General features: G+C 46.5%; 4 protein-coding genes across 5 annotated transcripts; 3 read left to right on the top strand and 1 right to left on the bottom strand.

Moving 5' to 3' along the window:
- Positions 1–7,234: 7,234 nt before the first annotated feature.
- LOC144610416 (sodium-dependent phosphate transporter 1-like) lies at positions 7,235–78,333 on the bottom strand. 2 transcript variants are annotated; one of them, XM_078429074.1, is made up of 11 exons: positions 78,317–78,333; positions 32,739–33,309; positions 32,429–32,569; positions 31,768–31,853; positions 16,233–16,329; positions 14,948–15,067; positions 13,586–13,867; positions 10,914–11,475; positions 10,052–10,237; positions 9,079–9,163; positions 7,235–7,896 (listed from the first exon to the last, which is right to left on the bottom strand). In XM_078429074.1, the coding sequence occupies exons 2-11, from the start codon at positions 33,025–33,027 to the stop codon at positions 7,732–7,734; spliced, it is 2,013 nt and encodes a 670-aa protein (XP_078285200.1). In that variant the 5' UTR covers positions 33,028–33,309; positions 78,317–78,333; the 3' UTR covers positions 7,235–7,731. The 2 variants fall into 2 exon arrangements, with proteins under 2 accessions (XP_078285200.1, XP_078285199.1); XM_078429073.1 differs by lacking the exon at positions 78,317–78,333 and adding an exon at positions 38,784–39,073.
- Positions 60,676–224,243, top strand: LOC144610248 (cytosolic purine 5'-nucleotidase-like). Its single transcript, XM_078428840.1, has 21 exons — positions 60,676–60,772; positions 62,981–63,081; positions 69,079–69,225; positions 80,445–80,626; positions 122,988–123,061; positions 128,535–128,652; positions 151,265–151,360; positions 171,450–171,541; positions 172,346–172,403; positions 173,873–173,966; positions 185,236–185,289; positions 188,651–188,734; positions 197,505–197,546; positions 201,184–201,291; positions 202,261–202,327; positions 204,682–204,852; positions 212,093–212,144; positions 212,805–212,865; positions 214,793–214,969; positions 221,308–221,415; positions 222,769–224,243. The coding sequence occupies exons 1-21, from the start codon at positions 60,676–60,678 to the stop codon at positions 222,820–222,822; spliced, it is 2,037 nt and encodes a 678-aa protein (XP_078284966.1). The 3' UTR covers positions 222,823–224,243.
- Positions 224,244–234,279: 10,036 nt separating this feature from the next.
- Positions 234,280–259,320, top strand: LOC144610172 (transmembrane emp24 domain-containing protein 4-like). Its single transcript, XM_078428725.1, has 5 exons — positions 234,280–234,509; positions 243,751–243,851; positions 246,001–246,126; positions 248,680–248,826; positions 256,670–259,320. Exons 1-5 carry the CDS (start codon positions 234,326–234,328, stop codon positions 256,817–256,819), a joined length of 708 nt encoding a protein of 235 aa, XP_078284851.1. The 5' UTR covers positions 234,280–234,325; the 3' UTR covers positions 256,820–259,320.
- Positions 259,321–266,264: 6,944 nt separating this feature from the next.
- LOC144610296 (astacin-like metalloendopeptidase) lies at positions 266,265–282,437 on the top strand. Its single transcript, XM_078428893.1, has 7 exons — positions 266,265–266,357; positions 267,275–267,336; positions 269,606–269,699; positions 275,247–275,364; positions 276,976–277,157; positions 279,900–279,981; positions 282,116–282,437. Exons 3-7 carry the CDS (start codon positions 269,684–269,686, stop codon positions 282,309–282,311), a joined length of 594 nt encoding a protein of 197 aa, XP_078285019.1. The 5' UTR covers positions 266,265–266,357; positions 267,275–267,336; positions 269,606–269,683; the 3' UTR covers positions 282,312–282,437.
- The last annotated feature ends 5,921 nt before the right edge of the window (positions 282,438–288,358 follow it).

The following is a 288,358-nucleotide window of genomic DNA, read 5'->3' on the forward strand; positions in this document are numbered from 1 at the left end:
CACCTAATCATATTCTACTGAGATGCTGCCTGACCCAGAGTTACTCCACCACTTTGTCCTATTTTGTAAACCAGCATCTGCAGTTTATAAATTCACAGATTACACCACAGTCGTCATCAAACAGGAGATAGAACAAGAAAGTCTCAAAATGCTGGAGTAACCCAGCGGGATAGGCAGCATCTCTGTTTCGGGTCGAGACCCTTCTTCAGAGATAGAACAGGTGGTTGAGTGGTGATGCAACCTCTTGCTCAGTGTCAACTAAACCAAGAACCCCAACTGTTACTTGGAATCTATGTACCAGTTTTCATTGGTAGGTCGACAGTGTAGATGGCAGCTTCAAATTCATGAGTGTTAACGTCTCAGACTACCTGTCCTGGGCTATGCGCATTGATATTATCAGAAAGGAGGGACACCAGTGCCTCTACTTCTAGACGTTTAAAGAGATTCAGAGATGAGATGTCACTGAATATTCCAACCAAATGCATTGTAGAAAGTATTGTTTGAAAGTACTGGTTGTACTATGGGCAGGTATGGCAATTCCAATGCACAGGAATGCAGGAGGCTACAGGAAGTGGTTCATCACAGGCACTGCTCTCCCCACCATCGAAAACATCTATACTAGCCTTGCTGCATCAAGGCTATAGCATCTATTTCCATCGTCAGGAACTATGGGCAAAAGGCTGAAGTCCTTGCCCATTACCATGCTCAGGAAGAGCTACTTCCTACTGGTTCTTGAACCAACCTGCACAACCCTGATCCCAACTTGTGAACACAACACCACAGATCATCTCTTGCACCACCATGGTTTTGTAATTGCATATTTTTGTGCTAATGTCTTTTTTCACTGTCCTGTTGAATTATGAGGTATCAGCCAAAAGACCAAGTTAGAAGGGTTTTGTTATATCTACCCTGCCCCATGCTTGCAGAATATGAAGTGTGCAGCAGACATTCCAGACGTATAACACTTCCACATGACTTGTCTTGAGTAGAATACTTCACGGGAAGCAGCAATACAAATTCCCAGACCCAGACTCTGTCCCACCATTTACACCCCGTTAGAAGAATAATGGACTAGCTGGGCAGGACACGACAGCAGAATGTCCAACGACAGAATACCAAATTTTACAGAGGGTTGACTGGACAAAGATTTACAGATCACCTTGACAATCTAAAGTGTTTCAACATTGAGGCACATTACTGGGAACAAGTAGTACTGAACCATCCTGTTCAACGTAGCTGCATAAAAGGGTGCTCGTGCCTGGACAGGGAAAGGTAGAATTGGCGGAAAAGAGGATCTTGAAATCAAGAACCACTGATGCTACAGCATTCTTACCTCTGATGAATAGCAACAACTTTAACCCAGTATTTATGTATCTTTTGTTAATATCTGGTTTTCAGTGATTATGTGTAGGTGCACTCCCGCAGTGCTCATCTCTTTATGAAGTTTTGTCAACTCTTTATCTCATTGTAATTTGCTTTCACTATACTTTTTGATTGTTCCACAAGTAAGCTGTTTCAAATTTTGGAGGTCAAATGAATTAATTCTGGGCTACAGTTGGGATATAAAACACATCTATTGGTCTGAAACTGACACGGGTCACAGATGTAGCTATTAAAGTTTTGAATAATGTTCAGTTACTTTATTACTCTGATGATCCTTGTGGAACTTATGACTGCCATTAACATCCATTCTCATGTTTTCTGGAATCTTGCCATTGATTTTTTTAATTTAAATTTTTAATTTTAATTCAAATCTCCCAGGTCATACCCCCAATTTTCTACAGAATCCAGTCACATTTTCTCTCTTTTTTCCTCCAGCTAGTCCCATCTCCACTGACCAAGCTGTACACTCCAGCCTGTGGCCCATCTCCACACTGACCAAGCTGTACACTCCAGCTGGTCCCATCTCCACACAGACCAAGCTGTACACTCCAGCCTGTGGCCCATCTGCACACTGACCAAGCAGTACACTCCAGCCTGTGGCCCATCTCCACACTGACCAAGCTGTACACTCCAGCTAGTATGATAAGTTTTACTCTACAAATTGAGAGGGAGAAGGGAAAATCGGAAGTGTCAGTATTACAGTATAGCAAAGGGGATTACAGAGGCATGAGGCAGGAGCTGGCCAGAAGTGACTGGAAGGAGGCCCTCGCAGGGAAGACGGTGGAACAGCAATGGCAGGTATTCCTGGGAATAATGCAGAAGTTGCAGGATCAATTTATCCCAAAGAGGAGGAAAGATTCCAAGGGGAGTAAGAGACACCCACGGCTGACAAGGGAAGTCAAGGACAGCATAAAAATAAAAGAGCAGAAGTACAACAAAGCAAAGAAGAGTGGGAAGCCAGAGGATTGGGACTCTTTTAAAGAGCAACAGAAGATGACTAAGAAGGCAATATAGGGAGAAAAGATGAGGTACGAGGGTAAACTAGCCAATAATATAAAGGAGGATAGGAAAAGCTTTTTTAGGTATGTAAAGAGGAAAAAAATAGTCAAGGCAAATGTGGGTCCCTTGAAGACAGAAGCGGGGGAATTTATTATGGGAAACAAGGAAATGGCAGACGAGTTGAACCGGTACTTTGGATCTGTCTTCACTAAGGAAGATACAAGCAATCTCCCAGATGTTCTAGTGGGCAGAGATCCTAGGGTGACGGAGGAACTGAAGGAAATCCACATTAGGCAGGAAATGGTGTTGGGTAGACTGATGGGACTGAAGGCTGATAAATCCCCAGGGCCTGATGGTCTGCATCCCAGAGTACTTAAGGAGGTGGCGCTAGAAATTGTGGACGCATTGGTGATCATTTTCCAATGTTCTATAGATTCAGGATCAGTGCCTGTGGATTGGAGGGTAGCTAATGTTGTCCCACTTTTTAAGAAAGGAGGGAGAGAGAAAACAGGAAATTATAGACCAGTTAGTCTGACATCAGTGGTGGGGAAGATGCTGGAGTCAATTATAAAAGACGAAATTGCGGAGCATTTGGATAGTAGTAACAGGATTGTTCCGAGTCAGCATGGATTTACAAAGGGGAAATCATGCTTGACTAATCTTCTGGAATTCTTTGAGGATGTAACCAGGAAAATTGACAGGGGAGAGCCGGTGGATGTGGTGTACCTTGACTTTCAGAAAGCCTTTGACAAGATTCCACATAGGAGATTAGTGGGCAAAATTAGAGCACATGGTATTGGAGGTAGGGTACTGACATGGATAGAAAATTGGTTGACAGACAGAAAGCAAAGAGTGGGGATAAATGGGGCCCTTTCAGAATGGCAGGCAGTAGCTAGTGGGGTACCGCAAGGCTCGGTGCTGGGACCGCAACTATTTACAATATACATTAATGACTTGGATGAAGGGATTAAAAGTACCATTAGCAAATTTGCAGATGATACAAAGCTGGGTGGTAGTGTGAACTGTGAGGAAGATGCTATGAGGTTGCAGGGTGACTTGGACAGGTTGTGTGAGTGGGCGGATGCATGGCAGATGCAGTTTAATGTGGATAAGTGTGAGGTTATCCACTTTGGTGGTAAGAATAGGAAGGCAGAGTATTATCTGAATGGTGTCAAGTTAGGAACAGGGGACGTACAACGAGATCTGGGTGTCCTAGTGCATCAGTCACTGAAAGGAAGCATGCAGGTACAGCAGGCAGTGAAGAAAGCCAATGGAATGTTGGCCTTCATAACAAGAGGAGTTGAATATAGGAGCAAAGAGGTCCTTCTGCAGTTGTACAGGGCTGTAGTGAGACCGCACCTGGAGTACTGTGTGCAGTTTTGGTCTCCAAATTTGAGGAAAGATATTCTTGCTATTGAGGGCGTGCAGCGTAGGTTTACTAGGTTAATGCCCGGAATGGCGGGACTATCATACGTTGAAAGACAAGAGCGACTAGGCTTGTATACACTGGAATTTAGAAGGATGAGAGGAGATCTTATCGAAACGTACAAGATTATTAAGGGGTTGGACACGTTAGAGGTAGGAAACATGTTCCCAATGTTGGGGGAGTCCAGAACAAGGGGCCACAGTTTAAGAATAAGGGGTAGGCCATTTAGAACTGAGATGAGGAAAAACTTTTTCAGTCAGAGAATTGTGAATCTGTGGAATTCTCTGCCTCAGAAGGCAGTGGAGGCCAATTCTCTGAATGCATTCAAGAGAGAGCTGGATAGAGCTCTTAAGGATAGCAGAATCAGGGGGTATGGGGTGAAGGCAGGAACGGGGTACTGATTGAGAATGATCAGCCATGATCACATTGAATGGCAGTGCTGGCTCAAAGGGCCGAATGGCCTCCTCCTGCACCTATTGTCCCATCTCCACACTGACCAAGCTGTACACTCCAGCCTGTGGCCCATCTCCACACTGACCAAGCTGTACACTCCAGCTAGTCCCATCTCCAAACAGACCAAGCTGTACACTCCAGCTAGACCCATCTCCACACTGACCAAGCTGTACACTCCAGCTAGTCCCATCTCCACACAGACCAAGCTGTACACTCCAGCTAGACCCATCTGCACACTGACCAAGCTGTACTATGTGGAAAAAGTTGGGCCTCACATCCTTCAAATCTTTCCCTCATGCCCTCCAGTTTTAGACCCTGCCCTGTGGAAAAGACTAATCTTCCACCTTATCTATGCCCTTCATAATAATACCTCTAAAATCATCCCTCATCTGCCCATGCTCCAGACTGTCACAAGAAAATAAGACTTTTCCAATGCTCTCCTAGGCAGCAATATACAAAAAGACCATACAAACACAGGTGTATATGGTTCCGCAACACCCACTTCCTTTCGCAGCCCATTTCATGCACTTGCCCTTCAGATCCTTCAGTCTTTCCTGTCACCTTAAAATTATACACTTTAGTTTTAGACTCTCCTCCCCAACAATTTGACTATCTGCCTTATCTTTGCCCCACAATTTTATAACTCCACAAGGTTATTCCTGCCTCCTTCATTTCATATCATATCATATCATATATATACAGCCGGAAACAGGCCTTTTCGGCCCTCCAAGTCCGTGCCGCCCAGCGATCCCCTTACCTTAACACTATCCTACACCCACTAGGGACAATTTTTACATTTACCCAGCCAATTAACCTACATACCTGTACGTCTTTGGAGTGTGGGAGGAAACCGAAGATCTCGGAGAAAACCCACGCAGGTCACGGGGAGAACGTACAAACTCCTTACAGTGCAGCACCCGTAGTCAGGATCGAACCTGAGTCTCCGGCGCTGCATTCGCTGTAAAGCAGCAACTCTACCGCTGCGCTACCGTGCCGCCATTTCATGGAAGAAGTCCCAGCCTATCAATTTTTTCCTCATAACTCGAGCCCACCAACCAATTCCTTCGGCCCAAGTTGGTTGTATTAGCAAAGACTGGCTTGAGTGCTATCTGTTGTGTAGGTTCAGTCATCTAAATGCTATTTTGTATTGGTTTCTGCTTTTGCCAGGCAATATTTCTGGGATGCATGGAAAGCAGCCAATTAGAAACATAGAAAATTGGTGCAGGAGGAGGCCATTTGGCCCTTCGAGCCAGCACCGCCATTCATTGTGATCATCCACAATCAGTAACCTGTGCCTGCCTTCTCCCCATATCCCTTGATTCCAATAGCCCCTGGACCTCTATTGAACTCTGTTAATTTCATCAAGTGAGTTGGCCTCCACTGCCTTCTGTGGCAGAGAACTCCACAAATTCACAACTCTCTGGGTGTATTAAAAAAAAAAAAAATTTCATTTTTTGCCATTGCATCTCCACTGTCAACCTTTTAGTCTATCCTAGCCAATTCCTGTCTCATGCCTTCACAGTCTCCTTTAAGTTCAGGGCCCTAGTCTCAAGACCCTGATCAGCCATGATCACATTGAATGGTGCTGGCTTGAAGGGCCAAATGGCCTACTCCTGCACCTATTGTCTGTTGTCTCTGAATTAACGGTGGCGCAGCGGTAGAGTTGCTGCCTTACAGCGAATGCAGCGCCGGAGACTCAGGTTCAATCCTGACTACGGGCGCCGTCTGTACGGAGTTTGTACGTTCTCCCCGTGACCTGCGTGGGTTTTCTCCGAGATCTTCAGTTTCCTCCCACACTCCAAAGACGTACAGGTATGTAGGTTAATTGACTGGGTAAATGTAAAAATTGTCCCTAGTGTGTGTAGGATAGTGTTAATGTGCGGGGATCGCTGGGCGGCGCGGACTCGGTGGGCCGAAGGGCCTGTTTCCGCGCTGTATCTCTAAATCTAAAAAAAAAATAAAAAAAAAAAAATAAATCTAATGCAGAATTCCACCATATCATGGTCGCTGTTGCCCAAGGGGCTTTGCACAACAAGATCACTAACTAATCCTTCCTCATTACACAATTATTTCAACATTAAGAGCAAAGTATGCCAGGTGTCCAAAGCATTTGCAAGCCCAACACCAGTGCTTTCACTGATACATGTTGTCATTCAGATGTTACGGGGTTTTCAAGCTCCACTCTAAAGCAGTAGATACATTTTGCAAGGTGAGAAGCAATGAGATTTTCCCAGCAAATTGTAACACAAAAGTGGCTTTTATGCGTTGCAGCATCCAAAACTTCAAGATCAATTTTGCTTCCTCCTGGATACACTGGGGCAACAGCATTACCAGAGGAGACTCAGGAGACTGCATATGCTCGTCTGGAGAAAAACTACACTACTGCAAGAACTCAGAGCAAGCATTTATGGAGGTAAAAAGGATGACAAAAGAAAGAGGAAGACAGCCAGTATTGAAAAAGTGAACAAAAGGAGAAAGAACTGCTTGGACTGGGAATGCAACATGTTGATTATCTGATATTGGAAATTTAAATATTCATACCAGTGGGTCAGAAACCATCAAACCAGAATAACAAGGTGTTCTTCTAATTTGTTTGACCTCACTGTGGCACTAGAGAAGGTCGAGGTCAGACAAATGAGGATGGGAAGTTGAAATGACATGCAAATGCATGTGCTCAGCCAGTCACCTAGTCTAGCCCACATAGAGGTTGTCATCACAAGGTTCAAAGCAGTAGACCACGGTTGGAGGTGCACTGAATCTCAGCTAATTATTTACACCTCTTTTAGTCCTGCAAATGCAACTGTAAATTAAACTAGAATATTGACCCAAACCAAACCCTCAAATTTGGTATGGTGTATTAATTAAATGGAGTGTCCATGGGTGCCATTATTCTCCAATTTTCAACGAGCACTTAACACTAGTGTTGTTTTACCACAGCAAATGTTAACAAAAGAGAATAAATCAAGGTGTGCTAATCTTTAATGGACATTTGACCGATTCAATTACAAATAAGTAACTTTCTATTATTGGTGATTTAAATGGAAGACTTTGTAAAACAACTGCACATTTGAATGCTCCATTCTTTGGTACCTCAACATGGCTGTAAATGGACATACAAGTTGCTTACCATGTAGCTCCATCTTAATCTAGTGTTTTAGGCATACATTTGTGTTAAATGTCAAAAAGCTCAGTTCAGTTTTAAATATCAATACACCTTGTCTAAAACATGCGGTAATAAACACTCTACAAAAAAGACAATGGCCTTCAAATTAAAAGCAAGTCAAAAAGTAAAAGAAAATAAACAGCATATTTAGTCAAGATTGGACGCCCTTGAAACATTGATGTTAAAAGACTCAAGTTAAAGCTTTGACTGCCATTGGACAGGTTTCACATTAAACAATCCGAAGAAACATGTCTACAGAAGCACAGGGTTACAACCATAGCAACACTCTTCTGAAGACAGGTGGTACTCAGTACACTTGTAAGATAGCATATTTGAATAAAGCCATGATGACAGCACTAATAAGACCAGAGATTGGGACTGTAACAAACCACGCCATGAAGATGTTTCTAAAGAGGCGCCAGTCAACAGCTTTTTTTGCACGCATCCAGCCAACAGCAACAACTGACCCAACCTGCAGAAACAAAATGCAATGCAAAGGCAATTTGTCAGTTTTAATAAAATGGATGCATGTTTTAGCAAATTCTGTCAGTAATATGTTGAACACCTTGACAATCATAGACTGGACAAAAATTCCAACTGCAAGTCTCATGCCCAAATGCAGGGATCTCCAAACTATGGCCTGCGGGCCACATCCGGCCCACCACGAGATTTTATCCGGCCCACAGCAAGCGCTTAGGCTGCAGCTGCCGGCAAAGGTTCACCGGAGAGCGGATCGCCACCAACCCAGAGTCAGGACAAGGTGAGTGATTGCAGCGCCCTCTCGCAAACAACAAGCCCAAGGGAACATGGGGAGGGAGAAGGTGTCAGAGGGTCCGGTGAAGGAGCGCTGCCACTTGCGGGGGCTGCTCCCTCCCTCTCTGCCAGAGCCAGCGAGATCTGCGCCGCTCCTCCACTCTCTTCCCCGGCTCCGTCTCCCTCTAACGCAGCGAAATAAGAACAAACACAAGTGAAACTTCCCTCCTCGCCGCCGCTCACCCCGGGGATGCGGGGCTTCTGAATAACTACACTTGTTTTTGTTCTTATTTCGCTGCGTTAGAGGGAGACAGGGCCAGTGAAGAGTGGAGCAGTAGCGCAGATCTCGCTGGCGCTGGGAGAGAGAGAGGGAACAGCCCCCGCAAGTGGCGGCGCTCCTTCACCGGACCCTCAAACACCCTCCCTGCACTCACCTGCTGCTCCCTCTACCCCGACTCTCTCCCTTCCCCCCCCTCTCCCCCACCCCTCTCTTTCCCCCAGTGGTGGACACTGTGTTTTCTGTTTTATAAATAATTGTATACCTATGGTATATATATATTCCAATATTTCAAGCTCTTTTTAAAAATTTAATATTTTTTATTTGTTGCCATATAAACCTAATGTAAACTAACCTAATCTAGTTTAACCTTTCTTAATCTAATCTAACGTAACCTAGTCTAAACTTTGAGTTCATTAAATTTATAAAACTCACTTATTTATTTTTTCCTACGGCCCACAAAAATGTGCCAAATATATAATGTGGCCCTCATGCTGAAAAGTTTGGAGGTCCCTGCCCAAAGGCATTGAAACTGGCCAGCCATGAACATTACACTACGTCAAGAAAATTAGCTCGTTATATTTACAAACTCTTGATTACTTGGTCACAATTGGTTGCACTCACCTTGCAATGTGTTGTACTAACAGGAAGACCAATATTCGAAGCAATAACTACTGTAAGAGCAGAGGCCAATTCAATGCTGAAGCCACTATAAAAGAATATAGATAACATCAGTCCACTCCATTGGCTAGTCTGCTGGAATACAATTTCTAGCTAATTTACAAATCACAAATGTAAATCCAATGGCCCAATCCTCTCACTTCCCGTAGGCGAATTCTGCAGATAAAATAAAAGAGCCACTATTCCCAAAGTGTTTAGGCTGAGTAACAGTTTACTGCTTGAAACTCATTCAGGGTTATGGGATCCACAAGGGGTGGCCATTCTTAAAATGTAAAATGATACGATTCAAGTCTGCAGGAAATCTTTGGAAAACTGTAGACCGAGTATAGAAGTTGGGAGGTTATGTTGCAGATGTTGTTAAGGCTGCATTTAGAGTATTGTGTTCAGTTTCGGCACCATGTAAGAAAGATGTTGTCAAGCTGGAAAGCACACAGAGAAGATTTACAAGGATGTTGCCAGGACTTGAGGGCCTGAGTTGTAGGAGAGGATGAGCAGGCTAGGACTATTCCTTGGAGCACGAGGATGAGGGGGTGATGTTCTAGAGGTGTACAAAATAGTGAGAGGATATGGGCTAAACACAGGCAGGTGGGACTAGTGTAGATAGGACATGTTGGTCGTGTAGTCCAAAGGACCTGTTTCCACACTTTATGACTCCGACTGCAAACCTTTTAATTTAGCTCAGTCTGATTCCATTTCAGAAATATGAGTTTCCCACTTTACTGGAGTTAAAATTCTTTATTTAAGTACAGTTTAAACACTTTGCTTATCCATATTTGAAGGGTTTTAGTAAATAGAATTTTAACAAGATACAGATGGTAACATTTAGCCTCACTTGCATTACATAGGGCAGGTTGAGGGAAAAAAAGGAGCAATAAGTATATCCCATTGTCTTTTCTTTAAGAGGAAGATTGCTTACCTTGAGGGAGTAATTGGTGTCAGATCCTTGCCCATGGTCTGAATAACTCTACGACCCCAGACCCACAAGCCAAGGCAGATGCCCACACCTCCATATAGCAGAAGCCAGATTGGAGTTTCATTCTGCGAATTAACATCTCCAGTATCGTAAACAACCCATAAAGCAACCAAAGGACCAATTGCATTGCTAAACAAAGAAAAGGAGAATTTAGTTCATGTCATGGAATAAAGGCAAGCTGACAAGTCTCAACAATTTAGTCTTAAGGATAGCGGAGTCAGGGGGTATGGGGAGAAGGCAGGAACGAGGTACTGATTGAGAATGATCAGCCATGATCACATTGAATGGCGGCGCTGGCTTGAAGGGCCTCCTCCTGCACCTATTGTCTATTGATGTAAACAAATATCTGCCAAGGAAGCCGTGGGGCAGAATGCCTACCAATACTAGCTCTATAACTGCTTTAATCCCTTTTCTTTGTATTCATCTTTTAAATATTCCTCCAGTTCCCTTTGTACTTCAGCAACATGTTTGCCTTTTGTCCAAATACAAAAAGTTTAAGTTCCTTTCTAATTCTTGCAGTAAAAACAATTGTTTTTCAAATTACTGGTTCTTTTCAGTTCTATTACTTTAAATGTTAAAGCTAACATTTCCAGAGATGCCTGTGGAACCTCTATACACTTCCATGTAAATGCCTTCCTACCATCAGTCTAAAGGCAAATCTTGTATAAATTCAATGTTTTATTCGTCATGCTAAACAGCATTTATTTTCCACAATTGTTGGCTTCCTGATAGAAACATAGCCAGGCAAAACCAAATCAATCGTTAATTTCTGTCATGGGATTAAAAAAAAAGCAATGTTACTTACCTGACATCATTGCCACCATGAGCAAACGAGCCAAAGCAGGCAGTTAGGATCTGCAAGAACTGGAACAATAATGAAACTTCGGGCTTCTCCTGCTCACGCCATTCATCCATAGAGCCATCACTACTCTTGCGCTCCGTCTGTTCAATTTCAAGCTTCATATCTTTCTCCTCAGATGGTTTATTTGAATCTGCCATTGCATTGCAGTAACTACTGTAACTGTCCTGCCGGATGCGTTTCTTCGATTCCAAGCCAGATGTCAGTTTTTCCATTTCCTCTGCCTTTGCTTCTCCTTCCTTGGGTTTGAAGGAATCAAGAGGCATGCCACAGATGGCCATGGTGTAACAGGTATAGCTGTTGTTGCGACGTAGAGGCCTGCTTCCTGGTTCACCCGAGTCTCCCGCACAATCTATCATTTTGGCCAAGTGCAACTTGTGAAGTAATTCCTTGTACAATCCTGAATCCTTGTGCACAGTGTGATAGTGACCACTGTGGCTGTTTATACTTGTTTGATTATTGATAACCTGGTTGAACTGCACATGACTACTTCCAAACTGCACAGTGCCTACAAGAAATCATGAACAGAAACAATATCACTGGTTACACAATTGTTTATCATTTCCTACTTCCTGCTTTCAAACTCACGTTTAATTGCAAATTTGTTGCAAATTTCCTTTTCATACAGCCCATCTCCAACTGTTCCCCTTTTTGGCTATCAACAGCCAAGAATGAAGTCCATCTATAACACAGGCACCCAAAGCTACACATCCTCAGCCTGCTTCCTTAATGTTTTTTATTCAGATGGGAACAGATGGGTAATGGGCAGAGAGTGCAGGAGGGAAAGGGGCTGGGTTTGGAAAGGGTAAGGGGGTATCTGGGTAGCTCAGGACAGAAAAGGGACATGTCTATTCTGTCATTTCATTTGGCCTCACCCTTACAGTAGAGCACACACGACAGAGATTGGTGTGGGAATGGGAAGGGAAACTGAAATGGCCTGCAACAGGGAGCTCCAGATGGCCATGGCAAACAGAGTACAGGTGCTCAGTAAAATGGTCACCTAGTCTCACTGATGTACAGGCCACAGAGAGCACCAAATACAGATAAAGTTGGAAGAGATGCAACTGAATCTCTGCCTCTCTGGAGGATTGTTGAGGTCCCTGGGTGGCAGCAAGAGACGTGATGAATACCTACTAGGGTTTCAGGGAAAAGTGCCTGGGGAGGTCGACGGATGAGTGAACAGGGAGCAACAGAAAATCCTGTAAAAAGGGGTGGATATAGGGGGATATGGCTGTTGGTGGTATATGGTAGAAGTGTCAAAGAATATTGGGCTGGATGGAGCAGCTGGTGGGGTAAAAAGCCATGAACAGACATCCCCAGCTGTGTGGGAAGACAGGCGAGAACAGAAACGCAGGAAATGGAGAAGCGGGCAAGGGCTCCATCAACCAAGAGTGGTGGGGTAAGCCCCATTTCATGAAAATGGAGGAAATCAGATGTTCTACAGTAGAAAGCCTCATCTCTCAAACACTCCACAGAGAGAAATAGATGGTGGGTGCTCTTACAAGAGAGTGGGAGGTGTAGTCAAGGTAGTTGTGGGAGTCAGTGGTTTGTTGCAAGTGTCAATAGACAAGTGTGTCACCTGATGAGGCAGATTAAGATGGGGAGGGCGAAGGAAAAAGAGATATTGGAAATGATCCATCGAGATTGAGGGCAGGGCAGAGGTTAGTGGCAAAGGGGCAACAGAAGAGGAGGAGAACAAAATAAAACACCCAACTTAAATTCATCTCAACTAGGAAAACTAATGTAATTAGCCCAAGGTTGTGTGACTTAAGTATTTCCATCATTAGATAGTAAAGATCAAGGGATATGGGGCAAACTCAAGCAAATGGGACGGGCTCAGGGACACATCATCAAGCAAGAATGTTGCGCCAAATAACCCATTTCTGCATAACTGTTTCCTGCTTTTATTCCAGATTTTCAATATCTGCAATTATATTTAATTTGCTTACCACATCAGAAGAGACTAGTCTCAGAGCATGAAGCGATTCGTAAAAGCATGTTGCCAAGCAAATCTATGGCAAAGTTACTGGATTATATTTTACCAGCTTCAAAAGATAGTTTAGGCAAGCTTTTAATCAGCTCCATGTGGAAAAAGACCAGCAATTTACTGGAGTGAAATTTAAAATAAATCTCACCGGGAAGAAAATAATCAGCCTTTCTAAAAATACATTTTTTAAACATTACTTAAATTACAAGTTTTACATCCAGTATAAACAAATCACATTTCCCAATGAAAAACCATGCCTCTTTCAAGGTCAGCCTATCACAAGATAATCAACTGAATTTTAGAATTTGATTCTATTGGTTGTAAACAAATTTGGAATTCAAGGTCAAGTACACAACTTCAAGAACTCAGAACTTGGTAGAGAGCTAAATGCTCTCTGCAAAATGTCAGTACAAATACAAAAAGAATCACCATATTGATCCACTTCAGAAAGCAGTACATTTAAAGCAACTACAAATATTTAAATTAAGTTGCTTGTATTTCCCTCCAAATCTGTTGGCTACAAGATGACCATCAGAATCCAGCTGAGATGACTACCAGCAAGGAACAGAAAGAAAAAAGACTGAAAATTGCAATATTTGGCATTCATATATTAGACAATTTAATCTCTTACCATTCATCACATGATCAATATTAGTTTCCTTTATCTCTCCACTGGAAACACCATCCTTTCCAACATCCTCTGCTGAATCCCCTACAAAAGCAATTCTTCCACTCTGCTTCATGGGCAAAACAGCAGAAACTGCATCGGCCACAGGGCTCTTGACTTCAGATGCTCCATCAGTCAAAGGAACTTTAAAATGGGTCTCTTCCACGACATCCTTGGATACCGAATAGTAATCCTCACTCTTCTTATCCATTACATTGTTATCTACATTAGAAGCTTTTCTCTCTCCTGTTGAGCACAAATATCAAAAATAATTTAGCAAATTCTAGTCTCTGAACATAAAATACACAATTGAAATCAGTCATTTTACATCAATTCAGAATTAAAATATAATTCAATTAATGTTTGTAATGGATCAGTCACTTGGCATTACTAAGTACTTCCCCCATCACCCCCTGAAGGCAACAACTTCCATAGTCAAACATCAAAAGTACATAGCATGTTAAAATAGCAAGGTGATGCAAAGCTTCTGCATCCACTTAGAGGTTACTAGCATGACAGTTTGATGGAATATACTAATGGCTTCCTCGACTAAGACATCCCATGCATCATTTCATTGACTCAAGAATTCCCGATACTCAAATTATGCACCTGATTACACTTAATCTGCAGCCATAAAGCCTTAATTCAGTCGAGTACAGTAGTCTCAACTGGAGGCAGTGCCTACTGTTTACTCCACCAGAGATTATTCGTTCAGCCCAACAACAATTTACAGCAAATCAGTAAAACCAGTGTATAAATTAATGGCAAATAAAATGTCAAAATACCACTCCAAACTCCGGATCAGTAACAGAAGCAGTGGAACAATTATCTAGAGTTGCTTCCTACAAAGTATACTTACAGATTCTAGCATACCTAGGTGCCTGAAAAGGAATCAAAGACCAACTTTATAAATCTGCCTTACGGTCTTGAAGCTGAAATGTTAATTTTTTTCCCATGGATGCGGCCTAACCAGCTGAGTGTTTCCAGCATTTTGTGTTTTATTCCAGCTTAATTAAGTCATATTTCTCAGCATCCTGGCCATTGGAAGTGAGGCAAGTGGAGATTTGACATTAAGATCCCAGCTGGCCTTTAGCCTGGTGATATTTTTCTCTAAACAAATACGAGTCAAAGCAAATTGCACTCAATTCATTATAACGGGAAAGATGTTGTTTATCACGAGTATTATGGGACTTTTTTTTTCCCAGTTAAGTCAAAGTATTAACATTCACAAAACATACCCCATCACCCTACATCTCCAATGTCCTTTCACTCACCTGAAAGCTCACCGTGGCATTTCGACCATGGAAGTCTCTAAATGTCACTTACTTTCGATTTTTTTCTTCATTCTGGGACAGACGATGAACCAGACGATAAATGCACAGATCACACCACTTCCCAATGTAATCAAAATTGTGCCCCAGAGTGGAATCCGGTCAAATCCCAGTACTAGGAAATGAAATTGATTACTTCAGAATCACAAGAACTAATCTAACATTTTGTCATTTCCACCCTTCCCAAATTAAACATCAACTGAAAAGTTGAGACAAAAAAGACTGAATACCACAAACCAATATAATAAAACTCAAGATGCAATTCTCAGAAAACTGGCTTTACAGATACATGGTCCACAAATTTCTGTATTACTAGAAAAGCAGAAAATATGATCTAGTTTTTACCTTTATTAAAATGCAGCAATATAAATCAATGTAGGGACAAAACAAATGCTACTTAAAACAAACTCTTGCTTTTGCAGTGATTATGAAAGTAGCTTCTGCATATGTTAGTAGCCCTTCAAGTTGCCCTTGCTTTCCCTCTCTCTCCATCCCCTCCCCTTCCCCCACCAGTCTTACTGTTTCAGACTACACTTTATCTCTGTACCGCCCACTCCCTTGACATCAGTCTGAAGAAGGGTCACAACCCGTCACCCATTCCTTCTCCAGAGATGCTGCCTGGCCCAGAGTTACTCCAGCATTTTGTGTCTAGTTTCTGCATAGTTTTCATCTATTCACCAGCTGGCAGTCGCATTAAATCACTGCTCCCACACAGAGCATCCTGGGTTCATGATGCATCACAGCTAGCCGTTTAAAAAAAAAATCTTCGCAGATAGTGACCTTGCACCAAGTTCATTTAAGCACAGAAGTTGTGTTCTCTGGGCTGAATATGCTTTGATATTAAAGGTGATTTCCTTGGATGCATTAGACACAGGAGGGATGGGTGGAAAACCCAATCGAAATGAACAAAATTGAGGGGAATACAGGACAAGAGAGCAAATCTTTCCCCTTGGTTGAGGTGTCTAAAACCAAAGGCATAGGTTTAAGGCAAGGGGTTGGTTTAGAACTCATAATAGCTTTTTTCACCAAGAAGTTGGTTGGAATCTGAAGGCACTGCCCGAGGGTGAGCCGAGACAAAGTCACTTGAGTAGCACTGGGTAAACTTGGCCATGGTCCAAGTGCTGGTAAATGCACTGGACAAGATGGTTGAACTGTCAGCATGGACCTGGTGGGCTGGAGGGTCAATTTCCCCATTGTACAATTCTATTGAAATATTACTTCAAAAGGCTTTCAAGATATTAAAAATAATCCATTCAAATTCGAAGCTAGCTGGTACTTACAAGGTGATCCCGCGTACATAATAGAGAAAAGATTAATTGCAATTGTGCAGGCGTAGAAGATGGGCAGAGCTCGGAGTCCATTTGGCACAGGGTCAGCCTGCAACACAAGAGATGAATTCAAAATCCTTTCCTATTAATTCCCCTTAATCCAATCTTCAATTTTCAGAAGTCTATTCAAAAAGCACATTCTACTTCATCATTGCTGTTGCAAACCTGGACAGCGTTGATGCGGGAAAATTCCCTGGTTGTGCACTATGAATACCAAATGCACACCTCCCAACATTTGATTTTACAAATTCAGCATTTTGATGACTAAAATTCAGAATTTTACATCTAAATTCATACTATGGCGCGTAATGCAACTTTTCAGCAAAAGAAACCTCACGAAGCAATAGGAGAGGATGACCAAGTGTAGTAGGAATCGATGTGAAAGCTGAGACGAGCAAAGTATTAAAAGTACTATATATGAATGCACAAAGTATAAGAAGTAAAGTGGATGATCTTGAGGCTCAGTTAGAGATTGGTAGGTATGACATTGTGGGGATTACAGAGACGTGGCTGCAGAAGGATCAGGACTGGGAACTGAATATTCAGGGTTATAGGTCCTACAGAAAGGACAGGCAGGTGGGCAGAGGAAGTGGGGTAGCTCTGTTGGTGAGGGATGGAATTCAGTCCCTTGCGAGGGGTGACATTGGGACTGATGATGTAGAGTCACTGTGGTGTTGAGTTGAGGAATTGTAAAGGTAAGAAGACACTAATGGGAGTTATCTACAGACCCCCAAACAGTAGCCTGGATAAAGGGTGTAAGTTGCAGCAGCAGTTAAAATGGGCATGTAACAAAGGTAATGCCACTGTGGTTATGGGGGATTTCAATATGCAGGTAGACTGGGAAAATCAGGTTGGTTCTGGACCCCAAGAAAGGGAGTTTGTAGAGTGCCTCCGAGATGGAATCTTAGAGCAGCTTGTACTAGAGCCTACCAGAGAGAAAGCAATTCTGGATTTAGTGCTGTCCAATGAGCCAGATTTAATAAGGCTGGAGGGTCAAGGTAAAGGAACCGCTTGGAGGTACTGACCATAATGTGATTAGTTTTAATCTGTAATTTGAGGGGGAAAAGGTTAAACCAGGAATGTCAGTGTTGCAGATGAACAAAGGGGACTATGAAGGCATGAGAGAGGAGCTGACCAAGGTTAAATGGAAAAGGATCCTAGCAGGAATGACGGTGGAACAGCAATGGCAGGAATTTCTGGGCATAATCCAGAAGATGCAGGATCATTTCATTCCAAAGAAGAGGATTCTAAGGGGAGTAAGAGGCAACCGTGGCTGACAAGGGAAGTTAGAGACGGAATAAAACTAAAAGAAAAGATGTATAAGATAGCAAAGAGAAGTGGGAAGCCAGAGGAGTGGGCAACTTACAAAGAACAGAAGATAGCAAAAGGGGCAATACGGGCTGAAAAGATGAGGTACGAAGCGAAGCTGGCCAAGAATATAAAGGACAATAAAAGCCTCTTTAGGTATGTTAAGAGAAAAAGATTAGTAAAGACAAATGTGGGTCCCTTAAAGGCAGAAACGGGTGATATTATTATGGGTAACAAGGAAATGGCAGAAGAGTTGAACAGGTACTTCGGATCTGTCTTCACTAAGAAAGAAGCAATCTCCCAGATGTACTAGTAGACAAGAAGATCAAGGGAGACAGAGAAACTGAAAGAAATTTGCATTAGGCGAGAAGTAGTATTGGGTAGACTGATGGGACTGAAGGCTGATAAATTTCCAGGGCCTGATGGTCTGTATCCCAGGGTACTCAAGGAGGAGGCTCAAGAAATTGTGGACGCATTGGTGATCATTTTACAATGTTCAATAGATTCAGGATCAGTTCCTGTGGATTGGAGGGTAGCTAATGTTATCCCACTTTACAAGAAAGGAGAGAGAGAGAAAACAGGGAATTATAGACCAGTTAGCCTGACATCAGTGGTAGGGAAGATGCTGGAGTCAATTATTAAAGAGGTAATAACAGCACATTTGGATAGCGGGAACAGGATTGGTCCTATGGCCTCCTCCAGCATCTATTTTCTATCTTTCTATGTTTCTCTGGTCCAAGTCAGCATGGATTTATGAAAGGGAAATCCTGCTTGACTAATCTTCTGGAATTTTGTGAGGATGTGACAAGTAAAATGAATGCAGGGGAGCCAGTGGATGTAGTATCTGGACTTTCAGAAAGCCTTTGATAAGGTACCACACGGGAGGCTGGTGAACACAATTAGAGCACATGGTATTGGGGGTAGGGTATTGACAGGGATAGAGAATTGGTTGGCAGACAGGAAGCAAAGAGTAGGAATAAACGGGGTTTTTTCAGAATGGCAGGCAGTGGCGAGTGGAGTGCCGCAAGACTCGGTGTTGGGGCCGCAACTATTTACAATATATATTAATGATTTGGATGATGGAATTAGAAGTAACACTAGCAAATTTGTGGATGACACAAAGCTGGGTGGCACGTGAACTGCGAAGAGGATGTTAGGAGGTTGCAGGGTGATTTGGACAAGTTGAGTGAGTGGACAGATGCATGGCAGATGCAGTAAAATGTAGATAAATGTGAGGTTATCCACTTTGGCAGCAAAAATAAGGAGGCAGTTTATTATCTCAGTGGTGTCAGATTAGGTAAAGGGGAAGTGCAACAAGACGTATCCTTGTACACCAGTCACTGAAAGTAAACATGCCGGTACAGCAGGCAGTAAAGAAAGCGAATGGCAGGTTGACCTTCATAACAAGAGGATTTGAGTACAGGAGCAAAGAAGTCCTTCTGCAGTTGTATAGGGCCTTGATGAGACCATATCTGGAGCATTGTGTGCAGTTTTGGTCTCCTAATTTGAAAAAGGACGTCCTTGCTTTGAGGCAGTGCAGCGTAGGTCCACGAGGTTAATAGACAATAGGTGCAGGAGTAGGCCATTCGGCCCTTCAAGCCAGCACCGCCATTCAATGTGATCATGGCTCATCATTTACAATCAGTACCCTGTTCCTGCCCTCTCCCCATACCCCCTGACTCCGCTATTATTAAGAGCTCTATCTAACTCTCTCTTGAAAGTATCCAGAGAATTGGCCTCCACTGCCTTCTGAGGCAGAGAATTCCACAGATTTACAACTCGGAGTGAAAAAGTTTTCCCTCATCTCCGTTCTAAATGGCCTACCCCTTATTCTTAAACTGTGGCCCCTGGTTCTGGACTCCCCCAACATCGGGAACATGTTTCCTGCCTCTAGCGTGTCCAATCCTTTAATAATCTTATATGTTTCAATAAGATCCTCTCATCCTAAATTCCAATGTATACAAGCCCAGTCGTACCAGTCTTTCAACATACGAGAGTCCTGCCATTCCAGGAATTAACCTACGCTGCACTCCTTCAATAGCAAGAATGTCCTTCCTCGAATTTGGAGACCAAAAATGCACACAGTACGCCAGGTGTGGTCTCACTAGGGCCCTGTACAACTGCGGAAGGACCTCTTTGCTTCTATACTCAACTCCTCTTGTCATGAAGGCCAACACACCATTAGCTTTCTTCACTGCCTGCTGTACCTGCATGCTTACTTTCAGTGACAGATGAACAAGGACACCCAGATCTCTATGTATTTCCCCTTTTCCTAACTTGACACCATGCAGGTCAAGTCAAGTTAATTGTATTTGTACAGCACATTTAAAAACAACCCACATTGACCAAAGTGTTGTACATCAGTTCAGGTACTAAGAACAAACATACAATGGCACACACACATAACAGCAGATACATAAACAGTTCACAGAGCCCCCTCAGAGGGCCTCAAACACAAACAGAGGGAATAGAAATAGGTTTTGAGCCTGGACTTAAAGGAGTCAAAGGAGGGGGCAGTTCTGATGGGGAGAGGGATGCTGTTCCACAGTCTAGGAGCTGCAAAAGCGCAGTCACCCCTGAGCTTAAGCCGAGACCGCGGGATAGTCAGGAGCCCCAAGTCAGCCGACCTGAGGGACCTGGAGATAGAGTGGTGGGTTAGAAGACTTTTGATATGGGGGGGGGGGGCAAGCCTGTTTAGGGCTTTGTATGTGAATAGGAGGAGCTTGAAGTTGATTCTGTACTGTACTGGGAGCCAGTGGAGAGAGACCAGAATCGGGATGATGTGGTCCCTTTTACGGGTACCCGTCCAGGAGTCTCGCTGCGGCGTTTTGGACCAATTGCAGGCGGGACAGGGATGATTGGCTGATCCCAGTGTATAGGGAGTTGCAGTAGACTAGGCGGGAGGAAATGAATGCATGGATGATTTTTTCAATGTCGTCAAATTGGAGAAATGGTTTGATTTTAGCTATGGTACGAAGCTGGCTTTTACCACAGCATTGACTTGCTTGTCAAACTTTAATGCAGAGTCAAATATCACGCCAAGGTTTTTGACATGCGGTTTGACTAGGGAGGATAGGCTTCCAAGGCTGCCTGTTATCGTTTTGATGGAGTCGGGGAGGCCGAATAGGATGACCTCAGACTTGCTCTCGTTTAGTTGAAGGAAGTTCTGTGCCATCCAACATTTTATGTCCTCAAAGCAGTGCATGAGGCTGATTAAATTTGACTAATTGTTGTGTTTCAGGGGGAGATAAAGCTGTGTGTCATCCGCATAGCAGTGGAAAGAAATGCCGTGCCTTTGAATGATTTGGCCGAGGGTGAGCATGTACAGAGAGAAGAGAATGGGGCCTAGGATGGAGCCTTGTGAAACCCCGCAGGAGAAGCTAGCTGGGGAAGAGGAAATATTGCAGGTAATAATCTGCCTTCCTGTTCTTACCACCAAAGTGGATAACCTCACATTTATCCACATTAAACTGCATCTGCCATGTATTTGCCCACTCACACAGCCCGTCCAAGTCACCCTGCATCCTCATTGCATCATCCTCATTGCATCATCCTCACAGTTCACACTGCCACTCAGCTTTGTGTCATCTGCAAATTTGCTAATGTTACTTTTAATCCCGTCATCTAAGTCATTAATATATATTGGAAATAGCTGCGGTCCCAGCACCGAGCTTTGCGGTACCCCACTAGTCACAGCCTGCCATTCTGAAAGGGACCCGTTAATCCCTACTCTTTGTTTCCTGTCTGCCAACCAAATTTCTATCCATGTCAGTCCCTACCCCCAATGCCATGTGCTCTAATTATGCCCACTAATCTCCTATGTGGGACCTTATCAAAGGCTTTCTGAAAGTCCAGGTACACTAGCTGGATATCCCTGGCTCTCCCTTGTCCATTTTCCTAATTACATCCTCAAAAAATTCCAGAAGATTAGTCAAGCATAATTTGCCCTTTGTAAATCCATGCTGATTCGGAACGATCCTGTTACTGCTATCCAAATGTTCCGCAATTTCTTCCTTTATTATTGACTCGAGCATCTTCCCCATTACTGATGTCAGGCTAACTGGTCTATAATTTCCCGTTTTCTCACTCCCTCCTTTCTTAAAAAGTGGGATAACATTAACTACCCTCCAATCCACAGGAACTGACCCTGAATCTATAGAACATTGGAAAATGATCACCAATGCATCCATGATTTTTAGAGCCACTTCCTTAAGTACTCTGGGATGCAGACCATCAGGCCCCAGGGTTTTATCAGCCTTCAGTCCCATCAGTCTACCCAACATCATTTCCTGCCTAATGTGAATTTCCTTCAGTTCCTCCGTCACCCTAGGACCTCTGTCCACTAGTACATCTGGGAGATTGGATCTGTCTTCATTAAGGAAGAACCAAACAAAGTACCTGTTCAACTCATCTGCCATTTCTTTGTTCCCCATAATAAATTCACCTGCTTGTCTTCAAGGGACCCACATTTGTCTTAACTATTTTTTTCCTCTGGGAAAAATCCCTGGGAGGGAGGGACTGTCATATGAGGAAAGATTGGAAAGACTAGTCTTGCATTCACTGGAGTTTTGAAGGATGAGAGGGCATCTCATAGAGACGTATAAAATCATAAAAGGACTAGACAAGCTAGATGCAGGAAAAATGTTCCCAATGTTGGGGGAGTCCAGAACAAGGGGACACAGTCTAAGAATAATGGGGAGGCCATTTAAAACTGAGGCGAGAAGAAACTTTTTCACCCAGAAAGTTGTGAATTTGTGGAATTCTCTGCCACATAAGGCAGTGGAGGCCAATTCACTAGATGAATTTAAACGAGTTAGATAGAGCTCTAGGGGCTAGTGGAATCAAGGGATATGGGGAGAAGGCAGGCATGGGTTACTGATTGTGGATGATCAGCCATGATCACATTGAATGGCGGTGCTGGCTCGAAGGGCCATATGGCCTCCTCCTACACCTATTTTCTATGTTTCTATGCCACCACCTTCTAGCCATATCTTCCAATCACCACCCTTTTCCGCAGATCATTCCCTCCAAAACTCCCTGGTTCATCACTTCCCTCCCAAACCACCCTCTCCCCAGGTACTCTCCCCTGCACTCACAGGGGACGCAACACTTGTCCCTTGAAGGACCCTGACGTCCTTTCAGGCGAGGCAGAGGTTCACATGCACCTCCTCCAACCTCATCTACTGTAGTATAAGAAAATAACTGCAGATGCTGGTACAAATCGATTTATTCACAAAATGCTGGAGTAACTCAGCAGGTCAGGCAGCATCTCGGGAGAGAAGGAATGGGTGACGTTTCGGGTCGAGACCCTTCTTCAGACCTCATCTACTGTATCCGCTGTTCCAAGTATGGACTCCTATGTGTCGGCAAAACCAAGCGCAGGCTCAGTGATCATGTCACTGAACACCTCTGCTCAGTCTGCATGATCTCCCGGTTGTTAAACACTTTAATTCCCCCTCCCAATTCCATACTGACCTTTCTATCCTGGGCCTCCTCCACTGTCAGAGTGACACCTAACACAAATTGGAGGAACCTCATATTTTGCTTGGGCAACCCAGCAGTCTGATTATTGACTTCTCTAACTTCAAGTAACCCTTTCTTTCCCTCTCTCCATCCCTCCCCCATCCTAGTTCTCCAACCAGTCTGAATGCTCTCCTGATTACATTTTATCTTTGAATGTTTCGTTGTCACCTTCCTCAACAATGATCTATTCTACATTTTCCTTACATAGATAGAAAATAGGTGCAGGAGGAGGCCATTCGGCCCTTCGAGCCTGCTCCGCCATTCATTGTGATCATGGCTGACCGTCCCCAATCAATATCCCTTGCCTGCCTTCTCCCCATATCCCTTGATTCCACAAGCCCCTAGAGCTCCATCTAACTCTCTTAAATCCATCCAGTGATTTGGCTTTCACTGCCCTCTGTGGCAGAGAATTCCACAAATTCACAACTCTCTGGGTGAAAAAGTTTTCCTTGTCGTCATCCCCTTTGATGTCTCCTTTTCACACCTTACCCCTCCATATCGCTGCGTCACCCTCTCCCGTGATGCGTCTCGACCCGAAATGTTACCCATTCCTTCTACCCAGAGATGATGCCCGTGTTACTCCAGCATTTTTTGTTAGAAACATAGAAAAATAGGTGGAGTAGGCCATTCGGCCCTTCAAGCCATTCAATATGATCATGGCTGATCATCTAAAATGAGTACCCCGTTCATGCCTTTCCCCCCATATCCCTCGATTCCTTTAGCCCTAAAGCTAAATCTAACTCTCTCTTGAAAACATCCAGTGAATTGGCCTCCACTGCCTTCTGTGGCAGAGAATTCCAGAGATTCACAACTCTCTGGGTGAAGAGGTTTTTCCCTCATCTCAGTCCTAAATGGCCTAACCCTTATTCTTAAACTGTGACCCCTGGTTCTGGACTCCAACATCAGAAACATTACAACTGCCGTAGGACCTCCTTGCTCCCAAACTCAAATCCTCTCACAATGAAGGCCAACATGCCATTAGCTTTCTTCACTGCCCGCTGTACCTGCATGCTTACTTTCAGTGACTGATGTACAAGCACACCCAGGTCTCATTGCACCTCCCCTTTTCATAATCTGACACCATTCAGATCATAGGGTGTGAAGAAGGGTCTCGACCCGAAACGTCACCCATTCCTTCTCTCTAGAGATGCTGCCTGTCCCGCTGAGTTACTCCAGCATTTTGTGTCCACCTACCATTCAGATAATAATCTGCCTTCCTGTTCTTGCCAAAGTGGATAACCTCACATTTATCCACATTATACTGCATCTGCCATGCATCTGCCCACTCACCCTGCAGCTTCATAGCATCCTCATCGTAGCTCTCACTGCCACCCAGCTTTGTGTCATCCGCAAACTTGGGAGATGTCACATTTAATTCCCCTGTCTAAATCGTTAATATATATTGGAAATAACGGGGGTCACAGCACTGAGCCTTATGGCAAACTCCACTAGTTACTGCCTGCCATTCTGAAAAGGACCCGTTAATCCCTACTCTTTGCTTCCTGTATGCCAACCAGTTCTCTATCCATGTTAACACCCTACCCCCAATACCGTGCTCTAATTTTGCACACTAATCTCTTGTGTGGAACCTTGTCAAAGGCTTTTTGAAAGTCCAGATACATCACATCCACTGGCTCTCCCTTATCCATTCTACTTGTTACATCCTCAAAACTTTCCAGAAGTTTGCTTATCTTCAACAAATACGCTAGTACAGAATTCACAACTCACTGCCCTAAAATTTGAAATATGGATTAAGTTTCACTCATGGAACTTATGAAAATTATTATTTTTATCAACCCATATCTCTTCAGAAAATAGTGATGCATATTCTTAATGGAACTTATCCCCAAGAATAACCCAGTGCAATCAAAACCCCAACTTGCCTCAATCACTTTGGGAGGAGTGGTACGTGCACAAGCTTATTCAATATTGAGTTGATCGGAAGTCCATTAGTAATTTTTCTATCTGACCGTACAAGGAATTGGATATCTTTGCCAGATTCCCCTTCTGAGGAATTGAATTATGGTCACACATCACCCTAGTTTCAGTGGAATACAGGCATCCATGATAACCATATAACAATTACAGCACGGAAACAGGCCCGTTCGGCCCTACCAGTCCACGCCGACCACTTTCTCTGACCTAGTCTCATCTACCTGCTCTCAGACCATGACCCTCCAATCCCCTCCTATCCATATACCTATCCAATTTACTCTTAAATAATAAAATCGAGCCTGCCTCCACCACTTCCACCGGAAGCCCATTCCACACAGCCACCACCCTCTGAGTAAAGAAGTTACCCCTCATGTTACCCCTAAACTTTTGTCCCTTAATTCTGAAGTTATGTCCCCTTGTTGGAATCTTCCCCACTCTCAAAGGGAAAAGCCTACCCACGTCAACCCTGTCCGTCCCTCTTAAAATTTTTAAAACCTCTATCAAGTCCCCCCTCAACCTTCTACGCTCCAAAGAATAAAGACCCAACCTGTTCAGCCTCTCTCTGTAGCTTAAGTGCTGAAACCCAGGCAACATTCTAGTAAATCTCCTCTGTACCCTCTCCATTTTGTCGACATCTTTCCTATAATTTGGCGACCAGAACTGCACACCATACTCCAGATTCGGCCTCACCAATGCCCTGTACAATTTCAACATTACATCCCAACTTCTATATTCGATGCTCTGATTTATAAAGGCAAGCATACCAAACGCCTTCTTCACCACCCTATCCACATGAGATTCCACCTTCAGGGAACAATGCACAGTTATTCCCAAATCCCTCTGTTATAACATATAACATATATATATAACAACTACAGCATGGAAACAGGCCTGTCCGGCCCTACCAGTCCACGCCGACCATTCTCCCTGACCTAGTCTCATCTACCTGCACTCAGACCATAACCCTCCAATCCCCTCCTATGCATATACCTATCCAATTTACTCTTAAATAATAAAATCGAGCCAGCCTCCACCACTTCCACCGGAAGCCCATTCCATACAGCCACAACCCTCTGAGTAAAGAAGTTCCCCCTCATGTTACCCCTAAACCTTTGTCCCTCAATTCTGAAGCTATGTCCCCTTGTTGGAATCTTCCCCACTCTCAAAGGGAAAAGCCTACCCACGTCAACTCTGTCCGTCCCTCTCAAAATTTTAAAAACCTCTATCAAGTCCCCCCTCAACCTTCTACGCTCCAAAGAATAAAGACCCAACCTATTCAACCTCTCTCTGTAGCCTAAGTGCTGAAACCCAGGCAACATTCTAGTAAATCTCCTCTGTACCCTCTCCATTTTGTCGACATCCTTCCTATAATTTGGCGACCAGAACTGCACACCATACTCCAGATTCGGCCTCACCAATGCCCTGTACAATTTCAACATTACATCCCAACTTCTATACTCGATGCTCTGATTTATAAAGGCAAGCATACCAAACGCCTTCTTCACCACCCTATCCACATGAGATTCCACCTTCAGGGAACAATGCACAGTTATTCCCAGATCCCTCTGTTCCACTGCATTCCTCAATTCCCTACCATTTACCCTGTACGTCCTATTTTGATTTGTCCTACCAAAATGCAGCACCTCACACTTATCAGCATTAAACTCCATCTGCCATCTTTCAGCCCACCCTTCCAAAAGGCCCAAGTCTCTCTGTAGACTTTGAAAATCTACCTCACTATCAACTACTCCACCTATCTTAGTATCATCTGCATATTTACTAATCCAATTTGCCACACCATCATCCAGATCATTAATGTAAATGACAAACAACAGTGGACCCAACACAGATCCTTGGGGCACTCCACTAGACACTGGCCTCCAACCTGACATACAATTGTCAACCATTACCCTCTGGTATCTCCCATTCAGCCATTGTTGAATCCATCTTGCAACCTCACTATTAATACCCAACGATTTAACCTTCTTAATCAACCTTCCATGTGGAACCTTGTCAAATGCCTTACTGAAGTCCATATAGACAACATCCACAGCCTTGCCCTTATCAATTTCCCTGGTAACCTCTTCAAAAAATTCAAGAAGATTAGTCAAACATGACCTTCCAGGCACAAATCCATGTTGACTGTTTCTAATCAGGCCTTGATTATCCAAATAATTATATATATTGTCCCCAAGTATCTTTTCCATTAATTTTCCCACCACAGACGTCAAACTAATAGGTCTATAATTGCTAGGTTTACTTTTAGAACCTTTTTTAAACAAAGGCACAACATGCGCAATGCGCCAATCTTCCGGCACCATCCCTGTTTCTAATGACGTTTGAAATATTTCCATCATAGCCCCTGCTATTTCTGCACTAACTTCCCTCAATGTCCTAGGGAATATCCTATCAGGACCTGGAGACTTATCCACTTTTATATTCTTCAAAAGTGTCCGTACCTCCTCTTCTTTAATCCTCCTAATTTCCATCACTACTCTACTTGTTTCGCTTACCTCACATAATTCAATATCCTTCTCCTCGGTAAATACCGAAGAAAAGAAATTGTTTAATATCTCCCCCATTTCTTCGGGCTCAGCACATAGCTGTCCACTCTGACTCTCTAATGGACCAATTTTATCCCTCACTATCCTTTTGCTATTGACATATCTGTAGAACCCCTTGGGGTTTACTTTTACATTACTTGCCAAAGCAGCCTCATATCTTTTTTTCGCTTTTCTAATTTCCTTTTTAAGATTCCTTTTACATTCTTTATATTCCTCAAAAACCTCATTTACTCCCTGCCGCTTATATTTATTGTATATCTCCCTTTTTTCCGAACCAAGTGTCCAATTTCCCTGGAAAACCACGGCTCTTTCAAATTATTATTCTTTCCTTTCCACCGAACAGGGACATAAAGACTCTGTACTCTCAAAATTTCACCTTTAAATATCCTCCATTTCTCTATTATATCCTTTTCATAAAACAACAATTTCCATTTCACTCCTTTTAAATCCTTTCTCATCTCCTCAAAATTAGCCTTTCTCCAATCCAAAATCTCAACCCTTGGTCCAGATTTGACCTTCTCCATAATGATATTGAAACTAATGGCATTATGATCACTAGACCCAAAGTGCTCCTCAACACATACCTCCGTCACCTGACCCATCTCATTTCCTAACAGGAGGTCCAACACTGCCCCTTCTCTGGTAGGCACCTCTACGTATTGCTGCAAAAAACTATCCTGCACACATTTTACAAACTCCAAACCATCCAGCCCTTTAACAGAATGTGATTCCCAGTCTATATACGGAAAATTGAAATCACCCACAATCACCACTCTGTGCTTACTACTAATATCTGCTATCTCCTTACATATTTGCTCTTCCAATTCTCGTTCCCTATTTGGCGGTCTATAATACACCCCTATAAGTGTTGCTAAACCTTTCTCATTTCTGAGTTCCACCCAAACAGCCTCCTTAATCGAGCCTTCTAGTCTGTCCTGCCAAAGCACTGCTGTGATATCCTCCCTGACAAGCAATGCAACACCCCCACCTCTTGCCCCTCCGATTCTATCACATCTGAAACAATGAAATCCTGGAATATTTAATTGCCAATCGCAACCCTCCTGCAACAATGTTTCACTGATCGCCACAACATCATACTTCCAGATGTCAATCCAGGCTCTAAGCTCATCCACCTTTCTTACAATGCTCCTAGCATTAAAATATACACATTTAAGGGACCCATCATTTCTTATTCTCAGTTTATTTCTTTTCCCTTCTTTCTCTCCTACATATTGGGTCTGAGTGTTTCCCTTTTCTGCCTCCTGCCTCACACACTGCCTATTAGCTATCTGTGTTTGAGTCCCTCCCCCCAACCGTACTAGTTTAAAGTCTCCGCAGTTATTTTAGCAAATCTCCCCGCCAGGATATTGGTTCCCCTCGGGTTCAGATGCAACCCGTCCTTTTTGTACAGGTCATACTTCCCCCAGAAGAGGTCCCAATGATCCAGAAACTTGAAACCCTGCTCCCTGCACCAGTTCCTCAGCCACGTATTTATCCTCCACCTCACTCCATTCCTATTCTCACTATCGCGTGGCACAGGCAGTAAGCCTGAGATTATTACTTTGGAAGTCCTTTTTTTTAAACTCTCTTCCTAGCCCCCTGAATTCTCCTTTCAGGACCTCTTCCCTTATCCTACCTATATTGTTGGTACCTATATGTACCACGACCTCTGGCTCCTCTCCCTCCCCTTTCAGGATATCCTGGACACGCTCAGACACATCCCGGACACCGGCACCAGGGAGGCAAACCACCATCCGGGTCTCCCGACTGCGTCCACAGAAACGCCTATCTGACCCCCTCACTATAGAGTCCCCTATTACTACTGCTCTCCTCTTCCTTTCCCTACCCTTCTGAGCAACAGGGCCGGACTCCTTGCCAGAGGCCCGGGCACCGTCGCTGCCCCCAGGTAGGCTGTCCCCCCCAACAGTACTTAAACAGGAGTACTTATTTCCAAGGGGTACTCCCTAGTCCCTGCCTCTGTTCCTTGCCCCACCTAACAGTGACCCACTTGTCTACCTCCCGTGGTCTAGGAGTGACCACCTCCCTGTAACTCCTATCTATAACCTCCTCACTCTCCCTGATCAGACGGAGGTCATCAATCTGCCGCTCCAGGTTCCTAATACGGTCCCTTAGGAGCCCCATCTCGTCACACCTGGCGCAGATGTGGATGTCTGGAAGACTATCAGACTCCCAGATTCCCCACATCTGACACCCAGAACAAAAAACTGCCCTGGCAGTCATACTCTCCAAACAAAGCCCCGCGCTCAGTTACTAAACCTACCGCCCGGCCGCTACTCCAACCGCCCACCCAAAAGAACTGAGTGATCTCCTGGGAGAGGCGAAAAACCGGATAAAAAACCCAGGCCAATTTGGGAAAAAATCCGGGAAATTCCTCTCCGACCCCAAGCTAGGCGATCGAAACTAGTCCGGGAGATCACACAGGTCTTACTCCTTACAATCCCCACACAATCCCCACACACTACTTCCCAAGCAACACAGCTTGGTGCTACTTGCTGCTGCTTGCTGCTGCTGCTGCTGCTGCTACTGCTGCTTGCTGCTTGCTGCTGCTGCTACTGCTGATTGCTGCTGCTGCTACTGCTGATTGCTGCTGCTGCTACTGCTGATTGCTGCTGCTACTGCTGATTGCTGCTGCATTCCTCAATTCCCTACCATTTACCCTGTACATCCTATTTTGATTTGTCCTACCAAAATGCAGCACCTCACACCGATCAACACTGGCTCAAAATGCATGTTAGTAACCCAGAGCGACAGATTATGTTAGCAACCAAACTTCATGTTGTAGTCCACATCCTACCATAAACCATTAGATTGGTTATATACCAGGCTGCGAGAGCAAGATGACTAAATCTCATCTTTACCTCGCATCAGTTGGCTGAACGTGGCCTCCCACAAGCCTCCTTAAGGCGAAGTTAAACCAGGACAGGTATGGAGGGATATGGACCAAACGTGCTCTTGCACTCGTGTACAGCGCCGCTGAGTATGCCGCCCCAGCATGGTGCCGCAGCGCTCATACCAGCAAGCTAGACGCCACCCTCACCGACACCATGCGGATCATCACTGGCTGCCTACGCCGTACTCCGACGGATCTCCTGCCGGTGCTCACAGGTATCGCACCCACCAAGCTTCGCAGAGTTCTTCACTCCTAGGCTGGTGTGCAAGGCCCCATCGGACGCCAAACATCCTTTGCAACACCTCGCCCAGGATTCACAGCAACTGGGACCTCAGCACCTGTCATCTCGTCACCCTTTCTCCCGTCATGCCCTCTGTGGCTCCAGTTTCAACATACTAGGAGCATGGAGAACCAGCTGGGAACAGACATCGCCACCTCCTCAATTCACAGTCACACCGAACACCACAGCCCCACCCGGCTCGGACATGGCCCGCAAAGAGTGGGTCGCCCTGAACTGGCTCCGCACAGGGGTCGGCCGGTTCAATGCCAACATGCATCGTTGGGGGTTGCGTCTATCAGCAGCCTGCGTGTGGAGCAAACCAGCAAACATTGTCGACTGCACTGTCCTCCGTCCCCCTGGTGGAGGGGTAGACATCACGGCCCTTGACAACAGCACATTGCACTGGCTACAGTGCCTGGGGGCCGTTACATAATTTCTGCTACCTCAAACACAAGAAGAAGACCAAACATAGGCAGGTGGGACTAGTGCAGCTGGGACATGTTGGCCGGTGTGGGCAAGTTGGGCCAGTTTCCAAGCTGTATCACTGACAAAGTTCAAAGCAATGGAAACGTGAAAAATCCAAGGCTAAACTCAAGTGAATTTTTCTTTCATCATAACTTTGGTATGTGGAGACCATATTTTTCAAATATATTCCAAATTAATAATTTTCTACCTGGGCTTTGCAACACTGGGGGTGCCATTTACAAATTCCACTGCAGAAAATCACCAAAGCTGCTTCAGCAACACCTCCCCAAACCCATTTCAGCTACTTTGAAAGAACATGGGTATTAGCCACATAGGAACCCCAAGTCACATACTTGGTACACTGCCATTCTTTCCATAGAGCAATCCAGGAACTCCCCATCAGCAGCACACACATCAAGGCAACTCATCGTCAGCAAGCACAATTACAAGTCACCAGGTATAGTTTTTACCAGCACCCACATCCCATGATCAATAACTTACCTTGCGCAAAATAAAACAGCGGACTACGTAAAAGAGAGCAGCAGACATGATTCCAGACAGCAGTGGTGAGATGAACCAAGAAGCAACTGTACAAATTAGAGAAATGAATATTAGCATAGGCAAACAGCTTTACCTAAAAGCAGAGTGGAAGTGGTTCAGATTCGTGGCGCCCATGACAACCTCAAATGCTGTAGTCAGCAGATTAAGTATCAAATTACATATTTACAATGCTGTCTACATATCTGAGATTGAGATAGGATCAAATTCCAAGTATATAAATGAATACAATCGTGGGTGATGCTCACATTTCTAAATGATTACAAATTAAAAAATCCTTTTGAGGACAGGGATTTAAAATTAATCAAAAAATTAGAATCCACAGTGAAGAAATATTAATTAGCCATAATGATATTTTAAACAAGCACACAGTCTCAACCATGCTGACCAATAACATCTAATTCTTCCCGTAAAAGAGTTATTATTTGCAAGGAACATTGTGTTATTATTTGCTTAGGACAAAAACACTGAAAAGATATTTGGGCCAATGGATGCCGGCCGGGCTTCTAGTTTTGCAACTGTGTTAACTTTATTCCCTCCATGAACACATAGTGACATCGTACATTTACAAATACTGAACATTCAGCAACAAGTTACAACTCACCAATCTTCAGCAGCTGCAGCCACTTCACACCATGAGGTCCTGTAGCCACCAAACAAAAACCAATGGTTGCCCCCACAATGCAGTGGGTACCAGATATAGGCAGCTTCAAAAATGAAGCAAATAACTGCCAGACAGCAGAACCTGTACAACACAAAGAATACTCATTTGCAAAGTGCTTGTGACATTGAAAATTACATAATTTACAATATTAACTAGTATGTCTAGAATATTTTTTTTAAAGCTTTAATAGTTCCTGGCACTTGCATTTATACAATAATTATAGAATCTAAGAGCATCACTTGTTACTTACCAAACATGGCACTGACCGACCCAGCCATTAGCACTTGTTGACTCGAGTTAAACACGTTCACATCAATTATTCCTTTACGGATGGTTTCACTGACTTTGGCACCCAGCAGCACAGAACCCAACGTCTCAAAGATTGTTGCCAAGATGCAGGCTCTTCTGAGTGTCAGCACTCCGGAACCAACTGCTGTCCCAAATGAATTGGCAACATCATTGGCTCCCACCGAGAACGCCAGAACAAATGCAATGATGAAACCAACCACAACCATCCACACATACTCGTCCAACGCCATGATTGCTCGAGTTTGTAATGCTTTCGAGGTATGGATCTTCTTAAAAAAAATACTATTGACTTAAATATACAAAATGAGGTAACAAAATATCTTGATATGTAATAAATAAATTGATTAATTAAAATGACGACTAATGTGCACCACACGGGTATTGTGCAGCAGTATTTGCTATCCACTGTGTTTGATAGTCTGTCTTTTACAGTCTTTACAACAGCCAGCAGTTAGAGAGATTGAAATGAAATCCATTGTGGACACAGCAATAGATGCAGACCGTTCTTCATCCTGGGGGAAAAGTAGAGAACACATCGTAAACATACTGCAATATTTCAGTATTCATAACTCTTCCCATAGACAGTGTTCAATAAAACTTTTCAATTGCAAAGTTAAAGTGGATAAACACTTAAGCAGAAATGATAAGTTTAAAGTACCACATTGATAATTCACTGTAGTTTACAAATCACATGATCTCCAAGAAAATTAAAAAAACAAATGCAAATAATAAATCCAGATTAAATGTGTGTAAAACCAACACATTTTTGGTAGCAGGTCATGTTCAATAAGCGAGTTCGGTATTCCAACTGAGCACGAGCAGGTCCATAACATTCTCGCTGGCTGATCTGCTGAGTGTAAACAAAACCTCGGTTCATCCGTATTTTCCAGTTTTGTATTGTAGAGGTAAGAAAATACTGCTTTCAAAACTGTTAATTATGCATACATGGTTAATTTGTACAAAACTACAATGATTTTGTTGGTTTCATTGCTTTATGCTTCAGTGAGTGAGCAAGACAGTGACTGAATAACAAGCATTTTTTTATTTTTCTTTGTTTTGGAGGGGGGTGAATGAAATGAAATGTATGATTTCAATAACTATCAAGAGACTTCTTAATGAGTCACGGTTCATCTCCGAGGCTAGAATATTTGTCATGGTTAACGTTTGATGCATGTTAAGGACAAATTTTCTATTTCAACCTGTTTCAGTGCTGCACTGAACGTGTTCTCTTACCCAATCGCAGATATGCTCGCTGCTTTTTGTCTGAAATATTGAAATTAAGGAAAATGTTGCTGTTAATTCGCATTTCAGAATTAAGTTGGGGAGCGGGGCGATCACGTGACACGGATATGTTTTCATTTTTCGCCAGAGGGGCAAGGAAATCCGGCGAAGTGTTCGGACCCACAAACTCAGTGACATCTGAGCCGTCCGCCCCATTAACACACTCTCTGACATAACGTTCACATCTGCACATTTACAACTCAAACTGTTGGCCCAATGCACAGTTCCCAGGTAGGGTTTTCCTCTTCACTTCTGATGTGTTAGTGGGGAGCCCCTTCGTGCCAGTGTCCTCAATTCTATAAGTTTGAAATAAACAAGTAAATAAATTATATTTCAGACATACGGTGAGTTGTTGATACCACAACTAGAGTCCGAAGACGGGTCTCGACCCGACACCTATTATTTTTCTTCAGAGATGTTGTCTGAGTTACTTCAGCTTGTTGTGTCTATCTTCGGTTTAAACCAACATCTGCAGTTCATTCCTACACAACTAGAGTCTGTGTCAGAAAATGACAGGGTCATGCAAGAACAAAGATGAGACAAATCCAAATCCAGGGATCAGACTCTGAGGAGCAGCGGCCTTGGAGAGTTTAACATTTGCTGAGCTAGGAAACTACATATCAACCCCGCGAATACGCAGCAAAGATCGAGTGAAGAGGGAACAGTGCATTGGGCCAACTGTTTGAGTTGTAAATGTGCAGATGTGAACATTGTGTCAGAGAGTGTGTTAATGGTGCGGACGGTTCAGATGTCACCGAGTTTGTGGGTCCGAACACTTTGCCCCTCCGACGAAAAATGAAAACATATCCACGTCACGGGATCACCCCGCTCCCCAACTTAATTCTGAAGTCCGAATTAACGGCAACATTTTCATTAATTTCAATATTTCAGACAAAAAGCAGCGAGCATATCTGCGATTGGGTAAGAAAACACGTTCAGTGCAGCACTGAAACAGGTTGAAATAGAAAACACCATTCTTAACGACCTTTTCCTCTCCTCCGACGCTGGCAACCTCAACATCCTCATCCTACTTGACTTCAGCGCCGCCTTTGACACCATAAATCACTCCATTCTCCTCACCCGACTTGAAACCTCCTTTAACATCACCGGCACAGCCCTATCCTGGTTCAAATCTTACCTCTCTGACAGGCACCAGTTCAACTCCATTAACAACTGTAAATCCCCCACCGGTCCCCTCCCCCAAGGTGTCCCCCAAGGCTCAGTCCTTGGCCCCCTCCTCTTCATCCTCTACCTGTTCCCCCTTGGTCAATTAATCCACCGTCATGGTCTCAACTTCCACTGCTTCGCCGATGATATCCAGCTCCTCATCTCCACCAAGTCAATCTCCACCACCACACACTCTACACTGACAAACTGCATCTCTGAAATAAAATCTTGGCTTCAATCAAATTTCCTCAAACTCAACTGCAACAAATCTGAAATCATCATCATTGGTCCAAAAACGCTCACCAAATCCACCCAAAACTTCATCCTCAATATTGATGGTCTCCCAGTATCCACCTCCCCTCACATCCGGAATCTTGGAATCATCTTTGATCAAATCCTCTCCTTCGACAAACATATCAAACACATCACAAAGACAGCCTTCTTCCACCTCAAAAACATTGCCCGTCTCCGTCCATGCCTCTCCTCCACAGCTGCAGAAACCCTCATCCACGCCTTCATCACCTCCCGTCTGGACTACTGCAACAGCCTCCTCAATGCGCACCCTCAAAAATCATCAGTAAACTTCAATACATTCAAAACTCCGCTGCCCATCTACTCACCCACACCCCGATCCGTGACCATATCACCCCCGTCCTTTACAAACTCCACTGGCTCCCCATCCCCCAGAGAATCCAGTACAAAATCCTCCTCATGACCTACAAAGCCCTCCATAACCTGGCCCCATCCTACCTGACCGACTTCCTCCACAGGCACACTCCCACCTGCACCCTCCGCTCTGCTGCTGCCAATCTCCTATCCCCCCACATCCGGACCAAACTCAGATCCTGGGGGGACAGGGCTTTCTCCATCACTGCTCCCACCCTATGGAACTCACTACCCCAAACCGTCAGAGACTCCTCCACACTCACCACATTCAAAACATCACTGAAATCTCACCTGTTCAGTACTGCCTTCAACCACTGAAGGTCACCTCACCTTCTGTCTCCTTTCTCTGTTCGTTTACTTATTTATCTATTATTCACTTCCCTGTTCTCTAAATCCCTGTAAAGCGTCTTTGAGTATATGAAAAGCGCTATATAAATGTAATGCATTATTATTATTATTAACATGCATCAAACTTTAACCACAACAAATATTCTAGCCTCAGAGATGAACCGTGACTCATTCAGAAGTCTTTTGATAGTTATTGAAATCTCATACATTTCGTTTCATTCTCCACCGCCCCTCCAAAACAAAGAACAATAAAAAATGCTTGTTATTCAGCCACTATCTTGCTCACTCACTGAAGCATAAAGCAATGAAACCTATAAAATCGTCGTTGCTTTGTACAAATTAACCATGTATACACATAATTAACATTTTTGAAAGCATTATTTTCTTACTTCTAGGAAGCAAAACTAGAAAATACGGATGAAACGAAGGTTTGTTTACACGCAGCAGATCAGCCGGCGAGAATGTTATGCCCCTGCGACCTATGACCTGCGCATACTGAGTCGGAATACCGAACTCGATTATAGGAATGGAATTCAATAGAATTCACGAAGATTTAAACTTTAGTTACAAAAATGCTCCAGAAGCAGAAATCAGTAGTCGATTCGGTAGTATTCAAATTAACCAAGAAAAATCCTATAGTCATGGGGCTATTGCAATTTTGATCGTTGCCAGTTCGTGGCAGTGAATGTTTAGATAACTACTGTGGTGCATTAAGAATCCATGAATGTATAATACATTCTGAAGGAACAAGGCTGAAGGAATGACAATCCAAACTACAGTGATACAACAAAGTAAGTGAAAGCAAGCAAACGCCTTCCTCATTCTCACAACAGGCCATTTTTGAACTTCACCTGCCCCCAATTCTGGTGTCACCAATCTCCTGAAAAATCTTAATATTTTTCTATTATTACCATGGGTCTTGAGTTAAATGAGCGGTGGGAAAACAGGAGCCTTATAGTTCAATGAAATAAAAAATGCACGCAAAATCGAATTTCTAAATACATTACAAAACAATGCCCAGCCAAAGTAGAAAGACGGATTAAAAGATCGGTCAAAAAACATTCAAAATGCTTTTAATGACAAGTCTATAATCCTTTTTTTGTTACGAAATCATATTTAAACGGTTCATGCATTTGGCGATTTTTTCCCCCATCCAAGCAAAGAAAACCAAATCAGTCGCGCATCGTGTCCACAACTTCATTTTAAAACGATATGGCAGTTAAACAATCGGTTTTAACCATTTTAATCAAATCTCTACAGATTCGGAAAGGCAGTTACTTCCAACAATTTCAAAGCGCCATTCGTTTTGCGCCTCTTTGCAACGTTTGAAAACATCAAACAGGAAACGTATTCCCGCCAACAACAAAAGCTAACCCTAACTCTCAAACTGGTGTGGGAAGGAACTGCAGATAGGTGCTGGTTTAAACCGAATATTAGACAGAAAGCTGGAGTAACTCAGCGGGACTGGCAGCATCTTTGGAAAAAAAGAAATAGGTGACGTTTCGGTTTGGGACCCTTCTTATCCAGTCTGAAGAAGGGTCTCGACCCGAAACGTCACCTGTTCTTTCTCTCACCTATTCCTTCTAATCCGTTGAGTTACCCCAGCATTTTGTGTCTATCTTCCCTGAAACTGGGGCTCCGTGGCTGCACACTCGGCCCTCGGAACCGGTCAATACTGGGTGACAGTCGTCCTCCGTCCTCCGTCCTAATTAAGGGCAGCCTCCTCTCTCTCCCCCACCCCACACCAAACTAAACAAGGGCAGCTCTCCCGATCCCCATCAAGGACACAGCCTCCTTCTTCCCCGCATTAAGGGTAGCCTCCTTCTCTCCCCCCCCCCCCCCCCCATGTCAAGAGCAGTTTCCTCCTCCCCCCCCCCCCCCCATATTTCTAGAGCTACCTCGCTCGCTCCCTCCCTCTCTCCTCACATCAGGGGCCGCCTCCTCGCCTGCCCCAATATCAAGAACATCCTCCTTCTCCCTCCCCATATTGAGGGCAGCCTCCTTCTCTTTGCTGCCCCCCTCCTTCTTCTCTTTGCTGCCCGCAATCAAGAGTTGCTTTCCCCCCACCTAGATGGGGCTCCCTTCTCTCTCTCTTCCCATCTCCCCCAGATCAAGAACTGCCTGCTTCTCGTCGCCATCCCAATCAAGGGCAGTCTCCCCCATCACCCCCCTCCCCCCCCTCCTCCCCTCGATCATCCCACTCCCCGCCACATCAAGGACTGCCTACTTCTCGCCCCCACCCACCCACATCAAGGGGGGGTCTGTCCTCTCTCTCCCCCCCCCCCCCCCCCCGCGCGCCCGGAACCCCGCCTGGCGCCGCGCCCACCCGCGAGCTCCCCCTGGTGCCGCCGGGCGGGCAGACGCTGCGAATGAATGAGGCCGCCCGGGGCCGGATTGTTCCGGATCAGGCTGGGGCTGCTGCCGCTGAGCCGGGCGCCCTCAGCCCGCCCAACCAACCCTCCCCATCCCCCCCTCCTGTCCAGATCGCGGGGCGAAGCACGACAACCCGGCAAGACCCGCTCACCAATTAATGGCGCAGCTCAGACGGTGCGAGCGCAGAGCGCAGAGCGAGGGCGGCTCGGACACGCAGTGGGGTGGGACGGGCCGGACACTCACGGCCCCGCTCTCTCCGGCAAGTAGCGCGCCGAACGTAGCTCGTGGGCGGCGGGCAGCAACAGGCGCTAGGTCCCAGCGTTCCTGCGAGCGGTTCCGCCTAACGGTGTCGATTGCAGCTCTCCGTACAAAAGGCAGCCTCCGCTGGCGAGCAGTCCGCCATCTACAGCGCGCCCCACCTCGCAGCGTCTTATAGCGACGGCTCGGCGCTGCGCTGCGCCTCACGCAGGCACGGAGGGCGGGCCCAGCGGGGAGGGGGAGACTGGGGGCATCGGGCTTCCACGGCAGCACTGCTGCATCTAAACCAGCATTTGCTGTTTCTTGTACCTATCTGAAGTACACGCCCGAGCAATCAATGTCCTTTCAATTATTCACCCACTTAATTACAGCCACAAGTAGCGTCATGCAGCCTGGAGACACAACTTCCCATACCGACCAAGATGCCCCATCTACACGAGTCAAATTGCTGGAGTAACTCAGCGCTCCTGGCAGCATCTCTGGGGAGAAGGAATGAGTGATGTTTCGTGTCGAGACCCTTCAGACTGAAACGTCATCCATTTATTTTCTGCAGTTCCTTCCGACATAAAGGTTTAACCATGTACCTGTCCAAATGCCTTTAAATGTTGTCCCAGGATATATGGAGAGGACGGGTTGAGAAGGCTAATCCCCTCAAAGTATGACTAAAGAACCACATCTCTGGAGGACTGAGATACTGCCTGGCCCACTAAGTTCTTCCAGCATTTTGTTTAGTAGGTAAACATCAGATGGACAACACGCGTCCTCGGGGTTGGACCTGGGAACTGTGAGGCTCATCTGCCCAACACTGACATTTGTGAGGTGTGTCAAACCAAGGTAGGGCTTACCAAGCAAATGGTAGAGAGCAGAGGAGTGTTGTAGAAAAGAGAGATCTGGGAGTACAGCTGCATGGTTTCCTGAGGGTGGTGAGTCAGGTGGTCAGGGTGGTTAAGCAGGTGTTTAGCATGCTTGTTTTTATTGTGAAGAGTAATTAGTACAAAGGTTGGGACATTGTGATATACAAGTCATTAATGGAAGTGCATTGGAGTTCTGTTTTAAGTTCTGGTTGTTGATCAAAAGGAAGGGTGTTGTTAAGTTGGAAATGATGCAGAAGAGATTCACCAGAGTGCTACACTGAACTTTGTTCTCATTTATTATATTGTTTACAGAGTGCTATGCTTACATATTCTTTTGTTGCAAGTAAAAATTAAATTGTTCTATCTGGGACATATAACAATAAAGTACCCTTGACATGGATATGGGCTTGAGTTATATGGATTAGGCTGGAACATTTCTCTTTGGAGCCTAGGAGGCTGGCATTACATGTGTACAACATCATGTGGAGCATAGATAACGTGAACACTCACAGTCTTTTTCCCAGGGGAGAGGATTCCAAAACTAGAGGGCATCAGCTTAGGCTGAGAAGGGAGAGCGTTAAGGACCAAATGCAGACAAATGGAACTAACTCGTATGCCAATTTGTCCAGCACAGACAAGGTGGACCGAAGGGCCTTTTACCCCTTCAAAAAAAGCGATAGAATTCTTAGCTGTGCTGCTTGAAATCAACATGAAATCAATGGGTTGAATATGCATATTTTGCGTCACAATAACTGAGTCACAACTCTAGCATTTGTAACAAAATTGTTAAGAGAATTTAATAAGCCTGAATTGCCAAGGAATGCTGATCAATGTCCTAGCAGCTTTCTACAGAGGTGGCCATGGTGATAGGAGATGGTCTAGTTAAAATCTTCTGACATTACATTGATCTTGAAATGGTTTCTGGGAGTTGTAAATGTGACTCATCAACTCATCAAAGGAAGGAGAGAAAAGGCATGGAACCACAGTTCCACTGCTGTCGGTGGTAGGGAAATGTGGAGATCTATAATACAGGAGGCTATGAAAATGCTATGAAAATAATCTGATTCAGCAGAGTCAACTCAAGAAATGGAAATTATGTTTGATTAATCTATTGGAGTTCCTGAGAATGTTTCAATTTTATAAGGCAGAACCAGTTTCCAAAGGCTAAGATGTTGGCAGCAAGTTGGAGAATAAGATTTGGATGTGGCGGAGTGGAGGTAATATAGCAGTGTGGAATTGATAGTGGGTTAACTGATAGAAACAAGGACTAGAAATGAACAGGGCCTTCTCGAATTGGCAGGCTATGAAAAGTGATGTACCACAAAGATCTGTGCATCTGCCATAGATATAGAAAATAGGTGCAGGAGGAAGCCATTCGGCCCTTCGAGCCAGCACCGCCATTTATTGTGATCATGGCTGATCGTCCCCAATCAATAACCCGTGCCTGCCTTCTCCCCATATCCCTTGATTCCACTAGCCCCTAGAGCTCTATCTAACTCTCTTAAATCCGTCCAGTGATTTGGCTTCCACTGCCCTCTGTGGCAGAGAATTCACAACTCTCTGGGTGAAAACGTTTTTTTCTCAATTCAGTTTTAAATGGCCTCCCCTTTAAAAGACTGTGGCCCCTGGTTCTGGACTCGCCTAACATTGGGAACATTTTTCCTGCATCCAGCTTGTCCAGTCTTTTTATAATTTTATATGTTTCTATAAGATCCCCTCTCATCCTTCTAAACTCCAGTGAATACAAGCCTAGTCTTTTCAATCTTTCCTCATATGACAATCCCGCCATCCCAGGGATCACTGCACTGCCTCGATTACAAGGATCGAGGATGTCCTTCCTCAAATTAGGAGACCAAAACTGTGCACAATACTCCAGATGTGGTCTTACCAGAGCCCTATACAACTGCAGAAGAACCTATTTACTCCTATACTGAAGTCCTCGTGTTATGAAGGCCAACATTCCATTAGCTTTCTTCACTGCCTACTGTACCTGCACGCCAACTTTCAGTGACTGCTGTACAAGGACACCCAGGTCTCGCTGCACCTCCCCCTTACCTAACCTAACTCCATTGAGATAATAATCTGCCTCCTTGTTTTTGCCACCAAAGTGGATAACCTCACATTTATCTATATTATACCGCATCTGCCACGCATCTGCCCACTCACTCAACCTGTCACAGGTCACACTGCAACCTCCTAACATCCTCTTCACAGTTTACACTGCCACCCAGCTTTGTGTCATCCACAAACTTGCTAGTGTTGCTTCTAATTCCCTCTTCCAAATCATTAATCTATATGGTAAACAGTTCCAACACCGAGCCTTGCGGCACTCCACTCGCCACTGCCTGCCATTCTGAAAAGGACCCGTTTACTCCTACTCTTTGCTTCCTGTCTGCCAACTAATTTTCTATCCATATCAACACCCTACCCCCAATACCATGTGCTCTAATTTTAGTCACCAATCTCCCATGCGGGACCTTATCAAAGGCTTTCTGAAAGTCTAGATACACTACATTCACTGGCTCCCCTTCATCCATTTTACTTGTCACATCCTCAAAAAATTCCAGAAGATTAGTCAAGCATGATTTCCCTTTCATAAATCCATGCTGACTTGGACTTATCCTTTTACTGCTATCCAAATGCACTGTTATTACCTCTTTAATAATTGACTCCAGCATCTTTCCCACCACCGAAGTCAGGCTAACTGGTCTGTAATTCCCCGTTTTCTCCCTCACTCCTTTCTTGAAAAGTGGGATAACGTTAGCTATCCTCCAATCCACAGGAACTGATCCTGAATCTATTGAACATTGGAAAATGATCACCAATACGTCCACTATTTCTAGAGCCACCTCCCTGAGGACCCTGGGATGCAGACCATCAGGCCCAGAGGATTTATTATCCTTCAGTCCCATTAGTCTACCCAATACTATTTCTCGCCTAATGAAAATGTCTTTCAGTTCCTCTACCCCCCTAGATCCTCTGTCCTCCAGTACATCTGGGAGATTGTTTGTGTCTTCCTTAGTGAGGACGGATCCGAAGTACCTGTTCAACTCTTCTGCCATTTCATTGTTACCCATAATAATTTCACCCGTGTCTGCCTTCAAGGGACCCACATTTGACTTTGCTACTCTTTTTCTCTTAACATATCTAAAGGCTGTTACGGTCTTTCTTTATATTCTTGGCTAGCTTCCCCTCGTACTTGATCTTTTCAGCCCATATTGCTCGTTTTGTTACCTTCTGTTGTCCTCTGAAAGTTTCCCAATCCTCTGGCTTCCGGCTACTCTTTGCAGTGTTATACATCTTTTCTTTTAATTTTATTCCATCCCTAACTTCCCTTGTCAGCCACGGTTGCCTCCTACTCCCCTTAGAATCTTTCTTCCTTTTTGGAATGAAATGATCCTGCGTCTTCCGGATTATGCGCAGAAATTCCTGCCATTGCTGTTTCACCGTCAATCAGGCTAGGATCCCTTTCCAGTCTACCTTGGCCAGTTCCTCTTTCATGCCTTCATAGTCCCCTTTGTTCAACTGCAACACTGACACTTCCGATTTAACCGTCTCCTTCTCAAATTGCAGATTAAAACTACCTCCTTTACCTCGAGTTCTCTTATCAAATCTGGTTCATTGGACAACACTAAATCCAGAATGGCCTTTTCTCTGGTAGGCTCCATTACAAGCTGCTCTAAGAATCCATCTCGGAGGCATCTTTGTTTTGTGGGGTCCAGAACCAACCTGATTTTCCCAGTCTACCTGCATATTGAAATCCCCCATCACAACAGTGGCATTACCTTTCTAACATGCCAGTTTTAACTCCTGCTGCATCTTACACCCTACATTCGGGCTACTATTTGGGGGTCTGTAGATAACACCAATTAGTGTCTTCTTGCCTTTACAATTCCTCAACTCAATCCACAGTGACTCCACCTCGTCAGTCCCTGTCTTCCCTCGCAAGGGACTGAATTTCATCCCTCACCAGCAGAGTGAAGTCAAGTCAAGTCAATTTATTTGTGTAGCACATTTAAAAACAACCCACGTTGACCAAAGTGCTGCACATCTGACCAGGAAAAAAAAGAAACATACAGTGGCAGGCAGCCAAACACAACGGCGCGGCCATCTTGAACAAAATGTTAATTCAATCACCCACAGTCCAACAATAGAAGCACTAAACAGGCACCCAAAATTACCCAACCCCAAAAACCCCCCAAAACACAGTCCAACAGAGCTACCCCACCGCCTCTGCCCACCTGCCTGTCACAAGAACACAAGAAAATAGGAGCAGGAGTAGGCCAACCGGCCCCTCGAGCCCGCTCCGCCATTCAATACGATCATGGCTGATCCTACCCCAACCCCCTTCCCACTATCGCCCTTCTTCCCACCCAAAAGAACCGTGTGATCTGGGAGAGGCGAAAAACCAGATAAAAACCCAGGCCAATTTGGGGAAAAAATCCGGGAAATTCCTCTCCGATCCCAAGCTAGGCGATCGAAACTTGTCCAGGAGATTACTCAGGTCTTACTATACTAACAATAGCTCATGTCCACTTCCCTGCCCGCTCCCCATAACCCCTAATTCCCTTGTCTATTAAAAAACAATCTATTTCCGTTTTTAATTTATTTAGCGTTCCTGCTTCCACAGCTCCCTGAGGCAGCGTATTCCACAGACTAACCACCCTCTGAGTGAAGAAGTTTCTCCTCATCTCAGTTTTAAAAGAGCCCCCTCTTATTCTAAGACTATGCCCCCTAGTTCTGGTCTCCCCAATCATCAGAAACATCTTTAGCGCATCCACCCGATCAAGGCCCCTCACGATCTTATACGTTTCAATAAGATCGCCTCTTATTCTTCTGAACTCCAATGAGAAAAGTCCCAACCTACTTAACCTTTCCTCATATGTCAACCCCCTCATCCCTGGGATTAACCGTGTAAACCTTCTCTGCACTGCCTCCAGAGCAAGTACATCCTTTCTTAAATATGGACACCAAAACTGCACACAGTATTCCAAATGCGGTCTTACCAATACTGTATACAGCTGCTGCAAAACCTCCCTACTTTTATACTCTATCCCCCTGGCAATAAAGGCTAAGACTCCATTGGCCTTCCTAATCACTTGCTGCACCTGCATACTAACTTTTTGTGATTCCTATACTAGTACCACCAGGTCCCTTTGCGTTGTATTACCACGCAGTTCCTCCCCATTTAGAAAATAACTTGCTTTATGATTTTTTTTCCCAAAATGCATAACTTCACATTTATCAGTATTAAATTTCATCTGCCAAGTCGCTGCCCACTCTCCTAGCTTATCTATATCCTTTTGCAGGCTTTTTCTATCCTCCTCACTCCCTGCTTTTCCTCCCATTTTTGTGTCATCTGCGAACTTGGATATATTACACTTGGTCCCCTCCTCTGTCATTTATATAAATTGTAAACAGATGGGGTCCCAGCACCGACCCCTGCGGAACCCCACTAGTCACCGATTGCCATCCCGAGTTTGATCCATTTATCACAACTCTGCTTCCTGTTTGAAAGCCAATCTTCTACCCATGCTAATATATTACCCCTAATCCCATGATTTTGTTATCTTAAGTAATAGTGTTTTATGTGGCACCTTATCAAAAGCCTTTTGGAAGTCCAAGTATACCACAAGCACCGGTTCCCCTTTATCCACCCGAGATGTTACTTCCTCAAAGAATTCAAGCAAATTAGTCAAACATGACTTCCCCTTCGTAAAACCATGCTGACTCTGTCCAATTAAGTTATGTTTATCCAAATACCCCGTCAGTATTTCTTTAATAATGGTCTCCAACATTTTACCCACCACAGATGTTAGACTAACCGGTCTATAATTACCAGCCTTCTGTCTACTTCCCTTTTTAAATATAGGTGTTACATTAGCCATTTTTCAATCCACCAGGACCCTTCCTGACTCCAGGGAGCTTTGAAAAATTATCACCAATGCATCCACGATCCCCACCGCTATTTCTCTCAAGCCCCTAGGATGTAATCCATCAGGCCCTGGGGATTTATCCGCCTTAAGTCCCATTAATTTACCTAATACCATCTCCTTAGTGATCTTAATAGTGCTTAACTCCTCCATTCCTATAACCCCGTTTATCCAGCGTTGGAATATTTTTAATGTCTTCTATAGTAAAGACTGATACAAAATATTCGTTTAATGCTTTTGCCATCTCCATGTTCCCCACCAACAAATTCCCCGTCTTATCCTCCATTGGACCAACATTTACCTTAGCCACCCTTTTTCTTTTTATATAACTATAAAAACTCTTGCTATCAGTTTTTATATTTTTCGCTAATTTACTTTCATAATCTATTTTTCCCTTCTTAATTAATGTCTTTGTTATTTTTTGCTGACTTTTAAATGCTTCCCAATCTTCTGTCATGCCACTATATCTGGCTACCTTATATGCCCTTGCCTTTAGCCGAATACTATCCTTTATTACTTTACTTAGCCATGGTTGGCTGTCCTTTCCTTTACCTCTTTTTTTCTTCAGTGGAATGTCCTTTCTATAGGATGTATAACCCTGAATATTAAGTTCCCAGGCCCGATCCTCCTGCAGCCACGTCTCTGTAATCCCCACAATGTCATATCTACCAACCTCTAACTGAGCCTCAAGCTCATCTACTTTACTTCTTATACTTCGCGCATTCATATACAATACTTTTAATTCCTTACTCATCTCACCCTTCACATCGATCCCTATTACACTTGGCCATACTCTCCTATCCCTTTGTGAGCTTTCTTTCCCGTTAATTCTGGGGTCATTAAGTATCCCTTTACTCTCTTTCCCTTTAACTCCATCCTTGACTATCCCATTTGACACCCCCACCCCCCCCCCCCCCCTTATTTAGTTTAAAACCACCCGTGTAGCAGTGCCAAACCTGCCTGCCAGAATGCTGGTCCCCCACCTGTTAAGGTGCAATCCGACCCTTTTGTACAATTCCCCCTTACCCCAAAACAGATCCCAGTGATCTAAGAATCTAAATCCCTGCCCCCTGCACCATTTCCTCAGCCACACATACAGGTCCCTGTTCCTGCTCTCGCCAGCACGAGGAACTCCCTGTTCCTGCTCTCGCCAGCACGAGGAACTGGAAGCAAACCGGAGATAACCACCCTGGATGTCCTGCTTTTCAGCATTTTTCCGAGCTCTCTAAAGTCACGCTGCAGAATATTCATCCCCTTCTTTCCGACATCGTTTGTGCCAACATGCACTACCACTTTCGGCTGTTCACCTTCACCCTTGAGGATTTTCTGCATTCTGTCCGTGACATCCTGGATCCTGGCACCAGGGAGGCAGCACACCATCCTCGAATCCCGTCTGTTGCCGCAGAAACCCCTGTCCGGAGTCTCCTACTACCACAGCATTGCCTGACGCCGGCCTCTTTGGTTTGGCTCAACAGCATTTCTTGCTTCACAAGCCAGTCTGCCGCTCAGTGTGGTAACGTTTTCTTCCCCGACAGCTTCTAAGTGGGTGAACCTGTTCTCAAGAGGTACAACGCCCGGGGACCTTTGCATTCCATGTTTCCTTCCCTTTCTCACTGTCACCCACCTTCTCCCTTCCAGTACCTTTGGTGTAACAATCTCACTGTATTAACTTCTCTATTAACTTCACCACCAATTTCCATCCTGCACTCAAATTCACTTGGACCATCTCCAACACCTCCCTCCCCTTTCTTGATCTCACTGTCTCCTTCACAGGAGATAGATTATCCACTGAAGTCTATTAGAAACCCACTGACTCCCATAGCTATCTCAACTACACTTCTTCCCATCCTGCTTCCCCTGGTCCCAATTCCTTTATCTACGCTGCAACTGTGCCTAAGATGAGGTGGTCCATACCAGGGCATCCAAGATGTCCTCATTCTTTAGGGAACAGGGGTTCCCCTCTTCCATCATAGATGAGGCCCACATACGTGTCTCTTCAATACCCCGCAGCTCTGCCCTTGCTTCCCCCCCCTCCCCTAGTCAGAACAGGGACAGGATCCCATAGTCCTTACCTTTCATCCCATAGGCCGTCACATAGAACACATAATCCTTCAACATTTTTGCCACCTCCAACGGGATCTCACCTCTGGTCACGTTTTCCCATCTCCACCCCTTTCCGCCTTCTGCAGAGACCGTTTCCTCCACAACTCCCTGGTTAACTCATCCCCTCCCACCCAAACCACTCCCTCCCCAGGTACCTTCTCCTGCAACCGCAGGAGATACAACGCCTGTCCCTCTACCTCCTCCCTCGACTCTGTCCATGGACCCCAACAATCCTTTCAGGTTAGGCAGAGGTTCACTTGCATCTCCAACAACCTCATCAACTGTATCCGTTGTTCAAGATGCGGACTCCTATATATCGGCGAGACCAAACATAGACTGGGCAATCGTTTAGCTGAACACCTTCGCTCAGTCCACCTGGACCTACCTGATCTCCCGGTTGCTAAACACTTTAATTCCCCTTCCCATTCCCACACTTTCTGTCTTTCTGTCCACGGCCACCTTCATTGTCAGAGTGAGGCTAAACGTGATTTGGAGGAATGGCATCTCATATTTTGCTTGGGAAGCTTACAGCCCAGTGGAATGAATATTGAGGATGAATATTGAGTATGAAGAAGGGTCTTGACCCGAGGCGTCGTCCATTTTTTCTCTCCACAGATGCTGCCTGACCCGTCCGCTGAGTTGCTCCAACATTTTGTGTCTAATTTTGGTATGAATATTGATTTATCTAACTTTGTAACCCCTGCATTCCCTCTCTCTCCTCCCCTACCCAAGGTATACCAACTTTTCGTTCTCGCCTAGCAAATTCCTGTTTCCTTAATCATTGTTGAATGATTGTTGAATGATTGAATGAATTGTTGAATGATTGAATGAATGTTGAAGGAATGTAAAACATTCCTGTTTCCTTAATCATTGTTGCTTTTTTGTATATCTTTCATTCGTTTCTTCTATATCTCTCTACATCGTCAATTTCTCTAATTACCCATTCCCGTAACTTTCAGTCTGAAGAAGGGCCTTGACCCAAAACGTCACTCCAGAGATGCTGCCTGTCCCCGAGTTACTCCAGCATTTTGCATCTATGTCTATTCACCATCTGTATGTGATTTGGCTGAGGAGATCAAATGTTATATTTACAGGTTTGCTGATGACAGAAAATGTGAGCAGTTATTAAGATGCAAACAAAATTCAGGAGGACATAGAAAAGGAACAAAACAATTGTATCGGTCCTTGATGAGTATTTGGAGTATTGTTACAATTTTGGAAAATAGTGCTTGTTAATGGGGAGTGCAGTGAAAATTTGCCTGGCTGTTTCTGGGGTGGTAGGTCTGTCAAGTGAGAAATAAGTAAGTAGACTAGGCCACTGCTGCCTGGAGTTTATGGATGCGACCTCATTGCAGAATAGAAATAGCCTAGTCATGGGAAAGATGTTCTCATGGCTGAGGAATCTAGAACCAATTAATGGATAGGCCATTTATTACTGAAATGAGGAGAAAATTATTCATTCACAAAATAATAAATGTTTGGAATTTTTTTGTCTAGTTTAGAGATATAGGGCGGAAACAGGCCCTTCGACCCACGCAGTCCGCACCGACCAGCGATCTCCGCACATTAACACTGTCCTACACACACTAGGGACACACACAGTCTGAAGAAGGGTCTCGACCCGAAACGTCACCCATTCCTTCTCTCCCGAGATGCTGCCTGACCTGCTGAGTTACTCCAGCATTTTGTGAATAAATCGATTTGTACCAGCATCTGCAGTTATTTTCTTATACCATTGAGATAATAATCTGCCTCCTTGTTTTTGCCGCCAAAGTGGATAACCTCACATTTATCTATATTATACTGCATCTACCACGCATCTGCCCACTCACTCAACCTGTCCAGGTCACCCTGCAACCTCCTAACATCTTCACAGTTCACACTGCCACCAGACTGAAGAAGGGTCTCGACCCAAAACGTCACCCATTCCTTCTCTCCCGAGATGCTGCCTGACCTGCTGAGTTACTCCAGCATTTTGTGAATAATTATCTCAATAGTGTTAGGTTAGGTAAGGGGGAGGTGCAGCGAGACCTGGGTGTCCTTGTACACCAGTCACTGAAAGTTGGGAATGGGAGGCCGAGATCTCCCACACTCCAAATACGTACAGATATGTAGGTTGTTTGCCTTGGTGTATGTGTAAATTGTCCCTAGTGTGTAAGTAAAGTGTGTAAGAGTAGGAGTAAACGGGTCCTTTTCAGAATGGCAGGCAGTGGCGAGTGGAGTGCCGCAAGGCTCGGTGTTGGGGCCGCAACTGTTTACCATATATATTAATGATTTGGAAGAGGGAATTAGAAGCAACACTAGCAAGTTTGCGGATGACACAAAACTGGGTGGCAGTGTGAACTGTGAAGATGTGAACTACCTCGACTCCATCCTATCCCTCCTGGTTAAATCCCTCCCCACCTACGTCCAAGACTCCTCGCACGCTCTCCATCTCCTCGATAACTTCCGGTTCCCAGGCCCCCACTTCCTCATCTTTACCATGGATGTCCAGTCACTCTACACTTCCATCCCCCACAAGGATGGTCTTGAAGCCCTCCGTTTCTTCCTCGACCGCAGAACCAGCCAATCCCCATCAACCAACACTCTCCTCCGCCTAGCAGAGCTGGTTCTTACCCTCAACAACTTCTCCTTTGACTCCTCCCACTTCCTCCAAACCAGAGGCGTAGCTATGGGCACTCGCATGGGCCTTAGCTACGCCTGCCTCTTTGTCGTGTATGTCGAACAATCCCTGTTCCGGACGTACACCGGCCCCATCCCCGAACTCTACCTCCGCTACATCGACGACTGCATTGGTGCTACCTCTTGTACCCATGCAGAACTCACTAACTTCATACACTTCACCTCCAATTTCCATCCTGCCCTTAAATATACCTGGACTATCTCCCTCCCGTTTCTGGAGCTCACCATCTCCATCACAGGAGACAGACTAGTGACAGACATTTACTATAAACCCACTGACTCGCACAGCTATCTGGACTACACTTCCTCCCACCCGGTCCCCTGCAAAAAGTCTATCCCCTACTCCCAATTCCTCCGTCTACGCCGCATCTGCGCCCGGGATGAGGTGTTTCACACTAGGGCTTCAGAGATGTCCTCGTTCTTCAGGAAACGGGGCTTCCCCTCCTCCATTATAGATGAGGCTCTCACTAGAGTCTCTTCTACATCCCGCAGCTCCGCTCTTGCTCCCCCTCCCCCCACTCGCAACAAGGACAGAATCCCCCTCGTTCTCACCTTCCACCCCACCAGCCAGCGGATCCAACAAATCATCCACCAACATTTCCGTCACCTACAACGAGACCCCACCACTGGCCATATCTTCCCATCCGCTCCCCTCTCTGCGTTCAGCAGAGACCGTTCCTTCCGTAACTCCCTGGTCCACTCGTCCCTTCCTACCCAAACCACCCCAACCCCGGGCACTTTCCCCTGCAACCGCACTAGATGCAACACCTGTCCCTTTACCTCTCCCCTCAACTCCATCCAAGGACCCAAACAGTCTTTCCAGGTGAGACAAAGGTTCACCTGCACCTCCTCCAACCTCATCTATTGCATCCGCTGCTCTAGATGTCAACTTATTTACATCGGCGAAACCAAGCGCAGGCTCGGTGATCGCTTCGCTGAACACCTGCGCTCGGTCCGCATTAACCAAACTGATCTCCCGGTGGCCGAGCACTTCAACTCCCTCTCCCATTCCCAGTCTGACCTTTCTGTCATGGGCCTCCTCCAGTGCCATAGTGAGGCCCACCGGAAATTGGAGGAACAGCACCTCATATTTCGCCTGGGTAGTTTGCAGCCCAGTGGTATGAACATCGACTTCTCCAACTTTAGATAGTTCCTCAGTCACTCCCGTCCCCTCCTCCTTCCCAGATCTCCCTCTATCTTCCTGTCTCCACCTATATCCTTCCTTTGCCCCGCCCCCCTGACATCAGTCTGAAGAAGGGTCTCGACCCGAAACGTCACCCATTCCTTCTCTCCCGAGATGCTGCCTGACCTGCTGAGTTACTCCAGCATTTTGTGAATAAATCGATTTGTACCAGCATCTGCAGTTATTTTCATACCATTGAGATAATAATCTGCCTCCTTGTTTTTGCCGCCAAAGTGGATAACCTCACATTTATCTATATTATTATACCGCATCTACCACGCATCTGCCCACTCACTCAACCTGTCCAGGTCACCCTGCAACCTCCTAACATCTTCACAGTTCACACTGCCACCCAGTTTTGTGTCATCCGCAAACTTGCTAGTGTTGCTTCTAATTCCCTCTTCCAAATCATTAATATATATGGTAAACAGTTGCGGCCCCAACACCGAGCCTTGCGGCACTCCACTCGCCACTGCCTGCCATTCTGAAAAGGACCCGTTTACTCCTACTCTTTGCTTCCTGTCTGCCAACCAATTTTCTATCCATGTCAACACCATACCCCCAATACAATGTGCTCTAATTTTACTCACTAATCTCCCATGTGGGACCTTATCAAAGTCTCTGAAAGTCTCGATACACACATCCACTGGCTCCCCTTCATCCATTTTACTTGTCACATCCTCAAAAAATTCCAGAAGATTAGTGAAGCATGATTTCCCTTTCATAAATCCATGCTGACTTGGACTTATCCTTTTACTGCTATCCAAATGCACCGTTATTACCTCTTTAATAATTGACTCCAGCATCTTTCCCACCACCGAAGTCAGGCTAACTGGTCTGTAATTCCCCGTTTTCTCTCTCGCTCCTTTTTTGAAAAATGGGATAACATAAGCTATCCTCCAATCCACAGGAACTGATCCTGAATCTATTGAACATTGGAAAATAATCACCAATGCGTCCACTATTTCTAGAGTCACCTCCCTGAGGACCCTGGGATGCAGACCATCAGGCCCAGGGGATTTATCATCCTTCAGTCCCATTAGTCTACCCAATACTATTTCTCGCCTAATGCAAATTTCTTTCAGTTCCTCTACCCCCCTGGATCCTCTGTCCTCTAGTACCTCTGGGAGATTGTGTCTTCGTTAGTGAAGACAGATCCGAAGTGCCTGTTCAACTCTTCTGCCATTTCCTTGTTACCCATAATAATTTCACCCGTGTTTGCCTTCAAGGGACCCACATTTGACTTTGCTACTCTTTTTCTCTAAACATATCTAAAGCTTTTACTGTCCTTTATATTCTTGGCCAGCTTCCCCTCGTACTTCATCTTTTCAGCCCGTATTGCCCGTTTTGTTACTTTCTGTTGTCCTATGAAAGTTTCCCAATCCTTTGACTTCCCGGTACTCTTTGCTGTGTCATACATCTTTTTTAGTTTTATTCCATTCCTAACTTCCCTTGTCAGCCACGGTTGCCTCCTACTCCCCTTTGAATCTTTCTTTCTCTTTGGAATGAAATGTAGAAAATAGTTTATGCCTTTATTTGTACTACCAATATGCATGACTCCACACTTTGCTATGCTGTATTCCAGAGACTATCTTTAGTTTTCTATCCTGGGAGAAAGGCTATTTACCCTCTCTATGCCCCTTATAATTTGGCTCCTAGAAGCTGTTCCCAAAATCAATAAGATCATAAGGTTGATCCACCTTTTTTCAAGTTCACATTCCCATCCTAGCCTCATAACCCTTGATTCCCTTATTGATTAGACGTCTACCTCAGCATTTAAGTTATTCAGTGAATCAGCCTCTTCAAGGTGTTCCAAAGACTTATAACTATGAGTGAGATTAGAAATTCCTCTTCATCCCAGTTAGAGATGAGTCTCTCTTTATTCTGAGATTATGACCACGAGAGGAAACTTTCTCCTACCGTTTTGCACTGTAAGGAGTTTGTACGTTCTCCCCGTGACCTGCGTGGGTTTTCTCCGAGATCTTCGGTTTCCTCCCACACTCCAAAGACGTACAGGTATGTAGGTTAATTGGCTGGGTAAATGTAAAAATTGTCCCTAGTGGGTGTAGGATAGTGTTAATGTACGGGGATCACTGGGCGGCACGGACTTGGAGGGCCGAAAAGGCCTGTTTCCGGCTGTATATATATGATATGATCTCATTTTCTTTCGGTATCACAAAATGCTGGAGTAACTCAGCAGGTCAGGCAGCATCTAGGAGAGAAGGAATGGGTGATGTTTCGGGTCGAGACCCTTCTTCAGACAGACCTTAACTTTCTTTAAGTAATTCTACCAAGACTCCAGCAGTACTTTGAATATGGTCTCATTAGTGACTTGTAATAAATCTTCCCTACTTGGTATTCCAACACCCTTGAAATAACAGCCAGCATCCGACAGACATTCTGATTATTTGCTGGATAAGTATGCCAACTTTCTGTGTTCCATTTATGGGGACCCCAAATCCACTTGAACAGCGGCTTTCTGCAGTCTTTCTCCTTTGAAATAATAACCTGTTTAATCACTTTTCCTTCCAAAGTGAAGCGCTTTACATGTTCCCACACTTAACAACTTTTTGTCTCCTCAAGAGCAAGAGTGTTTAATTGTCATATGTACCGAGAACGGAACAATTAAATTCTGACTTGCAGCAGCATAACAAGCCTGCAAACACATTACTCATTGAACTTTGTAGTTAATAATGAAGTAGGTTTTCAAAGTCTACAGAGAGACTTGGGCCTTTTGGAAGGGGGGGGGGGGGGGGCTGAAAGATGGCAGATGGAGTTTAATGCTGATAAGTGTGAGGTGCTGCATTTTGGTAGGACAAATCAAAATAGGACGTACAGGGTAAATGGTAGGGAATTGAGGAATGCAGTGGAACAGAGGGACCTGGGAATAACTGTGCATTGTTCCCTGAAGGTGGAATCTCATGTGGATAGGGTGGTGAAGAAGGTGTTTGGTATGCTTGCCTTTATAAATCAGAGCATCGAATATAGAAGTTGGGATGTAATGTTGAAATTGTACAGGGCATTGGTGAGGCCGAATCTGGAGTATGGTGTGCAGTTCTGGTCACCAAATTATAGGAAGGATGTCGACAAAATGGAGAGGGTACAGAGGAGATTTACTAGAATGTTGCCTAGGTTTCAGCACTTAAGCTACAGAGAGAGGTTGAACAGGTTGGGTCTTTATTCTTTGGAGCGTAGAAGGTTGAGGGGGGACTTGATAGAGGTTTTTAAAATTTTAAGAGGGACGGACAGGGTTGACATGGGTAGGCTTTTCCCTTTGAGAGTGGGGAAGATTCCAACAAGGGGACATAACTTCAGAATTAAGGGACAAAAGTTTAGGGGTAACATGAGGGGTAACTTCTTTACTCAGAGGGTGGTGGCTGTGTGGAATGGGCTTCCGGTGGAAGTGGTGGAGGCAGGCTCGATTTTATTATTTAAGAGTAAATTGGATAGGTATATGGATGGGAGGGGATTGGAGGGTTATGGTCTGAGAGCAGGTAGATGAGACTAGGTCAGAGAAAGTGGTCGGCGTGGACTGGTAGGGCCGAACGGGCCTGTTTCCGTGCTGTAATTGTTATATAGTTATATGGTTTACAACACAAGAACAAACCCGTCAGCCCACAATGTCTGTGCTGAACATGCCAAAACCATTACTTACTTACCCAAACATAATCCATATCCCTCCATTCTCTGCCTATGTATATGTGTATGAAGTTGCAAGAATAACAACAAGTTATTAACTTCAAGCTAGTGTTTATTGAGCACGAGGATGTAAGGTTACAGTGGTTACAGTGCAAGCCGCAGCTCTCCAACGAGATGACTCCCCCGGGTACCGCGCATGTGCAAGATAACTTGCAGGAACGGCATATGCTAAAACCTGGCATGGACTTACTGTGAATACATTGACTGATCTACAATATGCCTATCCAAAACTCTAAAATGCTACCACATATATGTTTCAACCAGTGCATTCCAGGCACTTTGTGTAAAGAAACTTGCCTCATTATAAATCATAGGCAATATAACAAACAAAGAAAATCAGTAAGTTAAAAACCTCAATTCATGGGTTAGATAGTGTTTTGTAGTGTTCAAGAGTTTGATTTTTATGTTGCTGGTTAGCTGGGAGGGTGCCTCTCCTGGTAGAATCCAGGACCAGAGGCTTAGTCTCAGAATGGGCGATTCTGAGTGTTAAGAGTTCCACAGATGCTGAATCGATGAATATGTTGCAGGAGACACATGTGACTGCAGATGCTGGAATTTCCAGCAAAATATAACTACAGGAAGAACTCAACGGTTTGACCTGTATCTGTGGAGGCAAAGGAACAGCCGACGTTTTGGGTTGAGGCCCTGCATCAGGATTGAGAGTATACAGGGATAACCAATATACCTGTATAGAAGGTAAAGGGTTGAGTGAGGCAAAGGCTAGTGGGCAACAGATGGAAACAGACTGAGATGGAGCCAGTGGAGGAGTGTGAGGGGAGTCTTCAGTCATAGGCTAATATGTTATAGGTGGAAATGTAAGAAGAAAAAATAAGCAGATGAGAAGGGTAGAATCTGAGGTTAAAAATTGAACCAGATGAGGGGCAGACGGAACCAGGTGAGGGAGTGATGAGGAAAAGTGAACCAAGGGAGAAGAAACTCAGCTGGGTGAAGGGCAGATGGAACCAGGTAGGGGAGGCTGATGAGTTTAGGGAACAGGAGGGGTGACGAATGTGAAAGGTGAGCAAAGGGAGAGAGAAGCCAGGTGGACTGGTGCCAATGGATTACTTGAAATTGGAAAATAGTTATTTAATAATATTTAACCGTTTGGGAAGCAGGGCTTGTAGGCGCTGGTTAGACCGCATGCGGCGTATCGTGAGCAATTTTAGACTCCATATCTGAGGAAGGATGTGTTGGTCCTGGCGAGAGTTCAGAGGAGGTTTACCAGAATTATCCCAGGACTGGGCGAGTTAATATATGATGAGTGTTTGACGGCACTGGGCCTTTACTCGCTGGAGTTTAGGATGAGAGGGGACGTCAGGGAAACTTACTGAATAGTGAAAGGCCTGGATAGATTGGATGCAGAGAGGATGTTTCCACGAGTGGGGGAGTCTAGGACCATAGCCATCTTTAGGAAGGAGACGAAGAAGAATGTCTTTAGTCAGAGAGTGGTGAATCTGTGGAATTCATTGCCACAGAATGCTGTGGAGACCAAGTCAATGGATCTTTTTAAGGCAGAGATAGATAGATTCTTGGTTAGTATGGGTGTCAGGGGTTTTGGGGAGAATGCGGGAGAATGGGGTTGAGAGTGGAAGATAGATCAGCCCTGATTGAATGGCTGAGTAGACTTGATGGGCTGAATGGCCTAATTCATTTCCTATCACTCATGAGCACATTGTGGCTCAAGACGTGATAACGAGAGAGATACAAGGAACAGTGGAACTGTTAGGATGACTTGGATGCAGAAGGGGGAGGGGGGATGAGAGGAGGGGCAGGAATGCAGGACTTTTGAAATAAGAAAAATATGAGGTGTTTTTCCTTCAATTTGCGCGTGGCCCCACTGGTGGAGGAGGCCCAGGGCAGAAAGGTCGTATGGGAATGGGAAGAGGAGTTAAAATGTTTTGCAACCAGGAGATCACGTAGGCTAAGGTGGACTGAGCATGTGTTCAGCGAAACGATCACCAAGTAGATGCTTGGTCTCACCGATATTTCGGTTAAGGGAAGGGGGAGCAAGGGCAGAGCTGCGGGGTACCGAGGAGACACGAGTGAGGGCCTCATCTATGATGGGACAGGGGAACCCCCGTTCCCTAAAGAATGAGGACATCTCGGATGCGAGATGCAGGAAAAATGTTCCCAATGTTGGGCGAGTCCAGAACCAGGGGCCACAGTCTTAGAATAAAGGGGAGGCCATTTAAAACTGAGGTGAGAAAGAACTTTTTCACCCAGAGAGTTGTGAATTTGTGGAATTCTCTGCCACAGAGGGCAGTGGAAGCCAATTCACTGGATGAATTTAAGAGAGGGTTAGATAGAGCTCTGGGGGTTAGTGGAATCAAGGGATATGGGGAGAGGTTGGGCACGGGTTACTGATCAGCCATGATCATAATGAATGGCGGTGTTGGCTATGATTTCAATGAAACTTCTTCCATTAGCACCAAAGGGACAACGGTGAATAAGGTAGGCATGAAATTGTCACGCTATCGTGTACCGTTTTGGCTGTAGTTCAGGAACAAACAAACAAACAAACAAACAAACAAACAAACAAACAAACAAACAAACAAACAAGAGTTTTAGTATATAGATATATATGTAGAACTGAAAGCTTCCATGGGCTACAGTCAAAAAATTATATCTGAATAGACAATAGACAATAGGTGCAGGAGTAGGCCATTCAGCCCTTCGAGCCAGCACCACCGTTCAATGTGATCATGGCTGATTATTCTGAATCAGTACCCCGTTCCTGCCTTCTCCCCATACCCCCTGAGTCCGCTATCTTTAAGAGCTCTATCTAACTCTCTCTTGAAAACATCCAGAGAATTGGCCTCCATTGCCTTCTGAGGCAGAGAATTCCACAGATTTACAACTCTCTGACTGAAAAAGTTTTTCCTCATCTCCATTCTAAATGGCCTACCCCTTATTCTTAAACTGTGGCCCCTGGTTCTGGACTCCCCCAACATTGGGAACCTGTTTCCTGCCTCTAACGTGTCCAATCCCTTAATAATCTTATATGTTTCAATAAGATCCCCTCTCATCCTTCTAAATTCCAGTGTATACAAGCCTAGTCGCTCCAGTCTTTCAACATACGACAGTCCCGCCATTCCGGGAATTAACCTAGTGAACCTACGCTCCACGCCCTCAATAGCAAGAATATCCTTCCTCAAATTTGGAGACAAAAACTGTACATGGTATTACAGGTGCAGTCTCACTAGGGCCCTGTACAACTGCAGAAGGACCTCTTTGCTCCGATACTCAACTCCTCTTGTTATGAAGGCCAACATTCCATTGGCTTTCTTCACTGCCTGCTGTACCTGCTTGCTTCCTTTCAGTGACTAATGCACTAGGACACCCAGATCTCGTTGTACGTCCCCTTTTCCTAACTTGGCACCATCCAGATAATAATTAGCCTTCCTATTCTTACCACCAAAGTGGATAACCTCACATTTATCCACATTAAACTGCAACTGCCATGCATCTGCCCACTCACACAACCTGTCCAAGTCACCCTGCAACCTCATAGCATCTTCCTCACAGTTCACACTGCCACCCAGCTTTGTGTCATCCACAAATTTGCTAATGTTACTTTTAATCCCTTCATCCAAGTCACTTATGTATATCGTAAATAGCTGCGGTCCCAGCACCGAGCCTTGCGGTACCCCACTAGTCACTGCCTGCCATTCTGAAAGGGACCCATTTATCCCCACTCTTTGCTTTCTGTCTGCCAACCAATTTTCTATCCATGTCAGTACCCTACCCCCAATACCATATGCTGTAATTTTGCCCACTAATCTCCTGTGTGGGACCTTGTCGAAGGCTTTCTGAAAGTCACGGTACACTACATCCACCGGCTCTCCCCTGTCCATTTTCCTAGTTACATCCTCAAAAAATTCCAGATTCCCCTTCGTAAATCCATGCTGATTCGGAACGATCCTGTTACTGCTATCCAAATGCTCCGCAATTTCGTCTTTTATAATTGACTCCAGCATCTTCCCCACCACTGATGTCAGACTAACTGGTCTATAATTTTCTGTTTTCTCTCTCCCTCCTTTCTTAAAAAGTTGGATAACATTAACTACCCTCCAATCCACAGGAACTGATCCTGAATCTATAGAACATTGGAAAATGTTCACCAGTGCGTCCACAATGTCTAGAGCCATCTCCTTAAGTACCCTGGGAAGCAGACCATCAGGCCCTGGGGATTTATCAGCCTTCAGTCCCATCAGTCTACCCAACACCATTTCCTGCCTAATGTGAGTTTCCTGCAGTTCCTCCATCACCCTAGGATCTCTGGTCACTAGAACATCTGTGAGATTGTATCTTCCTTAGTGAAGACAGATCCAAAGTACGGTTCAACTCGTCTGCCATTTCCTTGTTGCCCATATTATATTCACTTGCTTCTGTCTTCAAGGGACCCACATTTGCCTTAACTATATATTTTTTCTCTTCACGTACCTAAAGAAGCTTTTATTTGGCACCTTTATATTATTGGCTAGCTTACCTTCCTACCTCATCTTTTCTCCTCGTATTGCCTTTTTAGTTATCTTCTGTTGCTCTTTAAAAGAGTCCCAATCCTCTGGCTTTGCTATGTTACACTTCTCTTTTATTTTTATGCTTTCCTTGACTTCCCTTGTCAGCCACGGGTGTCTCTTACTCCCCTTAGAATCTTTCCTCCTTTTGGGATGAATTGATCCTGCAACTTCTGCATTATTCCCAGGAATACCTGCCATTGCTGTTCCACCGTTTCCCCTGCTAGGGTCTCCTTCCAGTCAAATCTGGCCAGCTCCTGCCTCATGCCTCTATAATCCCCTTTGCTATACTGTAATACTGACACTTCCGATTTTCCCTTCTCCCTCTCAATTTGTAGATTAAAACATCATATTATGATCACTGCCTCCTAATGGCTCTTTTACCTTGAGTTCCCTTATCAAATCCAGTTCATTACACAACACTAAATCCAGAATTGGCATCTCCCTGGTAGGCTCCAGTACAAACTATTCTAAGAATTCATCTCGGAGGCACTCCACAAACTCCCTTTCCAGGGGTCCATTACCAACCTGATTTTCCCAGTCTACCTGCATGTTGAAATCTCCCATAACCACCATAGCATTACATTTGCTACATGCCAATTTAAACTCTTGATTCAACTTGCACCCTATGTCCAGGATACTGTTTGGGGGCCTGTAGATAACTCCCATTAGGGTCGTTTTACCCTTACAATTCCTCTGCAACTCCTTGGGTCACTCATCCCTTCCCATCCAAACCAGCACCTCCCCAGGTACCTTCCCCTGCAACCGCAGAGAAGTAGTTGAGACACGTACAATGTTTCACATTCATAATGGCATGTACATAAATAAGAAAGGTTTCGAGGTATATCGGTTAAATGCAGGTAAATGGGACGAGCTTACATTGGGCATCTTCGTCAGCATGGGCAAGTTGGGTAGGTAAGTCCTGTTTCTGTGTTGCATGATGCTGACTCTAATTTCTGCTAATTTATTTTTGTTCTAATATAAAGCAGCAGCAAGTAAGACTTTGTTATTTCCTCGGTTCATTTCCGATGAGAGATTGGCACAAACAAATGGTTTCTGTTCATTACAGCAAGTAAATGTGAGAGGGAATCAGGTGGCGATATTTAGCAATGGAAAGTTGTGGTAAAGTAAAATGAGGGGAAAAAATTTAAACTTCAGATAACTAGCATTTCGAGAGGAAAGGGGATGAAACTAATCAAATAGCTCTCAAAGGGGTCGAGATAGCCAGAGCACCGATGTTCTGAATATCCTGCTGAGCCATACAATAAACCATAGAGAATCTAACAGAATTCAGAACAGCTGCGACTTAAACAGCTGTGATAAACATTACACAGCCTTGTCAGGGGAAGGGAATAGTACAAGATGATTAAGCTGTTCCTGTATGAACCAGATTTAAATGTCATTGTTATATAACTTCACTGGTGATGATCGGATTGTGTTCAATGATCTCTTTAGAATTGAAATTTTAAAATGTAGATCTGCTGGAGCGTTTTTATCTTCTTGTATTTTGATCCTGTACTTTAATGACTCCCTGTCAGGAAGCTCATTCCCCAGCTCCCCCAAGTGCTGCATTGGAGACTTATCCATCCATCCCTGACATGTCCCCTTCTGCAAGGAAGAGCTTGGCCTCTGTTTGACAACAAGATGTAAAACTGGAGCGATGGGGTGGGGGAGGAGGAGGTTTGAGCAAGGTTGTTGGGGTGAAGACTCCCTGTGAATCTATCTACATTGGCCTGTAGCTGTCCCTGGAGAATTATTCTTCCATGGGCAACTACCAGACACCTGTAAAATCATCAGTTTACCTCCCATCTTTTCAGAAATGATGCTGAAAGAAAAAACTACAAAAGATTTTTATAACGTCTGAAAGTCTCAAACTGCTGCTATTAATATAAAGTGGATGTATGTCATTGCCGTGGGCGACACCGGCCAATTTTGCTCACAGTAGTCACCTATATCCAAATTTATTCCTCGACCAATAGCATTAAAATATTTTATTTTAATGCTATTGGTCGAGGAATAAATATAGGCCAAGATGTTAGAGATAACTGTCTTGCTTTTTTCAAAATTGGTGCAATAGAATATTTTACATTATTTGAGAGACCTAGCATGGAAATATACAAATTAGGAACAGAGGTAAGCAAAGTGTAACTAGGGAGAGAATAGGTCCCCTTAAGGATCAGTGTGGTCATTTATGCGTGGACCCAACGGAGATGGCTGAGATCTTAAAGGAATATTTCTCATCTGTATTTGCTGTGGAGAATGTCATGGAATCTAGGGTATTCGGGATGTCCTGAAACATACCAACATTACGAGGCGTTGGCGGTCTTGCGGCACAGAAAGATGGATAAATGGGCAGCACGGTAGCGCAGCGGTAGAGTTGCTGCTTTACAGCGAATGCAGCGCCGGAGACTCAGGTTCGATCCTGACTACGGGTGCTGCACTGTAAGGAGTTTGTACGTTCTCCCCGTGACCTGCGTGGGTTTACTCCGAGATCTTCGGTTTCCTCCCACACAAAAAGACGTACAGGTATGTAGGTTAATTGGCTGGGTAAATGTAAAAAAAAAAAATTTAAAAAAAATTGTCCATAGTGGGTGTAGGATAGTGTTAATGTACGGGGATCACTGGGCGGCACGGACTTGGAGGGCCGAAAAGGTCTGTTTCCGGCTGTATGTATATGATATGATATGATATGATAAATCCCAAGGACCTGTATATCACGGAACATAGAGCAGTACAGCACAAGAACAGGATTTTCGACACACAATGTCTGTGCTGATGCCGAGATACACTCATCTCATCTGCTTGTCCATATTTCATTTCATGCCATTCACTGCAACGGAAAAAAACGCTGGGGCTCCGACAGAGATTTTTGCATGTTCCCTAACATGGGAGAGGTACTGCAAGACTGGAGGGTGGCTAATGTTATGCCTTTATTTAAAACTGGATATAAGTACAAGCCAGAGACCTGTAGACCAGTGAGCCTAACATCACTGGTGGGAAAGTTACTGGAAGGGATTCTGAGAGATAAAATTTATCTGCATTTAGAAAATCAAGAACTGATTGGGGAAAGTCACATAGTGTGAAATTGTGTCTCATAAATTTGATTAAACTTTTTAAAGAAGTGATCAAAAGAGTTGACATTGGTAGAGCGGTAATTACTGACAATGTGGACTTTAGCAAGGCCTTTGGCAAGGTCACACATGGTAGGCTGGTGTGGAAGGTTAGATCATATGGGATCATGGGTGAACTGCCCCATCTACACTAGTCCCACCTGCTCACATTTGGCCCATATCCTTCTGAACCTTTCCTCTCCATGTATCTGTCCAAATGTCTTTTAAATGTTGTTCTCATGTCTGCCTCAAGTACCTTCTCTGGCAGTTCATTCTATGAATAAACTGTATGGAAAAAGTTGCCCCTTAGATTCCTATTAAATCTTTCACCTTGAACCTATGTCCCCAGGTTCATCATTCCTCTACTGTGGATAAAAGACCCTGTGTATCTATCCTATTTATTCTCCTCATGATCTTTTACACCTCTCTAAGATCTCCCCTCATCCTCCCGCGCTCCAAGGAATAGAGTCCCAGCCTGCCCAACCTTTCCCTATCGCTCAGGCCCTCAAGTCCTGGCAACATCCTCATAAATCTTATCTTATGTCTCCTCGGCCTGCTCTGCCATTTGATAAGATTGTAGCTGTTCTGATTGTAACATTAACTCCAGATTCCCAGCAACACCCCGTGGTAGTCTTTCATGTGCTTGCTTATCAATAATCCACCGAGGTTTAGCCTTATTGTCACATGTACCAAAACACAGTGAAAACCTTTGTTCTGCATGCTATCCAATCAAATCAGATAATACTGTGCGCAAATACAATCAAGCCAAACTCAACTCCAATAGGTGAGGGAAGGGAAAGATACAGGGTTCCAAATATTGTTCTTAGTTTTGTAGCGCAACAGTTCCAGAGTCAGAGTATAATCTATCACTGCTTTAGAAATGGTCAAAGCTACGGCTTCCACTGCCCTTTGAGGAGGGGAGTTATAATGACTCAGAGCCCTGTAAAAAAATTAATTGCCTTGTGCCTGTCTTAAATGGGTAACTACTTATTTTTAAAGTGATTTTAACTTAATTGCTCCCACAAGAGGAATCATCCTCCTCACATCCAACCTGTTAAGAGCCCACATGAAATTGTATGTTTCATATATATCAAGTAACCTCTCACCCTTACAAACCTAGTCAAACCCTTTCTCATGTAAATGGTCGCACCTTCCAGGAATTCATCTGATAAACTTTTTCTAAAAACTTAATAATACATTAACATCTTTCCTTGAGCAAAGAAACAAATAGCTCAAATCTGATCTCATCCATGCCCCATATAACTAAAACATGACCTCCTAATGTTTGCATTCAATTCAGCTTGCAATAGGTGATCGCATTCTGGAGACAGAAGGAACTGCAGATGCAGGTTTTCAAAATAAATACTGTCACTCAGTGGGTCATCTCTAGAGGACATGGATAGACACCATTTCAGGTCGGGACCCTTCTTTAGAAGGTCAAGGTTGACTCTGCCTGATTACCTTGAATTTTTCTAAGTACCTTGCTGTGCTATCTTTAACAATAACTTCTTTTTGAGCGACAATAACTAACCTGTAGTTCCCAGCTTTCATTCTCCCTCCCTTTCTGAATAAAGTCCTTAATTTAATGCCTCACCCAGAAGACACCAACATTATCGAATGCATTGGAGTATCATCCTAAATTTTGGTGCTAGAGATTCTGGAATGGGACTGGAACCCAAATTATCTAAGTATGATGACGCGAGAAACTACATTGTCATAGTGAGGCCCACCTCAAATTGGAGGAACAGCACCTTATATTTCGCTTGGGCAGTTTACACCCCAGCGGTATGAACATTGATTTCTCTAACTTTAGATAGCTCCTCTGTCCCTCTCTTTCCCCTCCCCTTCCCAGTTCTCCCACTGTCTTCCTGTCTCCTACTACATCCTTTCTTTGTCCCGCCCCCTCCCTTAACATCAATCTGAGGAAGGTCTCGACCCGAAACGTCACCCATTCCTTCTCGCCTGAGATGCTGCCTGACCCGCTGAGTCACTCCAGCATTTTGTGATACCTTCGAGGAACTACAGATGCTTGAACCTTGTACTCCATTAACTAGATGATCGCCCACTTACTTATCCTATCTATATCCCTTTGTAATCTCCTTATATCTTCTTCACAATTTACCTTTCATCCAACTTGTCTCATCACCAAACCTAGCTACCAGATTTTGTGTGGCTTCATCTTAGTTACATTTTGATTGTAAATATTTGAGGTTCCGACGTTGATCATGTGGCTCATCTTGTCGTTCAGAAATAGACCTGTATTGCCTACTGCATTTTTTATTTTCCAAACAATCTTTCAACTGTGTTGATATGTTTCCTTAGCAATATGAACTTTTGCTTTCCATAGCAAACTTTCATGTGGTTACATGTCAAATCATTCACCAATTCCTCTTTATCCACAGAACATGTTAATTTGTCAAAGCACTCCAATTTGTCAAATGCAATTTTAGTTTTTAGTTTAGAGATGCAGCGTGGAAACAGACCCTTTGCCTCTGCACTGACCAGCGATCACCCATTCACTAGTTCTATCCTACACACTAGGGTCAATTTACAGAAGACAATAAACCTACATATCTGCACGTCTTTGGAATGTGGGAGGAAACCGGAGCACTAGAGAAAACCACATAGTCACAGGGAGAACGTACAAACTCCATGCAGACAGCACCCATAATCAGGATCGAACCCGGGTCTCTGGCGCTGTAAGGCAGCAACTCTACCACTACGCCACCGTGTCACCCTGGATTTCCTTCCACAATACCATGTTGAGTTTGCCTAATTGCCTTGAATTTTTCTAAGTACCTCCTTATATCTTTAATAATAACTTCTCTCTGACAGACATTAACTAACTTATAATTTCCTGCTTTCTGTCCCTCCCTTTCTGACTAAAGTCATCAATTTAATGCCTTGCCTAAAAGACTCTATCGTCATTGAGTGCATTGGAATTTCATATTAAATATTTGTGCTGAAGAATCTGGAATGGGAATTGGAACCCAAATGATCCAAATATGGTGACATAAGGAACTGCAGATATTGGAATCTTAAAGAGCAAATGGAGTGTTGGAGGAATTAAGTGGATAAGGCAGCATCTCTGGAGGAAATGGATAGACAATGTTTTGGTTGGAATCCTTCTTCAGTGTAAATTGGCCCCCATCCGAAATATCCCCTAATTATTCCCTCCACAGATGCTGCCTGACTCGCTGAGGCCATCCATCACTGTGTTTTGATCTACGTGTGGCAACAGTGCTACCAACAATAATACCTGAGTCTAGCATAAGTATACAGTGTTGGTGTGCAGGGATTGCTGGGCGGCGCGGATCCGGTGGGCCGAAGGGCCTGTTTCTGCGCTGTATCTCTAAATCTAGATCAGTAGTCTCATTCTGTGAATTCAGTCTGGCATTGTCCAAGAGACTACTTAATCCCTCCCCACTTACGTCCAAGACACCTCACATGCTCTCCATCTCCTATATAACTTCCGGTTTCCAGACCCCCACTCCCTCATCTTTACCATGGATGTCCAGTCACTCGACACTTCCATCCCCCACAAGGATGGTCTTGAAGCCCTCCGTTTCTTCCTCGAACGTAGAACCAGCTAAACCCCATCTACTAACACTCTCCTCCGCCTAGCAGAGCTGGTTCGTACCCTTAACAACTTCTCCTTTGACTCCTCCCACTTCCTCCAAACCAGAGATGTAGCTATGGGCACTCGCATGGGCCCTAGCTACGCCTGCCTCTTTGTCGGGTACGTCAAACAATCCCTGTTCTGGACGTATACTGGCCCCAACCCCAAACTCTACCTCCGCTACATCAACGACTGCATTGGTGCTACCTCTTGCACCCATGCAGAACTCACTGACTTCATACACTTCACTTCCAATTTCCATCCTGCCCTTAAATATACTTGGACTATCTCGGACATCTCCCTACCATTTCTGGACCTCACCATCTCCATCACAGGAGACAGACTAGTGACGGACATCTACTATAAACCCACTGACTCGCACAGCTATCTGGACTACACTTCTTCCCACCCTGTCTCCTGCAAAAAGTCTATCCACTACTCCCAATTCCTCCGTCTACGCCGCATCTGCGCCCGGGATGAGGTGTTTCACACTAGGGCATCAGAGATGTCCCCATTCTTCAGGAAACGGGGCTTCCCCTCTTCCATTATAGATGAGGCTCTCACTAGGGTCTGTTCTACATTCCGCAGCTCCGCTCTTGCTCCCCCTCCCCCCATTCGCAACAAGGACAGAATCCCCCTCGTTCTCACCTTCCACCCCACCAGCCAGCGTATCCAACAAATCATCCTCCAACATTTCCGTCATCTCCAACGGGACCCCAACACTGGCCATATCTTCCCATCCCCTCCCCTCTCTGCGTTCCTCAGGGACCGTTCCCTCCATAACTCCCTGGTCCACTCGTCCCTTCCTACCCAAACCACCCCAACCCCGGGCACTTTCCCCTGCAACCGCATTAGATGCAACACCTGTCCCTTTACCTCCCCCCTCAACTCCATCCAAGGACCCAAACAGTCTTTCCAGGTGAGACAAAGGTTCACCTGCACCTCCTCCAACCTCATCTATTGCATCCGCTGCTCTAGTTGTCAACTTATTTACATCGGCGAAACCAAGCGCAGGCTCGGCGATCGCTTCGCTGAACACCTGCGCTCGATCCGCATTAACCAAACTGATCTCCCGGTGGCCGAGCACTTCAACTCCCCCTCCCATTCCCAGTCTGGCCTTTCTGTCATGGGCCTCCTCCAGTGCCATAGTGAGGCCCACCGGAAATTGGAGGAACAGCACCTCATATTTCGCCTGGGCAGTTTGCAGCCCAGTGGTATGAACATCGACTTCTCCAACTTTAGATAGTTCCTCTGTCCCTCCCGTCCCCTCCCCCTTCCCAGATCTCCCTCTATCTTCCTGTCTCCAACTATATCCTTCCTTTGTCCCGCCCCCCTGACATCAGTCTGAAGAAGGGTCTCGACCCGAAACGTCACCCATTCCTTCTCTCCCGAGATGCTGCCTGACCTGCTGAGTTACTCCAGCATTTTGTGAATAGGTAGGGAAACAGTGTTTGGAGTAGAGAATCAGACATTATCTTACTGAGTTACAGTACAGAAATTAGAGACTGGATGGCCTGCTCCTGCTTTTAACACTTGTATTCTACTGAGCAGCATTTCAGAGTCACTTTGGCAAAGCTAGAGTCGCATCAAGGCCACACAAGGTGTGGTTACAGAAAAAGACTGCAGATGTTGGAATCTTCAGCAAGGGGCAAACTGCGGGAATACTCAGTGGGTCAGGCAGCATCTGTGGAGGGAAGTGGACTAAGGACATTTCGGGTTGGAACCCTTCATCAGACTGATAGATGACGGGTTCCTTCCCTGACATTCATTAGTGAGCCAGATGGGTTTTTGTAACAATCCAGTAGTTTGGTGATCATCATCACTCATGACTACTTGTTTTAATAGCTGCTACTATCTCCATCACCCCACTGATAATACTGGTCATGTAATAAAGTTAGATTTATTATAAGAAAACTTATAATAAAATTACTGGAAACATTCAGCCAGTCAAGCAACACATTTGGAGAATGAGTCAGAGCCAATGCTTTAAGTTTAGCTTTATTATTGATACATTTACCGAGGCACAGTGATAAGGTTTGTTTTGCATGTTATCCAAACAGATCAGATATACATACATAGATTCAATCAGTTCAAACTCAAATACACAGATAGAGCAAAGGGGAAGATACAAACTGCAGAACATAGTGCATCAGTTCCTTAGCAAAGACCAATGTCTGAAATCCATTAGAGGTGTATCAAACAGTACCCTAGCGTATGGAAGGGCCATTCAGAAGCCTGATAATCGAGGGGAAGAAGCTGTTGCTGAGTCTAGTGGTGTGCGCTTTCGTTTCTGTACCTTCTGTCATTCGAGAGCAGGGAGACGAAGGAATATCCCGGTTGGGAAGAGTCTTTGATTATGCTGGCTGCTTTTCCATTGATTCCAATTGGCTGATTCAAGCCAGTGACTTTTCATCAAAGGTTTGTGCTGGATTATAAATGTAATGTGTACCCAGTGTTTTGTGTTAACCCAGAGGTTCTAATGTTGCAGGTATGTTACCAAGTGAAAGAAGGGAGCATTTGCAAGATGGAGCACCTTCTGCGTGGGCATTTACTGCTTCTGATCCAGAGAGCGCACCAGTATCTGCTCCTTGCCACTTTTGAAATGGCGGGTCTGAAGATTATGAAGAAAGCCAAGGTAGGATGAAATAATTAGCTTGGAAATATAAGCAGTAAGTGTGGGAAGCATTCAGCAGTCAGGTAGCAACTGTGGAAACTGGAGATGTCAACCCTGAAATTTCTTAAAAGAATTCTCATAAAATTCTTAAAAGATTGGACAGGCTAGATGGAGGAAAAATGTTCCCGATGTGCATTCAAATATGTGCTCAAGGATGTTTAGTTACGCATTAGCTCAGGCGCAGTCATTTCACCTCTTGGCAGACGTATGATATAAGACACAGTCACTCATGGGTTAAAATGTGATCTAGAGGTTTGAATGATTTACATAGAAAACTGCCTTGGGTGTCAGAGAACTGGAGCAATAACGTTAACTGATCTTTCCAATTTCCTCTATTCCTAGAAAAGTTCTGTGCATCCAGGAAAGAATTATGAAATTATATCGCTGTTATATATTTGGGAGTCTGAAGGAGTGAAGCTTTGTTTGCCCATTCCGGCTTCAGATGCTGCCTGACCCACTGAGTTTATGCAGTACTTTGTATTTTGCTCAAGATTCCAGCATCTGTAGTTCCTCAAGTCTCCATGTTTAGGAGTTGTTGTTTTTGGAATGTTATTGAAAATGTTAAAGCATATGCATGTATGTATGACATGTTGTTTTGGAATTTGAGAGTTTTGAAGTTCATGAGTGACATGTACCTCAGTGGATTCCATTACATTAGAGTAGTTCAGTAACATCCTAACCATAGCCTGTTAACATCCATTACATCAGAGTAGTTCAGTAACATCCTAACCATAGGCTGTTAATATCCATTACATTATAGTTCAGTAACTTCCTAACCGTAGCCTGTTAACATCCATTACATCAGAGTAGTTCAGTAACATCCTAACCATAGCCTGTTAACATCCATTACATCAGAGTAGTTCAGTAACATCCTAACCATAGGCTGTTAACATCCATTACATCAGAGTAGTTCAGTAACATCCTAACCATAGGCTGTTAACTCGTGGCACATGACAACACTTGACTTTGCCCACTGAAAGGAGGAACCCCTGAGGGTATTTACAGAGGTTTAACTGTCTCAAAGCACCACATGCAGGAGAATAGGCTCTTCCTCACCAATCTTTTGGTGTTGTGGTGCATGGAGATTACAAGGGAAGTGCTTGATGACTAGGCTGAGACTGATGGTGGTGTAGAAAGGCTTAGAGTTTAGTTTAGTTTAGAGATACAGCGCGGAAACAGGCCCTTTTGGCCCACCGGGTCCGCACCGACCAGCGATCCCTGCACATTAACACTATCCTATACTCACTAGGGACAATTTTTAAAATTTACCAAGCTAATTAACCTACAAACCTGTATGTCTTTGGAGTGTGGGATGAAACCGAAGATCTCGGAGAAAACCCACGCAGGTCACGGGGAGAACGTACAAACTTCGTACAGACAGCACCCGCAGTCGGGATTGAACCTGGGTCTCCGGCGCTGCATTCACTGTAAGGCAGCAACTCTACCGCTGCGCCACCGTGCCACCGTTTGGAGTATGATGGTGGTGTAGAGAGGTTTGGGGTATGATGGTGGTGTGGAAAGGTTTGGATGGATGTTGCCGGGTTGGACAGTTCTTAAAGATGGTTACAGTGACTGGAAGAGGGATGTGAAATGAATAGGGAAGGGCATGTAAGGACAGCTGATCCTCAGAGACAGGACGAGTGATGAATTGGGAAGGTTGGCAGGAGAAGCAGGGAGTTGACGGTTGTTGTAGGGAGGATGGTATGTGTTTACGGGGGGTTCTCGCAGGTGTTTAATGCTGGGACATTTTGAGGACAAGTGGAGGGTGGAGGATGTTGTTGGGATAATGATGGCAAGTTACAGAAGTTACCAACACTGAGTAAACTGAACTGCACCTCAGCTCCCCTGGCGGTGGTCCAGGTGGTCTCAAGGCATAGAGTCATGCAACACAGAACCAGGTCCATTGGCCCAACTTGCCCATGCGGACCAAGGTGCCCCATTTATGCGAGTCACACCTGCCTATGCTTGGCCCATATCTCTGTAAACCTAGGATAGACACAAAAAGCTGGAGTAACTCAGCGGGACAGGCAGCATCTCTGGAAGAAATGGATGATGTTTCGGCTCGAGACCCTTCTTCAAACTGGTTAGGGATAAGGGAAACGAGAGACATAGATGGTGATGTGGAGAGATAAAGAACAATGAATGAAAGATGTGCAAAAAAGTAACGATGATAAAGGAAACAGGCCATTGTTAACTGTTTGTCGGGTGAAATTGAGAAGCTGGTGCGACTTGGGTGGGGGGGAAGGGATAGAGAGAGAGGAAATGCCGGGGCTACCTGAAGTGAGAGAAATCAAAATTGCTATCATTGGGCTGTAAGCTGCCCAAGCGAATTATGAAATGCTGTTCCTCCAATTTGCATTTAGCCTCACTCTGACAATGGAGGAGACCAAGGACAAAACGGTGTGTGTAGGAATGGGAAGGAGAATTAAAGTGTCCAGCAACCGGGAGATCAGGTAGGTTCATATGGGCTGAGCGAAGGTGTTCAGCGAAACGATCGCCCGGTCTGCGCTTGGTCTCGCCGATGTATAAGAGCCCACCACATATTAAACAACGGATACAGTAGATAAGGTTGGAGGAGGTGCAAGTGAACCTCTGCCTAATCTGAAAGGACTGTCAGGGTCCCTGGACAGAGTGGAGGGAGGAGGTACAGCGACAGATGTTGCATCTTTTGCAGTTGCTGGGGAAGGTACCTGGGGACGGGGTGGTTTGGATGGGAAGGGATGAGTTGAACTGGGAGTTGCGGAGGGAATGGTCTCTGCGGAAGGCGGAAAGGGGTGGAGATGGAAAAATGTGGCTAGTGGTGGGATCCCATTGGAGGTGGCGGAAATTTTAGAGGATTGTGTGTTGTATGGGGTGGAAGGTAAGGACTAGGGGGGACTCTGTCTCTTGCGATTAGAGGGAGGGGGAGCAAGGGCAGAGCTGCGGGGTACCGAGGAGACACGAGTGAGGGCCTCATCTATGATGGGAGAGGGGAACCCCCATTCCCTAAAGAATGAGGTCATCTCGGATACTAGATGCAGGAACAATGTTCCCAATGTTGGGGGAGTCCAGAACCAGGGGCCACAGTCTTAGAATAAAGGGGAGGCCATTTAAAACTGAGGTGAGAAGGAACTTTTTCACCCAGAGTTGTGAATTTGTGGAATTCTCTGCCACAGAGGGCAGTGGAGGCCAAATCACTGGATGGATTTAAGAGAGAGTTAGATAGAGCTCTAGGGGCTAGTGGAATCAAGGGATACGGGGAGAAGGCAGGCACGGATTATTGATTGTGGATGATCAGCCATGATCACAATGAATGGCAGTGCTGGCTCAAAAGGCCGAATGGCCTCCTCCTGCACAGATTTTCTATGTTTCTATGTCCTAGTATGGAACGCCTCATCTTGGTTGCAGATGCGGCGTAGACGGAGGAATTGAGAGTAGGGGATAGTCTTTGCAGGAAGCAGGGTGGGATGAAGTGTAGTCGAGATAGTTGTGGGAGTCAGTGGGTTTGTAATAGACGTCAGTCAATAGTCTATTTCCTGGGATAAAGACTGTGAGATCAAGAAAGGGGAGGGAGGTGTCGGAGATGGTCCAAGTGAATTTGAGTGCGGATGGACAATTGGTGGTGAAGTTGATGAGGTCCATGAGTTCTGCATGGGTGCAGGAGGTAGCACCGATGCAGTCATCAATATAACGGAGATAGAGTTCAAGGTTACGGCCAGTGTACGGCTGGAACAGGGATTGTTCAACGTACCCTGCAAAGAGGCAGGCATAGCTGGGGCCCATGCGGGTGCCCATAGCTACGCCTTGGACTTGGAGGAAGTGGGAGGGGTCAAAGGAGAAGGTGTTGAGGATGAGGACCAGCTCCGCTAGGCGGAGTAGAATGTTAGTAGAGGGAAATTGGATGGTTCCGCGGTCGAGGAAGAAACGGAGGGCTTTAAGGCCTTCCTGGTGGGGGATGGAGGTGGACAGTGACTGAACGTCCACAGTAAAGATGAGGGAGTGGGGGCTCAGCAAGTGGAAGTCATTAAAGAGACAAAGGGCATGTGAGGTGTCAGGAGAGATTGGACCAGGGGGGATAGGATGGAGTCGAGGTACTCGAAAATCATTTCTGTTGGACAGGAGCAGGCAGAAACAATGGGTCTGCCAGGGCAGTTGTGTTTGTGGATTTTGGGGAGAAGGTAAAATCGGGCTGTGCGGGGCTGGGAAATGATAAGGTTGGAGGCTGTGGAAGGCAGACAGCCAGAAGTGATGAAATCAGAAATGGTGTGTGAGATTGAGGCCTGGTGCTCGTCGCTGGGGTCATGGTCCAAGGATAAGTAGGAGGAGGTGTCTGCGAGTTGTCGCCTACCCTCAGCCCGGTAGAGGACAGCACGCCAGACTACCACGGCTCCTCCCTTGTCGGCGGGTTTGATTATAATGTCGGGGTTGCTGCAGAGTGAGCGGAGGGCTGTACATTCAGGGGGGGTGAGGTTAGAGTAGGTAAGGGGAGTGGAAAAGTCCCCTAGCCCCAGCCCGGCTGTCTAAACCTTTTCTATCCATGCTTTGTCCTTTAACCATTGCAGAAGAGGGCTTGAGCTCTTTATTTAGAACCCAAATAGACGCACATAAAGTTTTGTGTGATGCCAGCATGCGAAAGAACACCAAAAAAAAGAGCAGGCGACCCACTCCTCACAACTGCCACTCCATTCAGGGTAATCATGTTGATCCGCCCGAGGCCTGAACTCCTCTTTTGTGCCAGTTACCAAAGTCTTCAATTCCCTGATCTTTCAAAAATGAGCTACCTTCTCTGTAAATACCCCCAATAATCTTCTCTCCACAATCCTATCTGGTTGACAATTCCAAAGATTCACTGTGCCCTGTGAAAATAAATTTGCAAGCACCTCTGTTTTAAGTGACCGTACCTTTATCTTGCAACCATGTCCTCCCGTTTGAGCCTTCCCTGCAAATGGTAACACGCCATTGTTGAAAAATTAAACATATTAAAGGAAATGTACGCAGTAACCACGCGCTTCCTTATTTTATTTCCTGTTAAATTGTTGTTCCTATTTTTTAACGCATATCAACAGTTAAATTAAGAATTGATCACACTATGCAGTGAGCCAGTTCAATTTTTCAATTGTTTCAATTGTTGGGAACATTTTGGATGTACACAGTAGCTTATTTTTCAAAAAAGGGTGTTTAAATTTGTGTTTAGAGGAAAATAGCTGTAAATTAAACGGAAGATTAAACATTCTAATCAAGTCAGACTGACTGTGCCTGCAGTTCATAGCTTGATTGGTTAATCCACTCACAAGCGAATGTAATGGGCACAGTAGTCAGTGATACAGCTCTGCTAGTTGCTCTGGCATTCAGTAAGATTATGGTGATCTTCTATCCTGACTTATCTTTCCTGCCCTATCCTTGCATTTGTTGGATTTCCAGCCATTCAAAAGTCTGTCAGTCTCAGTTCTAAACATATCCAATGTCTGAAGATAGACACAAAATGCTGGAGTAACTCAGCGGGACAGGCAGCATCTCTGGAGAGAAGGAATGGATGATGTTTCGGGTCGAGACCTGAAACGTCACCCATTCCTTCCCTAGAGATGCTGCCTGTCCCGCTGAGTTACTCCAGCATTTTGTGTCTATCTTCGGTTTAAACCAGCACCTGCAGTTCTTTCCTACACATCTCCAATGTCTGATCTGGTGTTAGTCTCTGAGGAAGAGAATTACAAAGGTTCACAGTCCTCTGAGAGAACAAATCCCTCCTCGTCTATTAAAATGTGCAACCTTTATTCTAACCATCCAGAGCAACCTACCATGCAGAACCTTGTCGAATGCTTTCCTGAAGCCCATAATCACAACATCCACTGCTCTGCCCTCATCAACCTTTTTGGTCACGTTTTCAAAAAATCAATCAAATTTGTGAGACAAGACCTCCTACATACAAAACCATGTTGACTATCCCTAATCAGCCCTTGTCCATCTAAATGCCTGTATACCCTATCCCTCAGAATACTCTCTAGTAACTTTCCAACCACAGTTGTGAAGCTCACCAGCCTATAGTTCCCAGCATTTTCCTTGCAGCCCTTCTTGTATAGAGACATAACATTTGCCACCCTCCAGTCTTCCGGCACCTCTCCTGTATTTAAAGACGACACCTACATTTCAAGCAGGACTCCCGCAATTTCCTCTCTAGTTTCCCACAATGTCCTTGGATATATCTGATCAGACCCTGGAGATTTGTCTACCTTCATACCGGATAGTACCTTCAGCACCTCTTCGACCCAACACTGACTGCTCTCAAGACACTTCCATTGACTGCCCCAGGTTCGTCCGTGCCCCTGTCTTTCTCCTCAATTAATACCTTGCCCATCTCCTGTGGCTAGAATTTAAAGAATTAATAGGAGGTTTATTCATAATAATTATCTGTTAAGGCCAAAACAGAAACAAAATCCTCCTCATGACCTACAAAGCCCTCCATAACCTGGCCCCATCCTACCTGACCGACCTCCTCCACAGGCACACTCCCACCTGCACCCTCCGCTCTGCTGCTGCCAATCTCCTATCCCCCCACATCCGGACCAAACTCAGATCCTGGGGGGACAGGGCTTTCTCCATCGCTGCTCCCACCCTATGGAACTCACTACCCCAAACCGTCAGAGACTCCTCCACACTCACCACATTCAAAACATCACTGAAGTCTCACCTGTTCAGTACTGCCTTCAACCACTGAAGGTCACCTCACCTTCTGTCTCCTTTCTCTGTTCGTTTACTTATTTATCTATTTATTCACTTCCCTATGTTCTCTAAATCCCTGTAAAGCATCTTTGAGTATATGAAAAGCACTATATAAATGTAATGCATTATTATTATTATTATTATTATTAGTGTACCTGTGGCAATTGAAAGACGTTAAAGATACTATTAAGTCAAAAGCAAAGGTTTATAACGTTGCCAAAAAAAGCAACTAGGCTATTGGGGGGGAAAAATCAGAACTCAGCAAGAGTCAGAAAAGGATTAAGGAAAGGGAAAGCAGGCTACAAAAGCAACCAATCTAAAACATAATAACAGATTTAAAACCTTCTACCGTAATGTGAAACAGAAAAGATGAACTCAAGTTAATGTGGGTCCCTAATATTGGGAGAGATTACAGTGGAGTTTACATGAATAGGAAAATTGAATCCATAGTTTGTGTCTGTCTTCAAGGAAACAGGCACAGAAAGTCTTCTGGAAGTAGTTAAGGACTGAAGACAATTAAAGTTCAGGACCAAGTGACCTGCATCCTTAGATTTTGAAGGCAGTGGCTATGGAGATGGGGGATGCACTGTTGTAATTTTCCAAGAACACCTCTGTCAAATCGGAGGTAAATGTAACCTTACTATTTTGGAAATAAGGAAACGAGAACTATAGATCTGTTAGCCAGACTTCATTGATTGGAAAATGCTAGACTATGTTATTAACGATGTGGTTGAGGTCACATGGAGAGTAATACTGCGATAACTAAGTTATGAAAAGGAAATTGCTTTTGTTCGAGCTATTGGAGTTTCTTTTCAGGTGTATCTCGCCGAACAGATACAAAATGCTGGAGTACTTCTTCAGACTGAGGAAGGGTCTTGACCCGAAATGTTACCCATTCCTTCTCTCCAGAGATGCTGCCTGTCCCGTTGAGTTATTCCAGCATTTTGTGTCTATATCAAAGATACTAGAGGAACAAGATGGACCAATCTGTTGAAATCGCGTATACTGGTGTAGTACGCAAAGGATCCATTTTATATGCAAAACTTAGCTATGCCTCTCGCAGTGTAATCAGTGTTTTCGGGGAACAGTATGTGTGATGATACCATTAAAATGCAGAATATATCTCATCTATCAATTCACAGATTTTTGTTATTTTTCTTTTAAAATGTTTCTGCAAGTTTCTGTCTACTAAAATGGCACCATGACATACTACGGTTTTTAGGGTCGAGTGGTCTATCTTGTCCCTCTAGTATCATTGGTCTATATTCAGTTTAAACCAGCATCTGCAGTTCCTTCCTATACATATCTCACAGAACAGATCAGGCTGAAGCACTTGATGTGGGTATTAGGAGTTTCATTAGGTCTTGGAAATGGTTCCACATAAGAGATTATTAAATAAAATCAAGCAATACAGTATTGGGGATAAGAGACTGCCATGGAAAGAGGATTAATCCAGAAAACAGTAGGAAAAAAATTGATAATTCTCAAGTTAGGAGGCTGTGACAAGGGGTTGCTGTCAGGAACATACTCATGCCACCAACATTTGCATTCCAATGATGGGGTGAGGAATAATGTATCTAGTTTTAATGATTGAACAAAATTGGGTGACAGCTTGGGCTTTAAAAATGCAGAGAGAGAAGGGAGATATAGATGAAGTGAATGATAAGTACATGTAGTTCAAATACCTTGTGGCAAAATGTGAGGTCATTTACTTTGGTGGAAAAAGTGTTTTTTTTAATGTTTCCATTGTCTTTGTACACGAATCATTGAAAGTTAACACACAAGTACAGCAAGCTAACACTGAAGCCTTTACTGCAAGAGTTTGAGTACAGTAGATTGTTGTTTTAATGGACCTCTTTATAACGGATTTCGGTTACAGCAGATGGACCTACCAACGGCTGCTGAAGCAACCTCCTGCCTTGTACATAATCCAAATTGTTGGATAGACACAAAAGGCTGGAGTAACTCAGTCAGCACCACTGGAGAGAAGGAATGGGTGATGTTTTGGGTTGAGACCCTTCTTCAATCTCAACCCGGAATGTCACCCATTCTTTCTCTCCAGTGATGTTGCCTGTCCCGCTGAGTTACCCCAGCTTTTTGTGTCTATCTTCGGTTTAAACCAGCATCTGCAGTTCCTTCCTGCTTGCCTGCAGTCCGTCTGTCTTTTGTGTTTTTTGTTGTTTTTGTATGAATTGTGGTTTTAATATGGTGTAGTGTTTGTATGTTATGTTTGGGGGGTTTTGGGGGGGGTGGGAACGGGAACTGGAACTGTAAAATTCTCTCTCCAGAACGGAGACGGGACCTTTGTTCTGTGTCGTGTCTCCGTTCCCGTTGCGGCCTACCACCGGACATTCACCTGGGACCACCTGGGGCTCTGGTTCGCAGAGCCCGCGGCGCGGACTCACCACCTGCGGCGCTGGCTGCCTGCGGATGCTACGGGCGCGGCTGCGATTCGTTTCCGGAGGCTCCGGCGCGGGCCGCGTGGACGTCGGAAGCCCGCAGACCCCTGGATGGGGGCCGACATCGGGAGCTCCGGCAGCGGCAGCGTGTTCGCCCGCCCCGAATCGCGGGGCTTGGGTCGGCCCGTCGCGGACCTTTCACCGTCCGGCGCGGCCTGAAATAGGCCGTTGACCTTTCACCGCCCAGCGGGGGCTTCAATATCGGGAGCCCCGACCGCCCAGACGTGGCAAATCCAACAGCCTGACCGCGGGACAAGACGGCAGGGAAGAGAAAAAGACATTTTTGGCCTTCCATCACAGTGAGGAGGGACTGGAGGAGACTCACTGTGATGGATGTTTCTTTTTGTTTTGTGTTAGTTGTGATTGTATGTGTTATTGCATTTTTATTGATTAATCTTATTGGTCTTATTGTTTAACTGCGGGTAATGTTTCATTTTACTACACATTTATGTGTATGTAACAAATAAACGACTATTGACTATTGACTATTGACTATTGACATCCATATTGTTGATATGGATGACAAACAGCAATGAACCCAGCACCGATCCCTGAGGTACTACAACTATTCACAGGCCTGCAGAGCGGAAAGCAACCTTACACCACCACCATCAGCATGGTTATGTATTGTAGAGTTGCTGCCTTACAATGCCAGAGACCCGGGTTCAATCCTGATTACGGGTGCTGTAACGGAGTTTATATGTTCTCCCTATGACCTACATGGGTTTTCTCTAGGATCACCGGTTTCCTCCCACACTCCAAAGACATACAGGTTTGTAGGCTAATTGGCTTGGTAAAATTGTAAATTGTTCCAAGTGTGTGTAGGATAGTGACTGTGTGTTGGAATCACTGGTCAACGCAGACTTGGTGAGCCGATGGGCCTGTTTCTGCACTGTATCTATAAACTAAACTAAATCTGCCTCCCATCAAGCCAATTCTGTATCCAGTTAGCTAGTTTTCCTTGGATTACATGCGATCTAACCTTCCAAGGCACACGACCATATGGAACCTTATCAAAGGATTTGCTAAGTCCATATAGACTGCATCTATGGGCCTGCTCTCGTCAACCATCCTAGTTCTTCAATCAATTGAATGATATTCATGAGATATGAAACCGTGGTTCTCCCTCACACTAAAGCATTCCGACTATCCACAATCAACCCCTATCTTTCCAAATTCATATTATCTCCCTGAATCCCCTTCAGTAGCTTTCATACCACAGATGTTAGACTCACTTTCTATAGTTCCTAGCTGTTTATCTGCAGCCATTCTTATCAAGGCATAACATTATGAGAGACTGTGAGACTGCACAACCAGCACTGCTCCCAGCAGACGAGACAGCTAAGAACACACACAAAACTGATGACAATTTATGTATCTTTTATTTATAATGAATGATCTCTTGCTCTCTTGCTATCCACTTTGCTGCTGTAACACTAAATTTCCCCGGGGTGGGACGAATAAAAGAATACATTATTATTATTATAATTATTAACCACCCTTCAGTCCTCCAGCACCTGTGGTTAATGATGATCCATATATCTCAGCCAGGGCTCCTGCAATTTATTCTCCAGCTTCCCACAATGTTCTTGAATATTCCTAATTAGGCTCTCAAGATTTATCAACCTTCATAGATTTTAAGATGTCCAGCACCTCCTCCACTGTCATGCAGACTATCCCCAAGGCATCCCGTTTAACTTTCCCGAGTTCCCTAGCCTTCATGTTTTTCTCCATGGTAAAAACAGGTCGAAATATTCATTGAGGATCTTGCCTGTCTCCCGTGGCTCCACACATAGATGTCCACATTGGTTTCTATAGTCTGTCCCAGCTCATTCTCTTTCCCTCAATGTGCATAAAATCTCTTTGGATTTTCCATAATCTTCTTTGCCAAAGCTATCGCATATCCCTCTCTTTTTCCCGCCTGATGTCCTTCTAAAGTATACTCCTGCATCCCTACTCCTAAAAGGATTCACTGGATCCCAGCTGCCTGTACCTGACCCATGTCTCCTTCTTTCTTCAGATTAGAACATCAATATCTCTTGTGGCGCAGCGGTAGAGTTGCTGCCTTACAGCGAATGCAGCGCCGGAGACTCAGGTTCAATCCTGACTACGGGCGCTGTCTGTACGGAGTTTGTACGTTCTCCCCGTGACCTGCGTGGGTTTTCTCCGAAATCTTCGGATTCCTCCCACATTCCAAAGACCTACAGGTATGTAGGTTAATTGGCTGGGTTAATTAAATGTAAAAAATGTTCCTAGTGTGTGTAGGATAGTGTTAATGTGCGGGGATCGCTGGGCGGCGCGGACCCGGTGGACCGAAGGGCGTGTTTCCGCGCTGTATCTCTAAATCTAAAAATCTTACTTCTGCCAGCCTTTCCCTTCATTTTAACAGGAACATTCAAACCTCAAATCTCATTTTTAACAGCCTCCCACTTGCCAGATGTCCCTTTGCCAACACACAACCTACTCCAATTAACATTTGCAAACTCCTGTCTAATACCATTGAAATTTGCCTTGCCCTAATTTAGAACTTTAATTTGTGGATGAGTTTTCTCCTTTTCCATAACAATTTAAAAACTAATAGAACTGTGGTCACTGATGCCAAAGTGCTCTGACACCTCAGTCGCTTGTCCTGCCCTGCTACCCACAAGCAGGTCAAGCTTTACCTTCTCCCCAGTAGGGCCCTGTCCATATTATAATAATAATAATATTCATTTATTGTCGTTGCAACAAGTGCAACGAAATTAAAAAATAGCAATCCTGACGGTGCGTAAAAAACATATATGCAATAAATGCAAAACAAATAAATACCAATATATTAAATACAAAAGTTTTAACAGTGTGACCTATTGCAGAAAGTAGTGTTCAGTTCTCGTATGGCCCTGGGGTAAAAACTGTTCTTGAGTCTGTTTGTTCGGGATTTGATCAACCTGAAACGTCGACCAGAGGGCAGAAGAACAAACAGACGGTGGCCGGGGTGGGATGGGTCTTTTATTATTTTTCCTGCTCTACTGAGGCAGCGCAGGCTGAACAGGTGCTCCAGGGAGGGCAGTGAGCAGCCGATGATCTTCTGGGCCGTCGTGATGACCCTCTGAAGGGCCTTCCTGTCCTTTTCTGAGCAGCTGGCATACCATGTGGTTATACAGTATGCCAGCACACTCTCGATGGAGCAGCGATAGAAGGACATCATGAGCTTCTCCTGCAGGTTGGTCTTCCTGAGGATCCTCAGGAAGTGGAGTCTCTGCTGTGCCTTCTTCACTGTGGTAATGGTGTTGGTAGACCAGGTAAGATCCTCTGCGATGTGCGTACCCAGGAACCTGAAAGCGGGTACCCTTTCCACACAGACCCCATTGATGTAGAGTGGGTCGTGTTCCGTACTGGTTTTCCTGTAGTCTATTATAAGTTCTTTTGTTTTGGAGGAGTTCAGGACAAGATTGTTCACTGAACACCATGCTGCCAACCTTTGGATTTCATCCCTGTAGGCTCTCTCATCTCCTCCTGAGATGAGTCCAACCACAGTCGTGTCATCCGTGAACTTGATGATGGTGTTGGTGGGATGGGTGGGGGCGCAGTCGTGAGTGTAGAGGGAGTAAAGGATGGGGCTCAACACACAGCCCTGTGGTGAGCCGGTGCTCAGTGTAATGGTGGAGGAGAGGTGAGGGCCTATTTTGACGGTCTGGGGGCGGTTGGTCAGGAAGTCCTTGATCCATTGGCAGATGGTTTGGGAAAATCCAAGGTCAGAAAGTTTGGTAACCAGTCTGCTCGGGATGACTGTGTTAAAGGCAGAGCTGAAGTCTAGGAAGAGCATCCTCACATAGCTCCCCTGGTCTTGAAACCACCTTGTTTCAGCCTGAGGAAACTTTCCTGAACACACTTGAGAAATTTTACGCGGAACACAAAGTGCTGGGACACCTCAGCAAGTCAGACAGCATCTTCCATCTCGGTGGGCTTGTCGAGCCCGAGGTTCAAAAGTGCCCAATGCCCCCACAGAACGCAGCCCTCTCACCCTGGGCTGTCCAACACCCAGGCCAGGGCCTGACTCACAGGGCTGTGGTGAGTCACAGGCACCCTGTGAAGTAACGAGGCAAGCGCGCTGGGCTACAGGTGAGGCTGAAACAAGGTGGTTTCAAGACCCCCCTCCCCAACATACTACTGGCAAATGTGCAGTCGATAGAGAACAAGCTCGATGAACTTAAAGCCAGACTAACCAACCCTAGAGAACAGAGAGACTGCTGCATGCTGTGTTTCACAGAGACATGGCTCACGCCTGACAACCTGACTGTGACATCCAACCAGAGGGCTTCTCCCTTCATCGGATCATCGGGCAGGATTGCAGGCAAAGGGTCTGCTTCCAAACCAACACCTCGTGGTGCTCAGGCGTGGTGGTCCTGGCACGTTCATGCTCCCCAGACCTGGAAGTGTAGCTGTGAAGTGCCATCCCTACTCCCTGCCCTCGAAATTCACCTCCCATATCCTGACAGTAATCGACATCCCCCCCCCCATGCAAGCTTGCTCTGAATGAACTGTGCTCCACAACCAATAGCCTTGAGGCAAAACATCCCGAAGCCCTGCTCATTGTATCTTAAATCAAGCCAACCTCAAGAGTGTACTACCAAAACACTATCAGTACGTCTCATGTCCCACCAGGAGCCAGAACACCCTCGACATCCAAAATAAACACCGACCGCTCCATTCACCCGCCACATCTCGGGATATCTGATCACTTAGCTGTGCTTTTACTCCCTGCTGACAAACAAAAACTGAAGCGGGAAGCTCCATTACAGTAAATCCTTCAGTGTTGGTCTGTGGAAACCAATGTCATTCTACGCGACTATAATGGACTGGTCCATGGATGAACCGTGAGGTCCATTCCCACCTGTAGACCAAGACGGCGTACAAGCCAAACAATCCCAAGTGGTACAAGAAAGCCCACTGTGACCTTTGCAACACCATCAGGAATGCCAAGAGACAAACCTGAGAAATGTGAGATGTTGCATTTTGGAAAGTCTAACATGGGCAGGACCTACACAGTGAATGGTAGGGCTCTGGGGAGTGTTGTAGAGCAGAGGGATATAGGAGTGCAGGTACATAGTTCCTTGATGGTGGCTTCACCGGTAGATAGGGTGGTCAATAAAGGCTTTTGGCACATTGGCCTTCATCAGTCAGAGTACTGAGTCGAGAAGTTGGGAGGTCATGTTGCAGTTATATAAGATGTTGGTGAGACTGCATTTAGAGTATTGTGTTCAGTTCTGGACTCCATGTCTGCAAAGATGTTGTCAAGTTGGAAAGGTTACAGAGAAGATTCACGAGGATGTTGCCCAGACACGAGGGTCTGAGCCATAGGGAAAAGTTGAGTAGGCTGGGACTCTATTCCTTAGAGTTCAGGAGAATGAGAGGTGATCTTATAAAATAATGTATAAAATGTGTATAAAATCACAAGAGGAATAGATCAGGTAGATGCACAGAGTCTCTTGTCCAGAGTATGGGAATCGGGAACCAGAGGACATAGGCTTAAGGCGAAGGGGGAAAGATTTGTATAGGAATCTGAGGGATAGCTTTATCACACAAAGGGTGGTGGGTGTATGGAATGCGCTTCCAGAGGAGGTGGTTGAGGCAGGGACTATCACAACGTTTAAGAAACAATTAGACAGGTACAAGGATAGGACAGGTTTATAGGGATGTGGGCAAAATGCAGGCTGGTGGGACTAGTGTAGATGGGACATGTTGGTCGGTGTGGGTAAGTTGGACTGATGGGGCCTGTTTCCACACTGTATGACTATGACTTTATGACTCTATGACTCTATAAGCACTCAGACACCTGCGATTGTGCCAAGATCTGAACACTATAACTTGCTGCAAAATGAAGTCCAAAGCAAAGTGGTGATAGTGCAGCCCGAGATTGAGAACCTGGTAACCTGGTGCCAAGACAACAACCTCTTTCTCAATGTTAGCAAGACAAAAGAAGATTGTGATTGACTTCAGAAGTGAAGCAGTACGCACACCTCAGTATACATTGATGGCGCCAAAGTAGAGATAATTGTAAATCTTCCAGTTTTTAGGAGTAAATATCATCAGCAATTAGTCCTGGACCTGCCATATCGAAGTCATGTCCAAGAGAGCAATCTAACACCTCTACTTCCGCAGAGGCCTAAGAGGTTTGCCATGTCCCCAAGAACCCTCACCAACGTCTACAGATGTACCATAGAAAGCATTTTATCAGGATACATCACAGCATGGTCTGGGAGCAGCTCCATCCAAGACCTCAAGAAATTGCAGAGAGTTGTGAATGTAGCACAAGCATCCCACAAACCAACCTCTCTTCCATTGATTCCATCCACACTTCACGCTGTCTCAACAAGGCCACCAGCATAATCAAGGACCAGTCTCACCCCAGTCACTCCCTTTTCTCCCCTCTCCCATCAGGCAAGAGGTACAGAAGTTTGAATCCTCATTTGAATCTGAATTGAACTTTGAATCTGAAGTAGGGTCTCGACCCGAAACGGAGTCTGAAGAAGGGTCTCGAACCGAAACATCACCCATTCCTTCTCTCCAGAGATGCTGCCTGTCCCGCTGAGTAGCTCCAGTATTTTGTGTCTATCTACAGAAGTTTGAACATGTATACCTCCAGATTCGGGGACAGTTTCTTCCCAGCTGCTATCAGGCAAGTGAATGGCCTCACCCCTCGAGAGTGTGGTCCTGACCTCTCATTTACCTCATTTGAGACATTTAATCAGTCTTTATCTTGCAGTAAATGTTGTATGCTTTATTCTTTATCTGTATACTGTGCATGGTTTGATTGCAGATGTATAGTCTTTGACTGGATAGCATGTGTACCTCTGCACACATAACAATATTAAACTAAACTTCTTCAGTTACTCCACCACTTTGTGTTGTGTGCAAGATTCTAGCATCTGCAGTACCTTATTCATATTTTTCCCGTCTAAGCCATAAGCACTGACAGTCACAGACTATGTGAAGAAATTTATAATGCCCTTTATGACAACTCTATTATTCTTGCAACACCCTGCAATCTCCTTGCATCCATTTTCTTCTAAATGCTGTTGACTATCTGGGGGCCCACAGTACAATCTTAACAAGGTGATCACCCCCGTCCTATTTCTCAGCTCCATTTATAGTCTCATCCCTCAATAATTTAATCTTGGACTACTGCGTGATGTTCTCCTGAATCAAAAATACAACTCTCCTTCCTCTCTTTCCTCCATATATATCCCACATGCAGCACCTGAACCCTGAAAGATTCAGCTGCCACTTTCAAGATATTATGGACAGACCTCATGTCCCTCCTGAGCCAGTTTATATAATGGATGTTGTGTGTCCCATTAGCACACATCTATCCACTCATTGAGTTCGTCAGATCTTTTGCATTGAAATAAATGCAAATCAACGCAGCAGTCATTGCTTGCTCCCTGCCATGCCTCTGCCTGTCTTGTCTACTTAACTTGCTGTCATCAACCTCCAGTCTGAAGAAGGGCCACGACCCGAAACGTCACCCGTTCCTTCTCTCCAAAGATACTGCCTGTCCCGCTGAGTTACTACAGCTTTTTGTGTCTATCTTTGGTATAAACCAGCATCTGCAGTTCCTTCTTACACATTAACTTCCATCTCTTCAACGAGCTTCTCACCTGCCTCACGACTGCTTTGAATTCCATACTCCGGTCAATGTAGTTTAAACCCTCCCTCATGCCTGCCATGAATAGATATGCAACCAATCCCTCTTGGACATGTCACCTCTGCCCCAAAAGAGACCACAATGGTCTAAAACTGAAATCCTGCCCCAGCCACACATTCATCTGTTCTATCCTCCTATTCCTACCCTCACTAGCACATTACTTTAGAATTTTAGACTTTACTTTAGACTTTTAGACTTTAGACAAACAGCAAGGAAACAGGCCTTTCCAGCACACATCAGGGACCAGGGCGGCACGGTAGCGCAGCGGTAGAGTTGCTGCTTTACAGCGAATGCAGCGCCGGAGACTCAGGTTCGATCCTGACTACGGGTGCTGCACTGTAAGGAGTTTGTACGTTCTCCCCGTGACCTGCGTGGGTTTTCTCCGAGATCTTCGGTTTCCTCCCACACTCCAAAGACGTACAGGTATGTAGGTTAATTGGCTGGGTAAATGTAAAAATTGTCCCTAGTGGGTGTAGGATAGTGTTAATGTACGGGGATCGCTGGGCGGCACGGACTTGGAGGGCCGAAAAGGCCTGTTTCCGGCTGTATATATATGATATGATATGATATAAATTACATTTTTACTGAAACCAATTAACCTAAAAAACCTGTACGTCTAAGTGTGGGAGGAAACCCTTGTGGTCACAGGGTGAACGTACAAACTCCGTACAGACGTCACCCGTAATCAGGATCAAACCTGGTCCCTGGGGCTGTAATGCAGCAACTCTACCGCTGCTTCACTGTGCCACCATCCAGTGATTACTACCCTCGAGGCCCTGCTTTTTAACGTATTGCCTAACCCCAAATATTCACCCTACAGGATCTCATCCCTTTTTCTACTTATGTAATTTCTCTCAATGTGCACAACAGAACAACTTCTGGCTGCTTACCTCCCCTTGAGAATGTTCTGTAGCCAGACTGACGTATCCTATCTGACCCCCCCCCCCCCCCCCCAACTGTTGAATCTCATCACTATAGCCCTATCTGACTTTCCTGCTTTGCCTCAGAGCTAGGCCAGGTGCCACACATCTGACGGCTGCTGCTGCTTTCTCCTGAGTGGTCACTCCCCCCCCCCCCCAACAGTTTCCAAAAAGGTATAGTAGTTTTCAAGGGCAATAGGGCACAACAGAATCATGCACACACAGTGTACTCCCTTCACCTCTCCTGGTGGACACACAGCTACCTTAGCTGTGACCACCACACTAAAACCCTTCTAGATCATAGCACAGTACAGCATAGGACCAGGCCCTTTGGCCCACATTATGTCCATGATAAACATAATGCCAGATTAAATTAATCTCCTCTGCTGCACATAATCCAAATCCTTTCATTCCCTGCATATCCATGTACCTGTCTAAAATTCTCTTAAATGCCTCTATCATATCTGCTTCCACCACCATCCCTGGCAATGCGTTCCAGGCACCTAACACGCAGTGTAAAAAAAAACTTGCCCCACACATCTCCTTTAAATATTTTCTTCTAAATGACCGATAAATACAAGCAGACTGTACACCTTCTTTACCTCTGTCTACCTGTGATGCCACTTTCCTGATGTTATGGTCTTGAACCCATGATCCCTATGTACATCATACTGTGAAAGGTTTTGCCACTAACTGTACATTCTGTACGTCAATGCTGTTAAAGTTCTTGCCATTAACTGTACATTTTGCCCTTAAATTCGATCTCCCAAAGTACAACTCTTCAAAGTCCATCTGCCATTTTTCTGCCTCTATCTGTAACTGAGCTAAATTCTGTTGACAGTCTTTGTACTGTCCGTAACGCCAACAATTTTGGTTTTGTCTGCAAATTTGCTAACCAACTCATCATTTACATCCATTATTTATATATATATCACAAACAACATGGTTCCAGCAAAGCTCCCTGCAAAATACCTCTATCACAGACCAACAGAACATCACTCTTTAACTACTCCCCTCTGTTGTCTATGGGTAAGCCAACTTTAAATCCAAACTACCAAGTTGCCATGAATTTCATGCATCTTCATCATCTGGATCAGCCTACCATGAGAGACTTTATCAAATGCCTTACGAAGTCCATGTATACAACGTCCACTTCCCACCCTCAGCAATCATATTCAGTCAAGTTTGCAAGTCATGAGGTGCCTCAGACAAAGCCCTGCTAACTGCCCCTAATTATCTCATTCTCTTCCAAATGTGAGTACATACTATCCAGAGCCCCCTTCAATAACATCCCTCTCATTGACATGAAGCTCACCTGCCTATAATTTCTTGGATTCCTCCCTTCTTAAATAAAGGATCTATCCGTGATGCTGTCAGCATCCCGGATGATCTTGAGTGCGTCCAGATCCAGTTCTTTCATGTGGTCCAGTCAGGAGCTGCAGCTGGACTCACCAGGAGTAGTCATCAGGGGCCCTGAAAGATTTTGTGATCTAACACATCCTGCAGAAAGAGCACAGTACTGTCCTAACTGCCATCACAACTACATTAAGACTAAAGACAAATGTTTATAAGACCTTACCTTATCATACCTTCACCCTCTGAAGAAGGGTCTCGACCCAAAACGTCACCCATCTCTCCAGAGATGCTGCCTGACCTGCTGAGTTCAGCATTTTGTGATACCTTTGATTTGTACCAGCATCTGCAGTTATTTTCCTACATACCTTCACTCTCTGTTCAACCTCCACACCGAAGCCTCTCGGGTCCAAGCACACCCTGAATCACTGCACTCTGTCTCAGGCACAGACACTCCCACAAACTCCCTCTGCTCTTCAACCTCTACATTATAATCACATCCTTCCTATCAGCAGGTAGGCACAAAATGCTGGACAGCGGGACAGGCAGCATCTCTGGAGAGAAGGAATGGGTGACGTTTTGGGTCGAGACCCTTCTTCAGACTTCCTATCAGCAGACTGATTCCTGGGATTGCTGTTTTGTCATGAGATGTGACGTTGAGCAGACTGCGCCTACTTTCTCTTGAGATTACAAGTGAGAGGGAGCTCATTGAAATTTGCAGTATTCTGACATGACGACAGGTTTGAGGCTTCGTGCTTGGAATACCCAGATCCATGATCATGCCTTAATATAAGGGGTTGGCCATTCAGGACAGAGATGAGAAGAAATTTCTTCAGCCAAAGGTGAATAAATCTTTGGAATTATCTACACAAAAGTACCAGGGAAAATCAGCTCTTGATTAGATTTATGACAGATTTATGATGTTAAGAGAATCAGGGAATATGGGATTAGTTCAGGACTGTAGAACTGAGGGAAAGCATCTCACAAGGTCTCATCGATTGATGGATCAGGGGGGGCTACAAGGCCTATTTCTGTTTCTATTTCTATTTCTTATGTTGTTATGCATCAGCATTGCCTCTCCATGTAAAATAAAATGGCAACCAACAAAGTAAATAAGCTGATACCAGGACAGCAGATGAGCAGTGCGCGGCTGAGATTTCAAATAGCATGTTATTTATGTTCTCAGTGTCCTCACTTTCAGAGCATCTCTTATTAAACAGGATTACTGCTGCACTGGCATCGCGACCTTGCTCAATGACCTAATTATGCAGACTGCAATGTAACTGCACAGAGTGCCAAGCACAGATATGGAGTCTGTGAGGAGAGGAGGAAAACTCTGAACAAGAAACTGATTACACAGCAAGATGCAGTCTGACTAACTAAAAAAGGAAAATTGCAGCAGACATAATTAAACATTATGTGATTGAGCAAACGGCAGAGAAAATCACAGGACCCAATAGACATTTTATTTTTTATATAAATAATCACATATTACAGGGACTGATGCACCCAGATAAATAGAATTTGTCCCTTTGATAACTATATTAAGACGAACATTGATTTATAAGACATGGATATGAAATTGCAGAACAAAATAGATCAAGTGAAAAATTAAAATTTGCCTGTTTCAAAAAAGCATTAACACAGCTGGCTGGACTTTGGGCCTGCACAGTAAAATTGCTGTCTGCTCATATTCTGGAACTAGAAGTCTGCTCTCCCTGGAGTCGCTTGCATATCATTGGTCTGTCTGTTAATTAGTTTGTGTGGCCTACTGCCACCCAGTGGTCATGCCCATCATCATCATCTTTCTACTAAAACTCTCGTTTGTTTGTTTGTTTGTTCCTGAACTACAGCCAAAATGGTACAAGATAGCGCAACAATTTTAGGCCCACCTTACTCATCGTCGTCCTTTTGGTGCTAATGGAAGAAGTTTCATTGAAATCGGCGTTATATTTTAAAAGTTATTTACATACGGCGGCACGGTAGCGCAGCGGTAGAGTTGCTGCTTTACAGCGAATGCAGCGCCGGAGACTCAGGTTCGATCCTGACTACGGGCGCTGCACTGTAAGGAGTTTGTACGTTCTCCCCGTGACCTGCGTGGGTTTTCTCCGAGATCTTCGGTTTCCTCCCACACTCCAAAGACGTACAGGTATGTAGGTTAATTGGCTGGGTAAATGTAAAAATTGTCCCTAGTGGGTGTAGGATAGTGTTAATGTGCGGGGATCGCTGGGCGGCACGGACTTGGAGGGCCGAAAAGGCCTGTTTCCGGCTGTATATATATGATATGATATGATATGATTTTAAAGTTTAAATCTATCTCCTAGGGAGGGAGGGGGATGGAGGAGGGGAGGAGGGAGGATAAGGGGGGATGGAGTGGGGGGAGGGAATGGGGAGGGGGGGGTGGAGGGAGGGGGAGGAGGGAGGGAGAGGGGGATGAGGGGATGAGGGAGGGGATGGGGAGAGGAGAGCGTGCACCAATGCAGGAGAGGTTTGGGCCCAATGGGTCCACGTGAACTAGTAAACCCAGAAGTGTCAGCCGCAAGTGAATAATTAAGGCTCCACCATTCAATATGATGAGAGCTGATCTTTTACCCCGTGGCACAGTCACGCAGCGGTAAAGTCGCTGCCTTACAGTGCCAGAGACCCGGGTTCGATCCTGACTATGGGTGCTTGTCTGCACAGAGTTTGTACATCCTCCCTGTGACCTGCGTAGGTTTTCTCCGGGAGCTCCAGTTTCCTTTCACACTCCAAAGCCAAACAGGTTTGTAGGATAATTGGCTTGGTATAATTATAAATTGTCCTTAGTGTGTGTAGGATGGTATAAATGTGTGGGGATCACTGGTCAGCTCACACTCGGTGGGCCATAGCACAGTTTCTGCACTGTATCTCTAAAATAAAATAAACACTGCTTTCCTGCAAGATAGAGTTAGATAGAGCTCTAGGGGCTCGCGGAATCAAGGGATATGGGGAGAAGGCAGGCACAGGTTACTGATTGTGGATGATCAGCCATGATCACAATGAATGGCGGTGCTGGCTCGAAGGGCCAAATGGCCTCCTCCTGCACCTATTTTCTATGTTTCTATGAATCAATATCCCATGATTCCATTAGTATCTAAAGACTTGTTAACCTTAACCTTGAATATACTCAGCATTTGAGCTGTCTTAGGGCCAGAATTCCAAGAGTTCACCATTCCCTGGGTGAAAAAAAATCTTTTCATTTCAGTCTTGAATGACCGATCCTTGATTTGGAACTATGAACCCAGTTCTACACTTCAGCCAGAGAAAACATCATCCTTGTCAGTCCATTAAGAAACCATCTCTCATTCTCTGGAGAGAATAGATTCAGAATGCTTAATGTCACCTCATGTGTGAAACCCACCATCCCAGGGATTAATCTTGTGAATCTTTGCTATACTTCCTTTATAGCAAATATTTTGTTCCTTTACAGTGGGGATTAGACCTGTACATAAGATGACTGATGTGGTCTCACATAGGTCTATATAAATGAAGCTGCATGAACCCCAATTTTGTTCCATTAAAGGCCAATATATCTTTTACCTCCCTGATTTTTTCTACGCTTCCAGTTATCTTTCAATAATTCACGTGTAAGGTTATCCAGACTGCTCGGAGCACCAACACCTTCCAGTCTTTCATCATCCCAAAAAATACTCATGTTGCCATTTTTTGTACTAAATTTGATCATCTCATTACATTTCAAATGCCATGTCTTTGCCCATTTACTTAATTATGCCATTATCCCTTGATGCCCCCCACATCCTTATAACTCCCACTGCCACCTAACTGTAGGGTTGGCCATGGTCCCCTCAAGACCCTACTGGCCAGGCTTTCAGCCTGAAAATTACCGGCTTATTTCTATTCTCCATTTTCTGTTCAAAAATCGATTCTCACTCCACACCAGTAAATTATCCAAAGATGCACAGTTTCATAGTCTCTGGTGTGGCATTGTTATATGGGGACGTTAGCATGAGGCCGAGTCAGTTTCACTTGTGAATGAACAGGAGGAGCAGGAGATAGATTCAACAAGCACGGTTTGTGGCCCGGGTGACCGCTGGACTGTTAGTGTCCAGGAGAGGCAGCCCCTAGTGGTGTTTAAAGGGAAGGAAGGCTCCAGTGGAGCAGCCATTTGGGAGTGGCTGTGCCTGGGATCTTTTCTCACCACTTTCTCTTCGGTCCTGCAGTTCGGGTATTGATAGGCTACGCTTGCAGGATGTGGGAGATCAGGGAGACTTCGTGTCCCGGATGATTACAAATTTGGGAAAGCACCCAGCTATACCTCCAGATGGAACTGGAGCTGGATGTACTGAGTGTCGTCCAGGAGGCTAAGGACTACATAGGTTAGACTTTTAGTGAGATGGTCACACTAAAGGTGCAAGCAAAACATAGACGGGTCACCACCAGGAAAGGGAAAGGAAATAAGTAGAACATGCAGGAATTCCCCTGGAAAACAAGTAGACCCTTTTGGATACTGTTGGGTGGATAATTTTCAGAGGAGAGCAGCAGCAGCATTGGTGCAGCACAATAGCGCAGCGGCAGAGACCTCGGTTCAATCCTGACTACGGATGCTGTCTGTGTGGAGTTTGTACGTTTTCCCTGTGACCAAGTAGGTTTTCTCTGGGTGCTTTGGTTTGATTTAGTTTAGTTTAGAGATACAGCATGGAAACAGGCCCTTCGGCCCACTGAGCCTGAGCCGACCAGCGATCCCCGCACACTAACACTATCCTGCACACACTAGGGACAATCTACAATTTTACCAGGCCAATTAGCCTACAAACTTGTACTTCTTTGGAGTGTGAAAGAAACTGGAGATTCTGGAGAAAACGCATGTAGGTCACGGGGAGAACGTACAAACTCCGTACATACAGCACCCGTAGTCAGGATCGAATGCGGGTCTCTGGTGCTGTAAGGCAGCAATTCTACCGCTGCACCATCATGCTGATGGTAGTGGTGTAAGATTGCTTTTCGTTCTGCAGGCCTGTGAATAGTTGTGGTACCTCAGGGATCAGTGCTGGGCTCAACGCTTTGTCATCCATCTCAACAATTTGGATCATGTACAAGGCAGGGGGTGGCATCGATCCGGGTCTCTGGTGCTGTAAGGCAGCAACTCTACTGCTGCCCCACTGTGCCACCATCTGTTCCTCACACATTCCAAAGATGTACAGGTTTGTAGGTTAGTTGGCTTCGATACATTTGGCCAAACAAGTCCATGCCGACTAAGATGCCCTGTCAAATCTCGTCCCATAGGGCGTCTGACCCATTCCTACTGAACCTTTAGACATAAGGAACTGTAGATGCTGATTTAACAAAAAAAACACAAAGTGGGTTGGGCAGCATCTCACTCTTTCAGATCACCCTTCATCCTCTTGCGCTCCAAGGAATAGAGTCCCAGCCTACTCAACCTCTCCCTATAGCTCACACCCTCTGGTCCTTGCAACATCCTTGTAAATTACTCACTGTACCCTTTCCAGGTTGACAACATCTTTCATATAACATGGTGCCCAGAACTGAACACGTTACTCTAAATGTGCAGGAAGGAACTGCAGATGCTGGTTTAAACCGAAAATATTACCCGACACAAAAAGCTGGAGTAACTCAGCTTTTAACAAATTAGACACAAAGTGCTGGAGTAACTCAGCGGGACAGGCAACATCTCTGGAGTGATGAAATGGGTGATCTTTTGGGTCAAGACCCTTCTTCAGACTGAGGAAGGGTCTCGACCCGAAACGTCACCCATTCGTTCTCTCCAGAGATGTTGCCTGTCCCGCTGAGTTACTCCAGCACGTTGTGTCTGTTGTTAATGTGTTGTGATTAATATTTTCTGCTGCATTAATTAATAACCCAAAATGTTAAATAGGTCACTTGATGAAATTTATATGGTTAAATCAGCCATGATCATATTGAAGGGCTGAATGGCCTACTCCCGCAGTTATTCTCTATTTTCTATTAAGGTATTGGAAATGTAAGTATCCTAGAACATGTAATTCCCAACTTTGATAACTTTCCAATGTCATCTCTGTAATATCTGATCATATTGTTGTTAATTTGGAAAGGGTGGAGAAAAGATTTACAAGGATGTTGCCAGGACTCAAGGGCCTGAGCTATAGGGTGGGTTAGGACAGGTGGAGAAGGCCAGGACTTTATTTCTTAGAGCGCAGGAGGATGAGGGGTGATCTTATAGCGGTGTACAAGATCATGAGAGGAATAGATAGGGTGAATGCACAGAATCTTTTCCCCAGAGTAGGGGAATCGAGAACCAGAGGACGTAGGTTTAAGGTGAAGGTAGACACAAAATGCTGGAGTAACTCAGCGGGTCAGGCAGCATCTCTGGAGAGAAAGAATGGCTGACGTTTTGGGTCGAGACCCTTCTTCAATTTGAACCAGCATCTGCAGTTATTTACCTACTAGATTTAAGTAGGTAGTTGAGGCAGGTACTGTCACAATGTTTAAGAAACATTTAGACAGGCACATGGAAGAGGATATGAACCAAAAGCAGGCAGATGGGACTAGTGTAGATGAGTCTTGTTGGTCGGCATGGGCACGTTGGGCCAAAGAGCCTGTTTCCATGCCGTATGACTCTGCACCTAGAGCAATTGATTTCCACTTGTGTCATTTATTCACCTATCCTGATAAGCTATCAAATGCTCACAGGATAAAAAGACTCGGCTTTGACCTTTTCCCATCTTTCCCTGACAGACTGTTTGCTATTATGTGCACAAATCGTTTACTGCTTCTCTTTAACTTTCCAAATTTGCCTGCTTCAAAACCTTTGCCAACCTGCCCCTCCCCATATATTTGCCTTGCATATTTATCTAAAGCCCTGGTTATTCAGCTTGTATGAACATCGGTCCCAGTTTGATTTATAACAGTATAACAGTATAACAGAACTTTATTGTCATTCGGTATAAATACCGAACGAAATTTCAGCAGTCACAAGACACAGCAAAAAAGAAAAGAACACAAGACACACGACCCCAACACCAACATCCATCACAGTGACTCCAAACACCCCCTCACTGTGATGGAAGGCAACAAAACTTCCACTCTCTTCCCCCCCGCGCCCACGGACAGGCAGCTCGACCCCTACCGAGGCAACCGACACGCACAGCCCCCGCAAGGGGATGGAAGGCCCAGCGGCCGAGCCACACCGGGCACTGAAACATCCCGCGGCAGAGCCGCGCCGGTGATGTTAAGTCCAGCGACCGAGCCGCACCGGGCACTGAAACGTCCCGCAGCCGAGCCGCGCCGGCGATGTTAAATCCAGCGGCCGAGCCGCACCGGGCGATGGAAGGCCCCGCGGCCGAGCCGCACCGAGCACTGAACCGTCCCGCGGCCATACCGGGCGATGGAAGGCCCCGCGGCCGAGCCGCGCCGGGCACTGTTAGGTCCCGCGGCCGAGCTGCGCCGGCGATGTTAAGTACAGCGGCCGAGCTGGAAGGCCCCGCGGGCGATGGAAGGCCCCGCGGCCGAGCTGCGCCCCGGGGAAGAGACCCAATAAAAGAAAGGTTTCCCCCACCCCACTCAGCGGGTCAGGCAGCATCTCTGGAGAGAAAGAATGGCTGACGTTTTGGGTCGAGACCCTTCAATTTAAGGAGGCATGAGCCTGGAAGCCCACTAAACTGCCATTAACCTCTCGCATTTAACAAAAGAAAATTCCCTAGGGCTAAGAGCGAGCTGAACTGACAATGAACCAAAGAATAGAAGTGCATGAACAAAACTTTTGTATTTGAAGAGAATTATTGATGAAGGTAGTGAAGAAATTCTATGAAATTCCAAGATTTAGGGCCAAGGATAGGGAGGGATCAAGACGACACTTTCTTAGTAATGCACAGAAGATGGTTATTCAAATAGGTTTTGACAACTTGGCCATTTTCTTCTCTGTCATCCAATTCTTGACAAAGAAATGTCATTAGTCATTGTTCTGACCACTCACATATTTAATCCAAATCAGTTGCAGTTCGTGACCTGCTTTCTTGGATTTAGCAACCTCTCTTAATTTGGACATCTGAACAAATTGACCTTGAATTCCTGATCCTTATATGGCTGCGGACTTGGCAATACTTTACTTTTAACATAATGTTCAGCTTACTTCACAGCGATGTGGTCACATGGTTCCTGTCACCTCCACACTATCCCTATTCATGATCTTGTCTCCTGTCCACACCTTATCTTGCCATGTCCACTGTGCGACTGTCTGGACTTTAATTTCATGTTTCATGCATCTTGTTTTGTTTTATGACTGATGGCAGACCAATTTCCCTCCTGGGATAAATAAAGTTATGCTGTATCGTATCATATCATCTTCTTGCTTTATCACAGTACCCCAGTTGTCTTTGTCATTAACGTGTCAACTTGAGCACCAGGAGTTCTACATTTCTGACACACATGATTGAGAATGAAGTTGACCATTTAAGACATAGAGCGGCACAGAGGCTCAGCGATAGAGCTGCTGCCTCACAGTGCCAGAGACCCAGGTTTGACCCTGACTACGGGTTCTGTCTGCGGAGTTTGTACGTTCTCCCTGTGACCACGTGGCTTTTTTCTGGGTGTGCTGGTTTCTTTTCACTTCCCTAAGACATGCAAGCTTGTAGGTAAATTGCCCCGAGTATGTAGGATGCGAAAGTGGGATAACGTGGAACAGGTGTGAGGGTGATACAGGGAAAGTGGGATGACATGGAACAGGTGTGAGGGTGACCAAGAGCCGCCATGTACTTGGTGGGCCGAAGGGCCTGCTTCCATGCTGTATCTCTAAAACTAAATCTAAAGCAGGATAAGACACACACCTAAAGGTGACCAGAACCTTTTGAAAAGGACTTAATTTGTGGGCACGGGAGGGGTAGTGGGAGAAAAAGTCAGTTGATGAACCATCTCTGTTTTTTTCTTTGTAACAAAGGTGTTTGCTTGTTACAGAAGCCATAGGTTAAGTAATCTATAATATATACTATAGATAGGTAATTCAGGACAAACAGAATGCAGATTTAATGGGAACCTGTTAGCATCTTTATTACACAGTGGTATATGGAACAAACTGCCTTGACTTTCCATCCTGGGAAAAAAGATTCTGAATGTCTAGCCTATCTATGCCTCTCGTAATTTCATAAACATCCTGATAGAAGTATATCATTGATTCAATGAGTATTGAAAATTATGAGAGGAATAGACAGGTATAAGAGGGTAGACAGTCAGAATGTTTTTTCCCAGGATGGAAAAATGAAATGGCATGGAATGGAATACCTTATTGTCGCATCTAACAAGGCACACTGAAATTCTTTGCTTGCTTACCCAAGGAATGCAGATAGCACTCGAGGGCATAACTTTAAGGTGAGAGGGACAACATTTAAAGAAGATGTGCACCACATGTTTTCTACATTGTGGTTGGTGAATGCCTGGAAGATGCTGCTGTGTGTGGTAGTTGAAGCAAATACTGTACGTTAATGGCATCTTAAAGACTTCTGGATAGGCACATGAATATGCAGGGAATGGGAGAATATGGGGTCAGTGTATGGGAGATAAGTGGTGGTCTTAGCATCATGTGCTGCACAGATATTGTTGGCCGAAGGGCCTATTCTGGTGCTGTAATGTTCTCTGCTCAATGTAGGAGTTAGTTGTCTTTTAAATGTTAAACAACATTTAAAAGACCTTTGGACAGCTTAAAAGACAACAAAGGTTGAGAAGGATATGGCCCAAACACAGACAAAAGGACAAGCTTAAATGGGGCATTTTTGTTAATATGGACAAGTTGGGCCGATTGGTTTGATTCCGTGCTGTATGATTCTAGGACTCTATGTTGGCACAAGAACCTGGGGCAAAAATAAAAGGAATTAGATAAACATAGGATAGACAGGGAAGAACGAAGAAGTGTCGGAAGGAACTGCAGATACTGGTTTAAACCGAAAATGATGGGTGATGTTTCGGGTCAAGACCCTTCTTCAGGCCTTGTTCAGTTTGAAGCAGGGTCTCGACCCGAAACATCACGCATTCCTTCTCTCCAGAGATGCTGCCTGTCCCACTGAGTTACTCCAGCACTTTGTGTCTATCTTCGGAAGAACGGAGATGCCAGATTAAGAGGTTCAGGTTGAGTGATAACTGATGTGGACTGTTAAACCAAAATCTTTTTCTTTTGCCCTTTATATATTTTGCAGCTACATTTGTAAAGATATGATAACGTGATCTAGACCATTGATCCAGTGGCAGGTTTAAATCCAAGATACTTTAAATATCTAGGTAAAAAGTCAAGTATTAAAAATATAACTTTCAGTAATAGTACCTTAATTTCACTGTACCTTAAATGGTACACATGACAATAAACTGACCTTTGAACCTTTAGTAACCACGATTGCCATTAAAATCATCTGATGAAGGTGGCCTTCAGGGATAGGAATCAACCAACCTTCCCCAACTGGTGTTTATGTGAGGCTTGATCCACCATTGTGGTTAACTCTGAGGGCCAACTCAATTATTGGACAATTAGGGATGGATCGTAAATGCCAAATTGAGAAGAAAAAAAAGTTATATTGAAATATGAAAAATAAGAAAATAATTAATATCACTCCTGGACCCCACATTTGATAACACTACAAAATGTTATCATGTCTGATAAACCTTTGAAGATAACCCTTTTAGGTGAAGTTTCTATTTTCTTCTTTCTAGCAGAGATGGAGCAAACAAAACCTTTGACGTTGTTTACTTCAGTGGAGGAAGATTTTAGATAAACCAATTAAAACAGACTAGATTTGAGGAGAATAGACATATAAATGAGGAATGCTAATGTTTCCCCTATCAGGAGTACCATCAGCAACAGACAAGTTCCAGCAGGTTGCAGGACAGGACGCCACAGGAGATCCTTCTTCCCTGTGGCTATCAAACCTCAACTCCTCCAGCTTCTATCATGGGGTAGACTGAGACAGACTCCCCACCGCCTCCCCCCCTCCTCCCAATCTTTGCACATCCTTCCACTTGTCACTTTACATAGAAACATAGAAAATATGTACCGGAGGAGACCATTTGGCCCTTCGAGCCAGCACCGCCATTCATTGTGATCATGGCTGATCATCCACAATCAGTAAATCGTGCCTGCCTTCTCCCCATATCCCTTGATTCCGCTAGCCCCTTGAGCTCTATCTAATTCTTTAAAATTTATCCAGTGAATTGGCCTCTACTGCCTTCTGGGCAGAGAATTCCACAAATTCACAACTCTCTGGGTGAAAAAGTTTTTTCTCGTCTCAGTTTTAAATGGCCTCCCCTTTATTCTTAGACTGTGGCCCCTGGTTCTGGACTCCCCCGACATTGGGAACATTTTTCCTGCATCTAGCTTGTCCAGTCCTTTTATAATTTTATATGTTTCTATAAGATCCCCTCTCATCCTTCTAAATTCCTGTGAATACAAATCCAGTCTTTCCAATCTTTCCTCATATGACAGTCCTGCCATCCCGGGGATTAACCTCGTGAACCTAAGCTGCACTGCCTCAATAGCAAGGATGTTCTTCCTCAAATTAGGAGACCAAAACTGCACACATTACTCCAGATGTTGTCTCACCAGGGCCCTGTACAACTGCAGAAGGACCTCTTTACTCCCATACTCAAATCCTCTCGTTATGAAGGCCACCATGCCATTAGCTTTCTTCACTGCCTGCTGTACCTGCATGTTTACTTTCAGTGACTGGTGTACAAGGACACCCAGGTCTCGTTGCACTTCCCTTTTTCCTAATCTGACACCATTGAGATAATACTCTGCCTCCTTGTTCTTGCTGCCAAAGTAGATAACCTCACCTTTATCTACATTATAATAATAATAATAATAATGCATTACATTTATATAGTGCTTTTCGAACACTCAAAGACGCTTTACAGGGATTTCTAGAACATAGAGAAGTGAATAAATAGATAAATAAGTAAACGAACAGAGAAAGGAGACAGAAGGTGAGGTGATCTTCAGTGGTTGAAGGCAGTACTGAAGAGGTGAGACTTCAGTGATGTTTTGAATGTGGTGAGTGAGGAGGAGTCTGACGGTTTGGGGTAGTGAGTTCCATAGGGTGGGAGCAGCGATGGAGAAAGCCCTGCCCCCCCAGGATCTTGAGTTTGGTCCGGATGGGGGGGGAGGGGGACAGGAGATTGGCAGCAGTAGAGCGGAGGGTGCAGGTGGGAGTGTGCCTGTGGAGGAGGTCAGTCAGGTAGGATGGGGCCAGGTTATGGAGGGCTTTGTAGGTCATGAGGAGGATTTTGTATTGGATTCTCTGGGGGATGGGGAGCCAGTGGAGTTTGTAAAGGACGGGGGTGATATGGTCACGGATCGGGGAGTGGGTGAGTAGACGGGCAGCGGAGTTTTGAATGTATTGAAGTTTACTGATGATTTTTGAGGGTGAGCCATAGAGGAGGCTGTTGCAGTAGTCCAGACGGGAGGTGATGAAGGCGAGGATGAGGGTTTCTGCAGCTGTGAAGGAGAGGGATGGACGGAGACGGGCAATGTTTTTGAGGTGGAAGAAGGCTGTCTTTGTGATGTATTTGATGTGTTTGTCGAAGGAGAGGGTTTGATCAAAGATGATCAAAGATCATCAAAGATTATACTGCATCTGCCATGCATCTGCCCACTCCCTCAACCTGTCCAAGGCACCCTGCAACCTCCTAACATTCTCTTTGCAGTTCCCACTGCCACCCAGCTTTGTGTCATCTGCAAATTTGTTAGTGTTACTTTTAATTCCATAATCTAAATCATTAAAATATATTGTAAATAGTTGCGGCCCCAACACCGAGCCTTGCGGCACTCCAGTCGCGTGCCATTCTGACAGGGACCTGTTTATTCCTACTCTTTGTTTCATATCATATCATATCATATCATAGGGCGGCACGGTAGCGCAGCGGTAGAGTTGCTGCTTTACAGCGAATGCAGCGCCGGAGACACAGGTTCGATCCTGACTACGGGTGCTGCACTGTAAGGAGTTTGTACGTTCTCCCCGTGACCTGCGTGGGTTTTCTCCGAGATCTCCCCGTGACCTGCGTGGGTTTTCTCCGAGATCTTCGGTTTCCTCCCACACTCCAAAGACGTACAGGTATGTAGGTTAATTGGCTGGGTAAATGTAAAAATTGTCCCTAGTGGGTGTAGGATAGTGTTAATGTACGGGGATCGCTGGGCGGCACGGACTTGGAGGGCCGAAAAGGCCTGTTTCCGGCTGTATATATATGATATGATATGATATCATATACATACAGCCGGAAACAGTTTCCTGTCTGCCAACCAATTCTCTATCCATGTCTATACCCTACCCACAATACCATGTGCTCTAATTTTGCCCACTAATCTCCTGTGTGGGACCTTATCAAAGGCTTTCTGAAAGTCCAGATACAATACACCCACTGGCTCTCCTTCATCCATTTTACTTGTCACATCCTCAAAAAATTCCAGAAGATTAGTCAAGCAGGATTTCCCTTTCATAAATCAATGCTGACTTGGACCAATCCTTTTACTGCAATCCAAATGCGGCGTTATTACCTCTTTAATAATTGACTCCAGCATCTTCCCCATGTCAGGCTAACTGGTCTATAATTCCCCGTTTTCTCTCTCGCTCCTTTCTTGAAAAGTGGGATAACATTAGCTACCCTCCAATCCACAGGAACTGATCCTTTAATTTCATGTTTCATGTATTTACTGTTTTGTGTATTTTGTGTTTTTATGACTGTTGGCAGATCAATTTCCCTCCTGGGTTAAATAAAGTTCTATCGTATCATATCATATCAGTTGTTCTCCCAGAAGTGTTTAACTTTTCATGTTCCTATTATTGGGAGGACTATGCAGCAACCTGCTGAGTTCAGAGGCTAGCACAGCAGTTGGTAGCAAACAAATATCCTCAAGTGGCTGACTGGGTAGATGTCATCAGACTAATTTTGTCTCCATTAACTATTCCAATCATAGGCGTCTATCAGACTGGTTCTGCAGTGGAAAGGAAGTCATCCCTTGGAATAATATTCTTTGGAAATGGTGGGCGGTTTGTGCCTGATGAGATGAAGGAAAAGTCAGAGTCATAGAGGCATTTTTTCAGCTGATAATACAAATCTGGAATTCTGTGTGATGGGCTTATCGCCTTTGTGCTTCTATTTATTCCCTACATGCTGGCCCATGGAATGAGTGAAATATAAGCTCTTGGATCAGACTTGGACCGCACGGCTATACATAACATCAAATTATGCCAGAAAGACATTATGGAACTCTTAATTGGAGGGAAGCCCAATCACTAATTGCATGTTGAAAATTATGGGTATTGTATTAAACTGGTAGCTGAATTATATTGATAAATAGCTTGACTATTATTAGACCAAGGCTGAAAGAGATCAAGAATAAGAGTGAAGACCCACTCAACGGTTACAAGGCAGTGAACACTGCATCAATGGCCCAAGATTGGATTCTCCCGCAAAACTATGTTACTTGATCTTGATCCATTGTTAGGTATTGCCAGACTATGCTATTGCCATGTTTTTAGGATTAGGAAACTGGTGAGAGTAACCCTGTTCTGTTGCACGGTTGCATTCAACTGATATCACCTTTTAGTTCATTCCAGGAATTTTGCAGAAAGCACTCACCGTCACCGTCCTGAGGAGGTGAGGGCCGTATCCAGATCCTGAAATGTAATTTTAAAAAGAGCTTTGAGATCTCATCCATCTGGCTGCTTTTGCTGTATAATAACAACGCAGCTCCAGCTGACAGCTCCCAGCAAAGGTGAGCAGTGAAGCTTCCACCAGCACCCAGGAACCATGGTGTTCCAGTCTTGGCAGCGGGCACGAGGAAGCAGTGCTGGTGAGCGGGCACGAGGAAGCAGTGCTGGTGAGCGGGCACGAGGAAGCAGTGCTGGTGAGCGGGCACGAGGAAGCAGTGCTGGTGAGCGGGCATGAGGAAGCAGTGCTGGTGAGCGGGCACGAGGAAGCAGTGCTGGTGAGCGGGCATGAGGAAGCAGTGCTGGTGAGCGGGCACAAGGAAGCAGTGCTGGTGAGCGGGCAGGAGGAAGCAGTGCTGGTGAGCATGCATGAGGAAGCAGTGCTGGTGAGCGGGCACAAGGAAGCAGTGCTGGTGAGCGGGCATGAGGAAGCAGTGCTGGTGAGCGGGCACAAGGAAGCAGTGCTGGTGAGCGGGCATGAGGAAGCAGTGCTGGTGAGCGGGCAGGAGGAAGCAGTGCTGGTGAGCGGGCATGAGGAAGCAGTGCTGGTGAGCGGGCATGAGGAAGCAGTGCTGGTGAGCGGGCAGGAGGAAGCAGTGCTGGTGAGCGGGCAAAAGCTGGGAAATGCATGCACTTCTCCTTGTGGCAGTGCATGCATGTCTCCCTGTTACTTCTCCCTCTCATTTGGCAAGAAGGATAAAGCAGTATCCTCTCTTCATCTTCTGACCCAGTCAAGGCTCTCCTTCAAAAGGGTGTTTCAAGTCTGGGGTTCATGCTTGGTTATATTTCAAAGTGATCTCTGTTGTTGGAACTGGCACAGACTTGATGGGCAGAATGGGCTCCTTCTATGTCATATAAAAATATGCATTGTGAAAATATGGAGCCTACGGATTTGAAAAGTGGGTGGAAATGAGAGTGCAGTTACTGTCTATTTTCATCCACCTTTTCAAGTGCTCCATTTAATGTTTATTTGTGTGGACCATCACATTTTGTGGGGTGATATCTGTCAGAGTCGTCATGGCCAGTGAGTTGCCTCAGTAACTGTACACGTCAGTCAAGATCTGAGGGTGAGGCTGGCCACTCCACCAGCGCCCATGTCTGTGAGATAACCAGAGCTATGTGAGCACTGCTGGCCAGACATTCCCTTACTTATTGCGTCACCAAACTGTTGACGAGTTTGTGAATCACAAAAGTGCTCAGCAATAATACAATCTGAATAACTTTAGTTTAGCTTAGTTTAGTTTAGTTTGGAGATACAGCATGGAAACAGGCCCATCTAGTCCACACCATCAAATGATCGCCCATTCACACCAATTCTATGTTATCCCACTTTCTCATCCTCTCTCTACACACTAGGGGCATTTTACAGAGGCTAAATAACCTGCGCATTCTTGGAAGTGGGAGGAAACCAGAGCACCCAGCAGAAACCCACATGGTCACAAGGAGAACGTGCAAACTCCCTACAGACAGTACCTGACATCCAGATCGAACCCGGGTCTCTGGCACTGTGAGGCAGCAGCTCTACCAGCTGCCTAACTTTCTGCATTGTGATTTATGGAACACATGAGTTGTATGTAAAACACAGACATAATGCCTTATAAACCAAATGAAACACTTAATTTATAAGCAGCTTTGGCTATATTTTAAATTTAAGTGCACACAGACCCACTTTTGGCTGGGCTTTTTCAGAGCATGGGATAAAAGGAATAATTATAAAGTAAGTAGCCGTTCTTCAATTTTTATAACTAAAGCAGGATTTGCAGTGGACGGAGAGCCCAGGAAAATGTGCACATGGAGCAGAGCAGAAGCACCTTAGGAGCCTCTGTGTAAAGTTACTGCTTGTTGACATTGAGTCTTAGAGTGATACAGCATGGAAACAGGTTCTTTGGCCCAACTTGCCCACAGCAACCAACATGTTCCAGCTAAACTAGTCCCACCTGCCTGTATTTGGTCCATTCCCCTCCAAACCTGTCCTATCCATGTACCTGTCTAACTGTTTCTGGAATGTTGGGATAGTCCCTGCTTCAACTACCTTACATGTGGAATTTTCCCTGGCTGGCTTCATCCACTCCCATAATTGAACAAAGTTGCCAATTTATCCCTACTGAAATTGGGAGTGCCTTTTGGCATTTTTTCTTCTTCCCCTTCCCTTAAACAGTCACAATTCTGAGATCCGTGTGGCCTATCCCATTGATTCATCGCAGAATTTAGTACCCAAGGGAATGAACAAAAGGATTACAAGCATAAATGGAATCATAAAAAACTTACAATGCACAAGGAGACCATTTAGCCCATCATGTTCGTAAAATCATAAAACGCAGGAGCAGAATTAGGCCATTCGTCCAATTGAGTCTGCTCCGCCATTCGAACATGTCTGATCTATTTTTTCCTCTCAATCCCATTCTCCTGCCTTCTCCCCATAACCTTTGATGCCCTTACTAATCATGAATCTATCAACCTCCACTTTAAAAATACCTAATGAATTGAGTCATGTTTCTTCAAGTACACGTCTAAGAATCACAGAATAGTTACAGGATCAAAGGAAACCATTCAATCCATTAGGTTTATACAAACTCAATGTAAGAGCAATCCATCTCGCCCCATCTGCTGCCTTTTACTCCATTGCCCTGCAGATTCATCACTTCAGACACTTATTCAGATCCCTTCAAAATGCTGCAATCAAATCTGTGAACAGCTTAGTGTTTGAATATCTGACAGCCAGTGAGAGCCAGTACTTTGCAGGAACATCTTCCAGTAAACACGGGATTTTTACACCTTATGCTATACGGAATATTTCACATTTGCCAGGAAAGACAGAGGTAACCATGGTTTACTTTCCCATAACTGATCCTTCTGAAGAGTAAAACATCCCTCCCTCACAGTGAAAGATCCCGACCTGAACCGTCACCTATGCATGTTTTCCAGAACTGCTACCTGACCCCCTGAGTTAGTCTAGCACTTTGTGTCTTTTTTTGTAAACCAGCATTTACAGTTCCTTTTATTCACAAAATGCTGGAGTAACTCAGCAGGTCAGTTCCTTGTTTCTACATGGTGCTTTTTGAGGGTGACCCAATGGGGCAGCTGTTTGAGCTGCTGCCTCACAGCGCCAGAGACCTGGGTTCCATCCTGACCTTGGCTGCCATCTCTGTGGAATTTGCTGCGTGGGTCTCCCTGTGACTGCGTGGGTTTCCTCCGGGGGCTCTGATTTCCTCTCAAAGACGTGCAGGTTTGTAGATTAATTGGTCTCTGTAAATTGCCCTAGTGTTTAGGGAGTTGATGAGAAAGTGGAATAACATAAAATTAATGTAAAAGGGTGATTGTCAGTGTGGACTCGGTGGGCCGAAGGGCCTGTTTTCAGGCTGTATCTCTAAAACTACATTCTTCCTCACTTTTGGTTGTTATTTTCAGTAATAAATAGAAATCCTATGATTCGGGCCTAATCTTATAATCTTCTCGTCATACAAGCATCTAACCAGACTAATAATCCAACAAATACTAATTGATTACATTTCTTCAGAAGGAATTTACTTTCAGGTTATAAAATGTTCTGTCCCTTAGTGGAAACCTTATCGTCTAAAAGGCATTATTTTAAAGATTATTTTGTAAAATGAAGGAAACCAGACAAAATCAACCAGTGGTAGAGTCATTTTAGGTTTAGGTTTATTACTGTTGCATGTACGGTGAAAAGATTTGTTTTGTATGCTATCCAAACAAATCAGATAATACTATAAATAAATACAATCAAGCAAAAGTACAAAAGGCAGAGCGAAGGGGAAGATACAGAGTGTTGAATATAGTTCTCTGCATTGTAGTGCAATAGTTCTATAGACAAAGTCCAATGTCCGAAATGAGATAATCGATCAGTACCGTAGCTTATAGCGAGACCATTCGGATGCCTGAAAATACAGGGGAAGAAGCTGTTCCTGAGTCAGCTAAATGCACAGCACAGAAGTAGGTCCTTATGGCACCCCTCGTCCATGTCGACAGTGCAAGAACATTTAGCTTTAATCTTACAAATGCATTCTTCATTTCTGTACATTCTTACAAGTGCAAGTTGACAATTGTAGAGCGTGGAACATGGAGAGAAGGTTCCGACCCGAAACATCGCCTATCGATTCCTTATACAGATGCTGCCTGACCCACTGAGTTACTCCAGCACTTAGTGTTTTACTAAAAAATCCACCTTCTACAATTCTTTGTGTCAATATTTAAGAACTGATTGAATGGAGTGACTGATGAGATTTAGATTTAAGGATTAGGAAATAAAAACAGCAAAGATGGGACAGTGAGCTAATTGAAAAAGCAAATGAATTATCTATTAAGGAAGAGAAATAACGGTAATAATGATGAGATTTACAGAGATGTAAAGATGAACAATTAAACTTAAATTTGCTTTCCTTAACATTTGCTATATTATATAACAATTTCTGTCCTGGTTTCCTATATCAGATATTGTGCTGTGCTAAATTAAAAACTTGATTAAGTATTTATGATAGCATGACCACATGTAAAACGGGATTTGGACTAAAGGTGCCTGAGGTGGAGGAGCAACTTAAAAATAATTCAATTTAGGAATTGTTTGTCTGCCAATCAATGGGAAGGCTTAATGACGTTGTGTAAGCTGTTGTCCAGACTTGAGGAAGGTTTACAGAGTGGAGATAGTACCGGGACGTATTTTGTCATACAGTCATCAGGAGGTCGGCAAGGGCTTGTTCGATCTACTGCAGCAGCTGCAGAAACGTGCTGAGTTCCCTGTCAGATCAAGCACACAGCTCTTGCGATATACTGGAGCCGCTCTGCTGCGCCTGCCTGATAATGTATCAAGGGTGAAAAGCTAGAACTGAATTGACCAATTTTTCCTGGAACCGTCAGAGTATAAAAGATTGATTCTCCAACTCTAGCATTATAGCAGAAACTTGCACCAAACAAGTTTAAAAGCAAGTGATAAGCATGGGAAGTGTAACAGGCGAATACTCAGATCACAACAACCTGCTCTCTCCTCATGAAAACCATCCCAACTTCCGGAATGCAGGGGATTGTCACCATATTGATTATCGGCTATTGAAACGAGACTATCACCACAGGTAAAGATGCTCAAAGTAATACAAAGAATACCGTTTAATTCAGCTGGGAGAATAACTTAAGATGCTTTTGTTAAAAGATTAAATATACATGTAACAGAAGTTTTTAGAACAATACAAAACAATAAGATTGTCTGAGAATTATAGAATAATTGTTTCCCACTTAATGTCTCTTAATAATGAAACATGCAAACTCCATATCGTGTTTCAATGTGAACACTGGGCAGTGTAATAGTGTCCTCAATCTTTTACAGCACTGCAGATATGGTTACAGTTTGCTCACTTATTTATCACCCGGATTGTATTTTGTCTGTTTATTGAAAGCCATGATGTTCTAAGAATTTATATCCAAAGAAAATAATAGTTATTACTGCTGCACTTTACTAAATGGGTTTGATTTGCTTTACAATGTGGAGAGTTGCTTTGTTCAGGGCTAAAACATTACTCGGTACAGATATTATCATATCATCATATCATATATATACAGCCGGAAACAGGCCTTTTCGGCCCACCAAGTCCGTGCCGCCCAACGATCCCCGTACATTAACACTATCCTACACCCACTAGGGACAATTTTTTTTTTTTACATTTACCCAGCCAATTAACCTACATACCTGTACGTCTTTGGAGTGTGGGAGGAAACCGAAGATCTCGGAGAAAACCCACGCAGGTCACGGGGAGAACGTACAAACTCCTTACAGTGCAGCGCCCGTAGTCAGGATCGAACCTGAGTCTCCGGCGCTGCATTCGCTGTAAAGCAGCAACTCTACCGTTGCGCTACCGTGCCGCCCTTTCAGCATGGCACGGCTTTCCTGCTTATGTACATTTTGATTCTGGGTGACATGAGCACCTGATATAAGGCCCAATTACCTCAGAGCATAGAATACTCTGCACCAAATGTGATTGAGAGAAGTTAGTGTAGCAGAACTTAAATGTGTAGGCATGGTTACGTGCAAAGTCACTTTATGTTAATTGAAGTCATAGACATTGGAATAATGTCAACATGCAAAACTAGAACACCTATTAGTCTCTGAAACAAATGCAAACAACATTATTTAAAACATAACTCATTTATGTAAGGAATCATCAGATACGGGATCCACAGGGGGTAGAGTATGGGAACGGAGCATCACAGTGGCCTGAACAAGAACATTTGACACTAGCTCCAGACCTCTGAGTCAGTTCATCCTGTTTTTCCAATGATGTCAGCTGCAAGGTTAGACTAGAGAACTAGTCTAACTAGAATAACTGGAGAAGTTGGGTTTCTTCTCCTTGCAGCCATGGGGATTGACTAGGCTCTGGTAGAAGTAAACATGATTCACAGGCTCAGATAAGATTTACAGAGAGTAGATGTCCCAGCAGTTGATTGGACAATAAGTGGAGGCAGAGGTTTAAAGTTTTACAAGAAGTAAAAGTTCAAAGGTCTGTTTATTGTCATGTGTACCAATTAAGGTACAGTGAAACTCGTACAGAATGAATCTGGGGAAAATGTATCTTCCCAGTGACCAGTGGCTGCCAGAGACCTCTGATGCAGGTGAAATGGAGACAAACAGAAATCAGATGGGCATTTGGGAGAACAAGCGGCTTAGGGGATAAAATGAGTGAATAGAATTGATTGTATCGCTCGACAGAGAGTCCATTTGTACTTGTTGGCTAAGTGGCTGTCTTTGGTGCCTTAACTGTAAATGGTCTAAGATTTTGCTCCAAGTATTTAACTTAATAATGGCTTTCAGTGGAAACACTTCAGGAAGTTTCCTAAGGTAGACACAAAATGCTGGAGTAACTCAGCAGGTCAGGCAGCATCTCGGGAGAGAAGGAATGGGTGACTTTTCTGGTCGAGACCCCTCTTCAGACTAATGTCAGGGGAGGGGGCGGGACAAAGATAGGATGTAGTCGGAGACAGGAAGTAGTAGGAGAACTGGGAAGGGGGGAGGGGATAGAGAGGGGATGCAGGGACTACCTGAAGTGGGAGAAGTCAATGTTCATACCACTGGGGTGTAAACTGCCCAAGCGAAATATGAGGTGCTGTTCTTCAGGAAGTTTCCTTGTCATTTTCTGTTGGTGTCGTTGTATAATCTCGTTGTACTTGTACAATGACAATAAAAGATATTGTATTGTATTGTGTTTCAGGTACAGTGCCAATTCATACAAGATGATTAGCACAATTTTTTGAGCTTCTTTCCATTCTGTCCAGAATCCTTTCATATTTAAATGTCTGACATCAGCTTCCTAGTACAAAATTACAAAACAAAAAGTAACATCTAGCATTTATTGGGATATCCTAAAGCATTTTACAGGGGTGCGTCTGAAGTATATTCTGTACTACATTGTAGAGAGCATTGTAGCCAGTTTGCTTCCAGCAAGTTTGCACAAACAAGACAGTGACAGCAATGTCATTGCTTCAATGGCGCTCAGAGTCGATTGATGAACAACATGACTGCTATCAGTGACTTTATGGCAGTTTGACTGCTTATTGTGCCAACAACCAAACATACAAACTGCTGAAGGTACAGCAGGCCGAGCAGCATCTGTGGAGGCATCTACCTACACACCTATTCACTTGGGTTTCTTCTCCTTTCCGCTTCTCACATTTGGTTCTAGCTACCCATCATCCCTCACTTATCTTGTTCCACCTATCGTTCTCTGGTCTCAAAACTCCCTCCTCCCCCTCCCCTATGGCACCATCTAACCATTATCTCTCACCTCAATGGTTCTATTTATCACCAGCCTCTCTCTGTCTCACCCCTCCTTCTCATCGCTTTTCACTGCCTGTCTTCCCTCGACACTCTTCATCCTGATGCAGTGTCTTGACTTGAAGCGTTGTCCATCCCTTTCCCTCCACCGTGCTGCTTGACTGGCTGAGCTCCTCTAACACTTTGTATTTTTCTCCATAATCCAGCATCTGCAATCCTTTGTGTATCCACCACAAAATATACAATGAGTAACTCAAAGTTCATCAAGCATTTAATATAAGTTCATAAGTTGTAAGAGCAGGAATGGACCATTCAACCCATCAAGTCTACTCCGCCATTCAATCATGGCTGATCTATCTTTCCCCCACAACCCCATTTCCCTGCCTTCTCCTGATCACCCCTGACACCTGTACTAATCAAGAATCTATCAATCTCCACCTTAAAAATATCTATTGACATGGCCTCTACAGCCTTTGATGGCAATGAATTCCACAGATTCACCACCCTCTGCCTTAGAAAGTCCTCCTCATCTCCTTTCTAAAGGTATGTCCTTTCATTCTGAGGCTATAGCCTCTGGTCCTAGACCCTCCCACTAGTGGAAACATCCTCTCCACATCCACTCTATCCAGGCCTTTCACTATTCGGTAAGTTTCAATTATCCTCATTCATCTCATCCTTCTAAACTCTAGCGAGTACAGGTCCTGTGCCATTAAACACTCATGATATCTTAACCCAATCATCAAAGCTGGGTGGCAGTGTGAACTACAAAGAGGATGTTAGGAGGTTGTAGGGTGACTTGGACAGGTTGAGTGAGTGGGCAGATGCATGGCAGAAGCAGTATAACGTTGATAAATGAGGTTATCCACTTTGGCGGCAAAAATAAGGAGGCAGATTATTATCTCAATGGTGTCAGATTAGGACTGGTGTCCTTGTACAGCAGTCACTGAAAGTAAGCATGCAGGTACAGCAGGCAGTGAAGAAAGCTGATGCCATGTTGGCCTTCATAACGAGAGGATTTGAGTATTGTGTGCAGTTTTGGTCTCCTAATTTGAGGAAGGACGTCCTTGCTATTGAGGCAGTGCAGCGTAGGTTCACGAGGTTAATCCGTGGGATGGAAGGACTGTCATATGAGGAAATATTGGAAAGACTAGGCTTGTATTCACTGGAGTTTAGAAGGATGAGAGGGGATCTTATAGAGATGTATAAAATCATAAAAGGACTAGACAAGCTAGATGCAGGAAAAATGTTCCCAATGTTGGGGGAGTCCAGAACCAGGGGACACAGTCTAAGAATAAAGGGGAAGCCATTTGAAACTGAGGTGAGAAGAAACTTTTTCACCCAGAGAGTTGTGAATTTGTGGAATTCTCTGCCACAGAAGGCAGTGGAGGCAAATTCCCTGGATGAATTTAAAAGAGAGTTAGATAGAGCTCTAGGGGCTAGTGGAATCAAGGGATATGGGGAGAAGGCAAGCACAGGTTACTGATTTTGATGATCAGCCATGATCACAATAAATGGTGGTGCTGGCTCGAAGGGCCAAATGGCCTCCTCCTGCACCTATTTTCTGTTTCTATGTTTCATCCCTGGGATCATTCTCATAAACTTCCTCTGGACCCTCTCCAATGCCAGTACATCCTTCCTCTGACATGGGGCCCAAAACTGTTCACAATACTCCAAATATGGCCTGGATGACGTAGGCATTCTCCAAATGACATAGGAGTTCATTTGACCCATCAGTTTGATATGCAGGAAAGAACTGCAGATGCTGGCTTAAATCGAAGTTAGACACAAAATGCTGGAGTAACTCAACGGCAGCATCTCTGGAGAGAAGGAATGGGTGACGTTTCGGGTCAAGACCCTTCTTCAGACCCTTCTTCTGAGAGCTGGTATCAATTTGATGCCAGCTCTCAACTCATACCATCAGTCCCAGTACCCCACTTATTTTACTTTAACTTAGTTGAAGTTATCTTATATATCTCATATGCCTCTCATATGCCTATTGACTCCTCCCAAACTCCATGGCTGCCCACCTTCACTAGAGGTGAGTTAACTTACCCATCACCCGGCACAACTCTAGGATGTGGGAAGAAACCAGAAATCCCAGGAGAACCCATGAAGTTACAGGGACACTGCAAACTCTGCACAGATAGCATTGGAAGTCAGGATTGGACCTGGTGTGCTGGAGCTGTGAGGGAATGGCATCAGCTACAGTGCTGCTCTGCCACCAATGAAAGGAATAAACTGATAAGTCATCTTACCTTGGCCTCCAAGATCATTTTGAAAGAATTTTGTTTGCACCTTGAAGTACTGTGGGGGTCCAAAACTGTACATAATATTCCAAATGTAGCCTAATAAAAAATATTAAGCTGCAACATTACTTGCTGACTCTATGCTCTATACGCTATGCCCCAACTCATGAAGGCAAGCATACATAAGCCCGCTTTACCGCTCCATCTACTTTCATTGTTACTTTCAAGGAGCTGTGGATTTGGATCTCATGTTGGACAGCATACATCAATGCTGTTAAGGATCTTGCCATGAACTGTGTACATTCCCCTTCCATTCAACCTCTCAAAATGTAACACCTCACACTTGCTTGGATTAAACTCCATCTCTCTACCCATATCTGTACGTGATTTACATCGCCTGTAAACTTACGTACAAACCCTTATAAATTAATCTACATTTACATCCAAGTCATTTATATATATCTCAAACAATAGCAGCTCTATCACATATCCTTGCAGAACACTACTAGTTACAGAGCTTCAGCCAGAATAGCATCATTGCATCACTACCCTATCTCATCTATGGGTAAGCCTGTTGTAAATTAAAACTACCAAGTCACTGTGGATCCTATGCATCTTAATCTTCTGGATCAACCTACCACAAGGGCCATTTTCAATTACCCTACTAAAATTCATATCGCCAACATTCACTGCCCTCCAATCACCTTCTCAAAAAACTCACATGATTTGCCACAGACTGGCCCTAATTATTTCACTCTCGTCCAAATTCAAGTAAATCCTACCCTGCCAAATATTGCAGCATTCTGCCTAACCCCAATAGAGAATCTTTCACCAAGGTCCTGAGTTACCCTTATTTATAACTATCATTATACTTATGGGGTTGTGATCACTGTTCCCAATACTCTTCCACTGAAACACCAGTCATCAGGTCAAGCTTGTTTCCCAACACAAGGTCCAGTATGGCCCCTCCTCGAATTGGGCCACCATATACTATTTCAAAAAACCCTCTTTGATACACCTAGCAAGTCCTGCACTAAACAAGTCAATTTCTCCAATGTTGGCATTTTCAGTCAACATTGGGGAAGTGCAAGTCACCTACTGTGACAAGTCTGATGCTTCAATATCTTTCAGTAATGTTCTTCCATCTTCCACTGGCTATTTGGAGGTCTACAATATAATTCCATTGGAGTGGTTGCTTATTTTTCAGCTCTACCTACATTGCCTCTGTGGATGAAGCCGTCAGTGTGTCCTCTCTGAATGCCATTGTGACATTTTATCTGATTAGTAATATCACTCCTCCCTCTCTTTTACCACTACTATCACATATGAAACATCAAAACCCCAGAATGTTGAGCTGCCAGCAGTGGTACAGAGCTAACCTTTTAGATGCCGGAGCTGTCATGGTGCCGGAGCTGTCACTGGTGCCGGAGCTGTCACTGGTGCCGGAGCTGTCACTGGTGCCGGAGTGGCCACTGTTAAATTCCCCGCTAGTTAAAATTCCCCGCTGTTTATTTTGGTTTTTTTTACAGAGGTGCCAGAGCTCTGGTGAGCTCCAGCAACATTGTCACTGCCTGGTTGCCACTCCTCTGCCTCTCACAAACAAGTTTCCGTATTAGCCACAACATTCATCTGTTCAATTATTTAATGGCACTTTATTGCGATGTATACCTCGGTACTGAAATTCCTTTTTTGCCTACATTTCAGTAAAATAATTTACTGTAGATAGGCACAATCATACTTAAATACAAGAGTGTAGGAATAGTAAATTACACTGAGACAAGAGTCACCATGTTTCCAGTGCCATTTTGTAGGATTCATGTCATAGTTCCATGCTCCTTTCCAGGCTCTGTTCAACTACATTGCACATAATACTCCAAGCATTGAAATAAACACATTAAATAAAAACATGTCTGAAGAAGGGTCTCGACCCGAAACGTCACTCATTCCTTCTCTCCTGAGATGCTGCCTGACCTGCTGATTTACTCCAGCATTTTGTGAAATAAATACCTTTGAAATAAACACAGTTCAGCCCATCAGTTTCACTGTGTTTGTTAACCTGTCTCTGCCTGTCCTTCCATTGAAATGTACTGGTCATAACCTCTACATTCCCAACAGTTCTTCCATCTTCTGACCAGCTGCTCCAGTTCCAACCCCATTCACTCTAGTTTTAACCTTCCCGAGTAGTACCAGCCAATCTCCCTACAAGGATATTGGTTCCCCACCAATTCAGATACAACTCATACCTCTTGTACAGGCCCCACCTGCCCTGGAACTGAGCCCAGCGACCCATATATCTGAATCCCTCCTCCCTGCTCCAGCTCCTTCACCATATATTCAACTGTATAATCTTACTATTCTTTGCCTCATTAGCACATAGCACTGTGTCCTAATGAAACCCATTCTCATTATTGTGAGCAGAGCTCTTAATGTTAGGTTTAACATGAAATAATTTAGGTTGCATTTTAGAGTCATAGAGTCCTACAGCACAGAAAGAGGCCCTTCGGCCCATCGTGTCCGTGCCGCCCGTTACCAAACACAGTCTAATTTTAATCCCATTTTCCCGCATTTGGACCGTAGCCCTGAATGTTGTAGCATTTCAAGTGCCCATCCAAATGCCTCTTAAACGTTGTGAGTGTTCCCGCCTCCACCACCACCCCAGGCAGTGAGTTCCAGACTCCAACCACCCTCTGGGTGAAAAAGTTCTTTCTCACATCCCCCCGAAACCTCCCTCCCCTTACCCTGTATCTATGTCCCCTCGTTGATGAACCTTCCACCAGTGAAGAAGTTCCCCGCCATCTACCTTATCTATGCCCCTCATGATCTTGTACACCTCGATCATGTCCCCTCTCAGCCTTTTCTGCTCCAGGGAAAACAACCCCAGTCTGCTCAGTCTCTCCTCATAGCCGAGGCCCTTCATCCCTGGCAGCATCCTGGTGAATCTCCTCTGCACCCTCTCCAAAGCTATCACATCCTTTCTATAATGTGGTGACCAGAACTGTACACAATACTCCAGCTGTGGCCTCACCAGCGTTCTGTACAATTCCATCATTACCCCCCTACTTTTATATTCGATGCCCCGGCTAATGAAGGCCAGTAACCCATATGCCTTTTTGACCACCCTGTCCACCTGTCCTGCTGCCTTCAAGGACTTGTGTACCTGTACTCCAAGGTCCCTCTGTACCCCTGTCTTCCCTAGGGTCCTTCCATTCATGGTGTACTCCCTCTCCAAGTTATTTCTGCCAAAGTGCATCACCTCGCACTTTTCAGGATTAAATTCCATCTGCCACTGCTCCGCCCATCTGACCATCTCATCTATATCTTCCTGCAGCTTGCAGATCCCTTCCTCGCTATTCACCACCCCCCCTAACTTTGTGTCATCTGCAAACTTGCTGATCATGCCCTGTACGTTGACATCCAGATCATTAATGTAGATTAAAAACAGTAAGGGCACCGATCCCTGCGGCACCCCACTGGACACCGGCCTCCAGTCACAGAAGCAACCTTCTACCATCACCCTCTGCCTTCTGTCACTAAGCCAGTTTTCTATCCATTTTGCCAAGGTGCCCTGGATCCCATGGGCTCTTACCTTCTTGACTAGTCTCCTGTGTGGGGCCTTGTCAAAAGCCTTACTGAAATCCATGTATACCACATCCACTGCACTACCCCCATCTACCTCCTTGGTCACCCCTTCAAAAAATTCAATCAAGTTAGTCAGACACGACCTTCCATTAACAAAGCCATGTTGACTATCCTTAATTAACCCTCGATCCTCCAAGTGAAGACTGATTCTGTCCCTCAGAATCTTTTCTAGCAGCTTCCCCACCACCGATGTCAGACTCACCGGCCTGTAGTTCCCAGGTTTATCCCTACTGCCCTTTTTAAATAATGGCACCACATTAGCTATCCTCCAGTCCTCCGGTACATCCCCTGTTGCAAGAGAGGCTCTGAAAATTTGTGCCAGAGCCCCCGCAATCTCCTCCCTTGCCTCTCTCAGCATCCTGGGATACATCTCGTCAGGGCCCGGAGACTTTTAAGCCTGCCAGAGCCTCCAGCACCGCCTCCCTGTCAATAGCAATATGCTCAAGAACATCACAACCCTCCTGCTCCATTTTTAAGTCCGCATCGCCCTCCTCCCTCGTAAAAACAGATGCAAAAAAATCATTTAAAACATCTCCTACATCCTCTGGCTCCACCCACAGCTTTCCACTATGGTCCCTGATGGGCCCCACTCTTTCCCTCGTTATCCTCTTACCCTTGATATACTTATAGAACACTTTGGGATTTTCTTTTATTTTGCCCGCTAGTGCTATCTCATGGCCCCTTTTTGCTCTCCTAATTTCTTTTTTAAGAACCGCCCTACACCTTCTGTATTCCTCTAATGATGCCTGTGCCTTAAGTTCTTTATGCCTTCCAAAAGCCCCCCTTTTTTTCCGAATCAATCCTACTGTATCGTTCGACATCCAAGGTTTTTGGACTTGTTTGTCCCACCCTTAAACTTTAGGGGAACATGCTTCCTCTGTACTTTTTCAATTATTCCTTTGAATGACTCCCACTGTTCTGATGCGGTCCTTCCCACGAGAAGCTGATCCCAGTCCATCAGGGCCAACTTCAGCCTTATCAGATTAAAATCGGCCTTGCCCCAATTTAGAAATTTTCCCTCTGGTCTCTCTTTATCCTTTTCCATTACCACCTTAAATATCACTGAATTGTGATCACTGTCACCAAAGTGCTCTGCTACTGACACTTCAGCCACCTGTCCGGCCTCATTTCCCAAGATTAAGTCCAATACCGCCCCCTCCCTTGTTGGACTTTCAACATATTGGCTCAAAAAGCCCTCCTGGATGACCCTTAGGAACTGCACCCTCTGGGCCCTTGACACTTTGGCTATCCCAATCAATATTCGGGAAGTTGAAATCCCCTACTATTACTACCCTGTTGTTTTCACACACCCCCGAGATTTGCCTACAAATATGTTCTTCTATTTCCCTCTGACTGTTTGGGGGTCTGTAGTATACACCCAGTAAGGTGCATGCCCCTTTTCTATTTCTCAATTCCACCCAAATAGCCTCATTTGAGGAACCCGCTAATATGTCATCCCTTCTTACAGCAGAAATAGATTCTTTGATTAATACTGCAACACGCCCTCCCCTTTTTCCCTGCTCTCTGTCTCTCCTGAAGATTCTATATCCTGGAATATTGAGCTGCCAGTCCTGCCCTTCCTTCAACCATGTTTCCGTAATGGCAACAATGTCGTACTCCCATGTGTTCAGTAACACCTTCAATTCATCCCCCTTGCTTCCAATACTCCTTGCATTCAAATAAATGCCGTTCAGACTTGCCCTACCCCATTGTGCTGGGGCATTCTTGTTCTGCCTCCCAATCTGACCAGTTTTTTCCTCTATATTTAACTTCTCCTCACCCCCTATACTAGCTCCATGCTGTATCCCAACCCCCTGCCAAATTAGTTTAAACCCTCCCCAACAGTGCTAGCATATAAGTGATTCCGCAGCATGTCCAAAGTGTTGGACCTTAAATCGCTGAGCACTTTGCACTTGTATCTGCAGAGGACATTCCTTGAATTTCTAAACCTGATAAAGATCAGCAAGCAGGTTACAGCCTTGTATCTGGGTTAATGTCCACTGCAGAGAGATAAAGTTTCCATTATTCAGAATCAAAGGGACTTTATTGAATTCCATGTGATTATTATTTTTCATTGCAGACTTGAAGGGAAATGTGGTCAGGCAAAAATAGATCACAATTTGCCAAACGGGCAGCACAGTGGCGCAGCGGTAGAGTTGCTGCCTTACAGCGCTTACAGCACCAGAGATCCAGGTTCGATCCCGACTACGGGAGCTGCCTATACAGAGTTTGTACGTTCTCCCCGTGACTGCGTGGATTTTCTCCGCGAACTTCGGTTTCCAAAGACGTACAGGTTTGTAGGTTAATTGGCTTGGTGTTTGTGTAAAAATTGTCCCTAGTGTGTGTTAGCGTGCGTGGGCAGCTGGTCGATGCGGACTCGGTGGGCCAAAAGGCCTGTTTCCACGCTGTATCTCTAAACTGTATCTCTAAACTACTTTGGCAACTGGAATCAAATCAAGATTGTGAATGTTATCCCGATCAGGGAATTATCAGATGGTACAGCATACACAGAGTTTTCAGCACATCTGCCCCAGCTACTTTGCAGCGGAACATTGCAACCCCCATCTCTCTTCCTTTCCACTTAACCCTGCAAATTCTTTTCCCTGTAAGGTTGTGACTAATTCCCTTTCAAAGGATTCTATTGAAGGTACTTCCATGAGCTGTGCATTCCAAATCCTAACTGCTTGTTGGTTTATTAACTGCTTTGTTAACTTGGCCAATGACCCCCAAGGATTTTTGCACAAACACTCCCAGATCGCTCTCTGTTTTTGCAGACTCAGCAAAAATGAAACTATTGCCATATATTATCTCCCCTTTCTTTCCCTAACAAGATGTTTCATCCCTTACATTCCTGCATAAATGTTCACCCGATGTGTGATTTCTGAACTGTTACTCTTCATTGTTTACCACACATCCAAGTTTTGGGTCAATTTCACTTCTCAGCACGAGAGCAGGTGGCGGTCTGAGAGGAACTGCAACTGGACACACTGGCTGCAAATGTACACGTCAGTGATACCTCACTTCACCCCAGTCCCCTACATTTCACAGGAAGACATGCCACTCCACTGACTACTGCTAAATTGCTACTGGCTCAAAGAAAAAAGGAAAGATCTGTACCTACTGTACCTCAGTTTTACTTTAAGAGGTACAACATGCAAACAGGCCCATTGGCTCACCGAGTCCATTGAAAGTCCATTCACACTAATTCTATGTTATCCCACTTTGCATCCACTCCCTACCCACTGGGGCAATTTACAGAGACCAATTAACCTACAAACCCACATGACTTTGAGATGTGGGAGGAAACCACAGCACCTGGAGGAAACCCACGCGATCATGGGGAGATCTAATACTGAGATCTAATAACTGAGCTGCCACTTAATAACTGAGCTGCTTGGTGGATCAATTCAATGAGCAATTAAGTGTGGTCCTAAAGTCGCATGTAGGCAAGACATTAGTACAGTATTAGTACTAGTACAGTGGGTGCATTTGTTAACCTGGTTCATCGTGGTCATTATTCCTAGTGTTATTTTTTTAAACATTCAGGTTATTTAATTAATCAATTTAAATTCACTGTATTAATTGTAATGAATTAAATTATTCAATTTAAATTCACATCAAGGCAAAAGGGAACTGAATCCAGAATAGAATGTGCGCACAGCACAAGGCTGAAACTGGTACATACAAAACTAACCGTAGGACAAGATTACTACTGGTACATACAGTGTTCGCACTGTATTTTCAACTGCTTTGCTCAATGCCATAGTGGGACAGGATTGGGATTGGTGCTATGTAGAGTCACGTATGGAGAAGTAGTGAGACATACAAAATTACTTTTCTTCCAGTCTAAATTTTCGATCATTTGAGATTCTTGCGCCCTGTTATTTTGAACTCCACCTATTCACAAATATAATGTGACAGACTTCTCTTTGCTTATATCAAGATCATTCATAGCAGTACTTCTGACTGGCTATCTCTTGTAGAAACAAGGAAATCCAGATGCTGGCTTAGAAAAAAGACACAATATGCAGGAGTATCTCAGCGGGTCAGGCAGCATCTCTGGGGAACATGGATAGGCGATGTTTCGGGTCTAGACCCTTCTTCAGACTGATTGTGGTGTGGGGGGGGGGGGGGGGGGGAGGTAGGAAGTCTGAAAAAGTGGAGGGGCAGAGCAAAGTGTAGCAAGTGATAGGTGGATTTTTTTATAGCTAGACAAAGGCCAGAGATGAAAAAGACAAAAGGTGTGAGATAAGAATAGAAGAGGTGAAAATTATAATTATAAGCTACTGTTGGGGTGTAAGCTACCACTGGGGTGTAAGCTGCCAGTGGGGTGTAAACTACTGTTGGGGTGTAAGCTACTGTTGGGGTGTAAGCTACTGTTGGGGTGTAAGCTGCTATTGGGGTGTAAGCTACCTTTGGGGTGTAAGCTGCCCAAGTGGAATATGAAGTGCTGGTCCTCCTCTTTGTCTTCTCTTGTTCTTTGTTTGAGACTAACACATCTTTGTTCGTCAGGGTATCATAGTCTGGCCCTGAAGAGGGTCCTGAGGAGGTTTATAAGAATGATCCCAGGAATGAGCGGGTTAACCTATGATGAGCGTTTTACGGCATTGGGCCTGTACTCACTGGAGTTTAGAATTATACAAAAATAGGTGGAGGGGCAGGTAGTGTAGAGAAAACAGGGACTCTGCAGAAGGACTTGGACAGGTTGGGAAAGTGGGCAGAGAAGTGGCAGATGGAATAAAGTGTAGCAAAGTGTGGAGTCATGCATTTTGGTAGTAGGGATAACGGAGTAGACTATTTTCTAAATGGGGAGAGAATCGGAGGTGTAAAAGGATGGGAGTGTTGGTGCAAGTTTCCTAAAAAATTAATCTGCAATTCTAAACCGGTAGTAAGGAAAGTACGAGCATTTATTTCGGGAGGGCTAGAATACAGAAACAGGGATGTAAGGCTGGGGCTCTGTAAGGTCAGGCTGCATTTGGAATATTGTGAGCAATATTGGGCACGATATGTGAGGAAGAATGTGCTGGCTCTGGAGAAGGTCCAGAGGAGGTTTTCAAGAATGAGTGGGTTAACATATGATGAGCGTTTAACAGCACTGCGCCTGTACTCACTGGAGTTTAGAGGAATGAGGGGGATCCTCATTGAAACCTAGAGAATAGTGAAAGGCTTGGATAGAGTGGATGTGGAGAAGATGTTTCCACTGGTAGGAGTTTAAAACTAGAGGTCATTGCCTCAGAATTAAAGGACGTTCTTTTAGGAAGGAGATGAGGAGGAATTTCTTTGGTCAGAGGGTTGTGAATCTGTGGAATTCTTTATCAGTGGATATTTTTAAGGCAGAGATAGATAGATTCTTGATTAGTACGTGTGTCAGAGGTTATGGGGAGAAGCCAGGAGAATGGGGTTAGAAGGAGAGATAGATCGGCCATGATTGAATGGCAAAGTAGGCTTGATGGGCCGAATTGCCTAATTCTGCTCCTTTGACATTATGACCTTGATGGGACCTCATTGAAACATACCGAATAGTGAAAGGCTTGGATAGAGTGGATTTGGAGACGATGCTTCCACTAGAACTAGTCATAGCCTCGGAATTAAAGGACGTTCCTTTAAAAAGGAGATAAGGAGGAATTTCTTTAGTCAGAGGGTGGTGAATCTTTAATTTTGTTTAGAGATACAGCGCGGAAACAGGCCCTTCAATCCCCGTCCGCACAGACCAGCGATCCCCGCACATTAACACTATCCTACACACACTAGGGACAATTTACACATACAACAAGCCAATTAACCTCCATACCTGTATGTCATTGGAGTGTGGGAGGAAACCGAAGATCTCTGAGAAAACCCACGCGGTCACAGGGAGAATATACAAACTCTGTACAGACGGCACCCATAGTCGGGATGGAACCCGGGTCTCCGGCGCTGCAAGTGCTGTAAGGCAGCAACTCTACCGCTGCACCACCGTGGCCGCCCAGAATCTGTGGCATTCTTTGCCACATAAGGCTGTTGAAGGCTAAATCAATGGATATTTTTAAGCAAGAGATAGATAGATTCTTGATTAGTACGGATGTCAGGGGTTATGGGAGAAGGCAGGAGAATAGGGTTAGGAGGGAGAGATAGATCAGCCCTGATTGCATGGTGGAGTAGACTTGATGTGGAGTAGAATGGCCTAATTCTGCTCCTATCACTTATGACCTCATAGTCCTGAGCAACACCTTTGTAAATGCCATCAGTGGACTTGATTTACTTTTTGTGCTCATTTGTCTGAGAGTTGCACATTTCTCTGTTTGGTCTGTAGAGTGTTTGTGAACAGGAGCCTGGCACTCGAGAAGATTAAATGTTTTGGATTCGACATGGACTACACCTTGGCAGGTAGGGACCATCGGCTTTCATATCTTTAACACCACCGATTAAACTTTGTAACATCAGTGACCTATTGGGAGAATGACCTATGGAGACTACGTTGAGGAATAGGGATGAGAAGAGAGCTCAGTGGAGATTCCAAGAGTTTCCCAGCTGCTTTCTTAGTAGGAGTTAAGAGTGTTTTATTATCGTATGCACCGAAATGGAGTAATTAAATTATTTCTTGCAGCAGCACAACGGGTTCATAAACATAGTATTCATTATATAATAAACAACTTATAGAAATATAACATATAGATTCAGGGCAATTTCTTCCCAGATGTTATCAGGCAACTGAACCATCCTATCAGCAACTAGAGAGCAGTCCTGAGCTACTATCTACCTCATTGGAGACCCTTGGACTATCTTTAATTGGACTTTACTGGACTAAACATTATTCCCTTTATCATGTATCTGGCTCATTGTAATTATGTTTAGTATTTCCGCTGACTGATTAGCACGCAACAAAGGCTTTTCACTGTACGTCGGTGCAGGTGACAATAAACTAAGCTGAACTAAGCTGAAAATAAGTTCAACAAATAAAGAAAAACCCAATTTATGCAGGAAAAAAAACAAAGCCTAAATTTCCTAGTGCAATCACGGCAGTTCGTAGTTGGGGGTTTAGTTGGAGTTTGTAGAGTCCAGCAGAGTCTAGAACTGTATCGTCTTAGGATAATGGGATGGTTGTTTAATTTTCAGACGAAGAAAGATTTTCTGTATGTATTAAGTTGCAAATCTTTTAGAATTTTCCACTCCATACAGCTGTGAATGCTTAGTTTGTTGTCTATTAGTTCAAGGCTGGGATTGCAAGATTTCTGTATTGATTCCTGGTGGTGCGTCGTTCAAAGATATGCTCAGCTCTTCAAGCATTTTCTATTTTTATTTAAGAGTTCCAACATCTGCAGTTTCTTCATCTTTTCTGTATCTGGGATGATGTCTTCTGCAGAGAGTTGTTAGATGGGGAAATTGTAGGAAGTAACTAGGTTGAGTAACATTTAAGGGAAAGGTAAAAGACTGGAAACTCCACCACCCCTCAGGTGCCTCAAAGCTCACGAGGCACCTGAAGGCCAAGGTCCAACAACATAAAGCTGGTGGAAAAAACGCAGGAGGTCAAGTGACTTTCTGACTACCATGATGTGCGTGATTGTTTAACACTACGAAGATGATCTGTTGCCCAATCACTCAAACCCCACCTCGCTGAAAGCCACAAATAGAGGAGAGTTTATCATAGATAGTGACTGAGTTAGTACCTGGAGTCATAGAGTGATACAGTGTGGAAACAGGCCCTTCGGCCCAACTTGCCCACACCAGCCAACAATGTCCCAGCTACACTGGTCCGACCTGCCACCTCCCACCTATCCCTCCAAACCTGTTCTATCCATTTACCTGTCTAACTGCTTCTTAAATGGTGGGATAGTCCCAGCCTCAACTACCTCCTCTGGCATCTTGTTCAACACATCCACCACCCTTTGTGTGAAAAAGTCATCCTTCAGATTCCTATTAAATCTTTCCCTGTTGGAAGGAACGCTTTTTGAAGATGTCATATTTGCAGCAACAAATATGGGGGGGGTACAATTTCTGAGTGAGAGTGTACAACATCGACTGTCCCAATGCAATTTACTGAAACCATTTGACATTAGCCACAAGAGAAGGCAGAGGATGGAAAATGGAGGAATGTGAGGAAAGACAGACTCAGAGACTCTGACCCAGACAAAGATAGGTAGTCACACAGAGCCCTGGACCACTCATGCTCATGGAGCTAATGCTCCTATAATTGACATTGGGTATTACATGCGCGCACATAAGCCTCACATGTCACATACGCAACTCTGCCATCCACCGGGTTTGATCCTGACCTCCAGTGCCATCTGTAATATGCTTAAATATTTTCCCTGTGATAGTGTGGGTTTCGCTAGGGTGTTCCAGTTTTCTCCTGTCTCAATGAACCTGCTAGTTTGTAGGTTAATTGGTCACTGTAAATGACCCCTTCTGTAACATATATAACATATAACATATAACAACTACAGCATGGAAACAGGCCTGTCCGGCCCTACCAGTCCACGCCGACCATTCTCCCTGACCTAGTCTCATCTACCTGCACTCAGACCATAACCCTCCAATCCCCTCCTATCCATATACCTATCCAATTTACTCTTAAATAATAAAATCGAGCCAGCCTCCACCACTTCCACCGGAAGCCCATTCCATACAGCCACAACCCTCTGAGTAAAGAAGTTCCCCCTCATGTTACCCCTAAACCTTTGTCCCTCAATTCTGAAGCTATGTCCCCTTGTTGGAATCTTCCCCACTCTCAAAGGGAAAAGCCTACCCACGTCAACTCTGTCCGTCCCTCTCAAAATTTTAAAAACCTCTATCAAGTCCCCCCTCAACCTTCTACGCTCCAAAGAATAAAGACCCAACCTGTTCAACCTCTCTCTGTAGCCTAAGTGCTGAAACCCAGGCAACATTCTAGTAAATCTCCTCTGTACCCTCTCCATTTTGTCGACATCCTTCCTATAATTTGGCGACCAGAACTGCACACCATACTCCAGATTCGGCCTCACCAATGCCCTGTACAATTTCAACATTACATCCCAACTTCTATACTCGATGCTCTGATTTATAAAGGCAAGCATACCAAACGCCTTCTTCACCACCCTATCCACATGAGATTCCACCTTCAGGGAACAATGCACAGTTATTCCCAGATCCCTCTGTTCCACTGCATTCCTCAATTCCCTACCATTTACCCTGTACGTCCTATTTTGATTTGTCCTACCAAAATGCAGCACCTCACACTTATCAGCATTAAACCCCATCTGCCATCTTTCAGCCCACCCTTCCAAAAGGCCCAAGTCTCTCTGTAGACTTTGAAAATCTACCTCACTATTAACTACTCCACCTATCTTAGTATCATCTGCATATTTACTAATCCAATTTGCCACACCATCATCCAGATCATTAATGTAAATGACAAACAACAGTGGACCCAACACAGATCCTTGGGGCACTCCACTAGACACTGGCCTCCAACCTGACATACAATTGTCAACCGTTACCCTCTGGTATCTCCCATTCAGCCATTGTTGAATCCATCTTGCAACCTCACTATTAATACCCAACGATTTAACCTTCTTAATCAACCTTCCATGTGGAACCTTGTCAAATGCCTTACTGAAGTCCATATAGACAACATCCACAGCCTTGCCCTTATCAATTTCCCTGGTAACCTCTTCAAAAAATTCAAGAAGATTAGTCAAACATGACCTTCCAGGCACAAATCCATGTTGACTGTTTCTAATCAGGCCTTGATTATCCAAATAATTATATATATTGTCCCTAAGTATCTTTTCCATTAATTTTCCCACCACAGACGTCAAACTAATAGGTCTATAATTGCTAGGTTTACTTTTAGAACCTTTTTTAAACAAAGGCACAACATGCGCAATGCGCCAATCTTCCGGCACCATCCCTGTTTCTAATGACGTTTGAAATATTTCCGTCATAGCCCCTGCTATTTCTGCACTAACTTCCCTCAATGTCCTAGGGAATATCCTATCAGGACCTGGAGACTTATCCACTTTTATATTCTTCAAAAGTGTCCGTACCTCCTCTTCTTTAATCCTCCTAATTTCCATCACTACTCTACTTGTTTCGCTTACCTCACATAATTCAATATCCTTCTCCTCGGTAAATACCGAAGAAAAGAAATTGTTTAATATCTCCCCCATTTCTTCCGGCTCAGCACATAGCTGTCCACTCTGACTCTCTAATGGACCAATTTTATCCCTCACTATCCTTTTGCTATTGACATATCTGTAGAACCCCTTGGGGTTTACTTTTACATTACTTGCCAAAGCAGCCTCATATCTTTTTTTCGCTGGGTGGCAGGAGAATCAGCTGGGTGGCAGGAGAATCAGCAAGCTGTTAACGGGCATATGAGAGGGAATCGTTTACAGTAAAATAAGATGGAGAAATGGGATTGATTAGCCACATGGCTTCTTCCATGTTGTGAGGAAATATGGGAACTATATCAAAGCAAGCTGCACGAGCTGAAGGTTAACCATTGATTGTATTAAAGTGTCGACAGAATAAATCACTGGCAAGGCACTGATCAGTTGGAAATTTGGGTGGAGAAATGGCAGATGGAGTTTCATCTGCACAAGAAGAGGTATATTTTCGGAGGTCAAACGTAAAAGGAAAGTCTGCAGTAAATGGCGGGACTCTTCGGAGCATTGATGTATCAGGGAATCTTGGGGTTCAAATCAATAGCTCCGTGAAAGAAGCAACATAAGTAGCTAGAATATAAAACATGTTTGGAGCACACTGATCTTTATCATTTGGACCTTTGAAGATAAGACTCATGAAGTGCTGTTGCAGTCTTACAAAACTTGGAAAAGTCCATATTTGAAGTATTGCATGCAGTTCTAGTTGCTGCATTACTGGAAGAATGTGGAGACTTTGGAGAGGGTACAGAAGAATTTACCAGGATATTGCCTGGACTGTAGTGTAGTTTTGATACTTTTTTCATCTTTTTAATTTTTTAATTATTATTATTTTTTAATAACATAAGGAGAGGTTGGACATACTTGTTTTCTCTGGAACATCAGATGCTGAGGGATGGCCTGATAGAAGTATATCAGACTTTCAGAAGCAGAGATAGATTATCTTTTTCACAGGGTGGAAATGTACAACACTACAGGGTATAGGTTTCAGGTGAGAGAGGGGATTTTTAAAAGCAATGTGCCAGGCACAGTTTTTTTTACAGAGAGTGGTAAGTGCCTAGAAAGCACTGCCAAGGGAGGGGTCGAAGCAGATGCCGTGGCAATGTTTAAGAAGCATTTAAACGGGCATGTGAGCTTACAGGGAGTGGAGTGATGCAGTTTAGAGCAGTAAGATTGACATCATGTTTGGCACACACAGTTTGGACGGAGGAAGCTGTTCCTGTGTTTTAATCTTCTATGTTCCATAAATCAATTCTACCTGCACAAGAAAATGGGATTCTGAAAAGGTATTAAAAAGGAAGTGATTTACATTCCAAATAGAATTTTTGAATTCAGCAGCAGACAATTATCAAAACTAATTAAACAGCCCCACTAGTACAGTCTGTAGATCCTAAAATGGCCACAGTCACCCACTTAGCCACATCAATCTCCTCAGAATGCACACAACTGGAGTGGAAGCAAGTCATCCTTGACCCGAAGGAACTGCTTAAGGCAGCAATGCAGAATATTCAGAAGACAATTCCGAAATAATTACTAATGTTATCTTTGGCAAGAACTAGAATCTTAAATGTCACAATAAGATAGGAAATAAATTGAAAAAGAACTTTTTGCTGAGTCAATTTAATTAGTTTCTTTATGGCATTGCTGAAAGGCTGACCTGCCTATTGAAATACACCTGACAATGCTGTGAAGATACTGAACTGTTTTTCATTTTACAGTGTACAGATCTCCTGAGTATGAAGAGCTGGCCTTTCAGCTGATGGTAAATCACCTGGTATCCATCGGATATCCCCAGGAATTGCTTCTCTACACCTATGATCCAACCTTCCCCACCAGGTAAAACTCGTTTCTTGACTTCCATAATAAAAAGAGAAAAGATCAGAAATACTCAGCAGTCAGAGATTGTGCTGGTGAAAAGTCATTGTTGAAATGTTAGTGTTACCGTTCTCTGCCTGACCTGAGTACTTCCAGCATTCTCCGTTGCTGTTTCAGATTTCCAGCATCTGCTTTTTGCTTTGAAGTTCCTGTTTCACTGTTCACCTGGGACATCTCACAATCATAGACACAAAATGCTGGAGTAACTCAGCGGGACAGGCAGCATTTCTGCATGGAAGGAATGGGTGACGTCACCCATTCCTGCTCTCCAGAGATGCTGCCTGTCCCGCTGAGTTACTCCAGCATTTTGTATCTATCTTCGGTGTAAACCAGCATCAGCAGTTCCTTTCCTCACATATCACAATCACACTGATATTTGGTATTTCCCTTATGGAAGCTGAGTACTACTCCACTCTCATCAGATGCACTTTGTAGTGTCCAAGATAGAAGAACTTTAATTTGTAAACATTTCATATTTATAACTTTAAATATGATAGTCTCTGCAAATGAGATGATGTGTTGGGTTACTGATAATACAATGAAACTATATGTGGAGATAGAAAGTATTACATTTAACCTCGGGAAATGGGGTATTGTGCAAGAATTGGTGAATGGAGATTTGGTGCAAAGGAAAAACAACAGTACTTTTTTTGTAACAGTTCATGCAACTACAGCACCTCTACAAAGGTTAAAAACTACATTTTCAAATATTTTATATTATAGAAAGATTATTCAAGTTTTAAATATTAAATGTATTAATTAAATTGCACAGTCAGGCCCATACACAATTTATGCAGCTTGTTGGACAATAATCCATCATAGACTCCAAAAGCAAGGAAAGAAATGCATACCAGCACCTTTTTGTCGAAAAGAACAAGCACTAAATAACATTCTTACAGAGAAAGTGTGAGGTGTCGTACGTTGGGAGGTCAAATGTTATGCAGCTGATGGCAAGACCCTTAACTGCATTGTGGGATCTTGGGATCCAAATCCATAGCTCCCTGAAAGTGGCAACACAGTAGTAGGGTGATAAAGAAGGTGTATGGTATACTTGAATTCATTGGTTGGGGCATTGAATATAACAGTCAGGAAATCATGATCCAGCTCTTTACGACTTTCGTTAGGTCTCATTTGGAGTATTGTGTGCAGTTCTCGTTGCCCCATCACAGGAAGACCGTGGAGGCTTTGGAGAGGGGGCAGAAGAGGAATACCTGAATGCTGTCTGGAATAGGAGATATTAGGCACATGGGGAGGTTGGGCAAACTTTGGTTGTTTTCTGTAAAATGCTGGAGGTTAAGAGGAGACCTGACAGAAGAATATAAAATGGAATTATTTATTTCCTCAAGTAGCTTTCTATCAGCAAAAAAATGTTAAATCATTGTAATAACCTACATTTGTGAGTAAGTCATATGACTCTTTGATATATAAAAGCAGAATTGCAGTTTATAAGGCTGTATTGGATGGAAGCATATAGAGTCATAGAGTGATACAGTGTGGAAACAGGCCCTTCGGCCCAACTTGCCCACACCGGCCAACAATGTCCCAGCTACACTAGTCCCACTAGTCCCACTTAGCTGCGCTTGGTCCATATCCCTCCAAACCTGGCCTATCCATGTACCTGTCGAACTGTCTCTAGTCACAGGCATCCAGTCTGAGAAGCAACCTTCCACCATCACCCTCTGCTATCCATTCTCTCCTTGGATCCCATGCAATCTAACCCTCCAGAGCAGCCTACCATGCGGAACCTTGTCGAACGCCTTACTGAAGTCCATGTACACAACATCTAAAGTACCATTAGCAAATTTGCAGATGATACAAAGCTGGGTGGTAGTGTGAACTGTGAGGAAGATGCTATGAGGTTGCAGGTTGACTTGGACAGGTTGTGTGAGTGGGCGGATGCATGGCAGATGCAGTTTAATGTGGATAAGTGTGAAGTTACCCACTTTGGCGGTAAGAATAGGAAGGCAGATTATTATCTGAATGGTGTCAAGTTAGGAAAAGGGGACGTACAACGAGATCTGGGTGTCCTAGTGCATCAGTCACTGAAAGGAAGCATGCAGGTACAGCAGGCAGTGAAGAAAGCCAATGGAATGTTGGCCTTCATAACAAGAGGAGTTGAGTATAGGAGCAAAGAGGTCCTTCTGCAGTTGTACAGGGCCCTAGTGAGACCGCACCTGGAGTACTGTGTGCAGTTTTGGTCTCCAAATTTGAGGAAGGATATTCTTGCTATTGAGGGTGTGCAGCGTAGGTTTACTAGGTTAATTCCCGGAATGGCGGGACTGTCATATGTTGAAAGACTGGAGCGACTAGGCTTGTATACAGTCGAATTTAGAAGGATGAGAGGGGATCTTATTGAAACGTATAAGATTATTAAGGGGTTGGACACGTTAGAGGCAGGAAACATGTTCCCAATGTTGGGGGAGTCCAGAACCGGGGGCCACAGTTTAAGAATAAAGGGTAGGCCATTTAGAACTGAGATGAGGAAAAACCTTTTCAGTCAGAGAGTTGTAAATCTGTGAAATTCTCTGCCTCAGAAGGCAGTGGAGGCCAATTCGCTGAATGCATTCAAGAGAGAGCTAGATAGAGCTCTTAAGGATAGCGGAGTCAGGGGGTATGGGGAGAAGGCAGGAACGGGGTACTGATTGAGAATGATCAGCCATGATCATATTGAATGGTGGTGCTGGCTCGAAGGGCCGAATGACCTACTCCTGCACCTGTTGTCTGTTGTCTATTATCTACATCTCTGCCCTCATCAACCTTTTTGGTCACGTCTTCAAAAAAATCAATGGCATCTTGGCCTTCATAATGAGAGGATTGGAGTATAGGAGCAAAGAGATCATTCTGCAGTTCTATAGGGCCCTGGTGAGTCCACATCTGGAGTATTGTGTGCAATTTTGATCTCCTAATTTGAGGAAGGACGTCCTTGCAGTGCAACGTAGGTTCACGAGGTTAATCCCTGGGATGGCAGGACTGTCATATGAGGAAAGATTGGAAAGACTGGGCTTGTATTCACTGGAGTTTAGAAGGATGAGAGGGGATCTTATAGAGACGTATAAAATTATAAAAGGACTGGACAAATGTTCCCAATGTTGGGGGAGTCCAGGACCAGGGGCCACAGTCCAAGAATAAAGGTGAGGCCATTTAAAACTGAGGTGAGAAGAAACTTTTTCACCCAGAGTTGTGAATTTGTGGAATTCTCTGCCACAGAAAGCAGTGGAGGCCAATTCACTGGATGAATTTAAAAGAGTGTTAGATAGAGCTCTAGGGGCTAGTGGAATCAAGGGATATGGGGAGAGGGCAGGCACAGGTTACTGATTGTGGATGATCAGCCATGATCACGAGTGCTGGCTCGAAGGGCCAAATGGCCTCCTCCTGCACCTATTTTCTATGTTTTTATGTAATTAGAAGATCCATCATGCCCCCTGTGTTCAACACCAGCCACGCTTATGCACATCCTCACTGGGTGTAAAGTAAGCCTCTCCCAAGGACGGTACACCTGGAGACATAATCAAGTGCTCAAATGCCTGGCAGCGACTCTGGAAAGCAGGAGAACAACCAACAATGCCCTGCCGCCCAGAACAACCAACCCAGTTATGCCAATTGCCTTTGTTCTGGAGGGGGAACAAAAGCAACGGAAAATTCCACCAAGGACAAGGTTTGGACAGCTGGAGGCAGCCCGGGACTGGCAGATGCTGGTGGATGTGGACCAACGGCTTACAGTTCCACCAGAGATAGCCATCACCAACTTGAGGCCTGATCTTGTCCTCTGGTCCAACTCTCAGCGCATGGTGTATTTTGTGGAGCTCACAGTCCCTTGGGAGGATGCTGTGCAGGAAACTTTTGAAAGAAAGAAACTGCGCTACACAGACCTTGCAGCGGAGGCAGAACAGCGGGGCTGGAGAGCAAAGATCTGCCCGGTAGAAGTTGGATGTCGAGGATTTGTGGCAACATCTACCGTAAGACTAATCCACATTAGGCAGGAAATGGTTTTGGGTAGACTGATGGGACTGAAGGCTGATAAATCCCCAGGGCCTGATGGTCTGCATCCCAGAGTACTTAAGGAGGTGGCTCTAGAAATAGTGGAAGCATTGGAGATCATTTTTCAATGTTCTATAGATTCAGGATCAGTTCCTGTGGATTGGAGGATAGCAAATGTTATCCCACTTTTTAAGAAAGGAGGGAGAGAGAAAACGGGTAATTATAGACCAGTTAGTCTGACATCAGTGGTGGGGAAGATGCTGGAGTCAATTATAAAAGACGAAATTGCTGAGCATTTGGATAGCAGTAACGGGATCATTCCGAGTCAGCATGGATTTACGAAGGGGAAATCATGCTTGACAAATCTACTGGAATTTTTTGAGGATGTAACTAGGAAAATTGACAAGGGAGAGTCAGTGGATGTGGTGTACCTCGACTTTCAGAAAGCCTTCGACAAGGTCCCACATAGGAGATTAGTGGGCAAAATTAGGGCACATGGTATTGGGGGTAGGGTACTGACATGGATAGAAAATTGGTTGACAGACAGAAAGCAAAGAGTGGGGATAAATGGGTCCCTTTCGGAATGGCAGGCAGTGATCAGTGGGGTACCGCAAGGTTCAGTGCTGGGACCCCAGCTATTTACGATATACATTAATGACTTAGACGAAGGGATTAAAAGTACCATTAGCAAATTTGCAGATGATACTAAGTTGGGGGGTAGTGTGAATTGTGAGGAAGATGCAATAAGGCTGCAGGGTGACTTGGACAGGTTGTGTGAGTGGGCGGATACATGGCAGATGCAGTTTAATGTAGATAAGTGTGAGGTTATTCACTTTGGAAGTAAGAATAGAAAGGCAGATTATTATCTGAATGGTGTCAAGTTAGGAGGAGGGGGAGTTCAACGAGATCTGGGTGTCCTAGTGCATCAGTCAATGAAAGGAAGCATGCAGGTACAGCAGGCAGTGAAGAAAGCCAATGGAATGTTGGCCTTCGTAACAAGAGGAGTTGAGTATAGGAGCAAAGAGGTCCTTCTACAGTTGTACCGGGCCCTGGTGAGACCGCACCTGGAGTACTGTGTGCAGTTTTGGTCTCCAAATTTCAGGAAGGATATTCTTGCTATGGAGGGCGTGCAGCGTAGGTTCACTAGGTTAATTCCCGGAATGGCGGGGCTGTCGTATGTTGAAAGGCTGGAGCGATTGGGCTTGTATACACTGGAATTTAGAAGGATGAGGGGGGATCTTATTGAAACATATAAGATAATTAGGGGATTGGACACATTAGAGGCAGATAACATGTTCCCAATGTTGGGGGAGTCCAGAACAAGGGGCCACAGTTTAAGAATAAGGGGTAGGCCATTTAGAACGGAGATGAGGAAGAACTTTTTCAGTCAGAGGGTGGTGAAGGTGTGGAATTCTCTGCCTCAGAAGGCAGTGGAGGCCAGTTCGTTGGATGCTTTCAAGAGAGAGCTGGATAGAGCTCTTAAGGATAGCGGAGTGAGGGGGTATGGGGAGAAGGCAGGAACTGGGTACTGATTGAGAGTGATCAGCCATGATCGCATTGAATGGCGGTGCTGGCTCGAAGGGCTGAATGGCCTACTCCTGCACCTATTGTCTATTGTCTATAAGACTGATGAAGGACCTGGGGATCAGCGGACAAGCCCTACGCCAGGCTATCAAGGAAACATCACAGGTGGCAGAGCAGAGTAGCCAGTGGCTCTGGCTGAAGAGGAAAGACCCCATCTGGTCTCCCAAATAAGTCGGCTAGGCAGATGCAGAGGGGGGTGGTTCTGGGACGCCAGAATGCACAGCTGAGCCTACTGGAGACGTCGTGGGTCCAATCAGCGAAACGTCGATGAAAGTAGGTGCCCACTTGATAACCCCAATGACGTGTCTGCCTAGCCTTTCTCAACATCGGAGGAGCATAGGTGAGTGCATAAGCCTCCCATCACCACCGGGAGGAAATTGACATTTGGCACTTTGGATTTCTAACATCTTGTCCTGTGTATTTGGAAACATGTGAGACACGACCTCCCACATACAAAACCATGCTGACTATCCCTTATCAGCCCTTGCCCATCCAAATGCCTGTATATCCTATCCCTCAGAATACTCTCCAGTAACTTAACAACTTCAGATGATAAACTCACCGGCCTATAGTTCCCAGCATTTCCCCTGCAGCCCTTCTTGAAAAAAGGCACATTTGCCATCCTCCTGTCTTCCGGCACCTCTCCTGTATTTAAGGACGATTCGTAAATTTCAACCAGGGCTCCCGCAATTTCCTCTCTAATTTCCCACAATGTCCTCGGATATATCAGATCAGGCCCTGGAGATTTGTCTCCCTTCAAACACAACAGTACCTTCAGCACCTCTTCGATGGTAACGCTGACTGCTCTCAAGACACTTCCAGTGAGTGCTCCAGTTTCCTCCGTCCTACTGTCTTTCTCTTCGGTAAATACAGAGGATATATACTCATTGAAGACCTTGCCCATCTCCTGTGGCTCCACACAGAAGTGACCGCTTTGATTCCTGAGAGGTCCCACTCTCTCTCTAGTTACCCTTTTCCCTCTTAAGTATTTATAAAATATTTTGGGATTGCCCTTAATGCTACCCACCGGAGCTATCTCCTGGCCCCTTTTTGCCCTTCTGATTTCCTTTTTTAGTTTACTCCTTAGTTCCCAAAACTCCTCCAGGGATGCACTTGATCCCAGCTGCCGATACCTGTCCCATGCATCCTTCTTGTTTTTGACTAACATCTCAATTTCCCTTGTCAGTCAAGCTTCCTTCCGTTTGCCTGCTTTGCCCTTCACTCTAACGGGGACGTTCACATCCTGAGCTTTCTTCAGTACAATATTAAAAACATCCCACTTGGCCGATGTTCCTTTCCCCTCAAATAACCTGCTCCAGTCAACTTGAGCGAGATCTTCTCTCATATCATCAAAGTTGGCCTTACCCCAGTTGAGCATTTTAACACGTGGAACCTCTCCGTCTCTATCCATAACTATCTTAAACCTAATCAAACTGTGGTCACTGGTCCCAAAAGGCTCCTCCACACACACTTCATTAACTTGCCCTTCCCAATTTCCCAATACTAGATCCAATACACTCCCACGTGTGGAGGCCTCCACATACTGCTTAAGAAAACTCTCCTGAACACTTTTGAGGAATTGCACCCCATCTAAACCCTTCATACTATGATTTTCCCAGTCCATATTGGGAAAGTTAAAATCCCCTACAAACAACAGCCTTATTTGACCTGCAACTGTCTGCAATCTCCCGGTACATTTGTTCTTCTAATTCCCATTGACTATTTGGGGGTCTGTAGTACACCCCCAACAAAGTGATCATTCCTTTCTTGTTCCTCAGCTCCATGTAGCCTCACTAGATGAACCGTCCATAATGTCACCTCTGACACTGCCGTGACATCCTCCTTAACCAACAATGCAACTCCCCCTCCTCTTTTTCCCTCACCCCTGTCTCTCCTGAAGCTCCTGTACCCCGGAACATTGAGCTGCCAGTCCTGCCCCTCCCTTAGCCAGGTTTCAGTCATGGCTGCAAAGTCCCAGTCGCTCGTACCTATCCATGCCCTAAGCTCATCTGCCTTACCCATCTAGCTCCTTGCATTAAAACACGTGCAGTTTAAACCAACCCTCCTTCCTGGAGGGAGTTGGCTGTTTTGCCATTTATAAATGCTCCAGAGTCTCAACCTGAAATATCACCTTTTCCTTTTCTCTTGAGATGCTGCCTGACCCACTGAGCTACTCCAGCTTGTTGTGTCTATCTCCATACAGCTATGTTTGCACTGGGTTAGTGGGAGATTGTGGGCATTAGCAGGGTGCCTCCCTGGCCATGCCTTTCCCTGCTGCTTTAATCCCCCATAGCTGTGTCATCCCTCAGATATCTGCGCTGCTCTCCTTGTGATCCCCAGCTTGTCCCCAAATGGAATCACTCCACCATTGGTTATAGTTCCTTTAGCAATAAGCCGTTAGCTCTGAAAATCCCAACGTAAATCATTCCTCCTCTCTATCTTCCTTTGAACCTTCAGGTCACCCTTTAAAACCTACCTCTTTGGCCAAGCTTTTGACTATCTCCCCAAACATTTCCCCGGGATCAGTGTCGATCATTGTTTGATAATGTTCCTGTCAAATTCCTTGGGGCATTTGCTAAGTAAATGTAAGGTGAATTTGATGGGCTTTCCTATTCCATGAGTTTGGGAGCTACAGGGATTATTGAAGAGAGAATAGGAAGAGGAGGAAGAAATGTAAAAAAGGGAAAGTCTGAGTCAAACAGGATAATCTACAATACAAAGATTGAGGAGAGATTGTAAATAGAAAACCAGGGAAGGAGAGTTTTTAAAGCATTCACTCTGAGAGTGGGATCAAGAGTCAAGAGTGTTTTATTGTCATGTGTCCCAGATAGAACAATGAAATTCTTACTTGCTGCAGCACAACAGAATATGTAAACATAGTGCACTGTAAACAATATAATAAACGAGAGAGAAATAAACTTCAGTGTGTATATATACACATACTCACAAGTACTCGCACACACACACACACACAAACATATATACACATATACTCAAAAAACAAACAATAGTAGTGCAATAATAATAATGCTAATAATATTCTATTGTAGTTCAGAGCTTATTTGAGGTTGTAATGTTTAATACCCTGATGGCTGTAGGGAAGAAGCTGTTCCTGAACCTGAACCTGGAGTTTTCAGGCTCCTGTATCTTCTTCCCAATGGCAGGAGTGAAATGAGTGTGTGGCTAGGATGGTGTGGATCTCTGATGATGCTGGCTGCCTTTTTGAGGCAGTGACTATAATAAATTCCTTCGATGGTGGTAGACTGGGCAGTGTTCACCACTTTTTGCAGTCTTTTCCACTCCTGGACGTTCAAGTTGCTGAACCAGGCCGTGATGCAACCAGTCAATATGTTCTCTACTGTACACCTGTAGAAGTTCAAGAGAATCCTCTTTGACATACCGAATCTCCTTAATCTTCTTAGGAAGTAGAGGCGTTGATTGCTTTACTGATAAGAAGTTCTGGTTTTGGTATTTCATTGGTGTGGATGTTCCACTTAGCTCTTGCCAGCTATTTGCAATAATGTGTGCCTAATGCCATCTTGGGAGCTGTGGTTAATCAGTGTGTTCTGATGGAGATGCTCTGCTTCACTTTCACTCAAGTGGTGCCAAGAAGTACTTGAGATACCTTTGTGAATCTGGTTCATACAGAGAACCATCCAGCTGAATGGACAGTTAAACCTTCATGTGTGCCTGTACTTAACATCACATCCACGTCAGTTTTTTATAAAAAGATACAAAGTGCTGGTGTCAGGCAGCATCTCTGGAAGACATGGATAGATGACATTTTGGGTCAGGACTCTTCTTCATACAAATCATACTAGTGGGGAGAAAGCTGCAAAAAGAAATGGGACATCCTCAATGAGATTTCCTCAAATTGTTAATTGACGCATACTTGATCTTAGATGGGCAACTATTGCAAGTCCCATGGGTATGATTAAAATCAGAGTGCTCCACACCTCCAGTATGCGAGAAAGCCCTCATCTTGTTCATGCATCATGTTAGTTCACCTGGAACTGCCCTTCATCATATATTGGGCGTGACGTGGCTAATGACCATTGACTATTATTTGTGATAGGATTTCCTACATGTAACCTTTTCATGGTTTTCATAATTAATTTAATATTGTATGAGGGTTCAGAATGAGAAAATGGGACATCAGAACAAGTGTAAATGGGTGATTGATGGTCCATGTGGACTTGGTGGGCCAAAGGGCCTGTTTCCCTCCTGTATCTTTCAAAAAACAGATGAAAATGCCAATGGTCAATGGTATTTTATTGTCACATATGCAAGCACACAGTGAAAAGAAGATAGACGCAAAGTGCTGGAGTAATTCAGCGGGACAGGCGGCATCTCTGGAGTGAAGGAATGGGTGGCAGAAGAAAGGTCTCGACCCAAAACGTCACCCATTCCTTCTCTCCAGCGATGCTGCCTGTCCTGCAGAGTTACTCTAGCACTTTGCGTCTATCTTTGGTTTAAACCAGCATCTGCAGTTCCTTTCTACACAGTGAAAAGATTCAGGAATAGTATTAAAATGAAATTGAGGGAGTTGGAATGAGTTTTTTTTAAACTTAGAGGTATAGTAGCATGGAGCAGCTTATTTAAACCAATACAGATGCAAACCAGATGAATGGGTGAAAACAAAGAGTGCAGGCAAGGGCGAGGGAACAAAATGAGAGTAGACAGCTTTAGTTGCAGACCTGTCACACTTATGGTCACAATGAACTGAATTGTCCATTTTTTACATTGATCTACAAAATGTTCAGCTTGCTTTTGTAGGCTGTGAGCGATTTTGCGAAGCTGCATGCGTGGATGTTTGTAGACCGTGAATAAAGGGAGCTCTGAGACAGTTACATCGATGTGTGTATAAATAGTTAATGATGTGGCTTCCAGTTGCACGGTGAGCCTGTGTTAAAAAAAGAACACAGGAGCAGGGTGGGTCAGGTAGCACTTCAGCCAAATCAGTAAGATCATGATCATGACTGATCCAACCAGGGCCGCAATCCCAGAGAACCAATCAGTTCCCCTCTACCAAAACTCTCCTCCGCCTGGCAGAACATGTCCTCACCATCAACAACTTCTCTTTTGACTCCTCTCACTTTCTTCAAGTTAAAGGTGCATCCATGGACGCACGCATGAGCCTCATAAGGTCATAGAGTGATGCAGTGTGGGAACAGGCCTTCGGCCCAACATGCTCACAATGGTCAACACATCCCAGCTACACTAGTCCCGCCTGCCTGCGTTTGGTCCACATCCCTCCAAACCTGTCCTATCCATTTACCTGTCGAAGTATTTCGTGAATGTTGGGATAGAGCCTGCCTCAACTACTGCCTCTGGCAACTTGTTCCATACCCCCACCACCCCGTGTGTGAAGGCTGCCTTCCCTTATGTTGGTTTCCTTGAGCTCGTGCAGAACTCATTGATTTCATTAACTGTATCTCTAACTTGTACCCTGTCTTCAAATTTACTTGGCCTACCTCAGACACCTCTCTCTGCTTTCTTGATCTTTCTTTCTCCATCACAGGGGACAGACTATCGACTGATGTCTACTTCAAATCCACGGACTCTCAGAGCTATCTGGACTACACCTCCTCCCACCCTGTCTCTTGCAAAAACTCTATCCCCTCATCTCAATATCCCCATCTCTGCCGCACCAGCTCCCAAGATGGGACATCTGGGACATCTGAGATGCCCAGTTTGTTTATTCAACATGGTTCCCCCACACCCCACTATCATAGATGGGTCCATCACCCACGTCTCTTCTGTATCCCATAGTTCTGCTCTCACTCCTCCTCCCCTCAGATGCAACAAGGATAGAGTTCCCCTGGTCCTTAACTTTCACCCACCAGCCTCCACATGCAACACAACACTCTGCAACATTTCTGCCACTTCAAAATAATCCCACCACTTGTCACATTTTCCCATCTCCTCCCATCTCCACCTTCCGCAGAATCTGCTGCCTTACACCCTCTTGGTTCATTCATCCCTTTCCACCTAAACCACTCCCTCCCCAGCTACTTTCCCCTGCAAACGCAGGAGATGTTACACCTGTCCCAATACCTCCCCCCTCACATCCATCCAGTGACCTCAGCAGTCATTCCAGGTGACCCAGAGGTTGACGTATATCCTCTCCAACCTCATCTACTGCATCGTGTTCCCGATGTGGCCACCTGTACAAAACCCGCTCGGTCCGCCAAGGTCCGTTGAATCTCCCGGTTGCTAACCACTTTAATTCTCCTTCCTATTCCCATACTGACTTTTCTGTCCTGAGACTTCTCCATTCCCAGAGTGAGGCCACATGCAACAACACAACGATAAAACCATTGAATTCTTCAATTTTAAGTAACCGACCTTCAATCAACCACCTCTACCTCCCCCCTTCCCTTCCACCACTCTTCACTGTGCCCCACCTGAACTCCTCCCCATTTCTCCCATCACACTCCCATTTCACCCACATTCCTTCCTCCGGCTTCACAATTCACATTTCTTCTATCGTTTCTCTCAACGTTTGTCTTTTTATCTTTGGCTTTTGTCCAACCATCTGGATATCAAATGCCTCCATCACCTGTATCCACCTATCACTTACCTGACTTTGTTCTGCCCCTCCTCTCTTCCAGCTTTCTCCCCACTCCACAACACACCACAATCAGTCTGAAGAAGATTCCCATCCTAAAACATCATCTATTCATCTTCTCCAGGGATGCTGCCTGACCTGCTGAGTTACTGCAGCACTTTGTGTCTCATTTTGTAAATAAGTATCGGTGGTTCTCTCAACCCCACTTTCTTGATCTCTCCCCATGCTCTATGATTCCTGTGTAGTGTAAATGCCTGTCAGTCTCCGCCTTGAAACTGTTTAATGACACCTGCTGCATAGATAGCCCAATCCCCTTCAGAATCTTATGTGCTTTAGTGAGATCATCTTTAATTTTTCTATATTCCAATGAGTTTGAGGCAAACTGTCTCAATCTTTTCTTCAAATGTCAAACTTTTCATTATGCAGCAGGAATCAAACTAGTGATCCTTCCCTGCACTGTCTCCAACAAAAGCACATCTTTCCCTGAATATGGAGACCAAATTGTACATAGTTCTCATATGTGGCCTGTAGTTACATAAATAATTTCATACTCCATACCCCTTGCTATGGATGCCAACATCCCATTAGCCATTCTAATTACTTGTTCTGCACACTAACATTTGCATTTCATAAGACCATGTCACAGGAGCAGAATTAGAACATTCGGCCCATCAAGTCTATTCTGCCATTAAATTGTAGCAAAGCTATCTTTCCCACTCAACACCATTCTCCTGCCTTCTCCCCATAACCTTTGACACCCTTACTAATCAAGAACTTGTCAATCTCCGCTTAAAAATACCCAGTGACCTGGCCTCCACAGCCGTCTGTGGCAATGAATTTCACAGGTTCACCACCCTGGCGAAGAAGAAATTCCTCCTCGTCTCCTTTCTAAAGGTATAACCTTTTATTCTGAGGCTGTGCCCTCTGGTCCTCGACTCTCCCACTTGTGAAAACATCCTCTCCACATCCAATCTATCTAGGTGTTTCAATATTTGGTAAGTTTCAATGAGTCCCTCTTCTAAGCTCCAGTAAGTACAGGCCCAGAGCCATCAAATGCTCATCATACTTTAACCCAATCATCTCTGGGATCATTGTTGTTAACCTCCTCCAGAACACCACTAGTCACTAGCCGCTAACCAAAGAAAGCCCCCTTTATTCCCACTCTGTCTTCTGCCATTCGGCCAATCTTCTATCCATGTTAGTATCTTCCCACTTACACCATGGTCTCTCATCTTGTTTAGCAGACTCATGTGTGGCAGGCACTCCTTCTGAAAATCCAAATAAACAACATCCACTCACTCTCCTTTGTCCATCTTGCCATTTAATTCCTCAAAGAATTCCAACAGATTAGTCAGGCAAGATCTCCCCTTCACAAAACCATGCTGACTTCAGCCTATTTTATCATGAACTTCTAAAGCCTCATCCTTCATAATGGACTCTAAAATCTTACCAACTGCTGAAGTCAGGCTAACCGGCATATAGTTACCCTTCTTTTGTCTCGCTCCCTTCTTGAACAGTTGAGTAGTATTTTCCAGTTCTCTGGGACCACTCTTGACTCTAGTGATTCTTGAAAGATCACTAGTAATGCCTCCACAATCTCTAAAGCTACGTCTTTCAGACCTCTGGGATGTAGTTATTCAGTTTATCCACCATTTCTTTATTCCTCATTACTACTTCTCCAGCGTTATTTTAGAAACATAGAAAATAGGTGCCGGAGGAGGCCATTCGGCCCTTCGAGCCAACACCGCCATTCATTGTGATCATGGCTGATTGTCCCCAATCAATAACCCGTGCCTGCCTTCTCCCCATATCCCTTGATTCCACTAGTGCCTCGAGCTCTATCTAACTCAATTTTCCAGCGGTCCAATGTCCACTTTTACCTCTCTTTAACTCTTTATGTATCTGAAGAAACTTTTAGTATCCTCTTTTATATTATTGGCTTGCTAACCTTCATATTATCTTTTTTCTCCCCTTTTTGCCTTTTTACTTGCCTTCTGTTAGTTTTTAAAAGTTTTCCAATCCTCTATCTTCCCGCTAATTTTTGCAATATTATACTCTTTTCCTTTTACTTTTCTGCTGTCTTTGACTTCCTTTGTCAGACACGGATGCATTAGAATCTTTCTCCCTCTTTGGAATGAAAAAATCCTGTGTCTTCAGAATTGCTCCCAGATATTCCTGCTGTTGCTGCTCCACCATCATTCCTGCTAGAGTTCCTTTTTGCAATCAACTTTAGCCAGCTCCTCCCTCATGCCTCTGTAGTCTCCTTTACTCAACAGTAATCCTGACACATCCGATTTCATCTTCTCCCTCTCAAACCACAGGTTGAATTTTATCAGTTTATATCACTATCTCCTAGGGGTTCCTTTATCTTAAGCCTCATAAAAAACGGTTCGTGACACAACACCACATCTACACCACGTGCTGATAGTGGAGGACGATGATGTTCAGGAGATACTGGAGGACGATGACACATCCAATGATGATGTTGAGGAAATTGTGGAGGTGGAAGAGGAAGTGGAAGAGGAAGAGGAAGTGGTTGAGATGGCGAGGCAGGACGTGGAAGCCAAGGAAAATGGCGGCGGCGGTTACGGAGGCCTCACCAACGACGGAAATGAAAAGCCTTCTGGAAAACGACACAAGTTTATAAAGTAGAAAAAAAGCAAACGGGTGCATTTTGCTGCAGTATGTGTGAGAGAGAGAGTGTTATGTGTGTGTGGAATTTGTATCATTGCCACCATCTTCCCTTCCCGAGTTCACCAGACCAACGGTGGCCATTTTGTTTACTCTCGTGGGGTGGAATTAGGCTGTTAGGCCCATCGAGCCCACCCCGCCATTCAAAGACGGCCGATCGTTAAGTCACAGGAGTAGATTTGGCCATTCGGCCCATCGAGTCCACTCTGCCATTCAATCACCGGCGATCGCTGGTCGGCGCGAACTCGGTGGGCCGAAGGGCCTGTTTCCGCGCTGTATCTGTAAACTAAACTAGTGTGTGAATGGACGATCACTGGTCAGCACGGCTTGGTGGGCCGAAGGGCCTGTTTCCGCGCTGTATCTCTAAACTGAACTAGTGTGTGAACGGGCGATCGCTGGTCGGCACGGACTCGGTGGGCCGAAGGGCCTGTTTCCGCGCTGTATCTCTAAACTAAAAAAAATCTAGAATTGCCTTTTCCCTAGTAGGCTCTGGTTCCCTAGTTCCCTAGTTGCTCTAAGAAGTCATCTTGCCGTCACTCCACAAATTCCTTCTCTTGGGATCCAATATCAACCTGTTTTACCAGTCTACAGTATATTGAAATCCCCCATGACCACTATAACATTGCCTTCCTGATGTAATTTATACCCTACTTCCTGGCTACTGTTTGGAGGCCTGTATATAACTTCCATCAGCGTCTTTCTAACCTTGCAGTTTCTTAGCTGTACCCACTGTCATTCTACATCTTCTGAGCTTATGTCATCGCTTGTTCAAGATGGAATTTCATTCCTTATCGGCAGAGCCACTCCACTCCCTCTGCCCACCTGCCTGTCTTTTCGATATGATATGTATCCTTGGATGTTCAGCTCCCAGCTCTGATCCTCTTTCAGCCCCATCTCAATGATGCCAACAACGTCGTACCTACCAATTTCTAACTGTGCTGTAAGCTCATCCATTATCTTTCGTGTGGTGCGTGCATTCAAATACAACACCTTTAGTTAAGTATTCACACCCCTCTTCTCAAATTGGCCCCCATTTTGCCTGACCTTAGACTCTTATCACTTCTTAAACTTTCCTCCACTTTAATTTCATCCAGGCATTTCCAGCTTGTTTAATCCACCCCCTATTTGCTGAATTGCTGCTCTGGTTCCCACTCTCTGCTATTCTAGTTTAAACCCTCCCGAGTAGCAGCAGCAGCAAACCTTCCTGCAAGGATATTGGGGCCCCTCCTGTTCGGGCACAAATCATACCTCTTGTACAGGTCACCTCTGCCCCAGAAGAGATCCCAGTGGTCCAAACATTTGAATCCCTTTCCCCTGCAAAGCCACGCATTCATCTGTCCTCTCCTTTTATTGCTACCTCACGAGCACGTGTCACAGATATTAATCCAGACCATGGAAGTCCTGCATTTTAACCTTTTGCCCAACTCCCTATATTATGCACAGCAAATTCTGGCCGCTCACCTTCCCCCTTGTGAAATGTTCTGCAGCCACTCCAAGACATCTGGGTCCCTGGCACCAGGGAGGCAACAGACCATCCTGGAGTTCTGTGTGCTGCCACAGAATCTGCCGTCTATCCCCCAAACTATCGAGTCTCCTGTCACTATGGCTATGCTGGCCTCACCCTACCCCACTATGCCTTAGAGCCAAGCTCCCTGCCGCAGACCTGGCCGCTGCTGCTCTCCCCTGAATGGTCATTCCCTCTGTCCAGAGTGGTACACCTGTTGTGCAGGGAAATGGCCACAGAAGATTCCTGACTCTTTTCCTACTCACTTTCCTGTGGTCACCCACCTACTTGGAAACCCCAGATTCTGTTCTACTGGAACATTTTATGTTCTCACTCTATGTAAAGAATAATTTACATTTCAGTCTTCCACATTTCTGCATTTTTTCCACATCACACTCAATCTTCCAACTTCTTGCCCACTCATTGAATTTGTCTATATTCCTTTACAGGCCATTTATGTCCGCCACACAACTTTATAACCTGTCCATTACTGCATTATGAGCATGTTGAGAGGATGCCCTTCATTCAACGTGTAGGTGGGATCATGACTGCCCATGCATCTTTGTTTAGCTATCCAAAAGTGACCTCAGTAACATATCTATGTCCAGGATGAACCCTTCTCTTATCTCAATCTGTGATAGTGCAAACAGTGAGCTATATGCACATTAAGAGCTTTATGCAAATACTTCAGAGCTTGAGCAACTTTTCTCAGTCATAGGTCGAGTTCAATGACTTTGTTACTTGGATTTTCTTTAAAGATAACCGTTGGATTATCAATGATTAAATGAAAGTCCAATTGAGTTCAACTTGATGAACCGCTTTCTGAATCAAACAGGTAATGTGCATGGATCAGGGAAAATGTATCAAGGAAAATGATAGGCATGAATCAGGGAAAATGTTGGGAATAATATTCAAAGAATTCAGCCAGGTTTTCAGTGTTTCGTGCCAAATCTCTCAAATGTATGTTACATTGTCACACTGTGAAACGCCAGTAGAAATTGTTTCTCTGAATTTTGAATAAATATTTTAAATAGCTCTTTGGGGGGTGGTGGGAGTGTGGTGGGAGTGTGGGGGGTGGTGGGAGTGTGGGGGTGGTGGGAGTGGTGGGAGTGTGAGGGGGTGGTGGGAGTGTGGGGGGGTGGTGGGAGTGTGGGGGGTGGTGGGAGTGAGGGGGGTGGTGGGAGTGTGGGGGGTGGTGGGAGTGTGGGGGTTGGTGGGAGTGGTGGGAGTGTGGGGGGTGGTGGGAGTGTGGGGGGTGGTGGGAGTGTGGGGGGTGTGGTGGGGGGTGGTGGGAGTGTGGGGGGGTGGTGGGAGTGTGGGGGGTGGTGGGAGTGAGGGGGTGGTGGGAGTGTGGGGGGTGGTGGGAGTGTGGGGGTTGGTGGGAGTGGTGGGAGTGTGGGGGGTGGTGGGAGTGTGGGGGGTGGTGGGAGTGTGGGGGGTGGTGGGAGTGGTGGGAGTGTGAGGGGGTGGTGGGAGTGTGGGGGGTGGTGGGAGTGTGGGGGGTGGTGGGAGTGAGGGGGGTGGTGGGAGTGAGGGGGGTTGTGGGGGGTGGTGGGAGTGTGGGGGGGTGAAAGTGTGGGGGGGTGGTGGGAGTGTGGGGGGTGTGGTGGGGGGGGTGGTGGGAGTGTGAGGGGTGATGGGAGGGTGGGGGGGTGGTGTGAGTGTGGGGGGGTGGTGGGAGTGTGGGGTGTGGTGGGTGTGGGGGGTGGTGGGAGTGTGGGGGGGTGGTGGGAGTGTGGGGGGGTGGTGGGAGTGTGGGGGGGTGGTGGGTGTGGGGGGTGGTGAGAGTGAGGGGGGGTGGTGGGAGTGTGGGGGGAGGGTGGTATCATTGTGGGCCAATGTTCCTTTGTCAGTTTGGGGAGACTCAACCTCACACGAAGATGTTTCATTAGCATTAATATCCACCATGGAAAACTGCATAAAATGTCCACTTGGGAAAAACTAGAAATGTGGCAACCCAAGATCAAGATTTCAAGATCAACTTATTGTCACACGTACCAATTAGGGTACAGTGAAATTTGAGTTACCATACTGCCATACTAAGTGAAAAGCAACAAGACACATAGCCACATAAAGTAAAATTTAACATAAACATCCACCACAGCAGATTCCACATATCACAAGGAATGAAAGGAGGATTTTTTTTAAGTTTAAAAAATGAATAATAATCAGAACAATTGTCGGTTTTTCATGTGATAAAATGTAATGAAGATGTGTGGTGGCAAGTCTTTTTACACAGAGAGTAGAGGGGGTCTAGAACGCATTGCCAGGGGTAGTGGTGGAGGCAGATACCATGGTGGTGTTGAAGGGCCTTTTAGATAGGCACATAGATACGCAGGGAATAGAAAGATATGAGAGATATGTACAGAGATGAGATCATTTCAATTTGGCATTATGTTCAGCACAATCATTGTGGGCCAAATGGCCTGTTCCTGTGCTGTACGGCGCTATGCTCTATGAATGTAGGATTTAGCCTAAATGATGGAGCTAAACACCCAAAGAAAAAAAATGCATCGGACAGAAATCTGGAATAAAACAGAAGTGTCCCAGCATGCAGCAGTGTCTGTGGAAAAAGAAACAGAGTTAACATTCAATTATGACCTTTCATCAAAAGCGTTTGCTTTGTTCCAGTTATTACAGTGACAAATTTCATTTGTTAGGCTAAATAATGATGGAAAATTTAAATGTGAATCGGGAAGCATTTCTTCCATCTCAGATAAATGATTTCCTTCAGGCACCTTCTCAGATATGGTACAAGATCTAAAGTTCCTTCCTATTTGATGGATGATGGATTAAGAAATGGGTATGGCGAATTAACTCAGGGCAAGGATACTGTAGGTACGTGCGACGAGGACATTATAACTATTGTGGAAACGTGGCTTAGGCAGCTCCATGGCTGGCAGTTTTACATTCCTGGATAACAGGTGCTGCATGAGAGATAGAGCAGAGGTTTTACTGATTAAGGAAAAGGTTACAGCAACCGATTGAGATGACATTACTGATGGTTCATCCAGTGAAGCTGTAAGAGCAGAGAAATAAAAAGGGGATGTTCACCTTGTTTGGAATGTACCATCGGCTCCAAATATTCAACGGCTGCAAGACTAATAAGGTTGTCGTAATAGGGGGTTTATAACTTCCCCAATGAAGACTGGGACTGCCATAGCATCAAGGGCTTTGACAGAGTGGAATTTGTCAAACGTGTTCTTGAACGTTTCCTTCACCAATATGTAGAGGGTCCTACAAGGAACTACAAAGCAACACTTTGGGAAGGGCCAATGACTGAAGTGTCAGTGGGTGACTCTTTTTTTTACCAGCGACCACAGTTCTATTAGCTTAGGGCTGATCTACAAATAAAGTTCTGAATTGGGGCAAGGCCAACTTGGATAGTATTAGACATAAATTTGCAAAGTTGATTGGAGTAGGTTTGTGGTTGATTGGAGTCCAGTATGTGGGGCGCTTTTGAAGATGTGATGGTGAGAGTTCAAAGCATATTCCTGTTAAAGTGAAGGCTGTGCAGGCGGGCATAAAGATGCCTGGATGAGGAGAGAAATTGAGGCTCTGGTCAGGAAAAAAAAAGGAGGCATGGGCAGCTGGGATCAAGTGTATCCCCGGAGGAGTTTAGGAGAGTGAAGGAAACCAGGAGGGCAAAAAGGGTGCAAGAGATAGCTCTAGCAGACGTTTAAGGAGAAGTCAAAGAGATTTTGCGCACATTTTGTGAGAGAGCAGGGCCCCTCAGAAACCAGTTGCAGGTTAGTTTATTGTCATGTGTCCGAGGTACTGTTAAAAGGTTTTGTTGCGTGCTATCCAGTCAGCAGAAAGACAATACATGATTACAATCGAGCCATTTACAGTGTATAGATATATGATATTGGAATAACGTTTAGTGCAAGGTAAAGCCAGCAAAGTCCAATCAAAGATATTCCGAGGTTCATCAATGAGGTAGATAGAAGTTCAGGACTGCTCTCTGGTTGTGATGATTCAGTCGCCTGATAACAGCTGGGAAGAAATCGTCCCTCAATCTGGTGTGCGTTTTCACACTTCTATACCTTGTGCCTGATGGGAGAAGGGAGAAGAGGGAGTGGCCAGGGTGCGAGTCATCCTTGATTATGCCGAGACAGCATGAGATATAAATGGAGTTAATGGAGGGGAGATTGATTTACGTGATGGTCTGGGCTGCGTCCACAATTCCCTGCAATTCCTTGTGGTCTTGGATGGAGCTGTTCCCAAACCAACCTGTGGTGCATCCTGTTAACATGCTTTCTATGGTGCATCTGTAGAAGTTGGTGAGAGTTGTAGGGATCATGCCGAGCTTCCTAAGCCTTCAAAGCAAGTAGAGGCGTTGGTGTGCTTTCTTGGTCATTGCTTGTGGTCTTCTTAAAGCAGGTGGGTACCTCAGAACGGAATAGGGAGAGATTAAAAATGTCCATGAATAATCCCGCTAGCTGGTCTGCACAGCGAGTAAGGACATGGCCAGGAACTCTGTCTAGCCAATTGCTTATTGTGGAAGGCTAATCTAACCTCTGCAACAATCACAAAATGCTGGTGTAACTCAGCGGGACAGGCAGCATCTTTGGAGAGAAGGAATGGGTGACGTTTTGGGTTGAGACCCGAAACGTCTCGACCCGAAACGTCACCCATTCCTTCTCTCCAGAGATGCTGCTTGTCCCGCTGAGATACTCCAGCATTTTGTGTCTACCTTTGATTTAAACCAGCATCCGCAGTTTTTTTCCAACACACTCTGCAACAATCACCCTAGGTAGAGGCACACTTGAGTCTGTAGGGCCAGGTGTCACCGCTCTGAAGTAACCAAGAAGGTTGATGAGGGCAAGGCTATGGGTGTTGTCTATATGGACTTCAGTGAGGTCTTTGATAAGATTCCACATGGTGCTCTGGAAGGTTAGATTGCAGGGCATCTAGGGAGAGCTACTTGCCTGAATGCAGAATTAACTTCATGGAAGGAAGCAGAGGGTGGAAGGTTGTTTTCAGACTGGAGATCTATGACTAGTGGTGTGCCTCAGAGATTGGTGCTGAGGCCATTGCTGTTTATTGGTTTTATCAATGATTAATGTTTGCAGCTGAGACTAAAGTAGGTGGTGTCATAGACAGTGAAGAGGGTTATCAAAAATTACAACAGGATCTTGATCAGCTGGGCAAGTGGGCTGAAGAATGGCTAATGGAGTTCAATGCTGATAATTGTGAGGTGTTGCATTTTGAGGTGTTGCAAGTCAAACCAGGGAAGTCTTCACAGTGAATGGTAGGCCCTTGGGGAATGTTGTAGAGCAGAGGGATTTAGGAGTACAGATGTACATATTCTGAAAGTTGCATCACAGGTAGATTGGGTATTAAAGGAGGCTTTTGGTTCATTGGCCTTCATTGTTCAGGGTATTGAGTGTAGAAGTTGGGACATATTAACTGTGGTACAAAACATTGGTATGGCTGCATTTGGAGTATTGTGTTCAGTTTTGGTTACCTTGCGAAAGGAAGGGTGTCATTAAGCTGAAAAGAATGCAGTGAATATTGACAAGATGTTGCCAGGACTCAAGGGCTTGAGCCATTGGGAAAGATTGGGCAAGCTAGGGATTGATACCTTGGAGCGCAGATAGAAAGGAGCGATTTTATAGTGTATAAAATTATGAGGGGAATTAATAGGGTGAATGCATTGAGTCTTTAATCCAGGGTAGGGGAATCAAGAACCAGAGGACATAGGTTTAAGGTGAGAGGGGAAAGATTTAATAGAAACCTGAGGGGCAACCTTTTCACTCAGAGGGTGGTGGGTATATGGAATGAGGAAGTAATTGAGGCAGATACAATAACACCAGTTAGAAGACACTTGGACAGTACCTGGATAGGAAAGATTTATAGGGATATGGACCAAATGTGGGCAAACGGAACTAGCTTAGATGGGGCATCTTGCTAGGTGTAGATGAGCTGAATGGCTTCAAGGGTTTCTTTGCTGTATGACTTTATGACTCTAAATAATGAAGATGTAAGGAACTGCGGATGCTGAAATCTTGCGTGGACCATAAAGTACTGGAGTAACTCAGCAGGTCAGGCAGCATGTCTGGAGGACATGGAGAGGCAATGTTTGAGGTCTTCAAATAAAATAACAAGAGATGTGGAAACTAAAATGATGAGAGAAAGTGACCTCACCATTCTCCCCACCTTATTGATTGTTGCCTAAGTAGAAATGCCAGCTTTTGCTTGTAGATTTTGTTAAAAATCAACTTTTCAACCATATTTTGCAGAGGACTTGTGTTTGATACGCTACTTGGGAACCTTCTGAAAGTGGACTCTAATGGAAACATCTTAGTGTGTTCTCACGGATTCAGTTTCATCAAGGGGTAAGTCAGTTTTCTAAAGCTCCTCCTATTGAAAGTAGTTCTGGTTCTGCTGCTTCAGATGTGCATTGAGACATTCCATTTTGTGTGAAGCATTGAAGCAAGCTTTTTATTATTCACCCATTGTGGAAAGATAATCCAGTGCAATAGGAACAGGTTCCTGGGGTTGCTCTACGACGGGAGATTGAGCAGAATAAGCCTGTATTCTCCAGAGCTTAGAACAATGAAACATACAAAACTCTTACTGGGTTCACCATGCTGGATGGCGGGAGGGTAAGTCCAGAACCATGGTCAGCCTATCAGAATTAGGACTGAGAGGAGGAAAAATTTCTCCATGCAGAGTATGGTGAATCTTTGGAATTGTGTACCCGCGAGGGTAGTTGGGACTGGATCATTGTGGGGACTTGAAGAGGAGGTGGTGAATTTTTGAAGGATCAGGGAATTGAGGACTATGGCAACTGGCACAGATGAGATGAGGCATGGGGCAGATCAACCATGCTTGTATTGAATGGTGCGTGAGGAGTGGGTGGTCTACTCCTGCTCTGATGTTAGTTTAGAGATGCAGCAGCCCACCGACCATTGGTCACCCATTCATACTAGTTCTATGTAATCCCACCATCTCACCCACTCCCTTGACATCAGGGGCCATTTGATAGAGATTAATCAACCTACCAACCTGTATGCCTTTGGGAACCTGGCCCACCTGGAAACCCACACTGTCACTGGGAGAACATGCAAACTCCACAGAGACAGGACTGAGGTCAGGATTGAACCCAGGTCTCTAGTATTGTGAGGCAGCAGCTCCACCAGCTGTACCACAAGGTTGCCCATTTTCTTTTGTGTTCTTCTCTTACGAACATCACTCCAAGTTCTATGTGTGTAGAGGCTTTGTGTTGGCTGTACGGAGCTTCAGTGCGCAGAAAGTGAGTTTAGCCCACTGCTATGCCATATAAAACAACACTGAGAGCACCTCTTGTCTGCCATTGCAAGGGAGTGCTTGTCTGCCATTGCAAGGGAGTGCCTCTTCATATTACCAATTTCTGCTTCACCTTAGCTATTCACTCCAGCCAATTCTTGCCGCATGCGTCGGCTTCAGGTTTCGGACCTGAGGGTGAAACATAGAAAATAGGTGCAGGAGTAGGCCATTCAGACCTTCGAGCCAGCACTACCGATCAATATGATCATGGCTGATCATCCAAAATCAGTACCCTGTTCCGGCTTTTTCCCCATATCCCTTGATTCCCATGCCATTAGCTTTCTTCACTGCCTGCTGTACCTGCACGCTTACTTTCAGTGACTGATGCACAAGCACACCCAGGTCTTGTTGCACCTCCCCTTCTCCTAATCTGACACCATTCAGATAATAATCTGCCTTCCTGTTTTTGCCACCAAAGTGGATAACCTCACATTTATCCACATTATATTGCATCTGCCATGCATCTGCCCACTCACCCAACCTATCCAAGTCACCCTGCAGCCTCATAGCATCCTCCTCGCAGCTCACACTGCCACCCAGCTTTGTGTCATCCGCAAACTTAGAGATGTTACATTTGATTCCCTCGTCTAGAAAAGGACCCGTTTATTCCTACTCTTTGCTTCCCGTCTGCCAACCAATTCTCTGTCCAGGTCAATACCCCATTCCCAATACCATGTGCTCTAATCACCAACCTCCTGTGTGGGACCTTATCAAAGGCTCTCTGAAAGTATAGATACACTACATCCACTGACTCTCCTTCATCCATTTTACTTGTCACATCCTCAAAAAATTCCAGAAGATTAGTCAAGCATGATTTCCCTTTCATAAATCCATGCTGACTTGGACCAATCCTTTTACTGCTATCCAAATGCGCCGTTATTACCTCTTTAATAATTGACTCCAGCATCTTCCCCACCACCGACGTCAGACTAACTGGTCTATAATTCCCCGTTTTCTCTCTTGCTCCTTTCTTGAAAAGTGGGATAACATTAGCTACTCGCCAATCCACAGGAATTGATCCTGAATGAATTGAACATTGGAAATGATCACCAATGCGTCCACGATTTCTAGAGCCACTTCCTTGAGTACCCTGGGATGCAAACCATCAGCAATGGCAGACCATCAGCAATGGCAGGAATTATCAGCCTTCAGTCCCATCAATCTACCCAATACTATTTCTCGCCTAATGCATATTTCTTTCAGTTCCTCTGTCTCCCTAGATCCTCCAACCTCTAGTACATCTGGGAGATTGTTTGTGTCTTCCTTAGTGAAGACAGATCCGAAGTACCTGTTCAACTCTTCTGCCATTTCCTTGTTACCCATAATAATTTCACCCGTTTCTGCCTTTAAGGGACCCACATTTGTCTTTACTAATCCTTTTCTCTTAACATACCTAAAGAAGCTTTTACTGTCCTTCTTTATATTCTTGGCCAGCTTCCTCTCGTTTTTTCATCTTTTCAGCCCGGATTGCCTGTTTTGTTACCTTCTGTTGTCCTTTGAAAGTTTCCCAATCCTCTGGCTTCCCGCTACTCTTTGCTATTTTATGCATCTTTTCTTTTAGTTTTATTCCATCCCTAACTTCGCTTGTCAGCCACGGTTGCCTCTTACTCCCCTTAGAATCTTTCTTCCTCCAGGAATAAAATGATCCTGCATCTTCTAGATTATGCCCAGAAATTCCTGCAATTGCTGTTCCACCGTCATTCCTGCTAGGATCCTTTTCCAGTCGACCTTGGTCAGCTCCTCTCTCATGCCTTCCTAGTCCCCTTTGTTCAACTGCAACACTGACACTTCTGATTTAACCTTCTCCCTCTCAAATTGCAGATTAAAACTAATTATATTATGGTCACTACCACCAAGTGGTTCCTTTACCTTGAGTTCCCTTATTAAATCTGGTTCATTGGACAGCACTAAATCCAGAATTGCCTTCTCTCTGGTAGGCTCTAGTACAAGCTGCTCTAAGAATCCATCTCGGAAGCACTCTACAAACTCCCTTTCTTGGGGTCCAGAACCAACCTGATTTTTCGCAGTCTACCTGCATATTGAAATCCCCCATCACCACAGTGGCATTACCTTTGTTACATGCCAATTTTAACTCCTGCTGTAACTTACAACCTATATCCGTTTGGGGACCTGTAGACAACTCCAATTAGTGTCTTCTTATTGTTACAATTCCTCAACTCTATCCACAGTGACACTACATCGTCAGTCCCTTGGTCACCTCTCGTAAGGGACTGCATTCCATCCCTCACCAACAGAGCTACCCCACCTCCTCTGCCCACCTGCCTGACCTTTCTATAGGACGTATAACCTTGAATATTCAGTTCCCAGTCCCTCCTGTAGCCACGTCTCTGTAATCCCCACAATGTCATATCTACCAACCTCTAACTCAGCCTCAAGCTCATCCACTTTACTTCTTATACTTCGCGCATTCATATATAGTACTTTTAATCCATTGCTCATCTTACCTTTCACATCAATTCCTATTACACGGCCATTCTCTCCTATCTCTTCGTGAACTTTCTGTCCCGTTAATTCTGGGGTCTTTCTTAACTTTTCCTATACTCTCTTTCCCTTTAACTCCATCCTTGCCTATCCCATTTGACACCTCCCCCCCCCCCCCCCCCCCCCCACTATTTAGTTTAAAACTACCCATGTTGCAGTGGCAAACTTGCCTGCCAGAATGCTGGTCCCCCTCCTGTTGAGGTACAACATGTCCCTTTTGTACAATTCACCCTTACCCGTCTAAATCGTTAATATATATTATACACAACTGGGGGCCCAGCACCGAGCCTTGCGGCACCCCACTGCCATTTTGAAGGGACCCAGTTGCCAAAATACATGGCCTCACCCTTGCCGTGATTGACTCTGATTCCCAAGGCCAGTTCAGGATGGTCACAAATCCTGAACAATCTGCAGACTGGACCATGGGTCTCAACAATGTCCATAAACAGTGAGAATTTGACTTTTGTGCCTCTGCTCCCTGGGATTGTCGCTCCTCTCATGCCATGATAAGATGGATATGATTCAGATGGTTTTGGCAAAAGGCTCAATACATATCATGATCAGAATGGAGGAATGAAGGCAGCCTTGCCTATCTCCAGATTTGATAGCGAAACTTTCTATTTCCCATCTGTTCATTTACATTGTGCTACTGATGTTTGCAGAGTGCAGTTGTAACCCACGCCCAAATACCCTCCTCAAAGATCATTTTGGAAAGCACCTCCATCATTTACACATGCAATGTTCTCTCTGAGGTCCTCTCCTAGTCTAAACTGACGGGGCAGGTATCCACCACCCTGCTAGTGAAGTTCACATCTATGAATAGACAAATGATAAGCAGAGATCAGGAAGAGCTGGGGGTTAGTTCTACCATGTGGGAACTCAGACAAGTGTGAGTTTTAGTGTGGGAACTGATGCATTGTGTAAGTAGGTGTTCACGGAGAAATACTAATGGGGGTTGTGATCCAACAAAATAAAGTGTTGCCGTGCTGGATATTTCATCTTTAGACACAGAAATGCTCGATAGATACGGCTATCTTTGCTGTTCTAGAAATAGAGAAAACTTCAAAGGAAATATTATCCCAATGCCATCAACTCTTGTTTTTGGAATATTTTTTATATCGTGTGTCCATGGAGGGGAATTTCAGTAATTATGCAGAAATCAAGTTTGTTATGGAATGCGGTTTACCAAAGATACAAACAGCTGTGGAAACAGGCCCTTCGGCCCAACTTGCCCACACCGGCCAACAATGTCCCAGCTACACTAGTCTCACTAGTCCCACTTAGCTGCGCTTGGTCCATATCCCTCCAAACCTGGCCTATCCATGTACCTGTCGAACTGTCTCTAGTCACAGGCATCCAGTCTGAGAAGCAACCTTCCACCATCACCCTCTGCTATCCATTCTCTCCTTGGATCCCATGCAATCTAACCCTCCAGAGCAGCCTACCATGCGGAACCTTGTCGAACGCCTTACTGAAGTCCATGTACACAACATCTAAAGTACCATTAGCAAATTTGCAGATGATACAAAGCTGGGTGGTAGTGTGAACTGTGAGGAAGATGCTATGAGGTTGCAGGTTGACTTGGACAGGTTATGTGAGTGGGCGGATGCATGGCAGATGCAGTTTAATGTGGATAAGTGTGAGGTTATCCACTTTGGTGGTAAGAATAAGAAGGCAGATTATTATCTGAATGGTGTCAAGTTAGGAAAAGGGGACGTACAACGAGATCTGGGTGTCCTAGTGCATCAGTCACTGAAAGGAAGCATGCAGGTACAGCAGGCAGTGAAGAAAGCCAATGGAATGTTGGCCTTCATAACAAGAGGAGTTGAGTATGGGAGCAAAGAGGTCCTTCTGCAGTTGTACAGGGCCCTAGTGAGACCACACCTGGAGTACTGTGTGCAGTTTTGGTCTCCAAATTTGAGGAAGGATATTCTTGCTATTGAGGGTGTGCAGCGTAGGTTTACTAGGCTAATTCCCGAAATGGCGGGACTGTCATATGTTGAAAGACTGGAGCGACTAGGCTTGTATACACTGGAATTTAGAAGGATGAGAGGAGATCTTATCAAAACGTATAAGATTATTAAGGGGTTGGACACGTTAGAGGCAGGAAACATGTTCCCAATGTTGGGGGAGTCCAGAACAAGGGGCCACCGTTTAAGAATAAGGGGTAAGCCATTTAGAACGGAGATGAGGAAAAATGTTTTCAGTCAGAGAGTTATAAATCTGTGGAATTCTCTGCCTCAGAAGGAAGTAGAGGCCAATTCTCTGAATGCATTCAAGAGAGAGCTAGATAGAGTTCTTAAAGATAGCGGAGTCAGGGGGTATGGGGAGAAGGCAGGAACGGGGTATTGATTGAGAATGATCAGCCATGATCACATTGAATGGCGGTGCTGGCTCGAAGGGCCGAATGGCCTCCTCCTGCACGTATTGTCTATTGTCTATTGTCTATTGAACTTAAATGACTCCACAGATGTGACTGTGGTGTTGTTGATGGTGAGTGGGGGGAGGGGAGGGGGAGTTCTCCTAAAGTCTACAATCAATTCCACCGTCTTAAGAGCATTGAGCTCCAGGTTGTTGCGACGCCAGCTGTGTCACTTCCCGTCTGTAGGCAGATTCCTCCCCATCCTGGATCAGTCCAATCAGGGTTGTGTCGTCCACAAGCTTGAGAAGCTTGACAGAGGAGTCTGTGGAGGTGCAGTCGTTGGTGTAGAGAGAGTAAAGGAGAGGACATTGTTGGCTGGTGTGGGCGAGTTGGGTCGAAGGGCCTGTTTCCACACTGTATCACTCTATGACTCTATGGCAAACAGTAAAGGGCCCAGCACCGAACCCTGAGGCACACCACTAGCCACAGGCCTTCAGTCCAAGAAGCAACCATCAACCATCATTCTTTGCTTCCTTCCTTCCTGATGCACAGCACTTTGGTCAACGTGGGTTGTTTTTAAATGTGCTATACAAATAAAACTGACTTGACTTGACTTCCATGAAGCCAATTTACTATCCATTCAGCTATCTCTCCTTGGATCCCATGCAATCTAACCTTGTAGAGCAGCCTACCAGGCAGAACCTTGTCGAACGCCTTACTGAAGTCCATGGAGACAACATCTACAGCTCTGCCCTCATCAACGTTCATGGTCACGTCTTCAAAAAAATCAATCAGATTTGTGAGACAGGACCTCCCATGTTCAAAACCATGCTGACTATCCCTAATCAGTTCTTGCCAATTTAAATGCCTGTATATCCTATCCCTCAGAATACCCTTTAGTAACTTTCAAACCACAGATATTAAGCTCACTGGCCTATAGTTCCCAGCATTTTCCTTGCAGCCCTTCTTGAACAGAGGCACAACATTTGCCACCCTCCAGTCTTCCGGCACCTCTCCTGTATTTAAAGACCACTGTAAATTTCAACCAGGGCTCCCGCAATTTCCTCTCTAGTTTCCCACAATGTCCTCGGATATATCTGATCAGACCCTGGAGATTTGTCCATTATAGTGCAAGTGATGGATCAGTCTTAGGGGATGGATACGGGATTTAGGACAGGGATGAGGAGGAATTGCTACTGCCATATCTTACCCGATCAGCAATTCCATCTTGAATCTATATACATTCAAACGTCTGCACAAATCACCCCCAAACCCACCCCACTATTACAGAAACGAGGACAGAGTATTTTGACAGCCGCTTACCAGTCGTTGCCTCTCCCAATTACAGCAAGAAATGAGTAACATTGCAGGGACTTGCTGAAACCAGGTACAGGGCTGGACAAAATGTGTAGGAAAGAACTGTAGATGCTGGTTTAAATCGAAGGTAGACACATAATGCTGGAGTAACTCAGCGGGACAGGCATCTACATAAACTAAACTAATTTGGTGTCACCTGCAAACTTACTGAACAACATTGAACCCAGCACTGATAACAGCTGGAGTAACTCAGCGGGACAGGCAGCATCTCTGAACGAATGGGTGACCTTTTGGGTGGAGACCCAGCTGTTGGAAGGTATTGTGTTGGAAGCCTTTTTAGGAATAATGCTCGGGAAACCAGGCGGTAGTTTGCGGAAATAATATTGGAAAAGCTTCCTCTTGGGATTCCGTAAGCCCTTCTGGAGTGGCCTGGTGAAACCACAGCTTCCCAGTAAAGGCAGCACAATTATACTAATGTTGAAAGCGGATACCATCAGTGGTTCCTGGTTTCCCTTGTGCTTGAGCATGTTGGATCCTGGACCATTAAGGCAACTAGGCGATGTAACTGACCCTGTAACTGCCAAGTGCATTTTGGGGGAGTTACTCCCCTTACTCCCACCTGCACAGTGTTTGCTTTCTAAATCAGTCGATTGGTTTGCAAATCCCAAGTTCTCTTTACCAAAGAGTAGCTTCTGATGACATTTAGCATTTAAATACTTTGATATAAATAGTTGGTTTTTAAGCCCTGTGCCTGAGATTCCTCACATAACTGTGGCTTAAGTGAACTTTACTTTGTTATAAACGGCCCTTTTCCTTTGCTGTTGCACTCGGTGGCCACAGGCTCCAATAGTTTCAAAACAAGATCAAAAGAATTGGCCACGATCAACGAGGAGGAATGCAGCAAAATAAAATGTTGGGGATAAGCCCTGCAGGGCAGTGTTATGTCTCAGCCATTGTCTCATGGCCTAGGCTCTCTGCAAAATTAGTTACATGTTACAAACAGCCAGCAGCTTATTTCTTCTTGAAGCCCAGTTAAAAACAAAAATGATGCCTGAGAAACAAACAATGTCGAGGTTTCCATGTTTTTTGAGCTACACTGAAGAGACAGGAATGTCACCGCTGAAGGGAAGTTAAAAGCAATTTGGTCTCCATTGCACATGCAAAAAGCTTTGGAATAAGAGAGATTCCATAGTGACGGTCAGTAGCCATTGGACAATAGGCAAAGATCACTATGGAGGAAGGAACCCACTGACTCGCTACTATAAACCCACTGACTCGCACAGCTATCTGGACTACACTTCTTCCCACCCGGTCTCCTGCAAAAAGTCTATCCCCTACTCCCAATTCCTCCGTCTACGCCGCATCTGCGCCCGGGATGAGGTGTTTCACACTAGGGCGCAGAGATGTCCTCGTTCTTCAGGAAACGGGGCTTCCCCTCCTCCATTATAGATGAGGCTCTCACTAGGGTCTCTTCTACATTCCGCAGCTCTGCTCTTGCTCCCCATCCCCCCACTCGCAACAAGGACAGGATCCCCCTCGTTCTCACCTTCCACCCCACCAGCCAGCGGATCCAACAAATCATCCGCCAACATTTCCGTCACCTACAATGGGACCCCACCACTGGCCATATCTTCCCATCCCCTCCTCTCTGCGTTCCACAGAGTCCGTTCCCTCCGTAACTCCCTGGTCCACTCGTCCCTTCCTACCCAAACCACCCCATCCCCGGGCATTTTCCCCTGCAACCGCACGAGATGCAACACCTGTCCCTTTACCTCCCCCCTCAACTCCATCCAATGACCCAAACAGTCTTTCCAGGTGTGACAGAGGTTCACCTGCACCTCCTCCAACCTCATCTATTGCATCTGCTGCTCCAGATGTCAACTTATTTACATCGGCGAAACCAAGCGCAGGCTCGGTGATCGCTTCACTCAACACCTGCGCTCGGTCCGCGTTGGCCAAACTGGTCTCCCGGTGGCCGAGCACTTCAACTCCCCCTTCCATTCCCAGTCTGATCTTTCTGTCATGGGCCTCCTCCAGTGCCATAGTGAGGCCCACCGGAAATTGGAGGAACAGCACCTCATATTTCACCTGGGCAGCTTGCAGCCCAGTGGTATGAACATCGACTTCTCCAACTTTAGATAGTTCCTCTGTCCCTTTCTTCCCATCCCCTTCCCAGATCTCGCTCTATTTTCCTGTCTCCACCTATATCCTTCCTTTGTCCCTCCCCCCTGACATCAGTCTGAAGAAGGGTCTCGGCCCGAAACATCACCCATTCCTTCTCTCCTGAGATGCTGCCTGACCTGCTGAGTTACTCCAGCATTTTGTGAATAAACACCTTCGATTTGTACCTGCATCTGCAGTTATTGTCTTATACTATGGAGGAAGGATGCTGGTTAAACCAAAGATAGACACAAAATGCTGGAGTAACTCAGCGGGACAGGCAGCATCTCTGGAGAGAAGGAATGGGTGACATTTCAGGTCGAGACCCTTCTTCAGTCCAGTCAAGGTAACGAGAAACGAGAGATATAGACAATGATGTAGAGAGGTATAGAATAAATGAATGATAGATATGCAAAAAAGTAACGATGATAAAGGAAACAGGCCATTGTTTGCTCGGTGAGAATGGGAACCTAGTGCGACTTCGGTGGGGGAGGGATGGAGAGAGAGGGAGTGAAGGGGTTACTTGAAATTAGATAAATCAATATTGATTATTATTTCCTGTAATAATATAGTTATGAGTGCAGAGTACCTGACACTGGCTGAGAATCAATGTGCGTGGACCCATTCTCTGATGTTAGAGACAAGTTCTCACGGACAGCCCTTTCCAAAAAAAGTATTGTGGTGCCAATATCAGGGCAATGCCATTCATTTGCTACTGCCTTGCCTTCTTAAAAGAAGTCAGAAAAGAGTCAAAAGACTTTTGGAGATCTTATCCCCGACTCTTGTTTTCCCGCTAGTTGGTCTTACAGGAAAATCACAATAATGTGTCTTGCTCTGGTCCCTGGTTTGTGGCCCCAGTGATGTAATCGCTGATTGATTTGCATATTCAAAGTCTCAGACCCATTTCAGCAAGTGCTTTGTAGAGCTTGTTACAATCACTACCCAGGCAAACAGTGTCGCCCAAAGAACAATCCTTTCCAAGCAGCTTGAACTAGCTATCTGTGGGGAGGGTTAAAATTCTTTCACGGAAGTGAGGTACATGTATACCACAGTCTAGGGTCCTTCCGCTGCTGGACATGGGGGGCAGGGTGTGGTGGAGGCGCCCCTCCAAATAAGGGAAGGGATTCCCCGCCATTGGGCCACATGAGGGGCAAGGGTGGGGGGTAATTTTGTGTAATTGGTGTAATGAATGTATGTATTGAATGTACGTACAGCCTCCGAGAATGTCGGATGGAGTTTTGGAAGGAACATGTTCTGTATATATTTATTTCTTGAATAAAGCATTTTTTGATAATAAAAAAAAAGAGGTACATGTATAGTTCGTAGTTTTCACACTGGTTTTATGTTCAGTGTTGGTGGATGGTACTTTATACGTTGTACGATCAACAACATTAATCAAGTGAGGAATGTTCCCGGGTTGTCTGCAAAACAAAGTATGTGGCACACTGTTCATGTGGCAACAAAGTATAAATGAATAATTGCAGCAATGAAGAAATTGCAAAATACAATGAAACAGAAGCTTTGAGTAAAGTTGGAACTGCCATTTATTAGGTTCATGGAAGATTTCACAGGATCTAGAATGTAGGGATGAGTTCATTCTCTGTGAGCTTGTGTCCTATGCAGTGAAAATAACACTTGTGTATTTATAACTGCTTACTCTTGGCCTAAGCCCTTGCTGACAGGAGGGCAGCTATTGTTGAAATGCAGTGACTGACGGAACAAACAACTGTATGATATGGAGTATCTCACCAGTTGCTACATTCCAGAATGCTGAGAAGTCCACTTCAAAGGAAATGTGCAAAATGTATTTAATCACAATCTAAAATGAGACTCGGATATAATTTTCCAAGAAATCTAAAATAGTTAAATTGCAATCCTCCTCACCCCCAACGTTCCACGAAGCTGTGATAAGTGTGGCCAGGTTCCAGTGTAACCATCACCAGTGTTTGTCTCAAGCCGTTGCAATACTTTGTTCCTCGGCCATCGAGGGATTGGGTCAAGAATCCATTTAAATCAAATGATCATCATACTAATTTGCGATCCTGTTGCGATACAGCTGATGCAAGAGGAAAACTCCCCAGTCTGGTGTTCACATCAACAGCTGTTCCTCTCTATTTTCCTCCCTTTTCAAAACTCTGGTACCATCTGTTCCCTGCTCCACTCATGCTTCTGCCCCTCTCCAGCTTACAACTAATCTGCCACTCAGCTCTGGCCTGCTCTCCCTCCATTCCATCTATAGTCTGGATGCTCTCCCTCCCACAGCCAAATTCTTTCTGTTTCAGGATGTAAGTGAGCATGTAGCAGTACCTTGTCTCCTCTACTGACCTATCCACAGTTTTTTATCAAGATTACTGATCAATTCCTGTCCTCTGTAGCCTTGTTCCACATACCCATTCCATGAGCAATAGATTTGCCCCTTCCCCATCCCACCCCAACCCCTGTTTTCAGCATGTTCAAAAAATTAATTCAAGCACATGTTTCATTCCCTCATATCTTCTGAAGTGGTTGACTGACAGATTTTGATTTGATAATGTTCCTTGGCATGTTTTTACTATGTTAGAGAACCCCGCCAATGGGTGCTGTTCAAAGGAAGAGTTACCTTTCAACATGTAAGCTGTTAAAGCCACCTTCAAATCTCCATCACCATCCTTGGATTATAAATGACCCTGTCACAAGTGCAGAAAGGAACTGCAGATGCTGGTTCAAACTGAAGATTATGGCGAGTCTGGAGGCTCGTTCTTTGTTAAAGAAGTTTATTGCGACAGCAACATTCGATTACAAAGTATAAAGAACGAGATTACAGACAACCATTAATTCTAACTGTTCACTTCGAAGAACTCTCCTAACTGGTTTTGGGCGCCAAAACCACATGTGACGTCGCTGTCCAATCAGCGGGCTCAACTCCCTGGACCAATCCCTACGGTCGCACCCACACGTGACCTTGCTGGCCAATCTGAGGGTTTGACTCCCAGGACTAATCTCTCTGGTCGCTACATGACCCCCCCCCCAGAACCCGAGGTACGGAACCTAGCAGGGAGCCGGATTTCACGACCAGAATGAGTAAGGAGAGGGGCTGCCGGAACCACAGGAGCAGGGGGTCCCAGATCGGGTGGAACTGCAGGAGGACGGCCCCGCCGAGGCGGTTGGCCGACCAGGACAGGGCTGTCCGGATCCAAGTGCGCAGGTTTGAGCCTGGACACCGAGACGAGCTCACTCCTGCCGCCCACATCCAAAGTGAAGGTGACCGTCCCTTTACGCAACACGCGGAACGGGCCTTCATAGACCCTCTGCAACGGGGAACGATGGGCATCCCTACGCAGAAACACAAACTCACAGTCCTTCAAGGCAGGCGGTTCATGTACCATGAAACACCCATGACGCGAAGTAGGAACCGGAGCCAGGGAACCCACGCGTGCCCGGAGTGATGCCAAAACCGACGGAACCGAGGGCTGCTGACCAGAGGACTCCGGCAGGAAATCCCCGGGCACTCGAAGTGGCGAGCCATATACCAGTTCCGCGGACGAAGCACCGAGATCCTGCTTAGGAGCAGTCCGAATGCCCAAAAGGACCCAGGGAAGTTGGTCTACCCAGTCAGGGCCTTCCAGCCGTGCACTGAGGGCCCCCTTAAGTTGCCGGTGGAACCTCTCCACGAGCCCATTAGCCTGTGGGTGGTACGCCGTGGTCTGCTGCAACCGGGAGCCGTACAGCTCCGCCAGCGTGGCCCAAAGGGCCAAGGTGAACTGGGATCCCCTGTCTGTGGTAATGACGGACGGAACACCAAAACGGGCCACCCAATGGAGGGCCAGGGCCCGGGCACAAGAGGCAGCGGAGGTATCGGACAACAGGAAAGCCTCCGGCCACCGGGTGAATTGGTCAACCACCGTGAGCAGATGAGTGTAGCCCCGGGAGGAAGGTAAAGGCCCAACTAAATCAACATGAATATTGAAAAAACGGACCGCAGGAACCGCAAACTCTTGCACCGGGGGTTGAACATGGCGGTGAACTTTAGCGGTCTGGCAGGGAACGCAGGAACGGGCCCAAGCGGCTACCTGCTTTCGCAGGCCATGCCACACAAACCGAGCGGTCACTAAGGCAGAGGTGGAGCGGATGGACGGGTGCGCCAGCCCGTGAATGGCATCAAACACCCGGCGCTGGAGGGAGGCCGGCACCACCGGCCTGGGGCGGGGAAGGGAAACCTCACACCAGACTTTTAGGCCCGCAGGCCACCTGGGCCAACTTCAACCCCGAAGTGGCGGACTGGTATGCCGAGGCGGTGTCTGCCAGGAGCTGTGCCTCCGCAAGCTCCTGGAGATCCACCTCGCAGCCCACCGCTGAAATGGGGGAAACGGCTGGCTGGGACAGGGCGTCAGCAACGGCATTAAGCTTACCCGCGACATGACGGACATCGGTGGTAAACTCTGAGATGGCAGTCAGGTGCCGCTGCTGGCGGGCCGACCATGGGTCGGACAATTTGGAAAAAGCAAAAGTCAACAGTTTGTGGTCCGTAAAGGCCACAAATGGGCGGCCTTCTAGGAAATACCTAAAGTGACGGACAAAGGCGCTATACTTCAGCTCAGCCGAACTCAGCTGTCGGCTGAAAAACGCCAAGGGCTGCCAAAGGCCACCCACCTGCAGTTCCAAAACCCCTCCCACCGCCACGTTCGACGCATCGACCGTCAGGGCCGTGGGGGCGGAGGCGCTCGGGTGGACGAGCATGGTGGCATCTGCCAGAGCTGCTTTAGCTGCCTCAAAGGCCGTCTCTGCGGCCGCGGACCATTCTAACTCCACAGGTTTGCCCGCGAGACACTGGAAGGCCGGGACGAACTTATGGTAGAAGTTCACCATGCCCACGAACTCCTGCAACCCCTTCACTGTGGTAGGCCGCGGGAATGCACGGACAGCCTCCACCTTCTCGGGCAAAGGGGTGGCGCCGGTGGGGGTGATTCGGTGTCCTAAGAAATCAATAGAATGGAGGCCAAATTGACACTTGGAGGGTTGGATGATGAGCCCGTGGTCTTGGAGCCACCGGAACACGGTCCGCAAATGGGCTAGGTGTTCCTGCTCCGAGCGGCTGGCGACCAGTATATCATCTAAATAAATGAAAACAAAAGGCAAATCTCGACCAACATGGTCCATGAGTCGCTGAAAAGCCTGTGCCGCGTTCTTTAAACCGAAAGGCATACGCAACCATTCGAACAACCCGAACGGAGTGATCATGGCAGTCTTTGGTATGTCCTCCGGGCACACAGGGATCTGGTGGTAGCCCCGCACCAAATCGATTTTGGAGAAAACCACGGCACCTTCCAGCCCAGACGAGAAGTCTTGGAGGTGCGGTATGGGGTAGCGGTCGGCCGTGGTGACGGCATTGAGGCGCCGGTAATTGCCTCATGGTCTCCACCCCCCAGATGCTTTGGAGACCATATGCAACGGAGAGGCCCACGGGCTGTCGGACTGACGGACAATGCCCATTTGTTCCATCTTCCGGAATTCTGCCCGCGCCACCACCAGTTTGTCGGGCGGTAACCTCCTGGCCCGAGCGAAGACGGGGGGTCCCTCGGTGCGGATGCGGTGGACCACGCCGTGCCGGGCAGAAGGGGCGTCGAACCGCTGAATGAGCAGCTCCGGAAACTCCGCCAGGACTGCAGCATACGGGTCGGGGGCCGTGACGACGGCCTGGACAGCCAGGCTGGGCGGGGTGGCGGCCAGTGGAGCGGCGGGCTCATCGCTGCTGGCGGAGGGTCGAAGGCCGTTACCGTGAACATCGGGGACTAGTGAAAAGGCCCAGAGGAAATCTGCGCCCAGGATCGCCTGACCGACTTCCGCGATGATGAATGGCCATTCATACGTGCGGGTGCCGAAAGCCAGAGACATTGTCCGCGTACCGTACGTGCGGATGGGGCTGCAGTTAACCGCGCTGAGGGTAGGCCCTTTCTTACCCGATCGGGTTTCGAGGTCGGTCGGCGGCACGATGCTGACTATGGCTCCCGTGTCAACCAAAAATTCTGTGTCCGTGAATCGATCTCGGACGTAGAGGCGTCGGTTCTGGCCAATCGCGACCGCCTCTATGTACGATCGGCCGAGGCATTTCCCGAGAAGGTGCAAGGTGAGCGGCAGTTGCGGGCTTCTCCACCCCATCGTAGATGGTAATGACACCAGCCGCGCTTGTGCGGATCCTTTTGGCGGACTTTTGGAGAAATTGGTGCCGCTGCGGCCCGCCCGCTGATGCTGAGACCTTGTTGATCGAACTGTTTCTTTTTGATTTGGATGCCATAAGCGCATCAGCTTTCTCCGCATATGCCACGGGGTCCTTAAAAGAACAATCCGTGAGCATGAGCTTGACATCTTCGGGAAGCTGCTCTCGGAATGCCTGCTCGAACATGAGGCAATCCGTGTGTTCACCTGCTAGCGCCAACATTTCGGCCATGAGAACGGACGGCAGCCGATCTCCGAGATCCGGTAGGTGCATAAGCCTCTTAGCTCGGTCATGCCTACTGAATACGAAGGTTCGTAACAAGAGTACCTTCAGTGCCTCGTACTTGCCGTCTGCAGGAGTGGCGATGATGAACCGCATCACCCGCGCGGTCGTCTCCGGCGGTAGAGCGCTGACGAGGTAATAGTACTTTGTCTCGTCCGTCGAGATGTTTCTTAGGTGAAACTGAGCTTCGGCATGGACAAACCAAGATTGTGGTTGATGTGCCCAAAACGGCGGAAGGTGAACGCTGACCGCGTTTAGCTGCGGTGCGCCGGGCGTAGGAACCGAAGACGAGGCGCCTTGTTCACCCATGGTAGGTGATCGGCTGGATCACGTCGGGGTCACCAATATGGCGAGTCTGGAGGCTCGTTCTTTGTTAAAGAAGTTTATTGCGACAGCAACATTCGATTACAAAGTATAACGAACGAGATTACAGACAACCATTAATTCTAACTGTTCACTTCGAAGAACTCTCCTAACTGGTTTTGGGCGCTAAAACCACACGTGACGTCGCTGTCCAATCAGCGGGCTCAACTCCCTGGACCAATCCCTACGGTCGCACCCACACGTGACCTTGCTGGCCAATCTGAGGGTTCGACTCCCAGGACTAATCTCTATGGTCGCTACATGATAGACATAAAATGCTGGAGTAACTCAGCAGGACAGGCAGCATCTCTGGAGAGAAGGAATGGGTGATGTTTCAGGTCGAGACTGAACACCCGAAGAAGTCTGAGTCTGAAGAAGGGTCTCGAGCCGAAACATCACCAATTCCTTCTCTCCAGAGATGCTACCTGTCCCGCTGAGTTACTCCAGCAAGTCTCATGTGACTTTTTTAATTGACATTTTTAGTTGCTGAACTTTATCAGCTCACTTTGTGAGAATGACAAGCCCATTCTGATCAGTCTGGCAGACCCTGACATCTATCTCCTTTTCATTGCTGTGGCAACCAATTATACATGTCCACAACAAACTGAAGAATTAATTTCTCGAACATTTTCCTTATCGACCACCTAAGTCTCCCTTTAATTAAACTGCCAGTTCCCTGGAACTCCAGCACATGTATTATCATCATCCTTGTCCTCAAGGCTCCCTTTGACCTCCTTTTGTGCAATATTGCCATTGTTTACAGGGTCAACCCAACTTGCACCAACACTTAAACATCTCCAGCTAAATGCTCCTCTGTTACTCAACTGCCTCTCATGGTATCTTCACCGCAATGTGGATTGAATCTTCGATTACACTGTTTGATGGATTTTATAATTTTATACCTAAGTTCTTCAATTTATGATATTTTATCCTCCACTTTCAAAATCCCTTTGACAGTTTCTTTGGAAACCTTCACTGATTCTAGTCAAGCCCAGCCTTCCCTCTGATGCCCGTGTATAGCTATTACAGAAACATTGTTGAGCGAGGGCCAAGGCCGATGGCTCAATGTTCCAGGGCAAAGACGCTACAGGCATGATAGAGGTAGAGTTAGGAGAGATGGGGGAGCTATGTACTTGATCAGGGAGAGCATCACGGTAGTACTTAACAAGGATATCCCTGGAAGATCAAACAGTGTACTTAAGGTCCCTCAATAGTCAGCGGGAATTAGAGAAGCAAATTTATTGAGAGATTGTTAGAATAATATGGCTGTTGTTGAAGTAGTAATTTTAACTTCCCCAGCATTGACTGGGACTGCTATATATATTGTTTGAATGCGGCATAATTTGTTACCTTTTTCCAGTGTTTCACGTTTTCTCAAGAATTCCATAAGTATATATGTAAGGTGAAGGGGAAAAGATTTATTAGAAATCTGAGTTGTGACTTTTTCACACAAAGGGTGGCGGGTGACCAGAAGAGATAGTTGAGACAGGGACTATCCCAACATTTAAGAAACAGTTAGAGAGGTACATGGATAGGACAGGTTTGGAGGGATATGGACCAAATGCGGGCAGGTGGGACTAGCGTAACTGGGCCGGTGTGGGCAAGTTGGGCCGAAGGGCCTGTTTCCACACTGCATCACTCTATGACTCTGTATGAAAAGCAATAGAGTAACTAGGGAGAGATTCTTTCCCCCTAAGCATCAGAGTGATTTTCTATGTGCAGAGCCACAAGAGATGGCTGAGATCTTAAATTAAAACTCTACGTCTGTATTTACTGTGGAGAAAGTCATGGAAGTTAGTGAGTGCAGTGAAAGGAATAGTAATGTCCTGAAACATATCGGCAATATGAAGAGGAAGTGTTGGGGATGTTGGGGCATAAAGTTGGATAAATTCCCAGGCCTGACCAGGAATATCCTGAAATGTTGAGAGAAGCAAGGGAAGAAAGTGCTGGGGACCCAGAGATCAGTGTATCTACTACCGTGGCCATGCGTGAGGCACTACAGGACTGGGGCATGGCAAATGTTTATTACCGTGTATCTACCGTGGCCATGCGTGAGGCACCACAGGACTGGAGCATGGCAAATGTTTCTTTAAGAAGGGCTGCAAGGGGAAGCCATGGAACCTCAGGCCGATTAGATTAACATCAGCAGTGGGAAAGATACTGGAAGGGATTCTGAGAGACAGGATCAATCTGCATTTGGAAAGGTAAGAACTGATTAGGGATAGTCAACATGACTTGTGTCTCACGAATGAATGAATGTTTTGAAGAGTGACTCAGAGGATTGACAAGGGCAGGATAGTAGACTTTATCTATCTCGACGTTAGTAAGGCCTGTGATATGGTCCTGCATGGTAGGCTGGTCTGGAAGCTTAGATCACATGGGATCCAGGAATATCCAGGAATTCTAACCAATTGGAAATAAAACCGGGTCAGTGGAAAGTGTTTAGAGAATGGTAGTGGAGGTTCTTCAGACTGGATGTCTATGACTGGTGATGTGTTGCTGTTATCAGTGCTGGGTTCAATATTGTTCAGTAAGTTTGCAGGTGACACCAAAATTAGTTTAGTTTATGTAGATGCCTGTCCCGCTGAGTTACTCCAGCATTTTGTGTCTACCTTCAATTTAAACCAGCATCTGCAGTTTTTTCGTACACATTTAGTTTAATTTAGAGATACAGCACGGAAATAGATCCTTCAGCACCCCGAGTCCATGCCGACCTGCAATTCTCACACACTAACACCATCCCACACACACTACGGACAATTTACAATTTTATCAAGCCAATTAGTCTACAAACCCGTCTTTGGAGTGTGGGAGGAAACCGGAGCTCCCGGAGAAAACCCACACAGGTCACAGGGGGAACGTACAAACTCAGTACAGACAACACCCGTAATCAGGATAAAACCCTGGTCTCTAGCGCTGTAAAGCAGTAACTTTACCGCTGTACGACCGTGCCGCCCTCAGTAGACAGTGAAGAAGGTTGATTAAGGCTGCAAGATCAACACGGAAAGTGGGAAAAGGAATGACAGAACTCAGAAAAGTGCAAATTGATGCATTTTGGGAAGTTGACCAAGGGAAATATATACACAGTAATTCTCAGTATCCTGGGGAATGTTGTAGAGCAGGGAGAACTAACGTAGTTCCCTGAAAGCGATGATGCAGGTAACACAGAATGGTAAAGTAGGCCGATGGCATGATTATATTCATTGGATGGGTCATTGCGTATAAGAGGTGTACGAGAGTTTGTTGAGACCGCAGTTCTGGTCACCTTACTACAGGAAAGATGTGATTAAGTTTGAGAGGATGCAGGAAAGAGTCACAAGGATGTTGCCAGGGCAGGAGAGCTTGATTTATTCACAAAATGCTGGAGTAACTCAGCAGGTCAGGCAGCATCTCGGGAGAGAAGGAATGGGTGACGTTTCGGGTCGAAACCCTTCTTCAGAGCTTGAGATACAAGGAGAGACTGGATAGATTGGGACTGTTTTCCCTGGAGCAAAGGAAGCGGAGGGGTAACCTTATAGAGATTAATAAAATCATGAGGAACAAAGACAAAATAGATCGTCACGGTTTTTTTCCTAGGGTAGGGGAGTCTAAAAGTTGAGGTGTTAGGTTTAAGGTTAGAGGGGGAAAAGGAGACCTGAGAGGAAAGGTTTTTGGGATGGTAGGAATACGGAACGATCTGCCCGAGGAAGTGGTAAATGCGGAGGGGATTACAGCATGTAAGGTACAGTTGGACGGGTACATGGATAGACATAGGGATAGGAAGGTTTAAAGGGATATGGGCCAAATGCAGGCAAATGAAACTAACTCAGGAAGACACCTTGGTTAACATGGACAAGTTAGACTAAAAAGCTTGTTTCTATGCTGTATAACTGTATGAATCTTTGACTCGATGACTTGACCTTTCTCAGATCAACCTCTCGTCATTTTTTTCCCTCAGGTCAGAGATTCTTGAGCAATACTCCAACAAGTTTATCCAAAGAGATGACATAGAACGGTTTTACATCCTGAACACTCTTTTTAACCTTGCTGGTAGGTCTGAACATCTGCCATCTTGTAAGTAGCACAGGGGATCATATTTTGTTTGCTGAGACACCCAACAGGAACGTGAACCCACTGAAAGGGTCTGTGGGAGGATTTCTGGAGGAAATGTGAACTCAGTTTCTCTTTCCACAGATGCTGCCTGATTTATTTCTTGTGCTTTTTATTGTTTATTTTGTTTCCTTTTAAGTTTTAAGGCTTGAAAATCAGGAAGAAAACCTGCAGATACCAGAAACTGGAAATAAAAACAGTAAATGCTGGAAAAAATTAGAAGGTCAGGCAGCATGTGTGGTAATAGAAACAGGATTAACAAAAAAAGGTTTCAGGTCAAGACTCTTCACCTGAACTGGGAAATTAACTTATTTTCTCACTTTTCCAGTTCTGATGAAAGTCTTCAAACTGAAAGCAAAACTCTGTTTCTTTTTGCACAAATGCTTCCTGGATTTTTCCAGCATTTTTAATGTTTAAGTCTTTTTATCATTTATTTTTATTACTAAGAAATAAAACTTGAAGCAGCTATTTAAATTTCCTAGATGCAATTGCAAATCAAATATGGTAGATTTCACTCATTGTCATGAGTGTGACTGGAAATTATAATCTACTCTGAGTGAATTTTCACCGTCTCAGGATGGATTATGTCGCTGCCAGTTCAAATCATCTGTATGAATGTGGAGAACATGTTGATGCAATCAGAACAATTGCTTGGTAAAGGTATTGGCTCTTGGATCTCCAGCATGATTGAAGTTGCTTGAAGTCTGTCCAATTGGTGTTTGAATATTAATTTTTCCTTTGCAGAAACCTACCTGTATGCCTGTCTCGTAGATTTCTTCATCAATTGCTCAGAATACAGCAGGTACAAATCCACATTCCTCCACGTTAACCTTTTCCTTTTTATTGCTGCAACCATTTCTCAAAGGGGGTTCTATGAATGTGCTCTTCTTTATTTGTTTTTATTGATCTCTGAGGCTTTATTGTCCTAAAACTATAACTGTGAATCATACTCATTGTAGGATTCGCCATCTCCGAGAGATTTAAAGTTTCCCTCAGTATTCCTACAATGAACACCCCTCACACTAACATACTGTACCGGCTTCAGTCCGTCCCACCAAGCGTGTATGGTCCGAGGTGATGTTCCTAAAACTCAGATGTTGGGTCCATGGGTAAAGAGGTACAGGTTGTGCCGACACGATTGATCCTGGGCTCCACTAATTACATCTTACCCCTCTCCTTTACTTTCTCTCAGTGACAGTATCTAGGTTCATGAAACCAATTTTCATTTTATGGAATTTTAAACTCCAAATCTCCCTTTCAGTCCAACCCTTAATTTCATGTTGGTCACTGTGCTTCTTATTCCATGCTCATCGTTTCATCATTGGGTTAGAAGTTGAGATGTTCACTGCTTTTTATTTAAAATTCAATTATATTTGCAACTCTTCAGCTTTCATGCATCAACACCTACAAAATATTTGAACAAGGGCTGATAATGACAAGGAACATTCTGAGGATCTTCATTGACCATAAATTCATCCAGACCAGCCATACACACTCTGTTGGTTCAAGAGAAGGTGGGGGACTGGATATCCTGAAGCTGATGACACATCTCAATATGCCTCGAGGTCTTTCCACCACCTATAAGTGGACCATCTTTCCACCATCTTTCCACCATCTGCTGGATCTTGAAATGTTTAAAAAATTTCGGCGACAGTTGGTTTGACGCCAATGAGCGTAGCTTGACGTCTCCTGACGTAGGTGCTGTCGTAGGTTGTCGCCAGGTGATGTAGGTTGTTGTCGGTGCTGACTTCGATGAATTCCATTGGCGACTACCTACGTCAACCGGCGACAGGTACCGGGTCAAAACCGGAGGCCAAAATGACATGAATCTTCTTCAGTTGTCACCGACAGGGTCGTAGCTTGTCGTAGCTTGTCGTGGGTAGAGGTAGGTTGACTTCTGTTGTCTTAGGTTGTTGCCTGCATGGTCCTAGGTTGTCGTAGGCGCGATCGTAGTGGACGTCCTAAGTCACATGATTGGGTTACTGACATTGTCGGTGCCTTGCCATAGCTTGACATCGACTAGGTGGTAGGTTGTTGTAGCTTGTCGTAGACATTGTCGTAGGGGGGGTCCAGTCGCTGGTTTTTCAGTGACCTGCTACGACTTGGACGGTCGCCGACAGTCGCCTAAAAAATCGCCAAAGTGGGACAGGCCCTTAAGGAGCTGGATGTTAGTATTTTGCAGACTTTGTAATGAATGGTCACTGATAAACAAAACACTTCAATTTACAAGTGTGACGTTGATTCTAAATTTTTGTCTTGTTTCTCTTGCAGATGTCAAGCAGGCTTTAAAAGTGGTGACCTCTTCATGTCATACCGGAACATGTTTCAGGATGTGCGCGATACAATGGATTTCGTGCATGATTCAGTAGGTCCTTTCCATCAGTGTATTCCTATATTTTTATGCCTGTTGTTGCAACGCTGAGCTTGTTATTGTTGTACATGGGGTGCATTTTTGGACTTGTGTGACTAACAAGGTTATAACACAGCACTAATAAGGCCTTGCAGTGATGTATCTGTGATGAATCTTATTAGCAATGGCATTTGGTATTTTGAAGCTGCCAACACACTGATCTCTCTCCCCCTCTCTGCTTCTGTCTATATTTTCTACTCTCTGCGAAGAGCTCTGCTTTTTCCCTCTATCTATTAGTTATCCCTTAGCGTCGCTGTCTTTCTCTTGCTCTCTGCCTACGTATCGGGCATTCATTTCCTGTTGTGTCTTTCTTAATGAACAACAGCCACCATGGATGGCCTGGTGGCAGTAACATTGAGAATCATTGGTTATCGGTAATATAGGCAAACAGCCGAATTCTGCACCTGCTCATTGTAGCTAACTGTGGCCATCTCTGATATGTGGCTCACTGTTCAGTCATGCAACGTTCTGTAGCATTCTGAGATGCGGATCTGAGTGCGCATCCACCATGGCTCCGTTTATCTGAGTGCGCATCCTCCATGATCTGAGTGCGCATCCACCATTGCTCCGTTTATCTGAGTGCGCATCCTCCATGATCTGAGTGCGCATCCACCATTGCTCCGTTTATCTGAGTGCGCATCCTCCATGATCTGAGTGCGCATCCACCATTGCTCCGTTTATTAGAGGATCGCCCAGCCACATGCAAAGGTTAGTGTTTTTTATTGACTTTATCATAAATATTACTGTTTAAATTTAAAGTGATATATGTTACTATTTTGCATATTTTACTTAATACTTTACTTCCCTTTTTACTACTTTTTCTAAATATTCTCCATCATCAGAGACATTTAGAAGTAAAAATGATTTGGAATTCATTGCTGACAAGTGTAGAGACAGAGTCAATCAGGATTTTCAAGATGGCATTCAAGAGGCATGTGCGGAATAACAGTGCTCAGTGGAAAGAGCTGGTAATGGGTCTGAATGGTTGCTCCACAATAAGCCTGTGTGAGCAGTAAACCACCATCCAGTATACCAATGTTCATCATGGGAGGACATCTGTAGGAAGGAACTGCAGATGCTGGTTTAAACCGATGATAGACACAAAAAGCTGCAGTAACTCAGAGGGTCAGGCAGCATCACTGGCGGAAAGGAATAGGTGACGTTTCGGGTCGAGACCCTTCTTCAGGCTGAGAGTCAGGGGAAAGGAAAACGAGAGATATAAATGGTGATATAGAGTGATATAGAACAAATTAATGAAAGATATGCAAAAAAGTAACGATGATCAAGGAAAAGTGGAGCTCACAATGATCCATTGTTGGCTGTAGGGAAATCTGTTGACCTTACCCAGTCTGGCCTGAATGTGATTCCAGACTTGTACCGATGTGGCTGACAAATAAATGCCCCCTGAAATAGGCCAGCAATCATTCAGTTTTCTCATAACTGATGTTTTTAAACTACCTTCACCAGAAGGACTCTGATAGTTCCAGAAGATGGCTCACCTCCATCTGCTCCATAGGGATGGGAGATTGCATGGGTCCAAGTCCCTGTTTTCTATTGTGCTTTCTGTCACTGGAATTCATAAACTAGTAAATGTACTTTCTTATAACATGCAGTTATGGATGTGTGCAAAATAGGTTTGCTCACATTCCTCCCATGATGTTAAGGAATGCATGAGTATTCGTGGTACATTAATGGCAGAATTCAGCTGTGGTGTTGAAGCAGGAATAAAAGCAAACCAAAGAAAAATAATCAATATAATGAACCAAGGAAAATCCTATAAAAATATATCTCAGATTCTGCCATCACTGTAACACGAGTCTGGATTTTCCACTGAAGAAAACAAAAACATGTTTCAACAGAAGGCAGTTTTTCAACTGCAGCTTCAGTGAGGGAATGAAGCTCACAACAATTACCACAACACAACTTGCACGTATCGAAGTCATCTCAAATTCCCATCCTCGATTGCCCTTTTAGCATAGAACGTTCTTGCGTTTTGTGAAACACAGACTCTATCAAGCACTGTTGAGTAGATATTCCAACAAACCTTGGACTAGAAATCTTGTTGTATCAATGAAGGATGCTATGATATACCCAAAGCAGGTTCTTGGCTTTAATATTCTGGAAAACAAGTGAAAGACTAGTATGTTTTCATGAAATTTAATAGGCAAATGTAAAAGTACCCAAAGAAACACGAAAGTCTGCAAGAAACCAACAACCCAAAATGGTGGTGAGTGCAGCAGCTACTTCTAATGCAAGAGAACTCCACGTGGATTGATGATAAGTAGATGAAGCGCACCAAACACAAGGTAATGGAAAGTGAGTAAAAGCGATGGTGTATCGCTCGCTTCCTGACCCGTATTGTACGTTGGATGACCACTTTGCGTACTCGATTAAATAATTTTCTTGGAGATACTTGACTCGCTGGGACTGCTTTAGGCAAGAAAGGATGGCTAATGTGCTGAAAAGTGCCACTTGTGTATCGAATCATTGTCAAAATTACGTTTTATTGGATTTAACTGCCATTACACAGATCAAAAATGAATTGGTCACTGGCATTTCTTTCAGCGTCATACAAGACGAATCTTCCAAAACTGTACGATGCAAACAGTCAGTGCATTTTGATATGTCTGCAACGGCGAAGATTACATTTTTGAGTCAATTGGAAATCTACAAGATGTGACGACACGCCAGATGCAATGGGTTTTCATCAAAGATTGGAGACAAAATGGTGCGAGTATCTTTAATAAGGTCTGAAGAAGGGTCTCGACCCAAAACGTCACCCGTTCCTTATCTTCAGTGATGCTGCCTGTCCTGCTGAGTTACTCCAGCTTTTTGTGTCTAACTTCAGTCTAAACCAGCATCTGCAGTTCCTTCCTGCATCTTTAATAAACAGACGTGTTACGAGGCTGGAAAACGAAATAATGTTGTTTAACCTTTGAGGGGTGCTGTTATGCTCTACTGGCACAAGCCATCACCAAATAAGTGCTGGTTTTCTTGATCAGAAGAATGCATTTATCAAAGCAACGCTGATGTTTGAAAGTATGCAATGAAGCAAAAATGTGGGCAGCCATGCTCACAAACTCTTTGGACAAAAAACAATTAAGCATGTTTCTCTGGTTATTGAGTGAATTTGGTTGTGGTTGATGTTTGAGCTCTTCTGAAGCTGGACATGGTTGGCCAGACTGGTGAGTGCAGCAGCATCAGCTTCAAACAACAGCAACAGTAGGGAGTTCAGAAGTCAGTGGCAGTGAAAACGCTGGTGGAGCAAGATGCTCTCAGCTCCTCCTGGCATAAAACTCCCTGGGCATTGAGAAGCACCAAGACATGCCCATCGACAGAAGCAAATGGGCTTTTGGTACAAAATACACAAAGTGCTGGAGTAACTCAGAGGGTCAGACAGCATCTCTGGAGAACATGGATAGGTGACATTTCAGGTTGGGACCCTTCTTCAGACTCTGGTCATTTGGTACAGATGGATTTCAGATTCACAACTCCTGGTTGTATTATTTGGATATGTTAAGGTTCATGCTTTATACCAGAACCTTGTTACATTGGCCAAAGAGTGATTATATGATGTGGAGAGTTGCTTTAAAGTTTTCCTTAAGCACAGAATAGATAAGCGCGAGGAACATTTCATGAAAGATGAAGATTGGGCGAGTGAACTGACTGTGGACCAGAAGGAAAAAGCAAGAGCTTTGCATTATTTTTCCAGTAATAAAACACATAATTCCACAATTTTACATCTTTGGAAGAGAATTATAAAGCCAGTTTCCCTTTCTCTGCTTCCCATTGCAATATGTGAAATTACTGTAAATAAAAATGTAATAAACCTGCCGATGCTGGAAATCTGACACCGAATTAGAAGATGCTGCAAATACTCAGCAAACCCGGCCAAGCCTCCAACCTCGGCATCTTGCTGTGACTAACGGATGAAACCACAGTTTCATTGGTGTAGGCAGATGCTGGTTTAAACTGAAGATAGACACAAAATGCTGGAGTTACTCAGCGGGACAGGCAACATCTCTGAAGAGAAGGAATGGGTGACGTTTTGGGTCGAGACCCTTCTTCAGACTGACTTAAGAATTATTAGCCCAGAAAAGGTTCTTCTGTAGCAGATTTCATAGCCACCAGATAGAAACATGCCTCCAACGACCTTGGTTCTTGAAGTAGAGACAAGCTTACCCAAGATATAAATAGGGAAGTGGCTTTAACATAGACTATCATCAAAAAATTGTGTATATTGTTTTTTATTCTGGTGCTCACAGTATAGATGTACTTCCAAAAACTGTCAGATTTGCAATTATGTACACAGTTTTGGAATTCAGGTAAGCAGTGTGACAAATCTGATATGCTGTCAGGCAGATAGAGAAGAGAGAGAGTGAGGAAATGAGGGAAAGAGGATATTAAAGTGAGGTGCACATATAGATATTTTCTAATGTCCTATGTTCAGAATCAATGAAGACACAAGGAACTGCAGTTGCTGGTTTACAAAAAAACCCCATAAAATGCTGGTGGAACTCAGCAGGTCAGGCGGCATGTCTATAACACATGGATAGATGATGTTTCAGTTTGTTTCCCTTCTTCAGACTGAGTATGAAGACTGACCCTTCTTGGGTGTTAAGAAGAGTCCCAACCCGAAACGTTGCCTATCCATGTTCTCCAGAAATGCTGCCTGACCCACTGACTTACTCCAGCACTTAGTGATTTTTTCAGAATCAATGAGGGACTTTAAACTCAGCGTTGAATATTATAAGGTTATAATATGTCTCGATGAAAAATAAAGATTGTTTCCTGAGTTAAAGCTGAATTAAAGCTGAACTTCCTAACATCCTCTTCGTCGTTCACACTGCCACCCAGCTTTGTGTCATCTGCAAACTTGCCAGTGTTGCTTCTAATTCCATCATCAAAATCATTAATATATATTGTAAATAGTTGCGGCCCCAACACTGAGCCTTGCGGCACTCCACTCGCCACTGCCTGCCATTCTGAAAAGGACCCGTTTATTCCTACTCTTTGCTTCCTGTCTGCCAACCAATTCTCTATCCATGCCAACATCCTACCCCCAATACCATGTGCTCTAATTTTGCTCACCGTCCTCCCGTGTGGTACCTTATCAAAGGCTTTCTGAAAGTCTAGATACAATGGCTCTCCTTCATCCATTTTACTTGTCACATCATCAAAAAATTCTTATTTCAACTGTTACAGATGGCTTCACTATACTAAAGAGTACCATGCAGCTGAAGAGTGGCTGAAGAGAGATTCTTCACCCATTCCTTCTCTCCCGAGATAACTCCAGCGTTTTGTGTCTACACTGTGCTGGAATGGGCAGAGAAGTCATTCCTGGTGATTCACCAGATGCTCTAAATAAGCAAGAGATGCTGTTAGGCAGAGAGAGTACGAGAGAAAGAGAGCAAGGAATGGAGTGAGAGAAACAAAGAGAGAATGAAAGGGAGGTGGCTCACATTCTAATAGGACACCGGAGGAGAGGGACTGTTTGCGGATGGGCATCAGTTGTGCCTGCAGATAAGATGGGAAGTAAATCAACTGTCTGTCACTGCTTAGCTTGCACAGAATGGTATTTATGGTTTTAATAAATACTACTTGAGCCAGAAATCAGATTAGAGTCATTTGATCAGAGAGTTGATGGAAAGACGGACATGAATCAAGTGACGATGCAATTAAATAATTTCAGTTCAGAAAGGGAGTTTGCAAATGGGGTGAAAAATAAGTAAGTTCAGTGGGGTTAAGAGTGTAATTTTATTCAGGGCAGGATGGTCAGGGAAAGGGAACTTTTCACAGTAGCAGCTGTGCATTGTACATTGAAAAGGAACATTGTGGAAGAAGCACAAGAATGTGAGCAAGCAGTTTACCCTCCCTGACCAGCAGCTGCTGCCACACTGTGGCGGAGGAGGAAAAAAACTGCAGGTGCTGGTTTAAATCGAAGGTAGACATAAAGTGCTGGAGTAACTCAGCGGGCCAGGCAGCATCTCTGGATAGAAGGAATGGATGACGTCCTATTAGTTGGAATAGAATAAACTGGACAGGGGTGTGGAGAGGTCCATGGGTTAAGGTGAGGTTCAAGAGAGTGAGATCAAAGGTAGATTGAAATTGATGGAAATTTGTTTGGAAGAGTAAGCAAACCAACACATTGTCCACTCCCAGTCAACATCCTCAGCATCCACCTCTGATTGCACTCAACCAGTTACAAAGGCCGGGGCACATTGGCCTGACAGTGACCTACCAAACCAGATGCACACGCAACTGTAGATACTGGAACCTTGAGCAAAATGCAAAACGCTGGAGTAACTGGTTGATATAAGTACAATAAACGCTGGAGTGACAGCATCTGTGGACAACATGGATAGGTGATGTTTCAGTCGGGAACTTTCTTCAGTCTCAAATCTAAAGAAAGGTCTCAAAACATCACCTATCCATGTTCTCCACAGATGCTGCATGACCTACTGAGTTACTCCAGCATTTAGAGTTTTGCCTTGGCAAGAAGTTATTAGGTTGGAGCAATGCATCAAGGATGTTCTCAAAGCCCTCCCGACATCATGCTCAGTGACTGAGAACCCCTTGGTCTGTGACACATCAAATTGGAGGAGGAGCACTCAGAACATTGAAACTCTGTGTCAGGTGCACATGGAGGCAAAAGGAACATTGTGGAAGAAGCACAAGAATGTGAGCAAGCAGTTTACCCTCCCTGACCAGCAGCTGCTGCCACACTGTGGCGGAGGAGGAAAAAAACTGCAGGTGCTGGTTTAAATCGAAGGTAAACACAAAATGCTGGAGTAACTCAGCGGGTCAGGCAGCATCTCTGGATCGAAGGAATGGATGACGTTTTGGGTCGAAACCCTTCTTCAGACTAACATTTCGGGTCGAGACCCTTCTTCACCCATTCCTTCTCTCCAGCGTTTTGTGTCTACACTGTGGCTGAGACTGCAGATCCAACACAGACTTCATCTGTGTCTACAGAACTGGAGTGGAACCAAGGGACCGACCACTGAGGTAGGCCATCGGATAGATGAGTAGCTGATCAATACTGGGCCTAAAGCCCGACAGCTGAAAATTCCAAGGTGAGGGATTGGAGGTTGTTTCCCAGATCTGGACAGTGGGAGGAGACAGGAATGCAAGTAGAGAACAGAAATGAGAATGTGATCAGAGGATGCATCAGCTGTGATAGCTGAGATCAGAGTGAAGTTGCAGGCTGGAAGGGGTGGCAATGATGATGGAGAGAAACAGAGGGCAATGATGGCAGGAGCGTGAGCACACTGAATTGATGTGAAGGCTGGATTCACTGAGGAAGAGCACAGCCCACAAGAGAGGCAGTGATGACATCTTGTGGAGAAACTTGGAATAGATGGAAAGGATATGTGAGGCCACGGTGGTGTGCTCAAAGGAGCAGGGGCTGTCAGAGGACTGGTCAGTGATTTGGGATCACAGTTACAGTGAAGGGGAACATAGCCAGACACGGACACTTCATTAAAGAGAAAGGTATCGCCACCTCTTAGCCATAACTCTGTCCAGCCCACAAATCAGTGGGATCCATTCATTAGTTCACAGCTGATAAACACCTCTTTCATGCAGGCACTCATTCTAAGGAAGAACATAAGAAAATAAGAGCATAAGTAGACCACACAGCCCCTCAAGCCTGCCCATCCTACAATACAGCCAAGGCTGATCTGCCCCAGGCATCAACGCCTCTTCTCTGCTAATTTCCTGTACTCTCAATATCCCATTCTTTCAATGATACAATACGTTCCCTTTAAATACACTCAATAATTTAACCTCCACAATAACACAGGTTCACCATCCTGTGCTAAGTTACTAAGCACTAAAGCTTTAAATGACCATCACCTGATCTTGTAACCATGTCTGCTTGTTTGAGATTCTTCTGCTTGTTGGTGTGAAATGAAAGAGCAAAGAGGCATGAAGGCACAGGTAAGCAGTAATTAAGGGCCTAAACGGCAGCCACAGCAGAAAGCTAATGCAAGATGGCTGGGTGCATATAGATACAACAACAGCAATGCCTTGAGCTCATGGGGCTGAAATCAAAACAATATGTGGAAAGAGAAATTAGTTTGTGTGTATCTCTGATACAAGTGTTCAATTCTGGTCAAAGTGCCAAGAGGTAGAATTGCTGCAAATTAATCTAAAATTCTAAACGAAACACATTAAGTGGAAGAAGTCTGATAGTTTGATATTAATTATGTGTATTAATTATAAATCTGAATTATGAATCTGGTGAATTTGATTTCTCTGAATCTCTGACCTTTATATTACTCTATTACAATTTTTCTCTCTCTGCACTCTATATCACTCTCTGTCACTGTTCATCTCTCTTTCTCTTCTCTCTATCACTCTTTTATTTGTCTCTACTCCCATCCCCCAGTATGCATATTGGACCAAATACTTCATCAGATTTGCATTGTTGTTCCATTTACATACCTGGTCCACGTGATGAACAAATTCAGACAGATGCCACTGTCAGCCTCATGTTCTCATTTGGGCCTGAGGAGTCGTCGTTGTCTTCTTCTTCTTCTTCTTCCCCTCCTCCTCCTCCCCCTCCTCCTCCTCCCCCTCCTCCTCCTCCCCCTCCCCCTCCTCCCCCCCCTCCTCCCCCTCCCCCCCTCCTCCCCCTCCCCCCCTCCTCCTCCCTCCTCCCTCCTCCTATCAGTTGCTGGGTGGATGTCCTTGATGCCAGCAGGGAAAAGCCTCAGTGAGCAGTCATTCACGTGGGATGTGTGGGATGGCCTGGTTTGGATATCTGCAGTCACAAGCAGGGCTGTCTGTCTGTCATCCCCCACTTAGGCTGTTCTTGCATGGAGTGTGTGGATCCTGTTCAGGGTTAGCCATTGCTTGCGATGGAGGTCAAATCCCGGTGGTTTCACTGTGGGGTCTGTGATGATCTCTCCGTGAGGCCTGAGGAGTAAAACACATATAGGTTTACATGGAACAGTGCAGGAGCAGGGCATTCAACCCACGATGTCTGTGCCAAATATGATGCCAAATTAAACTAATCCTTTTGCCATATCCATCCATTCCCTGAGAATTCATGTACCTGTCTAAAAGCCACTTAAACACCACGATCATATCTGCTTTCACCACCACTCCTGGCAGCATGTTCCAGGCATCCACCACCATCTGTGTAAAAATATTTACCTAGCATATTTCCTTTCAACTTTTCCCCTCTCACCTTAAACGATGTCCTCTTGTCTTTAATATTTCCATCCTGGGAGGAAAATTCTGACTGTCTGTTCTATCCATGCGCCTCAAAATTTTATAACATTTTATGCACTATCAGGTCTTGCCTCAACCTCTGATGTTCCAGAGAAAAGAATGCAAGTTTGTCCAATCTCTCCCTGTAGCTAATGCCCTCTAATACAGGCAGCATTCTGATAAACTGTTTTGCATCCTCTCCAAAACCTCCACATACTTTTCAAGCAGCAACCAAAACTGCACACATTACTCCAAATGCGGCCGAACCAAAGTTTTACTAAGCTGCAACATGACTTTCTGATTCGTGTACGATGTTTCCCCACTATGTGCCTTTTTTACCACTCTATGGGCTACTATTTTTTATCAGTCTTGTGCGCTACTTTCAGGGAGCTATAAACTTGGTCCCCAAGTTCCCTCTGTACATCAATGCCGTTAAGGGTCCTGCCATAAACTGTACCCTCTTACATTTAACCTCCCAAATGCAACACCTAACATTTGCAAAATGGGATGGAGGGATAAGAGGGAGATATGGAAAATGTGAGGGATAAGAGGGAACTATGGGATTCACAGCTCCCTAAATCCATATTGTTGGTCTCTCCTTTTCGTATCGCCAGAGGAGCACCTAATTTGAGGGGAGTTTCTCAGCAATAGCCTCAGCAGTACTGGGTTTTGTGTTGTGCTCCTTGAACAATCTGGTGATCACTGAAGAGTAAACGGCAGGGTGTAAGCAGCTTTGGATTACAGCCACATGAACCATCATGAAAGACTCGCCTTTTGGTCGCCAGTGTTGGGTGGTGAGGTGCAGCTGAAACACAAATGACTTGAAGTTACAAATTCATGTGGGTTTTGGTCAGATCAGATATGAGCAAGACTATTACACCTGAGGCCAGCCGGACCTGACGATGAATATTGGTCAGGTTCAGTTGGGAGTATTTTCAGATAAAACATTAGGGTTTGTGTCAAGACCAGCTCAGCACTTTCGAGTACAACTCATATAGGTACTGACTCAGTACGTTAGTACAACTCAGTACTTCTATTAAGCAAATATTCCAGGTCAGGGTGATTTGCTTAACACTGCATTACTGCATCATCCAGTTTTCCCACTTTGCATTTGCAAGATTATAAATATTTAGGCTTGAGGTGAGTTCAAATTGGCCATGGTTGCGTCTTACAGGGTTCAGGAGCTTGATGAGGCCAGATTGTCCTTCGATGTAGGAGGAAACCAGAGCACCCGGAGGAAATTCACGTGGTCACAGGGAGAACATGCAAACTCCACATAAACAGTACCTGTGGTTAGGATCGAACTCTGGTGCTGTGAGTCAGCAGCGCTACCAGCTGTGCCATTGTGCCAGCCATACACTGGGAAAGGAGCTTATTCACAAAGTGCTGGAGTAACTCAGCAGGTCGGGCAGCATCTCGGGAGAGAAGGAATGGGTGACGTTTCGGGTCGAGACCCTTCTTCAGACTGATGAAGACCCTTCTTCAGACACATCAGTCTGAAAAAGGGTCTCGACCCGAAACGTCACCCATTCCTTCTCTCCCAAGATGCTGCCCGACCTGCTGAGTTACTCCAGCACTTTGTGAATAAATACCTTCGATTTGTACCAGCATCTGCAGTTATTTTCTTATACTACTGGGAAGTGGCTTCTCGTACTAAATGTCCCCAAGATGGGTGGGACCCTCTCAGCAACAACTTTTTCAAGACCCCTCACAATCTTGATAAACCACCTCCAATTATTCTCTCTTTTGCACGTAAGCCAAATCTGTGTCGTCTTTCCTCATAAGATCAGGAATCAACCTCATCTGACTGTCTCTGATCCAAGTTTATCCGTCCTCACTCACAGACACCAAAACTGTACGCTACTCCAGGTGTGTAATGCCAGGTTAGATTCACATCACTTTAACTTTATCACCAAGTTGAGATCATGCAAACAGACTCTGCTTCAGTGAACAATGTTCTATTTTGCTGAGATTTATCATATCTTTTTCATTATTTTTATTTCAGGGGATTTTAAAGAAGAAAACACTGGGAAACCTGGAGAAATACGTGCTCAGGGATGTGAGTACAATCTTTGTGGCATATCAGCAGGCTGGTGGGTTTTTGCAACTTACATATGACAATTCTGTTGGTTGGTGTGTGTCGGGTTGCCTCCCTGGTGAGGTTGTCCTGGAGTCCTCAATAAGTAAAAACTAATCTTCAGACATGTGAATTTTCCGTGTTTCCGCAGATCTCGCGTTTTTAAAATCCATTTTCCGCGCTTTTTGCATGGTTTCCGCGTTTTTCACTTTGCCAACTAAACGGAGAAATTGGATCGAAAAAAAGAAACAAAAATAAATAAACGATGTATAGACTTGTAATGAACACCAGCTTCCGCTAGGGGTTCCACGAGAAATATTTTCTCGTGCCCTGGGAGTCCGCCCGGAAATGTGGCACCTAGGCTGGGCAAGGCAGCCAATCTCGACCTCATCCGGACTTCCACGGCCGATCGGCGGGTTGCATTTGCAACCTGCGGCCGGGGCTCTGGAACTCCAGCCCAGCTGCAGCCAACACATCTATCCCCATAGCCATCTTCCTTGGCCTGCTGGATAAACCAGCAAAGCTCTGGAACCAAGAGTGCCAGAAAATCAGTGGTGGAACTGGAATGAGTAAATATTACATTTGAGTGCAAGATTATATAACTAAATTAATTAAGACAGGGTTAAAATATAAAACTCAGCAGATAAGCCAATTACCACCTTTTGGGACTGATTATCAATTAATGTGCAAATTTACTTCAAAATGTTATTAGTGTACAGTGACATATTCACATTATTTTATAATGTCTGTTTTTACTTTGGAATGCTTGAGAGGCTTGAACCTGGTCATTTTGTGGGTAAATATTTGACCTCCGCAAGCACTCGGATCTTGTCCTCTTTTTGTTTTACCTCACTCACATCCCTGAATCTTTCAGGAGAAACAAACAAGTTCTTTTAAATACATTCTTTGCTTTTGTTCCCATTTTTGGTGAATGTCTTTGTTCTGTATTGGATAAAGAGAGTGGAGGGAAATTGCTATTTGACAGGGTCAGCTTACTGGAAGCAGGAATAAACCTCCAGAGCTGGCAATCTGAAACTGAGCAGAACTTGGTTTATTGACTCTGAGATCTATATTCCTGGCAATTTAGAGGTATGAGCGGTGATCTTATTAAAATATATAAGATCCTCAGAGAGCATGACAGGGCAGATGTCACAATGTTACCACTTACAGGAGAATCTCAAATGAGGGGACATGGTAACAAGAATATGGGCCGCTCATTTCAAACTGAGGTGCATTGGAATCTTGCCCAGAGGGTGATGAATCTCAACCCTGGAGGGTTGTAGAGGTTGGATTATGGGGGGGTTTAAGGAGAAGGTGGCCACAATTTTTAACAGAGCAGGAAATTGAGAGTTATAGGGAACTGGCACAAAAGAGGAGGTAGGGCATGGGGCAGATCAGCTGTTGGTTGTTGAGGCAAGCTTGAGGGGGCCAGTGGCTCCCACAGCTCCCTTCGCTTATGCTGTGTTCTGATGCTGCAAATGGAAGGACGGAGTTTGCAAGGAGGTGACTGCGCAATGCTCTTGTAGATGAGGAAGGAGTTAACCTTTTATGCTGAGACATTGAATGGCGGTGCTGGCTCGAAGGGCCGAATGGCCTACTCCTGCACATATTGTCTATTGTCTAAATGGCTGTCATATTCCTGGTACACCCAGTGCAGTTTCTCAGAAGTGGCACCCATCACTGTCGATCCTTGCAGCATTACCTTGCCAAAGGAAAGCAAGGCTTGACCTACCTGCCTCATCTTTACTGTCCGAATAGGCCTACGATTGCAAACAGTGGAAAATCTCCTCTCTATTCCTCACATTTTTCGGCAGAGGTAATTCTGTTGATTATGTTTATTTGGAAGACATTTGGACAGGTACATGGATAGGAGGGGTTTGGAGGGATGTGGGTCAGATGCAGGTGGGTGAGACTACTGTAGATGGGGCGTCTTGGCCTGGTTGGGCAAGGGGCCTTTTTCCGTGTTTTATGACTCTTCAGAACTGGAGGACAGGGGTTTGGGGTGAGAAGGGAGGGATCAGTGGGTGGTGAATGTGTGGACCAAGCTGCCGGAGCAGCTGGTTGATATAAGTACAATAATAACAATTAGAACATAGAACGTGGACTGTGGATCGGTGCAGTGTGGGGGCAGGCCCTTCGGCCCACAATGACTGTTCCTTGCATATCCAGAGTGGTGAAGATGTGGATCATTCATTTCAATGGCAATGCCAAGTCGCTCACCAGCAGCATCCTGGGGTCACCGTTGACCAGAAGCACAATTGGACCAGCCACATACACACCGTGGCCACAAGAACAGGTCCGAGGCTGCTATCCTGCGACCCCATTGCACTGCCTGCAAGGCCCCAGTGTACAGAATGTGTGTGGTAGAATGCCCCCTGGATAAGTGCAGCACCAACAATTCTCAAGAAGCTTGACCCCATCTAGGCCAAAAGCAACCCTGTGAACTGGCATCCCACCCATTCACCACCATGTACAATGGTTGCAGAGTGTACCCTCTACAAAATGCACTGAAGTCACTCACCCAAATCCAGCTGCACTTCCCAATCCCACTATCTCTAACACCAATGTGTAGGAAAGAACTGCAGATGCTGGTTTAAATCGAAGGTAGATACAAAATGCTGGAGTAACTCAGCAGGATATGCAGCATCTCAGGAGAGAAGGAATGGGTGACCGGAAACGTCTTTAACACCAAGATGGACAAGGACCGCTGGGACCTGGAAACCTCCATCTTACACTCCAAGTTGTGCAATGCCCCGACTTGGAAATATATTGGCCATCCGTCATCAACCTGGAACTGCCCATCAGCATCGTAGATGGACCATTACCAGCAAGACAGCAGCAGTCCAACATGGTTCACCACTATCTTCTCAAAGTCAATTGTGTGGGCAATAAATGATGGCCTTTCCAGTGATATCCAGGTCCCAAAATATGAATAAATACTACGAAAGGCTCACTGCCTGAGAGGGCGGAGGAGGCTGCAACCATAATACTAGCTGGGTGAATATGCAGAAACCAATAAAGATGGGCAATGGGAATACTCTGAGTAATATTTTCATGGTTGACAATCAGATGATGAGCCAAATAGCCTTCATCTAATCTGTGAATTTCCTGGATTCTGCTGCTTGTGTTCTTTCTTCAGTGAGTGAAGACACACTTTCCATTCCAGATTTCCTGTATTTAATCAATGCCTTTCCTTTTGTTTGATGCCCCACCCCCACCACAATTCTTTGTCCAGTCCCATCTATCAGTGAAATGAACTCCCCAAAAATACCTCACATCATCTTGTGACTTCCTCTACCCCCAGGAAAACAGCTGCTGTAACTTGAGTCTCCTTCCTTCACAGCCTCGGTTGCCCCTGCTCCTCAGTCGAATGAATGAAGTTGGGAAGGTTTTCCTTGCCACCAACAGCGATTACCCCTACACAGATGTAAGTGTACAATTCTGTTTTGTTCGGGAGACTTTTGAGTGAATCAAGAGGGTGACACAGCAGTAGAGTTGCTGCCTTGCAGCGCCAGAGACCCAGGTTCGATCCTGACTACAGGTGCTGTCTGTGTGGAGTTTGTACGTTCTCCGTGTGACTGGCTAGGTTATTCTCAGGGTGCTCAGGTTTCCTCCCACACTCCAAAGAGGTACAGGTTTGTAGGTTAATAGGCTTTGATAAAATTGCAATTATCCCTAGTGTGTTAGATAGTGTTCCGCACGAGGTGAACACTGGTCAGCGTGGACTCGGTGGGCCAAAGGGCCTGTTTCTGTGCAGTATCTGTGCAGTAAGGTGTAAAGTCTAAAGAAGCAGAGGCCAGGTTGATGAGCAGCTGTGACAGGTTTACTAGCAATGACCAGCAGTCAGATTTAACCCACTGCTGCATTGCCCCAACTCTGGCAGCCCAAAGGCAAAAAAAGCTAAGTTTATGAAACTGACCTCCATGAAAAACCATTGAGGATGGATGCACTCATTATCATCTTAACAATGCTCAGTGCCATCTCTGCAGCAGCTAATGCCGAGCTCACTGCGGCCACGTCCTCTCACACAGAGCCTTGAAGTACACTCTCCACACAGCTCTGGGGCTGAGGAAGAGCAAGGTGGTTGAGGGATGGAATGGAAGGGAAAACAGAGTCTTGCCATGGGAGAGAAGACTCCCCAGTGTCTGATAACGCCCATGGCACGAGTGACCCCAAGCCACTGCAGGACACTGCGGTGCATTAAATGGGAATGTGTGATCTGTCCCAGTGATGTCTGAGAGGATGGCCGCAGTGTATGCAATGTCACTGTAGCAGAGTCTGTGGCTAAAACATTGACGTCTGTGTGGGCTCACTCTACATCTGTGCCAACTTGCTACGTTAAAAGTGAAGATAAAAGATATAGAACGTAGAACAGTTCAGCACAGGAACAGGCCCTGCAGCCCACAATCTGTGCTGAACATGATTCCATGTTAAACTGGTCGCTTCTGTCTGCACGTGATCCATATCCATGTGGTATCCAAAAGCCTCTTAAACTCCACTCATGACTTTTCGAACCAATATCTGTTGGAGTTACATAAATAGCAGGCGTGGATTATGATGATATGAGCATATGCATGACCATTGTTGGGGGGATGGCAGCTGTGTGGAAGGTTTGTCACATCTGGGAGTGGTCACCACTTTGGGATGGGAGGGGCAGCCGCCATAAATCAGGTACAAATATGTTAAAGCGTGCACAAATTTGATGTTTAAGGAAATGGCATCACCGCACTGCTGTTCAATGTATGTTTTTCTTTTAATCGATTATCCTGCTGAGATTATCTCAGGTTATCTCAAGCTGTTCTAAATGCAAGTGCTCTGCCTGAGAAGAGAGTGGAAACAAGCTCAGTAATACCTCTCAATAGAGAATTGGATAAGTGACATATTTGTGCAGAATCGTGAGGTGTTAGATAATTTGTAAACTCTGTTAATGTTGACACAGGCGTGTTGGCTCAAATAACCTCTCTCCATGTTATGCCACTTTGTCTATTTCCAATACCTTAAGACTTTCCTCGGTTTTAATTCAGGGGTATCTGTCTGTTTTGTGGTTGTCATTCTGTCCTGTGTGTAATAGGCTCTCCTACACACCTCCATATCATTGTGTGACAGATCCCAACCCTGTCCACTTGAAGTGGGAAATCATAGAATATTAACACAGCGCAGGAGGCCATTCAGCCCATCATGTCCATGTTTGCTCTCTGTACATGACAGGCAGTGAAGAAAGCTAATGACATGTTGGCCTTCAGAACGAGAGGATTTGAGTACAGGAGCAAAGAAGTCCTTCTGCAGTTCTGGTGAGACCATATCTGGAGTATTGTGTGCAGTTTTGGTCTCCTAATTTGAGGAAGGACGTCATTGCTATTGAGGCAATGCAGCGTAGGTTCACCAGGTTAATCCCTGGGATGGCGGGACTGTGATGTGAGGAAAGATTGGAAAGACTAGGCTTGTATTCACTGGAGTTTAGAAGGATGAGAGGGGATGTTATAGAGACGTACACAATTATAAAAGGACTAGACAAGCTAGATGTAGGAAAAATGTTCCCAATGTTGGGGGAGTCCAGAACCAGGGGCCACAGTCCATGAATAAAGGGGAGGCCATTTAAAACTGAGGTGAGAAGAAACTTTTTCACCCAGAGAGTTGTGAATTTGTGGAATTCTCTGCCACAGAAGGCAGTGGGGGCCAATTCACTGGATGAATTTAAAAGAGAGTTAGATAGAGCTCTAGGGGCTAGTGGAATCAAGGGAACTGGAGAGAAGGCAGATACAGGTTACTGATTGTAGATGATCAGCCATGATCACCATGAATGGCGGTGCTGGCTCAGAGGGCCAAATGGCCTCCTCCACTTATTTTCTATGTTTCTATGTCTACACGTTCTATTCCCGACCCCTGCACTTTAGCCTCAGCACAGAAAATGAAAAGACCAGTGGGTTTGTCTGGCGGGATCAGGATGTGGGGTTGTGATTGTCTTGGGTATAAGAGCAAGTAAGCTGGTCTGTGCAAAGCAGACCTGCTAAGATTATATCTGAAATAAAGATTACATCGGAAACATTATAATGTTCAACAACCTTCAGAGAAGTGGTGGGTCCATAGTTCCATAGTCCCAGTCCTATACCTCCTCCAATCAAACTAGACATGGGCTCAACTGCACATTCCTAACTCAGGGTGCCGTCCAAGTCAAGCTTGCATGTTTTTGGAACGATTAATTGGGTGCAACAGGACCTTGAATTCTTACTCTGTTGAATGGGACAAATGGATTTAGGTTTATTGTCATGTGTACCAAGGTACAGTGAGAAGCTTAGTTTGGCATGCTATCCGATAATACTGTACATATAAATATAGAAAACATAGAAAAGTAGGTGCAGGAGTAGGCCATTCGGCCCCTTCGAGCCAGCACCACCATTCAATATGATCATGGCTGATCATCTAAAATCAGTAACCCTTTCCTGCTTTTTCCCTATATCCCTTGATCCCTTTAGCCCGAAGAGCAAAATCCAACTCTCTCTTGAAAACATCCAATGAATTGGCCTCCACAGCCTTCTGTGGCAGAGAATTCCACAGATTCACAACTCTCTGGGTGAAAAAGATTTTCCTTATCTCTGTCCTAAATGGCCTACCCCTTAATCGTAAACTGTGACCCCTGGTTCTGGACTCCCCCAACATCGGGAACAATTTTCCTGCATCTAGCCTGTCCAATTCGTTAAGAATTTTATATATTTCTATAAGATCCCCTCTCATCTAGTACAACTGCAGTAGGACCTCCTTCCTCCTAGACTCAAATCCTCTCGCAATGAAGGCCAACATGCCATTAGCTTTCTTCACTGCCTGCTGTACCTGCGTGCTTACTTTCAGTGACTGATATACAAGCACATCTCGGTCTCGTTGCAATTCCCCTTTTCCTAATCTGACACCATTCAGATAATAATCCGCCTTCTCTGCTACAGAAGGCACTGGAGGCCAATTCATTGGATGAATTTAAAAGAGAGTTTGATAGAGCTCTAGGGGCTAGTGGAATCAAGGGATATGGGGAGAAGGCAGGCACTGGTTACTGATTGTAGATGATCAGCCATGATCACAATGAATGGCGGTGCTGGCTCGAAGGGCCAAATGGCCTCCTCCTGCATCTATTTTCTATGTTTTCTGTTCTTGCCACCAAAGTGGATAACCTCGCATTTATCCACATTATACTGCATCTGCCATGCTTCTGCCCACTCACCCAATCTATCCAAGTCACCCTGTAGCCTCATAGCATCCTCATCGCAGCACACACTGCCACCCAGCCTTGTGTCATCTGTAAACTTAGAAATGTCACATTTAATTCCCTCGTCTAAATCGTTAATATATATTGTAAATAACTGGGGTTGCAGCACTGAGCCTTGCAGCACCCCACTAGTCACTGCTTGCCATTCTGAAAAGGACCCGTTAATTCCTACTCTTTGCTTCCTGTCTGCCAACCAATTCTCTATCCATGTCAATACCTTACCCCCAATACCATGTGCTCCAATTTTGCACACTAATCTCTTGTGTGGGACCTTGTCAAAGGCTTTTTGAAAGTCCAGATACACCACATCCACTGGCTCTCCTTTATCCATTCAATTTGTTACATCCTCAAAAAATTCCAGAAGATTAGTCAAGCATGATTTCCCCTTCTGATCCGTGCTGACTTTGACCGATCCTGTCACTGCTTTCTAAATGTGCTGCTATAACATCTTTAATAATCGACTCTAGCATCTTCCCCACTTCCAATGTAAGGCTAACTGGTCTATAATTCCCCATTTTCTCCCTCCTTTCTTAAAAAGTGGGGTGACATTGGCTGCCCTCCAGTCCACAGGAACTGATCCAGAGTCAAGAGAACATTGGAAAATGATCACCACTGCATCCACGATTTCTAGGGCCACCTCCTTGAGTACTCTGGGATGCAGACCATCAGACCCTGGGGATTTATCTGCCTTCAGTCCCAACAGTTTACCTTACACCATTTCCTGACTAATGTGGATTCCCTTCAGTCCCTCCCACTAGATCCTCAGTCCCCTAGTATTTCTGGGAGATTGTTTGTGTCTTCCTTAGTGAAGACAGAACCAAAGTAACTGTTCTGCCATTTCCTTGTTTCCCATTATAAATTCACCTCTCTGATTGTAAGGGACTTACATTAGTCGTCACTAATCTTTTCCTTTTTACATATCTAAAGAAGCTTTTACAGTCAGTTTTTATATTCCCCGCACGCTTTCTTTCATGCTCTTTTTTTCCCCCTCTTAATTAACCGTTTTGTCCTCCTCTGTTGAGTTCTAAATTTCTCTCAGTCCTCTGGTTTGCTGCTTCCTCTAGACAATTTATATGCCTCTTCCTTGGATTTAACACTATCCTTGATTTCCCTCGTTAGCCACAGTTGAGCCGCCTTCCCAGTTTTATTTTTTCGCCAGACAGGGATGAACAATTTTTGATGTTCACCCATGCGGTCTTTAAATCTCTGCCATTGCATCTCCACCGTCAACCAAATAAGTATAACTAGACCGTGGACCCGTTGGGCCCAAACCTCCTGCATCGGTGCAGCACCCTTTCCTCCCCCACCCTCCCCCGCTCTCCTCCCTCCCCCTCCCCTCCCATCCCCCTCCCATCCTCCTCCCCCTGTCCACCCTCCCCTCCCCCTCAACCCCCCTTATCCTCCCTCCATCCCCCTACCTCCCAACCCCCTCCCTCCCTAGGAGATTGATTTAAACTTTAAAATGTGAATAACTTTAAAAATATAACACAGATTTCAATGAAACATCTTGCACCAAAGGGACGACGGTGAGTAAGGTGGGCCTAAAGTTGTCGCGTCATCGTGCACCGTTTGGCTGTAGTTCAGGAACAAACAAACAAACAAACGAGAGTTTTAGTATATAGATTTGCCCGTCTATCCTAGCCAATTCCCATCTCATACCATCAAAGTCTCCTTTTTTTAAGTTCCGGACCCTAGTCTGAATTAACCGTGTCACTTTTCATCTTAATGCAGAATTCCACCATATTATAGTCACTGTTGCCTAAGGGGCTTTGCACGACAAGATCGCTTACTAATCCTTCCTCATTACACAATACCCAGTCTAGGATGGACTGCCCTCTAGTCGGTTCTTCTGCATATTGGTTTATAACACCATCCCGTGTACATTCCAGGAAATCCTCCCCCTCAGCACTGCTACCAGTTTTGTTAGCCCAATCTATATGTAGATTAATGTCACCCATGCTAACCGCTGTACCTTTGCTACACGCATCCCTAATTTCCTGCTTGATGCTATCCCCAACCTCCCTACTGCTGCTTGGTGGTCTGTGTACAACTCCAACAAGCGTTTTCTGCCCTTGGCTATTTCGCAGTTCTACCCATACCGATTCTACAGCATCCAAGCTAATGTCTCTCCTTGCTATTGCATTAATCTCCTCTTTAACCAGCAATGCCACCCACCTCCTCTTCCTTTCTGTCTATCCTTCCTGAATATCGAATACCCCTGCATGTTTAGCTCCCAGCCTTAGTCACCCTGGAGCCATGTCTCCATAATTCTGACTATATCATATCCCTTAACTACTAACTGCACATTCAATTCATCCACCTCATTACGAATGCTCCTTGCATTAAGGCACAAAGCTTACAGGTTAGTTTTTCTTATCGCCCTTCTACCTTTTGTTTCTGTCCTCCTTTTATGTCCTCTGTCTCCTTGCATTGATTCCCATCCCCCTGTGTACAATCAAGCCTAACTCAAGTACAATAGGTAGACTGAAGGGAAATGTAAAGTGTGCAGAATGTAGCTCTCAGCATTCTAGCCAGAGGCAACAGTTCCAGAGACAAACTAGATACGACAGTTCAAGCTTTTAGATAGGAACAAGGAAGTGCAGAGAATAGAGGGCTTGGCTTATACACAGGCAAATAACATCTGTTTAGCTTGGCATCATGTTCGGCACAAATATTCTGGGCCGAAGATCCTGTGCTGTACTGTTCTATGTCTAATGTCCGTAATTAGGTAGAGGAGAATTGGATTGTATCCAAGCTAATGGAAGGACTGCTAAAAAACCTAATAACAGAGGGGAGTATAGAAAATGCTTGGGGGTAACCATAACCAGAATGTCGAGAGCATCCTCGTCTTGTTAGTGAAGAGATTGTTTCATCAACTGAGCGTGGAGTGTGAACAGAGCCGCCAGTGAGACTGGGCCCCCCACCACTTCTCTGAACGTCGGTGAATATTTTATTGCCACTGATTTAACTGACATTAATTTGCACTAATGTGGAAAGTCAGCTAAATCAGATATGTCAGCCTGAGTGTGGTGGGAACGGTAGTGTCTCTGGGTTGGGGGATCAGGAGTTCTAGCGCTGCTGCAGTGACAATGTAGATATAGACCCCTGAGCTGGCACTTTGAGGAAACCCAGGATAGCCACTGTCTCTCTGTCACTCTTTTACACGTCACACAGTGACTGCACTGTGTGCTTCCTTAAAATGAACTGCCAGGACGTGCCTGGCCTGCACCAGCAGTGACAACTAAAGCCTCAGCCTCATCACATCTGTCAACCTAACACATAATGCATACAGATGGTTAACAAACCAGCTTTTGTCAAACATTAACTACTGTTCAGAGTCTTTTTAAAGTCAGGGAGCAACAGAAAATAGGAGTAGGAGTAGGCAGTTATCCCTCAAACCTGCCCTCCCCTTCAATTGATCATAGTTCATTTGCCAAAGCCTCATCTACTCTTCTGCCCTGTTCCCCAATTCCTCAATATCCGGTCTTTCAAAAATAGCCTGAATGATCTAGCCTCCACAACCTTCTGAGGAGAAAATTCCAGAAATTCACCTCTCTCTACGATGTACCCCGACACACATCAGTTTTAAATAATGGCTCATTTATCTTACAACTTCACCCCCTTGATGAGATTCTCCCACTGGTGGAAACATCTCAACATCTACCCTGTATGCTCCCTGTGGATACAGTGTGTTTCAATAAGATCGCCCCTCGTTCTCCTAAACACCAGCAAACACAGACCCAATGCCTTTAGCTGCTTGTGATAGGACACTATCTCAGGAATATCAATGATTTAGCCTGGTGAAAGTGCTTTGTACTGCCTCCATTGCCAATGTATCCTTGTAAATAAGTGGACCAGAACTGTGTACCATACTCCAAATATGTTCTCGCTAGTACCCTGTACAGTTGCAACAATACTTCCCTATTTCTAAACTCCATCCCTCTTGCAGAAATTTGCCCTTATTAACCACTTGCTGCACCTGTCTGCTAATTCTGCATGAGAACATCTTGATCCATATGCATTTCATTTGTCTGCAATCTTTTCAATTTGGATCATAAGCCACCTCACCAAACTGCATAAAACACACAGATGAAGGTAGAACATAATAGCACGGGAACTGGCCCAATAGCACGCAATGCCTGTACCAAACCTGATGCCAAGTTCAACTAATCCCTGCCCGCATACGAACCATATACCGCCAATCCCCACATATCATGTGCCTATCTAAAACAGCAACATCATACCTGCGTCCACCGCCAACTCTGGCACAGAACCCAAAGGAACACCACTGGCCAGACTAAAATATCACCCTTCCACCACCGTAAGACCGTTCTCAATCCAAACTATCAACCGTGGATCCCATGTGTCTTACCCTCCTAGATTAGCCTACTGTGAGGAACTTTATCAATTGCCTTACTAAATTCCACATTGACAACATCTGCCCATTCGCTCCCCTAGATATTTACCCCTTCCAACAGCAGCATACAGAGGCTGCACTATGTCTTGTCTAAACAATGCCTTGCTGCTCCAACACCTCCCTAATCTCTGGGCTCAGGCATCAAGGACACAGGCTTCAGGTGGCATTTGCAGGCTTCCCTCTAGTCACACGTGATCCTGATATGGGAATACATCACCAGTCTTCCATCTTCCTGGAACTCACTGCCCCACAGCAGCAGTTCAAGAAGGCAGCTCATGATCACATTGTCAAAGACCATTCGGGATGTGTAACACATGCCAGCCATGCCCAGATGATGGAAAATTAATAAATAAAAAACATAGTTAGCCTCGTGAATCAGCCAACAAAAACGCATTTCTCGATCAGATAAGGAAAACTGAACGACTTTTATTTAAGAGTGCTTGTGATTGATGAGGTAAAGCCATAGATCCTTCTGATTAACAAGACCCTGGCCTGTGATGATGTTGACACTCATTTCTTTTGCAGGCAATAATGAACTTCTTGTTTGATCTGCCACCTGGATTAAAGGTAAAGATCCAAACCAATGCAGATGATGCGACTGTTGTAATCATCCAGCCACCACATACACCCATGGATGAAAACATAGTGACTAGAAACAGACTCTTGTCATCTAGTGCAATGGACATGGGGAAAATATCCTTTTTAACCAGAACTCAATGGCTGGGCTGTGCACTAAGCAGTTCAGGTAGAAATGATGAATAGAATTCTACCGGCACAGTGGTGCAGCTGGTGGAACTGTTGCTCACAGTGCCAGAGAGCCAGGTTAGATTCTGACCTTGGTGCTGTCTGTGTGGAGTGTGCACATTCAACCTGTGACCACGTGGGTTTCCTCCGGGCGCTCCAGTTTCCTTCCACATCCCAGAGACATGTGGGTTTGTAAGTTAATTGGCCCTCCATAAATTGCCTCCAGTGTGTACGGAGCGGATAAAACAGGAGGATAACGTAGAACCAGTGTGAACGGGTGATCAATGGGCAGCGTGGTTTTGCTGAGCCAAATGGCCTATTTCCATGCTGTATTGTTCAATCAATGAATTATCCATCTCCTCAGGCTACATACCACGGTACACTTCATCACCTTTAGTTTTTGTCACACCAACTTAAGTGTTGTACACATTCAGTGCAGAAGTGCAATCACATTCAGGATGTTTGAATGAGAAGGATTGGTGTGCTAGAGCATGAATAAATACAGCAAATCAACTTCAATTATAACAACCAAGCAATGATTCACCATTGAATCAGTATCTGCAATCTCTAGATCAGCGGTCTCCAAACTATGGCCCGCGGGCCACACCCGGCCCGCCACGAGATTTTATCCGGCCCGCAGCAAGCTGTTAGGCGGCGGGGACTGGAGGCAGAAGCTGCCGGCGAAGGTTCGCCGGAGAGCGGATCACCACCGACCCAGAGCAGGGACAAGGCGAGAGATGGCAGCGCCCCCTCGCAAACAACAAACCCAAGGAAACTTCCCTCCTCACCGCCACCGCCGCTGTCGCTCACCCCGGGGATGCGGGGGTTCTGAACAACAACTACACTTGTGTTTGTTCTTATTTCGCTGCGTTAGAGGGAGACGGGGCCGGGGAAGAGGGTGGAGCAGCGGCGCAGATCTCGCTGGCTCTGGGAGAGAGAGAGAGGAAAGAGAGAGAGGGGAGAGAGAGAGGGAGGGAGAGAGGGAGGGAGGGAGCAGCCCCCGCAAGTGACCGCACTCCTTCACCGGACCCTCTGACACCCTCCTCCTCCCCGCGCTTCCGCTCTCACCCACTGCTCCCTCTACCCTGACTCTCTCACACCCCCCCCACTCTCCCCCCCTCCCCACTCTACCTCTCTCTCTCTCTCCCCCAGTGGTGGTCACTGTATTGTTTCTGTTTTATAAATAATTGTATACCTACGGTATATATATATTACAATATTTCAAGCTCTTTTTAAAAATTGAACATTATTTATTTGTTGCCATATAAACCTAATGTAAACTAATCTAATCTAACCTAACGTAGTTTAACCTTTCCTAATCTAATCGAACTTAACCTAGTTTATACTTTTTTGAGTTCATTAAATTTATAAAACTCACACTTCTTTATTTTTTCATACGGCCTGCAAAAATGTGCCAAATATGTAATGTGGCCCTCATGCTGAAAAGTTTGGAGGCCCCTGCCTTAGATCAACCTTATCTTCCCTTGCACTTACATATACGGAAGATAAACACAAAGTGGTGGAGTTACTCAGCGGGACAGGCAGCATCTCTAGAGAGAAGGAATGGGTGACCATCCGACCATTCTGACCATCCCTATTCATTCCAAAAGCAGAGAGATCCTGTCTCTGAGCAACTCCTCCAGTAACTTTCCCACCGTGGATGTTGGGCTCACATCCTGACATTCTCCTTCCAGCCTTTCTCAAATAACAGGAGCCACTTCCAGTATCTCATCCGTGAGCTAAGGAAGATATCAAAATCTCTGCAATCTCTTCTCTTGTTTCCAACAAGGAAGCTTCCCGTAGGATAGACGTGGTCACGTTGGACAAGAGAGGGATTGATCCACCTTTATGCACCTCAACACCATCTGTGTTACCTCTTCCCTAACAATATTGTTCAGGACATTACTGTTCCATTTTCTGAATTTCCTCCTTTCTCTGACCTTCTCCGTGGTAAATACTGATGAGAAATATTCATTTAACACCTTGTCCTTCTCCTGGGACTCCACACAAAGAACACCACACTGAGCCTTCAAGGAACCCATTCTCTCGCTAGTTACCCTTTTGCTCTTAATATATTTATAGAATCTCTTTTACCTTATTTGCCAAACCTATAGCTATCTCGTGTCTTCTTTATGCCATCCTGATTTCCTTCTTCAATATATCCTATATATATCCCTCCAGGATATCACTTGATCTACTCCTAACTCATCTGCTGTATCCAGTTTGGGCTTCTGTACATCGACGAGATCAAGCGTAGATTGAGAGACTCACCGAATACTTTTGCTCGGTCCGCCAAGACATTCTGGAACTCCCACTTACTAACCGTTTTAACTTATCTTCCCATTCCTCTGTCCCTGGCCTCCTCCATTGCCAGTGTGAGGCCACATGCCAACTGGAGGAACAGCACCAGGTATTTTGCTTGGTTAGCTTACAACCCAATAGTATACATATTAAATTCTCCAGTTTTAGCTAACTACACTCTCTCGCCTGTCCACCTGGACTCACTCTTATTTCTCCCTTTCCTCCTCCCCCTCCATCTACATTTCTTCCTCTACCAGCACCAATCGTAACTTGCAATTCTTTTGTCTTACACTTTTTCAACCCTGCCTATCAAAACCCCCTCATCTGTATCCACCTTTTACCCCTCATGCCTAGAAACATAGAAACATAGAAAATAGGTGCAGGAGGAGGCCATTGGGCCCTTCGAGCCGGCACCACCATTCAATGTGATCATGGCTGATCGTCCCCAATCAGTAACCCGTGCCTGCCTTCTCCCCATATCCCTTGATTCCACCAGCCCCTAGAACTCTATCTAACTCTCTCTTAAATCCATCCAATGATTTGGCTTCCACTGCCCTCTGTGGCAGAGAATTCCACAAATTCACAACTCTCTGGGTGAACAAGTTTTTTCTCACCTAGTCCTGCCCATACTCTCTCTTCTAGCTTTATTTATTTCTACATTTGCTTGATTGCATTTCCCTGTACCTGACATATACGCCTCATCCTTTTTCCTGACTACAGTCGAATATCCCTCATCAGGCTGGGTTGCCCAACCTTTGCCCTTGACTCTAAGAGGAACATGTTGGCACTGAATTCTCCCTACACAAGTTTAAAAGCATCCCACTTACCAACTGTCTCTTTACCTGCAAGTCGCCTCTCCCAACCAACGTTTGCAAGTTCCTGTCTCACGCTATCATAATTGGCCCTGCCCCAATTTATGACTTTAACTTGTGGGCCAGCCCTCTGTCTTTCCATCTCTAAAACTAATAGACTAATGATCACTGGTGCCAAAGTACTCCCTCTGATGCGTCAGCCATATGCCCAGCCTCATTATGTGGTTGTGTCAGCCTAACCCCATCTGCAGAGACAGGATGGGGACAAGAACACACAAAGACTTGAAACAATGTGAAATGCTTGACATTGGCAGAGCCAACATGATATTCCTGTCTTTCCTTCCCAGCCTGGGACTTCACAGCACTCCTGGCATTCCTACTTTGACTTGATTGTGGTAAACACACGGAAGCCATTCTTCTTCGGGGAAGGAACGGTCATCAGACAGGTGGACAATGTGAGTAAGGGAGAGGGTAGACACAAAATGCTGGAGTAACAGCGGGTCAGGCAACATCTCGGGAGAGAAGCAATGGGTGACGTTTCAGGTCGAGCCCCTTCCTCAGACTGATGGAGAGGTCTGTTTCCATGCCGATTGTGGGGCTGGGTGTGGGGTGGGGAGGGGGTGGGGTGGGATGGATGTGGGGGTGGGATGGATGTGGGGGTGGGGGTGGGATGGATGTGGGGGTGGGGGTGGGGCTGTGAGTGGGGGTGGGGTGGGTGTGGGGAGGGGGTGGTGTGGGGCTGGGTGTGGGGAGGGGATGGGGATGGGGAGGGGGTGGTGTGGGGCTGGGTGTGGGGAGGGGGTGGGATGGGTGTGGGTGGGGAGGGGGTGGGTAGGGTGTGGGGGTGGGGTGGATGTGGGGGTGGGGTGGGGAGGGGGTGGTGGTGGGATGGATGTGGGGGTGGGGTAGATGTGGGGGTGGGGTGGGTGAGGGGGTGGGTGTGGGGGTGGGATGGGTGTGAGGTGGGAGTGGGTGTGGGTGGGGGGGGGTGGGTGTGGGCTGGGTGTGGATGTGGGGGTGGGGGTGGGTGTGGGCTGGGTGTGGATGTGGGGGTGGGTGTGGGGGTGGGGAGGCGGTGGGGGTGGGTGTGGGGTGGGGGTGGGGCTGAGTATGCGGTTGGTGCATTTGTCTTCCTGCTGTGATGGGGACTGGTTCCTTGCTGCTTATCCAAAATCCATAATTTGCTGATTTGGATTAGCAGTTCGTGCAGTGCGCCACCTTTGTGTTAATGACTCCCATTGGTGCATGCAGTACCTCCGAGTTGTGAGGTCTGACCAGCCAAAGCCCCCTATGCAGAGTGCAATGTTCTAACTCTAGAGATTGCAAAGACTGCAACGTAACTACATTCTAACAGTGACCTGTTCTCTCTTGAGTGATGACTAAGACAGTGCATTGTGTTTATTTATGGTCTTGTTCATGAACAGGAATCGGGCAAGCTTCGGATTGGTGCTTACACTGGCCCCTTGCAACATGGTGTTGTGTATTCTGGAGGTGAGTCTGCTCTGCTGTCCATGTGACATCTGCACAACTGCATGTGCTCCCTCAGTAGAGTAATGATTGCCACACGCGTCAGACCAATGCTTGACATTCTGCCTGCTGTTGGGATTTATCATGAAACAATGCACATCAAATGCCAATGGTCAGTACAATGCCAATGGAACCACTGTTGTCCACCAACTCCAACCAATGGATGTGAAGGATCGCACAGGACCATGCCTGTGTGAGCATAACGTTTTGCCCAGGCACATATTTGCACTCAGACCAGTAGTGATCCAATGTAAGCCCCAGGCACATATTTGCACTCAGACCTGTAGTGATCCAATGTAAGCCCCAGGCATATCTTTGAGCTCAGACCTGTAGTGAACCAAGGTAAGCAGCATATCTGGCCCTTCATCTGTACAGCAGCCATGGACATTGAATTCTCCAATTTTAGGTAAACAACTAAAAACATCCCTCTTCTCTCTCCGCCCCCCTTTTTTCCCTCCGCTCTCTCTTCCTTGTACCCCACCTGGACTTGCACCCATTCCTCCCCGTCCCCCAATTCCATCCACATTCCTTACTCTGGCTTCACAATTCACACTTCTCTCCTTATCTCACACCTTTGGTCTTTTCATCTCTGATCGTTGCCCAACCATCTGCCTATCAAATACCCCTGTATCCACCTATCACTTTCCAGGCTTTGTCCTCTACGCAGAGGACGCTATTTCAAACGCTATTTGAAGTTAGAGAAGTCAATGTTCATACCACTGGGGTGTAAGCTACCCAAGCAAAATATGAGGTGCTGTTCCTCCAATTTGTGCTGGGCCTCACTCTGACAATGGAGGAGGCCCAGGACAGAAAGGTCAGATTGGGAATTGGAGGGGGAGTTAAACTGCTGAGCATTCGGGAGATCAGGTAGGTTAAAGCGGACTGAGCAGAGGTGTTCAGCGAAACGATCGCCGAGCCTGCGCTTGGTCTCGCAGATATACAGGAGTTGATAACTGAAACAGCGGATACAGTAGATGAGGTTGGAGGAGGTGCAAGTGAACCTCTGCCTCACCTGAAAAGACTGTCAGGGTCCTTGGATGGAGACGAGGGGGGAGATAAAGGGACAGGTGTTGCATCTCCTGCGGTTGAAGGGGAAAGTACCTGGGGAGGGGGTGGTTTGGGTGGGAAGGGACGAGTTGACCAGGGAGTTGCGGAGGGAACAATCTCTGCGGAAAGCAGAAAGGGGTGGAGATGGGAAGATGTGGCCAGTATTGGGATCCCATTGGAGGTGGTGAAAATGTCGGAGGACATTTTCACCATACAGCATCAGCTGTAATCTGCGGCTGATGGGATGGAAGGTGAGGACAAGGGGGACTATGTCCTTGTAAGAATGGGGGGAGGGGGAGCAAGAGTAGAGCTGCGGGATTTCGAGGAGACTGTAGTGAGGGCCTCATCTATAATGGAAGAGGGGAATCCCCATTCCCTAAAGAACGAGGACATCTCTGATGACCTGGTATGGAACACCTCATCCTGGGTGCAGATGCGGCGTAGACGGAGGAATTGGGAGTAGGGGATAGAGTCTTTACAGGAAGCTGGGTGGGAAGAAGTGTAGTCTGGATGGCTATGGGAGTCAGTGGGTTTGTAATAGATGTTGGTCAATAGTCTGTTTCCTGTGATGGAGACGGTGACTTCCAGAAATGGTAGGGAGATGTCGGAGATGGTCCAAGTGAATTTGAATGCAGATGAAAATTAGTCGTAAAATTGATGAAGTCAGTCAGTTCTGCATGGGTACAAGAGGTAGCACCGATGCAGTCATCAATGTAGCGGAGGTAGAGTTCGGGGATGGGGCCAGTGTACGCCTGGAACAGGGATTGTTCGACGTACCCGACAAAGAGGCAGGCGTAGCTAGGGCCCATGCAGGTGCTGCTTATGGCTACGCCTTGGATTTGGAGGAAATGAGAAGAGTCGAAGGAGAAGTTGTTAAGGGTAAGGACCAGTTCTGCTAGGCGGAGGAGAGTGTTAGTAGATGGAAATTGGCTGGTTTTGCGGTCGAGGAAGAAACGGAGGGCTTTAAGACCCTCCTGGTGGGGGTTAGAGGTGTAGAGTGACTGGACATCCATGGTAAAGATGAGGGAGTGAGGGCCTGGAAAACGGAAGTCGTTGAAGAGACGAAGAGCGTGTGAGGTGTCTTGGACAGGTAGGGAGGGCCTGGACCAGGGGGGTAGGATGGAGTATAGGTATGTGGCAAACAAATGTGGCCACAAGGCCTGTGCCTGCATTGTATTTTGGACTAGTTGAGCTGGTTTAAGGAGCAGGTGCCCTCCTGAGGCTTAAACATGCTGGGCTGATGAAAGATTGTCCTGCTCTTGCTGCCCTAGGATCTTCTGACATGATCTGTGACTTGCTGGGGGTGAAGGGTAAAGAAATACTGTACATTGGAGATCACATCTTTGGAGACATCCTGAAATCTAAGAAGCGGCAGGGGTGGAGGACCTTCCTGGTTGTGCCTGAGCTAGCCCGCGAGCTGCAGGTCTGGACTGAGAAGAGTGGTGAGTTCAATCTGAACTGGACTGAAGCTGTTCCAACTTTGTCCCAATTTTATAAATGACAATATAGTTACACTTTTGCATTTGAATCCAGCCTCGGCTGAAGGATTCCATGAGTGAATTTAATTATCTGTTTCCATTGGTCTTCATTTTCACATTGAAGCTACGGATAAGAAAGCACACCAATGCCTTTACTTCCTCAGAAGTTCAGCATATCTCCAACTTCTACTGGTGCTCCACAGAAAGCATTCTATCAGGATGCATCACTGCTTGGTTTGGCAACAGCTCTGCCCATGACTGCAAGAAATTGCAGAGAGTTGTGGATCTAGCCCAGACCAGATTCAACTCCATCTACACTTCACCAAAGCAGCCAATATAATCAAGGACCAAGGACCCCAGTCATTCCCCCTTCTCCCCTCTCCCACTGGGCACATATCACCGGATTGAGGAACAGCATCTTCACCGCTGCTATGAGACTCTTGAAAAGTCCTCCCTTAAGCTTGTGTGTAAGCCCAATCTACCAACCTCATTCAGACCGTACACATGTTTTATAATAATAATAATAATAAGCATTTATTTTATATAGCGCCTTATCGGGTGCTCAAAGCGCTTTACAAAAATAATCAACATAAAAACAAACAGACAAACTATCCTAACGGAAAAGCGGCGAATAAACAGCGCCAGCGTCCTCTCACGTCAGGGTCCAGCAGTAGACAACAAAAAGCACAGGACACACAGATACAATTTTTACACAAACAGCCATCACAGTGATTGCTCTAGGCATACCCTCACTGTGATGGAAGGCAAAGTCTTATCTCCTCCTCATTCTTCTCCTGTGGCGCCACGAGGTGATCGAGGCTCCCAACTTTTTGAAGCCCCCACCGGGCGATGGAAAGTCCCAGGGCCGAGCCGAGCAGGTCGATGAAAGTCCTGAGCCCCCACTGGGCGATGGAAAGTCCCAGGGCCGAGCCGAGCAGGCCGATGAAAGTCCTGAGCCCCCACTGGGCGATGGAAAGTGCTGCGGCCGAGCCACGCAGGGTGATGAAGGGCCTGCGAGCGGGTCGATCGTACCTCGCGCTTCGGGGCGGTCGAAGCTGCCACGGCTGGAGCTCCCAAAAACCGGTCGCCAGCCAGGGACCTGCGAACTCCCGATGTTGCGGTCTGCAGGGCCCACGGCCGAAGCCTCCGAGATGGTAAGTCCAGGCCCTGCGACCGGAGTCTTCAAGGTCGATCCCAGCTGGAGGCCGCCGACTCCACGATGTTAGGCCGTAGCGCGAACGGAGATACGACACGGTAAAGGTCGCATCTCCGTTGAGGAAGAGATTAGAAAAAAGGTTTCCCCCAACCCCCCCACCACCCCCCACATACACAGAGTTAAAAATAGAACAAAACGTACATTAAACGATGACAATAAACAAAAAACAAAAAAAGACAGAGAGACTGCCGGTGAGCCGCAGCTGCAGAACACAGCCACGCCCCTTTTCTGCACTTTCTCCGTAACTGTGTTGCTGTAACATTATATTCTGCACTCTGATATTTTTCTCTTTGCACTGCCTGTTGTATTTGTGTATTGCTTAATTGTACTCATGTTTAGTATGATTAGACAGGACAACATGTAAACAAAGTTTTTCACCGTGTCTCAGTACATGAGACAATAATGAAGCAATACCAATCCGTATTTTTCATCCACACAGGAACATGCTAGTCCTGAACTCTGAACTGCCTGCCTTTAAAAGATTGCCACATTGAATCTTACTCCTAAAAAGCCTCTCCCAATCAGCACAGTGGCAGTAGAGTTGCTGCCTTACAGCACCAGAGGGCTAGGTTCGATCCTGACTACAGGTGCTGTCTGTATGGAGTTTGTACGTTCTCCCCGTGACATGCGTCGGTTTTATCCAGTTTCTTCCCACACTCCAAAGACGTACAAGTTTGTAGGTTAATTGGCTTGGTACAATTGTAAATTGTCCCTTAAGTGTGTAGAATAGTGTGCGGGGATCGCTGGTCAGTGCGAACTTGGTGGGCCGAAGGGCCAGTTTCCACGCTGTATCTCTAAACTAAACTAAAATCTACTCACCCCAGTTCCTGCTTAATATTGTTGTAAACAACCTTCCCCAAATTTCACACTTTCACTATAACTATCATAAACATAATTGAATTATGATCACTGCCCACAATGCTCCCACACTGAAACTTTGATCATTTACCAGGCTCATTCCCCAGTTCAGGGTCAACTGCAGTCCCTTTCCGAGATGGATTATCCACATATTGTTTCAAGAAATTCTCATAGATGCAAATGTTGCCCATCTAAGCACCTGGCACTGTGAGAACGTGCAAAGTTCACACAGACAGCACTGGAGATCAGGGTCAAAGCCAGGCTGCTGGAGGTGAGAGGTAGCAGCATCAACTGATGCGACTGCTGCCCTTCTCCACAATAATATGATCATGGTCATTTCCTGTGTTATAATTTTGGTTTGCTCTGAAAAAGCCCACACTCCACTGGTCTTTCCACAGATGCTAAGATTTTCCAGCATTTTTTATTTTATCTCAGATTACCAGCATTTGCTTTTAATTTTCCTCTACCAATTATCCCCCACCTATCAATTGTCTCCACCACTATATAACTAGAAAATTGAATTATCAACAATAGACAATAGACAATAGGTGCAGGAGTATGCCATTCGGCCCTTCGAGCCAGCACAACCATTCAATGTGATCATGGCTGATCATTCTCAAACAGTACCCCGCTCCTGCCTTCTCCCCATACCCCCTGACTCTGCTATCCTTAAGAGCTCTATCTAGCTCTCTCTTGAAAGCATTCAGAGAATTGGCCTCCACTGTCTTCTGAGGCAGAGAATTCCACAGATTTGCAACTCTCTGACTGAAAAAGGTTTTCCTCATCTCCGTTCTAAATGGCCTACCCCTTATTCTTAAACTGTGGCCCATGGTTCTGGACTCCCCCAATACTGGGAACATTTTTCCTGCCTCTAACGTGTCCAACCCCTTAATAATCTTATATGTTTCAATAAGATTCCCTCTCATCCTTCTAAATTCCAGTGTATACAAGCCCGCCAAGTCCCGCCATTCCGGGAATTAACCTAGTAAACCTACGCTGCACACCCTCAATAGCAAGAATAGAAGACCTTTGAAAGACGTGCTGGCCCAGCTGAAAAACATCACAAACCCCCTGCTGGACCCCCTGCAGCATCCAGGGCCAATAGATCGGTGGATAACGCAGTCAACCTAGGCCTGCACTTCATCCTCCAGCACCTAGACCACAAGGGGACCTATGCCAGGATTCTGTTTGTGGACTTTAGCTCTGCGTTTAACACCATTGTGCCAGAGCTACACTACAAACTCTCCCAGCTGACTGTGCCTGAACCCCTCTGTCAGTGGATCATCAACTTCCTGACGGACAGGAAGCAGCATGTGAGGCTGGGAAAGCACATCTCGGACCCGCAGACCCTCAGCATAGGAGCACCGCAAGGCTGCGTACTCTCCCCTCTCCTTTACTCTCTTGACACCAACGACTGCACCTCCACAGACTCCTCTGTCAAGCTCCTCAAGTTTGCGGATGACACTACCCTGATTGGACTGATCCAGGATGGGGAGGAATCTGCCTACAGATGGGAAGTGACACAGCTGGCGTCGTGGTGCCATCGCAACAACCTGGAGCTCAATGCTCTCAAGACAGTGGAACTAATTGTAAGCTTTCGAAGAGATCCCCCTCCCCTCCCCCCACTCACCATCAACAACACCATAGTCACATCTGTGGAGTCATTTAAGTTCCTTGGAACCATCATCTCCAGAGACCTTAAATGGGGGGCAACCATCGACTCCACAGTCAAAAAGGCCCAACAGAGGATGTACTTCCTGTGGCAACTGAAGAAACACAATCTGCCACAGGCAATGATGGTCCAGTTCTATACTGCTATCAATGAATCCGTCCTCACCTTGTCCATCATGGTCTGGTTTGGCTCAGCCACCAAGCACGACATCCGGAGGCTGCAACGGATCGTTCACACAGCTGAGAAGGTTGTTGGCTGCAACCTTCCCCCCATTGACGAACTGTACACTGCAAGGGCCAGGAAGTGAGCGGGCAAGATCATCTCTGACCCCTCTCACCCTGGCCACAAACTCTTCGAAACACTTCCCTCTGGAAGGCGACTCCGGACTGTCAAAGCAGCCACAGCCAGACATCAAAACAGCTTTTTCCACGAGTGATAGTTCTACTCAATAACCAAAGTCTGTAGTCTCTTTTTTGCTCTGGTTTATTTCACCCACATGTTTAGTCCGTATGGTGTATCCTTATTGTTTTGATGTGTTTATGCTTTATTCTTAATTGTTAACTGTATGTTTGTGTTGTCATTTGTGAGCGGAGCACCAAGGCACATTCCTTGTATATGCACATCCTTGGCCAATAAACTTATTCATTCATTCATTAATGAAGGCCAACATTCCATTGGCTTTCTTCACTGCCTGCAGTACCTGCATGTTTCCTTTCAGTGACTGATGCACTAGGACACCCAGATCTCATTGTACGTCCCCTTTTCCTAACTTGACATCATTCAGATAATAATCTGCCTTCCTATTCTTACCACCAAAGTGGATAACCTCACACTTATCCACATTAAACTGCATCTGCCATGCATCTGCCCACTCACACAACCTGTCCAAGTCACCCTGCAACCTCATAGCATCTTCCTCAGTTCACACTGCCACCCAGCTTTGTGTCATCTGCAAATTTGCTAATGTTACTTTTAATCCCTTCATCCAAGTCATTAATGTATATTGTAAGTAGCTGCGGTCCCAGCACCGAACCTTGCGGTACCCCACTAGTTACTGCCTGCCTTTCTGAAAGGGAGTCATTTATCCCCACTCTTTGCTTTCTGTCTGCCAACCAATTTTCTATCCATGTCAGTACCCTACCTCCAATACCATGTACTCTAATTTTGCCCACTAATCTCCTCTGTGGGACCTTGTTGAAGGCTTTCTGAAAGTCAAGGTACACCACATCCACCGGCTCTCCCCTGTCCATTTTCCTAGTTACATCCTCAAAAAATTCCAGAAGATTAGTCAAGCATGATTTCCCCTTCGTAAATCCGTGCTGACTCGGAACGATCCCGTTACTGCTATCCAAATCCTCTGCAATTTTGTCTTTTATAATTGACTCCAGCATCTTCCCCACCACTGATGTCAGACTGACTGGTCTATAATTTCCTGTTTTCTCTCTCCTCCTTTCTTAAAAAGTGGGATAACATTAACTACCCTCCAATCCACAGGAACTGATCCTGAATCTATAGAACATTGGAAAATGATCACCAATGCGTCCATGATTTCTAGAGCCACCTCCTTAAGTACCCTGGGATGCAGACCATCAGGCCCTGGGGATTTATCAGCCTTCAGTCCCATCAGTCTACCCAACACCATTTCCTGCCTAATGTGGATTTCCTTCAGTTCCTCCGTCACCCTAGGATCTCTGGCCACTAAAACATCTGGGAGATTGTTTGTATCTTCCTTAGTGAAGACATATCCAAAGTACCGGTTCAACTCGTCTGCCATTTCCTTGTTCCCCATAATAAATTCCCCAGCTTCTGTCTTCAAGGGACCCACATTTGCCTTAACTATTTTTTTCCTCTTCACATACCTAAAGAAGCTTTTACTATCCTCCTTTATATTATTGGCTAGTTTACCCTCGTACCTCATCTTTTCTCCCCGTATTGCCTTTTTAGTTATCTTCTGTTGCTCTTTAAAAGAGTCCCAATCCTCTGGCTTCCCGCTCTTCTTTGCTATGTTATACTTCTCTTTTATTTTTATGCTGTCCTTGACTTCCCTTGTCAGCCACGGGTGCCTCTTACTCCCCTTAGAATCTTTCCTCCTCTTTGGGATGAATTGATCCTGCAACTTCTGCATTATTCCCAGGATTACCTGCCATTGCTGTTCCACCGTCTTCCCTGCTAGGGTCTCCTTCCAGTCAAATCTGGCCAGCTCCTGCCTCATGCCTCTGTAATCCCCTTTGCTATACTGTAATACTGACACTTCCGATCTTCCCTTCTCCCTCTCAATTTGTAGATTAAAACTTAAAACAGACCACAATTGGTACGAATTGGCAACGGCACTTCCTCCTGGATAACCAGGCTGTGTGTGTGGCCCCCTGCTCTACTCACTCTTTCCCTATCACTGTGTAGCCAGACACACTTCCAACTGCATCTTTACATCTGCCGACGACACGGCCATTGTGGTGAGTCAGAGTAAAGGAGGGAGATCAATCATCTGATTGAATGGTGCCAGAACAACAACCTTGCTCTCAACGTCAGTGAGACCAAGGAGATGTGTTTTTACTTTAGAAGAGGAAGGTGGAGGATCCACGAACCTGTCTTCATCGATGGGTCGGCGGTGTAGAAATTGAACAACTTCAAATTCCTGGGAGTGCACGTCTCTGAAGATCTGTCCTGGACCCAGCACCTTGTTGCAATTGTAAAGAAAGCCTATCCACCCCTCTACTTTCTTTGGAGATTGAAGAGATTCGGTATGTTGAAGAATACTTATTTGAACTTCTACAGATCTACAGTAGACAGCATCATGGTTGCATCACGGCCTGATTCGGCAACCCAAGCACCCAAGAATGAAGGAGATCACAAAAAGTGATGGACACTCCCCGGTCCATCACTAGGACTGACCTCTCCACCATCGAAAGCATCCATTGGAAGCACTGCCTCAAAAAGGCAGCCAGCATCATCAAGGACCCACACCACCCTGGCAAATCTTTCATTTCATTCCCGCCACCAGCCAGAAGATAAAGGAGTCTGAAAACTTTCACGTCCAGTTTCAGGAACAGCTTCTCTTCAACAACGATGAAACTATTGAACACTACAAACACCAACTAAGCTCCAAACTGCAAATTGTCCTGGTTGCACTATTGGGCTTTTGTTTTGCCCTAATATTCTTTTTATTTTAATTTGTTGAACTGTTTTTATTTATCTGTGGGTACTGTGTTTATAGTCCTGATATGCTGCTGCAAGTAAGAATTTCATTGTTCCAGAAACACTCTTGACTTCTCTTGAATAATATTCAAGTTTCCAGTGTGTTGATTTATGGAATGCTTGTGATAATGCTAATTAATATCACCTTTGTATCCACTTTCTAAATTAAGCTTCTGTGCACATCTTTATTACATCATTACATATAGTAGCTCAGATTTTTCTGCAGCATGAACCACTCAGCAATCTCCTCTGCTTTCTTGCAGAACTTTTTGAAGAACTTCATAATCTCGATATATTTTTGGCTGAACTTTACAAGTGAGTTCATCGTCAGAAATGAATTGGTGCTGAATCTGAGAACTGACTGCAAGTTTGCACTAAAGAGGGTGAATGACATCTGAAGTGAGTTAGCCCACAGCAGACGGGATGTGAATGGGTAATCTCCCCCCCCCCTTCAATCAGTCCCAAGAAGTGTCTCAACCTCGACTCACTTATCCATGTTCTCCAGAGGTGCTGCCTGACCTGCTGAGTTACTCCAGCACGTCATGCCCCTTTCAGAACAGCCCTGTCCGATATCATAAAATAGTCGGCAGCCTTCTCTTATTCACATTCAAGATGTCGGCTTTGCTGCCAAGTCACCATTGCACACCCCAGAGAGAATGGTGGCAAATGTGCTGCCATCCTTCCAGTCAACGTGCTCTCATTGTGCCATCCAGTTACAGCATGGGGTCCTGTCACCCACCAAATCCACACCTACCATCAACCACCCATTCACACTAATCCTACATTCATCCCATTCATTTTAATTTTTAGTGTTGAGGTCCTTGGAAAAGTGGGCAGGAAAGGGTGAAAGAGTGCATCAGATATGAAGTACATCCTCACCAATAGATGAAAGGAAGTGTTCATTGACTGGATGAGCTAGTTGTGTTCACACGCAGGCTGTTAGAATGACCTAACTTACGCTTATCTCTGTTCTAGGCATCTCGACAGCAGCAGCAACGAACGGCCTGATATCACCTCAGTTCGCAAACGGATTAAGGTTAGGGCATCTCTTCCTGGCATGAAATGAAAGAATGCGGTAACGAAATAACTAACTCTTCAAATCTGCAGACCCCACGCAGTATGATTCTCTGATAAGACAACGGTACTGGACGTGCTACATTTAACAATTCGTGAAACTCAGGATAGAAAGACTTAATTGAAAGCTCCTTAAGTTGTGCATGTGTTGGAAGGAACTGCAGATGCTGGTTTAAACCGAAGATAGACACAAAGTGCTGGAGTAACTGAGCGGGACAGGCAGCATCTCTGGAGAGAAATGGGTGACTTTTTGGGTGGAGTCGAGACCCTTCTTTAGACTGAGGAAGGGTCTCGACCCGAAACATCACCATTCCTTCTCTCCAGAGATGTTGCCTGTCCCGCTGAGTTACTCCAGCACTTTGTGTCTAAGTTGTTAATGTGTTGTGAATATTATTTTCTGCTGCATTAATTGAGGACCCAATATGTTAAATGGGTCACTTGATGGAATTGAAATGGTTAAAAGTGCAGTACAGATTGTGGACTGTTGGAGCCGGTTTGCTGTTGAAACTCGGTGTCAATTATTTTGGCCATCTACTCACCCCTAAGCTTGCTCTTGAGATTTGAGGCCAATGAAACACCCCATTAGTTGATTGACAGCAAGCAGAGTAAACTGGCTCTCTGCTGGCCAAGAAAATGGAGCCCCAGATGCCATGTTCTTGTTCTCACTTCATATTAGGCTAGCATTTGATACTGATTATCCCTGAGAACATGGTGGAGAATTGCCACGTTCAACCACTGTAATTCTCATGATGCACAGTGTTGCTGGTGGAAGCACTAGAGTTTGGACCTTGCGTTGTGTTGATGACGCAACAGTCGTGTCCAGGTCAGGATTTGTGACTTGGGACCAGATAGCAGGAATTGCTATGAGTCCATTGTTTCCCAGTTGTACAGATGGTAGGTTTGGGAGGTGCTGTTGAGGAAACCTTAGTGTCTTGTTGCATTGCATTCTATAGATGTTCTCAATTCTGAAATGTCATTCAGTATTGTGGTCAGTCCATAACTGGAGCAGTTTGCAAGATCCAGGCAAAGTGTTATAAAGTGGTCATTCAGACAGACTGGTACAGGGGAGGGCAACAAGGATGATTCCACAGAATCACGGGAAAGCTACTTAATTATCTACTTTCCTTGAAGCTGAGACATTTGTGAGCAGGCCACATGGAGGCATATGCGAAGTGTTCTTTAGAGATACACCATGGAAACAGGCCCTTCGGCCCACAAAGTCCACGCCAACCATTGATCACCCATTCACACTAGTTCTTTGTTTCCCAATTTTGCATCCACAACCTTCACACACAAAGGACAATTTGCAGCAGCTAATTAACCTACAAACTCGCAACCTTTGGGATGTGGGAGGAAACCTAAGCACCTAGTGGAAACCCACACAGTCAGAGGGAGAACGTACAAACTCCACGCAGGCAGCACCTGAAGTCAGGTGAACACGAATCACTGATGCTGTGAGGCAGTGGCTCTACCACTGTGCCATGCTGTAGAAGGGCCAAAGCAAGGCCAAAGCAAGGCCAAAGTAAGGCCAAAGCAGAACAATGCAAAGGAAGCTGCAAGCTCCAGATACTGGAAGAGGTTCAGATCAGATTCCAGAAAACATTGACTTAGATTGGGGTTGATCAGTGGGTATAGGAATCATCAGGAAGGACGAGTGTGACCAAGACCTTTGCTAGACTTTAGGAGCAGCAAGAGACAGCATGTGGAAGATGTTATGGCTCGCCAACTGGGAGAACAAGGGGAACGGGATTTCATGGTTTCCTTTACATTGTGTGAGGCTGAGAGAGGTTAGGTGGTGTTCTGAAGGGAGGTGCCTGCCGTTTTATTACCACTAATCTAAGGTGCCTGCCGTTTTATTACCACTAATCTAGGCTTTCATCTGTTTCCAGGTGGTGACACATGAGATGGACATGTGCTATGGGAAGATGGGAAGTCTGTTACGTTGTGGCTCCAGACAGACCCTTTTTGCCAGTCAGTTGATGCGCTACGCTGACCTGTATGCTGTCTCATGCATAAATCTCTTATACTATCCATTCAGCTACTTGTTCCGAGCACCTCCTGTACTGGTACGTCAGCCCTTCTCTCAGACTGTTTATTCATTCTGATCTGTCCCGTACTTTTTCATATCTCTAGTTTCCCTCTTCCCTGACTCTCAATCGGAAGAAGAGACCTGACCCGAATCGTCACCTATTCCTTTTCTCCAGAGATGCTGCCTGACCCGCTGAGTTACTCCAGCATTTTCTGTCTCTCTGGGGAATACATTAGTTCAGTGCCCTAGGATCACAAATATTCCACGCCCTTAACTAGAACCTGTGTCCATGGATGGATCTGAACTGCTGTACTAACCGGGTGCTTGATGTTTGGACACTGAGAGGGTGCAGATTGTTTGACCACAGTAGCTGAGAGCTGTGGCTTGATCACTGGGGTAATGATGGGGTAGAGGTTGTAATGACAGGGAAGCCCTGAAGTGCAGAGAACATGGGCATTGCAGACAATGCCTGCATTGATTGTCCATCCCTAACTACCCTGGCACTAAGGGCACAGCGGTGCTTAGTACCCTGGCACTAAGGGCGCAGCGGTAGAGTTACTGCCCTACAGCGGTAGAGTTACTGACAGCGGTAGAGTTACTGCCTTACAGCGGTAGAGTTGCTGCCTTACAGCGGTAGAGTTACTGCCTTACAGCGGTAGAGTTACTGCCTTACAGCGGTAGAGTTGCTGCCTTACAGCGGTAGAGTTACTGCCTTACAGCGGTAGAGTTACTGCCTTACAGTGGTAGAGTTGCTGACAGTGGTAGAGTTACTGCCTTACAGCGGTAGAGTTACTGCCCTACAGCGGTAGAGTTACTGACAGCGGTAAAGTTGCTGCCTTACAGCGGTAGAGTTACTGCCTTACAGCGGTAGAGTTGCTGCCTTACAGCGGTAGAGTTACTGCCTTACAGCGGTAGAGTTACTGCCTTACAGCGGTAGAGTTACTGCCTTACAGCGGTAGAGTTACTGCCTTACAGCGGTAGAGTTACTGCCTTACAGCGGTACAGTTACTGCCTTACAGCGGTAGAGTTACTGCCTTACAGCGGTAGAGTTAAGGGCCTGTCCCACTTTAGGCGATTTTAAGGCGACTGCCGGCGACTGTTAAAGTCGTAGCAGATCGGCAAACTTTTCTTTTACCCGACGACAATGACCACGACAATGCCGAGTCAGGTCGAGATTACAGCGTCTTCGGAAACATCGCGAAATTCCCATGCTGTCAATGCTTCTCCGGCGTCCTAATTTTCGCTGAGATCACTGACAAGTCGGTAAGTACTTGAGAGTTTTGAACTATAACATCTTGTATGGGTTACTTATAAACCAAGCATCACTGTAACAAGGCATAAACTGGATTTACTTCCGGTTTACTAATAACTGTATTTTTAAAAAATTGAAAAGTGGTTAAGTGGATTTTTGTGAAAAGTGTGTGGGCATTCTTTGAAAATGTACGGGGGATGCATATCTGGTTTCTGGGTTGCATATCTGGGTTGGGAGCCCACTTTAAATGTAATGGCTGATGGCCATAAACATCACGAAATTCCCATGCTTACCTGACCGTCAAACTGTTGCCTCCAATCTACCTGTCAAATGTCCTGACGGTAAATAAATTGGTTAAACACAAGCATTTTATGGTATTTTGAAATGACTTTACTTATTTTAATATAATGTGCTTCTAAATGCATCTAAGAGAACCTAGCAAACCTGGGGACAGCATGCGACAGCGCCCGCAATAAGATACCTGGCGACAAGCCAGCTGTCGCTGAGAAATTACACTCTGGATGATTTCTCAGCGATGCGCTGAGATCCACTACGATTCTTGTAAGACTCCTCACGATCATGCCCGCGACACCCGGCGAACTGTCGGCGGCAGCCTAGTCACCGGCAGTCGCCTTAAAATCGGCTAAAGTGGGACAGGCCCTTTAATGCCTTACAGCGGTAGAGTTACTGCCTTGCAGCGCCGGAGACCCGGGTTCGATCCCGACTACGGGTGCTGTCTGTATGGAGTTTGTACATTCCCTCATGACCTTTTGGGTTTTCTCTGAGATCTTCGGTTTCCTCCTACACTCCAAAGACGTACAGGTATGTAGGTTAATTACCTTGGTATAAGTGTAAATTGTCCCTAGTGTATGCAGGATAGTGTTAATGTGCGGGGATCGCTGGTCGGCGTGGACTCGGTGGGCTGAAGGGCCTGTTTCCACACTGTATCTCTAACCTAAACTGAGATGGAGAAAGCTCAGCCACACTGGTGATTCTGGGTGAGGTACAGGCCAGACTGCGGCAACACAGGAGATTTTGTTCCCAGATGGACTTTCATTACATCCAGTACTTTTTATGATAATCCAGTTGTTTCACGGTTATTATCACAAAGATTAGGTTAAAATTTAAAGTTCTAGGTCTTATTTAAATGATTGAATTGCCTAGGTGTTATGAGACTGATTGTGTACCTATGGATCACTGTTCCAGAACTCAGACTGCTAACACAGAAACGTAATCATTACACCACCATTCCTCTAAGTGGGGAATGCAGAGTTCCCATCCCATTTAAAGGCAGCCAGGCTGAGAGGCTAGCTGACTATTGGATGCAGTACAAGAAATTGTAGTGATAGGCCTGGATAGAGTGAACAAACAGTGAAAGACCTGGGTAGAGTGAATGCAAAGAGGATGTTTCCACCAGTGGGAGAGTCTCGGACCAGAGGCCACAGCCTCAGAATAAAAGGACATAACTTTAGAAAGGTGATGTGGAGGAATTTCTTTTGTCAGAGGGTGGTGAATCTGTGGAATTCACAAACGGCTGTGCAGGCCAAGTCAATGGATATTTTTGAGGCAGAGATTGACAGATTCTTGATTAGTAAGGGCGTCAGGGGTGATGGGGAGAAGGCAGAAGAATGGGGTTGAGAGGGAAAGATAGATCAGCCACGATTGAATGATGGAGTAGACCTGATGGGCCAAATGACCTAATTCTGCTCCTAGAACTTATGAAATTGCTTGGGATTGTACAGGGGCAAGGCCGCAGAGCGTGGGGAAATGGTCGTTCCTCAATGGGGATGCGATCAGTGGAACAACGAGAACTGGAGGTGGTCATTCCTGCCCTGGCAAGCTGAGCATAGCTGCTGTCACCAGCCTTCAGCTGTCAGGTACCCTGATGCCCTGACCAGCCTGGCCCACAACTATTACTTATAAAGTGTGATGGCTGGCTCTTGCTCACCATTTTAATTACTCAGCCACAGTTTCATGCTGTTCTCTAAATGCCTCTGGTTTAAGCAGGTGGCAGTACACTTGTAGACAAGTTGGAGTCGTATTTTTGAACATTAACAGTTTAATCTCCCTGACCCAATCCCACAACCCTTCATCTGCCAACTTGTCCCAGCAAGGGAAGGGAACGTTGCCGTCTGACGACTTGTATTTGTGTCTCAGGCAAACTTTATTTCCTTGTGCACAAGTACTGCAGCACAGTACCAGTTACCAGGCTACTCGCAACTGTCAGCTTTTATACAATTGTTAACCAACTGAAATCTTGCGCACTCTCTAATTCCTTATTACCAAACATAGAATAAAAATTATTAGTGACAATATGTTCTTAAAAGCACTAATATCCAATAAACTACATACAATTTACTACATACTATATACATACTATGCTCAATACTCTGACTGAAGGCCAATTTTTTTTTAAATTGGGTTTAGACATTGGGAGGTCATGTTGCAGTTGTATAAGACGTTGGTGAGACCTCATTTAAAATATTGTATTCAGTTCTGGGCACTATGTTATAGGAAAGATATTGTCAAGCTTGAAAGGGTTCAGAAAAGAATTACGAGGATGTTGGCAGGACTAGAGGGTGTGAGCTACAGGGAGAGGTTGAGCAGGCTGGGTCTCTGTTCCTTGGAGTGTAGGAGGATGAGGGGAGATCTTATAGAGGTGTATAAAATCATGAGAGGAATAAATCAGGTAGATGCACAGAATCTCTTGCCCAGAGTAGGTGAATCGAGGACCAGAGGACATGGGTTCAAGGTGAAGAGGAAACAATTAAATAGGAATCTGAGGGGTAACTTTTTGACACAAAGGGTGTTAGGTGTATGGAACAAGCTGCCAGAGGAGGAAGTCGAGGCTGGGACTATCCCAACATTTAAGAAACAGTTAGACAGGTACATGGATAGGACAAGTTTGGAGGGATATGGACCAAATGCAGGCAGGTGGGACTAGTGTAGCTGGGACATGTTGGCTGGTGTGAGCAAGTTGGGCCGAAGGGCCTGTTTCCACACTGTATCACTCTATGACTTCAGAACCAGGGGTCACGGTTTAAGAATCTAGAACTAAGGGTCACGGATTAAGAATGAGGGGCAGGCCATTCCGAACTGAGGTGAGGAAAAACTTTTCACTCAGAGAGTTGTAAATCTGTGGAATTCTCTGCCACAGAAGGCAGTGGAGGCCAATTCACTGGATGTTTTCAAAAGAGAGTTAGATTTAGCTCATAGGGCTAAAGGAATCAAGGAATATGGGGAAAAAACAGGAACGAGGTACTGATTTTGGGTGTGGTAGGGTGATTCAGTTGGCTTGAAAGGCTGAATGGCCACCTACTGCACCAATTTTCTATGTTTCTATAACTCTATTCAATCCTCCATTTGCATTTAATCTTGTCAAAAGCGGGCATTTAATCTTAGTAAAGATAACTCTTATGGGCAGCTTCCACAGGTAAACGTCCACCCACTGTGTCTATAGCATGTTGCTCTCTTTGAAGGTGGGACACTTAAGAGTTACTGCAACTTTGGACTATCCCATCGTTTAAGAAACAGTTGGACAGGTACATGGACAGGACAGGTTTGGAGGGATATGGACCAAGCGCAGACAAGTGGGACTAATGTAGCTGGGACATTGTTGGGCGGTGTGGGCGAGTTGTGCCAGAGGGCCTGTTTCCATAGGACTCTAGTCCACTCTAGGACTCTATGCAACTGCTCCTGAGTTCAGGATTAGGTAGAGCAAGTTACCCCCATTTCTTACGACACAGAATGGTAATGGCATTATGTATAGGAAGGAACTGCAGATGCTGGTTATATACCGAAGATGGACACAGAATGCTGGAGTAACTCAGTAGGGCAGGCAGCATATCTGGAGAGAAGGAATGGGTGATATTTCGGGTTGAGACCTTGAATAAGAGCACTCCAGCGAATCTCATGCCCCCGCCCCAGAGCCTTGCAAATTCATCCCTCTCAATTCCTTTGCCCAGGTACCTTTAGAATGCCACAGTTATAAATGCCCCGATTACTACCCTGCTATGGGTGACACAGAATCATGATTAATGAGCCTGTCACAGTCTCGCAACTGTCGAATCATGTGCTTTTCTGGCTCTTGTGTTGCTCTGGTGAGATGGACAGATGTTTTCATTTGGTATACACTGTCCTGTTGTTTTCCTCGATGGAAATATATATTTAAGACAAACCCCTTTCCCCCCCCCCCCCCCCCATAATCTGCTGGTTTTGCAGAATCCTGGGCACACATTCCAAGCTGAGTTTCACTTTGTATTCATAATAAACTACTCTTCCATTTCCCTCCCACTTTCCTTCAAGCCATAACTCTTGTCTTGTTGCTTCCCATGAAAGTGCTCCAGTGCTTTACCTGTTGTCCATGTGAGCTATGACAGTTTCAGTTTAGTTTATTGTCATGTGTACCAAGGTACAGTGAGAAGCTTTTGTTGCGTGCTAACCAGTCAGCAGAAAGACAATACATGATTACAATCAATCCATTTACAGTGCACAGATACATGATGAGGGAATAACGTTTAGTGCAAGGTAAAGCCAGCAAAGTCCAATCACAGATAGTCAGAGGGACATCAGAGGTAGATGGTAGTTCAGCACTGCTCTCTGGGTGTGGTAGGATGATTCAGTTGCCTGATAACAGCTGGGAAGAAACTGTCCCTGAATCTGGAGGTGTGCGTTTTCACACTTCTATATCTTTTGCCCGATAGAAGTGTGAAAAACGCACACCTCCAGATTCAGGGACAGTTCTTGGCGACTGGGTGGGATATCAGAGCTGAACTTAATCAGTTCCTTGTCCAACACACCACCACCACACACTGCTCAGCGGGGTCACTCCATAATGACCAGGATCTTACTGCCCTTGTCTTTCCCCACTGCCGACTGTCATGGTGAACCTCCCTCTCTACCGCGCGGAGCAGTTTCACGGCACAGGCTGCAATTGAACCTGAGAGCAAATAGACGCTATCATTTATGCATCTGCTTTACCAGATGAACTGCTGAGAAAGCTCAACATTATGTTTCATGGACGTAACAATTAACAGTGAAAGAATGTTAGGATTTTGAGAACCAGTGGCAGCTGCCCAGTTTAGAGGATGAGTTTGTACTGAGGCATTGTTGTCTTTCTACAGATGCCCCATGAATCAACAGTTGAGCAAGTCCCTCTGGATCTGTGCGATATGAATGTGTTCTTGGAGAAACAACACAACCACATTCAACCAACCAACGGGACCCATCAGGTCAGTCCACTCCCATTCCAAAGAGAAGGGCGAGGCGGCTTTAACGGCAATATATCCTACAATATATCCTATATATACTCCATTATACCACCCTCCATTTCAGCACCCTCCACGACAGCACCCTCCACTACAGCACCCTGCATTATACCACCCTCCACTACAGCACCCTCCACTACAGCACCCTCCACTACAGCACCCTCCACTACAGCACCCTCCACTACAGCACCCTCCACTACAGCACCCTCCACTACAGCACCCTCCACTACAGCACCCTTCACTACAGCACCCTCCACTACAGCACCCTTCACTACAGCACCCTCCACTACAGCCCCCTGCATTATACCACCCTCCACTACAGCACCCTCCACTACAGCACCCTGCACTACAGCACCCTGCATTATACCACCCTCCACTACAGCACCCTCCACTACAGCACTCTCCACTACAGCACCCTCCACTACAGCACCCTGCATTATACCACCCTCCACTACACCACCCTCCATATCCAGTTCCTATCCAGTCTGACCATTCTCATCAAAGAGAGAGAGATCCAATGACAATCTCAAGAGACAAGAGAGAGTCAAGTGTTTAAATGGCATATGTACCGACAACAGAACAATTAAATTCTTCCTTGCAGCAGTAGAATAGGTCTGTAAACACACGTAGATAACACAGTAAATAAAAGAAGGTTCAATACATTAAAACAAAACAATATTAGTACGAACGATTAGTCCCTAATCCCTAATACAATCAAGACAGTTCGTAGTTTAGAATGTAGAGAGAAAGGAACTGTGGATGCTGGTATACCAAGGAAAGATTCAAAATGCTGGAGTAACCCAGCAGGTCAGGCAGCATCCTTGGAGAACATAGATAGGTCATGTTTCAGGTCAAGACCCTTCTTCGGACTCAATGTAGTTTGTAGTTTAACAAACTTCTTCATTTGGTCCCACCTGCTGCCTCTCCCAGTTTAAGAATAAGATGTAGGCCATTTAGAACGGAGATGAGGAAAAAAAAATTCAGTCAGAGAGTTGTAAATCTGTGGAATTCTCTCCCTCAGAAGACAGTGGAGGCCAATTCTCTGGATGCTTTCAAGAGAGAGCGAGATAGAGCTCTTAATGATAGCGGAGTCAGGGGGTATGGGGAGAAGGCAGGAACAGGGTACTGATTGTAAATGATCAGCCATGATCACATTGAATGGTGGTTCTGGCTCGAAAGGCCGAATGGCCTACTCCTGCACCTATTGTCTATTGTCTATCTCTTGTGAGGTAACTTTATTCCACTGCATTTATCACTGTTTTCTGAGGTCTTATTGAAAGTATTCATGATTAAATTATCTCTTTTCCCAACCCCTAGGGTTCTTGTAACAGCTTTGAACTCGATGGAAGCATCGAGGAGGAAGAGAAGTAAGAAGATTCTGTTTCCTGATGGTGTTGATTAATTCGTTTTGGGAAAGATTCCCTGATTTCCAAAAGTAAAACATGTGAAGGGAGCTGGCGGGATGTTAGTGATCCAACGGGAACATTGATCCTCAGCATTTGTTTACAGCCCGTAAAATCTGTGACTTTGTTATCCTGAAAGTTTTCTCCTTACAAGCAGCGAGTGAGATTGACCAAAGTGTTGTACAAACTGGTGCCCTGGCCAGAGTAACAGTGACCTTCATCATTTCAAGAACATGTTTACTGTAACATTATAATCAGCATCGGGTGGTAATTATTCAGCAACTCGATTACTGTATTAGTCAACCTTCACAAGTGCACTGATGTTATGATGAATTTCCTGCACATGTATCCCATGCAATTTGACTGTCTTGCCTCCACAGTGGATGTTTGCATCATTCTGCACCTCACTGTGGGGAAGGGTGAGCAGATGGAAGGCTGCAGGCTCGGATTTGGGGTACTATGGATTTAGGAAGAAATGCGAGAAGGAAATGCAGCATGGAAACCTGTTCAAGTGTAAAACCGTCAAAGCACATTCCAAGCCCTTCAGCCGACCTTCAGGCACCCATTTACACCTATGCTGCACTCAGACCATTCTCCCCACATTCGCATCAACTGCCCCCGGCATCTGCCCCGTACCTACACACCATGATCAGTTTAGTTGCCCAGTAGCCCACCATCTCACATTTCTTTGGTATGTGGGAGAGATGAGCAGTCACAGTGAGAACGTGCAAACTCCACACAGACAAGGCGGGGATTGAACCCGGGTTGTTGGCGCTGAGCCAGTGGCTTTACCAGCTGCAGCCCTGTGCCGCCCCTGATCTTTCTCACGGATACGTATAATCTGATGATGTTGAACATTGAATAACGACAGAGAATGTTGGAAACACTCACAGGTTAGGCATGTATGTTTTGGGTTTTTGCTGACCTTCCTGTTCTCTCCCCTGACCTGCTGAGTATTTCCAGCATTTTACTTTTTTTTTACAATATCAGACAAATCCCTGGCAGTTATTGCAGTAGGGCTCCAGGAATTGATTCCTTTCCAGGTATCCCACTGAATATTAACGACAGAGATCACCCAGAGACCTCATCAGCATTTCAATCTCTTCATCATTGTGGTGACTGTCAGCCCCTCTCTGTGCCATTGCTTTCCTGAATCTACTTCCTTGATATGCTCTTGGTCACCTGCCCTGGTATCCACTCAGGACCTAGGGGCATTTTACACTTTTAAGGTGCTGCACAAATAATGGTCGTAACTTCAATGAATTCTAGAATTTAAACAACATATTTAATTTAAAGTGTAGGAAGGAACTGCAAATGCTGGTTAAACTGAAGATAGACACAAAAAGCTTGAGTAGCTCAGCGGGACAGGCAGCATCTCTGGAGAGAAGGAATGGGTGACGTTTCAGGTCGAGACCCTTCTTCGGACATCTGAAAAAGGGTTTCGACTCAAAACATCACCCATTCCTTCTCTCCAGAGATGTTGCCTGTCCCGCTGAGTTACTCCAGCTTTTTGTGTCTACTTATATTTAATGTAAAAATCACTATACCTGTGATATCTAGTGCTAAATATCTCACCTGCTCAGGACATAAATTCTGAGGAGACTTTTTGCTGACAGAAACAGAGTGGGATGAGTTTTAATGTCACAATGTGTTTGTACAGTAAACATTGGTTTCCTTGCTTTCTTTTGAAGAGTTGTAAGACTTATCACATAAATTTTAAGCATTTTCCATTTTTATTAAAGATCATTGTGCTTCTGATTGTATGTTAATGGATCTGCTGATATTTAATTTTGTTCTACATGGAAAGATCATTTTTCAATTGTAAAAATAAAAATCTCACACTTTGTTTTGAGTTGTGAGTCATATATTCTCTTTATTCAAAGTAATTAAAATCAATGGTAATGGGGCAGATGTTAACGTCATGGTATTGTGCAGATTGACGTCACCGAACAGTCGACATTCAACCTTTTGATTCCATTCCACCAATCGGCTGTTTTGATCTATGTTTAACACCTGGTACAGATAGATAGATTTGATAGATGCACAGACCTCTTCATATGAAGATACAAAGTGCTGGAGTAACTCAGCGGGACAGGCAGCCTCTCTGGAGAGAAGGAATGGGTGATTTTTCGGGTCGATCAGTCGGTCTCGACCCGAAACATCACCCATTCCTGCTCACCAGAGAAGCTGCCTGTCCCACTAAGTTACTCCAGCATTTTGTATCTATCTTCGGTTTAAACCAGCATCTGCAGTTCCTGCCTACACACCTCTTCCTATGAACTTGGATTACAACTGGGATAACCAAAACTTCAAATTAGTGTATCTCAATGTTTGCCGGAACCGTCAAACGTTCTGAATAAACTGGGAACCAAATAGCACAGTGTAGGAAAGAACTGCCCACACTGGTTTACACCAAAGTTAGACACAAAATGCTGGAGTAACTCAGCGGGTCAGGCAGCATCACAGGAGTTGCTCCAGAGATGCTGCATGACTCACTGAGTTACTCCAGCACAGTATTACCTTCTGAATTGGGCGATTGAGAATCAGGACCTTGCTTGGGTGAGATAGTCAACCCTCCACTTGTCACTCCCTGTACAAAGCCGGTTCATGTCTCTTGAATAATGTTGCCTGGGACAGTGCCCCAACAACAATAAACATTGCAGTGGCTCGAGCTGAGAGCTGCTGTTCTGTGAAGATGTTTCCTGGAATGACACTGAAGGTGCAGCTGCAATCATCCTTGCAATAATGTGCAGCCAAATGTAATAGTTTTCCTTACCCAGGATGAAAGCTAAGGAAAAAAGGAGGCATGGGCCAGGCATAGGATGCTGGGATTCATGATACGATACGATAAAACTTTATTCATCCCCGGAGGGACATTGGTCTGCCAACAGTCACAACGCACAAGTTACACAAAATCTTAAAAGTGAAAAAAAAGAAAAGGACAAGCGACTGTTGGCTGGCTGCCGTGTGCACAGAACTGGAACAAACAAACAAACAATCCCTGGGGAAGTTTGGAGGATTGGGGAACATGCTTAAGAAGGCAATCAGGAGAGTTTAAAGGGGGCAAGAGATAGTTCTGATAGAATCCAAAGAGATTTTCTGTATAAAAATGGGTAAAGGGTAACAAGAAAGAAAATAGGCTCTCCCAGAAACCAAAGAGCTCATTTGTGTGTGTAACCGCAGGACATGGGCTAGGTTACCAGTCAGTATTTCTCCAGTGTTTTTACTGTGGGGGGAAGATATGAAGACTGACGAACTGCAGACAACTAATGGAGTGGTTTGAGAACCGTGCGTATTGTAGTCAAGGAGGTGTCGGACGTGCTAAGACATATGAAAGTAGATTAATCCCCTGGGCCTGATCAGGTATATCCAAGGACACTGGGAAGCTAGTGAAGAAATTACACGAGTCCTGGCTGAGATACATGAATCATTGTTAGACATTGGTACGGTGCCAGAAGACGGGAACTATTGGCCAGTGAGCCTAACATCTGTGGTAGGAACGTTGCAGGAGAGGATTTGGAGGGATAAGATATACATGCATTTGGATCGACTGGGATTGATTAAGGATAGTCAGCATGTTTGGGAGATCGCGTCTCATGAATTTGATTGTGGGAGGGTTGATGAGGGCAGGGCCATAGGCACATGGGCGTTGTCCATTTGGATTTCAGCAAGGCCTTTGATAAGGTACCACATGGTAGGCTGCTCTGGAAGGTTACATCGCATAAAATCCTGGGAGAGTGAGGATCACAGGTAGATAGGATGTTTCAGAAGGCTTTTGGCACATCGGCCTTCATCAGTCAGGGAACTGAGTGTAGAGGTTGGGAGGTTGTGCAATTGTGCAAGATGTTGGTGAGGCCGCATTAGAATATTGTGTTCAGTTTTGGACTTCTTGCTATAAGAGCGATGTCATTAAACCAGAGAGGGTGCAGAGAAGACTTACAAAGACTTGAAGGACAGAGCTACAAGGAAAGGTTGAGCAGGCTGGGACTCTATTCCTTGGAGAGTAGGAGAGCAAGGGGTGATCTTAAAGAGGTGTGTAAAATCATGAAGGGAATAGATAGGATGGATGCACAGGTTTTTTTTCTCAGGGTAGGGGAATCAAGAACTAGAGGGCATAGGTTTAAGGTGAGAGGGGAAAGATTTAAGAGAAACCTGAGAGACATCTTTTTCACACAGGGTGGCGGGTATGTGGAATGAACTGCCAGAGGAAGTAGGTGAAGTAGGTACAATGACAGCATTTAAAAGACATTTGGCCAAGTCCATGGATAGTAGAGGTTTAGAGGGATCAGGGCCAAACCTGATTAAATGGGACCTCACCCTCTCAACTCTGTTTTGAAAGCCGTAAACCTTCCATTTTCCCCCAAGTTCACTGTCCCAAAGTGCGTTAACTAGTTTCTCTTTCCGGAGCTGCTGCCTGACAGGTTGAGTTCTTCCAGCATTTTCTGTTTGAGTTTCACATCCCAGCATCTGCAGTTTATTGGGTGCCCAGACACAGGGAGAGCATGCTAACCCCACAGTGTGTGGCAAATCACGAGGGCACTGGTGGTGCTGGACCCGTGTGCCAGTCACACCACAGCCTGTGACCTCAGGAGGGCAGCGTTGGCGGAGGATGGATGAAGGATGGATGAATGGCGGGTGATGGATGGATGATGGGTGATGGGTGATGGATGGATGTTGGGTGATGGATGATGGATGGATGTTGGATGGATGTTGGATGATGGATGATGGATATGGGTGATGGACGATGGATGATGGATGATGGGTGATGGATGATGGATGGATGAATGGCGGGTGATGGATGGATGTTGGATGGATGTTGGGTGATAGATGATGGATGGATGATGGATACGGATGTTGGATGATGGATGATGGGTCACTCTTGGATGAACCGCCATTTATCAGTTGCATTTATTCAAATCAAGTGGCATTTATTCTATCAGATGCCTGATAGATGTGGATAATATTATGAGTGGCAAAGACAGACTAAATAGAATTATTTTCTCACGATAGATGTATCAAAAAGTGAGGGCAAGGTGAGAGGAAGGATTTTTATGGGTTCGGATGGATACATTTTTTACACCAGGTGATTGAAATTTGGAATGTTTTGCCAGAGTTAACGGTAGAATCAGACACCATTACTCTGGTCAAGAGGCATTTGAGAGACACTTTAAAAGACAGGGAATGGGGAACGGTAGAACGTAGAATGGTACAGCACAGAAACAGGCCCTTTCATCCACCGGTGCTGAACATAATGCCGTCTTAAACTAATACAATCTGTTGGCACATGATCCATATCCCTCCATGTTCATTTGTCTGTCCAAAAGCCTCTTAAATGCCACTACCGTACCTGCCTCCACCACCACACCTGGCAGCGTGTACCAGGGACCTGCTACTCTCTGTGTAGAAAACACGCCACCCGCATCTTTGAATTTGACCCCTCTGACTTTAAAGTGATAACCTCTCCACCTGCATTTCCACCCTGCTGTTCTGTTTACCATATCTGTGCCTCTCATAATCTGATATATTTCTATCAGGTTTCTCCTTAACCTGCGACACTCCAGAGAAAAGAATTAAAGTCTGTCAATTAACTGTATCAGGGCCGGATTAAACTAGCGCGTAGCAAATGCTACTTTTGTTACTATGTTAATCCGGCCCACAACTGTTTACTTTCCCCTTACATCTGACCTCCCAAAGTGAGCATCTGACACTGACTCAGATTAAACGCAATCTGCCATTTCTCCACCCGTTATCCTGCTGTAGCATTTGGCAGCTTACTTCACTGTCAGCATCTCCACCAATTTTTGTCTTGTTTGAAAACTTACAAACCAACTCATCTACATTTTTGTCCATGTCATTGACATATCACAAATAGCAGAGGTCCCCACACAGATCCCTGTGGTCTTCCACTGGCCACAGACCTCCAGCTAGAATAACACCCTTCCACAGGGGGTATGGGAAGAAGGCAGGAACGGGGTACTGATTGAGAATGATCAGCCATGATCACATTGAATGGCGGTGCTGGCTCGAAGGGCCGAATGGCCTCCTCCTGCACCTATTGTCTATTGTCACAGATTAGCCAGTTCCTAATTCAAACTACTAAACCACCTTGGATCCCATTCATCTCATTCTTCTGGACCAGCATATCATGAGCGACTTGATCAAAGGTCTTGCTAAAATCTATGTGGACTACATCACCACCCTACAAGCATCAATCACTTCTATCACCTCCTCAACAACCTCAAATCAAGTTCATGTCATGACCTGCCTCATTAAAGCTCTGCTGAGATGCCTAATTATCCCATTCCCTTCCAAATGTGAATAAATGTATCCTCAAGAGTCAAGAGTATTTTATTGTCATATGTCCCAGGTAGAACAATGAAATTCTTATTTGCATCAACACAACAGAATATGTAAACATAGTACACTGTAAACAATATAATAAATGAGAAACAAAAAGTTCAGTGTGTGGTATATTCAATGGTGTGGCCATGGTGGTGTGGGTGGTGTGGTCAGGGTGGTGTGGCCAGGGTGGTATGGCCAGGGTAGTGTGGCCAGGGTGGTGTGAGTGGTCAGGGTGGTGTGACCATGGTGGTGTGGCGAGAGTAGTGTGGCCATGGTGGTGTGGCCAGGGTAGTGTGGCCAGGGTGGTGAGGCCAGGTTGGTGTGGGTGGTGGGGACAGGGTGGTGCAGGTGTGTGGCCAGGGTGGTGTGAGTGGTCAAGGTGGTGTGGGTGGTGTGGCGAGAGTAGTGTGGCCATGGTGGTGTGGCCAGGGTAGTGTGGCCAGGGTGGTGAGGCCAGGTTGGTGTGGGTGGTGGGGACAGGGTGGTGTAGGTGTGTGGCCAGGGTGGTGTAGCCAGGGTGGTGGGTGTGTGGCCAGGGTCGTGTGGGTGTGGCCAGGGTGGTTTGGGTGGTGTGGACAGGGTGGTGTGGGTGTGGTCAGGGTGGTGTGGGTGGTGTGGCCAGGGTAGTGTGGCCAGGGTGGTGTGAGTGTGGTCAGGGTGGTGTGGGTGGTGTGGCGAGGGTAGTGTGGCCATGGTGGTATGGCCAGGGTAGTGTGGCCAGGGTGGTGAGGCCAGTTGGTGTGAGTGGTGGGGACAGGGTGGTGTGGGTGTGTGGCCAGGGTGGTGTAGCCAGGGTGGTGGGTGTGTGGCCAGGGTGGTGGGTGTGTGACCAGGGTGGTGTGAGTGTGTGGCCAGGGTGGATAGGGCTGATGAACACTCTGCGCTAGCTTCCTATCAGTCACGTGAGGCTCACTTTCTGGGTTTTCCCCATTCCCCCTGTACACAAAGGTGAATGAATGAATGAATGAATGAATGAATACGTTTATTGGCCAAGTATGTGCATATACAAGGAATGTGCCTTGGTGCCCCGCTGACAAATGACAACACAAACATGCAGTTAACAATTAAGAATAAAGCATAAACACATCAAAACAATAAGGATACACCATACGGACTAAACATGTGGGTGAAATAAACCAGAGCAAAAAAGAGACTCCATACTTTGGTTATTGAGTAGAACTATCACTCGTGGAAAAAAGCTAGTTTTTATGTCTGGCTGTGGCTGCTTTGACAGTCCGGAGTCGCCTTCCAGAGGGAAATGCTTCGAAGAGTTTGTGGCCAGGGTGAGAGGGGTCAGAGATTATTTTTTTTTTAGAGATACAGTGCGGAAACAGGCCCTTCGGCCCACCGAGTCCGCGCCGCCCAGAGATCCCCGCACATTAACACTATCCTACACACACTAGGGACAATTTTTACATTTACCCCGTCAATTAACCTACATACCTGTACATCTTTGGAGTGTGGGAGGAAACCGAAGATCTCGTAGAAAACCCACGCAGGTCATGGGGAGAACGTACAGATGGCACCCGTAGTCAGGATCAAACCTGAGTCTCCGGCGCTGCATTCGTTGTAAGGCAGCAACTCTACCACTGTGCCACCGTGCCGCCCTTGTCCGCTTGCTTCCTGGCCCTTGCAGTGTACAGTTCATCAATGGGGGGAAGGTTGCAGCCAACAACCTTCTCAGCTGTGTGAACGATCCGTTGCAGCCTTCAGATGTCGTGCTTGGTGGCTGGGCCAAACCAGACCATGATGGAGAAGGTGAGGATGGACTCAATGATAGCAGTATAGAACTGGACCATCATTGCCTGTGGCAGATTGTGTTTCTTCAGTTGCCACAGGAAGTACATCCTCTGTTGGGCCTTTTTTACTGTGGAGTCGATGGTTGCCCCCCATTTAAGGTCCCTGGAGATGATGGTTCCAAGAAACTTAAATGATTCCACAGATGTGACTATGGTGTTGTTGATGGTGAGTGGGGGGAGGGGAGGGGGAGCTCTTCGAAAGTCTACAATTAGTTCCACTGTCTTGAGAGCATTGAGCTCCAGGTTGTTGCGATGGCACCAGGACGCCAGCTGTGTCACTTCCCATCTGTAGGCAGATTCCTCCCCATCCTGGATCAGTCCAATCAGGGTAGTGTCATCCGCAAACTTGAGGAGCTTGACAGAGGAGTCTGTGGAAGGGCAGTCATTGGTGTAGAGAGAGTAAAGGAGAGGGGAGAGTACACAGCCTTGCGGTGCTCCTATGCTGAGGGTCTGCGGGTCCGAGATGTGCTTTCCCAGCTTCACATGCTGCTTCCTGTCTGTCAGGAAGTTGATGATCCACTGACAGAGGGGTTCAGGCACTGGGAGAGTTTGTAGTGTAGTAGCTCTGGTACAATGGTGTTAAAAGCAGAGCTGAAGTCCACAAACAGAATCCTGGCATAGGTCCCCTTGTGGTCTCAGTGCTGGAGGATGAAGTGCAGGCCTAGGTTGACTGCTTCATCCACTGATCTATTGGCCCTATATGCAAACTGCAGGGGGTCCAGCAGGGGGTTTGTGATAAGGTACTGGGATAATGCAGTCAAATGGAATTAAGGACTGAAGGATTGAAGGACCTGTTTCTATGCTGTACAACGCTGCAACTCTATGCTTAGGTCCCATGCTACTTTTTTTATAGAGAGCTAAGGAATTATGGCTTGTCTTGGCGAGTGTAAATTTCTGAATACATTTCATTTTATCCTTGTCTAAGTTCTGCTCTTGGGCGTTTCCTTTCTGCAAAATACTACACTTCCTACGTTACTCAGGAATATTTAATTAATTTAAAATATGCCTTGGTGGCTGGGCCAAACCAGACCATGATGGAGTGTGATGAATGAGGTGTCACATGTCACAGGCCTTTCACTGCCAGTGCTGTGGGGATTGGAGAAGGGCAAAGGTTGTTCCTCTGTTTGGGAGTCAAACAAGGATATTAAAGGTCCAAGTGCGTTACATAAGTGGCAGGGAAATTATTGGAGAATATTCCAGGGATAAGATCTAGTTGCATCTGGAAAAGCAAAGACTTATTGGGGACTGTCAGCTTGCCTGTGTGCGTGGGGAGGTCACGGGTTTTCAGAGGTGATGAAGGTGAGTGGATGCGGGGGGTTTATGTACATGGACATTAGTAAAGCTCTTGACTAGCTCGTGGTAGATTGATCCAGAAGATTAAGACACATGCGACTCAAGGAGACGGTAGATTAGATTCAAAATTGGCATGGTGGAAGGGTACCTCTGGCTGAAGGTTTGCATTATATGTTAATGATTTGGATGAAAATGTTTATTCACAAAATGCTGGAGTAACTCAGCAGGTCAGGCAGCATCTCAGGAGAGAAGGAATGGGTGACGTTTCGGGTCGAGACCCTTCTTCGGACTGATGTCAGGGGGCGGGACAAAGGAAGGATATAGATGGAGACAGGAAGATAGAGGGAGAACTGGGAAGGGAAGAGAGGGACAGAAGAACTATCTAAAGTTGGAGTGATAGAGGGAGAACTGGGAAGGGGAGGGGAAGAGATAATAGAGGGAGAACTGGGAGAACTGGATGAAAATGTTGGTGGGCTGATTAGTACGTTTGCAGATGACACATTTTTCAGATGACACAAAGATTGTTGGAGATAGGAAGGTTTTGTTTCACCTGAACATTAGGATTTTTTTATTTATTTAAAAAAAATTTTTTATTGAACTTCAATTTTTTTGTTAAATTATGTTACCTATTGAATTGTGTTTTCACATGTGTGTTGCATGGCTGCCAGTGAGTTCATTGTTCCGTTGCGGTTCATTGACAATCACACATTCTTGTCTCTGAAGATGGCGGCGCTGCCCTAGCAGCTGCGGCTTACCTGCAGTCCATTTGTCTTTGTGTTTTTGTTGTTTTTGTTGTCTTAATTGTAGTTGTGATGTGGTGTTTTTGTGTTTTTGTACTATGTGTGTATGTGGGGGGGAGGGGGGGAACTGTAACATTGTAAATATGTGTCCCTTCCGAACGGAGACCCGACCTTTGTGTTCTGGGCCGTGTCTCCGTTCCTGCTGCGGCCTACCATCGGCCCAACTCCTGGAGCTGGCGGCCTCCAGGGCTCTGGTTCGCAGAGCCCGCGGACCAGACTCACCATCAGCGGAGCCGGCCGTTCTCGGAGGCTGCGGGAGCGGCTGCGACTCGCCTTAGGCTCGGGCTGCGTGGATGCCGACATCGGGAGCTCCGGCAGCGGCAGCGGATCGCGGGGCTTGGGTCGGCCCACCGCGGACATTTCACCGTCCGGCGCGGCCTGAAATAGGCCACGGAATTTTCTCTGCTCGGCGGGGGCTTCAATGTCGGGAGCCCCGACCGCCCCGACTTACAGCGGGGCTTGGGTCGGCCCGTTGCGGACATTTCACCGTCCGGCGCAGCCTGGAACATGGCAACGACAACAGCCTGACCGCAGGAGAAGACGGCAGGGGAAGAGAAAAAAGACATTCTGGCCTTCCATCACAGTGAGGAGGGGACTGGAGGAGACTCACTGTGATGGATGTTTCTTTTTGGGGGGTTTTGTGTTGGTTGGGGTTGTGTAATTTGCTTATTTTATTGCTCTTATTGTTGGACTGTGGGTGACGAAATTTCGTCCAAAAAACTTGTTTTTGGATGACAAATAAAGATATCTTGAATCTTGAAAGGAACTGCAGATGCGAGTTTAAACCGAAGGTAGACACAGAGTGCCGGAGTAACTCAGCGGGTCAGGCAGCATCTGTGGAGAGAGGGAGTGGATGACGTTTGGGTCTCGGCCTCTGCACTCGCGAGAGTTGGCAAAGCAACCGCACGTCATCCCGAGCGCATGCGCGTGGGACCACGGCAGCGACTCGTCAGGCGGTAGGAGTGACGTAGGCGGCGCGCTCCCGCTGCGGGCAGGTGCGCAGGCGCAGTGCGGGCTCCTAGAGGTCGCATGCGCAGTGGCGTCCCTGGTGACTCAGGCAGGCCGGCGCGTAGGCGCAGTGGCGTCCCCGTGTGGTCGGCGCGCAGGCGCGGCGGTGTCCCCGTGTGGTCAGCGCGCAGGCGCAGTGGCATCCCCGTGTGGCCGGCGCGCAGGCGCAGTGGCGTCCCCGTGTGTCCGGCGCGCAGGCGCGGTGGCGGTGCCGGGTTGGGCCGGAGCGATGCGGGCGAGCGGCGCGTTCCTGTCGCCGGGACCGGCACCGGGGATGAGGGTGAGGGTGAGGATGGGGCCGGCGCTGCTCCTGCTCCTACAGCTCGGCCTGGCGCACGCCATCTACTTCCACATCGGCGAGACCGAGAGGAAGTGTTTCATCGAGGAGATCCCCGACGAGACGATGGTGATCGGTGAGTCCGGCCGCCACCGAGACCCTCTCCCACTGACTCCCCCCCCCCCCCCGCAGTGGGCGGCCCTCGGACACCCCCCCCCCCACCGAGACCCTCTCCCACTGACTCCTCCCCGCAGTGGGCGGCCCTCGGACACCCCCCCCCCACCGAGACCCTCTCTCACTGACTCCCTCCCCCCCCCCCCCCCCGCAGTGGGCGGCCCTCGGACACCCCCCCCACCGAGACCCTCTCCGACTGACTTCCCCCCCCCCCCCGCAGTGGGCGGCCCTCGGACACCCCCCCCCCCCCCCCCACCGAGACCCTCTCCCACTGACTCCCCCCCGCAGTGGGCGGCCCTCGGACACACCCCCCCCCCACACCGAGACCCGCCTCACTGGTCTGGGGCACTGCCAGCGCTCACGGTGCCTTGTGCCCTCATGACTGGCTGTCATTGCACACCTCTATCTGCCCCCTTCATTGGCCCTATCTGCTGCCCTGTACCCCATCCGTGGGCACCCACAGGCCACTGCCCCTTCTCCCATCCACGACCCCCTGCGGTACATCATGTCCTCTCCACCGGCTGGCACTCTGTCTTTACAGTGGGCCTCTGTGCTCAGAATGGCTACCGTTGTAGACTTTCTGTCTTCGCTGTGCTCTCCAATGGCTGCTCAGATCCTTATCTAGTCAGATGTGCAGCACTTTGGTCAACGTGGGTTGTTTTTAAATGTGCTATACAAATGTGCTATATAATGTGCTATATAAATAAATAAAGGGCGGCACGGTAGAGTTGCTGCTTTACAGCGAATGCAGCGCCGGAGACTCAGGTTCGATCCTGACTACGGATGCTGCACTGTACGGTGTTTGTATGTTCTCCCCGTGACCTGCGTGGGTTTTCTCCGAGATCTTCGGTTTCCTCCCACACTCCAAAGACGTACAGGTATGTAGGTTAATTGGCTGGGTAAATGTAAAAAAAAATTGTCCCTAGTGGGTGTAGGATAGTGTTAATGTACGGGGATCACTGGGCGGCACGGACTTGGAGGGCCGAAAAGGCCTGTTTCCGGCTGTATATATATGATATGATATGATATGAAATTGACTTGACTTGACTTATCCTGTAGTCCAAGAGCCCACTTGATGGAACTAACCATGGGCATTCGAGGCGTTGTTCTGCGTGGCTGTACTTTGTGATTATGGGGTAATGCAAGGCATCATGTCCCTGCTACCTGGCGCGGGTTTTTATTGTTTTTACTGAGCGCCCCATGTCATTTTTGCACTCTGCTGGCGTTGGGCTTCATGCTCCCATTGATCTCATTGCACCTTGTACACAGGTTAGCACTGCACGCCACTGGCAAGTGCGGTTCCAACTTGCTTTCATTGCTCTCTGCCACGCTGCCAGCTGCCACTGGCAATGGGAATCATGGTTAACATAGCCATTTCTGGCCAGTAAGGTGCAGCCCTAGCCTTCTCACTAGCCAAGCTAAGAATGGCTGGCATACAGTAGAAGTGCCCTAAATCAATTGGTGTCGGGCAAAGTATCTCCGCGACTGCCCAGAGGGTTAATGTTTCAGAGAATTACTTTACATCTTGTAATTCAGGGACAGGAGGAACTCGTATAGTCACACAGCGTGCTCTGACCTTAAGGAAGATCTTGGTAAATCTATAATCCCACTCCATGTGTCCAAAATCTTTATTTATTAAATAATTAATTTATCGGATTTAAAATTAATCAAACAATTTCTGTCCGTGGAAGGGAGTTCCAAACTTCCAAGTCACTTTTTATGTAGCAATATTCTTAAATTAGCTTTATTCTAACTTTTGGACCAGAATCAAAAAGATTCCATCATCAACGCAAACCTATTTCCCTCCCCTCCCCTTTCAGCATTTCAAATATATTGTTCCTTTGTGACTCCATGCCTATCTCCCTGTCATAGAAACATAGAAAACAGGTGCAGGAGGAGGCCATTCGCCCCTTTGAGCCAGCACCGCCATTCATTGTGATTATGGCTGATCATCCACAATCAGTAGCCTGTGCTCAATTTCTCCCCATATCCCCTGATTCCACTAGCCCCCAGAGCTCTATCTAACTCTCTCCTAAATTCTTCCAGTGACTTGGCCTTCACCGCCCACCGTGGCAGAGAATTCCACAAATCCACAACTCTCTGGGTGAAAAAGTTCCTTCTCACCTCAGTTTTAAATGGCCTCCCATTTATTCTAAGACTGTGGCTGTTAGTTCTGGACTCCCCCAACATTGGGAACATTTTTCCTGCATCTAGCTTGTCCAGTCCGTTTAAATTTTATATGTCTCTATAAGATTCCCTCTCATCCTTCTAAACTCCAGTGAATACAAGCCTAGTCTTTTCAATCTTTCCTCATATGACAGTTCCGCCATCCCAGGGATCAATCTAGTGAACCGAAGCTGCACTGCCTCAATTACAAGAATGTCCTTCCTCAAATTAGGAAACCTCAAATGATGTCACCTGGCCTATTCCAGTTCAATATCTGTGTGATATCTGTCCTTTCAAAGTCAAAGTCAAAAGTCAACTTTATTGTCAATTTTCAGTTAGTTTTCACAAACAGAAGATCGAAATACCGTTTCCCACAATCCCGAGGAATAAAGTGCATTAAATTAAGTTAAAATTAAAAAGGCACAGCAAACAAGTCAATATATACAGTTTAATAAAATATAGTCACTTCAATGAAAAAAGATGAAGATGAATATATTACAATCAAAAATAATGAACAGTAGTGCAAAGCCTGTCCATAGCAGCGTTAAAAAAAGTGTCTGGTGCTGGATGTGCGTGTGTGTGGGGTGTTAAAGTCCAGGTCCAATGGGGGCAGGGAAGAGAGGAGGGAGGGAGGGGAGAGAGTTCAGCATCCTGACAGCCTGGTGGAAAAAACTGTTCTTTAGTCGGGTGGTGCTTGACCTCAGGCTGCGAAACCTTCTCCCTGAAGGCAGGAGTCTGAAGAGGCTGTTGGAGGGGTAGGAGGGGTCACCCACAATGCTCAGTGCTTTGCGGGTGAGGCGGGTGGTGTAAAGGACCAGGAGTGTTGGGAGTGAGGCGCCAGTGATCCTTTCACCTCTTCCCTTCCCACATCCAGCGACTGAAATGGTCCTTGCAGATGATGCGGCTGCCTCTTTTGCACCTTCGCTAATGAGTGTGTTGGATGTTTACGCTGTGGCTTGCTTTGCAATGGAGACCAAACACAGACTGGTTGATCACTTGTGTAGGAAAAAACTGCAGATGCTGGTTTAAACCAAAGATAGACAGAAAAAGCTGGAGTCTAGAGATGCTGTCTAACCCGCTAAGTTCCTCCAGCTTTTTGTGTCTATCTTGGGTGATCACTGTGGAGCAGCTCCACTCTATCGGCAGGGTGACACAGATTGCTGCTGCTTTCCTTCACGATCCCACACCTGTTCTGACATCTGCCTCCTGCAGTGTTGCAACAGAACTAATGCAAGCTCTGGAAACAATAAATCGCTTTCTATCTAGGCACATTGCAGCACGCAGGACACAATATCGAATCCCCCGCGCAAGAAGAGAAGGGACTCAGCAGGTCAGACAGCCTCTGTGGAGGGAAATGGATGGTCGATGTTTCACGTCAAGATCCTTAAACTAGACTCTCTTGTGCCACCCTTAAATTCTCCTTCTTTAGATAACTTGTTCTTGCTCTCTGAATGTTTCAGAATTGGCCATATGGGCTGTTCGCTTGTTCCCTTTTGTTTACTTGTTTACTTTTTCTTTAATTTGATTAGTCTGGCCAACTGGCTGTGCACCAATAGTCCGGACTGATCGGCAGGCACTACATGGACAGAACATCAGCAGCTCCTTAATTAACATATTGTTTCACCTTGTCAGACAGGCTCCTTTGCACCGCCTGTTACATCCCTCATCTGTTTCTGGACTAACTTGTTTTCTCTGTGTAGTTGTGATAAGTGTGTCAGCCCTGAAATATGAACCGTTTGTTTCCGTTTGAACCGAGCTTCCTAAGCTGCCTAGTTTTTGCAGCATTTTCAGTACATTAACCACCACAGCCACCTCAGCAGCCAGAGTGGTACCTGCAGATCCTGCCGCAACCGGGAGAGGGCATGCTTGACAGGTTGGTGGTGTGGGGAGGGGGTGCCCTGCTTGCGATGGCCTTCCGTGTGCTCCTGGTGAAGAGACGAGAGGCTCTCGGTGCCATTTCAAATGACATGGGCCCATGGATGCCCATGTATCGCCGGACACCTTGCATCCTTTCAAAGGGGAAGTTATCGTAGGGTGGAAGAGAGCATCCTCGAGCCTTGCCCTCTGGTCCACCAGATGATCTCTTGATGTGATGGAACCAAGAGCAGAGCTTGGGGTTGTCGGGTGATGGACGTGCCTGACCTTTAGAGCCCAGCGTTATGAGCTTGATGCTGGAGATGTGCTTCAGGTTAGTGTTTCTGCTGGACTTGGATTTTCAGGCGTCTGCAAGCTGTTATTCTTTGAGGCATGGTGGAAGTTATCGTAGGGTGGAAGTTGCCTATGCCTGACTTGATAAGACCATGAGATGTAGGAGCAAAATTAGGCCATTCGGCCCATTGAGTCTATTCCGCCATTTGATCATGGCTGATCTATCTTAGTCTCTCAATCCCATTCTTCTGCCTGTAAACTTTGACACCTTTACTAATCAAGAACCTTACTATCAATTTCTGCCTTAAAAATACCCAATGGCTTGGCCTCCACAGCCATCTGTGGCAATGAATTCCACAGATTCACCATCCTCTGGCTAAAGAAATCCCCCTCATCTCCATTCAACAGGTACGTCTTTTATTCTGAGGCTATTCCCTCTGGTCCTAGATTCTCCCACTGCTGGAGATATCCTCTCCACATCCACTCTATCCAGGCCTTTAATGTGAGGTTGTTGTCGCAACATGAGTTATCGTAAAGCCTTGAGCTGGAGTTCGGCAGCATCAGACAAAGGGTCACTAAAGATAATCTCCCGATCACTAAAAGGCTATTGCCTCCACAGATGCTGCCTGAGTTCCTCCAGAACTTATGTTTTGCTCAAGTTTCTCGCATCTGCAGTTCCTTGTGTCTATCACGCGGGCTTGACAGAGTGCAGTCTTGATCCATTGATAACACAGTCTAAAGGTGACCAGATCCCGTCCTGGACTTGGTCTCAAAATCTCTACCAATTGCTTTGCTATCATTATATATGTGTTTCACTCTTATTGGTTTACTATTGCCACATTGACAGAGATACAGTGAAAAACCTTGTTTTGCATGCTCTCCTGGCACAGCTCTACCCACTGCATTACTGTGCCACCCTGAATAACACCTCATGGATGACAGGAAGAGGGTTTTAATAATCTACTGTAAATTATAGGCTTGCTCGTGCACACTCTCCCCCACCTTTTACCCAATACAAATTCTCAAGTTGTGACCCAGAAGGAGTGATATGTTTCAGCATCATGAGGGTGGTATTGTGCTTGCTGGCTTAGTGCATCCGGGCAGTGAATGAATAAGTTTATTGGCCAAGTATATACACATACAAGGAATGTGCCTTGCTACTCCGCTCGCAAGTAACAACACGAGCATACAGTAAACAATTAAGAATAAAGCATAAAACATTAAAACATTAGGAATACAACATTACAGTTTAAACATGTGAGTGAAATAAACCAGAGCAAAAAGAGATTGGTTATTGAGTAGAGCTACTACTTGCGGGAAAAAGCTGTTTTTTATGTCTGGCTGTGGCTGCTTTGACAGACCAGAGTCGCCTTCCGAGGTAAGTGCTTCGAAGAGTTTGTGGCCAGGGTGAGAGGGGTCAGAGATGATCTTGCCCGCTCACTTCCTGGCCGTTGCAATGTACAGTTCGTCAATGGGGGGAAGGTTTCTATTTATGTCCTAAACATCAATTCTGAAGATTTTTTTATCACAATGCTGGTTTGTTTGAAGTGTAATTATTGTTGTAATACAGGAGAACTGCCAGTCAATAGTCTGAACAGTGTGCTCCCCAAAACCTAAAGGACAAGTCCAGAGTGTTTAACTGTGAGCAGATGGATGAGTGAGTGGGCAGATGCAGTATAATATAGATAAATGTGAGGTTATCCACTTTGGCGGCAAAAACAAGGTGGCAGATTATTATCTCAATGGTGTTAGGTTAAGTAAGGGGAGGTGCAGCGAGACCTGGGTGTCCTTGTACTGAAAGTTGGCGTGCAGTTACAGCAGGCAGTGAAGAAAGCTAATAGCATGTTGGCCTTCATAACAAGAGGATTTCAGTATAGGAGTAAAGAGGTTCTTCTGCAGTTGTATAGGGCCCTGGTAAGGTCACATCTGGAGTATTGTGTACAGTTTTGGTCTCCTAATTTGAGGAAGGACATCCTTGTAATTGAGGCAGTGCAGCGTAGGTTCACGGGATTGATCCCTGGGATGGCGGGACTGTCATATGAGGAAAGATTGAAAAGACTAGGCTTGTATTCACTGGAGTTTAGAAGGATGAGAGGGGATCTTATAGAAACATATAAAATTATAAAAGGACTGGACAAGCTAGATGCAGGAAAAATGTTCCCAATGTTGGGCGAGTCCAGAACCAGGGGCCACAGTCTTAGAATAAACGGGAGGCCATTTAAAACTGAGGTGAGAATAAACTGTTTCAACCAGAGAGTTGTGAATTTGTGGAATTCTCTGCCACAGAGGGCAGTGGAAGCCAAATCACTGGATGGGTTTAAAAGAGAGTTAGATGTAGCTCTAGGGGCAAGTGTAATCAAGGAATATGGGGAGAAGGCAGGCACGGGTTATTGATTGGGGACGATCAGCCATGATCACAATGAATGGCGGTGCTGGCTCGAAGGCCGAATGGTCTCCTCCTGCACCTATTTTCTATGTTTCTATACACCTGACAACATAACAAGGAAATCCTCACTTGCAGCAGCATAACAGGCCCGTAAACACGATACATAGAAATAACATAATAAACAACATTTCAATAAATTAATCGTCATGATAGTAATGCATGAGAATATCAAATGTCCTGAGTGCAAACAAAGACCGTTCATAGAAGTTCATAGCTGACATTAGTGTTGTGCAGTGTTCACGAGCCTGATGGTTGTTGGCAATAAGCAGTTCTTGAACCTGGAGCTCACGGTTTCCAGCCTCCTGCACCTTCTACCCGTTGATAGGGATGAGATGGTAGTGTGGCCAGGGTGACGTGGATGAAATGGTAGTGTGGCCAGGGTGACGTGGGTCACTGGCATACTGCTGCAAGTAAGGCTTGATAATCGTGGCCTGGTGATTGTTGTACTATTGTACATCAGCCTTGACTTTGGGCTCGTGTCTTTGAAGTGGATCTTGACACCACTCTGTGTGATGGGAACCATTCTGGCAAGTCTCTAATCTACAATAGATTAGACTATATATGAAAACCCTCTTTCTGTTGTCCAGGGCAGTACAGTGGTGCAGCGGGCAAAGCTGCTACATCACAGTGCCAAAGACCCGGGTTCATTCCTGACCTTAGGTGCTGTCTGTATAAAGTTTGCACGTTCTCCCAGTTTCCTCCAAGGCTTCAGTTTCCTCCCACATCCCAAAGATGTGTAGGGTGGCAGGTTAATTGACCCTCTGTAAGTTGCCCCAAGTGTGTAGGGAGTGGATGAGAAAGTGGGACAACATGGAATAGGTGATCGATGGTCAGCGTGGATTTGGGCAAGAGCCTGTGTCAGTTCCACAGGCCAGGATTCAGTTCCACAGGCCAGGATTCAGTGCGTTCGCCACATCAGCAGTTTACTGATGCCGTGGGCTAGGCGAGTGGTGACAAGTGACATCCTGTTTGCGTTGTTGCTCAGGATGAATCATCCTGTAGTAAGTGAGTGCTTCTGCAGGTGGGGCAACAACGAACCCTGCCTGTGGCTCACATCACAGCCCCTTGAGCTCATTAGATGGGACCCACGTGCTCAGCTCTGAGTGATACAACACGGAAAGAGGACCCTCGGCCCACTGAGTTCACACCAACCATCAACTACCTGTTTTTACACTAATCACCGCCTTAACCCACGTTATTCTCCCCACGTTGAACCATGAACTGTTCACAGGCCCCAAGCTTCAGATTGCACCATTCACCTACGTTTGGGATAATGTCCAACCTGTATGTCTTCGGGATGTCTGCTAGAACTGCAGAGCCCAAAGGAAAGCCACGTGGTCATGAAGAACGTGCAAACCCCACTTAGACAGTACCAGCAGACCTGGGTCCCTGGAGCCGTCAGGAAGCAGCTCTGTTCCCCACATCACTGTGCTGCCAATATCATATCATATCATATATATACAGCCGGAAACAGGCCTTTTCGGCCCTCCAAGTCCATGCCGCCAAGCGATCCCCGTACATTAACACTATCCTACACCCACTAGGGACAATTTTTACATTTACCCAGCCAATTAACCTACATACCTGTACGTCTTTGGAGTGTGGGAGGAAACCGAAGATCTCGGAGAAAACCCACGCAGGTCACGGGGAGAACGTACAAACTCCTTACAGTGCAGCACACGTAGTCAGGATCGAACCTGAGTCTCCGGCGCTGCATTCGCTGTAAAGCAGCAACTCTACCGCTGCGCTACCGTCTTGGGGCTTTTTCTTTTACTAGTCCCAAACAGCCAGTGAAAGCAAATTGTGAGCTCGATCAGAAGCAGGGACCATAATTTAAAAACTCAGTAATAAAATTGTTTCTATGCTAAACTCAGCAACATCTGTGGAGGCTATGAATGGGCTTCAGACTGCGGATAGGAACCAATCTGAAGAAAGTGTCCGAAAAAGAACAAAAAAGGTGCAGCGGGTAGAGCTGCTGCCTCACTGCGCCAGCGACCCTGGTTTGATCTGTGTGGAGTTCACATGTTCTCCCTATGACCGTGTAGGTTTCCTCCCACATCCCAAAGATGTGCAAGTTTGTAGGTTAATTGGCTTCTGTAAATTGCCCCCTGTATGTAGGGGGTGGATGAGAAAGTGGGATAATGTAAAAATAGTGGGAAAGGGTGAGAGATGGTCAGCATGGATTTGGTGGGCCGAAGGGCTTGTTTCTCAGCTGTATCTCTAAACTAAATTTGATGTTCCGGAGAACCCATTTCCCCAAATTGTTAGCTCGCTCACTTACATTTAAGTAGTTGTTGAAGAACAAGTGTCTCTTGCTGATGGTTGGCGTAGGTTTGCAAGGCTGATGTCGAGCGGCACGGGCCTGAGCTGAGCTGAGGAACCTGTTCTATGCCGTACATTTTGAGTCATTCAACCCAGTTCCCTTTTGCGATGTTTAATCCAGGTAACTACCGGACTCAGCTCTGGGATAAGCAGATGGAAACCTTTCTGCCCTCGACTCCAGGACTGGGAATGCATGTTGAAGTGCGGGATCCTGATACGAAGGTAGGATGTAGTACACTGGTGTGTGTGGCTGAGGTTGGAACTCTGCAACTAACCTTACTGGAGCACTACTGTTTGTGATGTACAGAACTAAAAGATATTTGGACAGGTTCATGAATAGGAAAGGTTTGGAGGGATACCAGCCAAACGCGGGTAGGTGGGACTAGGGTAGATGGGGCATCTTGTTAGCATGGGCAAGTTGGGCTGAAGGGATTGTTTCCATGCTGTAAGACTCTATGGCTCTAGAACTTTATTCAGAGGTTGTACAGTGCTTATCTGGGCTATTGTACAGTTACTGCTGACAGGAACAGGCCCTTTGGCCCATCGAGTCCACACTGGCCATCGAGCACCAGTCCTACACGAATCCGTTTTAGACCCCATACATTCCGATCAATTCCTCTCGGATGTGCCTACCAGCACACACATTTGTGGGGTATGAAGAGAAAAGAGCACTTGGAGAAAACCCACCCGATCACAAGGCGAACGTGCAGACTCCACACAGACAGCACCCAAGGTCAGGATGGAACCCAGGTATGTGGCAGCAGCTCCACTAACTGTGACGCCCCCCAGGATGTAAATATCAGATGCTAGAGGGCACGGCTTGAAGGTGAGAGGGCAAAGTTTAAAGGAAATGTGCAGAGCAGGGTTTTTTTACACAGAGCGTGGCGGTACTTAGAACTCGCTGCCAGGGGTGGTGGTGGAGGCAGATACGATAGTGGCATCTAAGGGGCAGATAGATATGGAGGGATATGGATTATATACAGGTAAATAAGAGATGGCATCATGTTTGGCACAGGGATTGTGGGCCCAAGGGCCTGTTCCTGTGCTATACTGTTCTATACTAGAAATGCCAAGACAGCATCTGGGCATTTACAGGCTACAGCCTTTCAATGAAAACAATTTGCCATTCTGAATGTGCTGGGTTCCTCTGTGGGATCACTGGTCCTTGTGGTGAGACATTGATCCCCAGATCAATAAGGGAGGCTGTAAGTCAGCCTTTAGCAGAATCTGTCAGCTGCCTCTGCCAAATACCTTCCAGGCAGTCCACAACATCCACTATTGTACATTGGGTCAGAGTGTGGCCCGGCTCGGCTCGGCTCTGCAGAGTGTAAGAAGTTTCAGGTCTTATGCTAAAGAATGGGGAATGGAAAATTGGAATTGACATATATATTGCTGAGGTTGTGAGCAGTTGGTGCCGTGCTCCTGCGCATTGGTCCTTAATCCACCCTCCAGTTTGCTGCTGGTCATTTGGGAGCCGAGCTGGAGAAATATTCCACATAGTCATCTGCCGCGCAACCTATCGCATTCATTCCGAGTAACCGAGACAGTTCCATGGCGGGTCTAATTACAGAGGGGAATCGGCCAGCTTCGAGGAGTCTGCCCTGTGTTGGCTAATCTGTAGGCTGAGACTGTACTGGACGGATTGTAATTTGCCTCTTTAGACTCATATATTTAATTTCTGCCTGCTAATCTGTAGCAGAACATGAGGTTCAGCAGCTGAGCTCAGATTCTTTGGTGGTACTTGGGGAAATGGCCTGCAGAGTCCTTGCTTCTGCAATAGTGAGAGTGCAGAATATTAACCCCACATCCGTTACCTGTGAAGGGAAAAGACAAGGAGTAACTCAACGGGCTGGGCAGCAACTCTGGAGGACATGGGTGATGTTTTGAGTTGGGACCCTTCTTCAGACCAGACTCTAGTCTGAAGTAGGGTCCCAACCCAAAACACCAAATGTCCATATTCTCCAGAGATGCTGCCTGGCCCGCTGAGTTAGACAATAGACAATATGTGCAAGAGGAGGTCATTCGGCCCTTCGAGCCAGCACCACCATTCAATGTGATCATGGCTGATCATTCTCAATCAGTACCCCGTTCCTGCCTTCTCCCCATACCCCCTGACTCCGCTATCCTTAAGAGCTCTATCTAGCTCTCTCTTGAATGCATTCAGAGAATTGGCCTCCACTGCCTTCTGAGGCAGAGAATTCCACACTTACTCCAGCACTTTGTCTTTTTATGGTGATTCAGCATCTGCCGTTCCTTGTTTTTGCTCATTCCAGTTGTCGAGTTGTTCCCTTCCCACGGGGAGTGCTGATTGAACAGCGAGTGGTGAGTTGCCGTGTCCTGCACTAGTCTGACCTTTGCTTCCACTTCCCAGGTGATCCTGTCCCGGCAGTACGGCGCTGAGGGGAGATTCACCTTCACGTCGCACACTCCCGGCGAGCACCAGATCTGCCTCCACTCCAACTCCACAAAGATGTCGCTGTTTGCAGGCGGCAAGCTGGTAAGAGCTGGGCATTGGATTGTTGGTACCTTATCTCTATAGAAGCCTGTTTGAGTTTTCATCAGTTGATGTTACAACTGCCTTGTTGCTGACCTCAAAGTGAAACAGGGAACGGTGAACCAGAGGAAGTGGAACGTGTACTGTAGGCTGGACTTTGGCAACTCCCCCAATCCCAATCTGATCTCCCGGTGGCTGAGCACTTCAACTCCCCCTCCCATTCCCAGTCTGACCTTTCTGTCATGGGCCTCCTCCAGTGCCATAGTGAGTCCCACCGGAAATTGGAGGAACAGCACCTCATATTTCGCCTGGGCAGCTTGCAGCCCAGTGGTATGAACATTGATTTCTCCAACTTTAGATAGTTCCTCTGTCCCTCTCTTCCCCTCCCCCTTCCCAGATCTCCCACTGTCTTCCTGTCTCCACCTATATCCTTCCTTTGTCCCGCCCCCCTGACATCAGTCTGAAGAAGGGTCTCGACCCGAAACGTCGCCCATTCCTTCTCTCCTGAGATGCTGCCTGACCTGCTGAGTTACTCCAGCATTTTGTGAATAAATACCCCCAATAACTGGAGTATCTTCTGTTCTGCACGCACTTCCTCTTCTCTTCGGCCAATATTGTGCCCAACATGATGCCAGGTTAAACTAATCTCCAGTCCCCGCATGTGTTCTATACCCCTCCATTCCTTTCATACCCATGTGCCTATCTAAAACCTCTTCAATGACATTATCGTATCTGCCTCCACCACCGTCCCAGCAGCACATTCCAGGCATTTACCTTTCTCTGTGGGGGAAAAAAACGCCCTGTATATCTCCTTTAAACGTTACCCCTCTTTCCTTAAAGTAATGCCCTGTAGTCTTTGATATTGCTACCCTGGGAGGTAAAAGCTCTGACTCCTCTACCCTATCTATGCCTCATTATTTTATATACATGTGCCTCCCGGCTTACGATGTTTCAACTAGCGATAGTTGACTTTGCGATGGTGCAAACGGCAGCCACCGCTCGCTCCCGGCCACGTGATCGTGTGTATTGCAATGCATTTCGACGTACAATACTTTCGGTTTCCGTTGGGTTTCTCGGAACGGAACCCCATCGGAAGCTGAGGAGCGCCTGTACTTTTATCAGGTCTCCCCTTGGACCCGCATTCCACAGAAAACAACCCAAGCTTGTCCAACCGCTCCCTCTACCTAATACTTGTAATCTAGGCCTCAGTCTCATAAACCTCTGCACCCACTCTACATCCTTCCTGTAATGGGGTGACCAGAACTGCACACAATGCTCCAAATGCAGCATGTGGATGAATGTGAGGTTATCCACTTTGGGAGCAAGAACAGGAAGGCAGATTATTATCTGAATGGTGTCCTATAAAGCTGCATCATGACTTCCTGACTCTTATACTCAATACCTATGAAAGCAAGCATGCCACATGCCTTCTTTACCACTCTACCTGCTTGATGTTTGTCAATGAGAGGATGTTATGGACCTGGACCACAAGATCCCCCTGCAGATCAATGCTGTTAAGAGTCTTCCCATCAAACGTATACCTTCCCCTTGCCTTTGACCTCCCAAAGTCCATCGTACTTGCTCAGATTAAGTTTCCCGTTTCTGCAACTGATCTATATCTCACTGGATACTTTGACAGCCTTCCTCACTGCCCGCAACTCAGGCAATCTTGGTATCGTCTGTAAAGCTACTAACCAACCCATTTAGATTCATGTCCCAGTCATGTATACATATCACAAATAACAGAGGTCCCAGCACAGTTCTCTGAGGAACTCCATTGGCCACAGACCTCGAGCCAGAATATTGTTCTTCACCACAACCACATGTCTGCTTTGAGTAAACCAATGCTGAATACATACCAGAAAGTCACCATCAATCCAGAATCATCTTAATCATCAATTAAGAATCATCTTAATCTTCTGGATTAGTCTACCGTGAGGGACTTTGTCAAATGCCTTACTAAATCCGTGTAGACAACGTCCACCGCCATACCCTTATCATTACCTTGGTATCACAAAATGCTGGAGTAACTCAGCAGGTCAGGCAGCATCAGACTGAAGAAAGGTCTCGACCCGAAACGTCATCCATGCCTTCCCTCCAAGATGCTGCCTGACCTGCTGAGTTACTCCAGCATTTTGTGATACCTTCGATTTGTGCCAGCATCTGCAGTTATTTTCCTACTCATCATCACCTTTGTCACCTCATTAAAAACTTGCACTGATTATTCTTGTTTTGATGAAATGTTTTGGTTGTTATATGTTCACTGGTTACTGTATTCCTTACGCAGTCTGTAAGAGTGAAAACCATGGGAGGGCCGTCCGTCCGTCCACATTGAACATGGTCACTCTGACCCTCGCTCCTTCAAAGGTCCAGAAGTTTCTCATCAAAATGACTTGCATGTTGGCAGGCTGGAACAGGGTCGTGCAACTGTGCAGATGGCAATGCCTCCACCGTTTAGCGTTGCACTTGGTGGTTGGCATCGGCAGTGCGCAGGCGTTTCAGGAGATGTTAATTGGTGGAGTTATTGTGTGACGGTTTCCTTTTCCTCTACTGCAGCGGGTGCACCTTGACATCCAAGTGGGGGAACATGCCAATAACTATCCAGAAATCGCCGCAAAGGATAAACTGACGGAACTGCAGCTGCGTGTGCGACAGTTGCTGGACCAGGTGGAACAGATTCAGAAAGAACAGAACTACCAGAGGGTGAGTATGGAGCAAACAGTGTAACCCGGAGCACTACCGCATCCCCTTCACACTGCCCCCTCCCCTCCCTCCCCTTCACACTGCCCCCTCCCCTCCCTCCCCTTCACACTGCCCCCTCCCCTCCCTCCCCTTCACACTGCCCCCTCCCCTCCCTCCCCTTCACACTGCCCCCTCCCCTCCCTCCCCTTCACACTGCCCCCTCCCCTTCACACTGCCCCCTCCCTCCCCTTCACACTGCCCCATCCCCTCCCTCCCCTTCACACTGCCCCCTCCCCTCCCTCCCCTTCACACTGCCCCCTCCCCTCCCTCCCCTTCACACTGCCCCCTCCCCTTCACACTGCCCCCTCCCTCCCCTTCACACTGCCCCCTCCCCTCCCTCCCCTTCACACTGCCCCCTCCCTCCCCTTCACACTGCCCCCTCCCTCCCCTTCACACTGCCCCCTCCCCTCCCTCCCCTTCACACTGCCCCCTCCCCTTCACACTGCCCCCTCCCCTTCACACTGCCCCCTCCCTCCCCTTCACACTGCCCCCTCCCCTCCCTCCCCTTCACACTGCCCCCTCCCTCCCCTTCACACTGCCCCCCCCTCCCCTTCACACTGCCCCCTCCCCTTCACACTGCCCCCTCCCCTTCACACTGCCCCCTCCCCTTCACACTGCCCCCCCCTCCCCTTCACACTGCCCCCTCCCCTCCCTCCCCTTCACACTGCCCCCTCCCCTCCCTCCCATTCACACTGCCCCCCCCTCCCCTTCACACTGCCCCCTCCCTCCCCTTCACACTACCCCCTCCCTCCCCTTCACACTGCCCCCTCCCTCCCCTTCACACTGCCCCCTCCCTCCCCTTCACACTGCCCCCTCCCCTCCCTCCCCTTCACACTGCCCCCCCCTCCCCTTCACACTGCCCCCTCCCCTTCACACTGCCCCCCCTCCCCTTCACACTGCCCCCTTCACACTGCCCCCTCCCCTTCACACTGCCCCCCCCTCCCCTTCACACTGCCCCCTCCCTCCCCTTCACACTGCCCCCTCCCCTTCACACTGCCCCCCCCTCCCCTTCACACTGCCCCCTCCCTCCCATTCACACTGCCCCCCCCTCCCCTTCACACTGCCCCCCCCTCCCCTTCACACTGCCCCCTCCCTCCCATTCACACTGCTCCCCCCTCCCCTTCACACTGCCCCCTTCACACTGCCCCCTCCCCTTCACACTGCCCCCTTCACACTGCCCCCTCCCCTTCACACTGCCACCTCCCCTTCACACTGCCCCCCCTCCCCTTCACACTGCCCCCCCTCCCCTTCACACTGCCCCCCCTCCCCTTCACACTGCCCACTCCCTCCCCTTCACACTGCCCCCCCTCCCCTTCACACTGCCCCCCCTCCCCTTCGCACTGCCCCCCCCCTTCGCACTGCCCACTCCCTCCCCTTCACACTGCCCCCCCCTCCCCTTCACACTGCCCCCCCCTCCCCTTCACACTGCCCCCCCCTCCCCTTCGCACTGCCCACTCCCTCCCCTTCACACTGCCCCCCCTCCCCTTCACACTGCCCCTCCCCTTCACACTGCCCCCCCCTCCCCTTCACACTGCCCCCCCCTCCCCTTCACACTGCCCCCCTCCCTCCCCTTCGCACTGCCCCCCCTCCCCTTCACACTGCCCCCCCCTCCCCTTCACACTGCCCCCCCCTCCCCTTCACACTGCCCCCCTCCCTCCCCTTCACACTGCCCCCTTCACATTGCCCCCTCCCCTTCACACTGCCCCCTTCACACTGCCCCCCCTCCCCTTCACACTGCCCCCCCTCCCCTTCACACTGCCCCCCCTCCCCTTCACACTGCCCCCCCCTCCCCTTCACACTGCCCCCTCCTCTTCACACTGCCCCCCTCCCTCCCCTTCACACTGCTCCCCCCCTCCCCTTCGCACTCAGATGTGCAGCACTTTGGTCAACGTGGGTTGTTTTTAAATGTGCTATACAAATAAAATTGACTTGACTTGACTTGACTCCCCTTCACACTGCCCCCCCCTCCCCTTCACACTGCCCCCCCCTCCCCTTCACACTGCCCCCCCCTCCCCTTCACACTGCCCCCCCTCCCCTTCACACTGCCCCCCCCTCCCCTTCACACTGCCCCCTCCCTCCCCTTCACACTGCCCCCTCCCCTCCCTCCCCTTCACACTGCCCCCTCCCTCCCCTTCACACTGCCCCCCCCCTCCCCTTCACACTGCCCCCTCCCCTTCACACTGCCCCCTCCCCTTCACACTGCCCCCCCCCTCCCCTTCACACTGCCCCCTCCCCTCCCTCCCCTTCACACTGCCCCCTCCCCTTCACACTGCCCCCTCCCTCCCATTCACACTGCCCCCCCTCCCCTTCACACTGCCCCCTCCCTCCCCTTCACACTGCCCCCTCCCTCCCCTTCACACTGCCCCCTCCCTCCCCTTCACACTGCCCCCTCCCCTCCCTCCCCTTCACACTGCCCCCCCCTCCCCTTCACACTGCCCCCTTCACACTGCCCCCTCCCCTTCACACTGCCCCTCCCCTCCCCTTCACACTGCCCCCCCCTCCCCTTCACACTGCCCCCTCCCTCCCCTTCACACTGCCCCCTCCCCTTCACACTGCCCCCCACTCCCCTTCACACTGCCCCCTCCCTCCCATTCACACTGCCCCCCCCTCCCCTTCGCACTGCCCCCTTCACACTGCCCCCTCCCCTTCACACTGCCCCCTTCACACTGCCCCCTCCCCTTCACACTGCCCCCCCCTTCACACTGCCACCTCCCCTTCACACTGCCCCCCCTCCCCTTCACACTGCCCCCCCTCCCCTTCACACTGCCCCCCCTCCCCTTCACACTGCCCCCCCTCCCCTTCACACTGCCCACTCCCTCCCCTTCACACTGCCCCCCCCTCCCCTTCGCACTGCCCCCCCCTTCGCACTGCCCACTCCCTCCCCTTCACACTGCCCCCCCCTCCCCTTCACACTGCCCCCCCCCTCCCCTTCACACTGCCCCCCCCTCCCCTTCGCACTGCCCACTCCCTCCCCTTCACACTGCCCCCCCTCCCCTTCACACTGCCCCCTCCCCTTCACACTGCCCCCCCCTCCCCTTCACACTGCCCCCCTCCCTCCCCTTCGCACTGCCCCCCCTCCCCTTCACACTGCCCCCCCCTCCCCTTCACACTGCCCCCCCCTCCCCTTCACACTGCCCCCCTCCCTCCCCTTCACACTGCCCCCTTCACATTGCCCCCTCCCCTTCACACTGCCCCCTTCACACTGCCCCCCCTCCCCTTCACACTGCCCCCCCTCCCCTTCACACTGCCCCCCCTCCCCTTCACACTGCCCCCCTCCCTCCCCTTCACACTGCCCCCTTCACATTGCCCCCTCCCCTTCACACTGCCCCCTTCACACTGCCCCCCCTCCCCTTCACACTGCCCCCCCTCCCCTTCACACTGCCCCCCCTCCCCTTCACACTGCCCCCCCCTCCCCTTCACACTGCCCCCTCCTCTTCACACTGCCCCCCTCCCTCCCCTTCACACTGCTCCCCCCCTCCCCTTCGCACTCAGATGTGCAGCACTTTGGTCAACGTGGGTTGTTTTTAAATGTGCTATACAAATAAAATTGACTTGACTTGACTTGACTCCCATTCACACTGCCCCCCCCTCCCCTTCACACTGCCCCCCCCTCCCCTTCACACTGCCCCCCCCTCCCCTTCACACTGCCCCCCCTCCCCTTCACACTGCCCCCCCTCCCCTTCACACTGCCCCCCCCTCCCCTTCACACTGCCCCCTCCCTCCCCTTCACACTGTCACGTAAGCATGCGGACTTTGGAGTTTCTGACTCATTCGGGGTGTATGGAAAGATTTAAGCTTTTAGGTCTCTTCACGACCAGTTTACTACTGTACAACAGTTGGTGTGAATGGGAACCCTGGTAGAATTCTTACAATCACATTTCCCCCTCACCCCACATCTTACCTCCGGGATCAGAGATAAAGATGCCCACATGGATAGAAGTACAAAAATTGAAGACGCCTGGTACTTTATCGGTGAGATTCCTCTGTACCGCCTCCAGCTAGATTCTCCTCCGCCTCTCTTCCACTGCCCTGCAAATTCCTTCCCGTCAGATACTTACCCAGCTCCCTGCTACCTCCACTCCTGCTCTTGGTGGTACCAGTCTCGATCCAAACACTGGGCACAGGTTCTCTGTTTATAGCCTAAGATAGACACAAAATGCTGGAGTAACTCAGTGGGACAGGCTGCATCGCTGGATGGAAGGAATGGGTGACGTTGTGGGTTGAGACCCCTCTTCAGACTGAAGATGACATTGAGCTTGATGCTTGCCCCCTTTTCTTTTTCAAGGAGCATGAACCCAGCGTCTCAAGTCTGCCCATATTACCATCGTCCTTTGTGCCTGGAACCGTTTTAGTAAATCTCTTCTGTACCCTCTCCATGGCCTTCACGTCTTGCTCAAAGTCTGGAGCTCAGAGCTGTGCACATTCTCCTATTGCCAGAAACATTGGTTTATACAAGTTCATCCTGATTTCCTTCTTGTGCTCTGTGCCTCTATTTCTAAAGCCTAGGATCCTGTGTGTATATTTTAACCCATCTGCATGCTGGTACCTATTGATAACTGCCATGTAGTCTGTTTCTTTAACCCCACTCCCCTTTTCCACAGTTTACACTCCATTCAGATGTGCACCTTGCCTCCTGTGCCTGTGATCATCGCGTGCCAGTGTTTGATCCCGATACATAGGACAGTGCAGCACAGGAACAGGCCCTTCAGCCCACAGTGTCTGTGCCCAACATAATGCCAAGATAAACTCATCTCCTCTGCCTGCACGTGATCCATACCTCTCCATTCCCTGCATATGGGTGTTCCCGTAATAAGGGTCCCAACCTGTGACATGGGAGGCCAAATTTGAAAGTGATTAAATTATAACGAAATACCGCGGCATTAAAAATGAGCCTACCTATGATTCTTTTGAGCTAATTTGTGATCAAAATTGACCAAAATTTAATACTTTCAAAATTTGGGGGGGAAAGCGAGAGAAAAAAAATATTTATAATTTTTTTAAATATATATATATATATATATATATATATATACACATAAATGAGAAAGAATGCAGTAACTTTTCATCGAATTTAATGTTAATTTACTCGAATATTGCCCAGAACCTAAAGCATCTGTGTAGGCAGGAGCATACTTTCCACGAGACTCGGCATTATCTGGGACACGATCACTTTTGATTTCCTTCGCTACAGTGCACACACTTTACAACAACATCGCAACAAGCAATGAAAGTTTCACAGAATTTAAACATTTTTAAACTGGAAGCAACATTTACGAGTAAAGAACGAAAACGTGCAAAAAGATTTTTGCTAACCAATGATTCCAAGCAAAAAAACCTGAATACAGTGTAATTGAGAGCACAGAGTGCCCACAACATCACCACTGGGACATTGTCTCTTATACTGATTTCTCAGCTCCCTTACAAAATGTCCCCACGTAGCCTACCACCAGGACCGTAGTTCAGGTCAGGGTCATTATAATCGCATTGTATACACTGGAATTTAGAAGGATGAGAGGAGATCTTATCGAAACGTATAAGATTATTAAGGGGTTGGACTGGACAGGAAACATGTTCCCAATGTTGGGGGAGTCCAGAACAAGGGGCCACAGTTTAAGAATAAGGGGCAGGCCATTTAGAACTGAGATGAGGAAAAACTTTTTCAGTCAGAGAGTTGTGAATCTGTGGAATTCTCTGCCTCAGAAGGCAGTGTAGGCCAATTCTCTGAATGCATTCAAGAGAGAGCTAGATAGAGCTCTTAAGGATAGCGGAGTCAGGGGGTATGGGGAGAAGGCAGGAACGGGGTACTGATTGAGGATGATCAGCCATGATCACATTGAATGGCGGTGCTGGCTCGAAGGGCCGAATAGCCTCCTCCTTTGTCTATTGTCTATTGTTTGAACTATTTTAAAATCGTGCGAGTGCAAAAAAAACGGTTATAGCATCGACGAGGTAAAAAAATGGGAGTGACTACAGAATGAGACAGCGCTAAAATAAGTGAGCAGACTAGATCTTTATTCTATGATTTTAAGTTCTATTCATTATTAAATATTTCAATGGAAAACTTAAACACAAAATATAAACAATAAAAAAAAGAAACAATAAATATAAAAACGGTTACTCTGCTTTCAATTCACACATTTCACACGTAACCAAATGGACACTGCCACTCATGTCCTGCTGCAAAAACCTGGGGCTTCAGGAAACCATCTAATCCGGTGATAAATTATAAAAATCATAAGCATAATCAGAATTTGGCTTATATAAGGTTATTTAGTTGCAAAATTAATGTGATCTTTCTGGTATAAATTAGTCTAAGGATTTGATGAATGAAAAATGTCCCCAAAAATAGCAAGAAAACGCAGGGACACAACTGATATTTTTCTTTGTAAAAACAGATTTATTTCACTGCTGATTGCTGTATTTATCCATGTGCCTTTCTAAAAGCCTCTTAAATGCCACCTTCGTATCTGCCTCAACCAACTCCCCTGGCAATGCCTTCCAGGACCCACCACTTGCAGCACCCATCACTTGCAGCACCCACCACTTGCAGCACCCACCACTTGCAGGCACCCACCCACCACTTGCAGACCCCACCACTTGCAGCACCCACCACTTGCAGCACCCACCACTTGCAGGCACCCACCCACCACTTGCAGCACCCACCACTTGCAGCACCCACCACTTGAGGCACCCGCCACTTGCAGCACCCACCACTAGCAGCACCCACCACTTGAGGCACCCACCACTTGCAGCACCCACCACTTGCAGCACCCACCACTTGAGGCACCCACCCCTTGCAGCACCCACCACTTGCAGCACCCACAAAGGAAACTTGCCCCACACATCTCCTTTAAGCGTTGCCCCCCTCACCGTAAACCTAATGCCCTCTACTTTATGATATTTCAACTTTGGGGGAATAGGTTCTGACTATCTATGCCTCTCTATAATTTTATATACTTGTATGATGTTTTCCTTTAGCCATAAAAAAACGATTTCAGTCTGTCCAGCCCTTGCTTGCACCACCTAATCCAGGCAGCATTATGGTAAACCTCTAAAAAGCCTCCACATCCTTTCTGTTACGCGGTGAGCAGAACGACAGGCAATACACCAAATGTGCCCAAAAGGTACTTTAACAGTGACCTTGCCAACTAAGCAATAGAGGGGGGTATTTGCTTCATACGTTCATGTGATAGGAGCAGAACTAGGCCATTTGGCCCATCAAGTCTACTCTGCCATTCATTCATCGCTGATCTATCTCCCCCTCAACCCCATTCTCCTGCCTTCTCCCCATAACCCCTGACACCCGTACTAATCAGGAATCTCCGCCTTAAAAATATCCACTGACTTGGCCTCCACAGCCTTCTGTGGCAATGAATTCCACAGATTCACCACCCTCTGACCAAAGATGCTTACTGGTGGCACGGTAGCGCAGCGGTAGAGTTGCTGCTTTACAGCGAATGCAGCGCCGGAGACTCAGGTTCGATCCTGACTACGGGTGCTGCACTGTAAGGAGTTTGTACGTTCTCCCCGTAACCTGCGTGGGTTTTCTCCGAGATCTTCGGTTTCCTCCCACACTCCAAAGACGCACAGGTATCTAGGTTAATTGGCTGGGTAAATGTTTTTTTTTAAATTGTCCCTAGTGGGTGTAGGATAGTGTTAATGTGCGGGGATCACTGGGCGGCACGGACTTGGAGGGCCGAAAAGGCCTGTTTCCGGCTGTATATATATGATGATGATGATGATGGTGCTTAACACGTTGTTCCTATAGATGAACGTTTGATCTTGTTTTTCCTTTTGTGCACAGTATCGGGAAGAACGGTTCCGACTGACGAGTGAAAGCACCAACCAGCGAGTCCTGTGGTGGTCAATTGCCCAAACAATCATTCTGATCCTCACTGGGATCTGGCAGATGAAGCACCTAAAGAGCTTCTTTGAGGCCAAGAAGCTGGTGTAGACATCATCCCACTGCCGTCCATTGCAAGAACATGGCAGAGAAACTCAGCCCCCCCCCACCCCCCGGGCTGACTGATCTACAACCAGTGTGACATTACACATGTGGTACGAGAGGCTTCTATTGAAAGGATGGGAGGCAAAGGTTTACTTACTTCTAAGATGTTACATGTTGTGGAGCAGTTAGTCCAGGGGTCCCCCGTGTGTCCGTGAAGAAATGTTAATTCATATTTAAGTGTGATTGTAGAATCAAAGATGGAGCTTGCTGCTGAAGAGACTACGTTCCTGATTATCCTGCACGTTGGATCTGAGAAGACTCGCGTCAAACCTTCCTGTGGACTTTAACCATCCCAAAGAGTTCTTCGCAGTTTGCCAAAATTTTCATGATGCCACCTTGGTGTCTTCCCTTGCCAGTCTGGGCATCCACAGAGGGCAGAATGAGTGAAGTGGTTGAGTTTCTGCAAGGTCCACTGAGACCAGATCCCCCTGCATCAGTGACCACCCAGCCACATCCCTTCAACTCTGAAATTATAATGCGCTGAAATTCTCCTTGTTTCTCAAAAACTAGCAGAAGCAAACCCGGGGCAAAGAAACAGTTGGAAACCTGTTGGCGGGTAATTGTTCACTGATACCTCCCACCAGAGACCCTGTTTTACACAGTAGTCACTCAGCATGGAAACAAGCCCTTCAGGCCAACCAAGATGTCCCATCTAAGCTGATCTAATTTGCCAACATTTATCACATATCTCTTTCCTATCCATGCACCTGTCCAAATGTTGTTATTGCACCGATCTCCACTACGTCCTCTGGCAGCTCGATCCAACTACCCACCGTCCTCTGTATGGAAAAAGTTGACCACAGGTTCCTATTAAATCTTTTCCCTTTCACCTTAAACCTATGCCCTCTAGTTTTTGATTCATCTATCCTGGGAAAAAGACACTCTGCATTCAGGCTATGAATTCCCCTCACGATTTTATATACGAGGGATGGTGGTGACATTTAGAAGGCTTATAGATATGCACATGGATATGGAGGGAATGGAGGGATATGGATCATGTACAAGCACATGATGGCTTTATGTAGAGCACAGACATTGTGGGGCGAAGGGCCTGGTCCTGTCCGATACTTTTCTATGTTCTTTAAGATGATCCCTCAGCCTCCTGCACTCAATAAGTGAAGTCCTCGCCTGCCCAACCTCCCCCTACAGCTCAGCCCCTCGAACCCTGGTAACATCCTTGTAAATCTTTACACACAGTGCCTTAATGGCATCTTTCCGATAGCAGGTGACCCAATACCCCAAGTGCAGCCTCACCAGCATCTTGCAACAACTAACATAAAGTCCCAACTTCTATACTCAATATATAGAAGCAAGCAACTGCAGTTGCTGGTTTACAAAAAAACAGTGCAGGAGTAGCTCAGCGAGTCAGGCAGCATGTCTGGACAACATGAGTAGGTGACGTTTCAGGTCAGGTTTTTTCTTCGAATTGAAGAAGAGTCCTGATCCAAACCTTCACCTGTCTATATTCTATATTCTCGAAGGATGCTGCCTGACTCACTGAGTCTCCAGCACTTTGCGCCTTTTTTTTTCTATACTCAATCCCCTAACTGATGACGACCAACAGAGGAGGAACTTCAATTCTATTCCCTAGATTATTTCTGGTTCTTATCTCGAAAGAGCCCTGGTATGGCAGGTTGGGATAGATGAATAGCGTGGGTTATTTTTGGAACTTAGTTCTATGTCCGTACAGAGAGCGGAGAGACTGCGTATCTCCCTCTGACCCTGTGTGCTGTCCAAGTGACCCGTTTAATTGCTCTGCTGAAACAGTGCCTCAGAAGCCACATTTAACAGCCTGGCTTTAACTCTGTGTAGACAGGGGGCTGAAGCAAATGGCTGAGCCTCTGCTCCCCTGAGTTCAGTGGGCCGGGTGGTTTTAATGGCTGTACGCTACCCAGAGAGGCTGTCTCCCTTCCACAAGGCCCGAGTATAGCCAGCCTGGATTTCTGACACAACCTGTAGGTGCATCTTGACTGTGGGACCCTACGAGAGAGTGCCAACTCCTGTTTTGGCCCAGGCTTCTCTTTGCAGCAGGCTGGTCTGTGTCAATGCATGGATGCAGGTTAATCAGGCTCTGATGGAGAATGATCACTGTCAGCTCTGGCTCTGCCCGCTGACTTAGTTTGTGCCCTATGGATAACATTTACAGCTGCTTCTGCCCTCGGTTTTTCCGTAAGATCCACTCTGTGAATGGCTGCAAGCTCTTCAGTTGCCCACGTCTCCCCTCTAACTCATCCTTTTGCACAGAGTTCTGACCTTGCTGTTGTGTGATGCACTGTGTTAGAAATCTATGGACAGAGAAGGCTGCTCCACTGGAAACATGGTCTGGGCGAGAGGTGATCACCCCAGTCTGTCCACCTAAGCTGGCCATTTTGGCACATGTTGTATTACCAGACTTGGAGAGAAATACAAATTTTAAATAAATTTCTTAAACAATATTGTTTAAAACATGCCTGTGTGACATTGTGAGATATTTGTTGGTTCTGATTGTCCAAACAGTAGAAGCCTATCACTACTTATCACTATTGGTCCATTAGAGAGTCAGAGTGGACAGCTATGTGCTGAGCCGGAAGAAATGGGGGAGATATTAAACAATTTCTTTTCTTCGGTATTTACCGAGGAGAAGGATATTGAATTATGTGAGGTAAGCGAAACAAGTAGAGTAGTGATGGAAATTAGGAGAATTAAAGAAGAGGAGGTACGGACACTTTTGAAGAATATAAAAGTGGATAAGTCTCCAGGTCCTGATAGGATATTCCCTAGGACATTGAGGGAAGTTAGTGCAGAAATAGCAGGGGCTATGACGGAAATATTTCAAACGTCATTAGAAACAGGGATGGTGCCGGAAGATTGGCGCATTGCGCATGTTGTGCCTTTGTTTAAAAAAGGTTCTAAAAGTAAACCTAGCAATTATAGACCTATTAGTTTGACGTCTGTGGTGGGAAAATTAATGGAAAAGATACTTAGGGACAATATATATAATTATTTGGATAATCAAGGCCTGATTAGAAACAGTCAACATGGATTTGTGCCTGGAAGGTCATGTTTGACTAATCTTCTTGAATTTTTTGAAGAGGTTACCAGGGAAATTGATAAGGGCAAGGCTGTGGATGTTGTCTATATGGACTTCAGTAAGGCATTTGACAAGGTTCCACATGGAAGGTTGATTAAGAAGGTTAAATCGTTGGGTATTAATAGTGAGGTTGCAAGATGGATTCAACAATGGCTGAATGGGAGATACCAGAGGGTAATGGTTGACAATTGTATGTCAGGTTGGAGGCCAGTGTCTAGTGGAGTGCCCCAAGGATCTGTGATGGGTCCACTGTTGTTTGTCATTTACATTAATGATCTGGATGATGGTGTGGCAAATTGGATTAGTAAATATGCAGATGATACTAAGATAGGTGGAGTAGTTGATAGTGAGGTAGATTTTCAAAGTCTACAGAGAGACTTGGGCCTTTTGGAAGGGTGGGCTGAAAGATGGCAGATGGAGTTTAATGCTGATAAGTGTGAGGTGCTGCATTTTGGTAGGACAAATCAAAATAGGACGTACAGGGTAAATGGTAGGGAATTGAGGAATGCAGTGGAACAGAGGGATCTGGGAATAACTGTGCATTGTTCCCTGAAGGTGGAATCTCATGTGGATAGGGTGGTGAAGAAGGCGTTTGGTATGCTTGCCTTTATAAATCAGAGCATCGAGTATAGAAGTTGGGATGTAATGTTGAAATTGTACAGGGCATTGGTGAGGCCGAATCTGGAGTATGGTGTGCAGTTCTGGTCGCCAAATTATAGGAAGGATGTCGACAAAATGGAGAGGGTACAGAGGAGATTTACTAGAATGTTGCCTGGGTTTCAGCACTTAGGCTACAGAGAGAGGTTGAACAGGTTGGGTCTTTATTCTTTGGAGCGTAGAAGGTTGAGGGGGGACTTGATAAGAGGTTTTTAAAATTTTGAGAGGGACGGACAGAGTTGACGTGGGTAGGCTTTTCCCTTTGAGAGTGGGGAAGATTCCAACAAGGGGACATAGCTTCAGAATTGAGGGACAAAGGTTTAGGGGTAACATGAGGGGGAACTTCTTTACTCAGAGGGTTGTGGCTGTATGGAATGGGCTTCCGGTGGAAGTGGTGGAGGCTGGCTCGATTTTATTATTTAAGAGTAAATTGGATAGGTATATGGATAGGAGGGGATTGGAGGGTTATGGTCTGAGTGCAGGTAGATGAGACTAGGTCAGGGAGAATGGTCGGCGTGGACTGGTAGGGCCGGACAGGCCTGTTTCCATGCTGTAGTTGTTATATGTTATATATGTTACTGTGTGATACAGATGTTTATGAAGTAGGGGAAGCTGGTTTATCTGTTTAGTTTAAATGTCAAACATCCATATTAACCTAGTAGACACTGAACTACAGAAATTTGTCATGATCAACAAAATGTTCTAGGTTCATAAAAGTACAAATAAAAAGCCAATTGATTATTTTCCATGTTGAGGCAGTGTTGTCAACACAGTTTGATTCTGACCATGAGAGAGAACAAAACTGTTTCACACTCGGTACATCACAAATAAAATATCAACAGCTTCACGATGCAGTAAATACCACCCATAACAGATTGTACAAACATGTTTGGTGGGAACAAAAGGACACAAAATGCTAGAGTAACTCAGTGGGTCAGGCAGCATCTCTGGCTCTGGGCAGTGAAAGGGGAAGGGTCTCGACCCGAAACATCACCCATTCCTTCTCTCCTGAGATGCTGCCTGACCCGCTGAGTTACTCCAGCATTTTGTGCCTACCTTCGAGGGGGAAGGGAATGGTCACAGACAGTGTTACAGCTCCCTACATCACTGGCTTCTGCTGACATAGCAAGCATAAGCTGGGGAAAGGGAACACGCCATGGCCTTATTCAGCCCTGCCTCCTTACTGCCGAGTGTCCTTTGTGAGAAGATAGTTCATCTGCATCCACTTGAAGGCTCGGCTGTGAGAACCACTGTGGATCCCAATACATGCCACCTCCACCCTCAGCACAGGTTGCCTACGCAGATGAATCAGGCCTTTGTGCTGCCCTCCAGGCGGGGGGCACAAAGAAATCCCTCCCATCATAAGTGGATCAGTGTAGGAACGAACTGCAGATGTTGCTTTACACCAAAGATAGACGCAAAATGCTGGAGTAACTGGGTCAGGCAGCATTTCTGGAGAAAAGGAATAGGTGATGTTTGGGGTCAAATAGGTGCTGTTTCGGCCCTGTGGACATCGGTGCCAGCTCTGATCTGTGCCATTCCGTACCTCTAGCCTCCTTATCCCCTGACTCTCAGTCTGAAGACCTGAAATGTCACCTATTCCTTTTTTCCCGAGATGCTGCTTGACCCGCTGAGTTACTCAGGCACTTTGTGTCTCTTCACACTGAAACTGCCCAGTTCCCCAGTGCACGGCAGCCGGTTCCTGCACTTTGGTGATCTCCCTGACCCCTGGCCTGGCGGAGAACTCGTCACATCATCCTGCTGAATTACTGATTTATACTGTAACGCAGCTACATGGTGATAGAAACATCGATAGAACTGTAGAAACATAGAAAATAGGTGCAGGAGGAGGCCATTTGGCCCTTCGAGCCAGCATTGTGATCATGGCTGATCGTCCCCAATCAATAACCCGTGCCTGTCTTCTCCCCATATCCCTTGATTCCACTAGCCCCTAGAGCTCTATCTAACTCTCTCAAATCCATCCAGTGATTTGGCCTCCATTGCCCTCTGCGGCAGAGAATTCCACAAATTCACGACTCTGGGTGAAAAAGTTTCTTATCACCTCAGTTTTAAATGGCCTCCCCTTTATTCTAAGACTGTGGCCCCTGGTTCTGGACTCGCCCAACATTGGGAACATTTTTCCTGCATCTAGCTTGACCAGTCCTTTTATAATTTTATATGTTTCTATAAGATCCCCTCTCATCCTTCTAAACTCCAGTGAATACAAGCCTAGTCTTTTCAATCTTTCCTCATATGACAGTCCCGCCACCCCAGGGATCAATCTCGTGAACCTACGCTGCACTGCCTCAATTACAAGGATGTCCTTCCTCAAATTAGGAGACCAAAACTGTACACAATACTCCAGATGTGGTCTTACCAGGGCCCTGTACAACTGCAGAAGAACCTCTTTACTCCTATACTGAAATCCTCTTGTTATGAAGGCCAACATTCCATTAGCTTTCTTCACTGCCTGCTGTACCTGCACGCCAACTTTCAGTGACTGGTGTACAAGGACACCCAGGTCTCGCTGCACCTCCCCCTTACCTAACCTGACACCATTGAGATAATAATCTGCCTCCTTGTTTTTGCCTCCAAAGTGGATAAACTCACATTAAACCACATTATACTGCATCTGCCACGCATCTGCCCGCTCACTCAACCTGTCCAGGTCACCCTGCAACTTCCTAACATCCTCTTCACAGTTCACACTGCCACCCAGCTTTGTGTCATCCGCAAACTTGCTAGTGTTGCTTCTAATTCCCTCTTCCAAATCATTAATATATATGGTAAACAGTTGCGGCCCCAACACCGAGCCTTGCGGCACTCCACTCGCCACTGCCTGCCATTCTGAAAAGGACCCGTTTACTCCTACTCTTTGCTTTCTGTCTGCCAACCAATTTTCTATCCATGTCAACACCCTACCCCCAATACGGGACCAAAGCCCCGCGATCCGGGGCGGGCGAAGACGCTCCCAGTCGACCTTGGCCAGCTCCTCTCTCATGCCTTCATAGTCCACTTTGTTCAACTGCAACACTGACACTTCCGATTTAACCTTCTCCTTCTCAAATTGCAGATTAAAACTAATCATATTATGATCACTACCTCCAAGCGGTTCCTTTACCTCGAGTTCTCTTATCAAATCTGGTTCATTGGACAACACTAAATCCAGAATTGCCTTCTCTCTGGTAGGCTTCATTACAAGCTGCTCTAAGATTCCATCTCGGAGGCACTCTACAAACTCTTTCTTGGGGTCCAGAACCAACCTGATTTTCCCAGTCTACCTGCATATTGAAATCCCCCATCACCACAGTGGCATTACCTTTCCTACATGCCAGTTTTAACTCCTGCTGCATCTTACACCCTACATCCGGGCTACTATTTGGGGGTCGGTAGATAACACCAATTAGTGTCTTCTTGCCTTTACAATTCTTCAACTCAATCCACAGTGACTCTACCTAGTCAGTCCCTATGTCACCCCTCGCAAGGGACTGAATTTCGTCCCTCACCAGCAGAGCTACCCCACCACCTCTGCCCACCTGCCTGTCCTTTCTATAGGATGTATAACCCTGAATATTAAGTTCCCAGGCCCGATCCTCCTGCAGCCACGTCTCTGTAATCCCCACAATGTCATTTCTACCAACCTCCAACTGAACCTCAACCTCATCTACTTTACTTCTTATACTTTGCGCATTCATATACAATACTTTTAATTCCTTACTCATCTCGCCCATCACATCGATCCCTATTACACTTTGCCATACTTTCCTATCCCTTTGCGAGCTTTCTTTCCCGTTAATTCTGGTGTCATTAACTATCCCTTTACTCTCTTTCCCTTTAACTCCATCCTTGATTATCCCATTTGACCCCCCCCCCCTATTTAGTTTAAAACCACTCGTGTAGCAGGTGGTCCAGCACCATTAATATTCATTAATATTGTATGTGACATTTCGACACCAAGTAACATGCGAGTTTGTAGGTTAATTGGCCCTTTGTAAATTGCCCTTATTGTGTAGGAGTAGATGAGACTGTTGGAAAACCTAGAACTTGTGTGATGGTCAGCGTGGAGTCGATGGGCCAAAGGGTCAGTTTCCATGCTCTATCTCTAACGTAAACCTCAAAAACTGTTAGGACAGATGATGAAAAATTTAGTTAAAGAGGTTGAAATTTTTAATTGTTTCGTTTTTGAATTGAATTGAATTGAAAGATTTGAAAGATACAGCATGAAACAGGCCCTTTGACCCACTGAGTTCACACTAGTTCTATGTTATCCCATTTTCTCATCCACACCTTACAGACTCGGGGTAATTTTCAGATGGCCAACTAACCTACAAACCCGCACGTCTCTGGGGTGTGGGAAGAAACCGGAGCACCCGGAGGAAACCCATGCGGTCACAGGGGAAACGTGCAAACTCTGCGTAGACAGCCCCCAAGGTCTCTGGCGCTGGGAGGCAACGACTCGACTATCTTCACCATTGTGCCGCCCTTGTGTAGAGAGTTCCACAGCTGAGAAGAGGGGAAGTGAACAGAGTCATCAGTGGAGGAGTGACTGGAGAGGACAGGGTCACACAGACAGGAAGGGGTGAGCTGTCAAGATATTTGAAGACAGGGATGAGAATTGTAAAGCTGTTGCTTATCTGGGACCTGTGGAGGTCAGGACTGACTCACTAGGTTTAGATTCCTTAAAGTCAACAGGCTGACTTTAACCCCAGTTCAGAGCAGGATTTTGATTTTGTTCTCTCAGATGAAGGTTGGATGACTTTTCTTTTCCCCAGTGTGTTGAGATGTTTGTTATTTTAGTTGGGCTCTGGGCAATGTGGGAAGATGTCGACACACCAGAGAAACCGGATAACATTCATCCTTTGAATGCCAAACTGAAGGATGTTATTATTATTGGAATGATTACAGTAAGTTGGGTCAACACAGAGATAGAGCACAATCACTGAACACAACAACGAACATTCAGCGCATAGCTCAGATTTGAGACCGTTTTTCTTCCCTGCATCTCTCTGTGGATTCACCGCATCATCTCAAGCATCAGTGGTAGACACAAAAAGCTGGAGTAACTCAGCGGGACAGGCAGCATCTCTGGAGAGAAGGAATGGGTGACGTTTCGGGTTGAGACCCTTCTGAGTGACCTTCTTTGCTCTGTGCTCCTAGTGTGGACCTGGTCTGACTCCATTTAGTTTCATTCGGCCTTGACCTCGAGGGAAGGGGAAGAGAAGGATGAATTGGTTTGTTGACTGAGGTCATGTTGTGTAGGAGTGGTCCACACACACATTTATATGGGACAAATGAGCGCTGATGTTGGTGTGAGCAGTCTCTCTGACCAGACTGTTCAGCAAGGGTTAAAACCACCTCAGCCCCTGCTTAACAGGTGAGCAAATTGCCAATCAATGTCGGCAGAAGGACTCAATCTCTTCATATAACAGAAGGGGGTGATTATCTTGCTTGTTAAGAGTCCTGTCCTTGCTATTACAGGGCCATTTGATTGAGTATTCGTCTCCTCAGTAGCCGATTAGAGTTGCAGCATGTGGCTCATATTGTGGCTCACCTTGGCCCTAGTGCAACGAGGTAAGTAAGGCCCGCTGGCGGTTATTCCCTGGGGTTTTGGTTTTGAGCTCTTTAGTGAAGGTCTGTTTCTATTTGCAGCGGCGGTGCAGAGCGAAGTACAGGCGCAGGACAGCAAACCTCATGCGGCTGCTGTTCAAGCCAAGACCGGCCTCACGAAGGAACGTGTGATCGCCGCCATTAACCAGCGTATGTTCCCTCGCCTTCACTTTGTGCTTGACTCCTGTGTGACCGCGGAGAGTTATTGGCGGCCGCTGTAGGGGGCTTGCTTGATGTTTTATTCACTAATAATTGTACTTTCTAGGCGGCAACTCTTGGGTTCGCGGCAGATGGAAACTTGGGAAGTTAGCTGGTGCCCTGGTAGATACAAAGTGCTGGAGTAACTCAGTGGGTCAGGCATCATCTCTGGAGGAAAGGAATGGGTGAGGTTTCGGGTTGAGACCCTTCTTCAGACTAGTCAGGGGAAAGGAGAACGAGAGATTATGGACAGATATAGAACAGATGAAAGAAATACAAAAACAAGTAACGATGATAAAAGAAACAGGGCATTGTTAGCTGTGGGCTGGGTAAAACACGAGATAGCATGGGGGATAACGAGTGGGGAGGGATGGAGAGGGGGAATGTAGGGGTTGCTTGAAGTTAGAGAAGTCAAGCTGCCCAAGTGAAATATGAGATTCCGTTCCTCCAATTTGCGTTGAACCTCACTGACAACAGAGGAAGGAGACCCAGGACAGAAAGGTCAGTGTGGGAATGGGAATTAAAGTGCTTGGCAACCGGGAGATCAGGTAGGTAGGTAGGTCCTCATGAGCGGATTCCTTGCAGCAAGTGGGTTGAAACAGGAATCAGTTTACAACAAACAAGACACAGTGTGCTGGAGTAACTCAGCGGGTCGGGCAACATCTCTGGAGGACGTGACCAGGTGAATGTTCCGGGTCAAGAACCTTCTTGAGGCTCTGAAACGCCACCTCCATGTTCTGCCTGAGCCCCTGAGTTGCTCCGGCGCTCAGTCTCTGTCTATATTTGCAGCAGCGGCGCTGTGTCTCGCCGGCTGTTCGGCCCATCACCCTGCCTGCGCTGACCGCTGCTCTCTGATCCTCTGGCTGCAGGTAACCTCCCTCATGAGAAGTACTGGAAGAGCTTCCTCATCGAAGGCGACATCATTAAACCCGTGAGTTCCTCTGGCAGTTTGCTGTCCCGGGCTGTGGCGCTGCTTGGCCCCACGGTGCCCGTGGACTGCTCGGTGGGGCCACACTCCCGGTGGTGGGGGGGTGACCGCGGTCCCTGTCTGCTCCTCCAGCCGGTCCCGGGCCGCGTCCCCGTCACTGTCCCGGCCCCCCCCCCCCCCCTCTGTCCCGCCCCCCCCCTGTACCGGCCCCCCTCTGTCCCGGCCCCCCCCCTCTGTCCCGGCCCCCCCCCCTCTGTCCCGGCCCCCCCCCCTCTGTCCCGGCCCCCCCCCCCCTCTGTCCCGGCCCCCCCCCCCCTCTGTCCCGGCCCCCCCCCCCCCTCTGTCCCGGCCCCCCCCCCCTCTGTCCCGGCCCCCCCCCCTCTGTCCCGGCCCCCCCCCCCTCTGTCCCGGCCCCCCCCCCCCCCCCCCCTCTGTCCCGGCCCCCCCCCCCTCTGTCCCGGCCCCCCCCCCTCTGTCCCGGCCCCCCCCCTCTGTCCCGGCCCCCCCCCCTCTGTCCCGGCCCCCCCCCCCTCTGTCCCGGCCCCCCCCCCCTCTGTCCCGGCCCCCCCCCCCTCTGTCCCGGCCCCCCCCCCCTCTGTCCCGGCCCCCCCCCCCTCTGTCCCGGCCCCCCCCCCCCTCTGTCCCGGCCCCCCCTCTGTCCCGGCCCCCCCTCTGTCCCGGCCCCCCCTCTGTCCCGGCCCCCCCTCTGTCCCGGCCCCCCCTCTGTCCCGGCCCCCCCTCTGTCCCGGCCCCCCCTCTGTCCCGGCCCCCCCTCTGTCCCGGCCCCCCCCTCTGTCCCGGCCCCCCCCTCTGTCCCGGCCCCCCCTCTGTCCCGGCCCCCCCTCTGTCCCGGCCCCCCCTCTGTCCCGGCCCCCCCTCTGTCCCGGCCCCCCCTCTGTCCCGGCCCCCCCTCTGTCCCGGCCCCCCCTCTGTCCCGGCCCCCCCTCTGTCCCGGCCCCCCCTCTGTCCCGGCCCCCCCCTCTGTCCCGGCCCCCCCCTCTGTCCCGGCCCCCCCTCTGTCCCGGCCCCCCCTCTGTCCCGGCCCCCCCTCTGTCCCGGCCCCCCCCCCCCCCTCTGTCCCGGCCCCCCCCCCCCCCTCTGTCCCGGCCCCCCCCCCCCCCTCTGTCCCGGCCCCCCCCCCCCCTGTCCCGGCCCCCCCCCCCTCTGTCCCGGCCCCCCCCCCCTCTGTCCCGGCCCCCCCCCCTCTGTCCCGGCCCCCCCCCCTCTGTCCCGGCCCCCCCCCCTCTGTCCCGGCCCCCCCCCCTCTGTCCCGGCCCCCCCCCCTCTGTCCCGGCCCCCCCCCCTCTGTCCCGGCCCCCCCCCCTCTGTCCCGGCCCCCCCCCCTCTGTCCCGGCCCCCCCCCCTCTGTCCCGGCCCCCCCCCCCTCTGTCCCGGCCCCCCCCCCCTCTGTCCCGGCCCCCCCCCCCTCTGTCCCGGCCCCCCCCCCCTCTGTCCCGGCCCCCCCCCCTCTGTCCCGGCCCCCCCCCCCTCTGTCCCGGCCCCCCCCCCTCTGTCCCGGCCCCCCCCCCTCTGTCCCGGCCCCCCCCCCTCTGTCCCGGCCCCCCCCTCTGTCCCGGCCCCCCCCCCTCTGTCCCGCCCCCCCCCCTCTGTCCCGGCCCCCCCCCCTCTGTCCCGGCCCCCCCCCCCTCTGTCCCGGCCCCCCCCCCCCCTCTGTCCCGGCCCCCCCCCCCCCCTCTGTCCCGGCCCCCCCCCCCTCTGTCCCGGCCCCCCCCCCCTCTGTCCCGGCCCCCCCCCCCCCCTCTGTCCCGGCCCCCCCCCCCCTCTGTCCCGGCCCCCCCCCTCTGTCCCGGCCCCCCCCCCTCTGTCCCGGCCCCCCCCCCCTCTGTCCCGCCCCCCCCCCCCCCTCTGTCCCGCCCCCCCCCCCTCTGTCCCGCCCCCCCCCTCTCTGTCCCCGCCCCCCCTCTGTCCCCGCCCCCCCTCTGTCCCCGCCCCCCCTCTGTCCCCGCCCCCTCTCTGTCCCCGCCCCCCCTCTGTCCCCGCCCCCCTCTCTGTCCCCGCCCCCCCCTCTGTCCCGGCCCCCCCCCCCTCTGTCCCGGCCCCCCCTCTGTCCCGGCCCCACCCCCCCCCCCTCTGTCCCGCCCCCCCCCTCTGTCCCGGCCCCCCCTCTGTCCCGGCCCCACCCCCCCCCCCCCTCTGTCCCGCCCGTCCCCCCCCCCCCCCTCTGTCCCGCCCCCCCCCCCCCCACTGTCCCGCCCCCCCCCCCCCCCCCTCTGTCCCGGCCCCGCGTCACTCATTTCTCCTCCTCCCGCAGCTTCGGCGCAACGCGGTCGCGTCCAACACCCGGACCTGGCGCAAGTCTGCGGATGGAGCGGTGCGGATCCCCTACGAGATGTCGCCGCAGTATGGTGAGGGGTGGGTGGTGGGCAGAGGGGGGGGGGTGGGGTGGGCAGAGGGGGGGGGGTGGGGTGGGCAGAGGGGGGGGGTGGGGTGGGCAGAGGGGGGGGTGGGGTGGGCAGAGGGGGGGGGGGTGGGCAGAGGGGGGGGGGTGGGCAGAGGGGGGGGGGTGGGCAGAGGGGGGGTGGGGTGGACAGGGGTGGGGTGGACAGAGGGGGGTGGGGTGGGGAGGGCAGGGGGGGTGGGGTAGGCAGAGAGGGGTGGGCAGAGAGGGGGGGTGGGCAGAGGGGGGTGGGGTGGGCAGAGGGGGGGGTGGGCAGAAGGGGGGGGCAGGTGGGGGGTGGGCAGAGGGGGGGGGGTCTCCCTACCTTCCCGGGAGGGGGTGGGGAACGGGCGGAGACGGGGCTTAACGATGCAACTTGCCCATCTACAGAAGACACCCAGAGCTGCAGTAACTCAGCGGCTCAGGCAGCATCTGTGCAGAGAAGGAATGCGTAATGTTTGGGGACTCGCCTGCCTGCGCTCGGCCCATCTGCGTCTAAAGCTGTCCCATCCATGTGCTTGTCTCAATGTTTCCCAATGTTACGGCAGTAATCGCCAAACGCTGCGACACCACCTCGCTGCCTGCGTGGGCAACACATGTCCACAGACCTATCTGGACAGGTACATGGATGGCCAGGTTTAGAGGGATATGGGCCAAACGCAGGCAGGTGGGACTCGTATAGATGGGGCTTGTTGGTCGGCGTGGGCAAGGTGGGCTGAAGGACTTGTTTCCACGATCTGTGACTGAGACGGTTCCACGATGGTGATTGTGGCTTCTGGCCCCTCCACTTGCAAGGCTACTGCACCAGAGAGTCACTGGAGGTTTCCGAGTGACCCCCCCGGCCTGTGGGTCACACCCCGCCCCCACCCTCCTGTCTAACTTGGTGTTTGGCCCAAAGTGGCACTTTGTTTAAGGCCACTGATGCGAGTTTAACGCAATCCTTCAATAGTTGGAATGTGGAGTGGCTGCTGCACATTGTTCACGAGATCTCCTTCCTGTCACTTGTGTTTAAAGGCACCAGATGACACAGTTTGGTTCTCGTGGAAAAAGGTGCCCTCTGCACCTACCTGAGGAATCGATCCACAATGTTTGCAGTTGTAGAATCATGCCGCATGGAGACTGGCCACTCGGCCCAGCACATCCATTGCATCTGTACTAATGCTATCTCCCAGAACGGCCCCTGGGCGGTCACGTACAAACCCGGACTGAGTCTTTGCCTCCACCTCTCTCCTGGCACGGCCCCTGGGCGGTCACGTACAAACCCGGCCCGATTCTCTGCCTCCACCCCTCTCCCGGCACGGCCCCTGGGCGGTCACGTACAAACCCGGCCTGAGTCTTTGCCTCCACCTCTCTCCTGGCACGGCCCCTGGGCGGTCACGTACAAACCCGGCCCGATTCTCTGCCTCCACCCCTCTCCCGGCAGGGTTCCAGGTATTCGCCACTCACTGAGTGAAAAACGTCCCTTCAAAATTGCCTCCCAATTTCTTGCCCCTTGCCCTGTCTCTCTGAACCACTTCCACACTGAGCAAAGGAGATCCAATCTCTCCTCATAACTGACACACTCCACCCCAGGAACCATCCCGGTTAATCTCCTCTTTCCCATGCAAGGCTATCCAGAGCAATGCACCATTCTTCAGCTGAGGTCTGACCAAGGTTTTGTAAAGAAGATAGACTCAAAATGCTGGAGTAATTCAGCAGGAAGGGCAGCATCTCTGGAGAGAAGGAATGGGTGACGTTTCAGTTGGAGACCCTCCAGACTGAGAGTCGGGAGGTGGAGGTACAGAGATAAGGAAGTGTAAGGTGCGAGAACGAGTCGTCAAGGGGGTGGAGATCAAGGAAAATGTAGAATAGATTGTTGTTGCCAAGGAGAACGTAACAACAAAACAGACAGATAAAATGTAATCGGGGACTGGTCAGAGAACTGGGGAGGGGAGGGGTAGAGAGGGAAAGCAAGGGTTACTTGAAGTTGGAGGTCCAGATTCATACCGCTGGGGTGTACGCTACCCAAGCGAAATGAGGCGCTGTATCTCCAATTTGTGCTGGGCCTCGATCTGACAATGGAGGAGGCCCAGGACAGAAAGGACAGTGGGAATGGGATGGCGATTTAGTGTTTGCAAACCAGTTCCTCCAATTTGCGAACATAATTTAGCTGTTCTTGCATTCAACACCCTGACTAACGAAGGACAGTGTCCTATATAGACAATAGACAATAGGTGCAGGAGTAGGCCATTCAGCCCTTCGAGCCAGCACCGCCATTCAATGCGATCATGGCTGATCACTCTCAATCAGTACCCCGTTCCTGCCTTCTCCCCATACCCCCTCACTCCGCTATCCTTAAGAGCTCTATCCAGCTCTCTCTTGAAAGCATCCAACGAACTGGCCTCCACTGCCTTCTGAGGCAGAGAATTCCACACCTTCACCAATCTCTGACTGAAAAAGTTCTTCCTCATCTCCGTTCTAAATGGCCTACCCCTTATTCTTAAACTCTGGCCCCTTGTTCTGGACTCCCCCAACATTGGGAACATGTTTCCTGCCTCTAATGTGTCCAATCCCCTAATTATCTTATACGTTTCAATAAGATCCCCCCTCATCCTTCTAAATTCCAGTGTATACAAGCCCAATCGCTCCAGCCTTTCAACATACGACAGTCCCGCCATTCCGGGAATTAACCTAGTGAACCTACGCTGCACGCCCTCCATAGCAAGAATATCCTTCCTCAAATTTGGAGACCAAAACTGCACACAGTACTCCAGGTGCGGTCTCACCAGGGCCCGGTACAACTGTAGAAGGACCTCTTTGCTCCTATACTCAACTCCTCTTGTTACGAAGGCCAACATTCCATTGGCTTTCTTCACTGCCTGCTGTACCTGCATGCTTCCTTTCATTGACTGATGCACTAGGACATCGGGCGGAAGAGGAAGGAGGTGCTACAGCGGGAGTTTAGAGAGTTGGGAAAAACACTGATAAGTAGGACGTCGAAGGTGGTTATCTCTGGACTGCTACCGGTACCTCGTGCTGGTGAGGCCAGGAACAGAGAGATAGAGTGTATGAATTTATGGCTGAGGGACTGGTGCAGAGAGCAGGGATTTAGATTTCTGGACCACTGGGATCTCTTCTGGGCTAGGGGTGACTTGTACAAAAGGGACGGATTACATCTTAACAGCAGGGGGACAGACATTCTGGCAGGCAGGTTTGCTGGTGTGACACCTGTGGCTTTAAACTAAGTAGTGGGGGGGAGGGGTTAACAAATTGTGAATATGAAGATGAGGTGAAAGGGAATGCAGGAGATATTGCAAAAGACTCTCGGAAGAATGGGAACAGAAGTTCTAGAGCGGAAAATAAATTAAGGGCAGGGCCAATTGTGACCGATGTGAGAGGGGAGGTGAATACAGAAGTTAAAGTGTTGTACTTAAATGCGCGTAGTATAAAAAATAAAGTGGATGAGCTTGAGGCTCAGTTAGTCATGGGCAAGTATGATGTTGTAGGGATCACTGAGACATGGCTACAAGAGGACCAGGGCTGGGAACTGAATATTCAGGGGTACACAACGTATAGAAAAGACAGACAGGTGGGCAGAGGGGGTGGGGTTGCTCTGCTGGTAAGGAATGATATTCATTCCCTTGCAAGGGGTGACATAGAATCAGGAGATGTTGAATCAGTATGGATAGAAATGAGAAATTGTAAGGGTAAAAAGACCCTAATGGGAGTTATCTATAGGCCCCCAAACAGTAGCCTCGACATAGGGTGCAAGTTGAATCAGGAAATAAAATTGGCGTGTCAAAAATGTAATGCTACTGTGGTTATGGGAGATTTCAACATGCAGGTAGACTGGGAAAATCAGGTTGGAAATGGACCCCAGGAAAGAGAGTTTGTAGAGTGCCTTCGAGATGGATTCTTAGAACTACCAGGGAGAAGGCAATTCTGGATTTAGTGTTGTGTAATGATCCTGATCTGATAAGGGGACTAGAGGTAAAAGAGCCATTAGGAGGCAGTGATCACAACATGATAAGTTTTACTCTGCAAATGGAAAGGCAGAAGGGAAAATCGGAAGTGTCGGTATTACAGTATAGCAAAGGGGATTACAGAGGCATGAGGCGGGAGCTGGGCAAAATTGACTGGAAGGAGGCCCTAGCAGGGAAGACGGTAGAACAGCAATGGCAGGTATTCCTGGGAATAATGCAGAGGTTGCAGGATCAATTTATTCCAAAGAGGTGGAAAGACTCTAAGGGGAGTAAGAGACACCTGTGGCTGACAAGGGAAGTCAAGGACAGCATAAAAATTAAGGAGAGGAAGTATAACATAGCAAAGAAGAGTGGGAAGACAGAGGATTGGGACTCTTTTAAAGAGCAACAAAAGTTAACTAAAAAGGCAATACGAGGAGAAAAGATGAGGTACGAGGGTAAACTAGCCAATAATATAAAGGAGGATAGCAAAAGTTTTTTTAGGTACGTGAAGAGGAAAAAAATAGTCAAGGCAAATGTGGGTCCCTTGAAGACAGAAGCAGGGGAATTTATTATGGGGAACAAAGAAATGGCAGACGAGTTAAACCGTTACTTTGGATCTGTCTTCACTGAGGAAGATACACACAATCTCCCAAATGTTCTAGGGGCCGGAGAACCTAGGGTGATGGAGGAACTGAAGGAAACCCACATTAGGCAGGAAATGGTTTTGGGTAGACTGATGGGACTGAAGGCTGATAAATCCCCAGGGCCTGATGGTCTGCATCCCAGGGTACTTAAGGAGGTGGCTCTAGAAATAGTGGAAGCATTGGAGATCATTTTTCAATGTTCTATAGATTCAGGATCAGTTCCTGTGGATTGGAGGATAGCAAATGTTATCCCACTTTTTAAGAAAGGAGGGAGAGAGAAAACGGGTAATTATAGACCAGTTAGTCTGACATCAGTGGTGGGGAAGATGCTGGAATCAATTATAAAAGACGAAATCTGCCTTTCTATTCTTACTTCCAAAGTGAATAACCTCACACTTATCTACATTAAACTGCATCTGCCATGTATCCGCCCACTCACACAACCTGTCCAAGTCACCCTGCAGCCTTATTGTATCTTCCTCACAATTCACACTACCCCCCAGCTTAGTATCATCTGCAAATATATCTCTTTAATCATGTTATCTCCCTGCACTACCACCTTCAAAGGCTTCAGACCTGCCCAACACAGTCCCTATGTTCCTCAATACTCCCTAGTGTGCTGCCATTCTCGGTGTAGGTTCTCGCCTTGTTGATGTTGTCAAAGTGAATCCACTCACATCTAGAAGGATTGAACAGCATCTGCCAGGTCAGCCCACTTCACCTTCACATTGATATCACCCCAGTGGCCTAAGACATAGTCAGCAACTCCACTAGCCTTGGTGCTAGCCTGCTGCTCATGTGCCTGTACCACGTCCCAGTCCTTCGTCTCAACCTGTCCTTCCACATTCAGACTCTTCATTTTCATCTTGATATTTTTAATGTGCAGGGTCTGTGTTTAAGACTCCTGATCCTTTCCCCTTGCTCCAGATGAGCTGACCCGGAGTGCCATCCAACGAGGCTTCAAGGACTTTGAGAAGTTCACCTGCATCCGATTTGTAGCTCGCACTACCGAGGAGGACTTCATCTCTATTCAGCCAGTTCATGGGTAGGTGGAGATGTGCCGATGGTCCTTTGCTCTGTGGGTGCAGACCAATACCTCCTGGGCCCTGGGACTGTTCCCAGACCATCCACACGGCCCGTCCCCAGACCATCCACACGGCCCATCCTGTATCATGCACACAGCTGGTGTGGGGTCGGTAGTCCCAACACTGGGAGCAGCATCTGAATGAAAGGCACAGCATCTCTTGGCATGCTCTAACCCCATAGTTTAAATGAGTGGCCTTGTGTTTAATGATCCAATTAAAAGAAACTATAGAAGAGAAGACGAGGTGTTGGTGGAACCTGGCGAACAGGCAATGTGGAGAACATGGAGAGGCAACATTGTGGATTGGAATCCTATTTCAGTCTGACGAAGGGACTCGACTCAAAACGTCAGCTGTACATTCCTTCCACAGATGCTGCCTGACCTGCTGAGTTCTTCCAGCACTTTGTTTTTTTGCTCAGGTTTCCTGCACCTGTAGTTCAGTGCCTCCATAGAACGGAAGAAATGGGATTGAGATCAGACTGCAGCTCTTGTCTGCTCCGTTCAATGTGCTGGGCAATGTTTAACTGGGTGCCACCACTCCTGCACCAGCCCGAACCTCTCAACCCCTTTATATCTCTTCTAAAGAAAAACTGATCAGACCTGAATGCACATCAATTAATCCTAACCTGGGAGCTTTAATTGAAGTGAATCTGGAATAAAATGGCAGCACTGAGAAGCTTCAAACGATTGAATTGTTCTGGCTGTAGAATCTTTTGGTTTGTTAACAATGTCCAGGGAAGGAGATGGAACACAGTCCAGGCACTGTGCAGCCCCAGGCACTGTGCAGCCCCAGGCACTGTGCAGCCCCAGGCACTGTGCAGCCCCAGGCACTGTGCAGCCCCAGGCACTGTGCAGCCCCAGGCACTGTGCAGCCCCAGGCACTGTGCAGCCCCAGGCACTGTGCAGCCCCAGGCACTGTGCAGCCCCAGGCACTGTGCAGCCCCAGGCACTGTGCAGCCCAATACAATGGCAAGCCAGTGAATCCCATCTGTGCACCTGATCCACACCCCTCCATTCCCTGTATGTGTCCATCTAAAAGCCTCCTAAATCCTCCTCTCATATCTGCTGCCACCATCATACAACCACAACCTGCTCAAACATGCCCTGTGCATCTCTTTCAAATTGTGCTCTCACCTTGAAGCAATGCTCACTAGTGTTTGATATTTCCACTCTGGGGAGTGGGAGGGGAGAATTTCTGACCATCTACCTATCTATGCCACTTATTCTATATACTGGAGCGACTGGGCTTGTATACACTGGAATTTAGAAGGATGAGAGGGGATCTTATTGAAACATATAAGATTATTAAAGGATTGGACACGTTAGAGGCAGGAAGCATGCTCTCCCTCCCTCCCCCAGTGCCTGTGTTCACTGACCTGTGTGTATCTCTCTCCCAGGTGCTGTGTGTGTGTGTGTTTGGTGGGGGGGGGGGGGTGGTGGTGTGGGAGGGGGGTGTGGGGGGGGGGGGTGGGATGATGCTGTGTCTGTCTCCCTGTCTCCACTGCCTACGTTCACTGACCTGTGTATCTCTCTCTCTCTCTCTCTCTCTCTCTCTCTCTCTCTCTCTGCCAGGTGCTATGCGTCTGTGGGCAGGGTGGGTGGCATGCAGCTCCTATCGCTGAGCCAGCGGTGCCTGAAGAAGGGGAAGGGTGTTGTTGAGCACGAGATCATGCACTCGCTGGGCTTCTGGCATGAGCACGCCCGCAGTGACCGCGATAAATACATCAAGATCGAGTGGAAGAACGTGTGGCCTGGTAATGACCTCCCCTTTCACATGACCAGTGTAACATCTTCACCTGAGTACCTGAATTAGATGGACCTGGGGCAGGTTCTGGGCTTCTGTCTACACAGAGCATGGAACAGTACAACACAACAGGCCCTCTGATCCACAATACACCAATCTGTCTGTGCCAACCTTTGAGCTTTTTCTGGTTGGCTGCCAGTGACTAGCGGAGTTCCGTAGGGCTCAGTGCTGGGGCCACTACTCATCATGTTGGATATTAATCACCGATGAGGAGATTGAAGGCTTTGTGGCCAAGTTTGCAGATGATACAAAGATCGGTGGAGGGGCAGGTAGTGGAGAGAGAACAGGGACTCTGCAGAAGGACTTGGACAAGTTGGGAGAGTGGGCAGAGACGAGGCAGATGGAATATAGTGGAGCAAAGAGTGGAATCGTGCATTTTGGTAGTAGGAATAAATGGGGAGAGAATTCAGAAATTGGTGGTGCAAAGGGACTTGGGAGCTGGTGCTAGATTCCCAAAAAGTTAATTTGCAAGTTGAATTGGTAGTAAGGAAGGCAAATTCATTTATTTTGAGAGGACTAGAATACATAAACAGGGATGTACTGCTGAGGCCGTCTAGGGCGCTGGTCAGGCCGCATTGGTGTATTGTGAGTTGTTTTGGGCCCCATATCTGAGGAAGGATGTGCTGACTCTGGAGAGGGTCCAGAGGAGGTTAACAAGAATGATCGCAGGAATGAGTGGGCTAACATATGATGAACGTTTGTTGGCACTGGGCCTGTACTCGCTGGAGTTTAGAAGGATGAGGGGGGACCTCATTGAAACTTGCCAAATAATGAGGGCGGCACAGTAGCGCAGCGGTAGAGTTGCTGCTTTACAGCGAATGCAGCGCCGGAGACTCAGGTTTGATCCTGACTACGGGTGCTGCACTGTAAGGAGTTTGTACGTTCTCCCCGTGACCTGCGTGGGTTTTCTCCGAGATCTTTGGTTTCCTCCCACACTCCAAAGACGTACAGGTTTGTAGGTTAATTGGCTGGGTAAATGTAAAAAAAAATTGTCCCTAGTGTGTGTAGGATAGTGTTAATGTGCGGGGATCGCTGGGCGGCGCGGACTTGGTGGGCCGAAAAGGCCTGTTTCCGCGCTGTATATATATGATATGATATGATATGAGCGGCCTGGATAGAGTGGATGTGGAGAGGATGTTTCCACTAGTGGGAGAGTCTAGGACCGGAGGCCATACCCTCAGAATTAAAGGGCATTTCTTTCGGAAGGGGATAAGGAGGAACTTCTTTAGTCAGAGGGTGGTGAATGTGTGGAATTCATTGCCACAGAAAGCTGTACAGGCCATGACAATGGATATTTTTAAGGCCATGATAGATAGATTCTTGATCAGTGCGGGTGTCAGGAGTTATGGTGAGAAGGCAGGAGGATGGGGTTAGGGTTGAGAGATAGATCAGCCATGATTGAATGGTGGAGTAGACTTGATGGGCCGAATGGCCTAATTCCTCTCCTGCCACTTATGAATCCATTTGATATTTCTACTGGGGGGGCGGGGGTCAGGGGAAGGAATGTTTTGACTGTCTATGCTGACTGACTCTCGGATGTAGTAAAGGTTCCAGAACATCAGCCCCAGTTGTGGAGCAGACACTTGGGGGACATCGTTCAGATTTTGCCAGTGGGAGAATCGCAGTGGTTGATGAAATCTGGAGTGTCTGACTAATGATGAAACACCTGAGCAGGTGCTAAGATGCACCTGGTTGAGCTGCCAGCCTAGCCCATCTGTCTGGTGTGGTGCTGCAGACTGAAGTTGCTCACTGTGAACTGTCTCTTGGGCAGGTAGGGCTGGACTATAAATGCTGACACACCTGTGGTCCATCCCTACCTGTCCCTGAACTGAGGCAGTTGGGACAGAACCACTTTGAGTTCACAATTACACAGATGTTTAGCAAAACCTTTTGTGCTATTCGGCCCATGCTGTGCTGTGCATGCTCCACACAAGCCTCATCTCCACAACTTGTGCTCTAGATCATCCCTTTAAAGGCTTAAAGGACATGTGTAGCACATGTACATGTGTGGTGGGTGTCTGGAATATGTTGCCAGAGGTGGCGATGAAAGCCGATATGATGGTGGTATTTAAGAGATTTTAAATCAGCAGATGGATATATGGATCAGGTGCAGGCTGATAAGATGCTCTTGGCATTGTTCGCACAGACATTGTGGGCCGAAGGGCCTATCCTGTGCTGTACTGTTCTGTGATCTGCGATGAGAGGCATAAGTAGGATAGACTGTTAACCTTTGCCCCTGGGTGGAAGTGTCAAATACTGGAGGGGGTGGCTTTAAAGTGAGGGACAAAGGTTGACCACAGGCAGAAGCATAAAGGATCGGTCTCTGCAGGAAGTGTTGAGGTCAGTAAGCATCCATGGCATCGTGCTGAAGGTTGTAGAATTGAGAAGATAATGCATTGATGTGGAAGCTGGTGGGGTGGAAAGGAAGGTTAAAGGGGTTGGCATAGATGGGCATCACAGTAGGCATAGGCAAGGTGGGTTGTAGAACCTACCTGTGTATGGTTTGGTGAAATGGGGAAATGGCTAAGAACAGGCACATTTTAACAGACATTTCCTTTATTCAAACGGAAAGCCAAGTTGTCCATGTTCTGGGATGTCCCACGGTTTGATGCTGTGTGTCTCTGCTCTGCAGGAAATCCTGTTCAGCTCCATCCAAATGCTAGAATTGGTCACTTTGTTCCTTCTGTTTCAGGTTATGAACATAATTTCCTGAAGCAAAACACGAATAATTTGAAGTCCGAGTATGATTATGGCTCCATCCTGCACTACAGCAGGTAAGGATGATGCCGTCTGTTGTAACCTTGGTCTATGGCAGTTTCCAGGTCCTGCTACGTATTCAGATCCCGCTCAGCATTTGTGGCAGTCGCTGAACTTTGCAGACCAGCTTGTCCAACTTCCCTTCTCTCAAGTTGCATGGAGCAATGTTTTGCCCATCAATGGTGTCTACTGGCCCTCGTTAATGTGTGATCCTCTGCATGCAACATCTCCCCGATCTCCACTCTCCCCCTTTGGCATTTGGGCCTGGATGTAGTCACTGTAAAAACTCTGCAATCTCCTCCTTAAACCCTTGCCCCTTCTGTTTAAGGCAACCTTTTGGATGCTGCCAATGTCGGTAAGCTTTTCCTTGCCTATCCCTGTTTGCAGCTGTTATTTCATGAAGTGCAGTGGTGACAGGCAGAGCCACTGCCTCTGTGCTCGGGTTCCATCCTGACCTTGGGTGCTGTCTGTGTGGAGTTTGTACGTTCTCCCTGTGACCACGTGGGCTTCCCCCGGTCCTCTATTTTCCTCCCACATCCCAAAGACCTGTGGGTTCGTAGGTTAGTCTGCCCTCTGTACATTTCTCCTGGTGTGTCAGCAGTGGATGGGAAAGTCATATAATGTAGAACATATAATGTAGGTCATTGATTGACGAACGCAGTGGGCAGAAGGGCTTGTTTCTATGCTACATCTCCAAAATAAACAAAGTTAGTCAACGAAAACGGCTGATAAATGCATTGTTGCTGATGCCTTGGACAGTCTTACTGTAAGGTCATAAGGTCATGAGTGATAGGAGCAGAATTAGGCCATTCCAGTCAAGTCAAGTTTATTTGTCACATACACATACACGATGTACAGTGAAATGAAAGTGGCAATGCCTGTGGATTGTGCACAAAAAAGAATTACAGTTACAGTATATAAATAAAAGTTAATACAGAGAAGACAAAATTTAGTCTCTGGAGTTATAAAAGTCGACAGTCCTGATGGCCTGTGGGAAGAAACTCCGTCTCATCCTCTCCGTTTTCACAGCGTGACAGCGGAGGCGTTTGCCTGACCGTAGCAGCTGGAACAGTCCGTTACTGGGGTGGTAGGGGTCCCTCATAATCTTGCTTGCTCTGGATCTGCACCTCCTGATGTATAGGTCCTGCAGGGGGGGCGAATGTAGTTCCCATGGTGCGTTCAGACGAACGCACTACTCTCTGCAGGGCCATCCTGTCCTGGGCAGAGCTGTTCCCAAACCAGACTGTGATGTTACTGGACAGGATGCTCTCTACAGCCCCAGAGTAGAAGCATTGAAGGATCCTCAGAGACACTCTGAATTTCCTCAGCTGTCTAAGGAATTCTCATTCTGCCCATCAAATCTACTCCGCTGATCTATCTCTCCCTCACCTAACCCCATTCTCCTGCCTTCCTCCTATAACACCTGACACTGGTACTAATCAAGAATCCATCTATCTCTGCCTTAAAAATATCCACTGACTTGGCCTCCACAGCCTTCTGCGGCAAAGAATTCCACAGATTCACCACCCTCTGACTAAAGACATTCCTCCTCGTCTCCTTTCTAAGGGAATGCCCTTTAATTCTGAGGCTGTGGCCTCTAGTCCGAGACTCTCCCACCAGTGGAAACATCCTCTCCACATCCACTCTATCCAAGCCTTTCATTATTCTGTACGTTTCAAAGAGGTCCACCCCTCATCCTTCTGAACTCTAGCGAGTATAGGCTTGGTGCCGTCAAATGCTCATCATGGGTTAACCTACTCATTCCTGGGATCATTCTTCTAAACGTCCTCAGTGCATATTATTCAGGTAGAGATATAAGAAAATAACTGAAGATGCTGGTACAAATCGATTTATTCACAAAATGCTGGAGTAACTCAGCAGGTCAGGCAGCATCTCGGGAGAGAAGGAATGGGTGACGTTTCGGGTCGAGACCCTTCTTCAGACTGAGATTCAGGTAGAGATAGATAGGTTCTTGATTAGTACGGGTGTCAGATGTTATGGGGAGCAGGTAGGAGAATGGGGTAAGGAGGGAGAGGTAAATCAGCCATGATTGAATGGCGGAGTGGACTTGATGGGCTGAATGGCCTGATTCAGCTGCTATCACTGACGTATCATCTGTTACTGAGCTTTGATGGTCTTGTCCGCCGGCAGGTTGGCGTTTTCCAGGAACGGGCGGCCGACGCTGACGCCGGTGGGGTGGCCGGACCGGGGCACGGTGATCGGCCAGAGGCGCCGGCTGAGTGAGCTCGACCTGCTCAAGGTGAACCGGCTGTACAACTGCACGGCACAGCTCAGCGGCGTGGCCGGACACACCAAACGCAAGGCCGCCGGCAAGCCGTGCCTTTGACACAACGCGGCTGCCAACAACACGGACTGGTTCTGCCCAGCCATCCCCAGTCCATCGGTTCACACCGACTGTCCGTGAGCGTGGCCGCGGTCACACTGAGGGTTGCCAACTTCCTCACTCCCAAATAAGGGACAAAGGGTGACGTCACCGCCCTGTGCCCCATGTGACCTCACCCAGCCAGCGGCCACGTGCTCCCGCTCCACCAATGGTGGCCGGACGGCCCGGGAGCACGTGGCCGCTGGCTGGGCGAGGTCACATGAGGCGCGGGGCGGTGACGTCACTCTTTGTCCCTTATTTGGGAGTGAGGAAGTTGGCGACCCTAGTCACACTCAACCCTTGGGGCTGGATGTCATCGGTGTTTCTGCCTTTGTGTTGTGGGCCGAGTGTCCAGGGTTTTAAACCAGACGTGGTGGGGGTGGCTGTGGTTTCCTTGTGGGAGGGAAGGGAAGGAACTTTGTTTTAAAGGAGGCTGCGAAAGTGAATAGCTGATAGTTTGCACAGAACATTAAATGACTTGCGTGTTCCAGAATCAGACCGGCAAGTGACCCCTCTGTGTGGATCTGCATTAGTTCTGAATTAAAATCCTTTTGTTCCTTGGAGATGTGTGAGACTTGTGATTGAGTATTGTGACCCACCCTGCCTGCACTCCAGGGGCAGTGTGATTAAGTACTGTGACCCACCCTGCCTGCACTCCAGGGGCAGTGTGATTAAGTACTGTGGCCCATCATGCCTGCACTCCAGGGGTAGTGTGATTAAGTACTGTGACCCACCCTGCCTGCACTCCAGGGGTAGTGTGATTAAGTACTGTGGCCCACCCTGCCTGCACTCCAGGGGCAGTGTGATTAAGTACTGTGGCCCACCCTGCCTGCACTCCAGGGGTAGTTGTGCTGTTCCTCCAATGCTTTGCAGTTTGTGTGTGGGGGTGAACAACAGCTGTTTTGTGCACAAAATGCCAGCTGGATCTCCAGCAGAGAGAGTTCTGGTCCGTGAGGTGTCGTCTCTGTTCTAGTTAGAGTTGCCAACCTCTCGCTCCCAAATACACAACCCGCCTTCTGGCCCGGGCAGCCACCATTAGTGGAGCGTGAGCACGTGGCCGCTGGCTGGGTGAAGTCACGCGGGGCGCGGGGCGGTGACATCGCCCTTTGTCCCTTATTTGGGAGTGAGGAAGTTGGCAACCCTACTAATACTGGACACGGGCGGTCCCGTACGGGACAAACTAATGTGGCCCAAAATACAGCATGTCCCGGCTGATTCAGGACAGTTGGCAACCCTCGTTCTAGTGCAACATAGCACCACTGGCCAGTCCCACAGACCCATATTAGTGATGTGGGTAAGAAGGGTTAAATATTGGGGTTGGAAGAGAGAACACTTCCCGTAGTTCCTCAATAAGTTTGGGTTTTTGCCATGTCTACTAAGGTATGTGATCAGATACTATACAGAAGTACCAGCCCAACTCTCTGCAATAGGCAGAACAAGAGGGGAGATGGTGCAGAATATAGTTATCAGCATTGTAGTGTGCCAGAGACAAAGTCCAATGTCCGCAACAGGGTGGAGGTGAATGGGACAGTACCCGAGCTTATGGAAGGACCATTCAGAGGAAGACTCTGTTCCTGAGTCTGGTGGTGCTGCTTCAGTCAAGTTTCTGTATCTTCTGGGAGCAGGAATGTGGTGGGACAGGGGCAAGTCTGATTATGATGGCTGCTTTCCTGAGGCAGCACAGAGTGTGGATGGAATCAGTGGTGGGGAGTGTGGTCTGTGTGATAGACTGGGCTACATCCACCACCTTGCAATCTCAGTCATGAGCAGAGCTGTTTCCAAACCGAGCTGTGATGCTGCGTGGCCTTCTGTGGCGTATCTGTAGAGAAACAACTGTGAAGTGGGTAATGGATAAATATTGGGGATGGGTCTGTGTAGTTCATCAAATGGCAGATGGGGCATGGTCATGAGTTCTAGGAGCAGAATAAGGCCATTCAGCCCAGCAAGTCTACATCTCCATTCAATCATGGCTGATCTATCTTTCCCTTCCAACCCCATTCTCCTGCCTTCTCCCCATAACCCCTGATGCCCTTACTAATCAAAAATCTCCATCTTAAAATATCCATTGACTTGGCCTCCACAACTGTCTGTGGCAATGAATGTCACAGATTCACCACCCTCTTACTAAAGAAATTCCTTATTTCTTTTCTAAAGGTGTTTCCTTTTACTCAGGCTGTACCCTCTGGTCTGAGACTCTCCCACTAGTGGAAACCTCCTCCCCACATCAACTCTATTCAGGCCTTTCACTGTTCAGGCCCTTATCCGAGAGGCTTTCTATTAAATCCACTGCCAGGATTGGACGACCAATATCTTGTTCCCCTGCTATAGGAAGGATGTTGTTAAGCTAAAAAGTGCAGAGCAGATTTACAAGGATGTTTGTTGCCACGGCCTGAGGGCCTGAGCTATGGGGAGAGGTTGGGTAGGCTAGGACTTTAATCCTGGAGTACAGGAGGATGAGGGGTGCACATATAGGTGTATAAAATCATGAGGGGAATGGATAAGGTGACTGCAGAGTCTTTTAACAGGAGCAGAAGAATCAAGAACCACAGAACACGGGGTTAAGGTGAGAGGGGAAAGATTTAATGGGAACCTGTAAGTCCATTTTTTCAGAGGGTGGTGGGTATATGGAACAAGCTTCCAGAGGAGGTTGCAGAGACGGGTATAATAATGTTTAAAATGCATTTGGACAGGTAATGGATAGGAAAGGTTTAGAGGGATATCTGCTAGATGCAGGCAGATGCGACTAGTGAGGGTGGGGCATGTTGGTTGGCATGGCAAGATTGGGCCGAATGGCCTGTTCCCATGCTCCTCCCTGCATCTCTGGCTGGGATAGTAAATCAATGTGCTGCCGGGTCTGGAGTTCATGGAAAACCTGTTGTTTCATTTATTAGCAACGCATTGCAGAATTGTCCAGCATGGAGTGGTTATCACCTCCCCTGATAACCACATGCTTATCAACACTAACCTCTGCTTCCTCTCATTCCCACCAATTCTACCACTGGCCCACACTGGGGAGGTTGTTCAGAAGGCAATTAATCCACCAACTGGCATGTCTTTGGGATGCGAGAGGAAGCTGGCACATCTGAGAAAGCCCATGCAGTGTATTGGAACGTGCAAACTCCACACAGACAGCATTAACTTGGGTCAGTTGGTGTGAGGGAGCTCGATGTGAGGGAGCAGCTTCACTGTGCACCCCCCCCCACCCCCTTGGTCTCATGTTTGTGGAAGACTGCTTCGGGTTTTCAATTTAATTTGGATATACAGCACGGCATGGAAACAGGCCCTTCGGCCCACTGAGTCCACACCGATCATCACTCTCCCGTTCACACAGTTCTGTGCTATTCCATTCCCTGCACACTCGGTGCAATTTACAGAAACCAATTAATCTTTGGGATGTGGGAGGAAACCGGAGCACCCAGAGGAATCCTACGCGGCCACAAGGGGAACGCACAAACTCCACACAGGCAACAGCCGAAGTTGGGATAGACCCTGGGACTGCAGATGTGAGGCATCAGCTCTACCTGCTGTGCTGCCTCTTGCCGCTGTGGTGTCTCCTGCATTACAACAGTGACTGGGCATTGATTGTGCAGTGACTGGGCATTGGGCAGTGTGTTGGGCATTGGGCAGTGACTGGGCATTGGCAGTGTGTTGGGCATTGGGCAGTGACCGGGCATTGGGCAGTGTGTTGGACATTGGGCAGTGACCGGGCATTGGGCAGTGACTGGGCATTGACTGGGCATTGGGCAATGTGTTGGGCATTGGGCAGTGACTGGGCATTGGGCAGTGTGTTGGGCATTGGGCAGTAACCGGGCATTGGGCAGTGACTGGGCATTGGGCAGTGTGCTGGGCATTGGGCAGTGTGTTGGGCATTGGGCAGTGACTGGGCAGTGACTGGGCAGTGACTGGGCAATGACCGGGCATTGGGCAGTGACTGGGCATTGGGCAGTGTGTTGGGCAGTGACTAGGCATTGGGCAGTGACTGGGCAGTGTGTTGGGCATTGGGCAGTGACTGGGGAGTGTGCTGGGCATTGGGCAGTGTACTGGGCATTGGGCAGTGTGTTGGGCATTGGGCAGTGACCGGGTATTGGGCAGTGTGTTGGGCAAGGGGGCAGGAGCAGATTCGTTGGTACACAGCCTTTAGTTATGGACCATTATCACATCGACCTGTCTGTGGAGAAGCCGTGTTTAAATTGGCTTCATCTTTAATGTCCTGCTTTGTTCCCCAGGGCAACTTTTCAGTTTAGTGATACTTTAAAAAAATCAAAAAAAAATCAAAATAGGCTTTATTCAAGTAAATAAATATGTACAATACAGGAACAGTGCAAAAAAATCTTCTGGTGTGCTCGGAGGCTATACATATGTTGAATACTGTTTACACAAATCACACAACTTTACCCCACACCTTTACTGCTCATGTGGCCCAACATAGAAACAGCCCCCCAGCCCACCATGTGTGTCCCCACACACCAACACTGTCTTACACACACTAGGGACAATTTAACCAAGCCAATTAATCTACAACCTGTACGTCTTTGGAGTGTGCGAGGGAGCTGGAGCACCCGGACAAAACCCATGCAGTCACAGGGAGAATGTACAAACTCCGTAGTCAGGATTGAACCTGGGTCTCTGGCAACTTTACAGTTGCACCACTGCCCGTTTAACAGCCTCTCTCTCTCTCTCTCGAAGAAGCTGGAGCTGTCACTTCAGAATTACTCTCGCCAGAGTTTGATTCACAGAGCGCACAGCACCGGAACAGGCCCTTCAGCCCACAGTGGCTGTGCTGAGTGTGATGCCTGGGTGCCACTTATCCATTCCCTGCATATCCATGTGCCAATCCAAAAGAATTTAGAAGGATGAAAGGGGATCTTATGCAAACATATACAATTCTTAAAGGACAAGCTAGATGCAGGAAAAATGTTCCCCATGTTGGGGGAGTCCAGAACCAGGGGTCACAGTTTAAGAATAAGGAGTAGGCAACTTAGGACTGAGATGAGGAAAAACTTTTTCACCCAGAGAGTTGTGAATCTGTGGAATTCTCTGCCACAGAAGGCAGTGGAGGCCAATTCACTGGATGTTTTCAAGACAGAGTTAGATTTAGCTCTCAGGGCTAAAGGAATCAAGGGATGTGGGGAGAAAGCAGGAACGGGGTACTGATTTTGGATGATCAGCCATGATCATATTGAATGGCGGTGCTGGCTCGAAGGGCCGACTCCTGCACCTATTGTCTATGTTTCTAAAAGCCTCATAAACGCCACTAGTGTAACTGGCCCATCAGACGTCTACAGAGTGGTGGGGTGGGGTGGGGACACAGCAACTGGCTGTGCTGGGGGGGAGTGAAGTGTGACCGTGTGATACAGAATGACTGTGCAGAGGCGGGCTGCTATGTAGACAGGATGCCTTGTGTCAGAGGTTGTGGTACAGGGTGACATCTCTGGGTCACAGGTACGAATGCCTTCCTGCTAGACGAAGGTCATGATCACACATCGGGTGGTGTGGAGCAGGGCTGGGAGAGGGGAGGGGGAACCCTGATCACATGTCTGCCTTCTTCTTGCGTTTGAGGCAGCAGGAATTATGTAACGGCTGATCGGAGGGGATGGGGGGGGGGGGGAGGTTTGATAAAGGCAGGTTTTGATGGCGAGAAACAGAGGCAAGATGAAAGTGTAGTTTCCTTCCTGCTGAGAGCGCTGACCACCAGTGCTCACTCACAGTTGTACAGCAGGGAAACAGGCCCTTTGGCCCAACGACCATGATGTCAATCGATGCTAGCCCCATTTGCCTGCGTTTAACCCATGTGTCCCTGCTGTTGAAAGCAGAACAAACGTACAAAAACAGAAACAGCCGGTCATTTGAACCCCATATTCCTCAACTGTTCAAGAGTCTGTTCAAGAGCAGACTGAATAACAAGGGCGCAGCGGTAAAGTTGCTGCCTTACAGCGCCAGAGACCCAGTCCTGGGTTCAATCCTGACTTTGGGTTTTCTCCGAGACCTTTGTGTGAACCAACAACTGCAGG

The sequence above is a fragment of the Rhinoraja longicauda genome, chromosome 36 (genome assembly GCF_053455715.1).
Source record: "Rhinoraja longicauda isolate Sanriku21f chromosome 36, sRhiLon1.1, whole genome shotgun sequence".
Lineage (NCBI taxonomy): Eukaryota > Metazoa > Chordata > Chondrichthyes > Rajiformes > Arhynchobatidae > Rhinoraja > Rhinoraja longicauda.

Coding starts and splice junctions, on each gene's coding strand:
- LOC144610172 (XM_078428725.1), top strand. CDS start 234,326: ATGCGGGCGAGCGGCGCGTTCCTGTCGCCGGGACCGGCACCGGGGATG. Junction 243,852..246,000: donor TGCGGGATCCTGATACGAAG/GTAGGATGTAGT, acceptor TCCACTTCCCAG/GTGATCCTGTCCCGGCAGTA. Junction 248,827..256,669: donor AAGAACAGAACTACCAGAGG/GTGAGTATGGAG, acceptor TTTTGTGCACAG/TATCGGGAAGAACGGTTCCG.
- LOC144610296 (XM_078428893.1), top strand. Junction 275,365..276,975: donor TCTATTCAGCCAGTTCATGG/GTAGGTGGAGAT, acceptor TCTCTCTGCCAG/GTGCTATGCGTCTGTGGGCA. Junction 279,982..282,115: donor TCCATCCTGCACTACAGCAG/GTAAGGATGATG, acceptor GTCCGCCGGCAG/GTTGGCGTTTTCCAGGAACG.
- LOC144610416 (XM_078429074.1), bottom strand. CDS start 33,027: ATGGCGTTGGACGAGTATGTGTGGATGGTTGTGGTTGGTTTCATCATT. Junction 32,570..32,738: donor GTCGGTCAGTGCCATGTTTG/GTAAGTAACAAG, acceptor TGTGTTGTACAG/GTTCTGCTGTCTGGCAGTTA. Junction 15,068..16,232: donor TATGTACGCGGGATCACCTT/GTAAGTACCAGC, acceptor TTCATTTCCTAG/TACTGGGATTTGACCGGATT.
- LOC144610248 (XM_078428840.1), top strand. CDS start 60,676: ATGTACATAAATAAGAAAGGTTTCGAGGTATATCGGTTAAATGCAGGT. Junction 63,082..69,078: donor ATGGTAGGCTGGTGTGGAAG/GTTAGATCATAT, acceptor CTAATGTTGCAG/GTATGTTACCAAGTGAAAGA. Junction 202,328..204,681: donor TGGTGTTGTGTATTCTGGAG/GTGAGTCTGCTC, acceptor TTGCTGCCCTAG/GATCTTCTGACATGATCTGT.